The sequence below is a fragment of the Phoca vitulina genome, unplaced genomic scaffold, assembly GCF_004348235.1.
Source record: "Phoca vitulina isolate PV1807 unplaced genomic scaffold, GSC_HSeal_1.0 scaffold78, whole genome shotgun sequence".
NCBI lineage: Eukaryota > Metazoa > Chordata > Mammalia > Carnivora > Phocidae > Phoca > Phoca vitulina.
This window is the reverse complement of record NW_022589781.1, coordinates 747,609-1,035,966: the sequence shown is the minus strand read 5'-3', so window position 1 is coordinate 1,035,966 and position 288,358 is coordinate 747,609. Positions and strand designations below refer to the sequence as shown.

The following is a 288,358-nucleotide window of genomic DNA, read 5'->3' as shown; positions in this document are numbered from 1 at the left end:
GACCCCATGGCCCGCGGGAGCCACCTCCGACTCCAAACGCCAAGAGACGGGCGCGCAAACTGGCCCTGCGACAGGATCACATCGGCTGCCAATTGTTTTTAAAACCGAGAGAAAACTCACTGTGAAATCTGGAGGCACAGATTACAAAGACACCAGGAAACTGGTAACCTGGGTGTAAAAAGGCCTGAGGAATACATTATTTTCAAGGGGAATCTCCTCAGTTGAGATGAAGAGTCTTCAAGGAGCAGAAAACACTGACGGCTTCTCAGCGTGAGGAAAGCCTCGGGTTAGGAACCTGGCCTGACTTAAGCTGGTTTCCTCCATTACCGGGACTTCTGACTTTCTATCCATCCGGCCAGAGCTATCTGTGTATTTTCAAACACCAACAATAAACCGCCCCCCCCCGCCCAGTATGTAAAACTAGCCGTCTCTTGATAATCCAGAAAGCACTATCCTAATTCAATGATGATCTATCCATCTTTCATTTGATATGGTAATTAGGAAACTGTGATTTATTTATCAATCAATCACACCCACAGATCTTAAATACTTCGCACCAAGGAGCACTTGACACACACAGAGAAGCACCAGCAAATTCCCAGACACTTCCCATGCATTAGCGCTCACCATGTCCGCTCCAGGGGCCGCGGGGACGCGCACACACTCCAGGCCTCACCAGCCTGGGAGGGGTGCACCCCCCCACCCTGTGCGGGAAGCCGAGGCTCCGAGCAGTCAGGCAGGCCACTCACCCGCACTCCAAGCCCTGACTCCCAAGGCCTCTGCTCCTAGAATGAAATTACCTCGTTCCAGAGAGCGTCCACCACATACAAGAGCTGGAAACTGTTAACCAAAATCATCGCCAAGGATGGAGCAGCTCGATCCTGTAGCTTCATCTCAGCCAAAAGCATCACCAAGTTCACAACCACCTAAAAGAAAAGGGGTGAGTACCATCTCATTCCCCAGGCCCTTCACCACCACGGGGGGAGACGGTCACCTCACCGCCAAGAAAGCCACAGCATCCACCTGACCACGCAGCGACCTGCAGGGCCGAGACGCCAACACCATGAACCCAGGTGTGACGCCCCGGGAAGGACACGCGGTCACCTCCATGGGACACTTGTCAAAAATGCATCACTCACACCAATCATGACAAGACACCGGGCCCCCTACACGGTATGTGACCCGCACGCTGCAAGTGGCCAGGTCACACGAGCCAGGGAAAGACTCCAGGAGACAAAGCGGAGTCACAACCACGTGCCCTGGAGGGCTGTCCAGCAAGGGTCCCGGGACAGAAAAAGGCCAACAGTGGAAAAAAGAGGGGAAACTTAACAGGCCTGTGGAGTTAGCTGATAATGCTGTAACAAGGGTAATCTGCTGGCCCCGAGGCTCCATGGTTGTGTCCCATGTTCATGCGGGGGACGAGCAAGGTGCCAAAGGGAATCCTGACTCTGTTTTTGCAACGCCCCCACAGGTCTAAAATTAGGTCAAAATTCGTTTTGTTTTCTTTTTAAAGACGACAAGAATACATTTTTTCTTATGTGAATTTACCTACACTAACGCGTTCCTGCTATAATCAGAATAAAACAAACCCTTAATGTTTCATGCCTATAACAAGGGCATCTTAACCCCGAGGAGTCTATCTGCAGGAACAAAATACTTCAAATACAGATTTGTGGAAAGTTATAATCATTCCTAAAAACAGATAAAACTATTCCTAAAACCCACAGTTTCCTTGAAATGATCTACAGTTTTTTCTAAATGCAAGACTACTGTGTATGCCAGAATTGAAATTTAAAGAGAAGACGACATACCCATCCGATCAATCCGGGGCGCAATTCACAAAAGTATTTGAGATCAAAGGTACCAATCCGAGGATTAAGTTCGCGGCCAATGAAGAAATCATAGATGGCATTTCCTGGAAGGAGAAAGTTCTTACGCAAACAGTACGGCAATTGGGAGGCTTACAAAGAGCACTGCTGTCTGCCGTCCGGGGTCCCAGGCCAGCCCATCCAGGTGTGGCAGGGGGCAGCGCGGGCGGGTGCGCCAGGGAGGACAGGCCATGAGGAGCCATCTGGAAGCAGCGAGGCCTCGAGGGCCAGAGCCCATGATTTTAAGGGAACCGGAGCTTTTTTAGTGATCTCCGTGACTTGGCTTGGTCTTTTTAAGGATGTTTACTATTTCAGACCAAAGGAGAAAATCATCCTAAATTGTGATGCTGATGTTACTAAAACGTTGGTGACTATACGTTAAGTCACGACAACAAAAGGTCTTACTTGTCATCCCGTGACTGAAAAAGGAAGAGAATCGACTAGGAAAGGAGGAGGGAAATATCGAACATGTGTTTTCCCTTTAAATGTATTTTCCTTTACATGTTTTCTCCACGCTGTTCTTCCTTCCTCTCCCCGGGGGCCCAGAGCGGCAGCGGGGGGGGGGGGGGGGGGAGCGTTGCTCACCGGAGCTGGCGGGGGCCAGGGCGGCCGGGGGCGCCCCCGCAGCGCGCACAGCCAGGTAGGTGCTGAGGGCCACGGTAAAGGCGAAGGCGGCCAGCACCAGCTGCAGGAAGTGCTGGTACACGAAGAGCAGCGGCACGCCCCAGAACACGGCTGCCCCGATGGCCGCAGCCGTCAGCAGGAGAGCGTAGAACCCTAAAAACAGGGCAACACAGAAACCTTAACGCAGCCATCCCGAGATGTACATCGTGACGCAACGCGCAGCATCCTCTCACCAGGCTCACTAACATCGGGACTCGGGCTCAGCGCGCATGGCAGGTAACCTTCCGTACAGAACCCAGCACTCGCTCAGCTTTTCCCATATTCTAACATACTTAAGCTATTCTTGTGCGCTACGAACAGTCCTTATGCACTTCTAATTAAGAGAAAGCTGAACATGCACAGAAATTCACTATTAAAAAGGTGAGAAGGGGGGCGCCTGGGTAGCTCAGTCGGTTAAGCGTCTGCCTTCAGCTCAGGTCATTATCCCAGAGTCCTGGGATCGAGTCCCGCATCGGGCTCCCTGCTCTGCGGGGAGTCTGCTCAAGACTCTCACTCTCCCTCTGCTCCTCCCCCCAACTCTCTCTAAAATAAATAAATCTTTTAAAAATAAATCTTAAAAAAACTGTGTTTTTACTTGAAAATACCTGATTGATAATGGTTTCAGAAGATCCCAGTTATATTCTCCCCCCAGAATACAGATCTCAGGACCCCGCCCTCAGAGGAGAGGAGAGGCCCCCAGGGAACCCTGGCCCAGCCAGCCCTGCTCGGCTCACTACCCAAGCGGCGGGCTCTGAGGACTGCCTGCCTTGTCTCTGAGCTAAAGAAACAGCTTTTGCTTCCAGGAGCTGAGTGCCTACGAGAGCGGTGTTCTGATTCGGTCAGCAGGTTACACTTGGACAAACCACCAAACACAGAATAGAGGTAGCTGTTATTTACCTATGAATTCTAAAATCACAGGTCTTGTAAAGCAAAATGGTCACCTGCAGTTTATTATTTAAATCCACATCCTCCACATACCAGGTTTAGTCCAAAAACTTTTAGGTATTTTAACTTTAACATTTTTTTTTTAAAGATTTTATTTATTTATTTGACAGAGAGAGAGAGAACACAAGTAGGCAGAGTGGCAGGCAGAAGGAGAGGGAGAAGCAGGCTCTCCGCTGAGCAGGGAGCCGGATGTGGGGCTCGATCCCAGGATCATGACCTGAGCCAAAGGCAGCCGCTTAACTGACTGAGCCACCCAGGCGCCCCAACTTTAACTTTCTAAAACAGTCATTTAACTCTCATAAAATTGATGAATATTAAAGGCAAAGGGTAGCAGATAAAGCAGCTTCCTGCCCTGTAGCCCGTGTGCACTACAAATCATCATTCGGAGTGTCCTGGGGCTCTCCTTGGCTTTATGGGGCTGAAATCTCACGCCAAGAAATCTAATGCTGGAACTGGAGCCACCGGATGGGGAAGTCGGAGAGAGAAGGGTGGAGCAGCTAGTCCGGCTGCCACCCAGGCGCCGCATGCAGTCCGAGGGGAGTGAAAACATGACCGCCTCGAGAAGAAGGAAATGAATGCCCAGGGAGCCCCACAAACACAAGGGTCAACAGGCCTGAAGGCAACAATAATGCCCCCGCCCACCTCTCCCCAGCCTGGGCCTCGCTCCGGGGCGAGGCTCACGGGGGCTGCAGAGCCTAAGCCGGGTTCTAGCAGCAACAGGCGTGGTGGAAGCCGTCGAGTGCGCAGCAGCGGCGCATCACACGCGGTCCCGGCACCGAGCGTGGCCCACGCTCTACGCGCCTGGCACGGGCCACACCTCGAGTGTCTCTGCCTGCCCTTCTAGAACCCAGCAGAACGGTTCCAGACAGAGCAGGCACTGACAAGTCACAGGAAGACGTACCCAAGGTGAGAAAGGTAACAAGGGAGAGGATTCAAACGGCCAAGAATGAAAACCTCTAATGCAATCCCCAGGGCGTCTACTCACTCTTGTTGCTGAGGGACAACCACACGGTGCACATAGCTCCTGAGAGCGGGTCAGCTGCACTGGATCTGGGTCTTCACGCACATCCTCCGACGCAGCGCGCCCTCCCACCGCGGGGGCCCTCCCACCTCCCAGCCCACGGCTCAGAGTGAGAGCACCTCCTGCAGGCCAGTCCCCCTCCCGGCACCAAGGGTCCCAGGGGAACACAACCAAGTTCCCCGGCCCCTGGCTGTCAGTCACAGCCACTACAGAGGAAAACAGGAGAAAGGACAGAAGGGATGAGCACCAGGTGACAGACGAAGTGTGGGATCACTATATTGTTCACCTGAAACTCACATGACGCTATATTCACTACACTGGAATTAAGATAAAAATAAGAACTAAAACAAGGGGCGCCTGGGTGGCTCAGTCGGTGAGGCGTCTGCCTTTGGCTCAGGTCATGATCCCAGGGTCCCGGGATCGAGTCCCCACATCATCGGGCTCCCTGCTCAGTGGGGAGCCGTCTTCTCCCTCTCCCTCTGCTCCCCCCCCAACTCACGCTCTCACTTGCTCTCACTCTCTCAAATTAATAAATAAAATCTTTTAAAAATAATAATTAAAAGATAAAATATAAAAAAGAAGAGAAAGTGACCCGAGGGCTTCCCTGAGCAGAGCGCTGACAGGGGTGCCACTGGACACTCGGGGGGACAGTGTCCCAGCAGGAGGCTGGCACATGCAGCCCAGAGACACCCAGAGGCCGGTGGCCGTGGCTCCCGGGGCAGCATGGGACTTCCGGGCCTGGCCGTGCCCCCGGGCCCCGGTGTTAAACACACAGACAGGTCCGATCAATTAGCCGTGGAGCCCACGGGCAAGAACACGCGTTAGTCCCGCCGGCGGCCAGTGGCTCGGACACGCGCAAGAGCACAGCGCTCACGGGCTCCGGGCGATCATCAGACTCAAGCTTAAGGAAAAAGAAAAAATCACCGTTCAATCTATACTTGAGTCTTCTTCCATCAGTAAGAGGCATGCCTTCCACAACCTTAACAGAAAAAAAAAGGGTTTTTTTAGTTTAAAACTTTAAAAAGCCCAACACTCTAGCAACCTCTACATCTTAAATTTCGACATCGTTCTGTAGCCCAGGCAGTGACAGGCTGTGAACGCGGACGGGCTGGCGCACACAGACCCCGCGGAGAAACTGCTCGGCCGAGGCTGCCCGACCGCCCCTGCCTGGAAACTGCCACCACCCTATCCGCCTCCGGCTCCCACGTCTGCAGGGACAGGGCACAAGCCCGTCAGCCCCACATTGAGCCCGGCTACCCTGGCCCACCTGCCGCGTGCGGGCTCATCCCACACACTCCCGTGCTCTTCTTGTTACACACGCACACACACGCGCGCACACACGCGCACGCTCACTTGGCCGTTCGCGGATTCTCTGTCTCCAGGAGGCGGTGAGCACTTCCGGGTCGGGGGCGCTCGTCTGTTCATCTGCAGTCCACCCCCCCCAACACACACACACTCAAGAAACACACGGCTCCGTCGGGATGAGTGAAAAAGTCCACCTGCCCAATGGCAGCCACATCCTACCCCCCAAAATGACTATTCAGAAATGCTGCAATTCGTAGGAGATAGGAAGCACTAACACAGTGTCATCTGTCTTGGGCCAGACTCCTCTTCCCTTTCACTGGCTGCGAAAGGGGACCCAGGAGAAAGGTGAGGCCTGGTGGAGCTCACAGCCTTAGCAGAATCCCGCATGCTAATTTCAAATGACCGCCATAGGATCCTTATCTAACAACTACTGTGCTGGGCCGTAGTCTGTAAATGAGTGAAAATAGACATGTACATGTATATCTGTAAAATCTTTCACCATAGAAACTGCATTTCTTATTGAAAGTCATCTAGTTTGAAGTAGGCTTATCTAAGTTAATCTGAATGTGTGTTTTTACTGTAGAGCTTTACCCTAAAAATGCCTGATGGGGGGGTGGGCAAGACATTGTGCCCTCACAACGGAAACTTACCTTCCCGACTGGCAGTAAGTAGAACAGAGCCTGAAGCAAAAACCAGAGGAGGTAGACCCCAAACACTCTGGTTTCCCACAAATCAGACAAAGCTGGCAAAGGAGGCGGGAAATTCAGAAGACTGGGCTCTTTCTGTTTGCACATCAACAGCAACAGGAAGAGGAAGGCGGGCAGGCCAAGCATGATGAGAAACACACCTGCAAACAATCAGTGACCATTCAAGCCTCGAATTTCAGTCCGGTTTATCTAGTGGTTTCACTTTTTCAAGGCAGAGCCGAAGGCTGGCTAACCATCTGACCGACTGCTAGGGTACCATCAGCTCCTCATCTCTACCCGTCTGGCCTGTGGGCCCGGAGACAGCAAATCAGCCGAGGTCCAGCACCGGACAGCTGAACTCCGCCTCACAGACCAGGCTCTCATACATTTAAAATCCAACCACCACGGCAGCAGACACGTGGAGATTCCGGCAAACTAGAGATCGGAACATCTAAAACTTATCAGCCTAATCATAAAAAAGCTAACAAACTATCCCTAAGTTTTTAGCAATTAGGACAGGATCCCGTTCACGGAGCGCGTGCGCACAGTGATGCTCGGGGCGCCTGGGTGGCTCAGTCGTTAAGCGTCTGCCTTCGGCTCAGGTCATGATCTCGGGGTCCTGGGATCGAGCCCCGCATCGGGTTCCCTGCTCAGCGGGAAGCCTGCTTCTCCCTCTCCCACTTACCCTGCTTGTGTTCCCTCTCCCGCTGTCTCTCTCTCTCAAATAAATAAGGTCTTAAAAAAAAAAACACAGTGATGCTGGACACCACCTCTCGCCGCCCGACCAGCCCAGTTACAACTTACAAAACACAAGGCAATTAAGCCAGGGGGTATTCTTCTTTTACTAGTATTTTCTTTTACATGAAATTTCATCACTTTCAAATTACTACCCACTTCAGAACACTAAGCCTTTGAACACTTCAGATCTTGGATGCTCACAGCCAACCTGTCGGGCAGGTCTGGCAGACGCCCTGACCCCATTCCATGGACATGGCCTCTGCCCACGGGCACGGCTGCGCTCGGGCTCCGCCCCCTCGGGCCTCATTAGTCCATTCTCCCATCCCTAATTGTCACTGTCCTCCACATACACCTCCCACACCAACCTTCCCTTTACCTTCTGCACTTCTTTGTTCGAAACCTACTAACAGATTGCTGGAAGTTTTAAGTATAGCCACACGGGCACCCTCTCCACTCTAGGACGATCCTCAAAACTGCTCCCACGGCAGGACTTTCTGCCTGGAAGGCTCCTCCCCAGGCTCCCGCCCGGCTCAGACCCAGCCTGCTTCACACTCCTTCAGAGGAAGGCCTTTCCTTCCCGGCACCGCTCTGCCGCACGCTCACCGCCACCGCCCTCCCCACGCTAAGCCCGGCGCTGCTGCCTACCAGGGACTCCGCCGAACTCCAGACCCTCGGTCTGCGTGGCTGGCCCTTCAGAGGTTTTCAATAATGTAGACCCTTTTGTTGCAACAATGTTTTCTTCCTTAGAATCTATGTCTTTTAATTTGATCTCCTCTCTTCTTGGCCGAAGGCTATACTGTGTAGATATGTAACTACTTTCTTCTGACAGATGGAATTTTTCCTAATTAAAAAACAGAAAATAGAAATGTTTATGGCCAGTAATTATCATTGATGCTACCACATTAACTGATTCAGCATAAGCTGTTTACCAACAAGAATAAATTTGTTTAAATTATATTCACTCTTAATTTAAGGACACAATCTTAGAAGAGATCGTAAGAGAACACTATGGTGTTCAGTGTGACTCTTGAGGGGAAGTCACATTTACAAAGAGGACAAGTGCCAGAGACGAGAAGGACACCCCGTACCTCAGTGTTTCTGTGAGGCAGGCCATCCCTCTCTGTGCGCTCAGGCTCCCCATTGTACCTGCTGATGCTGTTCCCAAACGGCTTCTAAGGTGAAGAATACAAACCATTGTAAACTTAAGAATCGTACCTTATTAAAAAGACCATGCTGGCAGAAATTTGCTATTATGAGATCAAGCAATAAAACAAACCAAAGATTCTCACAGCTTCAATCCTAAGGGATTTCAGCATACTTTTGTTAAAAAAGAAAAGGAATAAAAGATTAGAATCTCCCAGTCTTGGAAAGAGTGGACTTTGCAGTATAGATCTCTACACGAGATCTTTCATCCTTTAAACATAATTAGACTGAGTGCTACAGTGTCACGGTTCAATGGCAGATACTCTAATATTTGCTATGAGTTAGAGAAAGTAAAAATTGGTCAATTTAACCACTGAGTGGTTAAAAAGGGGGGGAGGGGAGACATTCACTGCCCCAAACTAGCCACCAAGGGGAAATTAAGACATGGTGGGTACTTAGGGAGTGCCGCCAGTGACCTTGCTGCCTGGTTTCTATGGAGCCCTGAGCCCCCTCTGCCTGTGTCCCTCTCCTCACACTCTCCAGACAGTGGAGGGAACTTCTCATCGGACTGAACCGGGGAAGTGTGTGAGCTTGCGAAAGATTTTTCAGGCAATGCATGGCTGAAATCTGTCACTTTGCTCCTTTCTGCATCACTGACAAATGAGAACACTAATAAACCAAGAGGAGGAAAGCAAGTTAAAAACGTACTGGGGACGCCCACCGGCAAAGGGCCGCAGTGAGATAGTGTCAAGTTCTAGCTCAGAGCAGTCAAACTGAGCAGTGCGAACAATCAACATACACTTAAGTCGGCCAAGGCACCAGCGAGCCACTCAGCAGCACACGGAGCTATGGAAAAACCACGCTCTCAGGGCACCTGGGGGGCTCAGTCGTTAAGCGTCTGCCTTCGGCTCAGGTCATGATCCCGGGGTCCTGGGATCGAGCCCCGCATCGGGCTCCCTGCTCGGCGGGAAGCCTGCTTCTCTCTCTCCCGCTCCCCCTGCTTGTGTTCCCTCTCTCGCTGTGTCTCTCTGTCAAATAAATAAATAAAATCTTAAAAAAAAAAAAAAAATACCACGCTCTCCGTACTTCCAACGTCCGCCATATAATCTGTAGCCACCCTGTGACCCTGTACCACGGGCTGGTCGGCCAGCCCCAAACCGTGCTGACGGCAAAGTGACAGATGCGCACACAGGGAGGCGAGTTACTGCAAAAGGTCACGATGGGGCAGCCACGTGACCGCCAACCTACATGCAGCACAGTGGGGCCCTGCCCATGCAACACGCCAACCTCAATTCCAGGGTGCGCACACGGTGGCCCAGGGCTCTGCTGGAGGAACACAGCCAGTCTGTGGCTCTTGGGTCACCGGGACTGTAAGAAGGTCACACTGTAAACACAGAATGGGCACTAGATGCTAAAAATGAAAAAGTGGGGCGCCTGGGTGGCTCAGTTGGTTAGGCGCCTGCCTTCGGCTCAGGTCATGATCCTGGAGTCTCCGGATCGAGTCCCGCATCGGGCTCCCTGCTCGGCAGGGAGTCTGCTTCTCCCTCTGACCCTCCCCCCTCTCATATGCTCTCTCTCTCTCATTCTCTCTCTCATAAATAAATAAAATCTTTAAAAAATAAATAAATAAATAAATAAATAAATAAATAAAAATGAAAAAGTGACAGAAAGCATGAAGCATCTGTTCCTTAAGCTGAGTCCGCTGACTGGCCCTCAGAGCCGCTAACAGACGGAATGTTCAAGCTCACCAGTAATCACCAAAAGCAAGGGAAAGCGGCGAGCTGACGGTCTTCGGCAATCAAATCGACCAAAAAAATTATCATTATAATTCTCAGAATGAGCAAATGGGCATTCACACCCTACGGATATTGGCAGAAACCTTCTCGAGGCAGTCTGGCCATGTGCGCTCCAGCCTCGAGTCTGCTCTACCATCTGAGCTGGCCGTTCCACTTCTAACCAAGCACTGATCTTCAGGAAGTATCAAATGTTGTATAAGAATATTTGTTCACTAGACAGAGAAAAAGCTAAGCCTGTCATTAATAAGAGAGCTGATGTGAGCAACCACGTCGCATTTGTACAACTTACCAGCCGGACAGTTCCATACAGCCAACGATGTACAAAAACATAACGCAGTTTATTCCTAATATTTTAAAATTTAAAAATCTGACCATAAAACAGTGTGTACCTAAATCTGGTTTTTTAGGATTATTAAAAATCTGTATGCATTTATCCAGAAAAGAGATAATATAAGTGAACAGAATAAAAGATAACCTGCATTCAATTCTTTTTCTTCAAACTCATTTCCATTTGGCCTACCATCTAAGATATCCTTGTGCACGGGCCTACAGGTTCTGTCCACCGACCTTTCCAAGCTTCAACTCAGAAAGTAATTCCATTAAAGTTATCATCTTGGAATAGGGCAAGTGATCGAGTATAATGATGCCAAGAAACCAAGCGTATGCTTTTGTAACACACAGTTACATTTCCTTATTTTATACGTGAACTTCTATAAACTATAAAACTTTTTCAGTTCAACCTACAATCTACATCTATGTGCAATTTAAACACTGCCTTTTTTAAAGCCATGATATTAAATAGCACTCTTGTAACTTGGCATTCTTTTTCATTGGCATTTAAAAATATTATACTTCCTATTCTTCTATTGGTTTACGTAACCTTCCAAAGTCAGCACCTTCGATGCGATGCTTCCCTGACCCTTTACTATGACTCACTATGGTCTGAGTAAACATGCACACGAAGAGGAAGATGGTTTGCGACCGAACCCAGGATAAGGGTAAAGGCCTCCCGTGAGCCCCGACACACGCACCAACACCAGCGGGGTCAACTTCACTTCCAATACTTCCTTCCTCATTTCCTTAATGTCGGCCTGGTGCGAAGCAGAGGCGGATCGGCGGGAACTTCTAGGTGGTCGACCAGGGGATCGGGAGCGCGACCTTGACCTACTCCCTCGGCGTCTGGAGGGAGAACTGGAAGTTGAGCCACTTTTCCTTTGTCTAAAGGAAGTTAAAGGCTAGAGAGGGACAAGAAGGCACAGAGCTTTAGCACAAGACAGACCTGAACGAGAAGAGGGCGCCAAGGCGTGCCCGGTACCATCGACTCTGCGACCACCCCAGGCATCAGGGCAGCCGAGGGCCCGCTGGACCAGGCCGAGCAGATGCTGCCACAGTGGCCCACCTCCCACGGGACACGCGCGGCCTTTCCACTCCTGACTCTTCTCAGAAGGTACTGCCCCGGAGTGGGTGTGTCCGAGCCAACTAGATGTGCACTTTGCCAACAGCACCTCCAAGAGCAGCTACCAGACACCGAGTCAAACCAAGATGAGGGGACAAGCGAACCACATACAGTAACAAGAAACCGAGTCCCACAGGTGCGCTCTCAACAACACGCCTGGCAGGTCTGGAAAGCGGGGGGCAAGGCTGGGTTACTTATGAGCAACATCTCGCTCTGCCCTCTTCTCTCCCACCTGATTTTGTGTGGCCCAGGAGCTAAGAATGGCTTTACATTTTGTAAATGACTGCAAACGACAAAAGAAACATGAAACTTTGTGACACATGAGAATTACTTGAAATTCTCATTTCAGCGTCCATAAATAAAGTTTTATTGGAACACAGCCATGTCCACTCACTTCCAGACCGCCTCGAGCTGCCCTCGCATTGCAGAAACTGTATGGCCCGTAACACCTACAATATTCACTATCTGCCCCTTTGTTCAAAAGCTTTGCCAGCCTCAGGCGAGAGTACTCAAACTGTGGTTCAGAGGCTATGGGTTCAAGAACTGTTTCTTACTGATCTACAACAAAAAATGAAATTGAGACTAGACGTGTAGAAATCCTCACAGCATTTCAACATAGTGATTTTATGCCTGTTGAATCTAACACTACAAAGTTAGGGCTTTTACTGCACGCATCTTTCTTCCAAGCGTCTAGTAAGTCATTTATGGTATTTTATGTAAGCACTTTTACACCATGGACCAGATCATTTAAAGCCCAGGCCCCCACCAGAGAGGCTGAGAAACCCTGGGCCAGACCTACCTCTAGTTAATGTCACCCTCCTGATGAAATCCTCGGTGGTCGGGATGAAGCCCAAACCTCTCTGGTTCTGCTCCTGTTAACCCTCGGCTGGCCCTTGCCCACCGCGCACTTGGCCATCCCTGTCCGCCACCCCCCTCCAAGCCTCTGGCCAGAGCCATGAACCTCCATCCCCCGGGTTTTCCCCATTTGGCCTCAGCACCCACCCGCGTGTCCTCTGCAAGCCCTCCCTGAGACCCAGCACCACCCGCCAAACTTCCCTCACCGAAGGCATGACATCAGGGACATGATCACAGAAGGAGGTCTTCTCCCAGAACTAGGAGCCTCGGGGACCAGGACACCATGCTGTACTCGTGCCTCCCCAACCCGAAGCCGAAGCGCGGCCCCATCGCTCCACACAGAGCCAGAACTGACCGCTCTACACCTAGAAACACACCACTAGCTATTTCCCTGCCTATAAACAGACTCTGGCAAAGCAAAGGAGCACTTACCTTGATATCATTCTCCTTCAGTTCAAGTTCGGTGCCGTCTTTGTACTTGACGGTGTAGAGCTGGGAGTGGCTATCATGACTCAGAATTTCGACTTCATAGTAAAGCGAACTTCCAGGCCACCGACCTCTTACCACCTCACCGTCGGCGAATTTCCTACTCGGCATTTTGAAAAATCAGCCTAAATAGTTTAAAAGAAAAAAACAAGGAGTCACTGCATGTGTCTTTTTTCAGAGACTGCACACTAAAATACAACTTTCCAAAGTGTTTAACTGGCAGAGATTTTAGGACCAGAAAGGCCTTTGGGGAGGTGGGGGGAGGGGGAATATCCGACCCCTTAGTCCAAAAGTGAGAACAAAGTATAAAGATGTTAACCGGTTTTTCCAAGGACATAAAAATAGCAGGAAATGGCAGAGTAGGGATGCACAGAGGCTGTTCTTTGTGCTAGGGCGTATCTCATCTGCAGTCACTTTACCCAGGATGATCTCGCCACTGTGGTACCCGCCGGTGACACGAAGATGCAGCAGGACAGAAAGGCACCAAGTGGTTTGCACTCTGCAAAATGCTATCACCCGAGTGACCAGATTTCTTGCTATTCAACAAGGCAGTCACAAAGGACCCATTTCCTGATTTATAAATCTGCATACGGGGCACCTGGCTGGCTCGGCTGGTACAGCATGTGACTCTTCATCTCTGGGTCAGGAATTCAAGCCCCACACTGGGTGTAGAGCTTACTTTAAATAGATAGATAGATAAATAAATTTGCATATAGCCTTACAAAGGCTTTAAAAATGTATTTAAAGAAGAAGAAACCAGCCATCTGGGAAAATCAAGGATGTATAATTAACATTACTATAACCCACCAAGAAGGAGAAAAATAATTCCAAACCCATACAAATAGCAAATTTGGGGTGCTTTCATAAAGTTTTCAAGTCTTAAAGCTAAAATCCCAAATGCACACCAGGCAAGTCCGCGAACCACACACGGGCCTTCGTCCTAGCGGCCCTCTCAGGCCCGCAGCAGGCATCCACCCTCAGTTACAACGTTCTTTCCCACATGGCCCCAGAGCCACGTTTCAACAGCACTCCAAGAAACCACACACAGCCCGCAGGAATGACCACTTACAGGAGGCCTGCTGGCCCCCCTTCTTCAATTATCAACTGGTGCTGGGTGCTTCCAGCTCTCGGGCAGCAAGCTTTCCGCATCCACCGAGCGGCAGAGTCCCACTGCCACGTGACAAAGCCGAGCGCCTCCCGCCTTCTGCACCAGCCGCTGAACAAGCTGCGGGCCTCGTCTAAGAAGAGAAATGCTCCCCAAATCACCTTGCTCTGGCCACCTGCTAGATGGTCCGGGCCCGTAAGCACGCCTCCTCACCCCGCTGCCGCCAAGACCCAATTGGACAACGCCATGTGGGCACCCCAGCAGCTCTCTCGAGTTAGGAAAGGACAAAGCGGCATTACCCCACCCCTCCGGGGGGAGACCTTTCATAAGCACATTTCTTCACTGTTAATTGCCTGAGAAAATACTTCACAAACTTCACTTGTTTAGAAAGATAGGAGCTGGGCTGGGAGATGAAAGCAAACCCAGCCACTTATCCAGTGATTAGAGGGTGCCAGCCCGTCACATGTGAGCAGAGAGGGTGCTCTCTGCCCGCGCCCACCTGAAATAGCATCGCGGGCTAATGAAGGGGTGTGGGCTCGGACAAGGGGGAGAGGAGACGGAAGCTTCGGGGTGAAGTCACACCTGGCTGAGGCGGCACCTGAGGGGCACTTGGCAAGCAGGGGGCAGTGGACGCCTTGAGCCATGGAGGAGGGGGACAAAAAGGAAGGTGACAACAGCAAACCTTGCCTGTTTCAACATTCAGGTCCGAGAGCCTCCAAATACTGAGAAAGAGGAAGGAAATGTGCCGCCCTTCTCTCTTCTCTCGTGCCCCCCCTCCTCCTGGGACCCCCTAAAATCACAGCACCGTTACTGATACTGATGCTCTGAGGCTGGTCAACCAGGTTTGAAAGAAGACCATTGTATCTTGCTACACGAAGATGCCATCAAGTTTCAAACAACAACTCTTCAAAGACTGGAAAAAATGATTTTTTAAAAAGCCCTTGGAGCAGATACTGCACCTTGCTGAACACTGACTTACTGCCATCTTTCTGTTACCCAATTAAATATTTTGGGTTACATAAATTAAAATACGTGGTAGATATCTGTTAGGTCGCTAAGCTTAATTTTTTTTTTTTTGGACAGCCACATGCAGAAGAATGAAACTGGACAATTTCCTTACACCACACACAAAAATAGACTCAAAATGGATGAAAGACCTCAATGTGAGACAGAAATCCATCAAAATCCTAGAGAAGAACACAGGCAGCAATCTCTTCGACCTCAGCCACAGCAACTTCTTCCTAGAAGCATCGCCAAAGGCAAGGGAAGCAAAGGCAAAAATGAACTATTGGGACCTCATCAAGAAGTCTTTTTTTGACAGCAAAAGAAACAGTCAACAAAACCAAAAGACAACCGACAGAATGGGAGGAGATATTTGCAAATGACATATCAGATAAAGCTAAGCTTAATTTTTTTTAAATGACAACTAAGCATCGGGACTTCACAGTGATGCTTCCCATGGCGGCTGAGGAAGAAAACCCAAGCCGGCCTCTCCTTAGGAGACTGCTGTGGTATCCACAAATGTTCCAGAAGATGAAACCACAGCATTAGGCACACCTCCACTCTGCCCAAGCTCCTCCCACACTTGTGACGGCGGCCACCTTCCACCAGAATCCCCCGCGGGAGCGAATGGGCCAGGCACCCACCTGACGACGTCCTGCCCCACACGGGAAGGCCTCCCTGAGGGCGGAAAGGAAAAGCCTGTTGCCTGAGCACCAGCGCCCCGGCTCTTCCTCTGAAGCCACTGCTAACTTGCTTGGCAGCGCTGGGATGCTCACACGTCTGGGCTCCGCTATGTTATCAGCACCACAGAAGGCTGCCCACCAGAAAGCACAGCGTTACAAGGGCCTTTGGTCATCTTGCCCTCACTTTTCCAAACCGGTCCAAACACGGCTGAGAAAGGGAAGCTCAAAGTAAGCCGGACCGCACCCCTGCACACCTGGGCCCAGGGCCCAAGGCCAGCTCTGCAAACGCCCGGCCGTGCCCCCGCCCCGCCCCGGCTGCAGGATGCAGAGGGAACACCAGCGGCCAGGCCGGCCCGGGCAGACCGCGCGACCGCCCTGAGGGATCTCAAGGCGCCAGGGTAAGGTCCACTGCCCTGCGGCTCGTCTTGGCTCTCCTCCGCAGACAGCTCTCGGACGCCAGCTCGTGATGCCGGTGCTCCGTCCACACCGGGCCCCGCTCTGGCCCCGCAGCGCCCGGCCTCCCCGCCACGGCTGCGGCCACGAGGGCCGGGCACCAGCACACGCGTGCACGCGGCGCGGGGCTGGAGCGGCAGGTGCTGCAGGGGAGCGCGGCCTCGGGGGCCCTCGCGCGGCCGGGGCGGGGGGGGGGCCGGAGCGCCCGCGCCGGCGGGAGCAGTCCTCCCGGGCCAGGCCCTCCGCGCTCAGCCCTTAGAAGTGCCCCTTGAGGCCGCGGGCCGGTGTCACGACGAGAACTTTTTTAAAAGCCTTCAAACGGTGAAAACACAGGCTCGAGCGCGCGCAGCCCGCTTCACCATCCGCTTTCAGAGCGTGGGGGCCCGGGGCCCGGTGACAGCGAGGGCGGACGGCAGCCGCGCCCTGTGCCCGTCAGCGCATCCCCTCCCGCGCCCCCTCGAAGTCCCCCGGCCCCGTGTCCCCCCGAGCCCCCGTCCCGCCCGCCGGGACCCCGCATCCCCGCGTCCGCGCTCCCCCCGTCCCCGGCAGCGCATCCCGCGTCCCCCCGCGCCCCCCCGCGTCCCCGTTCTCGCCGCGGCCGCAGGCAGGGGCCCGAGTCCCCCCACCGCCGCCCTCCCGGCCGACACCGCCGCGGCGCGCCCAAAATGGAGGGAGGCGCCGGCGATTTCCACCTCGGCTCCACTTCCGCCGCGGCCCCCTGCAGGGGGAGCCGAGGCCGCGCGTCCCCGGCCCCCCGCCCCCCGCCCCCCGGAGGCCGCGCCGCGCCGGGCGGCGGGCACGGGGACGCTCACCTGCGCCGGGCTCCGGCGGGACGCGAACGGCTCCGGGACAGTCGCCGAGCAGCACCCGGCGGCGGCTCCGCGCGCACGACGCCGCCCGTCGCGCCCGCGCCCGCGCCCGCGCCCCCGCCCCCGCGCTCGAGCGCGCGCCGCGCCCCGCCCCCCATGGAGGCCGCCCAGGGCTCCCATTGGCCCCTCGGCCTTTTGAATCGACCCCGGCGCCGCCGATTGGTCGTGCGCGTGGCGCGTCCGCCCTGCCCGGCCGGCCCGTGGGGCGGCGGGGCGGCGGGGCGCGGAGCCGGGCGGAGCCGCACGGTCCGGCCCGCTGTCGCCTTATCGCGGCCGCCCAGGCGCCGCGCCCCCGTCCCGCCCCTGAGCTCCCGGCCCCGCTCGGCGAGGCGTCGCGCACTTCGGGCCACGGCCGGCCTGGTCAAAGAGATAATAAAAAGCTGCAAACGTTCAGTTCGCGCGGTGATGAGTCCGGGGCCTCAGGTGCTTCCTGCGAAGACGCTGGCCGAGCTCTGCCAACCGCGCGGGGCCTGCGGCCGCCTGGGCGCTGGCTCCTCTGTCCTGAAGGCGGCGGGACCGGGCCTGGGCCGCGGGCGGGGGGGCGCGGGGACCGGGGGTCCTGGCCGGAGGCGCCAGACGGTACCCAGTAATGTGCGGCCGGGGACCGAGAACTCTTGCCCTGCGCGCTGGGCGACCACCCGCACCCCACGAGTCCGGTGCTAATTGGCCTCCAAAGTGCCAATCATTACATTAACTCCGAATCTGGTATGGATCTTAAACCTTTTTTTCTCCAAGTTACCATTATTGGTTAGTTGGTTTCCTTCCTTTGAGGTTGAGAGCTTAAAGAAGTCCATTGAAGTTCCGCATTTTGCAATGTGGTCTTCAGGTATTTCTTAACCCCATGCTAGGCCAGCCTAACTTACTGGGTGCATTTAAGTGAATTTCAACTTTAAAAACACTGTCAGTTAAATTATAATAGTAAACAGGTTTTTGCAGTGCGGCTTTGGTCTCAAGAGCTCTTCCTCTCAGTTACAAACCACAAAACACTCAGGTTTACTACTGAAATAAATAATAAATAGGAGCTAATGCATTGAGCTTTCTCAGACATTCACATCCAGTGTGAAAGTTTTCATCAGAGCCTTTCCTGGAAACAAGTTTTGACATCAAATTGTCTTCATTGTCATGGAATTTTCGTGGAGACCTGAGCCACAGAAATGCACATTGCACTCCAAAGTCAGAAAACCTGATTTTTGGCAAAGCCGTAGGCCCACATTGTCCTAATAATGTTTAAGGTAAGATAATATTACCCCTGCCTCATTTTTTTTGCAGCAGATGACCCAGAAATGAAAACTCTATTCCAGGCATGAGGGGCCCTAAGACAGTCATTATTCCTAATGGCTAAGCAACGCTATGCTGTTCGTTCTCCTCTGTCCTGCCCAGGACCAGGATTTCACTGCACTTCCCTTGAGAGACGCATTTCCTGGATCATTTCCGTTTATGAAATAAAAGATATCTTAAAAAACACACATTGCATTTTAAAAGTCAGGCTTATAAAAAGCCTCATAACAAAATGAAGTTAAAAGATTGTAAATTACTAGAATGAGCTAACATTCTACCTTATAAATTACCAAAAACTTTTTTCAAAACAACTGATTTTGACATCAGAGAAAGTAATTCTCGGAGCACCTGGGTGGCTCAGCCAGTGAAGCGTCTGCCTTCGGCTCAGGTCATGATCCCGGGGTCCTGGCTTCGAGCCCTGCGTCGGGCTCCCTGCTCGGTGGGAAGCTTGCTTCTCCCTCTGCCGCTCCCCCTGCTTGTGTTCCCTCTCTCGCTGTGTCTCTCTGTCAAATAAATAAATAAAATCTTTAAAAAAATAAAAGTAATTCTCTTACTGTTTATTTCTAGTTAGTAGACAGAAGTATGTTGCGAAAAATCAGATTAATACCTATGTTAGTTTCTCAATAAAGGAAGGATTGGTATTTTCCTCTCATTTTTCTTGGGGAGTGGAGAATTTCCAGGGTTAGTTCTCAGAGAGATGCTTGTCAACCACAATTAGCCAGTTGTGGATTTTCAGAAACTGTAAAGTCAGAGTCACTTAAAGAGCCCTGTCTTGGCACTGTGGTCAATAATGAGGCAGTGGGGAAGCAAAGCCAGAGACCACACCGGGGCCAGGAAACCCTGCATGGGAAACAGGAGCTTCATGCAGTGTGATCCCCCATGGAGGGTCTTTGCTTCTGCTTCGCAGAGGGTCTGGGCTATGAGGACTGAAACAGTTCTTTCGGGAAGTAGGTCTAGGCACAATTTAACGTGGCATGAGGAAATCCAGCTGGACACCTTTGGTAATGTTTTTTTGGTTTTGTTTAAAGATTTTATTTATGGGCGCCTGGGTGGCTCAGTCGTTAAGCGGCTGCCTTCGGCTCAGGTCATGATCCTAGAGTCCTGGGATCAAGTCCCACGTAGGGCTCCCTGCTCAGCGGGAAGCCTGCTTTTCCCTCTCCCACTCCCCCTGCTTGTGTTCCTGCTCTCGCTGTGTCTGTCTCTGTCAAATAAATAAATAAAATCTTAAAAAAACAAAGATTTTATTTATTTATTTGAGAATGAGAGAGCGTGCACAAAAGGAGGGGGCACAGAGGAAGAGGGAGAAGCAGGCTCCCTGCTGAGCAGGAAGCTGGACGCGGGACTCGATCCCAGGACCCTGAGATCATTACCTGAGCTGAAGGCAGACTTTTCACCGCCTGAGCCACCCAGGCGCCCCGGTCCTGTTTTATAAGGAACAAGGAGTTCTACACTGGAGGTGCAGAAAGCCCTTCATGATGTGGAAGTACCCCAGGGGCCATCTGATAGCACATTTCTACTGATGGTGTTTGATCTGAATCATTCCTATTCACAGAAACGGAGCTCGTGGTTACCGCGGTGGAGTAATCAGGTCCATCTCGATAACAATGACTTTTTCATCTTTATTTGAAACACTTACACTTATGTCTATTTGTAGCACTTACCTGCTTCTTTTTTCTTACTGTTTCACTATCAGAGGAAGACGTGGATCCAAGTACCCTGCTGTCCTCAGTTTCAATGGAAGAACTGAAGCAAAGGAATATCTTAAGCAATTCAGTATGATTACGTGATTTTTTTCTGCCCAAATATTCAAGCTACACACTACTGAGAGCTGTTGGATACGTATTCAAGCCGGTTCTATACAACGTGTGTTCTGAATAAAATAATTCAACAGACTACTGTGCTCCAAATAGGTTTTAGGTTGTACAATTAGAATGCTCTTGCTTCAAAATACAGTGAAGAAACGTAAAATGATTATGCACATTCTATTTTTGCATATTTAAATTTATGCAAATTACAATTCTGTTTAAACCACTAGCGTCCATCTCAACTATTTTCTATCATCACCCTCAAATGTGTTTTACGCAGATCTGATTGCACCGGATACCGTATGAAATGAAGATTACTGTGATCTAAAAGTGAGTCTTCGGGGGCGCCTGGGTGGCTCAGTCGTTAAGCGTCTGCCTTCGGCTCAGGTCGTGATCCCAGTGTCCTGGGATCGAGCCCCACATCGGGCTCCCTGCTCCGCGGGCAGCCTGCTTCTCCTTCTCCCACACCCCTTGCTTGTGTTCCCTCTCTCACTGTGTCTCCCTCTGTCAAAAAACAAATAAAATCTTTTAAAAAATAAAAAATAAAAATAAAAGTGAGTCTTCGAAGACGGGCCCTGGGAAGGCAGACAGACAGACAGACAGGCAGGCAGACAGACAAGCGTTTCTTCAGAGCCCAGACTTAGGGCATCAGAATTAAGGGTCCTGGAGGAGGGGCGCCCTGGGGGGGTTCAGACACTTGATTGCGGCTCAGGTCACGGTCTCTCTGTCCCCCTCAGATGATAACTTTGCATTTCCCCCTCCCCCAGCCCGACAGCCACCATTCAACCTCTTGTCTCCAGTCCTCTGGCCGCCCCAGGGGCCTCACGCCAGTGCAGGCATGATGGCCTCAGGTTTCATCCCCGGGGTAGCAGGGGTCAGAATTTGCTTCCTTTCAAAGACGGAGCCCTATCCCCTTGGATGTCCATGGCGCATTTGGCCGTAGACACCTGGGCAGCCTCCACGTCTTGGCGGCTGTGAACAATGCTGCAGAAGTCTGGCTGCGTCAGTTCCTCGGGGTATACATCCAGAAGGGGAACTGCGGGATCATATGGTCATTTTACACTACATTCGTTGTTTTAGGAACCGCCATTCACGTTGGCTGCGCCCATTTTTACACCCCCACCAACCGGGCATGAAGGTTCCAATTTCTCCACAGCCTCAGCAGCACTTGCTCTTTTCTGGTTTCTGCTTTTTTTTTTTTAGTACCCATCCCAATGGGAGAAAGCTGGTCCTACCAACATCCTAATAAAATACATTTGTGATTTATAAATATTTGTATTACATCATACATGCTTAGTCAACCACATGGGGCACCCACAAATTCTGACTTAGGATGTGCCCATTAGCACATCGAGCATGATTGCTCGAAGACACTCAACGGTATTCGTGCCGTGCATTTTTTTTAAGCACAACGCAAGATGGCTTCCAGCACAACGCAGCTCAAAATCTTGCTACCGACTTGAGGCCAAGGCTAAGAGCGAGAAAAATGCTGGCAAGCATGTGAAGAGCTCTTCCCATTTCCTGAGGAAAATAGGATTTGAGAAGAGCTGAAGTATAAAAGCTTAACAAAAGTAAATTACCACAGAAGCACAGTATTGGCTCGAGTCACTTCTCAGTGTAGGTAAGGCAGGGTGGAGGAGAGCGAGCCTCAGGGACTGTTCTTTGCAAAACAAGAGAACACTTCTCCAAGGGGAGCCGGGTTAGCAAACGCTGGAGAAGCCACTCTTAACCCATCCGAGTTTCCAAGGAGGAGAGACACGTGTCAGACCCTGTGGACTGCAGAGCGAATGTTTGGGACACATAAGCATACAGAGTCCAGTGTTACATCTTCCTTTGAAATACACACGGGGGAAAGGGGGCGCCCGGGTGGCTCAGCTCAGCTCATGATCTTGGGGTCCTGGGATTGAGCCCTGCCTTGGACTCTGTGCTCAGCTGGGAGTCAGCTTGGGATTCTCTCCCTCTACCCCTTCCCCCTGCGCGCACGCTCTGTCTCTGTCTCTCTAAAATGAATAAATAAAATATTTAAAAACATATACACACACAGGGAAACGGTAGCCAAGAGAAAGGATGACTCTCTTTCAATTCCAAGAGCCCACGCCAGAAAGAGCTAGAGGCATACTGTCTGCAGACGTCGGAGTCGGGGAGACTTGCCCTGGGACCCCGGCCTCTCCCCCAACACTGGGGACCATAGGCAAGGTACTTAGATACTTAGACTTTATTTTCAGACTGTTTCCTTATCGGTAAAATAAGAAAAATAATAGCCACGATTCCCAGGGCTGTTGTGAGGTTTAAATTTTAAAAAGGAGGAATCACAAAATACTTCTGATTCAGTGATTTATTAATTTATTGATTCAGCAAAAGTGCATTGAACTGTCATGATGGAAGAAATTTGAAAACAAAATTTAAAAAAAATTTTACAACAAATTCTAGGAATGCCTGGGATTTTTATGTTTATCAAACTATGGTATAAATTAGTGGGGGGAGGATGAAGTGCCTGGCTTTTCGGGGATAACTGCAGTAAGGCTTTCCTGTAAGGCCCCACATACTGCTGGACGGTCGGACCGCCTGGAAAAGCAAGTGGACCAGCATGCTGTTGTTGGGAGCACAGCCCCGCCCCCACCCCAGGCAGGGAGCCCGCCGTTCCTTTGCCATCCCAAAAAGAGTTTAGAGTAACTAGAGTGGAAAAAAACCGTCTCTCCCAGTGTTTGGAAGTAACTCAGAATCCAAAAATATTCCCCCTAAAAGTACTCGTAGTGCTTCGTGATTTCACAGGCGCTGAGTGATGGCAAAACGCCAGGGACCAATTGGCAGAAAGTCCTACGATGGCTTGAGTGTGCTCTTTGCCCACCACACTTGCCCGCCACACACACCCCGAGACCTCCGCCACATCCTCTGCCTTTAAATACATTTTGCAGCAAAGGAGGCAACTCACAGCAGGGCCTTTGAGACTCCCGCCGCCCCGCACCCCAGGTCCATGCACTGAGGATCGACCTGAGGCTCCCGGAAGAAAGCGCTGGCCGCAGGGAGAGAGGGGAAGGTGCGGGGCATGGGGAGGGCGCGGGGCATGGCACCCGCCAGCTTTGTGGTAACGCTCGGGGCTCCCAAAGCTCACACCCATGCCCACGTGGGAGTGAACTTGCTTTGTCTGGCCATGAGCTCAGGAGCGTCTCATGATGAGTTTCACCTTCTGTTGGGGAGATTTGAGTTGTTTTTAAATGTTTATCGCTCCCAGTGCCCGTGTGCCAAATGTTAGAAATTCTGAATACACTTTGTTAATATTTAACGACGTCCTGAGCTCCTCTCCTGGCTCAGCTGCTGCCGGCGGGCGTGGGCAGGGGGTAGTTCTGGTCACATGTCTTTCAAGGAGAGAGCAGTTTCAGGCGCCTGGGTGGCTCAGTAGGTGAACAGCCTTCGGTTCAGGTGATGATCCCAGGGTCCTAGGATCGAGTCCCGTGTCCGGCTCCCTGCTCAGCAAGAGTTGGCTTCTCCCTTGGCCTCTCTGCTTGTGCTCTCTCTCTCTCTCTCAAACAAATAAAATCTTTAAAAAAGAGAGAGAGAGCGGTTTCAAATTGGCAAGCAGGGATGGCGGAGCAGGGGATGCCTCACGAGCTCGCTGTGGACGGACGGACACGCAGGCAGGCTCACCCGTGCAGACAGAAGTCTGCCGCCCAGCTCAGGAGCCCTTCCAGAACCTCCTGGTGGTGAGCCCCCGAAACCGAAAGCAATGGGGCCGGGAGCTCTTCCGCTGTTTGTCAGGCACCTGAAGGAGCTCAGAGAGAATAAAACAACATCTGAGCCCTTTGTTTTCTGTTTCAAGTTTTTAAACAGGAAGAACAGGAACAAGAAGAAAGAACAGGAGGAAAAAAGGCTCCTTTGGCAAGAGAATCCTGCAGCAAGGCCTGGGGCACCTCCTTTATTCCAAGACTCCCTGGAGGAGGGGTGGGCCCCCATCAGGACGCTCGGGGCCCCCCAGAGCCCTAGGGGGGCCGTCAGGGTGCACCAGGCCCCGCAGGGCCAGCAGAAGGGCCCGTCTTGGCCAAGAGGCCTCCCATGGCCTCGTTTTAGTGGCCCTTTGTGTCCGGGCATGGGGCATGGGATAGGCCAACAAAGATCTGTTGGATGGATGAGAAACAAACACATGCGGGGACAAAAAAGGCTAACAACGAGTGAGAAGAGGAGATGAGGCAAATGGAGGCAAATGTGCCACCCTGGGAGGCTGGGCCTTGCTCGGAGGACACAGACGTCCTGGCTCAGGAGGGACGAGACCGCCAGCGTCCGCCCAAGTCGCTGCCCAGAGGCGCGGCCCCCCCTGGCCTCTCCTGGGGAGGGATGACGGAGAGTGGGCCGAGGGCAGGGCAGCCCTGAGACATGCTGCGAGTGGAGGTGGGGTTGTGCATTCACAGAGATACACTGGAGGGGCAGAGCCCGGACCGTGGGAGCCGCCCCCGCTGGCCCCCGCCTGCTGCCCACATGCAGGGGGGACACGGGGCCTCGGAGAGGTGCCTGGGAGCAGGAGGCCAGCCAGGCATGGCTCAAGCCCCGCCTAGGTCCCAAAGAGATGGGACAGGATTCAGAGACGCTTCCGTGGATCCCTCAGATCCACAGCTCTGGGCCCGCGATCGGCCGGACAGGCTCCAGGAGGAGGCCCACTGGTGCAGCCGGCGGGCGGGCGGGCAGGGCCGGGCCGCAGAGCTGGCCGTGGGGGGCGGGGGGAGGCCTGGCTCTGACCTCACTTCCTGGGGTGTAAGGTCTTTGCAGGCCCTGCGCCTGAGCAGGAAGTGGGCAGGCCCCGCTGTTCTGCCTGGGGGTTCATGAAAGAAGGAACAGACAAGTCATAACCTCTGCGGTTTGGTTTATGTTGCAACATGGAAACCAGGAAGCTTATCTTAGGGGAGGCTGAGGTGCCAACGTCAGGGGGCTGGGCCTCGGCTGCTGGAGGCCGAGGGGGCGGCCAGCCTCCGTGCCCCGCGGGAAGCACCAGGTCCTGGCGGCTGGCGAAACCATAACACGCGGACGCGTGCCCCAGATGTGATCATGTCATCAGAATGGGCCCATCAGAACACAGTTTACAAGAATGGTATTGTTTTAAACACAAAAGGAGTTTGATTCGCTCTAAAACCGACAGCCCCTCCCTGAGCTTGACGTGAGTGAGAAGCAGCTCGAGTCAGTGGGTGACAGGAGGAGGGGACAGGCTGACGCCCTCGGGTGGGGTCACAGGGCATCCCAGTGGGTAAAGCCAACGAGCCAACGTGTCCTTCTAAGTCTGTGGGTCTTGTGGGTCTTGAAACATCAGACAGATGGTCAGGAATTGCCACCTGGGTCAGCAAGCGCTCACTCACTGTCAGAAAGTTCCGCGGGCAGGGACCAGCGTTTCAGTGGGGCTGAAGGTACGGACGCTCAGTGACAGGAGCTTCCTGGCCGACCTCACCGGCTCCCAAGGCTTCGGGGACCACGGGGGGCGAGGAAACCAGCGTCCCCGCGGCTCTGCACCACCTGCCACCTGGCGAGCGGGCCTGGGAGTGCTCCTGCCACACGGTGTCCGGAACGTCTGCTCTTCGCCCACCAGTGCCGCTCCTCCCACGTGTCTCCTTGTTCCGAAAGATGGGATCCCGCTAACCAGGTTTCCAAGTGCACCCCCACGTGGACGCCGCTGCCGCCGTGTCCCCGGCCCCCAGGAATGCTGGCACAGGGGGCGCCCCCAGGGTGAACACCAGAAGCACTTTGATCTTAACTAGCATTTGGGATTTAAAATAAATACCCGGTTCCTGGGGCCCGGCTGCCTGGGAGTGGGGCTCTCAGGGTCTGGGGCAGGTGGCCCCGGGGGGCCACACACGGAGCTTAGCCGAGGCCCGGGTCACCTCCACCCAGCTGCCTGGGTGTGTCCCGGAAGCCGGTGCCCCGGTTGGCAGCCTGGCTCTGTTTGGCTTCTGAGATCAAGGACGCCTGTGGGGGGGTGGGGGTGGGGCACTGGGGCTGAGCTGCAGGACGCCGCTGCCGTTTTCACACGGAGCAGGGGGACGGGAGTATGGCTGCAGAGACCCCCAGTCCCCAGCCCTCGGGTCGCGGCTGAGGGGACCTCCTGGGGGAGCCGGGGAGCGAGTCCCAAGTCCGGCCCAGAGAGGAACAGGTGCTTCCGCCTCTGGGCCTTGCTGTCCCCCAGGGGTCCACGCCCGGGCTGCGTGCGCTTGCCTTGGGAGGGCATCCTGCCAAGCGGTTCCTGCAGCATTTCGAAAAAAAGGCCCCTTCCCAGGGGCAGGACTCATCCTGTAAATTAAAGGGTTCGTGTCAGAGACACTTTTAATAATGCAAAATGTTGTTGCCAGCAAGACAATATACAGTCGGCACCCTTGAGAGGATGGCATGGCGCCGTGAGCCTGTGGTAAGCCTACAGCCCACGGGACACCAGGGAAGGGGACCACGAGGTCTTGCGGATCGATGGTGGACAAAAGCCACGTTGATTGAGCACCTGTGGTGTGCAGGCACTGGGGGACAGCCTGGCCATGGCCGAGCGGGAGAGACCAACAGGGCAATGGGCCACAGCATGGGGACATTCCAACGGGACCCAGCAGGTTGGGGAGAGGCTGGGCCCTGCGAGCAGCCCCCCTGGCTACCTGAGCCTCCATGTGCAAAATAGAGAGAAAACAAAGCAAAACAAAGCAGCCCCCAGGGGGGCAGGAGGCCTGGAGCAGGGGCAGCTCAGGCTGGATCTCGGCACCCATTCCCCTCCTGGAGCCCTGGTGCACGTGTCCGCGGTGCTCCGGACAGGACTCGGGGCATCGGGGTGGACTCCTAGCACAGTGGCACCCGGAAGGGAGGCCCCGAGACTGGGCTGACCCCTCTGGAGCCCCTCCCCAAGGAAGAGATCCTACTGAGGGTGTCTTCACTGATGGAAATACGATTACCATTGAGCCAAACCCTCGGGCTGCTTCGTCTGGTAGAAGCTCAGCAGGGGATGAATGACAGTCCCCAAAATTTCATGTAGCCTCCGGTGAGCGATCACGGCGATTTCTCCTTTGATCCTCACAAATAACCGAGGGGGTAAAGGGGCAGACCCTTCTCACCCACTTTGTACAGATGCGGAGACTGGTGGTGCTGAGGTGCGTCCCAGGGCCAGCAGGAGGCGGAGTGGGACGGCGCCAGAAGCCAGGCCCGTGGACCTCTCATCCAGGGGTCTACCAGTCCTCGGCACTCGACAGCCCCTGCCTTTGCCCTGCAGGCTTGATTTTCTCTTCTGAAAACGTGAGCTCAAGTCACTTGCCTGCTTCTCTCACGCTGGTGCACAAAGCCCTTCCCAGGCCTCATCCCCCTCCCCACCCCTCTGCGCACTCAGCTCCAGCCACCCCAGCCTCCTTGCCATTGGCTTCTACCTCAGGGCCTTTGCACATGCTGCCCTCTCTGCTGGAACACTTCCCGGACACTCTGTGGCTCTCTCCCTGTCTTCTTCAGGTCTTGCCCCCACGTCACCATCTCGGTGAGGCCTTTCTTGACCACTCTGTTGAACAATACAACTCACCACCAACCCCACACTTCCTTTCCTTATCTCCATGGTACTATCCATCAGACATACCTATGTCGCTCCGTTTACCTTCCCCAGTGTCTAGGACTAGAAGAGTAGCTCCCGCAGGGCAGATGGGTGGTCTGCTTCCCCAGCCCTAGAGCAGTGCCACGGGCCATAGCAGGTGCTCCCTGAACTCTAGGGGAATGAAAGGGTGAGAGACTCCACTGGGTAGCGTAAGCCACAGATTGCCCCTTTCTTCACAAGGACAGAGGCGGCTGTGGGGTGATCAGACGCCCCTTGAACGGCAGCGTGGCGACCGGAATGATACCCATTTGCAGCCAAGCCCCTGCGGGCCAGTGACCTCCTTCCACAAGGACTGAGCAACTTAACCTGGTGATCCTCTGGAGATGAGCACCTGAGACCCTCCTTTATTCTGGCAGAACACTATCTCCTGGAACTTTCTCTAAGAACCATGCCTGCCAGAAACCTTCAGACTTCACTCTGTCCCCACCTGTCAGACTTGGTCGGGGGGCGGACAGGAGACCCAGTGGGAGGCCAGGAGAGGACCCACCAGGGCCCGGGAGCTAGCTCAGTGCGGGCATGCGGGTGTCCCAGCGCACGGTGCCCCGTGTGGCTGTTACAGGCGTGTGCACCCCCCACCCCCCCAGGAACGTGAACCCCAGCCCCAGCCGGCCGGGTCCCCTGCAGGGATGAGACGAGGCGGCGGTCAGTATCAGCGGGGCGCAGGGCGGCCCAGGTGATGGACCTTCTCCTCCGAGGCCTCAATTCCCTTGACTGATGGAGTAGAAGCGCGCTTCTCACGCCCATGTTGGCTGCAGCACGATTCACCACAGCCATTACTCACAACGTGTCCACGGATGGGTGAACGGACGAACAAAATGTGGTTTACTGTGTGTCTTGGACAGAATATTCTTCAGTCTTAGAGAAGAAGGAAATCCTGACACCTGCTATGGTGTGGATGAACCTGGAGGGCGTTATGCCAAGTGTGGAAAGCCAGCCACAAGAAGACAAACACATCATTCCACCTCTATGCAGTCCCCAAAATAGCCAAATTCAGAGAAACAGAAAGTAGAATGGTGGGTGCCTGGGGGGCGCGGGAGGAGGTGCAACAGGGGGGTTCCTGTTGAACGATCGCACAGTCTACGTCTGGGAAGATGAGACGGTCTGCGGATGGGCGCACAAGCATGCAAATGTGCAGATCGCCTCTGCCCTGCGCACCCCACGTGGTCGCAGCAGTAAAGCGCGTGGGTAGTTTACCACGATCAAACACGTGTGTTAAACTTCCAAGCTCAGCTGCTTAGGTGAGTATGTGGGTGCATTCCGGCTGCAGATTCCCTCGGCTGGGGCGTGTTTGGGCACTTCCGTGGACGGAGGCGCACGGCGTAGAGGGCAAGATCGTACGTTCTGGAAGCACAGTTCCCCCGTGGAGACCCCGGATTCTCATCGGGCAGCTGCACGACCTCGGGAAGTCAGTGTCTGCAGTGACACACGGCAAATCCTCCGGACAAGCGCTACCTCTCGCCAGGCGCTGTGCAGAAAGGGGCGCCGACTGCGCAGGGAAAGCTGCTCCCCACCCCGTCTCCGGGCTGGACTGAGCACAGCACCCATCGCCGGCAGCCGTGCACCCTCACACAGGGCCGTGTGCTTTCCCCGCCGCCGCGGGTCACACCCAGCAGCCCCTGAGCACCAGCTGGTCCGGCATCAGTCGTTCCTTCCACCTGTACTCACTGAGCACTTTTTCCGGACACGGAGAGCTCAGATGGGAGCAGATGGGAGCAGCACTGCCCGCAGGAAATGTGTCTTCTAGCGGGAGAGTGACCGCAGCCCCTCAGTCCCTGCCCGCCCCCCCCACCCCCCGCCACCCGTCGGCGGGTAATAATAGAACAGGGCTATAGCATGGAAATATCTCCAGCCAGGGGACAGGATACCACGACAAGAACACAACTAAAATCAAAGTGGTCGTTGTTGCGAAAGGATGTGGCTCAGGCCAGTGAGGACCCCTGCCCGAGGTTGGCTGGAGGGGGTCCCCCATGGTCACTCTAAAGGACCACTTCCTGGGCACGCCAGAAGGACTTCGTGCGGGAGGCTGCCTCTGGTCACTCGGGTCACCGCTGAAATGTTGTCTCCAGGAGCTCTTTCCCCCTCACCTGACCTCCGGAACCCCTCCAATACTCCTCAGGTCATTTCTGCTACTTTCTGCAGAGTGCTTAACGGTATTCGATCCTAAGCTGCTCATCAGTGGCCTTCCCCCATCCCTAGAGTGAAAACTCCCCAGAGCAAGGCTCGTCTGTCCACACGGGACGGACGCTCAGGGCACATTCGTGAATGAGGAGGCCCAGCCATCTGCACTGTAATGAGTTCCCACGGTGATCCCGAAGGGCACTTGGGTTAGGGGCCCGTGGTCTACCAAATGCAGCCAGCCCACTACCTGACATTTCCCACCTCGTGTCTCGGCCACCCATTCAGCCGGAGTGACGGAGACGTCCGGTCCGCCAAGCAGCACAAGTGGCCACTCCTGCTGGCCCCCCACACAACCCACCCACCCTCACAGCGAGTCTCGGGAGACCAGGACCAGTGTGCCCACTCCTCCATGGTCCACAGGGAATTACAAGAGGTCTTTAGGCAAAAGGGTGACCCAGATTATTATTTTTTTATTCAAGAGACCCAGAAGAGTCCCCAAAAATCCTGGAAAAGAACAAAGATGGAGGTCTCACACTTTTTGGTTTCCAAACTTACTCTCTGTACAAATCAAGACTGTGTGGTACCAGCACCAGGATGGACATACAGATCGATGGGATGGGACTCAGTCCAGAAATACACCCTCACATTTACAGTCCATTGATTTTTGACAAGCGTGCCAATACAACTCAATAGGGACAGAATAGTCTTTGCAAGAAATGGCGCTGGGACAACTTGATATTCACATGTGAAAGAATGAAGTTGGACCCCTACCTCACACCATACACAAAAAATAGCTCCAAATGGATCAGAGACCTAAATGTAAGAGCTAGAATGATAAATCTTAGAGGGAAATATAGGTATAAATTTTGTGAGATCAGATTAGGCAATGGTTTCTTAGACACGAAACCAAAAGCATAAACAACCAAAGGAGAAACATAGCTAAACTGGACTTCATCAGAATGAAAAGCTTTTGTACTTCTAAATGCCATTAAAGGACACTGTCAAGAAGGCGAGAATACAACCCACAGAATGGGAAAAGGTTTCCCCAATCAAGTATCTATTAACAGACTTGTTTTAAAAATATACGAAAAACTCTTACAATTCAATAATGAGATAATTAATCTAATTTTAAAATGGGCAAAAGATCTGAGTAGATGTTTCTCCAAAGAAGACATACCAATGGCCAACAAGCATATGGAAAAACACAACATTAGCATCGGGAAAATGTGAATCAAAACCACACCGCTCCACCCCCACTAAGTAGAGAGTAAAGAAAGAAAGGAAGGGAAGAGAGACAGAGACAGAGAAATACCAAGTATGGACAAGGACGTGGAGAAATCAGAACCCTCGAGCCGTACGGAGAGGACTGTGAAATGGTGCAGGCGCTCTGGGAAATAGTTCCTCAGAAAGTTAAACTTACAGTTACCACAGGACTCCTAGGTGTACGGAGACATGAAAACGTATGTCCGCACTAACACTTGCCCATGAATTTCCTGGCAGCATTACTCAGAACAGCCAAAAGGCAGAAACAACTCATTGGGTGTCCGGTCCGTCGTCGGGCAAATGGCGCGAGGAAATGGGGCATCTCCGAACCGTGGAGCATGACTGGCCAGAAAGAGGCGGGATGACATGGAACAGTGTGGATGGTCCTCAAAAACATCATGCGCAGGGAAAGAGGCCAGTTGCAAAAGACCACACAGTGTGTGATTCCATTAATATCAAACGTCCAGAACAGGCGAATCCATACAGACAGGAGGTCTGTGGTTGCCCGGGGCTGGGGGTGGATGCAGAAATGGGGAGTGACTGTCAGGGGCACGGGGCTTCTGTCTGGGGGAGAAAAATGTTCTCAAGTGGGTTGTGGTGATGGTTGCACACTGTGAATATACCACATACTACAAGCCATTGATTATACATTTTAAATGAATGAATTACACGGTATATGAATGATCTCGCTCAGTAAAGCTGTTGTTTTTTTTTTTTAAGATTTGCCTATCTGTTTTAGAGAGTGAGTGTGCACGCGGGAGGGAGGCTCAAGCAGACTCCGCATTGAGCGAGGAGCCCGACTCTGGGCTCAATCCCACGACCCTGAGATCAGGACCTGCGGGGGAAACCGAGAGTCGGACGCTTCACCGACGGAGCCCCCAGGCGCCCCGGCTGTTGTATTTTTTAAGGTGTTCTCCAGCTGGAGCGGGAGGGTGAGAGGGCAGTGAGGAGGCTGTGAGGGTCATTCAGGGAGGACGTGACAAAGGTCGGCGTCCAGGCTGTGGCAGTGAGGATGCAGGACTGGGAGCAGAATCTGGAGGGGAGGTGGGACCCAAGGATGTAGTCACGGGCCCAGCTGGCGCGCCTGGAGGACTCAGTAAATACTACCTGCACGGTGGTTCCGTGGAGTAGCTCCTTTATTTCTTCTTCCCAAAACTCTGTAAGAAGGGCACAGGTTTTATGCTGTGAGACGGGGGCTCAGAGGGGTTCTGGGGTCGTCTCACATCCGGGGTTCCCTTCTGCCCTCTCCCGGGTCTCAGGATGTCTGCTGGGGGCTGGAGGGCGGGTGGGGGGGGGTGGCGGCCAAGGCCCAGAGGGGCTGCATTCAAGCACATAAAAACCCAATTAGCCAAAGATACATAAAACAATCCCCTAAAAATAACCCCCTGAGGAAAGCCCAGCTGTGGTGTAGGCCCCGCCGCACCGTCCACGCGGGGCGCTGGGCTCTGGGGAGCCGTGTCTGGGGGAGTCGGCCAGCCCCCTGCTCCCCTGTGGACCCCGACCCTGCACGGGGGTCCTCTGCCCCCCGCCCCCCATCCCCCACCAGTCCAGGGAGCACGCGGTGGGCCATCTGGGCCGAGGAGAGCCGGGAACCCAGCAGGCCGGGTCCAGGGGCGCAGGGCGCTGCGGGGACGGGCCGACGGGGCAAGTGCGGTCATGCTCGGGTGCAGGGGAACGTGGGAGGGACGGAGACCCGCCTCACCAAGACCTTGGGATCGCGGTGGGCTGGGGGCGGGCAAGAACCAATAGAGTTTCATTGGAACGCCGACGTGCCTGCCTTGTGCCGTGTCCGGCCGCGGCCAGCACACCTCGAGCCTGTGTGCCTGACCTGCAGAGAAGGTCTGCTGCCCCTGTTGTGGACAGTCTTTCACCCTTGAGCGAGAACAAGAGGACCAGGCCTCGCTGGCCGCTGGAGCGGAGTGGGCCTGGAGGCAGGAGCCAGGCGTGCAGCCATGGCTGGCCCCAGTGGTCAGGGCCGAGGATGCTCAGCTGCCCCGGAACGGCAGGCAGTGCCCTCCGATTCGCACTGGTGGCCTGCAGCACTGGGTTGAGGAAGAGTCTGAGGATGTCATTCTGCTCAGCAAGAAAGATGTCACTGCGCAATAACCGGGGGTGGAGAAGGGCGGGAGGAGGTGGAGACACGAGGACCCCATGTTTTCCCCTCACATTAAAACGTCCGTTTCCATTGAGTTGAAAATAAGTAAAGCCTGACTGCTGAGATTTCTTCTTTGCTGACAAATAAAAGACGTCATCTTGGGATTCGCTCGCGTCTGAAAATTCTGAGCAATTTCTTTGTTCCCCTTGTTAATGACAGGCCCCTGGAGGCTTGTCTGGGCGTCTGTCCAGAACTGGCCCCTGCCTGCGAGTCCACCCCGCATCCTGAAGGAGGAAGTGAGCAGAGGCGGGGGCCGGGAGGAGCGGTGCAGAGGTGGCGGGTCCCGAGGGGCTGGTGCCCCCAGAGCCCAGCGCGACCAGCAGAGTCCAGCGGGGGCGGCTCGTGGGCCGAGGGACACGCGCGGCCTGGAGGGCGCGGGCAGCAGGGAAGGGCTTTCTATCCCTGTTGCCTCTGTAACCGCTCACAGGAGGAGGGACAGTGCCGCCCCCAGGGGCAGTCTGGGCATCTGGGGCCCGGGAGCAGACCCGGGAGCCCGGGAGCGGGGCGGTCCAGGGAACGCGCGGGCCTGGGAGCGACAGGAAGTAAAATCCGGGAAAGTGACAGGACGACGCTCAGAAAACGCAATATGAAGCGTCGTCTTTCTGAGCGAGCGAAGGGGTCATGGCAGGATCCTCCGGTGCCCGGGTCAGCGCAGACGGGCAGGCGGGCGGGCAGCCGGGGACCGTGGCCCGGGTTGCTGCCTGGCCCGCCCACGACTCGGGCATCGTGTGTGGTGCGCGGTGCAGGATGGCTGTAAGATTCACTGCACGTAAGGAGCAGAATGGGAGGAAGGTCCCCTTCTCCCACCCGCAGAACAACACACAGGCCTTCGTGCTCCTAGGCCAGGCTCTCAGAGGCAGAAGCAGGGACGGGACGGACACGAGCGGCTTCTTGGTGCTACCAGGTCCAAGCGGAATCCCCTCAGGGTCCTGGGGCCCCACCGGGAGCGAGCCTGGGCCTTGGCTCCTCCAGAGGGAAGGCCAGACTGCCCAGGGACGCGGCGAGGGTCCCCTCTGTGGGTGAGTCCACAGAGCTTCCTGGTGCCGAGAGCAGAACAGGGGATCCCCCTCAGGGGCATCTCGGAGCCCCTGGGGGGGCCAGTGCTCAGGGAACAGAAGGAGCCGCGGCAACCGCACAGGACTATGGCCCAGGCCTTCCCCCCCAAGAGCCTGGGATTCCCCACGAACCCATGGAGTGGGAAGGGGTCCCCAGAAACCGAACGTGGGTGACCCCCGTCCGGGAGGTGCAGGTTTGAAGTCAGATTAGTGTCATTTGGGACATGGTGTTTGCTGCTTTCACATTTCAGCATCACAGAGCGGTTCCACGGGTAGGCGGGTAATGGAGACCCCGACTTTTACCAAAAAATGGCAATTCACTGGAAAGAGGATGAGCAAGCAGAAAAGACCTGAAGACAGCGCAGTGTCCCGGTACTGGGGCACCGGCAAGGGTCCAGCAGAGCCCGGCCGCTCAGCTCTGCTGCCTTCCCCCAGGCGGGGGTCATCATCCGAGCGCTTACACGTCCAGGCCCTGCTAGGCGCTTGCCACGTGCCAAGCACTGAGCGGACAAGTCCACCTGGGCTGTTGAGTCCTCACGACAACCTCCTGAGGTGGGCATTACTGTCGTTCCCCCGGTCTGCAGATGTGGGAGCAAGGCACAGAGAGGTCGAGTAACTCACTGAAGGTCACACAGCCAGGACCTGGAGAGCCAGGAATCTCTCCACCGCTCTCCTGTGCTGCTTCCGTCAGGCCCCGGGCGGCCAGCCTGCGCGTGCCTGCTCCCACACACCTGACAAGTCACCAGGGAGGACAGGCAGGAAGAAGGTGGGCGGTCTACGCGGTGACCCGTTTCCTCATCTCAACTACACCATACCCCCCACCCCCCCGAGGAAACCAAGCCCCAGCACATAAGTGACAGGCCGGGGCCACGGCAGCTGCTGGGGGCGGCGCTGGGGCTGTCTGGCGCTCACCTCAGCCTCAGCAAGCGCGGGGCGGGGGGCGGGGGGCGGGCTGCAGGCCCGGTTGGTGCCAGGGCACCCAAGTCAGATAAGCCCCGACCTCACGCAAGGCTGTTCCCATCGAGTCCCGATGCCGGAAGCCGCTGGAGGAGGGGCAGGGAGCACGGTCAAGGTCCCCCTGGCCCAGGACGGCAAACCACCTGCTGAGACTGCAGAGCCGCCCATTTCCTGCCCGGGTTCTGTGTCAGGGTGGAGGCCGGTGTGCAGCCTCCGGGAGGGGACAGGGCAGGGGCAGCCCGGGGCCGCTGGGGCCCCCTCCGCTCTGTGCCCGGAGGAGGCCGGGGACGGAGTTGCCGCGGACAGAGGCCTGTGGGGCCTAAGAGGCTCCTCGGGGTCAGAGGCCAGGACTGGCCGGCCCACCTGGACATGGGGAGAAGGGGAAGGAGCTCCCTGGCCCCGCGGACTGTGCGAGTTGGGCCTCCTCTCTCCTGCTTGTTCTTCCAAACCAGAAGAAAGGGACTTGAGTTCCACCTGCTGACCCTTCCTGAGGGTAAGGGGGCCGAGCGCTCGAAGGTGGGGATGACCTCGTGGGCCCTGGGCCATGACCTGCTCGAGCCAGAAGTCCGGGTGGGAGGCCCTGAACTGAGAAGGCACGGCCGCGGGGGGCATGGGGGGCTTCTCCAAAACCATGCACCTGCTCCTTGGCTCCTTCCAGAAACACACGGAACTGAAAACCAGGTGCCTCGCCGTGGCCCAGGAGAGCTGCGTGCCCCTCAGATGAGGCCCTTGAGACCCCTGGAGGTGTTACTGGGCAGTGGAAGGAGGGCTTTGCGCCAGGCGACCCCCCTGCTAGCTCTGGGCCCAAGACCGTGCACAGAAAATTCTAGGAGGAGGGAGTACAGCAGACTCAGAGAGGAGCCCCGTGTCCGCCCCACACCTACTCAGCTAGAGGCAGGGCCCGGAGGAAGGTGCATTTCAACGAGCTCACCCCAGAACGTGAGGCCGTAGCTCGATGGCCCATTGGCGCGCGCCTCCCCCACCTCCCCCCACGGGGGTCTCTGCCCGCACATTCCTCAGAGGTCTTTCCCGACCCCCTGCTCTGACAGAGAAAGAGGCCATGGTGGGTCTAGGCAGGTCCTGTGTGCACCGTCCGGGAAACCCTTCTACTGCAATGTGAAGCTGAAATTTAACTGCGTGCCCTGTATTTTTATTTGCAAAATCGGGAATCCCTGAGGCAGGGGGGCTCTGCACCCCCAGCTCCCTGAGACAGGAGGGGCCTTGGCAGGTTGGAGTTCCAGGGGCGGCAGACGGGGTGCAGCGGCCACCCCCGGCCCTGCCCCCTCCCCCACCCACCTGAAAGAAGGCAAATCACTGTCTGGGGCTGCCTGGGCACCTGCAGAGGGACCTCGGGGCCAGGAACAGACCTGAGCTCGCTCTTCCCCCATCTCCCGGTCCCGTGCCCGCCGTCTGCCCCAAGCGCTCAGGCATCCTGCCGCGTCCCCAGGGGATCGCACAGCCCCGGGCACTTTGTGGCCTGGGCCGGGGTTCCAACGTGGGGAACTGCTCCATGCGGGACCCGGGGCCCCTGCCCGGACCATGAGCTCCCCGCACTTGATGCCGGTAACTATGGCAACTCGGAGCTGGGGTGAGCTGGGGTTGCTTTGTGTCCTCCCTTAAGTCCTAGCCCCCAGTACCCCAGAAAGTGACCTCATTTGGACACAGGGTCCACGAGGTTATAGCAAACAGACATTGGTCTCTCTGCCCCCGGCTCCTGACACTGGCGGGGCTCCTGGAACCCTTGCCATTTCCTGGGTGACAGGAGGGTGTCTTGTTCTAATGAGGCGACTCTGGGCGGGCTCCCAGGTGGAGGTGGTCATGAGGAGACCAAGCCACGATTAGGAGATTGGAACTTTCAGGCCTGCCCCTCTCTCTGGAGAAGGGAGAGGGGCTGGAAATGGACTTAGTGACCGGTCACATCTATGTGATGAGGCCTCTATAAAATCCCGAGAGCAGGGGGTTCGGGGAGCTTCTGGAGGCGCGGGGAGGGTGGTGCTTGGAGCTCGCCCCACACATCTCTTCCTCTGGCTGGTCATCACCTCCTGTAATAAGCCGGTCAACTGAGTAAGTACTTCCCCGAGTCCAGCAAATTAACTGCCCCCCCGAGGAAGAGATCATGGGACCTCCCCGATTTGTGGCCAAGTTGGCAGAAGTTGCGGGTCTGACGTGGGGGGCCGTCTCGCGGGACCGAGCCCTGAAAGGCGTGATGCCCGGGTTGCCAGCATCGGAACTGAGTTCAGTCATGGGACACGCGCCTGGTGGCACAGCATTGCCTGTTGGCGGGAAAGCCCACACGTCTGGGATCAGCGGTGTCAGAAGTGAGATGCTCCATGTGAGGAGGAAAGGAGACACAGGGGGAAGGAACACGGCAGGCGAGCTGAGCTGGAGTCGTTCCTCGCAGACTATCTCAAGAGGTCGTCCCGGGGCGGCGAGGTCACTGGGGTGGGCCATGTCCTTGTGGGAACGGGGACTGGGACACAGAAACGGAGGCAGGGAGGACCAGGAAGACGCAGACGGAGGACGGCCGTCTACAGGTCACCGAGAGAGGTCTCAGTAGGAGCCAAGCTGCCCACACCTTGATCTCAGCCTTCCAGCCCCCAGACTGAGACGTGGCACGTTTCTGTGGGTTCAGACACCCCACCAGGGTGCTCTGTTATGCAGACTCGGCTGGCGAACCAGGACCCCTGCGGGCTGTGCCCTCTGTCCGGGCACCCCCCATCCCTCCGTTTACTCAGCTGGGAGCCTCCACAAGGACACGTCGGCAGGGAACCGCAGGACACCCTGGGCTTCTTGGGTCCCTTTACTCTTGTCTGAGGAGCAGGCTCGCCTTGGCTCGGGAAGAAAGCAGCCGCTGGTGCTACCCGGGGGTGGGGGGGACCCGGCCCCAGGCTGGCCTCCGGGTGCGGGTGCCTTGCTGAGGCATTTGGGGACTGGCTGCAAAAAGCTCCCTGGGAGCCCAGAACAAGACCGTCCGGCTGCGTCGCCAAAGGAAAGCAGTGGGACTTGATGTAGCCGGAAGATGCGCTCGCCTGTCTGCGGGGCTGGTCTGTGCTCTGGGGATGGACGGACGGGGAGGCCGCGCTCGCCCAGGCAACGCTGTGCAGCACGTCTCCGTGTGTTCGCGGCACCCCGCGCAGCACACACAGCAGGTGCTCGCCCTTGCCGAGCTCCCCGCCCGCCCCAGCCAGCCGTGCTCAGAGGAAGGAGGTAATCCGCAGGCTGGGGGCGGTCAGCTCGGCGGCGGGCGTTTTCGACACCAGCTCGGGAGCTCCCGTGTCCCAACCAGCTGTCAGAGGCAGTGCTGGGTCACCTGGGGTGGCTCCTGCCATCTACTCTGCAGATGGGGGCCCCAGTCCCCGACGGGGCAGCCTCCGGCCCCACGAGCCCTTCCCAGGGTCGGGTTGGAGGGTGGTGCGGGTACAAGCCTCCCCAAGACCTGCAGCAGTGGGGGCCATTCCAGAAGCCGGAGTGAAAAATCAGAGAGACATCCACCCGCCCCCCCGCCCCCAGCAACCGAGTTGGGGCTTCAAGGGTGAGCATGACACGGAGCTGCTCCGGACAGAATGTCTGCCCCCCCAAATTCATAGGTGAATCCCACCTCCCACCGTGATGCCATGAGAAGGCCTCTGGGAGGTGAGTAGTCATGAGAGGGGGGCCCCCTCCACCTCCAGAGCTGGGAAAAAGCCCCCACCAAAGCCCCCAGGCTGAGCTGCTTTGCGACCGCATGGAAATGGACCAACACAGGACCAGACTTGGCTTCTTTTCAGTGGTTTTTAAGGAGAGAAATGCCAGGTTTGAGTGACTGTCACCTTGGGTCCGCCTCGGGACCCCCGAGCCAGGGGAAAGTGGGGATGGGAGCAGAGGGGCGGCAGCCCTGGAGCTCTGTGCCTGGCCGGAGTGCCCGGGCATCCTGAGGGGAGGCTCCAGCACCCCCAAGCTTGCATCCGGCCCTTCTGCGGGCACAGCAGGGAAAGGGGACGGACATCAGCGGGCAGAGCGACCCTGCGGCCAGCACACTGGGCCTGGGCTGCAGGCAAGGACAGGCTGGAGGTGAGTGAGAGGCTCGGGTCCAACACTGTCACCCTGACGAAGGCAGTGGCCTTCCCACCCTGCCTCCTCCTCTCTGAGCTGCCCCCTGCCCGTCACACAGAGGCTCCTCCTCAAGACGGCTCTGCTGGACGCCAGACGAGATGGACAGGACTGCCTGAGTCCTCCGCCCAGTCTTTACTGGGGTCCAGGCCCGGACGGCTGGGAGACCACCCCTCTGCACTGGGTGACTGTGGGGGGGCCCCGGGAGGGCCGTGCAGCCTACGGCCCCCTCCCTGGGGCAGACCCCGTGCTAGGGCGGCCTCTCAGGGAAGCCCTGGGCTGTGGGGCCCAGACCTGGCTTCAGGCCCTGCTCCACCCCTGGCTGGGGTCCGGCCAGGCCACTGTGACCAACCGGACACCAGCCTCTCAAGAAGGGTGCTGCCTGGCACCGGGAGGGGGGGTCAGCTGATGGCTACCCTGAGGGAGGGTTGGCCTCAGCTTTGGAGCCCTGGTCAAGGTCATCTTGTTGGCCCCTCCAGCCAGTGACAGAAGGAGGCAAGGTTGGAGAGCCTGGCCACGTCCACCCGCGTGGGCCCCTCTGGGCGGCAGCGTTGGCTCCTCCCACTCACCCCGCTGTCTCCCTTTTCCTCCCCCGGCCCTGCTGCCCTCACCCCGGCCTCCTGGAGCACCTAAGCCCAGGCTCCCTCTCCAAAGCCCGTGCCTCGGTTTCCACGAGGGGAGTGTGACCGCCCAGCACCCAGCAGGCAGGGTGCCAGGAGCAGGAATGGGGCTCCCCACCCCTGGTGGCCTCAGTGTCCACCCAGCGGAGAGGCGTCCACTACAATCAAAACACCTGAAGAGACGCAGGGGAGCAGCAAGCAAGCCAAACCAAGGTCTCCCAGGCACCTGCCCCCGCCTGCCCAGCACTGCCCCCCTCTTCCCCTGCTGGGGTCAGGACGCTGTCCCTCCTCAGCCGGGGGTGGGGGACATGCCTCCACGCTCGCCTCGTCCTCCCCCCACCGGCCTGCAGCTCTGTGGTCAGGTGCTCAGGGGAGATTCGCTCCCACAGTCTGTCCCCAACCACAGGGACACTGTGGCCTCGGAAGCCGGGAGCCCCGACCCTCCTCCTTGTGGCCCTCCTGCCCCCAAGTCCTCCCCCGCCCTGGCCACTCAGTCCGGACGTGCCATTTGCTGGTGGCTTCCCCAAAGTGGGGTACCCAGGGCTCGGCACCGCTCCCGGGAGGGGTCAGGTCAGCTGGGCCCACGACGGCTCCACACACACCTTCTCGTGGACACACCTTGAGGTCAGCTCTCCTGGACTCGGTGCTGACCGTGCAAAGAGCCGGCTGCACGTCCATCTCAGTCACTGCCACCATGCACACCTTAGCCTCAGTTTCCTTAACTGTCAAATGGGGCGAGTATAGCACCTGCCCAGCGCAAGGCGCGGCCGGAAGGAGGAGTGACGAGAACGGCCGGCGGCCGCCACGGGGCGCCCGAGCACCGCCGCCCAGGCCCGCAGGCCGAGGCCAGGCCGGGGTGGGTCCCTCGCTGCACCTGCCACCCGCAGAGCCGGCCCCGGCCCGCTGGCCGCCCCTGCCCCGCGCCTCACCTGCCCTACTGGAAGGCCGAGTGTGTCGGCGCCCCACGCCCGGATGCGCATCCCAACCTCAGCGGCTGTGGCCGATGAGCAGGTGTGGGGACGGTGTTCCTGGGAGGGACGCACCTTTACTAAATGGAACCAACCCGGAGCCGGCCGCGGCCAAGAACATGACAGAGCTGAGTCCGGCCCAGTCTTCTCCGCTCACCTGGCCTCCGGTGTCTCGCGCTGCTGGTCCTCACTGCCCCCCATCCTGTTCCCGCTAGCCTGCAGCGGGCGCCCACGGGCCTGAGAGCTCCGGGGATGGGGTCCCCTCTGTGGAGAAGCACAGTTCGGCAGAGCTGGGAAAGCAAAGGGTCTGGGGAATGACCCACGGGACACGGAAGCAGATGTTTGAACACCACCTCTTCCTCTTGCCAACGAAATGGGGCAAAACCTCTTTCTGGTCAGGGTGGGGAAGGGCACAAATGCTTACACAGTCCCCCTTCCTCCTAGTGGGGGATGAAGCCAAGGGACAGCATTTCGAGCTGGATCAGAGTAGAGAAAAAGTCCCGTTTCCAAAGTGTCCTCCAGGACTGGCACCAAGGGAAAATCAGGAGGACATCTCTCTGACAGTTAATTTTACGTGTCAAATTGACTAGGCCATGGGTGCCCAGATATTTGGTCGAATATTTTTCTGGTTGCGTCTGTGAGGGCGTTTCTGCATGAGATTAACATTTAAATCAATAGACTGAGTAAAGCAGATTGTCTTCCCAATGTGGGTGGGCTCCGCCCAATCAGTTGAAGGCCTGAACAGAACAAAAAGGCTGAGGTCCCCAGAGCAAGAGGGAAATCCTCCTGCTTGACTGCTTCTGAGCTGGGACTTCAGTTTTTTCCTGTCTTCAGACTTGAACTGAAACATCAGCCCTTCTTGGGTCCTGAGCCTGCTGGCCTTCAGACCAGAACTGTATCATCACCCCTCCTGGGTCTCCAGCTTGCTGACTACAGCCTCTGTAATCACATGATATACCAACATATGATATTCCCTATAGTATATGTGTATATACACACATCCAGTTGGCTCTATTTCTCTGGAGAACCCTGACTAATGCAGGATCCTAATCCAAAGAGCAACACAATATCATCCTCACTCTCTGCATTGGCAGAGACAAGTTCTTTGGGCATATGGAGGAAAATGGTACGTGTGCAAATGTACTGAGTCAACATATCCTCTTTGGAGACCGTCCTTGGAAACAACTGTATGCAGTGGAAGTGTCTTGTGCACATAAAGATGTTCATGAGGACATTGTGTTTTCCCTCCTGGCCACAATGATCGCCTCAGGGTTGGGCACATGGCCAAGCCAGGTCAATCAGCATAAATGAGATTATATTCAGGAGATTTTGTAAGAACTGATTTAAAAAAAAAAAAAAAAAAGCTTGCTTTTTCTTCTGAGAAGATCGTTGTCCCTTAGGCTTCTGGCAGCCACCTTGTCACCATGAGGGAGACGGCCAGCCTGAGAATCTAAAGCACAGAATAAAGTCTTAGAGCCACTTATGCCCCAAGCCAGAGAACTCCCTTAGTCTTTCATTGGCATAAGCAACAATTTCTCTGGTTTGATTCAGTAAGTTTAACGTGTGTTTCTATAATCCTGACTGATTCCATAGGGGTGAACTGCTATAACAGTGGGACACCAGATCATCCAATGGCCATCAACAGTAAGTTGATTAAGTAACTATCCAGGATCCTAAAAACAAAATGTTTCACAATTAAACAAGAGGATGTGGGTCTATATTTGTACATGTAGAAACTAGCCCACATTATATTAGTAAGTTTTTTTTTTAAAGGTAATAAAACAGCAACAGAATATGATCTGGGAAGAGTATGTAGCAAGTACCTTACCAATAGTCACCTCTGGGGGGTAGAACTGAAATTCAAAAAAAAAATGTATATATTTTTTATATATTTTGTATACTTTATAAATATATATATTTTATATATGCATTATAATTATATATTTTAATTATATAATTTATATATTTATTATAGCTTATATTTTATATATAATTATATATTTTATAAATACATATTTATATATATATGTTATAATTTTAGTGTTGTCTTATCCTGCAATGCTAACTTGTTACTTTTCTAATCAGAATAAGAAACAATTATTTTCATTTTGGAAAAAGAGAATATTTGACAATTTTTTTTTTAAAAGATTTTATTTATTTCTTTGACAGAGAGAGACACAGTGAGAGAGGGAACACAAGCAGGGGGAGTGGGAGAGAGAGAAGCAGGCTTCCCGCTGAGCAGGGAGCCCGATGTGGGGCTCGATCCCAGGACCCTGGGATCATGACCTGAACCGAAGGCAGACACTTAACGACTGAGCCACCCAGGTGCCCCTGACAATTTGTGTTTTAGAGCATTTTGAGTATCCTGGTGTCAAAATGGCCACTTACCAACACATCGGTTAGAATGGTGGGAATCCATCGGCAATACCCAATGCTGGTGAGCACCCCCTTGCTGGTGGGGATGCAAAATGGTGCAGCCACTTTGGAAGACAGTTTGGCAGTTTCTTACGAAACATACTCTTCCCAGACACTCCTTGGTATCTGCCCCAAGGAGGTGAAATTCTCATCTGTGCTCCAGTCTTCACATGAATCACCCAAACTCAGAAGCCTTCTGTAGCTTCTATGCCCTTGCTCCTCAGTTCTCCCAGCCTGGGACACCCTTCACACATCTACCCTCCAAGGTTGATCTCAAATGCCACCTCGGCCACAAAGTCTCCCTCATCCCCCAGGCCTTCCTTTGCACCCCCCCCCCCCAGTGCCTTGCTCCTGTCTGTTAGGAACTAGAAACTCTGACTAGCAGTGGCTTGAATACATCAGGAGTTATTTTTCCTTTAAGTATGGAGGAAGGTGGTTGCTGATTAGTTCAGTGACTCAGTAACATCAGATCCGAGGTCTCTGAGAGTCTCTTGACCTTCCCCTCATGACTACAAGATGGCTGCCATTGCTCGGAGATCACACACTCACCTCATGGTCAAGAGAAATGAGGGGCTGGGCAGGGTAGAACGTTTCTCATTTGTCTTTCTTCAATCCAAGAGCTTCCAACAGGTGTCCTCTTACACCTCATTGTCGAGAACTGGCCCACTGGCCCCCCTCAGACCAGGTCCGGACCTCCACTTCTGACACCAAGCGAACTTAACTGAGACCTGAACAAAATGGGGTCCTGTCATCAGGAAAGAAGGGAGGGGGGAAGGCTTTTCTGGGGTCCTTTTTGACACTCTTTATCCATTTCACCTCCACCCCGTCTCTAGCGACCACCAATCTCTTCTCTGAGCCTCTGAGCTTGGGTTTTGTTTTTTAAGTCCCACAAACAAGTGAGGTCAAATGGTATTTGTCTTCCTCTGACCGACTTCACTTAGCACGATGCCCTCAGGTCCAGCCACGTTGCTGCAAATGGCGAGTTCCATTCTTTCTCATGGCCGGATAGTATTCCGTGATCATAAATGAAATCATGTTTTCTCCGTTCATCTGTCCATAGACACAGGTTGCTTCCATGTCTTGGCTGTTGTAAATAAAGCCACAGTGAACATGGGGTGCAGGTAGATTTTCGAAGCAGTGTTTTCACTTTCCTCCGAGAAATATCCCCAAGTGCCATTATTGGATCACAGGGTAGCTCTACTTTTAACTTTTTGAGGAAACTTCACAGTTTTCCACAGTGGCTGCCCCAGCTTGCATTCCCACCAACAGTGCACGAGGGTTCCCCTTTTTCCGTATCCTCGCTGACACCTGTTGTTTCTTGTGTTGCTGATTTTAGCCATTCTGAGAGGTGTGAGTCCGTATCTCATTGTGGTTTTGATTTGCATTTCCCTGATGATGAGTGATGTTGAGCATCTTTTCATGTGCCTGTTGGCCATCTGGATGTCTTCTTTGGAGAAATGTCTATTCTGATCCTCTGCTCATTATTTTTTTTAAAGATTTTATTTATTTATTTGAGAGACAGAGTGAGAGAGCGCACAAGCAGGGGGAACTGCAGAGGGAGAGGGAGAAGTAGGCTCCCCGCTGAGCAGGGAGCCCGATGCGGGACTCGATCCCAGGACCCTGGGATCATGACCTGAGCCGAAGGCAGACGCTTTACCGACTGAGCCACCCAGGTGCCCCCTCTGCTCATTTTTAAATCAGATTTTTTTGCTATAGAGTTGTGTGAGTTCTTTATATATTTTGGATTATTAGCCCTTTATCAGATATATGATTTACAAATATTTTCGCCCATTCTGCAGATTGCCTTTTCATTTCGTTGTCTCCTTTGCTGTGCAGAAGCTTTCTAATTTGATGTCCCACTTACCTATTTCTACTTTGCTGCCTTTGTTTGGTGCTTATCGAATGGCAATGCATGGTCTCTGCTGCGCTCCCGCCTCCCAGCCTAGAGGATGGCACTAGACCCTGGAAGGCCTCGTAAGGGATGCAGACTCGGTTTTGGGTACAGCAGGGAGCGGGAGGGACATGCTCTGAGCCGCATGCAGAAGCTGCCGCTATGGCCTGGATGCAGGCGAGGGGGGAGAAAGGGCAGGGCGGCCACGTTAGGGTGCGCCGGGAGGCAGGGAGCTCCTGGCCCGACTGGGGCAGGATGGGAGCCAGAGGAGCGGGGAGGGGCTCGTGCAGTCCCAGGTGAGGTGGGCCAACGGATGAGCCACAGCAGCCCGGGCTGAGGGCGTGGTAGCCTGGAGCTGGAGGTGCTGCAGGTGGCAGGTGCACGCAGGTGCTGGGCTCCAGAGATGCACCCGGCAGCCCCGGGGGGTCAGGGGGCGAGGGCCAACCGTCCAGCGCAGAGACCGCGAGAGGCAGCTGGGAGAGGAGGACGTGTTAACCAACCAGGACCCTTCTGGCTGGGGGCTTACCGCTCCCGGGCTGAAACAATCCTACAGCAGGAGACCAGAACTTAGACCCAGTACCACGTGCTGTGGCCTGGTGAGCCCGAAGGGCCCCCCGGGGGACCAAGGCGGCCTCCGCCAGCCCCTGCTGCTGGCTCTGCTCCTGACGGCGGGGGTGCTGACATCCCCAGCAGGGGGAACGGGAGGCCGCTCTGGCTGGGAGCACCCACGGGAGAAGCCGAGGTGCTCTGACGGCGCCCGGGGTCCTGCTGGGTTGTTGGCCGCCAGGCCCACCTAACAGGACTCGGGAGCGCGGCACCAATGGCTTGCATTTCCTGTCCCCACAGTGGGAGGGGAGCAGTGCCTCTACTGATGGCCCAGCAGCCCACCCAGGGCCCCTGCCGCCATCGCTCAGAAGTGAGGGCCCTGCTCTCCCCAAGGGGCCAGTCCTTTCTGCTTTCCCTCTCAACACTGCAAACCCATTTCAACTGGTTATATACCTTTTCCAGGCAGGGCCTAGGTGTGTGCACACACGTCCAGCCAGACACCGCTGTGGGCCGGCCGCACGTTTGTATACCTTCTGCAAACCTTGCCACCCTAGAAACTCAAGATACCCTCTTACACATCAGAACCGATCTCTCTCCTGGGGACCTCTGACCCTCTGCAGCAGCCAGTCTGGTGTGACCCATGCTGGGGTTTCGGGGGAAAGTGTGCGTGCTCCCCCACTCTCTCCCACCGCCCCAGACACCACCTCTTGCCACGCCTCCACAGGTGCTTTTATCTCCCAGCCCACCCCCAGCCCGGCTGGCAGCTGGGCGCCAGGAATCTCCTGCGGGCAGCACCCATATGTCATCAGCTCTGTAATGTCGGTGGATGTGGCTCATCAGGGTCCCCGACCCCGCCGCTGCACACACGCATGCACACGCACATGCAAGGGCAGGGGCCGTGTTTCAGAGGCACCTCATCAACTCTTCTCTGTCTTCCGGTCTTCCAGGTGGACGAGGCTGGCAGGCTCCAGCATCGGGACGGGGCTGCCTCCCAGAATTTGGCCCCTGGCATCATCACCTTCTCACCTGCCGCCGAGGCCCTGAGAGAACTTGGCACGGGGCCGCCCTCGGGCCCAGGGGCCACGTTGAGCCTCTTGCATTTGCAAACCAGCTGGACCTGGCTCCTCCCCTCTGCTGGAGGGAGTGACACACAGGACAGCCCCGCAGGACAGGGACGGGCCGAGCTGCCCCTGAAGGTGACCCTGGGCCAGACACCCGGAGAAGCAACTGCGGGTTCGGCAGACACGTGCCAGAACATTCTGGGTGTGGCTGCCTGTGAAAGTCGAGCTGGGGACTGCGCCATCACACACAGAATACTGAGGGAAAGAAACCAGACCCGGAAAAGCACCATTGCACTTACATGGAGCACAAATGAGGTCAGACGTCAGGACAGGGCTGGCCGCGGGCGCAGACAGTGGCTGGGAGGGGGCACGAGGGGGCTTCTACAGTCATGCTGATGTCATTTCCCGAGCTGGGTGCTGGTCAAGTGGGTTCAGCGTGCTGAGTCAGTGAGCTGTACGGGTATGTGCCTTGTCTGTGCTTTACTTCAATCAAAAAAAGAAGTCAACGCGGTGGGGTGTCCCGGCTGCACCCCCTCAGGGGATAGCGGCAGGCAGCAGCCTCGACCTCTGGCTCTGCCGTGGGCCGGTATCTACGGAGCTGAACACAGGCACCTGCTCTGACCCCGCAGTTCCACTCCCAGCCACGCACCCAGCCACACCTCCCCGCACTCCCCTGGGCCAGGTCTGCGACTGCCGGGGAGGGTCAGAGAGGCCCTCTTGAGTTCTGGGGCACCCAATGTCACGGCCAGCTTGGCCCATCTGTGGCGGGGACCCCCAGCCCCTGCAGCTACGTTTCCCTCAGTACAGAACCACCACGAAGGTACAGCTGGGATGGCCTCTGAATTCCCAAACACTGAACTCTCCAGCTGAGAACAGAAGTGCTAAACACCAGTCCCAACGTGCAGGGCGCACTCGGGGGGGGGGGGGGGGGGGGTGCTGGCTTCACCTCGCACGTCACCCAGCCGCCCCGGGGTGTCCTGCGGTCATGACTCCCAGCCCAGCATCCTGGGATATCACTTCTCACAATGCCTTCCCAGGGACGGAGGGCCTGGCAAACGTTTCCATCATACCATCTCTGAAGGGATGAGCCCTGTGTCTAATAACGGGATTTAGCCTGGAACCAGCAGCATCAGAGAACACAGGACTGCCGTGTGCCTCCCCCCCAACCCCGACAAACTCCTTTCCGGCCAACCTCGGGGGCTTCTCGGGCATTTGACCCGGAAAGGAGAGGTCAAGAACTTGAGCAGAGGCTGCAGGAAAGGAAGAAGTTGCTCTAGTCAGTCGGGGGCGGGGGCGGTGGGGGGGGCAGGGCCATCATCCCAGCGAGCCCCGCACTAACCAGACCCAGATACCCTTGTCTGCAAGGCACCGCCTGAGGACGTCCGACGTGGATTCCTCATTAATGACATGGGGTCTTGGATGTGCCTTCCGTTTTCCAAGCTCACGGCATCGAGGGACTCTGCAGGGGTCCCACTCTTGGATCGCACCCTAAATGCAGTCGATGGTACACAGCACAGGGGCATCTGGGAGGCCCGGAGGAAGACGAGGGTGTGCACACAGCCACTCACTAACCCAAAGGGCTCCCAAGGAGTCTGGGCTGTGGCCCTGGACGTCTCCAGCCAAGACACCGCCGAAGTCGCGGGGCACTCTGGTGCGCGTAGGGAAGGGCAGCACCGGGTACGGACACAGACAGCCTGACACCCTCCCCTGAGGTGGGGTGACATGCGGAAGGTGCCCAGAGAGAGCTCTTGAAGCTTTCAGAGCTGAGCGTATTTTTTTTAAGTTTTTATTTATTTGGGGGGGGGGAGAGTGCGAGCAGGGGCAGGGGCAGAGGGAGAAGCAGACTCCATGCTGAGTGTGGAAACTGACACAGGTCTCGATCCCAGGACCCTGAGATCAGGACCTGAGCCGAAACCAAGAGTTGGTCGCTTAACTGACTGAGATTAAGGAGCCCCAGGACTGAGTGAATCTCATGTCAGAATCACCACCAGTAAAGCGGAACACAAAACTCTCATGCCATCTTCGGAAAACTAAGAGCAACTGGTACAATGAACATAAGTCTCCTCTGAATTAATTATCTCATCTTTTTATTTTAAAAGAAGAAAGGAAACCAAGCAGCTGAAGGGCAGAGCAGTTAAAACAGCAAAGCTGCTGAGGGAAGAGGAGCGAGAAGTGGGTCAGATCCCAGTGACGTGGCGGCTGGACGCAGAGTCGGATGCAGCAAACCTCCATCCCATCAGGTCCCGGGGCTCACCGGGCCCCGTTTCTGGAAGCTGAGCCTTTGCTGTACACATTCTAGATGCGTCACCCGCATACAGGTCACACTTCATGGTCACGCGAAAGGCACGCAGTTCCCACAGCCACCCGGAGGGCACCACGTCCCGAGCAGGCGCTGCGCCTGCCTGCTGGGTCCTTCTGAGGGTCCTCTTTCTCTCCTATTTGACACTTTGGTGCAAGACCCGGGGCTGCCTGATCCTCCGTGCCCTGCCGGCCGGCTTCACAGCTCACCCTCTCATCCACTTCCCCTTCCCGAAGGGAGATGCCAAGCTCCGAAGGTAATGCTTCCCAACAGTGAGACCCTCTCACTGTTCACTGTGTTCACTGGGTTCACTGATGATTTGAGCCAAGCCAGCAATTTACAATTTGTTGCTTTAAGACAAGTTGCTCCCAGTTTCCTCCACTCCTGAAACTGAGCCTGGCCCATAACTCAGATTCCATGAGATAAGACACATGAGTTCCGTCTGCATATAAAACACAGCCTTGTGTGTGTTTAAATCAACCTTAACTTTTCTTTTTTTTTAAGATTTATTTGTGAGTGAGTGAGTGAGACAGAAAGCACAAGCAGGGGGAGAGGTAGAGGGAGAGGGAGAAGCAGACTCCCCGCTGAGCAGGGAGCCCGACGCAGGACTCGATCCTAGGACCCGGAGATCATGACCTGAGCCGAAGGCAGACGCTTCACCGACCGAGCCACCCAGGCGCCCCTCAACCATAACTTTTAAGGCATGATTTCCATCCCTGCTGCTGTAAGAGGCTCACTCCCAGATTATAAAGCCTTCATTTTGTGGGCTGCATGTGTTCACATCTTTAGCAAAGAAAACAGCTCTGCATAATCTTTAAGGACATAAATGCCTATTTCCAGCTTTAAAATTTGTAGTGAAGCAAGATAACCCGAGAGACTAACCCATCTGGACCATAAGGAAAGTCACCTTTGCATTTTATCTTTTGTGCTATTCTACTGAATGCTTTTGGCCTATCGACCTGGCAGGTCTGGGAAGGAAAATGTATTTAACATTCCAAATCTCTTCGTGGAAATGGTGGAGGTTGTCCTTCTGGCCAGAAAGCCAATTCACGGCCTCCTGCGTTCCCAGAAACAAAATACAAAGCTCCAAACCAGATGCCCACTCTTGGCCCCCAAGGTCAAGTAAAGGAGGGTTTGAGGTGACAGAAAGCTTCCCGCCAGCACCACAGGGCCCGCCTCGGCTCCCAGCCGACTCGCTGGCCCCAATACACCCACGCTCTGCCCCCCAGCTACAGACTCGAGGTTTTCAGTGTTTCCTATAATTACAGACTGCGGGGAGGCTTCCTCATTCAGTCTTATCAAGCAAACCAAAAAAAGAATTTCTATGAAAATATGTAAATACTGTAATTGAGTTTGGGATATTTTGCATCAACTACAGATGTCTCGAGATAGAATTTTCCTTCTAGCTCATTCACTTTTGTTAGAAACACTTCATTTTCCCAAAAAAGAAACACTCCTAAAACGAAGAGCTATCTTATTGCTAACAAACACAGAATCCCAAAACACTCGCACACCCACCGAGAACTGAAGTCAATGTTCGCGCAACAGGACTCCTGTTGTATAACCCAGACCTTCCAGGGCGACCTCTGACCGTGCCGATTACCTTCCTCTTGTCGAGGCCAAGCAAGGACTCAGGACAACACTCACTCCAATGGCCCAGAAGTTGCTGGGATTAAACTGAGGAGCTGGGGCAAGTGACGACCCGTGTGCTTCTACAGAAGGACAGGAGGGTCGGGGCACAGCAGGCTCAGGGGACAGGGAGCCGTGGAAGAGCGTTCTCCCCAAGAAACACAGGAGGGCAGCTTCACCCCATGCAGCTCCTGGACCAGAAAGAGTCCCAACAAGGACGTCCTGTCGCGGACGCGGGGTTGCAAGTCTCACCGATCGCACGGCACGGGGTATCCATGAAGAGCAGCAGCGGCTTCGGGGCGGAGGGCTGTGACCAGGAGAACGCATGGACGCTGCCAAGCGGATACCCGTCGTCCCCTCGGGCACCAGCAGCACCTTACGTGACAGCCCTGACCTTGACGGTCACCTCGCGGATCCTTCCTTATTGTTCCCACGCAGGATGCGCATTTCTCAGTGATTAGGGTCTAAGATTTAAAACACTTAAAAGCTGCACTTAAGATTGCAGAGCGAAGTCAGGGCTTTCTTCCCTTCTCTTGGGTCAAAAAAGGATCAACCAACCAGCCAGTGGCCACAGGGGAAGGTGGAGGCAGACCTGGGAGGCCCTGATCCCACGGCCCCAGGACCTCCGGCAGAGCCTGCAGGGCCCCGCGCAGATGGGGAGCTCCGGGCACCAGGCCCGGGAAAGGGCGAATGGGTGGCTTCCTCAGGAGTCCAGGAACACCACCCCCTTTCAGAGGCAGCACGAACCTCAAGTTCAAGGTCAGCAGCTGACACTGCCCAGGGCAGGCGCAATGCGGGGAAGGACGGGGCTGTGAACACCGCCCACCCCATTCAGCGGATGAAACGACGCCAGGCTTCAACACGGCTCTCTTCTGAACATCTAACCCTCCCAGCAGTTTTCTCAGGGAAATTCTCCTCTCCGGAGATTCTGGGGACAAAGTCCGTGCCTCCCACGGAAGCTCCCAGGGCTGCTCTGGGCGCCGTGTCAGTTCCTCACTGGTGCCACTGGCCAGTCCCCAGCGTGGCGGCGACAGCCCACTGGGAGCACAGACGCCGCTGCCGGACTCGAGGGTGCGCGGAGTCAGGGAAATTCGGAGCTGCCGGGCACCTGACGCTGTGGCAGGCAGGAGAGACCACGTGCGCCCCCGGGTTCACCCTGTGGGGGGTGGGCGGCAAGGAAAATCCCAAGTTGGTATTTCTCGTCTAAAATATAATGAAGCACATTGAAAGACGTTTAAAATGCCATTCCTGTTTTCAAAAGGGACTTATAATTTCCACAGGTGTGACTACGGGCGTGGAGCGCTAGGAGTTTTAAGAACCAGCGTGAAGAAGCTGCCCATGGCACGTGCGTCGCGAAGTGTTAGCCAAAAACCTTTCCCCGGCCTCTACAGACAGGAACCCAAACCCTTGTGCCTGCTGGGGATTCAGTGCCCCTCCCCCAAGCCTCACTTCTCGTGCAGTGCAAAGGCCCAGCGGCATGCTTCTCTGCACATCTGCCTTCCTGGGAAAACCACCACGTATGAAAACAAACCCACCCACAGAACACTATTGGCTGCGTCAGTGATTCCTTCTTCACGTATTAAAAAAGTTGTTACCCACCGCTAAAGAAATCATTCTCAGAAGCGAGGGGGAAAGAGTTAAATTTACACACGAGGAACTTGGAGGTTGCCTTGGCACAAATTTTTCATTATGGCGTAACCACAAACTTAGTCCTCCAGTGAAATATGCAAGCGTTCCTAACAGCAGTCATTAAAACAGAAAGTTGTGCTCTCTCGTGTCTAGAGGCTGGTGCCCTGGTGCGTAGACTTCAGTTTAGGGAGTTTCTGGGCCACAGACACCTGTATAATTCAAAGTCTTCACATCTATGATTTCTTCAGATTTAACAAAAATAACCAATAAACGTGGCCATCATTCCTTTACATCCTAAGTCGCTATGACCATGTCACAGACTTACCCTCTCATAAAACCGGTTACCTTATGAAGAAAAACTACTTAGAAAGGCAGGTCAATTCACACCGCTTGTACTGGGGCATTGTGTGAATGTGTGTCCTTCCCAGAAGACCCCGGCCGCCCCTCAAGGGAGCGCCCCGCGGCCGCCCCGTCATCCCCAGCCGCCCAAGGTTTGCTGTTGTAGCTGTTTCTTTTCTAATCAGTCTTAGACTTAAGCTGAAAGCTTCACTTTTCTAGTATTATTAAGATGTAAAAATCTCTCGATTCTCAAAAACTCTCTAGAGACAACCGAACGGGGACACGGGAAGCCCACGGCCCATCGGGATGTTGGCCCCCCGCGCGGTGCTCGGTCGAGGAAACGTCCTTCCCTGGAGGGCTGCCCGCTCTAGCGTCTTCATCAAGTGTGCTCAGACCCCAAAGAAAGCTACTCTTGAGTCAGTGTTCTTCACCCCTTCTGCATGGCACCGAAGGCCCCTAGAACACTTCATTCACATTCACAGCTCCTTATACATGCTCCAGGTTCTGACAACTTCAGAGCACCCGAGTATAGACTTTTCAGGGACATGTCAGAGGTATTAAGCATCAGCCCTTTGGATGCACTCTGGGGACCCCTTTCACATCCCTTAGAGTTCTGAGGAGACGTACGGACACAAATCCATCTTTCTAGTAAAAACAAAAACGGCACAACAACAACAGGTTTGGGGTTTTGAAGTAAACATCTTTAGAAAAGGAGACTACAGGACAGAGACATGAAGGAGCAAGAGCCCCTGGAGCGTTCTTGCGCACAGTGCACTTTATGTGGTGCCGTTTTCAGGCTACGGGGTTATAAAGTTATGACACAGCATTCCTTGGTAAACTGTGCCGTGGAGGGTAACACTTAGAACCAAGAGGCCAACTCTTCACAACAGCACTGAAGGTACATACAGCTCTCAGGAGACACACAAGCTGTGGCTAGGCACGTTGAGAAGGTTGCAATCTGTTACTTAATTCACTTTTTTTTTTTTTAAAGAATTTACTTAGAGAGAGAGAGTGCGCGCAGGGGCAGAGGGAGAAGCAGACTCCGTGCTGAGCGCAGAGCCCGACGCGGGGCTCGATTCCACAACCCTGAGATCATGGCCTGAGCTAAAACCAAGAGTTGGGCTCAACCGACTGCGCCTCCCAGGGGCCCCATGTTGCTGAATTCACTTCTGAATGGGAAGTGACTTCTGGTTTGTACACGAACATTGTGATTTCTACATGCAGAGAAGCACGCGCCTGAGACGGCTGACACTTTTGGAGCTGTGGACGGGGATATGCTGCAGGCGCCCACAGCCAGTGGGGAGGATGACGGAGAGAATCCCGGGGTGTGGTGAAACCGGAAAGACAGGGCTTACTGTACCTCTAATGAAGGCATCAGAATTTCAACAACAGACTCCAAATCAGTCAGCTCAACAGTGTCCCCGCTCATACGAAGTCTTCATGAAATCGGCGTACGAAACACCACAGATCAGACGTTCCTATGCTTAAAATTCAGGGCTTGCTAAGGCCCTTTCACCCACAAACTACATAAGGGAAACAGTAACTGTGTGAGTTCCAGGGTCTACGCTGTAGAACAAAACAGTAAAATATTACACCTCTGTTGCGCTCTTGACGGGAGGAGTAAGCCACCGCGCCGAGGCGGGCCAGGGGACACACAACAGCCATTTGAAACAAACGGAGGAGACACATGATCACGTCTTCCCTCTGTCTGTGTTACTCAGTATTTTCAACTTAGGAAATCTGGAAGGAACAGTGACGAGCTGTGTAAACTTTGGGGAGTGAAGTCCTGGGCTTTTCACATTCAGAAGAACTTATTTTAGAGCCGACAGATTATTTCATAGTGTCATCTAAGCGTCACAAACAAGCAACATGTATATACTGCAAGTTTATTTCAATCACACAAACGAAGTTAGCGGTAGGAAATGTAAATGAAACAGTACGGTAAAAATAGCAGAGAACCGAAAAATCTAAAAAGGAAGCACACCTAAAGCATGAGAATCCAACATTCATTAGTGTTTCATCTTCAGTTCGGATTGACACGTGATGCTTGCAAATTGTGAACAAACTGTGAAATCACGACGACTACTCTGGAGAGATTTCAGCACCGGCGTTAAGATGTGTACATTCAGTTGGTTTGCAATGGACTGCTCGCCATTTACAGAGCGTATAGGACAGATTTGTCACGGGTCAGATCACAGTGTTGAGGAAAGAAGTGCCTTCCTGTCATCAGAAAGGACCCCCTGAACTGCACTCGGCTTCGGACACCCAGTGAGCACAGAGCACGAACACCGTCGGCATGACGGGCTCCAAGGAACATCACCCGCTAAGGAAAGTCACCTAAGCTTCTGCTTCCCATTTTAGTTACTGAAATCTCTAACGATGACAAAACTGTCCCGTAAGACAGTAAATGTGTACAGTGATTGGGAAGAACACATTTAGCGATCCGGACGAACGCACACTGATGGAACACGCTGTGACCCAGCACTGGCCCTGTCCCGTTACACAGACCTCCTGGGAGAATCGGGCCAAGGCACGAGACACCGAGTGCCTACACCAGCTCCGCACTAAGATCCAGCGTGTTGCTGTAAGTCTTTTCTCTGACTTTGGACCACTTGTACCCAGTGTTCTATCCTACTAGAGACTAACTTCACCAACAAAATCAAGTGACTTCTCACCAGATTTATAGGGGACGTGAGCGTTTATACCATCCAAGTGTTTGCATAATCAAAAGGACAATAATAAAGATCAAAGTGCCTCCAATTTCTTTTAGAAGACAGGACTTTAGAGGCTTGCTGCAGCTTGAATGCCTTTCCTACTACTGCCTGACGATGAATGGTGGATACAAAACTGTAGATGTGAATTATGATAGCTCATCCATCACAGATTAATCTAAAACTGAAGTCTCTACAGAAACAGGAACTATTTTAACAAGGAAAACAATTCCCTCACTCAAACCTTTTTTGAATGGTAAACTATGCTACTGACAAGCTGTCTGACCAACTGAGGTTACAAAATCTAGAAAGCAGATGAAAATGGATTATTTCTTCAAAATTTTAGTAAAACTTCAGATAATCAAAGATTTCAAAGCAAATATGGCACATAACTGAAGAATAAATCAAGATGGAGAGTCTGGAGAATTTGTGATTTCCTAAATTAAAAAAAAAATCTATCATTGCAACATATAGAATTTCTCCCCTATTTTAATCTCCGCGAGTTTCCAGGAGAAGGGCGTGGGTTACATGTGCACGCACAGGCGTGCACACCACGTGCACACCCGCATGGGGGTGAGTGGACCACCTAGGTCCTTCTTCCCACCACGTGAGTCTTGCTCGGTCACAACAAGAGAACCATGCAGAGCCCCTCGCTGGTCCCCTCGGCCACGTGGTGTCTGTGACCTTGGTTGCTGTGGACATGGCTACTCCGTGTGTTTCCATGTAACAAAATTCAAAAGCAGCTTCCTGGTCAGGAACATGTACCTGAACACCTGTCCAACTGCAGGGCACCTAGGTAGTAAATAACTGCCAAATTCAGGGATCGAATTTTCGAGTTCCACAGTACAATGTAAACCATGTGAAGCTCAGAATCATGTTTCAGACCATTGAAATTACTCAAGTTAAAATACGAACAGCTGAAGACATGATGTAAAAGATTGAGTACTTGGTTCTGCTAACATATTTACCAATTAAAGTCACAAAACAGTCCTCATTAGTATTCATGCAGGTCGTTGAGAAAACAAAGACAGTGCAGAAATTAACTTTAAAAGAAAAATGATTCCTTCCTTTCCTCCCACCCACCCGAGACTCTACAAAAGGTTTTCCCTGGGACCAGGCCTGAAAAGGCCGCTACGTATTAGTGGGACATGCATTACTGTCTGCAATTAAAAAAGCTAATTTTGTGGTGGTTGTAATTACATTATAAAAATGTCCACATGCATAAATCTAAAAAAGGTTGAAAACCTACAGTTAAGTCTACAATATATTGTTTTACATTTGACCACTGGTGTGTATTATGTAGGAGAGATTTGGTAAAGCATTTTAACAATTTAGGAAGGCATCTAAATCTTTAAATTCTGGACGATTTTTATGTTTTAATCTACAAAATTGCATGAAGGCTAACTCGAGAGACTTCCTATCATTCTAAAATTCCTCAAGCCACACAAATCATTTTTAGGACACTTTCTTATAAATATCACCCTTGGAAAACACATACAATTCCATTTGTTGCACATTTTAGGATCTTAACCTACACAGGGCTGATCTCCATTCCTCACGGAATATCAAATGTGATAGGAAGACAAACCTGAGAGAAACATTTACAATATAATAGTGTAACTTGCTCAATTCTTCGTCAGCACTCTCTGAAAACAAACTTAAGCCTTTCTCCTCTTTATTTTAGCAATGGATTGTGAAAAACGTGCTATTTTGTCTTGACATGAAAATATTTCAATGCACGGCGATCTTGCCTGATGGGTTTAGTATTTTCTGCATAACTATGAAACAGGAATTCGCATCCGACTCTTCCATCCTATTGAAAAGGTCAGAAAAAAGCAGCAAACTGGGAGGGAAATAGCTTATCGCCAGAGCAACAGCATCTGAAGGCTCGCGAGGATGTTGGTTTTCCTCCTTGTTTGTCTCCACTGTCTTCGTCACAGCTCACAAATGTAGGGGTTTGTTGTTGTTAACAGCTGTTGTTCGCAGGGGTCTTTCTCCTTTCTCCAGACTAAAGTCCTATTCCTCCTCGGCTCGTCTCTCTATGCAGAATTGGACTTGCTCAGTTCTTGCCTGATCGCTGGGCACGAAAAGGAAACGTATTTCAAGTCAATACAACGATGAGGTAAAATCAATGAGTGATTCACTCCTAAGAAATCTCAGTGGCTGTCTTCAAACTCCCAGTAATAAGGAGACGAACGGACCCTGTATCTTACACTGCACAGACCTGTGTTTTCTTGACACAAAGACGGTACTGATTTATGTACGTGCAGGCGCACACACACACACACTTTCTCATTTGCGCTCTCCCTTTTGTGTGCAAAATGACAACACGGACTCTGTGGGGTCAGAGTCCGCAGAGAAGGCAGCGAGGTGGGACGCGAGGCCAGACACGGGCCCATCCGCCTGGACCTCCATCTGACGCTACTCAAGCCCTGACACATAGGGATCTCGTTCATTCCTATTTTCACAAATAACTTCCACCGTAAGGAGAGGGCTCCTCCCTGACATCCTAATAAGCCAAGCGAAGGACAGGATACTATGCAAAAGTAATTGTTTTATGTCCTCAAGTAATAAACTGGTTCTTTCTTTATGTGCATTTCCTTAAAAAAGGGTATTCTCAAACATTACAAGGACAGCAAATCTGTTCATATACTCACCATCAATGAGCTCTTCTTTTAGCTTTGTTAGTTCTTTTCTCATTTCATCTAAAATGTCCTAAAATATGAGAGAAACACATCAGGAATACAGAAAAAAAAATCACCACTACATATATTCTTGGTCATACAGAATTTTAGGAATATACGAAATTTAAGGAATGGTCTGTGTTGCCGGAGTCCCTCCCAGACAAGGCTGTCTTAGAGCAGGCCGAGCAATGATTCTGTTTTAACAGTCTTCCCAGCCTTTGCTTATTGTAGCCTAGCAAAACATGAAACATTAGAATGCACTGCCATCCAGTGAAAGGTAGGATTCAGGTAATTTCTAGAACAGGAATAGCTCTGCCCTCAACCTCGTCTTCTTGGAGCAGTCTGAAAGATGGCCCGTAATGAAATTTCAAGGAACAGGAGAAGTAAACTAGACGAGCAGATCCTGGCCAATCTGTGATCTGGTTTGAAGTATGCGATTCCTTAGGAATAACACCACAGCTGCCAAACCGTGCTTCTAGGAATCCGAGACTCCCCTGGAGCGGCCTCACGGGCTGCCCTAACAGGTAGGACGAGGGTGGCTGGGCCCCTGCTGGACCTACACGGTCCGAACCGATAAACGGAAGACACAGCCGCATGCAGCCACCAAGCACCTGAGACGTAGCCAGTGTGAAATGAGATGCGTTGCTGGGGAAAACACACACCAGATTTCAAAGACTTAGCGTGAAAAAAATAACGTGTAATAATGAGTAATTTTAAAATAGTGATTACATATTGAAATATTATTTTAGTTATATTAATTATTTAAATATATTAAAATGAATTTCACCTATTTCTCTTCATTTAATATGGCTACTAGAAATGTTACAGTACTTGTGTGATCCCTATTTGTATTCTGATTTAATAGTTCTAGATGCTCCTTCCTCCATGAAAACCACTCCACCTTCAAATATTTTGCAAAATCTGTATTTATAAGTTCACTTTGAAATAATGGACAACCACCCTACCCACACCAAACTTAAAAAAAATCACTAAGAACAGGGGCTCCTGGGTGGCTCAGTCAGCTGAGCGTCTGACTCTTGATTTTGGCTCGGGTCATGGTCTCAGCCTTGTGAGATCGAGCCCTGCGTCCAGCTCCAGGCTGGGAATGGAGCCTGCTTGGGACTCTCTCTCTCCCTCTCCCTCTGCCCCTCCCCTCCCCAAATTACCAAGAACAATGTCACATGCCAGCTAAAAGGGCTTTGACAAGGTGACACAATTTGAAGAATAACACCTCCCCTTTGGATGGATTACTTTCCAATATGTGACCCTCTTTATTATTGCACACCTCAGGTAAAATTAAATCGCTCTATTTAAGGTTCATTTTCTTAAAAAGCTTCTCATGTTTAAAATAAGGTTGAAACTATCAATTAGTATAACTCCTCCACTTTACCAATGACAAAACAAGCACAGAAATTATTAGTACAAACTATCAGATATCCTTATTCAAATTATTATTAAAAGCAGCCCTAACAGGAAACCTTTCCTCTCTTCTCCACTACACTTCAGATAGCCAAGAATTTACCACGTTTTCAAGTGTGTGCAAGCGTCTACTTTAAAGTGTTTTTCAAGAAAAGAAAGCCATGTTTAATATACAGGAAAATTAGGCCTTGATTATCAATGACCTCAAGCTTCCTTTTCAAACTATATAATTCAATTTAACTTTTCAAATAGCTTTGCAGTATAAAAATTAGATTTATCTGAAATTATTGTTAGTATTTCTCCCTTTAATTCGTATTTGACTTTAATTTTGAACTCCTATGACTGCAACATTCTTGGTCCCTTTTTGAGCTCCCAGACATTTGACAAAGGAGCGACAGCACAGAGAACACAGGCTTTGAGCAAAGATCTCAGGGCTCTGATCCTGACACAGTTACTGACCGAGCTGTGGGACTGAGCCATGGAATGAACGCCTCAGAACCTCGGACGTGCAGAGTCTGGGTATAAGCACTGCCTGCCCGGCCTCCCACGAGGGCGAGAAGACAGCACTGTGCTAGGAGCCCAGCCAGCCCCTGGCCTGCACGTCCACCAGCGGGTCAGTACGAGACTGCGACAGGGAGTGGTGTGGGTCACTGTTCTCAGAGGTCCCCAGGGTGCGGGGCCGGAAGCCCAAGGCAACCCTGCTCGCTGCAGCAAACCTGGGTTCAGGTCTGCAAAACTGACCACTGTCTTACTAATAAGGTGTGTACACTGGCCCTCCCTTTGAAGTTTTTTTTAACACTACCAATTTTTTTTAAAATTATTTTACCTCTTCTGGGAATAAAATATTTTAAAGACCCACACATCTTCTCACCTATCACTCCTTCCCCTTTCTTGTTTGAGTACCTACGTGTATAATGCAGAGGTATCCAAAATATGGACAAGATCCTTTTTTCACCATTCAGTATTCAATACTCTCATTTTTGATTCCTTAATGACCACGGGACCCTCCCCAACACTACAGATTTATATACTTCTGCAATATTTTCTTAGCATACATTCTTGGAAGTGAAATTGCTGGGTCAAAGGTAAGATATTTATTTTTAAGGCTCGTCATCTGTTTTCCCAACTGCTTCTAGGAAATGAAAGTATACGAGAGTGCCCATTTCCCTCACGTTCTTGCCAAAACCAGATTCGCTGGGTCCATTTTTGCCAACGGTCAGCGGAAAGTGCAACCCCATTTTCCTTTTACAATTATACACCATGCACTGACATTTAAAGTTTATATTATACCGTTAAGTCACCTGCCCCACTCTCCACCACCGCTGGAACTTTACGTGAACACACTGACCAAACAAAATGAAGATTTGAAAAAAACAATACAGTAGTCATATCACTGTTTCATTTGCATAGAAAGACCTAAACTCTATATTCTTTTCCAGTACATTCACCACCCATCAAATGCCAGCACACCAGACATTTTTCCAGAGAGACCAGTGCATGCGGAGGGAAAGCGCCTACCTGCTTCAGCCTGTCGTAGTCTAGCCCCTCTGTCTGGACGCCATTGGCACTGGGCTGTGATGAAGGTGCAGATTTTGGTCTGTACAAATGGAATTTCCAGGACAGGTAAATAACACTTGGGATGTTTAAGAGTTTACAAAAAATTGCAAATTTACCAACCCAACACCAGGTTTCAGTACTTAAAACACAGATGTTAAAAAGTTAATTGTCAAAGTTGCAGGACTGATTAGAACAGAAAACAAAGTATTTTTCACTTTGCTCAATGTTTCCAGTTACTTGTAAACAAATCAGACAACGGTGATGGGATGAAGACACTTCTTCAGTAAAGGGCAGAGGAGCGCGTTCTCTGGGAAACGGGATCGTGTGCAGCACGCTGACGGGGACGGACACGCCAGACCAGCTGCGACACTGAGGCCCGAGGAGTGCAATCTCGTTCTTCTGAAAGTGTGCAGAGCCTACTAAACATCTGGCAGACCAACCACTAAGATACATCAGTTTACAAATTCGATGCCTTGGTTTATGGGATAAAACCATTTGAGTAATAAGCATGATTCATTCTATGTGTTTCATGCCATTTCAAGCATCCAAATAAATAAGAATGTTGGGGAAATAATTAAAAGTAAATTCATATCCAGTTGGCTATGTGGCTGTTTCCAGACAAGTTTTTATGGAGATGCCATCTGAATGACGTGTTTACAACTAATTTTGTTAAAAAATAATAATAATAATAGGGCGCCTGGGTGGCTCAGTCAGTTAAGCGTCTGACTCTTGGTTTCAGCTGGGGTTGTGATCTCAGGGTCGCAGGATTGAGCCCCACGTGGGGTTCCACACTCAGTGGGGCATCTGCTTGGGATTCTCTCTCTCCCTTTCCTTCTGCCCCTCCCCCACGTGCGTGCACGCTCTCTCTCTCCAATAAATAAATCTTTAAAAAAAAAAGGAAATGCCACACAGAAGCAGTTTGCCAATTATTACTACACATTCAGAAGTTTAGCTTCTATTAAAAATTCTACACGAAGAAGTCAGTCTTAGAAATTAGGTATATTTTAAGCAAAAGTTTCAATATCAAATAAACCAGTCATGGCTCCTCTCCAATTCCGGCAAGTAGAGGAAATCCCAGGGGAAAATCTAGAGTCTTAACTGGGCACTCCTCGGGCGCCTGGGTGGCTCAGATGGTTAACTGGGCACTCCTCTATGTTCTGGTTCAGTATGGTAAGTGGCTACGCTTTGAGGACCACAACTCGGTGCAGATGAAAACTATCAGCTGAGTCACATGTCTTCAGGTTTGCAGAGGACCAACATCACAAATCTGAACCAAAACTCGGTACGCACCGTAACTTTTCCAAGTTACGATTTCGTAACTCTTACAAGGCATATTATACTCCAAACCCACAGGCATTGTTTGTGAAAATGAAATACTGAGCTAATCTGCTTTCATATCAAACATATGGCTGCTTAACAAGCTGTCATGTAAAGCAAGTCAACCAGTTTTATTTTATGAGATCTCTGCTGCCCTGCTTGGATGAACCAGGGAAAACAACTTTCAGAAAATTTCACTCAGTAAGCCCTGAGCTAGGCATGGGGGGGCGGTGGAAGAGACTTACTTACAGGACACATTTCCTTTCCTCTAGAGAGGATACACCTTCTCCCTTCACTGAGGGGCCAGCTGCAACCCCCGGTCACAGAGGAGGTAGAGAGAGCCACAGCAGACAAGGCAGGTGTCCTGGGCACAGGCCGATCTGGGGAACACCCTTGACAGTCCACACACTGCATTTTATTTACCCACGCTCTCTGTTCCTGCTCGCCAGACTGACACTCCTAATTTCTCTGCTTTTCTTTCACTTTTCACATTTAATTGGTACAACCAGTGAATGCTTTTCTCCCAGGTTATATAATGAATATCCCCAACATTCACATGAGCAACTGTAGTCCGCTAATTAACCGGCAGTATGTTATGAATATATCCATACTTATTAAACAATACAACACATTATTGTTACATAATAAACTATAGAGGAAACATGCAATTAAGAAATTTTAATTCATGCTAACATGCAATCCACCACCACCACCACCACCACCATGATAATTAACTAAAGGGGGGAACTTTTCATACTGAAGGAAAGAAGTAATCACCACTTTTTTAAAAAAGGTTTATCAACATTATTCTATCGAGGGGCCCTACGTGGGAAAGCAGCAAGAGAACTGAGAAGATTAACAACAGAAAATCTCATTAAATGCTATTTTCCTATGTACTAGCAAACTTTCCAAGTAAGTCTTTTGGTGACAATGATTAAACCACCTTGAAAAAAGCAGGAAAAATGATTTCATGCGTGTAATATAAACATTTTATGCAGATTTAACTGACTGACAAACTTATCAAATATTTTAATCATCAATGGCATGAAAGTAATTTGGCCAAATACAGTCTGCACAACCCCTGACTCACTGCCACAGACACCCCTCCATATACTATTTAAGTCATGCTCCCAGGAGACTTGATGTGTATATTTAAAAATAGGTGCATATGATAACATGGGCAAACCTCGGTGATTTGTAATCTATGGGTTTTCACCATAATTGATAACAAAGTATGAGGCCTTCCCAGAGGTTTCTGTGTTACCTCTAACAGCTGCCTATCAAATAACTACCACAATATTTAAAGCCCCTGTTCCTCCAAATCAGTTCTAAATATAAGCTTAAACACTTGAGGATTTTTATAAAAAATTGTCAATTTCTTTAATTAAGAAGGAAATACATGGTTCTTAATTTTCTTAATTAAAAAATGGTGTAACAGGACTCATCCTGGAAAACCACGTGCCCAGGACGGGAGACGTCAGATTGGTAAAGGCACGCAATCTGCTGCAACGGACGGACGAGACGCGGATGTTCGTCCAGGAATCCACTTTTCACAAGTGTGGCTGTAATGTAGTCCCGTGTTCCACTGACACAGAGTACAAATCTTCTTCTCTACCTTTTAAAGGCTTTGTCTCAAGCTTCTAAGGAGAAAAGCCTTCAGAAGAAAATGCAAGAGCTGCCAAGTGGCTGGAGAAGACACAGGGGGCCTCAGACCCCACTCTGGCCTTGCTGGTGTGTCCACCACTCATAGGTACCCTGATCTGACTAGAAAATGAAGGCAGGGGAATGAACCTTACTAACTTTTCTACTTAAAATCTCTTAAGTGTTTTTTAAAAATTGCTCTAAATAAAGCTAATATGAAAGATTTGATCTTCCTCAAGCATCTCCCCTTGTGGTGATTACCAATCCAGGTAGAAAAAGCTCAGCCCTATCCTCAACATGTTATTTCGAAGTCTCAAACCACAAAGTCACATCAGGATGATACCTGTGTAATGAATCACAGGACCTGTTGTCAAAAACAATCTGATTTTTCCTTGGAGAATCCCGTCTATGAAGGGGAAAAACCATTTAAAGGGAAATACAATAGAGCTTTTAAAAAAACAATTCGCACTATGTTCCTGTTTTATAGATTTGTAGTCACAGCAAAACAATGAAAGGAGTCCATTAACCTTAAAACAATAGTTTTTTTCCCCAATACAAAAGAAGATACTTGGACACTAATTCTGGTTATTTAAGATACTCACATTTGACAATTACAGAGAACAAAAAGGAAATCGTGGCGCAATAACCACTTTTAGAGATTGCAGACATAGTAAAAGCTGCTACACAAAGTATCAATAAGTATCAAAAATCACTGTAGTTTGAAGTACAAAATTAACTCTTCTCAGAAAAAAAGCATGGAAACTCTTTTTCTACCTTGAATATCAGATCTGTGAGCTCTTACTGAAAACCATATGAGAACTCACAAATTTTCCAATGGGACATTCCAGTCATAGCTTCAGGTAATTTTAACGACAATATTTTTGCTTTTACCCTACTATCTGGCATCTTTGCTTAATAAATAGAGCACAATGCAGTACACCTCATGTGTATGACAGGGTACTGATCCATCCTATCACTAACATAACCTCGACATGGACATTCCTAAGAGAAAGGGGTACTTTCACCACCACAAAAGGATGAGGTGCACTTCAATAAAAACAAAACATCAAGTGGCCGTATTAATACACTGGCTCTCAGCAGGAACAGGGGAGAAAACTTGGGACGAAAAGCCATCCAGTTTAGTCCTTCCAACATACTTTTTAAAGTCTTTCATGGCTTAAAACTGCTTGGGGTGAAATTTTAAGACACGTATCACTGGCTGGATCAAATCAAAAGGTAGGAGTGGTCAGGAAGCGACGGCGTTTCCAAATTTCCATTTCAGGAAAGGAGAAGAAAACCACCTACCAGAGCAGGACACCATAACGATACACTACTAGATAATAAGAACCAATATCTGGTTAATCTACAGAAAAGTCTTTTTTAAATGGTGATTTTCAGAACACTTATTAAACTTCCTTTAGAAGTGTGAAAAATCTTTCAAAGAATATTTTTTAAATGAACCCAAACATGTCAAGGAACTTTTATTCCATTTGGAGAACCTATTTCATGTCCCTCCATGGACTTAGGGTTCACTTCAGGCTCACTATGGAACCCATATCAGTAAGGTAGGGATGAAGAGTAGACACAAAGAGAAAAATTCTTCCCGTCACATTTATGTCTTCAAAAGATACATGGGACATCACTGTTCTGTTCTCTGATACGTACTTGATAAATCAGGCTTCAAAATGTGCTCGTGGAGAAAATCTATAAAAACTACCAGAGACGCATTGGAAGGCCACATCAATCAGGTATCTGATAAACACAAATGTGCAATTTTTCTACTCTATTGAAAACATGTCCACCAAAAGCAATTCCTGCATTTTCTCCTAAAATCAAATACATTCATCTTATAGTCACTGAGAAACTAAAAGCTTCTATACAGTCGAAAAGGCACTGAGGAACTTAAATAACTGTGTCATCACCAAATCTTTCCTACAGGAACAAAGAACCACATAAAAACAAATCCAAATTTAGATTTAGGCTAACACTGAACAGATTTGTGGCAATGCGAGGTCTGTCCTTGTATTTTTCTATTAGAGTCAAGTTTGCTTTTTAAGAGGTAAAAATAAAGCAAACAACTCAGAGAGAAAAGGCCAAAAACTTTTTAGTCTCTAAACACATACTTTTTTTCTGGAAAAAAATGTAAGTCCTTTAAACTGTCTCATAAATCCAGAAAAAGTTTCATCTACGTGCAAGACCTGAGATACAAATTTGGTATGACAATAAAATATGCCTAGCTAAGAAACGCTGAATTTGCTAAGACCATGCCTCACGCCCACTGGGAGAAATTCACTAGTCTTGTTTCTGGGCACTATCTTTTCTAAGTTGATTGTAACTAGAAGTTCCAACTGAGACAGAAATCAATCTTTCTACTTCACAAATTCAAAACTTCAGGTTTTATTTTGCTCTCTCTTAAACACTGCAGGCATTTCTCTCCAGCTGCTTTTCAATTTAAAATATAAAAGTTTCTTTTAAAAATTACATTTACAAAATGAAGGATGTCATTGAGACTACTGGGGAAATGTGAATATGTTACATAATACCATTGTTCAACATTAAATTTGAGAGCAACAATGGTACTGGGATTACACAGAAGGATATCCCAGTTCTTACGGAAAATGCTGAAGGATTTGCAAACTGCTCTCCAACTCTTCAGAGGAACATGAGTGGAAGGGAGGCGGGCAGAACTGGTAACTGGGGAATCTGGGTTCCTCCACTATTCTCTCAACTTTTCTGTAGTTTTGAATTTTTCAAAATAAAGAAATTGGAAGGAATAAAAGCTATCTTAAAATTTCAGACAACCTGGCTCACAGTAAGCATCCAATCACTAGGAAAAATACGATGGTGCTCAGTGGTCTCCAGCAGAAGGATTCCAGATTTCATCTGCTCCTTTGTACTATTTCAAATCTACCATTGGAGTTTGGAGAGGTTAATTTCTTTTTAGATACACATGTAGCATAAAAGTCAGAAAACAAACATACCTGGAGATAACAGGTGACTTGCTGCCGTTCATTGTATTTGTTCTTTCCCAAGGTTTTCTGGTTGGTTCTTTAAAAATAAGGAACATAAGTTATGAAGTATCCTATGTGCTCCCAGAGTTACTTATTGTAAAACAAATAACGAAATACTAAGTAACATCATACATGTTTATGTAAGTAATACAAATGAAAAAATTTTAATTACAATTCTGAACTTTAAAATCTGTAAGGATTCTAATTTGTTCAACTTCAGACATTAAAATGAGAAGACATTAGTAAGCAAGTGTGACGAGCCCCCTGGGAAAGCCACAGGCTGCGAAGTCTCCGACACTGGAAGCCCACACACCAGGAGATGCACGGCCTCTCTAGCAAAGCAGGGCTCCCTATTAGAGATGGAGTTCTCAGCTTGGGGTCTGCATAAGCTTCAGGGAGGGCATGAAATTATGAGCAAATCTGTATAAAAATACGGTCATCCCCAGGGGGGAGGGGGCGGGCAGGGGGCGGATTCATAGTTCTTTTCAACTTGTAAACGGTCCTGTGACCCTAACTTACAGTGGAGTTCTACAGTATCAGCATATATGTTAATTTTGGCTTCTAGAAGAAAATAAAGCTATTACAGTAAGTAGTTCATAAACCAGAGAATTTTTAATGAAAGTAACATCAACAAACTGATCTGAGTCCTATTTAGAGGAAAAACAATTCACAAAGTCACAATATTAACCACAATACAGCCATCAAAATATTGAATAATCACCATTCAGTGATGAGAATGTGAGACTTTTTTTTTTTTTTTTTTGGCAAATGGGTTACAATCACCAAAACAGAATTTTTTTTTTTAGAATTTCTAAACAGTGGAATTCTAGAGGTCGCTGGTAGTCTCCAACTCAAAATGGGTAGGAATTAACATGGACATTTCTCTATAAAAACTTCTCATGGGCCATTCTAGATATTAATTCATCGAAATTACCAAATTTATTATTCACGTCACTTTATTTCAAATTAGATAAAAAGCTGAACAGGTAGACCAGCTCTTCACTTTAGTCAACAAACGAAACGGCACCTCACATCCTTGTCACAGACGCCGTGCTGGTCAGATGCCTCCAGGGAGAGGCAGTTTGTCCATATTCTACGGAATATACTCGCAACCTAGTCTTCAACATCAGAAACCTCGCTGAGTTCAACACCACTTCCCCAAAGCTGTAACGAGGCTTCTTTTCTCCTTACAAAAGAGAAGCTTTATCTCCCTGATTATCAGTATTACCCCAATGTATGGCTAAAAGGACAGCGCTCTCTCTCCATTTGAGAATGCCTTGACATGGACATGAGTGCTAACTACCTGCTCACCTAAACTTCACCTTTAAGAATCCAGGACTAAAAGGACTTCTCTTTCATCTGATGATGTATGTCTCCGTGCTCTAGTGAAGAGCCTCAAATCTTCAACAGCAGTACACATGGAATGTGTAAAAATTATGATTTTCAAAGAAAGAATCATCAGGAAAAAACCTTTGGGTTTTAATGGATCACTCCATCTCACAAAGGCAGAGGAAAAGCAAGTCACTGCTTTCAAGCGTGAACGAAAACTTTAACGCTTTCATCACCAGGAAGGAACCTGGTCCCAACATGGGTAAATGGGGCATTTTTAATTGAGGAGTATTAGTATTTCGAAAAGGTTCATAAAGGTTAAAATAGACCTCCTGAACTTACCAGGTGTACTTGTCGATGAGGCCTTAGAAGTTACGGGCTCCGAATCTTCCTAAATAGAAACACTTATTAATCACATGGCACCCGCCAGAAACCTGGAGCACAGACTCAGGGGCTCACACGCTTCCATGTCCAACATGCCTGCTGCGTTTCCCACTGTGTCCTTCATTAGCCTCCTCTCCCTTCCACTGCAGCCCAGAACTGCCTCCTCTGTCCCCCACAGGCCCCCATCCTCCTGAGCGGCACCAGCCACCGCTACTGAGCCGGACGTTAGCGACAGGCGGGAGGAAGGGTGCCGAAGCCCAAATGCAGTGGGGAAGCAACGGCGGGCGCACAGCTGATAACCACAGGGCTCCTAGGGGATTAGTCTAATTCCTTCCTTCTCAATGCAAGGAAACGGAGACCCTACGAGATTCAGGACATCGAGTGAATGTACGGCATTCGCTCCACAACTGAGTGCAGCCCCTTCCCCGCGGGTCCCCATGCCTTGCCCGTCGCACACAGAAGGCTATGAAAACGTGATACATCACGCTCGAAACAAGCCATTTCTAATACGTGAAAAGCTGAAATAAGGAATTCTAAGCTCCACCTAATCTCAGATATCACTTCCTGAATGAGCTACGCCTGGCTTTCCTGTTTCCAGTTGCAGTAGACTCTCTTTATGAACTTACGTTTTTGTCCTCTTTTTGTTCTGTTTCTATTGTTGATCCCTTTTCAGCAATTCTTCTCCTAGAAAGAAGATAAATCAGATTTTTAAAAAATTCATCTCTTAGTATAAAAACTACTCTGAAAGGGAAGAACGGCATCTAGTTAAATTGTACTTGAATAAAATAAACACAATCCTCTCAATTCTGAACATGTTCACATAGTTTCTCACTCACCTCCTGGCCAGCAGGGCACTCATTTCTTCCATTAACCCACTGCCTCCTAAAGGAAGGGGTCCATTCCCACGACCCGTGTCTGACTTCGATGAGGCCGGGTTCACACCAATGGTAGTCCCTCCACTTGGTAAAGAGGCATCCTCCATCTTAATGAGAATATGGACAGATAGTAAACTCCTGTGTTTAGGACATTAATTTCAATACAAACATCCAATTATTATTTTTTAAATCTTTTTAAGAACCAATGGAGTGATTGGTACTAACTTTATATTAATCAGTGGAAATTCCATCCAAGTTTACATCAACAATAATGGAATAAAACATTACCACATGTCTCCCTGTTCCATACACTGAGAAGGACACGTCACTCTGGTGGCAAAAAAATGCGTAATCTGCCAAAACATGCATAATCCAAAACTAATCTTGAGAAAACTATCGGGGAAACCAAACTGAAGGGCGAGCTCACCAAAGTCAACCTCACGTATGAAACAGTGAGGAACTGTCCCAGTTTTATGGCAAACTCGGGACGTCACAGCTAAACGTACTGAGTGATCTTGGGCTAGAAAACTGCCGTAAAGGACAGTGTTGGACAAATACGTGACATCTGAATACATCTGTAGATTAGAAGAGTCCAAACTTCCCAGTCCTGATCATTCTCCAATGGGCACATAGGTGAGCGTCCCTGTTCCTACAGACCACACGCCCCAGTGTTCAGGGAGATGGGAGACGTGGTGTGTCTGACTCACTCTCAATTCAGACAAAAAGGGAGAGTGTGTGTGTCCCGCAGAAGGAAACACATACACACAGAGAAGAATTATGCAAATACGGTAAAATGTGAAGTGGTGAGTCTGGGTGCTGGGTTTACAGAAGCTGTATTCTCTCTCGAGTATAAACTGTCTCAGTTTTTTGAATCAGTGAAGTAACACAGGGTTCATGAAATGAGAAGACAGTCAATCCGCTATCCCAGTCACTGAGGGAGAATAGGCACAAGCAGAAAGCACAGAGACGTGGAGGTGCATTTACCCGGGACACCTTCCTCAGTTTCGCTCCGGCGATGGCAGCCGCAAGTCCAGTCAAAGGGCGATTGTCTTCAGATGCGGATCCGGCAAAAAATCCAGATGCAGGGAGGGGGGGAGCGGGAGGCGGAGGGGGAGGGGGGGGCGCTTGATTAGGAAGAGGGGGCGGAGGGGGCGGGGGCGGAGGCCCCGAGGCAGGGAGCGGAGGGGGAGGGGGAGGCCCCGGGTGGGGCGGCAGCGCTGCTGGAGCTGGGGCGGGACCCGGGGGGAGCGGAGGTGGGGGCGGAGGTGCAGGTGGTCCCAAGACAACGCCTGAGAGAAAGAGACGTTAAATAAGACCATCAACAACAGAGCCGCGGGTGCAATCTTGTGGAAAGGGATGCAGGATGCCATGCTAAATTAAGTGGCCTCCGACATTTACTACCTATTAATGAGTTCCATTTAGCATAATGTTTAAAGTCTAGATCAGTGTTAAAAAGATACTAAAACGCAAAGCAAAGTATTTAACATCTTACTTCAATGTTAGAGCTTTATTAACAGAACTGTGCGACAAGTCACCTAGTTACATCTTTGGGGGTTCATGGAGCCGTTTAAGTGCTTATAAAATCTGTGATGGAAGCAGTGCCCCTGAAGAAGTGAGCCCGTGTGTAGGACCGCAGTTAGGGCTGTTGGAAGTAACAGACCCCCAAGAGTCTGTGTGAACCTGTAAAGGTTGAGACCCTTAAGCCTACCATAGTGAAGACCGGTATTTAGGCGCTGATAGATGGCCGCAGTGGCTGGACTGAGAACAGGAGGGAGGGGCGGGTCCCCAGGTCAGCATCTTAAAAATGTTCCACCTTTAACTCCAATGTGTACAGAATCACTGAAGTAAAGGAATCTACTAGAACAAAGTACAACCTGAAAGTAACTACCAGAAATAATTAAACATACAGAATTTGAAGTTCCTTTTAGTCTAGAAGACAGGGGTAAGAGAGAAATGTCTCCAAATCTTGTAAAATCACAAAGAGAGTGAACGAGAACTTACTCAGTATCAGAAGACCGAGCTAGTAGGCACTCTCCCTCCTTGAAGTCTTTTAAAGGGGTATTTTAGGACAAATAAGATGTTATTTGCACACTGGGTGGTAATTTTTTGAAACTGAAAACACCAGCAGCTCTTAGAGGAACACAGAGCAATGGACTGCCTCCCTCCCTCGGGCTGTGGGCTTGTAAGGGCACAGCAGGTGGGTCCCGCGACCTTGTCAGGCTCACTGTGCCCCCTTGTCCGGCATTACCGTCACGTGACACGAGCCTGCACGTACTAGAATTCTGACTCAGTGTTTAAGCAAAATCGATGCGTCAACAGGAAAAACATAGACACAGCAATAACAGGTCTTATTACTTATCTTAAGAACAAAGATTTTTTTTAAAGAAGGGTATTTAATTAAATCCAGGCTATGACACCGTTTCTTTCTACGTACAAATTAGTTGTCATATTCCTTCCTGTAATTCTTGCTAGATCCTATCTTTGAAAAAAAGTGTTGCCAAGTGTCTTCTTATTCACTTATGGAACCAGGTCCTTTTCTACTTACAAATAATCCAAACTTAGACGATTACATCCTCCCCCCCTGTTACCATGACGGCCAGTTGGGGCGAGGGGAGGCAGTGGGGGGGATAACTGTGGAGGATGCTTGTTCTCTTCCAACTATCCCTTCAGGCCACTACTTCTTGTACTTCTGGAGCACGGGAATCCCCTCGGGCATACATCAGGCCTGCAACACTCCCCACCCCTCGTGCAAAGTCGGGCTGCTCTTCAGGATTTGGGGTGTACCTAGTCCAATGTGGGAAGCCCAATACAGGAGAGGCCAAAATGAAACAGGGCCCAAGAATCAGAACTGTTCAGGAGGAGACTCGAGGAAGACACATCTCATGACTTCAGTTGGGCACCAAATAGAATCTCTCAATTTCCCACAAAGTAAAGGAAGACAAGTTAGGCAGGCCATGTTATTTATCGTGTAGAGAAATAAGTCAAGTAACGTTTTCCTAGTGGGATTTACAGGGAATGTGTTGCGGAGGCCCTCAAATACCAGAACACCCCTCCAGCTACGATACCGCGGAAGACACGAAAATCCAAAGCAGTGCGGACACTCCCCACCTTGATCCTCCGACTGCACTTAATCCAGGAAAGAGCCTCTCTCATCTTGGACTTGTTTAGGTTACACAGAGTTGGGCACAGTGACACAGGGCTGTTCACCTACCAGAACCACCCTCCCCGTGCCTCTAGGCAGTGACCGCCACGGACACACCACGTTTCCAGGGTGCGTTGTTAGTAGCAACAACGGAAGCCTTACCCTGTTGGGCTGGAGTCTCGGCCGGCTGAGAGGCTGCCTGCAAGCCTGGCTCAGAAGCAGAGGAGTCCCCCAGCACAGAGTTTAGAGGAGTCTCCGCAGAGGCAGGGGCAGCTGCAGAGGGAGAAGGGAGAACACTAGGCTTGGATGAGGGAGTTGAGGCAAGAGGGGTGCTTGGAGGAGGAGAGGCTTGCGATCCACAGTGTGAGCGCGGTGCGAGGGAAGGCAGTGGAGGTGGAGGCGGCGGCGCTGCTGGCCCTGAGGTAGGCGGTGGGGACACCGGACACGGGACAGAGTCAAGCGGCCCATTGGGTGCTGCTGGTGACGGAGGCATTGGGGGCACAGGAGAAGAGACACAAACAGGGAGGACAGGCCTTGGACCGGTCGCTTTGCCTGGGGGGCTGCTAATCATTACTGGAGGAGATGGAGGGAGGGGCGCGACAGTGGAAGTAGACCAGGCACAGGGCTTCGTAGCTGGAGGCTGAGAAGAGGGTGTGTTCGCAGGAGAAGGAGGCCGAGAGGTTTTGTTCAGAGGACGAGGAACCGTAGCATAATGGGGAAGAACGGGGTGGAAGGCTGAACCTACAGATGCAGCAAAACGTGTCGCTGAGTGTCGAAGTGGTGGTGTAGGGGGTGTGGAAGGAGGTGGCAAAGCGGTCACTACAGCAGAGTCAGGAGTGGCCTCCGACACTGGAGCTGAGATGACTTTAGCATAGGATGGAGGAGGTGCCGAAGGAGGCTGGCAACTGGCATACTCAGGAAGTGGCGCGCTATACGGGGAGCTGTCGGAGGATGGAGCTGCACAGAAGGTGGGGAGCAGCAAGGACAGGATAAAAAAGGAGAGAGAAAAAGGGAGCTAGTAAAGCCACAAAACCAGCATTCAGACAAAATGTACACATGTAGACCACAGTTAGTACCCACGAACTAAGCACGTGTGCAAGAACTGATCTCACCCGAGAACGTGTGAACTTGTTCGTGCATTTTGAGACCCAGAGGAGGAAGAACTGTTTTCTTTTTCGCTGATAAGCACACTGATAAATTAAATGGCTTAGCTTATCCTTTGCAAGAACAAGACTGTATCTTAATTCTCATTATTTAGCCCACTAAAAGGACATTAAAATTACATGAATAGGACCACAAACAGGAGAATACGTCTGCTGGTCTTTTAAGAACAACAAATAGTGAAACTGGTAAAAAGTTTTATAAAGGGCTAGGAACCCCCTATTCAATGCTTATTTGTGGATAAGTGTTGTTTTGCTGGCTATCACCCCAGCAAATAATTAGGCAGTTAAAAACAAATTATTGCAAACAACAAACCAATCGACCACACTGAGAACCATGCTGAGACCTTTGATGTAGGCCATATGGAATAGAAAAATAATTCTTAAATCCTATTCCAATAAATGTCAATTTTAACGTATGTCTCAAACTTTCAGTTTTATCTTAACCCTTACGTCTTTCAATAAATTCTATCAGACTTGGAAATTTTCACTAAAAGTCTGCAATACTGGGACATCCATAAAATACTAGTCAGTTGTAGAGAGGGTATTTTCCTCCTCGGACAACTCTAGAGTGCAGTCAAGCACATTTCTTGAATCCTATAGGATTCAGGACAGTTTAAGCAACCTCCGAAGGGTCATACATTCCTAGTCCACCCGATATAAAACATTTCCCATAAAAAGACACTTGCACTTTACAGCCAATTTACAGCAAGTCAGAAGAATTAGAAAGCCGGACCACACAGAGCTTTCCTAAGTCTCCAAGCAGTAAGTGCCACACAGAGAGGACCAAGAACTGGCAAAGTAGCAAGTGCTGCCCGTTTGCCCTGTCCGCCCGTCCTGCCTGCCCACACCCCGCCCCTCCGGGCCCCCTTCCCCCCCCCCCCCCCCCCCCCCCCGCCCCCGGCCCTCTCAGCTCCCCCCCCCTCCCACGGCAGAGCGAGGCGCGCACTTCTTACCGGCCGACAGCCTGCGCTCGCGCTCGCGCTCCCACTCCAGCTGCTCCTGCCGCTCGCGCTGCTCCCGCTGCTCCTGCCGCTCGCGGTCGAGCCGCTCCAGCCGCTCGCGCTCCAGCCGGTCCTGCCGCTCGCGCTCCCGCTGCTCCCGCTGCTCCCGCTCCCGCTCGCGCTCCAGCTGCTCCTGCTCCAGGCGCTCTCGCTCCACACGCTCCCGCTCCAGGCGCTCCCGCTCCACGCGCTCCACGCGCTCCCGCTCCACGCGCTCCAGGCGCTCCCGCTCCACGCGCTCCCCGCGCTCCCCGCGCTCCAGCTCCTTCTGTCGCTGCTGCTCTTGCAGCTGCCTGAAATTTAAATACTGAAAAATCAGAACTGTGCGACAAGGGCCACTCACCACTAAACACCCAGTCCCTGAGATGAACCTACGCGCGCCTCGGTCGTGAAGCAGATACAAAGTGGCCGGAGCCCGCAACCCCCATCCGCCAGTGGAGAAACGGGACACACACGACGGCGCCGCAGCCGGACCACCCGCACAGGACACTGGCGTCTCACTCCACTCGCACTGTTCACGGGGTAAGCGGTACAACAAATGAAGGCCACGTCCCTGTGTCATGCTCCTCCGAGGAAACACCGTGGCCGGCCACAGCCGAAGCTCGACAGCAGTCGGATCACTACCGGCAGGCCCGCCGAGGGAAAGGCTACCCCATCTTGAGGCTCTGGACACATGGCTCCAAACTGTGCTCAGGCACGGGGCTGGGCTCCCCAGCAGCCCAACAGGCGGGAATCCCCTTCTCCGCTCCAACAGCGAACGCGATCCCCGTTTTCCAGCGGCGGCGGAGAGCCCGCTCCCAGACAGCGCGCAAGTGAGACACGCCGCACGCGCTCTCCCACCGGCTTGCTCCAGACAGGTCATGCTCCCTACTCACTTGAGGAGCTCCTTTCTCTATCAGAGGTAAGAGCCCTTTGTCACAAACGCTGGTCGTAATGTTTTTACTTTTACTTTTACTTTTAGTATGGCTTTTTAGAAGCCTTTGATTTGTAAAGTTTCATTTAAAACCGTAATGTGTTAACTTTGTTGAAGTTGTGATCTGGCTTGTAACTTTTACATAGAAAGTCTAGTGCTGGTATTCCTCTATGTGATCTGCCTCTGCGATCTTTCTTAGCCCCTTCTATATCATTACATGTTTTTTACAACAAAATCCTTGGTTATATGAAACTCATCTTGGGTTTGGGATGTGTATGTAGTACTGAGTGAGCTACGTCACAGCACCATTTAGAGTCGCTCATGGCCCTGATTTAGGATGCCACCTTTATGTGTGTTAACTGTTTCTGATATTCCAGAATGTTTTGGTTGGTGGATCTGTTTGTTTAGTATGGCACCAGTACCTTGATACTTCGACATCTGAAATAAATATCTAGTAGGGTGCAACTATCCTCATCACTCTTCTTTTTGACTTTTTCTAGATGATTCTCAGATACTTAGCTTCTTCTGGGTAAGTTTCAGGATCACTTTGTTAAATTTACCCCTTCTGCCAAGACCTATCCTTCTCAATCCTATTTAACGCTTTATTAAATTTGAAGATCAATGAGAAAAACACATGTCTTTTAATCTCCTTGTCTAAGAATGTATGGAATGTCTCAGTATTTATGCAATTAAATTAAAAATCTCCTTTCACTCTAGGACTTCCAACGCTGTGATTATATTCAAACCTAAAGAGGCCCAATGTATATGGCTCTGAAACATACAGTTTGCTTTTAATTTCCATATATGTAAGTAACAGAGAAAGCAAATGTCTCCAAGTACCCACTCGGACCTAAACGATAGTCTTGCTATAAAAGTTAACTCTCCCCAAAATAAAAAACCACCCCATCTTATACATGACATATTTCATAGCATTGTGGGTAAGGTTAAATGAAGCAATGCCTCAAAAAGCTCTTTAAAAAGTTCCTGGGGCATAAGAACACTCAATTAATGTGAGCTACAATCAGGAATTTCACGTGAGGACTTTTCTTGGACTGGCTAATAAACTGCTGGGTCCCCGCAGAGGCAGAGCTAAGTGACAGAGCTTGGATGCCAGGCTTTGTCCCTCCCAGCACCACCAAGAAGCCACCAAGATTTCTCCAGAAATCTCTCCCCTTCATGTTTCCTAAACAGACTATAAAAAGGAAAAAGCCCACTTGACAAGTGAGCCAATCCCCCTTGTCTCAGAAAAGCAGGAAGGCTCTCTCCGGGCCTATCCCCGTCCTTAACGGTACCTGCATGGGCAAGGGAGGGGGGGGGTGTTCCTAGAGCAGTGCTCAGTGTGAGCAGCCGCTGGGTCAGACACCGGCTACAGAGTTTAAGGCAACGCCGCCGAACAAAGCACCAGCTACCACAGCTTCTGAGGGGTAACAATACTGCTTCAGGAGTGAAGGCAAAAATTTGGGGTATTCACAAGGATGTTCTCAATAATAAATTAGAGAAGAGTCGGTTCTTTTTGTAATGACCTCTAATAAATGAACTTGGCTGGGACTTACATTTAAAACACCATATGTGTCAAAAAATAGGAGCACACTCTGTAATGTGATACTCGAAGCAATCTACGTGATCCAAAAGGGAAAGATACACCCGTACTATTCTAATTAGAACATACCTCTGTCCAGAAGCTAAGGGAAACTGTTTAGTTTCAGAGTACAACAGCTCACCAAGAAATCCAGGATGAAAAGATACAAGTTCCTAGGCCTTTTTCCGTTTCCATGCCACCTCTTTCATTTTATTCTTACCAACATAATACAGGTACATAAAGCTTATTAACAAAAACCAACAGTTCATTGCTCTAACCTTCCCACCCCTGTTTCTAATTACTGTCAACTCTTTTCGGACATTTCTTTTAACTTCAGGTACTGCCTGCAAGTAACTCCTATGGCCCCCTTACCACACCCGAGCCTCTCCCAGCACAATCACAGGAGAGTACGCATTCCTGGTGTAATCAACAGTCAGAGTCTACATCATTAATACAGCTACACCATATAGTATCCTAAGACTACAATGCATTTCTCTTATTTTATTTAAAGTAATCTCCACACCCAACGTGGGGCTTGAGCTCACGACCCCAAGGATCAAGAGTCACACGCTCTTCCAATTGAACCAGCCAGGTGCCCCACACTGCATTTCATATTGACGTTCTTTGGTTTGATTTGTTTTGTTGTTGTTGTTTTTTTAATATTTTATTTATTTGACAGAAAGAGACAGTGAGAGAGGGAACACAAGCACGGGGAGTGGGAGAGGTTCCTGCCGAGCAGGGAGCCCGATGCGGGACTCGATCCCAGGACCCTGGGATCATGACCTGAGCTGAAGGCAGATGCCCAACGACTGAGCCACCCAGGCGCCCCTTTGTTGTTGTTTTTACCTCCCAGCTGACGGCCACTCCTCCAAGCAACACAATGCTTTTATCACAAAAAGTAAGCTTAAGCCATAGGCAGAAAGCCAGGTCTCAGAGAATTTTTGCATAACGACATTTACAGCCAGGGAGTCCTGACTTAGGAATATTATTCCACATGTCAGAACATAATATTTATTCGAGGGTTTTCAGTCCTTAAAGATCAAGAACATCTCCTGGATGTAGGAGAGGAGTACGATGCCAGAGAGATTCTCCAAGTTCACGGACAGTGAGTGGAGCGGGCAGTTCATACAGCTGCATGAGATTCTGCTGACTATTTTCTTAATTTGAAGGGGAAAAAAGGTGGTAAGAGTCCCTGGCTAACTTTTAGCCTGCTCACTGAAAAGATGCATATCTAAATATATTTCCCAAAGTAGTGTGTCAAAAAGAAAATCTCAGGCTTACAGATCTTTAGTAGCATGAATAATTGCCACCTAAATTGGACAATATATAAACCTGACATTTATGTTTTGACCTCTAAAGCAGGACATCTGTATTATCTTTTCAGGGAACAGTTTCCAAGTTTGTAAACCCTGCTTTTCTTAGAAATATCACTGCCGACTCACAGACAGGAAACGCACATGACTCTTCTTCCCAGAGCTGTGTCTACAACTGTTCTTACTCACTGTTAGAACCATCTGAAGACTTTTTCAAAATACAAGGGCTTGAATTCTGAACTATGCAAAAATTCTGCCAGACTAACTTTTAAGCTAGGATATGCGTTTTACATTAACTTGAAAGTTTGAGAAAATACACATTTTTTCAAAGACAATTATAGTGCAAACGACCATTATAGCCACCAAGAGCATTTTTTAAAAAACATCAGAAATAGTTCCTCCTACCACCAAAATACCTATTTCCTCGAAAGAGCTATCCCCAAATGCAGAGATGCCCAAAGCACTAGCCAACGATGAGGTTAATAGCTTTTTCTTAAATACATTCGGACATAGATTTAGTTTATGTTGACACAAAGACTTCTTGTTTTTAAAGCAAGCAAAATATAATTAAAGTTTAAAAATACATTTCATTCACCTTTACCTATGCGGGAGAGTGTTAGGTAGGTCAAGAATGATTTAAATTTTGACTCAATGAAGTATAGGAGAGCAGACTTGGAAAACAATCTGAGCTGATAACACTTAGTAACACTACAATGTTCCTGACATTTGTCAGAAAAAAAAAATTACATGAATACGTTCTGATCACATCATGTGGGTATCTCACTTCTCTATTAGCAAACAAACAAAAGGGGACAAAACGAAACAAGACAATCAAGATGTAACCTTACGGGGCCAGTACTTACAGGAGGAGGTGGTCGACTCTTGGTCCATCCTGCCTATGAAGGCCGACTGGGGGACTATAAACCCTCATTGCTGCCCTGCTACTTGGGTGCTGGGACGACCAGTCCCCTTTTATAACTTTCAGGTAGTGGTGCTGATCTGCTAACTATTTATAGACATTAAGTAAACTGAGCTCTATGTTGAGACTAAACACAGGACTGACTCATGTTTCTTAAATATGTTTTTCATCACTGTCAAAGAAGCCAAATATTAATAATATGAGTGGACACCAAAAACTGATATTAACAAATGAAACAAAAATGAGTAGAAAACTAAGCTATACTACCATCATGTGACAACAGGAAAGGTACGGGACTGATTAACATCCAAAGGCAACATTCGTTTCTTCAACTCGAACTCACCCTCATTAAAGTAAAATAATGAAAGGTATAAAATACACACACAGTAGGACAACAAAGCTTGTAACAAAACAGGAATCCCTTCCCTGGGAAGGGACCCTCCCCACTCCTGATTTCGCTCTCCAGAAGCAACTACTTTCAATCTGGTACGGACAGTGATTTGTTCCAAGCAGCTCCTTCTTAGTCCCCCAGACTGACACGTTATCTGCTGACATCCTACTGCACAAAGGAGACAGTTCCTAACCCTCTGACTCACAGAACCTCTCCCTCATTCTTCCAACCAAACCACACCGCCACTTTGGATACATCAACATTCACTTACATTATTCATGGCTGATCACATTTACTTTTCAGAGCAATTCTTCTTGCTCAGGTGTTAAAAATTACTATTTTTTTTTCCATTTGATTCTTCTTCTTTACACTATCCCTGCTTCACCCCAAACTCTCCATCAGAACTGTAAAGCCTCTCCAGGTAGAGCCTGCTCCACTCCACTCTCCAACTTCCGGCAACGGCTGATAATTCTTGGTGTTGCTTGGCTTACAGATACATCACTAGAGTCTCTGCCTCCAGCCTATGATTTTCTCCCCATGTCAGTCTCTGTCTTCACAGGGCCATCTTGCTTCTGTATCCTCCTCTTCTAAGGACATCAGTCATACTGGATTAAGAGGCCCCACCCCACTTCAGTATGACCTCATCTCAATAAACAAATCTATTTCCATACAGGGTCACACTTTGAGATACCGGGGATTAGGACATATCTTTCTTGGGGGACACAATTCAATCCATAACATCCCTCATCAATACAATTTTGGAAATTAGAAAGTGGATGGCCATTTTTTATCTGTCACATTATATAACCGATGTTTTTCAAAGTGCAGTTGACCTTTCTAAACAAACCAGATTCTAAATATGTTGTTTAAACGTTTCTTTAGTAATTAATTTCCTTTTTGGAACTATTTCAGAAGCCACAAAAAACAACTTAAAGAATAAGAATTCTTAGCTATTAATTAAAATAATCCATTAATAATTTATAGTTCTGAGCAAAAATCCTATCAAATTTGTTATACATACCCAACATATATATGCCTGAGGAGCACATTATTCCTAACATTCTCTCCCTACCCATCACCTTCTATTTGATCACCAAGTACAAAGAACGTGCCCGTCTTCAAAAATCAACTCATAATACTCCTAACAGCTTACCTAAAAGCAGTAACAGAAATATATCATTTATTATAAAATGAACCTTATACTAAAAATAGAACTACCCAAGTCTTACAAGTGAATATTATGATGCAAATGAATCTTCATTTTCATTACCCTTATGGTGTAGAAAAGAGCCAATTAGGGAGCCAAAGTTAATAAGGTCACAAAAAAGTTGGCCGAGGGTACTGTAATGTGCCTCTGAAAATAAAATCAAACACAAGAAAATTTGTTTCTGTATAAATAACCACATGAAAAAATTTTGGGAATAGAATCTAGTGAACACCCAACTTCTGAGCAGACTGTGCTGCATACCCGGCCGTCACCGTGTGTCCCTGGCTGCGGACCGCGGCCCAGCCACGCCCTGCTGCAGAGACAAAGGCCAGTGCCAAGCGTCTGTATAAAAACATACTCCAGGGGCGCCTGGGGGCTCAGCGGGTGAACTGTCTGCCTTCAGCTCAGGTCGTGATCCCAGGGTACTGGGAACGAGCCCCGCATTGGGCTCCCTGCTTCGCAGGGAGTCTGCTTCTCCCTCTCCCTCTGCCGCTCTGCCTACTTATGCTCACTCTCTGTCAAATAAATAAATAAAATCTTAAAAAAAAAATTAATTAAAAAAAAATAAAAACATACTCCAAAGTGTCTTCTTCCAAGTAGGGTTTCACCAGGGGCAAAAACAGATCCTACGGGAGGTAGGCCAAAGGAGAATGGCATTTACCTTTCTCATAATTTGAGAATACTAACGTGTTAAAAAGTAAGGTGCCTTTTTATTATACGACAAATTCAGGGAAAAAGCACTTTACAAGCTGGATCCAACCTACTCATCTGACTGTTCGTCCCGTGTCACAGGGCTGTCTGCACCCTGTGCCCTTACACATCTGCTCTTTCTGCCCGGAATGTTTCTCCCTCCTAGGACCAAAATTCCTACTGCCCTTCCTCTTCAAGGCACAGCTCCGAGCACATCTCCTCAGGGAAGCCTCCTAGCGTCTCCCAAACAGCACAGATAGAAAAGCCTGAGCAGCATGAAAATGGCGTGTATTATCTTCTTTAACTGTCCCCCAAGCTGTACAAACTCATATATTTTCTGCCTCTCATACCTAACATGTACAGATATATGAACTCAGTACCAGAAACTTCCTGGCTTTTTCTCAGAAACTTTATTCAGGTCTCTACTCTCAAGGAGCCTGTAATGTTCGCTGTGGAGGCGAGACTCAGCTGTAAACTGAATAAATGGTAAAATGTAAAATAAGGGAATGTGTGATGAAGTTGTAGGAGTTCAGAAAAGCAGCCCCCGGTACACCTGGAGAAGAGTCTACAGACCACGACAAGGCAGTCAGAAGAGGAAAAGCCGAGGGTGGTGTATTGAGAGGCAGCCTGGAGAGAGGAGACAGATGCACAGGGGGTGCGCAGGGGGTCCTCAGACGTGAGCAGGGCCGGCCCTCGGGAGCGCTGAGGGCAAAGTGACGCGGCAGGACTGTCTGAACTCATATTCAAGTCTCCCCCCACTCCAAGATTCTATTGGAATTCCAGAAAGTCTTAACTGTGCATAAACAAACTCATGACAAAGTAGAACACTGAGGGGTCGTCAGCAGACCAACTCTACCATCAAGGTCTGGAAAGCAGGAACAGCAGAGAGGAGTTAAGTCTAGACCTCTTTCCTCAGTTTCCATAGACAAGTATATCCAAGTGCCCATTCAACATCTTTACGTGGATGTCCAATGAACATCTCCCTCTCACATTCTCAAAGTTCACCTCTGGTACGTCCCAAGGAAACCTGTTCCACTCACACAGTCTTCCGCATCTCGGTTAAGCACAACTCCATCCTTCCCATTCACTTAGGTGAAAAGCCACGACTCCCCCTTCTCTTGTACCGCATACATACCCCCCAGAAAGTGCCAGAATCTGCCTTCTCGCCATCTCTGTGACTTGGCGGAAGCCACCATTACATCCTGCCTAGTTTCTGTTAACAGCCTCCCTGGTTTTCCCGCTGGGCTGCGCTCACCGCCCCGGGCCTGCCTCCATCCGTGCTTCTCCACGGGCTAGTCTCAACAGAGCAGCCAGACGGATGTTAGTATGGTAAGCCAAATCATTTCTATCAAGGCCATTCAGGGGCGCCTGGGTGGCTCAGTCGGTTGAGTGTCTGACTCTTGATTTAGACTCAGGTCATGATCAGGATCCTGGGATTGAGCCCCATGTCCACACTCTGCAGAGAGCCTGCTTGAGATTCTCCCTCTCCCTCTGCCCCCCCATTCTCTCTTCCCCTCTCTAAAATAAATAATTTTTTTTATAATATTTTATTTATTTATCTGATAGAGAGACACAGAGAGAGAGAGAGGGAACACAAGCAGGGGGGAGTGGGAGAGGGAGAAGCAGGCTTCCCGCGGAGTGGGGAGCCCGATGCGGGGCTCCATCCCAGGACCCCGGGATCATGACCTGAGCCGAAGGCAGATGCTTAACAACTGAGCCATCCAGGCGCCCCTAAAATAAATAAATTCTTGAAAAAAAAATTCAATGGTCCCTCTTTCTCTCAGAACAAAAACTGCCTTCTCTGCAATCATTGGGCAGGTGCTGCACGATAGGACTCTCCATTAGCTTCAAACTCACTGAGCACTCTCCTTTCTGTTCTTGCTCTCTCTGCCCAGGCCGCCGTGGCCTCGTCTGTCCTCATACACAGGTGCGCGTGCACACACACACACAATCCTGCCCCAAGGTCTTTGCACTGGCTGCTCCCTCTGCATGCAAAGCACTTCACCCAGACATCTGCTTGGCTAGCTCCTTCCTTGTGTCTCGGTAAGACCCATCCTGACCAGCCTATTATAACCAGTCTCCCCTTGCCCCTCTGCCACACACACTCCCCTCTACTCAGCTGGGCCTCCTCCCAGAGCACCAGTCATCTTCTGCCATGTCTACCATTTACCGTCGGATGGGGTAAGGCTGTTTAGGTCCCCCCCACCCCATCCCGGTGTGTCCTAAGCACGGGGAACAGTGCCTAGAACCTCCTCGCCGCGCTGCAGAGCAAAGGCAACCACAACCAGAACACATACTGAGAGTAGCTGAAGTGCACGCAACAAGAGGAACCAGGGAGAGACCTCCCATGAGGCCAGCAGACACAGAGGACAGGAGAGGGCGGCATGGCCATCAGATCAGACTGATTAATAAACTCGCACCTTGTCTGAAGAAGACTGGGATCTGCCAGCCCTCTCCTCCCCAGCCTTAGCTCAATGGATGGGATGGCACTTCCCACTGAAGACTGTTTTTGAAACAAACTCAACATGCTGCCTTGGGTGAGTCAGGGCTTCTGGTGGAACTAGGAGTAGCTCAGCATTTGCGGGTTCCCCACAATTGTACCCTAAAGGAGAGCCCGCCAGCCTACATGCTCCACCCACTTCCACAGACCTCCGGGCGGCCCTCCTGGTCAGGGAGGAACGTGCCCAGCAGAGATCTTGCCTCCACGATGCAAGAGGAAAGCCAAGCCAAGGACTGATGCCAATCAATCTCATCTGTTTAGAAATAAATGGACCACTAAAGATGACCAGATATTTGAATAAAACCACTAAAACAAACAATTCAGCTCTACAGGAAGGAGAAGATTCAGGCAAAGGAAGAGAAATAGGAGAGGCTTAAGATAGAATCATGAATTTGGAACAGACTGTTAAAAAGGGAATAATTACAAAATAGAAAAAACTAGATTCATCTTTCAATAGACGATCTACTACTGTGTTGTCCCCGTTGGGTGGCCGTGAGCCGTGCATGTGGCTCCTGAGCATTTGCAATGTGGCCTGTCTGGACAGAAATGTGCGGTAAGTGTAAAACACATACCAAATTGTGAAGACTTGGTATGAAAAATAGAATGAAAAACACCTTGGCAATTTTTATACATATTTCATGTTGACATGATAATACTTCAGATAGACTGGGTTAAATAGAATATATCATTAAAATTAATTTCACCTGTTTCTTTTTTACTTTTGCTAGTATGGTCACTAGAAAAATTTTAATTACATATATGGCCCATATTGTATTTCTACTAGAAAGTGCTGGTCTAGAATATATCGTTAAAAATACCGCCAAGAATACAGAACAAAACAAGAAGCAAAAAATGAGAAAAGAGAAGTATCATGAGGAAATAATCTAGAAGGGCCAGCATTTGACTAGTAGGAGTTCCCAAAAAAGAGAACAGAGAAAACACAGAGAAGAAATGTTTAAATGGCTGTTAAGTCTTCAAATGGAAAAGGTCCATTAAGTACTGAGCTAAAGAAAAAAAATGCAGGAAAAAGAAACCACAAAACCCAAAAACTTTAGCTAGTGACCTATTCCTGAAAACCCAGATTACTGTGGTTGACAGGTTTAAAGGATTCCAGAAGGGGCGGGGGAAAGATCACCTGCAACATAAGGACAGAGCTAACAACAGATGTCGAAAGACGGCAAATGTCTAAACTATGAAGCGAGAAAACCTGGGGGTGGGATGGAAGCGCAGGGACGGGGTGTCACAGAGCGAGGAGTGCAGAGACCACTCAAGGGAACACGCAGGTTCAATCTGAAAGAGAAACCAGCAGCAGGACTAAAACAACAGCTATTGGAAGCCGGCCAGGCAGGTGGACAAATCATACTTCCTAGTGGGGGGGGTCGGGGTCAGCAGCCCCCAGCCATCACATGACCATCAAGAACTAGGAACAGAATCCTATTATCTTCATGCTATTGAAGAAGCCATCAGAAGTACTAAACGTAGAAATGGTTAGGCATGATTCATTCTGGAGATTAATAGAAGGGAAGGGCACAGCTGCATGCAGGTGACCCTCCCCATCTTATGCTCTCCGGTGCCATATGGGGGTCTACCACGTGCGAATGACTTTAAGAACTGATCTGACAGTAATAATGTGGGAATAGCTGAAAGGGGTCTCGGTTAAAGACTGGAAAACCCACTAGAAAACAGTAGCGGTACAGAGAGAACATATACCGGAGAAGCTATTAGTCACAAGTGTCAGAAGAGTAGATCCAACAAGCTGTTAGAGAAAGAAGTCACAGGGTGCACTGGGACAGGGACGGTGAAGGAAGAGCATTACAGGCCTCCTGCACAGAAAGTCTGGGAGAAATACTAAAGAGAAGAAAGCATGCACATGAAGAATGACATCATGAAGGTTGACACTGCGGTATTAGTGCGCGCACCCAAATGCGTGAGCTCCACGACAGGAATTCTCACTGCCGATCAACTGTTGGAACCGAGAGGGTCCGTGACCCTCTGAAATGACACACATAAATGCACGTCTACATGCGTATCAGAAGGGTGGGGACTGGGGGAAAGAGGGCACGTGTCCACTGCTGTCACCCAATTCTCAAAAGGACCCATGACACTGCTCCATTTCGTAGGAAATATCTCACTGATCTCAGGTGCAGAGTCACAGCTGTCCATGTGGAAGCCACCAGCAAAAGACAGTTAAGAGGAAGCTACAACATGAAACCCAATCACGTCTGTCAAGGTAGACCGTGTACAGAGGGAGAAAAAGGACAGCTCATGCGCACGCTCATGCAAGAAGCCGAAGGGGCTCGAGGGACAGGGGGCGGCAAGGAAGAACCTCTGCAGGATCAAAAGGAAGAAAGGCAAAGAGGCAGATGTGCATGAGGAGAAGAAATCTCAACTAGAAAAAAGTCAATGCTGGAAGCAGCACTTCCAGGAGATTTGAGCAGACACAAAACAGATTTCACCAGATAAAAAGGGAAATGGGTGGGAAAGAGAGAAGGGAAGGGACAGAGATAAAAATTAACACTGACAAAGACAGTGGTCTCCAATAGGTTTCCCTAAAACAAAGAAGAGGGGCGCCCGGCTGGCTCAGTCGGTGCAGCATGTGACTCTTGATCTCGGGGTCGTGAGCTCGAGCCCCACATTGGGTATAGAGATGACTTAAAAATAAATCTTTTAAAAAATTTTAAACATAAAAGATTTTTAAAAATGAACGAAGACTCTGTGTGTCGCTATGGACAGAAAATAATTTTAAAATTTACACCCATTTTTCAGAATTTTGGATTTCACTCTTTAAAACAACTGAGTTCAAGTCTTGAACTAAATAAGTAATATAAACAACATCCAATTTCCAAGCCCTGTGGTACCTTCCTACATACAAGCAGACAAGCCTCAAGTCCAGGGTGGGCTGCAGGGCCTGCCAGCACTGGCAAGACCAAATCAGATATGGGCACAGTATTTTCACAGCATTTAGTAAAAATTCACTCAATACTCATTTCCACTAAAACTGCAAGTTGCAAGTTGCGCACAACCTCCGCGCAGTGGATCACCCATCAGAGACCCTTAACAAACCAGCGGCACCCTCCGCTGGCTCCAATTTCTATTCTGTATTTTCCTCAGCCAGCAACTGTCCCAGGGCCACCTGCTTGCCATGCCATGATGCCAGAAATTATCTGTTATGTTTGGGTTCTCTCCTGGTTCTTCCTAGCTTTCTACAAATGTTATTCCCAATAATACTATGATCATTTTTTTAAAAGATTTATCCATTCATTTGAGAGACGGAGAAAGAGAGAGAATGCAAGTGGAGGGAGGGGCAGAAGCGAAGTAGACTCCCCAAGCACAGAGCTTGACCTGGAGCTTGATCTCACAACTCCGGAGATCATGACCTGGGCTGAAACCAAGACTCAGATGCTCAATGGATTGAGCCACCCAGGCGCCCCATGACCATTTTTTATTAATTACTTTTCCGTGTGTGTGTGTGTGTGTGTGTGTGTAGGGGGGGGCAACAGAATCATTACAATTTCTAACTCTTGGAATTGTTCTGGTGTGTTTAAAACACTCAATATAGAACCGAAATTCTATCTTTTAAACTCTCCTTATTTCTACAAAAACTTAATTTTATTTGTATCCGTTATAGCATCACTCCCAAGAGTTGGATAGATTTTCATCAAATTTGGGGGCTATTTCTGGAGCGATTGAACTGAATATAAAAGGCTGTGACAAAAACAAAATTCATTTCGGGAGGGCCTTTCCCAAGAGCTAAGCAGTTACACCCCCAAAGCAGCCAACACAGAACATAGTAGAGATCCTTCTGTCTGTCTGTCAGGGGAACATGACACACATTTCAAAACAACATGGAGAATCTGAAGAGTATTTCAAATGTGAGATCCAAATCCAAGGTCACAAGAAGAAATGCTGGCTTGCCATGGAGCAAATGCTTGTCAAATGGAAGAATCCATCTATGTGGTGGTTATCAGCTCTCTAAAATAAAACAGGTGACCTACTAGTGGTAAAAAGCAACATCAACATCTCCAAAAAGTTTTCATTTGTTTAAAATGGGACACCTGGTTTAACTAACTCAATTTTTGTTACTGTACGTACCTGAATTTTATATAACTATTTTGTTATGAATTTGGTAGCTTACAGTTCAGAGACTTCACTAATTCAGAAACAACTATACCTAAATGAGGCTGTATTCGAATTTCCAATGTATTTCTTTATAAACTGCACTGAAGCAACAAGATAATATTATTGACCTCACCTAACCAGCAATTTAATCATAAACAGAATGAGTCTGTATTCCATTACTAAGCACTACGGTAATATCTCAAGATCAATGACTTCTATGAACAGCCAACACGACTTCAACTTTCTAGTTAAATTAGTTATGTGAAAGCCATAATGACCACAGATCAATTTATAACTGCTATAAAAATAAGACTCCTTGAAGTGAAAGTCACTTTGTATGCTGCTAAGTGACTTTTAAACAGCTCACAAGACATAATCCACTTTTGATATTAGGATGCTCACAGGGCTTCTGCAGTAGAAAGACAAACTGCAAATAACAACTTATAAAAAATTTACCTTCTTTGAATTTCCAATTCTTCTTGTGATGGGCCATTTTGAACTTGGGCAGGTAGTTGAGAATTTTGTCTAGGCAATGTTGGCCCTAAAAGGGAGGAAAACATTATAGATGAACATTATCTTTATAGTTAGCTGGACAGAGGAGATAAAATCATGAGAAGAATAACATAAAACCATCACATATTTACAAATGTATCTTCTTTTTCATTTAGCAAAATAAAATATAAGCTTTACGTAACACATAGCAAATGAAAGACTGCAACATAATACTGTCATCATCTCCAAAAGGCTTACTTGAAACAAATGGAAAACATCAACAATAAAGGAAAAATAAACATTTATATATGAAGAGCTTGAGGAAAACAAGTGTTCAATGAGCATCTGAATAGGCACCTGAGCTGGACGTTTCTAAGACAATGAGACATTCTCTTTGGGGTACTTATTCATGAAGTGGAGAGGGAGAACTTAGATGAAAAAATCAGAATTCAAAAACTCACCTAAATAGAACACTGGAAATGAAAAACAGGAGAGAGAGAGCATGAGAACCTTATTACTAGGGTGAAGAATGCTAATGCATTTATCAAATTTGCCCAATTTAAGCTGCCATTTTTATTTAATGGCTTGGCATTTCCAGCACTAGTGAAAACAAACATTTGCTAAACTTCTATATATAGTTAACCTACTTATCTGAATTTTTAATGTAACAGAGGTAATCTTAATAACTTTTCATTTGGGGTTAAAACAAAAACAAAAACAAAAACAAAAACAAAAAAAACCACCCAAAAACCAAAAACCTACATCCAAACCAACATGGCTCTGTCACAAGAAACTAAAGACCATCCATTCCCACATACCATGTGCAATGCAGACCCATTTTTACCATCTTATAACAAATGCCACTAGATATGGGACATTTTAGTGTCACTGGATATAAAATTAAATGTGTCATGAGAGAAATAAATACTGGACCTAATATGCAAAGCCTAGGGTTAAAACAGATCAATCTTGAAATCTAAGCCAGTAAACAAGAGAATCCAGTAAACAGTAAATCTAGTGTGCCAGCAAATGCCCCTAACAGAGATCTTCAAAGTGTTGTGCAGGCCGCTAGTACTAGAAACAGGTAAGAGGAACGCTTCTGTGTACTAGTTCAAATTCTTGTAAGTCTGTGCTAGGGAAGTAAGCCTTGCAGCTAGAAGGATAAGGCTCCTGGCAGTGTTGGTACGGTACTGGCATATCCCAAATCTGGAAATACAGATAAGTGGATCTAAACTTACCTACTGAATTTTTTTTCTCATCTCTTTACCCATTTCTAGATTAATCATATAATTTGTCCTCGAAAAGACAAGTTACATGACAATTGCAGTGATGTATTTCATGAGATTTCCTAAGTCTGCTATTTTGAAAACCACATAAAGGAAATATTAAAATATATTAATCCTATGTCATCAGCAACAACAAAAAATCAAAAAGCTTTTTAAATTAATGTTAAACACGCACTTAAATTTTTGCATAAATGAAAAGTAGAACTTGTCTAGTAAACAGGCCAGAATTCTTTCCTGCTTTTGGAAATGAACATACTGATGTAAAAACTGACTGTCATATTAAGCCATACACTAACGTCTATACTCTTAGAAGGAAAAGATGTCTTTGTCTCTTCCGGCAGAAGGAGGGACAAACAGAAGATTGGGGGTGGAGGGTAATCTCGAGAAAATACAAATGATTTGGGGGAAGTATTTTTATATCCAAAGTTACATTTATCCAAAAATATTAAATGTGAGCATTTAGCCTGGGCAACTCCTGAGACCATTCTGGCTTAATTATTTTTTAAAATAATGTTTATTTAAGTGAAAAGCTCACACTGCTCCAATAATTAAACAGCTGGATGCCACGGGGTCGGAGAGACTTCTCCAGCACCCATCCCAAAGAAGAATACTAACAGACTGCTTACATCTAGCACAAGCATTTGTGACCTCTACAGTGATACTGACAGATGAAATTCCCCTATATAAATCTACCCATTTAAGTTTTAGCTCAAATATATAAGTTCACAAAAAGTGTGTCAAAATTTCAACTCAATCCTGATTTTATTAAACAGATTTAAAAAAAAAACTAACAAGTTTGACTTAAAAAAAGTTTGAATGAGAAGAAATTATCTTTTAAACAGAAACTGTTTTGGATTTTTTAACAAACTTGTTTTAAAAGGTTTTAAAAATGTGGGGAAGTATTCTCTGGGTGATATCATTAAAAAATTAATCTACCACAGTTTATTAATGCAGCTAAAGGAGGAAAACTTAAGGAAGATCCTTTTAAAATGAGGGGAATTCTGATCCCAGAAAAGCTCTTACGAGTGTTTCCTACATGGTTCTTTGTGGTACCGGGCAGCTTGTCTTTCCACAGACACCTCCTCCGTGGTGGGCCGGAGAGGAGGGGCCTTCCCCTGGGGTCTGTATTTAGTGTACCTGTATTTAGTCTGGCTGTCCTGTCTGTTTCTCCTCCATCAGTACCATAAGTCATGATAATGAGCACACTGAAATTCATGTGCATTTCAAGATAATGTAAATACACCATAAGCATTGAATAGAAGAGTTCGGGGTCACTTAAGAACTCCCGGGACACAGTTTCATGTTTCCTTCTGGTCACTCTGTGGGGTCATTCAAGGGGTCGATCACACCAACATGAGGCTCATGACATGAAGCAGCAACTAAGAGCAGTCGAGGCTGCCGGCAGCTGTTGTGTTTTCTGCACTGTAACTATTACCTCATGTCGGTCATATCCTAAAAGAGTATCTGTCTTCTCACAGAATCCAAAAAAAGGCACTTTCCTATCCGGTGGGCAAATGACAGCATTGCTATGAGCATCATGTGGTGGCTGACAGTTCTCTTTGGGGAAAAAAGAAACACGTGAGCCTGCCTCGTCCCTACGGTGGTGTCATGAAGACAGCAGCTAACTTTGAGGGTTACTCTCTCTGTCTTATTACCAGAGCCGGAGACAAGGACTGATATTAATCTGTCCTGGCTAGAATTCATATAGCAGAGATGTGACTTAGTTTCTAATAAAGAAAATATGTCCATGTCACTGATAGGTTCTCTATAAATGATGGAAAGCAGAAGAGAGTGTCTCTCGAATCCAGGAATGAATGGCATTTCAGTCTTGACTTAATACTGAGTTTTGGCTAAAGCACATTGCACCTGCTGTCACATTTTAATTTTCACAAATCTGGTTTCACACTTAGCCACAGACTGCTTAAAAACACAGGACTAAAAGACCAGGAGGTGTTATTATACACAATACAATCAAGTGTAAACTTAGCAATGTGGTAATTATATCACTGTACACAGTTAAATCAATTAAAGGTAATAATGGGGAAAATCTGCTTTTTAACACGTTATTTTACAACTTAAAAATTCACCTTTATTAAGGGCAAATCAATCCTCTCTGCAACTGGGTAAACTGTATCTATTATTCTGCATGTGGAACTCAACACAGTAAGTAGCAAAGTACAGAACATCAAGTAGGTTTTCAGAATGAACTAAAAAAAGTCCAAGTAACACCAATACGAATAATAACTCATGGCTAGTTCAAAAGGTGGCCTAGAAGAGCCCCCAGGAGGAGGCCGAGAAGCATCGCTAAGAGTCACTGATTAAACCCTAGGGAGCAGGGAGTTATGAAGACCAGCAGCACAGGCTCACTGATGGGACCGTGTCGCCCGGAACAAGCCGAAAATGGAGCTTTAGGTGATTAAGAAATACATCAGAGTTTTCATTTTTGGAAATTTATAACACATGCTTCTTTGCCTAAACCAGCAGTACATAAATTTTTAAATAATTCTAAAGAGAATTAGGTAAAGAAACAATATCAGAAATACTGAAGAATCACATCAAAAATTAAGTCACATGGATAAAGTACATATACACAGCTGAACTGTTTATATAAAATTTTAGCAGTATTATCACTTTATAATTTTATCTCTCATAGAATAATCGGGCCAGTCAAGGTAAAGAGGAGTAAGAAATATATATATATATATATATATATGTCAAAAAAAAAAGTTCTAACAATTACAAAGTCATTTTTTGAACTTGGTTTTTCAAAACAGAAAGTTTTAGAATCAAATAAGGATAAAAACAATTCAGAGGAAGGTGTGCGTGTGTTGTGTGTGTGTGTGTGTACGCGTGTGTGCGTGTGCGCGCGCACACTGCTCTATCCCTGTGTAAGGGCACGAGCACGCACCTGTCTGACTGTGACTCAGGGCAGCTAAGGGACGTCTCCGGCTCATGCATGCGAACAACACATCCGTGTGCGCGCGTGTGCACAGGAGTACAAGAGCACTCTGTAAGCCCAAGCTCACTCCTCACCTACTGCAGAAAGAAGGCGGTCACTGAGAAGCCAAGCCGGGGAAGCAGCAATGGCTGCCATCCGCCTCACGACCTGTGCGCCTAACAACTTCACTCAAGTGGAGCAAAAGCTCCCTTCAGATAAGACACACTCACATTCCTCAAAACATACTAAGGTAGATATAATTCTGTCCCTTAAATTATAAATTAAAAGACTGCTTCAAACAAAATAGTTGAAAACAAAAACGAACAAACAAAAACCCCTCTCGTTCATGTTGCAAGAACTGCAGAAGAATTCATTCTAAGACCCTCATCCTAACTACACCCTCACTAAGAAGTCAACTCAAAAGCTGACCGAATCACCTGCATGAACCACAACAGATAGCACAACATAAAACGTAGCTTGCTGGATACCCCGAATACCACAAGCCAGACTATGGCCTACAGAAACAAAAGTTATGGAAATGTGCAAGTAGTATGTACCACAGCTTGAAAAAGTAATGTAAACATAATGTTGCTTACCACAGAAAATACATCGCAAATTAGTGCTGTCCTGGGTAGCAGCAACCTTGCTCTGGGCTGCAACAGACACCTTGGTGTTAGAAGAAGAACTTCACACAAACTAAAAGGTGCTTTGAAAGGTTCAAAATGTTTTTATACATACGTCCTATCTAGATCCTCATTTTGGAAGCTCTGTAATTTAATAAAAATGTATCTTCTTTAATATAAACTTTAAAAAGAATTTTTATGTGTAATCTTATTTGTGGAAAAACCCTGTAATAAGCCACAGACCAAACAAGGCACTTATAGCTCTTTCCAGAGTTAATCAGAGAGTGCAATCGATTTACATTTCACAACCATATTTTGAAAAGTAAATGGAACTGAGCTATAGGAGGTCAGCATCCATGGCTGACTTAATTTTACAATATCTACCCTCTTTCGGTATTGCTCATTTAGAAGACTTTGCCCCTCAGAAAAACTCAGGGGAAACACAAGATTAACTTAACCTAAGAAGAACTCATTTCTACTAGTAGAAAAAGACAAAAGCCATTTTAAACAGCCTGTAGCAATTAAAGTGTTTTACAGTCACTGATGTAAGTAAGAGTATCTTTATTGGCTTTGCACTCTGAAAAAACATCAAAACTATTTATTGTTTTACCAAGCCACATTTTATCGTTCCTTTTTCCCCCCCAATATGTTTATATACTTGACAAAATATCTTATTAAAAACATGTGGCCACTTCAAATAGCCATTTACTATTTAGGCTACCTACATTAAAATTTACCCTAAGTATTAATGAAGTAAATTCTCTTTAACAGAAAAAAACTCAGTAAGAAGGTGCTAATTTATGAAACGGGGAAGGGCTTATATAAAATCAAGGTGACACTCAAAATTGGGATGGGAAAAACAAAATTAAAATTTTTCTTAGTATTACATTAGTGACATTCAAAACTTTATATCAATAATTTTCTAAAATTCCAACAAAATTCTTTTCAGCGTAGGATTTTCTTTTTCCATTGGTATTAGCCCAAAAAACAATGAACAGATTAAAATATATTGACTCAAGAAAGACTGCATAAAGGCAAACAAGACAGTAGTTTAGATTTCGCCTAAACCGTATTCTTTAAATAATACAATTTATGCTAACTAAAAGTTTGCATAGAATCAGAACCAAATCAATTTAAAGACTGTACATCTGAAAATGGTAACAAATCTTAAACAATCAGAATTTTAAAATCATTTTTAGAAATTAAGATTTAATATCATCCAATTAAGTTTAAACCTTGCTTTAAAAATATTACATATAGCAGATATTTTCAAACACAAACAAAATAAATAAGTTTGAAAAACATCACCTTTGCTAAGTACTTCCAACAACCCCGTCTATTATTATTATTAAAGCCGCAATACATTCACTATAATGACAGGAGAGAGACCACAGGCATATAACATGTCTACCAAGTCAATCACACCATTTCAAAGGAGATAAACAATTTAGGAAATTTTCAAGTTATATTTTAAGTTTAAACTTTAAAAGACTCTGTCTTACCGATGTCTGTAAATGACTACTTCTGTAAAGCCTTTATTAACAAACATGCCTGGTCTTCAGGTTTTACCCTTCCTTTAATTCATGTTTAAAGGGAAAAAGAGTAAGGAAAATATAAAAACTTACAAGAAAGCCCCGAGAAATGATCTCGTCTCGGACAGCAAAGCACCTGCCACGCTGTGCTGCCAATCATTTTGGCACAGTCATCTGACCACCGTCAGAATGCAGGGAGACCATTCGGCCTGCATGAGACCCCACACTGTCCACCAAAAACTCCCACTCTTCTCACAGTTTACACCTACAAAGCACCATTCTTGCCCTCGGTATCTTCAGGCACCTTCTTTCTACACACTTCTACTCCTCGCCACCACATAAAATACTGATCTCCATTCTACTGCAGTCGGCACTGAGGCACGTGGCCGGGTGGACGGCGGCGCTTCCTGCCGACTGACTGCTGATGCCACTGTCTCTGGGCTCAGCCAGGGAGGAGGGGGAGTGTGGGATGCAGCAGTCACTGCTCGGACTGGGCGGACGCAGTAACAGGACACCTGCAGCATCCTCACTGTCAGGGCGAGGGCCAGTGCTCCCTACAGCTCCCCCCACCCCACCCCGAGAGACCACTTCTCTCCAAGTCAGCCACAGGACTAATCAGGCTCGGCACTGAGAGAAGCATGGGCCCTGCAGGAAAGCACGCGCCAAGGGGGTTAAGATGCACACAAAACACAAAATTTAGCATCTGCACTGGACTTTTGTTTTGGAGAAGAAAAATGACCTCATCTATCAGCCACCCTGCCATCATGTAGTCTGCAAAGCAGCGATCCCTCAGGCTCTGCCTGCCACGCTGTCTCTCCCCACAGGTGTTTGGTCCAAGCAGCGAGAAGGCAGCAGCCTGGGCGAACCGGCCGCAGCAACCATGATGGGCTGTTGGCATCTGATCAGCATGACGGATGCTGCCGCCAGATAATCACAACAGCAAAACCCCAGGTGCAGTCCCGAGGCAAGTGCTAACGGGGATACTACCCATCTAGGCATTTTTTTCTGAGGATTCAATGAGATAATGTTTGCTTAAAGCTGGTTTTACTTCAATTTACTCTGTAGAAAGCCAGTCTGCTGAGTGGGCACATACATCGTCAGCTTCTAAACGAGCAGTGTTCGTGCTTTTGACCATCAATGAGGCCCCCAGGTATTACCCTCGTGATCGCAAAGTTCTACGACACACGTTCTGAAAGGGGATAAAAGCAAATGTGTGTCTGTTCTCAGGCGGCTAGAAGACAATGGAGGAAGACACCGCAGCAGTGTGGCTGCCTGCTGTGAAAAAACAAAACAAACAAAAGCAGGTACCACGGGAATCACGGGAATGCAAACGGTGCAGCCGCTGCAGAGACACTGTGGAGGCTCCTCAAAAATTAAAAACAGAGCTACCCCATGACCCAGCAATCTCACTTCTGGGCATACATCCAAAGGAAATGAAAACAAGAACACCCGCACCCCTATGCTCGTTGCAGCCTTAGTCACTCACAGTAGTCAAGATACGGCAACAACCTAATGTCCATCAGCAGATAACGGGTCAAGAAGATGCAGAGCGTGCGTGTGTGTGTGCACGTGAGAGAGATTCCATTCTGGAATCTTACGGAATACACACAATGGAATATCACTCAGCCAGAAGAAAGAAGGAAATCCTGTCACTTGCATGAACATGGATGGACCGTGCAGGCATCACACTAAGCGGAATGAGCCAGACAGAGAAAGACAAAGACTGCATGGCATCACTTGTATGTGGACTTTAAAAAAAAAAAAAAAATCCAAACTCATAGAAACAGTAGAGAAGTGGCTGCCAGGGCCTGTGTGTGTGTTGGGGGGGGGGGCGGTAAATAGACAGAGGCTGGTAAAAACGTACAAACTTTGAGCTGTAAGATGCGTGAGGACCAAGGATCTAACAGACACATGGTGACTGTAGTTGATAGCACTGTACTGTGTAACTGAACTGTGCTAACTCACCCAAATGACACACACACACACACATGAGGTTCAGGTGGTAGATGTGCTAACTAACTAGATGGGAGGGACTCTTTCACAGTATATACACTTTAAATATCTTACAGTTTTGTTCTTCAATTATACCTCAGTAAAACTGAACAAAAGAGATACAGACATACAGACCTAGGTCTCATTCTGCAGGGCTCTGCACCAGCACACATGAGAATTACAACAAAGAGCAAACTGTGTGCAGAGTGGTGGCATTTTTAAAGTGGCATTTTAATATTTTAAAAAAATTTTTTCACATTTCGCTTTAAAATATGTACAGTTTTTAATGAAATATTTATATACCTCAGGAAGTAGAGCATCATGCATCTCTAGCCACACATGAAAAAAACACCAACACAGAAACTTCTGTCGTGTCGCTGTGCCTAGTCTTAGCCAAACTGTACATGCGATGGGGCTCCCCTGCCCCCTTCATTTGTTTAATCCTCCCCAACTTACGGCCTCAGATACACTTTATTCTCTTCTCAGCAAATGGAAGATGGCTGCTAACAGCTGACAAACTGCGGAGAATTCAGCAGAAGCTTGAACAGCGACAGTCGCGACATGCCCCCAGCCCACACCTGCTCCGTACACCGTTTACCTTCAGCTGCAGAATCAAGGACTCTATCCACAGCTACAGAAACTGTCAAGAGTCGACCATAATGTACCAATCCTGCCACGTCCTGACACTCGGGAAGGCGAGAGTGACCTGCGTCCCACGTCCACTTCTCTGCAGAGCAGAGCCAGCCCCCCGACCACCCTAGAGGCCCCCCCTGCGGCCAAGGGCACTGGGACGCACATGCGCAGGCAGGCGCGGCTACTTCAACAAACAGGATCAGCCTATTGCTGGAGCGCTGGCTGGGCCTCTAACCAGCACTGTGATCTCCTCAGTGGCACAAACCAGAAGTCCAGGGCCCTCGTCACCCCTTCCTTTTTATTACGACTAGTGAACCTACTGCCAAGCCCCTCCTGTCACCTCGAAATCCCTCTCTCCAAACGGCCTCCACCCCAGAGAGTGGTTTTCATAGAGGGATGCACTTATCCCAGGATGCTAAACGTACATTGGCATGGGAGAGAAATCAGCATGCGCTTATCCCAGGATGCTAAACGTACATTGGCATGGGAAAGAAATCAGCAGCACTTCTATTTCTGTTCATTCTTCTCTCATCCTTTTCTTTTAACGTTCCATAATGTATGCAGTATGTCAACACCAAAGTACACACACACATACAGAGTAGGTGGTAAGCGCAGACGCTCCAAGACCACCAGCCCTGTCACAACAGCACCACCTCCCGAAGCTGCCCATTCTCATCTTGGCACCACCCCCTTTCCCTCAATAGCCAGTGACGCCTTAACGACTGAACCAGATCAAATCGCCTCCCTTTGTAAAATGTCTTCAATTGCTTCCCACTGCTCTCCAGACGAACCTCAAACTCCAGCGCCTTCTCCCCATGGCATGACCACTCCCTCTCTCATCCAGTCCACGCTCTGTCTCCCTAGGCTCCAGGCACCTGCTCTTTCCACCTTTCCAACGTGCTCGGTCGAGGCTCCTCCGTCTGCACGGCCACCTTACCCTGCCCATGCCTTCTGCCCACAGTGGTCCTCTGCTGGTCAGCGGGAAGATTTCCTTCTGCACTAACGCGAACTTGCCGGTAGTCAACACTCAACTCGAGTTCCTCAGCCCCGAACAACGAAGACAATCATTCCCCCCTTCACTGGGAGTTCTTTTTCCTACTTCAGGTTTTAGCATATATGTTTCCTCCTGTTAGCCACTTCAAAAAATTTGACAGGATGTAATAAGCATAAATAAAAATTAGGTAGTTATCAAATTATCTAAGAAATTTGAAGAATCTGTCTGAAGACTTAGGAGAGAGGTTTCAGTACAATATTATAATTAGGCACAGTGGTCCAAACTTCTATGTGGGCGAGAGACAGACAAAATGGGCCCATGACAGCTTACAGCACTGGAGACTAGCGGGGGGAGAATGACCAAGGCACCCAGCTCCACGGGGAAGGCTCACGGGAGATGCTATCAGTGACTCGAGGACGCCTCCGATTGTTTCTCAGGAAACACACCACCTCACTCCCTTACCCACAGGGAAAGAGCAGAAACGCTTGTAACCTAAAAAAGTGTTTACACTCTCACCGTACAGCACAGAGACTTTCAAAGACCGTGTCTCTTCGCTCCTACTTTTACAAGACAAAAAGAATTAAGAGAACCAAAAAAAGTATAAAGTTTCTAAGCTAATGCTCTTGGATGTGGAGAAAAATGAAGGCAGGGCAACTGTGGGCAGGAAAACTGAGCGTGGAGACAAAAGAAGACAACCGTCAGACATCTTGCGAATCGGTCAAGTGCTTCGCTCCATGTGCATTCAGCTCAGCATAATACTTCTGCTGCAATTCACCAAGGTTTAACAGGTTGAGTTTTTTTTAAACTGAAGAATCTGTGGAAGGCTTTCTGCTTTGCTTTTAAGCTCTCTACTTTAAAAAATGCTACGATTCAGTCATTACTTTGACCGTACACCACAGTCCGACAACTTTAAAATAAGAAAGCCAACTGTTGAAACGTGAAAGTCCCACTGGCACAACTTAGCACGCCTAGACATGTGACACATGCTTTTTATTATGCTTGACTTCTCAAACTGCCATGGGTGACCCATGCTACAAGACAGCTGAAGCGCGAACACATCACGCTGAATAACAGCTGGTCATCTGATTCCACGTATAGGGAACGTCCAGAATAGGCAAATCTAGAGAGTAGCTCAGTATCGCCAGGAGCAGGGAGGGGTGGTGACGGCGGCTTCAGGCTGGGGGGCTTCTTTCTGGTGTGATTAAACGGTCTCAGGCTGCCTGCAGGGACGGCTGCTCAGCCCAGCAAAAACACCAACCGCTGCATTGTACGCTTCACGCGGGTAAACTGTGTGCGAGCTCAAGGAAGCTGTGAAGGAAAAATATAATCCCATGCTGGGTTTGTGTTCTTCATCTCGAAGCCGTTTTTAACACAAACTTGAAAAATATTTCAATACCTATCACCTTTCCCTTACGGAAAATATAAAAGGTGATTATCTCTGGGTGGTAGGATTTTGGGTATTTTTTTACTTTCTTCTTTATGCTTTTCTGTACTACTTAAATTCTTACAATAAGAACATAACTTTTTAATCAGAAAAAAACCCACTTATTTTCCCCTGAAAAACAAAATGCTCTGCTGGAAATTACAGCTCCATTAGCAAAGAGCTCTGGCCGGCTGAGGACCCTTGTGGCTCTGGCCTTGGATCGCAGAAACGGATACAAACGATGAAGGAAGTGACCCGAGTAATAACAGCAGGGTGACCCCGAGGGTCTGGAAGGGCAGCAGAGCCAGGATGCCCATTCCAAACTCCAGAGCTGGTGTGGGAAGGCCCGTGGCAGTCCCCCCCGCCAGCAGGAATCAACACCAAAGGCGTTTCTTAGGCAGGGACTCTGAATACCCGTGCGCTCGGGATGGGTCATCCCAGGGACGCCAGGATGGCGGTCTCCCTGTCCGCGGGGCCCAGCGCCCAGCTCTCATCTTCTCTGCACAGGAACGCCAGATACTCCAGCACGTAGACCAAGAAGCAACTTCTACCGAAAACCACACCAGGCAACTAATACTTATGATGAAGGTGTCGTTTATTTTTGAAACTCAAAAAGATGTAAAGTTTTATTAAAAGGATAATTTGGTTAAATACATAAAACACAAAATGAGCTGGGCTTGTTCACGTGATGCGGGGTTTACCGCCTGGGGTGCTGGTGGGGGGGTGGGGTGCACCTGTCAGCAAGGATGGACGCTCTGCCGACACCAGGAGCTTTAGTCTCTGAAATTTAATTACATCCACAACAGTATGTACTTTTATATCCCTACTCTTTATTTTTTTTATTTTAAAGATTTTATTTATTTACTTAAGATAGAGTGAGCAAAGCAAGGGGGTGGGGGGAGAAACAGAGGCAGAGGGAGAAGCAGAGAGCAGGGAGCCCGACATGGGACTCAATCCCAGGACCCTGGGATCATGACCTGAGCCGAAGACAGACGCTTAACCAACTGAGCCACCCAGGTGCCCCCAAAATTAAGGAAACTTTAAATTAGGAGTGTCACAGGTTCCCACTCTTAATACTCAATAAAGTACTTCTTTTTCAGGAAAACTGTACACTAAATACTTATCTTTTAAATTATATTTTTAGTATTTTAGTTTAATTGTTAGGTTTCAATTATTCTACTTTCTTCATTAGACATTTTTCATGTTAAATCTGAATCTTTTAACTACTCACCCTCTAAAAATAAGATGTAAAAGCAGCAGCAACTCACTGTTATTTAAAAACAAAATGGGGGGCTGGGGGTCTTCAGTATCAGCAAAAGCCCAGAAGGAAACATCATGAAACGCCAGGACCACCCGCTGGAGCCTAAGGTCTTTTGGATGCACTGTGTGATTGCGGAGTTATTACTCTGTACTGTCTACTCAGAGTTAGCGGTCTGCCTCGCCTGGCTTGCAGATGCTCAAAGGTAACGTCTGTGCCATGTTCATCATCCTAGTGCGAGCAACCAGCACGACCAGCTTGGCACAAAGTAACTGATACATTTGTTTAACTAAGTGGTTTTTTACAGAATTCACGCTCATTAAACAGAACTTGTTGAAGGTGTGCTAGCGGTAGTCTAAGTACCTTTACATGTATCAATCCATCTAAATGATGCAAATGGGTAGGATGGATAAGAGAATGAATCAATCTGTACATAATTAAAAAGGAGAGATATATAAGACCAGAAATATTTAAACAAAAGTCAGGGAAATAAACCTGTTTTTAAATAAGAAAAACAACCTTTATGTGGATGGAGAAGTGGGAGTTCCTGTAAAGCCTAATTCAGTATAATGTAAAGAAAAACCCAGAAAACCTGTATGTGAAGTTTTTAATGGACTGTACCTTCCAGGAAAGAATGAATTCTTTAAAAGGCAAGGAAGCTGCCTCGGCCATAGCCACTTCCCAGAGTGAAGAAATTCAGGTGAAGGCAAGTTCTTTGCCCAGTCCTGACAACCAAGAGCCATCAGAAGGCAGGGCACAGGAAGGAGCAACCTTAAAGGTGGGCAGGACTTGAGAAGCCAGGGGCGTGTGGAGAAAGGTAATCTGGCCGTGCATCCTCCTAACAAGCTTACCCTGAACTTGTTCGTAAGCAAGTCCACACTCGACTCGCGGCTGCTATCACATCACTATTCATAGGAAGATCAAGTTTTAATAACACTTGCTCAAAATCATACTTCACTAAGTAGAGGGGAAGTTTTGGCAGAGAAATAAAAGCTGCACTAACAGACAAGGTGAAACCTCACAGTCCTGAACACCTAGGGCTTGTGCGGAATGCGATACTCGAAAATAAAACTGTGCCATCTAAACGGAAGCAGATGTGTTTATTTAAAAGTGAAGAGATGTCATTCAAGCTGATTTCCCCAAAGAATAGTACGTATCCCTTTGGAGCAGTATAACAGTTAGGGCTTCCTAAGAACAGAATTCTCGACACTCCAACATCCATTCATGGAAATGATACTATCAAGTACTATTCCTGCATTAAATATACTTGAGAGCCGTTTGTAGATCCCATCTTAGTCCAAATTAGCAGGCTGTGGGTTACATTTAAAAAAACATATCTAAGTGTCTTTTGGCCTTCAGCAGACAGAGATGCTTTGAATAATTTGATCTGTTTGTGCCAACAGAATCTGCTAGTAAAGATTAGCAGTGTCTAACTGTCACTAACTTTGGTTCTGCCTAATTTATTTATTCAATCCAGAAATTAACAGTTTAACACTGTTCTGAGAAAACATTAAGTCCCTCAGCGGTGAAAGAAGAAACAGAAAGCTGAAAACCTGGACGCAGGGGGGTGTGTTTACTTAATGCAGAGTCAAGAGGGGCCAGCTCCCGAGAAACAGGGGCCACATTAAGGAGTCTACTTTGTTCTAAAAACAAGGGAAAGCTAGCACAAGGCTATCTGGTGCCCACGAATCTACCCTGCCCCCATCAACGTAAGGTCCATCCCAAGCAGTACTTGCAAACAGAATAGAGACCCACTTCCTGGGAGTTCATGTCACCGCATCCAGTCGATATCTTCAAATTGGGAATGTACGATTCTAAGGCTTAAATATACAAAGACTAAGGGACTCTAAATCTGAATAAGAAAAGGTAATTATTTGTGTTTAGTATAGCATTACCACAGTAAAGATCAGGACGGTATTTGCAAAGGAGACTCCTTACTATAAATGCATTTCTTCCTACATGAACGACACTGTCATAACCAAATACCCCCGAGAGTTTCCACAAAGCAGAAGCCATTTGTTTTCTGGTGTGAATTTTCCCAGAAATTGCAAAAGCCCACAGAAGCAGCAGGTCTACCTTACAAGAACTACTTTCGGTATCTTCCCACGAGCAGCTCGCTGTGTTCATTCTACCTCACAACTGCCACTCTGTCTCGCTCGAGGGACGCACACTGCCAGGCAGACATTTCTGACCTCGTCTGTCTTCTCTACGCAATTCACAGCCCCTTTAGGTCCATAGTTTTGAATTACCCATTTTTGTTTCTCTCAGAACACGTAACCTAGAACCTTACTAAGAGTACAAATAATTCAGTTCCCTGTGGCTTTTCTTCTTTTAGATTATGAGACCACCTACCTCTTAGGAATTTTTTATGGATTAGGGAAACAATATTCTTCAGATATACAATACTGATTTCAGTGATACCACTGTTTAATACCATCTTCAAAAGACTGATTAGAATATTTCTGTCTTGCCTAGAACATAAAAACAGAAACACCCAATGTTCATTCAGAGGCAGCAATGTACACGTGCTCTTTGCTGACTACAAACACAGACAAGTCCACAATACACCATCCCATTTACAGACTGATAAAAGCACGTTCAGCTGTAAGAATGGCGGGGCAGGCTTGGCTGCCACGGTTGTGCTGTGACTGGTCTCACCGGAGAAGTAGTAGTTCCTGAGATTCAGTTCTCATCAGTGAAGAACAAGACAGATTCTGTTCTATTAGAGCTTCTCCCTACTCCCTACATCCTTATTTAAAGATGGAAAGTCCTACGAAAACAGGTATCAGAATTTCTGACATCCAGCAAATGCTTCTCCAATTTATGGGCAACAAATAGGATTAAAATTCAGGAATACAAGTAAAGTAAGTGTATATAATTACTATTCTCTTGCGGTAAAACACACAGATAATCAAGGATGACATCCTCGGATCACTGCAGCACCACTCATTAAATTTTAAGCTATCTGTAAAGAAAGCTGAGAAATGTTCCCAGCTAGACGTGCGTCAGACAATACCTGACAAGATGTCCCACCGCCAGAGAAGCAGAGAAACAAGAATGAAAGGCAGAGAGAATAGAGTGCCAACAAACTTCAGGCTACGGGCACCTTCTATAAGACTGACATGTGCAGATTAAACAGCAAAGTCCTGTCTCTGTCAGCCATTCGGTCACATCCATCTTGGAGCGGGACCAGATGGAAGTCCGCACCATAAGACTAAAGCCACACCCGTGAACAACGTGGTGTCAGACTTGAGCCACAGACGTGCTGAAGAGCTTTCCCCAAACAGCTAGTGGTCCAGAACTTACAAGTCTAGTAGCAGATATTTTAAAGCTCATTTATTGTGAATCATACTTTCCAGATTCACCGATTGGAACATCACCGGGAAAATCACACATGTACCAATGAGAAACCGAAGGACCTGAACTTCTAAGAGGCAGTGCTCACACAGCAACAGTGGTTACTGGTGCTGGAGAGAAGATGGTTTCAAAGCTCCTCATGGGGCAATTTTTATACGTGCAGCGTGAAACAGACCTCCACTCTCCCTGTCGTTGACAGGTGGTGCCGGTCAGGACAGGAGTGCCCACTTCCCCGACACACCCAGCCTCCAGGAAGTCATCCTGTTGGGAAGGAGAGAAGACACAGAGCAGACAGAGGGAAGAATGACGATAGAAGAACGGCTCCCGGGTACAGGCAAAGCTAGGCTTATCTTAGAGACACAGGGTCCTAAAGAGATAGAAAATATGGAATCCTCAATTCTCATCCACTAGACAATCTTATCCAGTAGACAAGAGCTCTTTGCTAGGCTGCCTGGAAAGGACTAAAGCCATTGGAAATTCTCTTCTCAGTCAACAGTCTCCCGATAAGGGAGGGCAGTCATCCTCAAAGGTTCTGGTCACGTACCCCTCATACTCTTAAACATCATTAAAGACCCTGAACAGCTCTTGTTTAGGTGAGGTATAGCTACTGTTATTTGCTGTAATAAATAAATAATATTCTTCCAGTTCTAATTTCTAGTAATTCATTTTAAAAATAATAATTAAAAATTATTATAGTAATTATTTCCCAAAACAAAAATTATTTCCCAAATAAAAACTATTAGGATAACATGGCTTTATATTTTTATAAATTTCTTTAATGTTTGGCTTAGTAGAATACAGCTGGATTATTTTATTTGCTTTTGCATTCAGTATGTTATGGCACCTTGTTTTGGCTGAAGTATAAGAAGGAAAAAGGAGTGCCTTACAGACTCCCTGAAAGGGCCTAGGAGAGGGTCCTCAAGGGTCCCTGGAGCACACTTTTAAAATCCTGAGTTAGGGTTTTCAACTCAAGATTTCTGATGCTGCAGGTGGCTTGGCCCAAAGAAAATGAGAATATGGAGAACAACTGGGTGGAGGCCATACCCGAGAGATGGCAGCAATCTCTCCGATGACTTGGGGACAACGAGAGCGTCTGCAGACGAGTGGTAGCTACAAGGTAAACGTTCATTCAAACTGTCCTCCAAGCAACCAAGAACTAGCTACAGAGTAATTCCAAATACGACTCAGTGCAAATGCTGGAGGATAAGGCTATACCGAACAAACGAGAAGGATGTGATACCGTAGTGTTCACTGTCTGCACTAATCCACAGTCACTTTCTAGTCCCAGAACTTCAAGGTAGCTCTTGCAGGTGAATGCGAGACCAGAAAGCAGAGGCACAGAGGGAGGCCGAGGGAACAGGACCCGCGAGAGGCAGCCTTCCAAGGGAATCTGGCTCTGGTACCTTCACTGAAAGTAAGGATGCCTATGTTCCATCCTGGGGAGAGCAGAGATCTATCACCCAAACCACTTTCCAGAAGCGCTCAGTTCCCCCATGGAAGCCCAGCTGAGAAAGGCAGAGACACAGGCAGGAAACGGAGGCTTGGACGTATGACGGGCAGGGCATAGGGACTAGAAGCCTGACTCAGCAGCGGAATCCCTTCACAGCTGGAAACCCTCTTATTACTTTAATGAACCCTCCTGGACTAGACGTTCAGAGTGGGCCTGTCCAAAGAACCTTCTTTCACAAGGAATTAGATATGGAACTGGTCATGTGTTCAATTCAGGTATTGGGACTATTTAAACTTTTCTTACTGGCATCTTGGCACAATCACAAAATCACACAAAGATCAAAAAAATCCCTACAATGTCAACAACAGTCAGTCAGAACTGCTGATAGGCTTTAAGTATCTTTACAAAGAGCTGGTAACTTTTAGTCCTAAGCAAAGAGATTTAGTATTTGAGTTAGTGGTTGTGACATCATCTATCACTACAGCGTATGGCAGCCACTGTTCTTTTGGCTTTCCAAACCCAGGGAGGTCACCTCACAACGACTGCGGCTGTCCTGTTGCAGTCTCGCGGCCAACAAACTGAACATCACTGCTCCAGCGAGAACAGGGTCGTGTCCCACAGAAGAGGACACGTGCATGTGCTAACTCCGGCAGGAAGTTACCAAACTGGGGCGCGCCTGGGCGGCTCAGTCAGCTGAGCCAATTCGGCTCAGGGCGTGATCTCAGGATTGTGGGATTGAGCCCCGTGTTGGGCTGTGCTCAGCGGGGAGTCTGCTGGAGATTCTCTCCCTCTCCCCTTCTCTCTAATAAATCAATCTTTAAACTGGGGCTGAACAGATTTGCTCTCTGATTTCATTTTAAAGTCTGTAGAAAAAATTAATAGTTTCTTTGCCTGTACTGTGAGCTACTGAAGACAAAATTTTGTCTACATACCTTCCCTTCTGAAACCTGGGCTCAGGTTCACAGTACAAATCAACTTTATGCTGAACTATGCTTTCATGTTTCCCCTCTTTCTTGCAAACATAACTGTCGTACCATGTCACCCGCAGACGCCCTGCTCTCCCACGGACCTCTGCCACGGTCGTGTCAAACGGGCAGCCAGAATTCTTAATGAAAGCAGTTACCTAGAACGATACTGGTTTCCTGTGCCAACTCACCTCTCACTGCGATCTCTCCTGTTTCACTTTCCCCTCTACTCTCGTGACTTCCGTCTCCACGAGGCAATCTCATGCTTGTCCCCCTCGCCTCCGGCAGCTCCCTCTTCACACCACCGCCACTTTCTCAAGTGCAGCATTGTTCCCCTTACTCCCTTAACTCTGTGTCACCCATGGCTCTCAAAGGCCCTTCTTGATCAGATCTAGCTTCTGACTTTCTCCCCAGAGGACAAAACAGGCCCCTGCTTGGCAAACACGGCTCATTCCTTCCCCTTCTGCTCTCCCACGCCATCTCCGGGCTCCCTGTGCCTACACTTCATCCCCCTTCCAAAATCAGCTCAAAGAGCCACCTCATCAACACTTGCCCAGTTGCTCCAATGAAAAGAAACCTCACTCCCCTTCAGATAGGATTTTATCTATGCCTCAGCGATGACCTCCTTTTGGGGATGATGGGTGTTGTCTTATCTCCCCTCCAAGAGAAGAATCCTTGAGGAGGAGATCTAATTTCCCCTTCCATTTAGATGCACCCCTATGATAGATGAATTAACTAACTTCCTACGAGGAAAAAAAAGTAACAAGACAGGTCTTCACCAGGTAGTAAAGACAAGGAAGAGGCTAGAGAAAATCTAAGTCTCTCTGCCACTTTTTCTTTCTTGAAGCAAGTTAATCCACACAGCTGAATTTTCCAGGTATTTATAAATATCAGGATTCAAAAATAACATCTTATAGTTTAATAATACTAATGTCTCAATTCCCATAATGATAACATATTCTCAAAAGGAAACAGCTTTAGAGAAGGCACCCCGCCACCAGAGGAAGAGACAGTCTCTGACTCCAATTATAAGTGCTTTCCACTAAATCACAATAAGACCTTGAAATTTTACCAAAATACATAAAACAAAAAGTAAATGAAAGTTCTTTTCTTTCCTATTTTCTCACCCTAAATGACTTTCCTCAAACTCTTTTTTTTTTTTTTTTTTAAAGATTTTATTTATTTGACAGAGAGAGAGACACAGCGAGAGAGGGAACACAAGCAAGGGGAATGGGAGAGGGAGAAGCAGGCTTCCCGCAGAGCAGGGAGCCCGATGCGGGGCTCGATCCCAGGACCCTGGGATCATGACCTGAGCCGAAGGCAGACGCTTAACGCCTGAGCCACCCAGGCGCCCCTCCTCAAACTCTTTTTAAATGTGCTTTGAAGGCAAGAGAAATGAAGCTACAATGAGGACTCCTTACAACTTGCAGCCCACTGATAAATCCCTGAGACATACAGCGTGTAACACCCCTACAACTCCCTCAAGGATTTTTTTTAATGTTTTATCAATGAAGATTTGCTCTAGCCAGTGTCACTTCACTCTGATAACCATAAACGCCTAGGATATGCTAAAATTCCTCTTTCAACATGTGGCCCACTGACACACATCTGAAGGGTCTCATGACTAACGCTTTGCTAAAACAATAGGGACTAACCTTACCTTGACAATAGCTAGCCCTGTGAGGTCTTGGAGACCTTGCTCTCAGCATACACAAATTCCTTAGAGACTTACTTCATCCCTAACCCCCATCAGTTACCCCTCACAATCCCAGCACAGCTCTGTCTGCCCACAGGTCCTGTCCCCGTGCTATAATAAAAGCACCTTTTTGTACATACATACATACATAAAAATGTGCTTTGAAGATGCTGATTTGAAAAGCAGAGAAATGGCCTCAGGGCCAGAATCCCCAACTCCAGCTGTGCCTCCCCCTCCAGGTGTATGACTCAAGGGAAGTCCCATCTGTCCTGCTGATCTTTGTAACTGGACACTGGGGACACAGCTCCTGCAGATCAACCTCACGTTCCTGTGAAGACTGTGAATTTACAAGTGGGGGAAGGTGCGGAAGAGGTAAGTATAAAAGCAGTACGTGACCGTACCCACAAAAAGACTGTCCCACCCACCTGACCCCCAAACCTGTTACTCACTGCATCCTGATGAGCAGCTAACATTTCGTCTGTCTCAAAAAGTTATTTCAGTAAGATAAGTTGATTGAGGAAAACTCAGTGAAAAATACTGTCCAAGATGACCTCTGGGATTCTTCTGAGGTCCAATTTCGTATGATTTTATGAGAGAATTAAGAAAGTGCTCCAAGGGACGCCTGGGTGGCTCAGTTGGTTAAGTGTCTACCTTTGGCTCAGGTCATGATCTCAGGATCCCAGGATCAAGTCCCACATCGGGCTCCCTGCTCAGCGGGAAGTCTGCTTCTCCCTCTGCCTGCCTGCCTGCCCCACCCTCTCTCTCTCACAAATAAATAATCTTAAAAAAATAAAAAATAGGGTGCCTGGGTGGCTCAGTCGTTAAGTGTCTGCCTTCGGCTCAGGTCATGATCCCAGGATCCTGAGATCAAGCCCCGCATCGGGCTCCGTGCTCCGTGGGAAGCCTGCTCCTCCCTCTCCCACTCCCCCGTTTGTGCTCCCTCTCTTGCTGTCTCTCTGTCAAATAAATAAATAAAATCTTTAAAAATAAAATAAAATAAAATAAAAAATAAAAAATAAATAAAGTGCTCCAGATGCAGTGTGTCCAGAATCAGATCCGTAACCCAGGGCCCAGAACCTCACCCTCTCCTCTCCTGCTCTGGCTAACGCCATCTTGGCCGGTAGCCCGGACGATGACCAGTGGCTGGAGGGACACATCCGTAATCACCTTACGGCACCCCTGCCTCCTTCTGGGCCTGCTCATCCCATGTCACCGACACAGATCTTAAACGCGATCTCATGCAGTGGTCTAACCCAGGGCAGGTCCCGTGACCTTCTATAAGCTGCACTCTCATCTCCAAGGGAAGGACGACACCCGCAACCCTGCAGGGTTATTATAAAGATCGTCAGTAATACGCGTGCCCAGTAAGGGCCTGGCATTCAGCAGGTACCTAATAAACAGATCATTGTTCCTGCCTATGGAGCAGGATACAACAGCAGGAAGGAAAGGTGTCACCTCCTCCTCTCTCTGCTCCTCTCCTGGCCGTGAGGGTTTCATTTTGGGGCGCCACTTTTCTCACCCACAGCATCACAACAGCACCCTAACCAGGCCAGGCCTGGGGTGCACACTCACCGGCCCATCACCTCCGTCCGACGGCACACACCTGCTCACAGAAACACGCACCCGGCCCCCCTCACAGGCGGCGTCTCCCCAGCCCAGCGCCAGGCCACGCAGAGCCCTCAGCAGGACACCGGGCGGGCCCTTCCCCGCCTTCCCACCTTCTCTCTCAGATTTCCCTCCTCTGTAAATTCCCACACCCAGGCCACAACACCACCTCTCAGCCTGTCTAGAATGTTCTCCTACCACGGCTGAGGCCTATGCATTCTTCAAATCGTACCTCTGACATCATCTGCCGTTCGAATGTCCCCTGGACCCCGGAGTTTCCGTTGGTTCTCCCCAGGCCTTTGTGCAGACCTCACTCACAGCCTCTCACAGACTGTACCCTAGCGTGCTGATCTTGTTTCCAGCAGCTCCTGCCCCACTGAAAGCCCACAGGGCAAGGCGCAGGCCTGCGCCGGCTGCCATTATTCCCTGGGCCTGACACAGGGCCTACGCTCCAAACATAGCTGATGGCGTCTGTGAGAGGACCTCAGTATTGGTCCCATGAAATGTGCCATCTGCAGGGCTGAGAAATCAATGTCACTGTTGACTGAAGGTATTTCTAGAAACTTTCTGAGATTTCTAAAATCCAATTAATTCCAAAACATATCTCCAAGAGATTAAAAAATGCAGAGATAAAATTCATATAAATGCTCATACTGAAATGTGTATCAGACCAAATTTCCAGTAAGAAAAAAATTAATGGAATCTCTATATAAAAATATTTTTAAAATCTAAAAAAAAAATTTAAACATAAGAATCCCATTGTGTTCTCATCTTCAATAGCTATAAAAATCTAGCAAAAGCAGTCTTAGTTAATGGTAGAATATTTAAAGGTTTCCTTCTACAAATGTATGCTTAATCTTGGTCGAGAAGAACAAAAGCAGAATATACTTACTGGCTATGCATATGATTTTCCTTTTTAAAAAGTGAATTTAAAAAATTATTTCCTATTTTCAAATGCCCCGAACCTTCCTCAAAAACAAATTGTGCAAATTTACCTCCACTAATCATCACAAGGACTAACTTTACATTTTATATAATCCACAACTATTATCTGCAAAACTGCTATAAATGTACTTGACAAACAACACAGGAATAAAAAATATCAGTCTGGATAATGCGATCTGAACGTGTTTAAAATCAAGTCTATCATTAGAGAAAGGGAAGAGATAAACTGTAGCATTTGGTATAGAAGAACGAAGGCTAATTCAACTCTTTTTCAAGAATGTTAGAACATGTGATTTGTGTTTTTTAAATTCCAAATATAACTTGCTGTATTTAGCACCTCCTGTACTTTCCAGTATATTAGATAATTGCACACCAAGTTAAAAACAAAATAAAGGAAAACATTCCTGCCACCCTCCCTTTTCATAAAAGAGATGGAAATCTCACACACACACAGAGCACCTTATAGGTCAGTATGAATAGCCCCAAAGAAAGTAGGTTTTTCTTCATTTAAAAAAATTTTTGAGGGTTTAGAGAACTCAGGGACAAGGGAGAGGGGAAAGGAGAACAGTGCGATTATGGGTTTTGGCAAAAGAGACCGGCTAGTAACTTCAGACCCTGCCCTAGAGAGCCGCATGGTGCCTCGGTGGCCCTGGGCTCTGACCCCCACATCAGAGCGGCGCTACGGTTTTCTCTGTGAAGGCACTGAGATTCTCAAGACGATTCTGTTTGAACAAAGGTGTGCATAACTTCAAAAAAACCTGAAAATCACTCAGAAGGATAAACCAACATTCAGTGGGTAATAACCATATTAACAGCTAAAAAAACAACAAAACAAAATGAACAGAAGTATTCAATATGAAAAAATGGTTTTAAAACATGGCAAATCACTAGGCAGCAGGAAAGACCGATGTCTGCAGTCACTTCACCTTTGGGAATGTTTGTTTCTGTTGCTTCTGATCAGAGGTTCATTGGGTATACTGTTTGCTTAGGGAGGGGACACCAAGTTAAGCTTTTTCAACGTGGCTCTGGCAGGAAGACAATAGATGGTTTCAGCAAGAAACAGGCTGTGAACCCACAGCAAACGGCTGTGGAAAGGGAAGGTGCACTCAAGATGAGAGGCGACATCACTGGGTACGTTTGTTCAGGTGGATGGACGGGCCACTAAATAATCCAGGGGGTGGGAGGGGAGGACACTGTGTCCCACTGTGGAGATCTACAGAGAAAACTCTACCCTTCTGATTCTCAGCACCCAAATCCTCCTGTGCATCCACTTCCAAGCCAGTTAATACCGTCAAAGATCAGAAATTAGTGCTTAACTACAGTAATTTAGGAGAAAAGTCATTTTCTAAATAAATCATTTCCCGTGCTTTGTTTTCTCTGATGAAATTGCTAAAAACCAAAGCCTCTCTGCAGGGAGATGGTTAAGTCGGGCCCCCTTTTCCACCACTGTCCCCCTCCCCTCGGCCCACGGCATGACAGGCCCAGGCTGTGACACAGAAAAGAACAAATTTCGAGATCATCTAAGAAGACTCTATTAAATTTTTTTGCCTTACCAAAATGCTCGTAGCTAGTAAGAGGATGGGCGAGTTTCCCACTTGCCAAACTTTCTAGAATGCGAAAATTACAAGAGAATGTAACGTAGCCTCTCCACACTAAGACTCATTAATTTCAAAAGATGGATATCAGAAGAAAAAACATTAGCATTTGCATTCTGAAAACAAACTACAGGACTACACACTGATAAAAACAATCCTTTCCATTGGGTTAAAAACAAATTGATGACAAGATAAGAAATAATCATTTTAACCACTTTAGTAACATTTAGTTCCTAATATTATCCATGGACACTCTTTTGAAGGTTTAGAAATAAAAATGCTAGTTCATTTCAAATATGGGGAAGCCAAAATGTCAGTGTCCTACGTACAGCCTCTACACTTTGGGTCTTTCATTATTTGGTGTGCAGTTGGCCTCTTCGTAGGGTATTAAGAGCCACGATTCTAGTTTCTCTGCTATGGTGAGACCACGACAAGGGGGCATTCTACCCCTGCAGCAGAAGGCCGATAAGAGACGGACATGTGGGCATTCAGAGCATCTACACCTGAGACGGTGCACACCTGAGGGCTTCTCTCTGCTACCCTTTGGACTTACTGACAAACCAGGAGCTCCAGAGGTTTCTCAAAACAGGTAAGATGTAAGAGCTATGTACCAATGCTTTACAGAAATCTTAATTTCCTCAAAAGAGCTCATATAAAACATCTACAGGCATAAAAAGGTGGTTTCGGCAAGATTCCAAAATGTCTTCTTACTCTGAAATTCGTATCTGAAATAGACTAACCCACGAGCTAGATGTTTCAACCCTTCTTAGAATAAGACACAGTATAAAAATTTAACATATCTATAACAGGTTTTGAAACTCTATACCTTCAACAAAATATCAAAAATTACTCTATCTCTCCTCTTAAAATATATAAATACATTTTGCTTATGGCACATTTGTATATTCAACACCACTAATACGCAACAAAAGCAAGAGAAATCACATTTACATTGTTTTACATATAACTTATTTTTAGAATATAAAATCTATCTCTCCCCAAAGAGTTCACCACACATTGGCATTTTTCCTCTTCAATCTTGTGAACCAAAACTAAAACACAGTTCATCTCTGATGCATACACAGATTTAAATCCTGGGTTCTTAAACAGTGAATTATTTCTGCTTCTCTTTTTAACCACCATGCAGTGTAGGAGGAGATGCAATTCATGGCTCGTACCACCTGAGGGCACTCCTAAAATCTTTAAACAACTTTCAGGATCAAGTTCTATGAACGTGGAGGAAGGGAATCCAGTCCTACTTGAAATTCATGGGCTCGGTAGTGACTTAAAAAACATGTTTCAGAAAACATGTGTTTCTTCGTACAAGGGCAAGATGATACATACACATAACTTCTATCCACTGCATATTCTCTGAGCCTCACATCATGCAAGAAAAGCTGAGGTTCTAGAGCAGGAGGAGCATAACTATCTTCAAAAGAGAGGGTTAAAAATTGACTAACCAATCTCATGAAATTATCCTTCTAGACCGTATGTTTATCGTCAACAAACCAAAGCTTTGTTTTGAAACTCAAGAATTAACTTCAAATATATTTCACATTCACATATACATGGCACTTCGAGAAAACAAGTAAACCCAAACACCGTACCTGTTTCCTGGGAATTCAACACCTCTAAGGCATGCATCATGGCACTTGCGAAGACATTGGCATCCTCCTTGCTGCCAAAGTTGAGGCCATACACCTGTCGAGCATCTCGCCACTGGTGGAAGGTCTGCGTAGCCTGATTGTACTTCAACCCCTTAGGGATGGCACAATTTATCACCACCTGAAAGACAGGGATGCCTCACGGAGTCAACCTAATACTCAGCAGAATCAACAAACCCTGACTGGATGTACTCATTCAAACCTGTTCCTCACGGGCCTTGGCAAAAAAAAAAAAAAGGTTAAAAACCATTCTCTCGGGTAAAATCAGCCAGCAGAAATAACAGTCTGATGGAAGGTAAGCTGTCTGATGTTACAAAGGTCTGGCCTTAAAACAGTAAATCAACAGAACCAAAAAAAAAAAAAAAATCTACACCCTCATTAAATATATTTTAACCTGCTTATTGAAGTACTGTACATGCAGAAAACATATAAAACATAAGCAGTGAACGGTCCCACACAGCCAAAATCCTGATGCAGAAAAAGGAATGTTAACACCAGAAACTTCCTTTGTAAGTCCTTCACCTCCCCACAGGCGCCAGCCACAGTTCTAGCATCACAGATCCGTTCTTGGGCTTCTGAATTTACGTAAGCGGAGCTACACGATACCTACTGTCAGGGCCTGCTCTCCGTTCCTCAGGACTGTTCGTGGGAGTCAGCTCTCCGTTGCACGCAGCTCTGGTTTATTCTTTTTCACCGCTCTGTGGTGTTCCATCGTACCAACCACGCTTATTTACCCATCCTCCCATTCATGAACATTTGCATTGTTTGCAGTTTGGCGCTATTAAAAACACTGGTTATGAACATCCTACTAAATGTTTTCTGCTGCACATGGGCACCCATTCTGTTGAGCGTATACCCAGGAGTGGAGTTGTCACAGGCCAAAGACATGCTCAACTTCAGCAGACAACTCCAAGTAGCTTTGCAAATTGGTTCTATCAATTTTCACTTCCATGGCAGCATACAACAGCTTGCATAAGCACACATACAACATTACAACTGCAATTGTCTGCCTTTATCTGAGCACTTCTGGTAGGTATGAGTACCATACCACTGTGGTTCCAGTTGCATATATCCCTGATTACTAATGAGATTTAGTACTGTTCCATGTTCTAACGGTTATGTGGATATCTTCTATGAACACCTGCTTAAATTAAATCTCTTGCCTGTTTTTCTACTGAGCTGTCCATCTTTTTCTCTGCTGATTTGGAAGAGTACTTTATACATTCTGGATAGGACCCCACCGCGGGTTATCCAGGCTGCAAATACCTTCTCCCAGGGTGCAGCCTGCCTTGTCACTCCCTGAACGGTGTCTTCTGATGAATACAAGTTCTTAACTTTTATTCAGTCCAAAGTAGTGATCTTTTCCTTTCATGGTTAATGCTTTTTGTAACTTGTTTAAAAAGTGCTTCTCAATTCCAAGACCACGAAAATATTATCCCATATTATTTTAGGAGCTTTACTGTTTTACTTTCATAGTTACATCTCCTAATCCACCTGGAAAGTTTAGCCTCTGGTGTGAAATAAGGTTCGAGTTTCCTTTTCATTTCAATATGGCCATCCAATCAATCCGGCATGATCTATTAACTATGCTGCAGGCTTACTTTTTTCATAAATCAAGTGTCTAGATGGCTCTGTTTTGTTCTACTGGTCAACATGCCTATCTCTGAGCCAACATCACAGTGTCTTAATTACCGTAGCTCTATCCTAAACCTTGACTGCCACTAGAGTATGTCGTCCTTCCTCTGTCGTTCTTCACTGTTGCTGTGGCTAGCCTCAATTCCTAGTGTGCAGCTACAGTTTTATATTCAGATTATTAATTCTGCATGACTTACACAATCTGCCTGTCTCCGCTTTTCACTGGAGGGTTCAGTCCATTTATTATGTTTCATGTAAATTATATACGAATTTGGGCCTAACTCCATCCCACCTTCTTTTTTTTTTTGAAGATTTATTTATTTATTTATTTGAGAGAGAGAGAGAGAGAGAGCACATGAGAGGGGGGAGGGTCAGAGGGAGAAGCAGACTCCCTGCTGAGCAGGGAGCCCGATGCGGGACTCGATCCCGGGACTCCAGGATCATGACCTGAGCCAAAGGCAGTCGTTTAACCAACTGAGCCACCCAGGCACCCCTCCATCCCACCTTCTTTAAGAGTGTATTATTATTACCCTTCTACTAGCTTGCTAGTTATACAAGCTTTCACTGCCCTAGAGAGTATGACATGCATCAACACCTCACTGTTACTTTATACAACAGATGATCACTGAAGATTTGCCCATATTTACACCTGCTGCTACTTTTTATTCCTTCTGCCCTTTCCAAGCTTCTGATCATGAGGAACACATTTCAGAATTTCAATTTCTTTCAATATAGATCTTGTGATGAATTCTCTCCATTTTTGTCTGTCAGAAAATGTCTTTAATTCACCTTCATTTTCGAAGAGGATTTTTATTACGTAGGCCACTTGTTTTCTTTCAAGCCCACTGTCTTCTCAGTTTTTGCTGCTTCTACTGAGAAGTCAGCTGACCATTTGCTGCAGCATCTCCAAGCTGTTTTGTCTTCACTGGCTGCTCACAGGTCTCACACTGCATTTAGTTTATAATGATTTCATATGATGGGTTTATATATGGTTTTCTCTGTATTTATCCCACTTAAGGTTTACAGCATTTCTACGTTGATGTTTTATTGTTAACTTCTGAAAATTCTTTTTCGTGACCTCAGTTTTTCTTTTGTCCTAGTCTCTCCTCTCCTCATGCGTCCAAGGAGAGGATGCGTTTTCACTACATCCACAATCGTCTTTTTTCTCTTAATTCCCTTCATCTTTTTCACCACCCCCCATCCCTCCCCTCTGGCAATGCCCCATTTATTCTCTGGATTTATGAATCTATTTCTGTTTTCTGTTTTTGTTTTTTAGATTCCACATGTAAGTGAAATCGTATGGTATTTGTCTTTTATTTCATTTAGTATCATAACCTCCAGATCCATCTATGTTGTTGCAAACAGCAAGGTTTCATTCTTTTTTATGGCCAAGGAATATTCTCTTGTGTACACACACCACATCTTCTTTATCCATGTGTCTATCAGCAAACACTTGGGTTACTTCCACATTTTGCCTATTGTAAATACTGCTGCCATAAACATAGGGGTGCATATACCTTCTGGAATTAGTTTTTGTTTCCCTGTGTTTTTTTATGTGCCCATATTTTTCCTCTCTCAGAATTTCTTAGTTTCAGTTTGAATATTTTCTTCTTCTTTTTGGGGTGGGGGGCAGAGGAAGAGAGAGAATCCTAAGCAGGCTCCACCCCCAGCACAGAGCCTGATGCGGGGCTCCATCTCATGACCCCTAGATCACAACCTGAGCTGACTGTGCCACCCAGGCGCCCCTGAATATTTTCTTCTGACCTATATTCCGTTTACTGCTTCCCTTTAGCTGTCCCTAGTTGGCTGTAAAACCCACTAGCGAACTGTTAACAGCACTGAGCTTCCAATTCTGAAATTTCCATGTGGTTCTTTTTTCAAGTTTCTATTCTCTGCTGAAATTCTCAACCTTGTGCTAGTTCCTTGAATATGTTAAGCAGAGTTACTCTAAAGTCAATTCTGGATTCCCAGTGGGTCTGTTCTGTTACCACCCCTCTTGCCTCCTCACGGGCCTGGTGATTTTGATTTCATGCCAGACGCTGTGTGTGGACAACTGTATGGAAATTGTGAAGCCTACAATGACGTTATATTTTTCCAGGGAAGAATCACCCATTTGCTTCTGGCAAGCAGCTAGGAAAACTAACAATCTGAAATCACCTTAATCCCAGAATGAATGAAGTGATTAGAGGCTGGGTATCAGTTCCCGTAAAGACCAGCCTCATTCTGAGGCAAACCTCTTCCCAGGGGATGGGGCTTGGGGGTCCCGAATCATGGCCCGAGGCTTACCAAGAAAACCCTCCCTCATGAGCAGGCTCTAACTCCCGAGTTCTTGTTCTGCTAGTCCCAGGAATCCGCCAAAAGCTCTGCTTAGTCCTCTCCTTCAAAACTGAGACATGCCTCTAGGTAAATAGAGGTCTGAAGCTGGGCTCACTTCTCTGGTTCTCTCTTCTTGCAGATTATGGACCCGTAATTCGTTGTCATGTAGGCACTCCAAACACTTTCCTCTTATTATTATTCTGTCCAATTGTGTTAGTTCTCAGAGAGAAGCTCTGTCTCTATTACCTCATCCACCAATACCCAAACTTGAAATTATTTTTAAATAAGATGACCTCTTAAAGACATTATTCCAGACACAAACTGACAAATACTGTCGGACTCCACTTATCTGAAATACCTACAATAGTCAAATTCATTAAAAACAACAGGTGGAATGAAGGTTGCCAGGACTACGGAAGAGCAAACAGAGACTGTTTCACGGGTTCAGTTTCAGCATGGGAGGAAGATGAACAGTGGTGATGGTTGCACACCCATGTGAGTGAACCTAATACGACTGAACTCTACACTCAGACGGGTAAAATGGTCAATATTACGTGATGTATATTTTACAGTTTAAACAACGATGGCCTCTTGTCATGTGATGTTTGTACGTATCGGAGCGGGGGCCACAAATCATCATCAGAAAATTATAAGCCCCATTTGAAGGTGGATCTATATCCCTGCTTGGCAAATAATCTGAAAAGGTCAGGCAAAAACAGCGACATTCACTTTATCAATCGTTCAGCAACAGAATATTAGAAAAGAGGAGGAAAATGTTACTTAAATCAAATTATGTACATCACTAGTTCACTTCCACCACAGGGAGAGATTGAACGTGTTGATTCAACTACTTCGTTCATTTCTAACTTTCAAGGATAGGCAGTACTGTACATAATCTCAAGAAACTTAATTTTTTATTTATTTTTTACATTTTATTAAGTAGGCTCCATGCCCAATATGGGGCTTGAACTCACGAACCTGAGATCAAGAGTCGCAGACTCTACTGAGCCAGCCAGGCACCCCTCAAAGAACAAAAGTAAAAGGGAAAGCAGATATGTTCACGTAAGACTAACTGCTTGCTGGAGGTCCACAAGGGATGCCACCAGATTTGGACTTGATCATCATCCTCAATACTTCCCATCCAATGAGCCTGAGTCTGGATGAATGGTAATGTTCTATCCTCCATGTGCTCACCCACTTCCAGACACATCCTAGCAGAGCAAACCATACACTGAGCATCTACTCTTCCTTGTCTTCTTGGCTCAGTATCTGATCCTGTCTATGAAGTCATTCACGACCCTCCCTCCCCGTCTTCTCAACAAAATGACGGTTTCTGTATGCTGCACTGTGCTGCGAATTACATTTACCATAACTGAAACAACTTCTTTACTGCAGCTTTCTTTCAAATGTAAGCACAGTGCTTAGAACATAATACGCACTTAGAAAGTGTTAAGCAAAAAAAGGGGGGGAGAATATTTTAATACGTATGTATGTAATATGTGTGCATTCAATCTGAAAAATAAATGGGGGATGATTTTTTTTTAAATGGCTCTCACTACAAAAAATTTAGATATTATTTAACAAAGTATAAAAACATGTTTCCACTTTAAACAGACTGATAACCACTAAAAAATGTAACAAGGTAGCAGTGCCTGGCTCAGCCGGGCAAGCATCCAACTCTTGGTTTAGGCTCAGGTTGTGATCTCAGGGTCGGGTATCGAGCTCCGGGTCAGGTATCGAGCCCCGGGTCGGGTCGGGATCCACGCTCAGCAGGGAGTCTGCTTGAGATTCTCTCTCTCCCTTTCCCTCTGCCCCTCCCCTCCGCTTCCTCTCTCTAAAATAAATAAATCTTAAAAAAAATCAAAAAAGGTTAACAAGATGGTCTGGAATGAAAGGAAACCAATTAGGGGCGCCTGGGTGGCTCAGTTAGTTAAGCGTCTGACTCTTGATTTCAGCTCAGGTCATGATCTCAGGGTTGTGAGATCAAACCCCCCATCGGATTCTCTCTCTCTCTCTCCCCCTCGGTCCCTCCCACCCCTAAGAAAGAAGGAAAGAAAAGAAAAGAAAAGAAGTCAATCATTTATCAGATATATTCTTAGGTACATTATCATTTTTGATACTTTAGCATATCTTTGTAAAATACCTGCACAACACAGGTTTAAACTGTATGGGTCCACTTACATACGGACATGTTTTTGAAACAATCCAGTGCTATAAATGTATGTTCTCTTCCTTATGATTTTCTTAATAGCATTTTCTTTTCTCCAGCTCACTTCATTGTAAGAACACAATGCCTAATACATATAACATACAAAATAATGTGTCCATCGACTATTTATGTTATCGGTGAGGCTTCCGGTGAACTGTAGGCTATATTAGCAGGTAAGCTTTGGGGGAGTGGAAGGTTATACATGGATTTTCAACTGCACAGGAGGTGGTGACCCCTACCCCCATGTTGTTCAAGGGTCAGCTGTATTTTCAAATTGTTTATTGCTAGGTACACAAAAATACTAGTGATTTTTATAAACTGATCTTTTATCCAGCAAACATGCTCAACAATCTTATTAGTTCTCATATCTCATCTGCAGATGCTCCTGGGATTTTTTATGTAGACAACTGTATCACCAGGAAATAAGGTCAGCTCTGTTTCCTCCTTTCCAAACCGTAGAGCTTGGATTCCTTCATCTTCCTATCACTAGGTTACCTCCCCCTCTGCACTGCTAAATGCAAATGATTAAAGCTGAAATCCCCAAGTAATTCCCGAGTCTCATGGTAATCCCCTCCAACACTACACCATCCTGTAAGGTGTTGGATGTATGTTTATACTATGCATCCTTATTAGCGTAAGAAAATTCATTTTTATGCCAAATGTGCTGAAAATTATTATGTATGGATTTTATAAAATGCTTTTTCTGAATCTCTCTCTCTCTCTTTTTTATAGGCTTTTTCCTGGTAAATTACATTAATTAATTATCTAATGTTAAACTAGCCTTACATTACTGAGATGGAGACAAACCGTATTGGTCAAGAGGTGGTAATTTTTTCCATATAGATTGCTGCATTAGGTCTGCTAGTATCTTACTGAGGGCTTTTATATCTATAGGTCAATGCTCATACTGAGGCTGGCCTATAATCTTCCTCTCTCAAATTGTTCTATGTTGCAGGTATCAAAATTATAGTAGCCTCATAAAATACTATTCTTTAGAACCGTCTGTATAAAACAGGTAATATCTTAAAGGTTTTTAGATTTTGTTTGTAAAGCTCTGGACACCCTCCCTCCTTGTTTTTTAGATTTTGGGGGCAGACTATTAATTATTGATATATTTTATGATTGTCAGTCTGTTTTTCTATTTTTCTGCCAGCCTTTGTAAATTATATTTTCTACAAGATGACCTATTTCTTGGCTAAAGCTGGTCATAATATATTTTTTAAGATTTTTATTTATTAATTATTTGACAGAGAGACAGCAAGAGAGTGAACACAAGCAGGGGGACTGGGAGAGGAAGCAGCAGAAAAGCTGTTCATAATATTATAATTGATTTCCTTACTATAACTGTAACAATCTTTTTTAATCCTAATACTGTTTATTTGTAACTTTTCATTTTTTGTTTGATTCTGCCTATTTTTCCATTCAATGAAACGCTTTTGTGTTAATAATTTCCATTTCTTTTTTATTTATTTAATATCTCCTTTTATTTTTAGTATTTCCTCCTGCTTTCTTTGGGTCAAGCTCATTACATGCCATGAAGATCTGTCCAAAGAGCAGCTTAGATGTTTTACCGGTTTCTACATGTAACATCCTGTCACTCCAGTCGAAGTCTTTTATTTTCTAAACATTTTTTAATCTTCATAATGATTTCATCTTAGTGTCACAAATTATTTAGAAGTTTTTTTTAAATTTCCAAACATTCCAAGAAACATTCCATTTATCAAAACCTAGAAGTCATAGTTTACTTATGAATAAAAATTTCAGTGTTTCATATGAAAATTTCCTGACATATTTATAATTATTTTTTTCATTCATTCAGGCATAACTGATACATAACATTATATTTATATAATATAATAATATCCAGGTGTACAATATAACGATTCAATCTAACTATTTTTAAATAGTCATTTTCTTTTCTACCAACATTTAGATACTTTTAGGGTCGTTAATCAGTACTATGAAATGACCAATGCATCAAATTTACCAAATGTATCGTACTGGTTTGACGTGTTGTATTAAAAATGCTGAGCCATTTCTAGCAAGTTTAAGTTGTGCAGTCTTCACTTTCTTCTCTGTAATAGCATCTTTGGGAGTGTCTGATCTGTCTTGGGCCTGACTCATGCGGGGACACAGTGTCGGAGGGAGAGCCCTCTGCAGCACCTGGATTCCCGACCAGCAGCGAAGGGTCCTGGTACACAGACTGGGAACCAGAGAAGGGCTGAGCAATGGGGCGGAGAGTGGGAGGGGGAGACCGAGGAGGGAAAGAACAGGGCAGGGTGGGGTTCAGGGTGGCCAACAGAGGGAGAAGGGACCCTGCGAAGGCAGGAAGGGGGGCAGGCTGGGCAGTTTGCATTAAGCAGGGGAACTGCTCTATCCGCGGAACGACTCCGTACTGCATGCGTTTCTGCAAGGTGTCCCAGGAGGGTCACCAGTGTCTGTTAATTTCCGGACCACAGTTGTGTAAATGAAGTTGGAGGCTCCCATCTTTCAGAAAGCCACACACGCCTTTGCCTCCCAGGCTGACGGTGTGCAGGCTGGGGTGGAACCCCGCCCTGCACACAAACTGTGGTCTCAGAGCCCGACCGCTCACAGGCCCACAGCCACCGCACGCACCCGTGACGAACCTGAGTCCCTAGGTGCTCGTAGTTCATAACCACCACCCTAAAACACAGGGCTGCTGCAGTGTCCAGCTGCACACGACATCTCAGGGTGTCCCAGTGGAGACCTGTCTTTCTTCAGTTAAGGGCTCAGCTGGAAATTTGTTCCATTTTTCCTGCATGTGGCTAACACTGGTTGATTCCACCATCTTACCGGAACCAAAAGTATTTCATAAAGCTGTCCTTTAGAGAAGTTCTTGCTGCTATTAGCATATACTTAATGCTAGTAAGACCCCATCTACATTTTCCTCTATCTACTGCTCCTGGTCTGTTAAGGCCCAAGAAATCAACTCATCTGATAAATTCAGTGACCTTTCTGAGAAATCCAGGTCAGGGAATTAATAAAAGCTTGGTTTTCATCCTAGATAGGCATTGCAAAAGCCTAACTATTCCAACAACTTTAATACCACAATTTTTCTATCATACATGAATTCAACAGTATTTTCTGAAATTATTTACACTTTCAACTCCTTCCGCTAGCCCCACACCTTCGGCAGGAAATCAATTCCTTAAACATACAGTCTGCTCCTTAAGTGGTATTTCACATTTTTGTTTGTCCTAAATTTACTTCAGATTCCCAAACCTAGTTAGCTGGCAGGCCAGAAGACCTCATGCATGTTCATAATTTAAAGTCTTACTTATATTTTTGTGCAATTAGCTCTAAATCCTCACCCTTAGGAAGGCAAACCGGTACCCAGTTCTCCCGCACAGAATATGCTGAGTGCACCGGCAAAACACGACTTCAGTTTACTATTTTACACGTCCTTTTGTGATTCTAGACAACTTTCAGTAAGGATTTAGCAGACCCTTACCTGATGGTCCTGAATCTTCCTGCCCACCACTCGGAACGTGTTGTTGCCTGTGTGGTGGTATATGTGAACCCTGCTGAACCCAGCTGAGCCGCCAGCTGGTACCCACTTCTTGTTGGCGTCATCATAAACCATCACAGCAGCTCTTGCCTGACAGATACTCTGTTCACTGCAAAAAATAAAACACGCAAACTTAAGATACTTGAAATATGCTAAGTTTCCCAAACAGCTATACAGAGTTAGCCAACAATCAGTGCTTTCCTGGGTGCTGGAACAAGAAAGACAGTGGCTTCCTGCCTTTATGGGCAGAGCCTGATGGGGAGAAGAGACCAAAAACCGAAGTATGATTAGGGACCATAGGAGGCCCGGATCCACGAAGAGCACAGAGAAAGCAACACAAGAACTGTTTTCTAACTGAATACATTGAGTATCTAACACGCTCATGAAACTGAATACAACTACAAGTATAAATTAACCATCATTTGTTCAAATGCACATCTGTTTATAATACTGGTGACCTGTGATTACCCACTCTTTACTGGCAAGAGTAGTTTTACCATCAGGCTTGCTTCAAGTTCTACAAAACAAATTTTGATAAGCTCTATCTTCCCCTTGAAATATGGAGTGGCCACTAACAATCAATGGATGTGGCAATGGGACTAAGTCCCTGTTTCCACTTCGGCAAGACAACATCCTATGTCCTGAATTTCTTCATGTAAAAATGAGGTAATTTCTAAAGATCCTTCTAGAGTTTTAATTCTAACCTTCATAGACAAATATTAAAGGAAAGGCTATTTCTATGCTAGAATCTAAATCTCAGCTTTGTTTCAACTATTTGTTACCAAGTAAGCCTGAGATACAGAAATAAAATGTAGAGATGATCTTAATTTCCTATTAAGTACTAGGTTCATCTTTTAAATATTCTAAACTACTACTAGGGGAAAAAAGACTGATTTGAGGGGCGCCTGGGTGGCTCAGTGGGTGAAGTGTCTGCCTTCGGCTCAGGTCATGATCCCAGGGTCCTGGGATCGAGCCCCGCATCGGGCTCTCTGCTTTATCTCTCTCTGTCAAATAATAAAATCTTTAAAAAAAAAAAAAAAAAAGGCTGATTTGAATTTTATTACTTCATACCATATCTTATTTTTTAAAGAATCAAATACCAAGAGTGAGCAACAGAAGAAAACAGATATGTTGTGCTGACCCAACTAAAATAACACAATCTCCACAGTGAAGACTTATCGGATGCTTAAAGCAGAAGTTAATGGAGATGCCCCCAAGTAGCTCCTCCAACCTCATCCTTAACAAAAGCACCACTCATCTACCAATTTTAACCTCAAAGATTTTAAACAACTAATCATGTGGGTTCTTGGCCAATGTCCTCAAAAACAAAAAGTCACTTTCAGGCCCTCTCCTCTTCCTCACACTCCTGCCCCATCCCTCAACAGCCTGTGGTTTACTCTTGTCACGTGACTTGATGACAGAAGAACAGGGGAGACCCACAGGGGTCACAGCACTGAGCAACACAGTCACTTCAGAACATCATTATTTCTAATTTTCCATCAGAGAAACTTTACAAAAACTTAACTCGTAACAATATTTGTGCAGCACACACACTGAAATAGAGTGGTACTGTCTAAATTTTTATGTTGCACTGAAATTTCTTGGTAAACTAGTCCTGGGAATAAAAACAAGTTAATGACAAAAGCTTGAATTATTTCTAAATGCCTGATTAAAGAGCATTTGTCAGCACAGAAGCTGAAATCTCTTCATCACTCACAAGAGAAATACTTGTGAAGTGACAGCATTTTCAGGACCTCACACAAAGATTATGTGAAACAAGCTAAGGCAAAGTGCCCCTTACAACATATCATCCAAGAAAGAAATCTACTACTAATCGTAAATAACAAAACAGTATTTTCCAGTTTTCAAAAAAATTAGTATTTTGGACACGTCTCCTAAGATTCATAATACAATGTCTCCTCCAGAAGTCCCAGTGGGATCATAGAAGCCAAAGCAATAAACCCCCTTTTGCTGTAAATTAAGTCATTCCATGACTAAAAAAACCAAACCAAAACAAAACAAAACAAAAAAACCTTTTAAATACACATAGGAAATCTAAAACCAAGAGAGTTAGACATACTGTCCCCACTTTTTCCTCCATTTTTCTCCACCATTGCTCTGGAGTGGGCTGCTGGAGACATTCCAAATAGTGAAGCACACAGTTAACTCAACAGCTTTAACTAATCCTTGATTAATCAAGATACATACAAACTACTTAGCAATCAAATGTCTGGTCACTTCCATTTCCCTGGGAAAGCTATCACCACAGAAACAAAGACAAAGAGACACATCCAAGCAGCCAAGAGAGGACAGAAATGCCAAAATTTGTTGACTAGTTTTCTAATGAAGATGAAAAGAAATCTTCAAAATGAGATGCTAAAAATACAAACCCAGCTCTAAGCGAAGCCAATAAGCACAAAGAAAAGCCAAAGATTAAAGAGAAGAAAAAGTAACAAGGCTGTGTGGCAAGCTGTGAGGGACAGGTTATGCCCGAATAACTCTGTCGTCCTAGAAGCCACAGCAAGGCCCAGACAAGAAGGGACAGCATCACCCGCTGGGGTCCTCAGTGACAAATGCAAGCCAAGTCCTTCCAATTCCATTCCACAGCATCTGAGGACCTCTCCTCACTAGACAGACATCTGTGTTGTAATAGAAATTACCTGCTTTGTCCCAGCTCCAGGCACAGAGATCCTAAAACCCCTGGGATCTCCCAGGCAGTAAGAGTGTCTCGGGTGTGCTAATCAACAGCTCTATGCTTGAAGATGGAGGCTGGCTACCAGAAATACCACGCCATGCTTAGCGGGTGGAAACTTTCAGTTCCACCCTACCCCTCGCCTCTGAGGAGGGAAGAAGGGCCAGAGATAGGGTTCACTCACCAATGGGCAATAGTGTCCTCCATCATGCCTACATAATGAACCCTCCATCAAAACACCCCAACGAGCTCACACTGCAGGGCTGGCGGGGTGGCAAGCCGGTTGAGGGCATGGAGGCTCTGTGCTTGCCCCATACTTTGCGCTATGTGTCTTTTCCACCCAGTTGTTCCTAAATTATATCCTTTATTGAAAACAAACAAAAACAGTAACAGTAAGCAAAGCAGTTTCCTGAGTTCTAGGAGTTGTTCTAGCAAATTACTGAACCTGAAGGGAGGTGGGAGGAACATCAGAATTTGTGGTCAGCTAGGCATTAAATGTGTGGGTAGCCTAAGTACCCCATCAGTAGCTGGTCCCTGAAGAGGGGCCAGTCCCAGGGGACTGAGCCCTTAACCTGTGGCGGCTACGCTAACTCCAGAGAGTCAGTGTCAGTTGGTACTGGAAAAAAGAAGTGGCGGTTGGTATGAGAAGAAAACCACACATATACCAACTCTGATTACAGGTGTGCATAAAACAGGCCAGTGGCTCCCAGTTTTGGATTTCATGAACCCACAGACTTCAAAAATAGGCTGCAGGAATCAATATAGAACTGGATGGCAATATTTTGGTCTACTTGCCAGGGAGGAGATGGGGGAGGGAGGAAACACCACATCAACTTACTAAAATGAGGATACTTTGGAATTTAAAAATTTCAAAATAAAAATCATGTAATGTAATGTAAATGTAAATGTAACAACTAGCTTTCTCTAAAATTCTCTACGTAGGCCACTTCCCCCCATTTCTCCCTGGTCCCAGTGAAATACTTAACAAGGGCCTTAAAGTAAGACTGGCCTCGGTCCCAACAGAGCCACCCGCATACTGAGGTGTGTGCGAGCGATGGAGCGATGACAGACAGCTTACAGGTTCTTCTGATAAGAATTTCCAGCTTTCTCTAGGATTTTTAGCTGAGAAAGTCAACAGGTGAGCTTGCAAACTGCTGAAATTATATATATATGCACAGTCTCTCAGGGAAAAGTGAAATGGAAGGCAGGCAAGATTTAAGTACCACAGCTACTGAAGAGTCAAAAAGAAACAAAAAATGTTTTAAGAAAATGCAGATCTAACAAGCACAGCAAAAGAGACAAAAATGTTATGATCCTCTAAACAGCCTTCTATCTGTGTTATAACAAGTCTAAAAAATAAACAGCTAGTCAGACTCTTCAACATTCTGAGTCAGTAAAGGAACTGCACACGAGATTAAATTAGTAAATTACTGTAGTTTTGTGAAGATCAGGAACGAAATCAGTTTCACTTTATGACCAAATGCCATTGGTACACATGGCTGACTATACTTCATCTTCCTGATACTAATTTTGCTCTTTTATTTACTTACTGCCCCACGGAGGCTCACCTGTGGTAAACTTCCCAGGTCTGCACAACCTCTACTATACTACCAACCACCTTCAGAAGGAGAATTCGCATCTTGTCTGTTGTGATACTGAGTCATTCCACAAACTAAGATGTAATTCAGAAAATAAAATATTAAATAAAATTAGACAAGAAAGTTGGGAATTTTAAAGATAGGATTTCCGTCTTATGCACTGATACCAACTTTTGCTCAGGTCTGAAATGTTATAACATTCCCAGCATTAAAGACACTTAGAGTAAAACCATGTTAGATTTCAGTTCAATCCCACAGACACTGCTCACACCCATAGTGCACAGGCCTGGGGCACAGAATGAACGGGCGCTAGGCCATCTAGTTATAAAAGATTATGCACCCCAACTGGAATAATAAACATATTTTTCCCGAATAGGAAGTAAACAATAAATAGCGTGTTCTATATGGTGTAAAGCGCTCATAGAATCACAAATCACACTCAGTTCACCACTGTGGGATCCGGCCACCCTGCAAACCCAGGGGTCATTCCAGAACCTCCCCCCGCCCCCGCACCCTCATCTGCCCAGGCCCTCAACTAGTCATCACAACCTGCCAATCCTAATTTCCCATGACTTCCTTCCTTCCTTCCTCCCTCCCTCCCTCCCTCCCCTTTGCGTCACAATGCTCAGAAGCTCTGGGCCCTCCCTAGTTTTTTACTGGATTATTTCACCAATCTCCTAACTGGTATTTCTAAATGCACTCTTACTCCCTCCCCCTTTTTCTAAGTCAAACTGGATCATGTCACTCTCCGGGTGAAGACAGTCCAAAGACTCATTTCAGGATAGACTCTGGCTTCCAAACACGGCAGACAAGGTCCACTGTCTTCCTTAATATCCTATCCTTCTTTCAGATACTTATTGATGAGTGCCGGGTACCATTCCAGCATCCTAGTGCTGGGGGCACGTCAGTGCTCCAAACCTTCCAAACCCCAACACCACAGTGACAATTATGCCATACTTGTCCATATGTCCACACCCTGCCCTTGCCTTTCCCTCCACCCATCTGCACGCTTCCTCTTCCCCAAATACCTTCTGCCTAATACTGAGCCGTCCCCCACATTTTAAACCCAAGTGTCACATCTTCTTGAAAGCTTTTCCTGCCCCACACCCCCAACAGAACTCATTCTGTGTTCTCACAACACACTCCGCACATCACCTCTCCACTGGCGTCATGTTAAACCCCTGCAGGGCTGCCACTGTATCTTTTCTTCTCCCCTCGTGAAGACTGGTTAAAGCAGTGAGAGACAGTAACTGCAAGAAGTAAAAAGACTATCTGCCAGCTTTGAGTAAGAACCCCAAAATATGCCGGGGAAAGTCCCCTTTCTGACTTCCAATGTCCCAATGGACAACCATCAATACCCATCAATAACACCATCATTAGCACTCAAAAGCCATGGCCCTACGCTCTTCTGCTCCCAGCAGCTGGCCAGTGCACTTACCAAGAGTCAGCTGCATTTGTGACCGAGTGTGTTCACTCTGATTGTGCAATTTACTAAACTGATACCGTGTGAGTATATAGAAATTCTATGAAATTAGGTTCAATGTTTTGGAAAGTTTCTCCCAAGGTTAGAGTCACTGAAGAGCTGTGAGCCACACATAAAAGGTGGAGGGCTCGGCCAGGTCTGGTGAGGTCTACAGTCAGAAGACTTTGTGTGCGTCTCCGTTCTCCCTCCACTTCTAAGAAACCAAAGCTGCAACTCAAGATAAGGCACGGGCCTGCCTTAGGAAAGAAAAATAATGTAGAATTCTCATCACCACACCAACAGTAAAGCTTACCAGTAAAAGGCTACAGAATTAACATATATACTATAAAGGAGATTGAAGCGTTTAAAGGCATAAATCATTTTTAAGGACACCAAACTTGAACGAGTTCAGTGACCCAACCTTCACAACCAGGAGAGGTCACACCGGATTCGAGGGCTTCCACTACGGGGCACATTTATGAAATGCTGATGAAGCTTTTCTCCTTCATATTCCATCCAGGAAAAAAAAAGAACCACCTTACAAGACTCAGAAGGAAAGTTGCCTGCTAGTAACAGGTGCCGCTGAGGGACCCAGGAAGGAGGTGAATGCTGACAAACACAAACACAAGGAAGGGCAGCAGACAATCTGTTTTCTGCAAGACAAGAAAACCATCTGGGAGGCAGCAGCTCCGCATATGTAGAAAGGCAAAACTTCCCGTAAAGACCACACAGGCGTACACCACTCTTCTAAGAAATACTAAAGTTAAAAAGGGAAAACATCAACGTGTCACCACCAAACCCTTCATCCCGCAACATCTATGTTCATGTGTGAAGTCCAAATGATATCTAGTATAATAACTGATCCACAGTCACCAAAGGAAATGATCAGTCTATCTAAAGCAAAACAGCATGTTTTAGAAAATGTTTCAGCACATTTGTTAGGTTATCCTGTAGGATGAAAAAAAAATCTCTTAAAATGGGGAGAAACCATTGAGTTGGATAAAATGTAGAAAAAGTACCTTTGAGGAGGCACTCACTGCATGCAGCTGTGTGTGTTCAGAAGTAAGGAGGGCAGCCCCCAAAATCCCTATGGACTACCTGGCTTTAATTATGACTAGCTCTTACTTGAGCAAGTCTAGAACGTGCATGATCCTATCAATGCGACAAGAAGAACCCGGCTCGGTCCACAGTGCAGCTGGAGAGAGAGGAGCGGCAAAGCGAATGAAAAGGCTCTGGAGTGCTCAGAACCACATGGGAGGAGGAAGCAAGGACGGGAGTTAGAGGAGTCTGTGGGGAGAGAAGAAAATGAAGCTGAGCTGCGCTGACATTATGGGAGCAGCAGGACAGGAAAGAGCCCGGATGGGAGCCTGCCTCAGTGCACGACTCAGGCTGGGCACACGGAAGGAGACCCGGCCTCGCTGCGAAGGAGCGCAGGCAAATTCAAGCCCTCCTGCCTTCCCCGGGGTACACAAGACGACTAGGTACCCAAGTAAAGCAAATGGTATTTTTCTAAAAATTAAAACCAACTGCTTCAGGAGACTGTGCTCTACAACTATCTATAGACAAATATTTAAATCCTAACAAAATCAAGGAGGGAAAATGTACTAACGATACTACTCTCTAGTATCTAGTACAGGCTGACACATCCCCTCTTAAAGTCAAGGTCATAAAGAATCCAAATCACTTTACATCATCAAAGAACTAAAACCCAGAGACATCTTGGTGACAGAGATCATTAATTACTGAGCCAGTGCTGTGGAGAAAATGACACTAATAAAAACATGACTATATGAATACATCACAAAGTGTCACACACTGTCCTATGCGCTTTGCCTTTATTAATTCGTTTATCTATTTACCATCCTTACTGGGTAGATACTTGTCAACCTCTCCACCTTACACGTAGGGAACTGAGACGGGGCAGAAGTGGGGTTCAGAGCAACGACTCACGACCACTCTACTTGAATAACAGAGTCTAACAATCAATTACATTAGTTCATAAAACTACCTCCTCAAAGTGTTCTACTCTTCCCACATTATTCTTCATGTTCTACTTAACGTGAAGCTAAGGGAAGAGAACCTGGATACAACAGACTCTTGAACATGGGTTTCAACTGTTATGTGGATTTCTGATGGACACAGTGCAGTCCTGCAAGTGTTTTCTCTTCCTTATGAGTTCCTCAACATTTCCTTCTCTCCAGCTTACTTTATTGTGAGAACACAGTGTACAATTCATAGAACATACAGAATATGTGCTCATCAACTGTTCATGGTATCGGTAAGGCTTCCGGTCTACAGGAGGCTATCGTAGTGAAGTTTTTTGGAGTCAGAAGTTATACATGGATTTTTGACTGCGCAAGGGAAGAGCACCCTAACCCCATGTTGTTCAAGGTCAACTGTTCATACAATGGAATATTAGTCTTTAAAAGGAAGGAAATCCTGACACCTGCTATAACATGGATGAACCTTGAGGACATTATGCTGAGTGAAATAAGCAAGACACAGAAGGACAAATATTGTGTGATGCCATTTATGTGAGGCACCCAGAGCGGTCAAACTCACAGAGACAGAAAGGAGATCGGTGTTTGCCAGGGGCTGGAGGGGGTGACAGGTGAGGAGTGATTCAATGGGTCGAGTTTCAGTTTGGGACAATGACAAAGTTCTGGAGATGGATGGCAGTGATGGTTACATAATCATGTGAATGTACTTAAGGCCACTGAACTGTACACCAAAAAAGGATTAAAATGGTAAATTTAGTTATGTGTATTTTGCCACAATGAAAAAGAAATATATAATAGCTTTAGCTATTAAGAAAATGTAAGAAAGTATCTTTTGTCCATCAAAGAATAAAACTGTATTTTATTAATCTTACTTGCATTTGGTTAAAGGTTGTATCTTAACACAAGTTTTAGGAAATCAGTATTAATAATGAAAACAAAGATGATATTTTCTAGAATGAATCTAACTTGTTATAATAAGAATTAAAGTTTTGTACTCTCCTTTGAGATACTCTGCTACTCTGATTTCTTTCTTTCTATAAGACTTCTGTTTGGGTTGTTACTGACGACCCACTGCTTCCTTGTTGTAAACTCAGGCTTTAAAATCTCTCGCTCGTGTACATTTCCCGCCCCTGCTGTAACTACACACTATGAGAAACAATTCACATCTCCTTACCTCCTTCCAACAACCACCAGACAGGGGGCTCCCAGTGCCCCCCCCACCTCCTGCTACTCATGCCCTTCTGTGATCTTCTCCCACTGTCTCTGGGCAGGACCCAGAGACCTGCTTCTATTCTTTGGCAAAAGTTATGGAATGTCACTTCCAAGGTTAATTTACAGCAACAGTGGCTTCCATTTGTGGGGAAGGCCCACATGACAAGGCCACCCCCCAGGAAGGAACTGACCCCCTCAATCCAACAGCCCACAAGCAACTGAATCCAACCAGTAACTCTGTGAATAAGCCTAGAAGCAGATTTCCCAGGGGTGACTTGGGTCAGGACTGCAGCCCTGGCCAGCATCTTGACGGCACTTGCTGAACAACTCGTACCCAGATTCCTGATCCACAGACACCGTGTGGTAATGAACATGTATTGTTTTAAACCACTGAAGTTTTGCTGTAATTTTATTGTACAGCCATTAATAACTACTATACCACAAGGACTGGACACCCTCTTGCCTGTCCCTAAGACCTTAAACTTTTCCCCCATTATATTAGTTTCAGCTGTACATATGATTCAGTATTTGTATATATGGTGAAAGTGACAATAAATCTAGTTGACATTCATCACCACACATAGTTAAATATATCTGTTCTTGTGATAAGAACTCTTTAAGATCTATTCTCTTAGCACAAATGTACAAAGTATTTCTTAAAAGCCAAGATAATCTCAAACTCATATGCTCCATGGCACTTAGCAGATGACAGACACACAGGGCACATATTCTTTAGCTAGCCCCCCATCTCCTTAAATTGAACTTGCAGTGTCAAAGATCAATTCTCAATGCACCAGCAAACCTAAAACCTCATTAATAGCATGAGAGCTCACACAAAGTATAGACATTTAGAAACAGTCACAGAAGGGAAAAATATGTGGAGACACTTCACCTGGCAACACATACCTTCACTGTCCTAGCAAATCTTCCCATTAACAAGAAATTATTCTCAGAACAACTGATTAGAGCTTGAAATATTTCACCTTTTTCCTGAGGCTTTTTGCCTCACATTCCTTTCATCAGGTTATATAGCAAAGCAGCCCAAAGTACTTCCAAGCACTGCTTGAGTTAAAAATACCCAAGGGACGCCTGGCTGGCTCAGTCAGAGGAGCATGTGACTCATGACTCCTGATCTCGGGGGTGTGAGTTCAAGCCCCACGTTGGGCGTAGAGATTACTTAAAAATAAAATCTTTAAAAAAAATTTTTAAAAATAGCAAGTATGGCTGATTTTAGCTATAAAGACTCCAGACAGGGCCAGGCTAGGCCAGACTTGGAAGTAAAAACAGGTGTGGGGCAGAGGTGGATAGGGTTTCACTTATTTCTCTTTATAGTCTCACTTTGGAAGGTTATTAATTTCCTGAGGTAATAATTCAGTGAACATGTGTGAACAATAGGGAAAAAAACAGGTACCACATGAGATTAAGAAAGAACTGAGGCAGAATACTGTAGGATCTCAAAACTTTTTCCCCCACAAAAATCTATTCCAGGAGGGCTCTGCTTCTGGCCAAGTAATGGCCACATGAGCTCCTTCCCAAATGACCCTCCCATTGGTAAGGCCATAAACTCTGGGTAAGATGTACAGAACAACAATCTCAAAGTGCTGAAGAACGATGGGAAGGGAGTCAGCTCTGGTAAGAAAAGGAATGATACGGGAAGAGACCCCTGATTTTTAGAGCTTTCAGCCTGAGGACAGGTCCCAGAGTCAGTGCTCCGTGGCAGATGTACCCCAACAGAGAACGCCAGTCTTTCTAGTTTAAAGAAGCAAAAGCTATAGAGTTGAGGGCAATCCAAGGTGCTAGAAAGGTGGAGGATAATTCTAGGGGAACAAAGCGGGTGGAGGAAGGCAGGCTAGATTCGGTGTACACACTCTGCCTACATCTCCTGGTGAGCCCTACAACGACGCATGTGCCGGCACTTTCTGAGCAGAGCGCCCAGCTAAGGCTGACAGGCTGGAACTGAACCACCACCAGCTGCCAGAGAGACTGAACGTGCAGTTTAAGTTCAGCCAAGCTACCGGCCTGCCGGAGCAGCATCACCAACACCCTTCAGAGCGCCGCAACGGAGGCCAGAGGCTCCGCAGCGTATCCCGGACCGGGTCCGTCAGTCCGTGAAAATGCGCAGCGGAGTCCAGAGAAGGGACAGATACGAGAGCCCAAGCACAAGATGAAGGTGAGCAGTGCTGGACTGAAGCAGCTCCTAAGACGTGTTCAACGACATAAAGTACATGTGCTTACAATGGAAAGACAGGAAGTATGAGCAGAGAAATTTCCACTACCAAAAAATATTTTTTTCTTTATTGTTAAGATGATAATTCTCTGGATGGCTTAACAGAATGGAGATGGCATGGGAAAGAATTGGTACACTTTACAATGTATCAGTAGAGATAATCCAATATAAAGATGAGAGAAGAGAAGAGACTGGGGGAAAAAACAAGCAGTGGTTCAGGGAGCTGTGGGGAGTAGCAGCAGGTCTAACGTACATGCAGGAAGAGTCCAGGACCAAAAAAAAAAAAAAAAAAAAGTGAAGCATAAAAAAACAGAGACGTAACCACCCACAGGCATATTATAGTCCAAGATAAAGAGAAGGGCTTGAAACACCAGAAAAAAATGAAACATCACATACAGGAACAATTCAAACACCATGGACTTCTCTTCAGAAACAATCGGGACCAGAGGACAGAAAAACACGAATGTCAATCCATACCTCACACCACGCAAAAAAAAATTAGTTGAAGACACATCATGAACTTAAACATACAAGCTAAACTCAGAAAGGTTTTAGAAGGAAATAGGAGAGTGTCCCCATGAACTGGGTGCAGGCAAAGTTTCAGCAAAAATCATAGAAGAAAAAAGTCAGCAAATTAAAATTTACTCTCATCAAAATACACCTTTAAGAAACTGCGTATGTATGACTATTAATTATAGCTCAATAAAGCTGTTACAGGAAGAAAGGAAGAAGGGAGGGTGGAGGGAATGTATAGGCAAGGAGCAGAGAAGGAGAAAAAAATACAAAACAAATCTGGCACATATCCAGGATCTGTTTTTAAAACTACCACTAAATACAGATCTTCCTCGACTCATGATGGGATGGGGTTACGTACTGATAAACCCATTTTAAGTTGAAAATGCTCTAAGTTGAAATACATTTCATACACTTGACTTCCTGAACTCCTAGCTGAGCCTCGCCCACCTTACCTGTGTTCGGAACACTTACATTAGCCTCTAATACAAAGCCTGTTTCAGTCAAGTGTGGACTCTCTCCCGTAACTTACACAACACAGGACTGGAAGCGAGACGCAACACGGTTGTGTGGACACAGCATGGCCGCATCAGTTGCTGCCCCCGCGCCGGGGTGGCTAACAGACCTGGTGAGTGCCCAGACCACCACAACAGGACAACGGGTGGTTGTGGTCCGTTCACACGATGCCCTAGCACCGAGCAAGAAAACAAAACAACTGGGACCTGCAACACCCGCCGTGAAGGAAGACTTAAACGCAAGTCCGCATTCCGAGACTCCTAACAAATGAAGTTCTAGAACTGGAAACGTGACTTGATAGTAGAAAGTGAGGAGAAGAGCAGTTATCCGTCGGCGGAGAAGGATGAAAGCCAGGATGACACCCTCTCCCCCACAATGTTGTGTGTCTTGAAAGGGGTTTGGGTTACATGGGTGTGTGCATCTGTCAACTCACCCCACGGTTTATTTCACTGTGTATATTTTGCCACAAGAGGAAGGAAAACTATTACTGGGCCCTGGTTAATGGTATACATACTGAATACCTAAAACACCGTGCACTGGTGACTGTCCCTTACTTCTTGGACATTCATCTCAATCAATAATTTATACACACACACACACACATATCTGTAAACGGATAAATGGACAGGCATGTGATGAAGCAAGTCCAGGAAAGTATTAATGATCACACAGATGGTTGCCAGAGGTGGGGGGTCGGGAGGAGTAGGGTATGGAGGGGTTCAAAAGGCACAAACTTCCAGTTAGAAAATCAGTCCTGGGGGTCCAAAGTGTAGCAGGGCAAATCTAGTTAGTAAAAATGTCTTGTATATCTGAAAGTTGGTACAACAGTAGATCTTAAAGTTCTCATAAGACAAAAATATTTGTAACTGTGTGCAGTGACATATGTTAACTAGATTTACTGTGATGATCAGTTCCCAACAGAAGCATCAAATCACTATATGCTGTACATATGAAACCAATATGTCAATTATATCTTGATAAAAAAAGAAAATATATATACCCACACACATACTTTTTCTTCACATTTGTGCCAAAATCCAATCAATATATAAATTTCACACTGCTGAAAACCAAAATCCTGAAGAATGTTAAAAAAATGTTAATGTTAAAAAATGTTAATGGTAGAATCTAGATTGTGGGTATACATATTTTCACTGAATAATTCTTTCAATAATTCTTTCAACTGTTGTGTATGTTTGAAATTGCTCATAATAAACTTGTGGGGAAGGGGGACTAAGCTTAACTAAGTATTCACACCTCTGTGGCGTTCTCTATAAAGGAGCTAATTTTGCACACACCTCATACCTGTAATGGAAATTATGCAAGAACAGTACATTTTTAAAGCTTTGTTAATAAAAAGGGAAGACAAAAGACTGGCATGTTTTATTTCTCCATATTCATTCAAATAAGAATTCTAAAAGTTTTAAATTGGATCAGTTTTGAAACAATGTGAAAATAATCAAAGTCTGGCAGCAGTGTAGTGACTAATCCCCTCCCCTGTTATACACACACACACACACACACACACACACACACCCAAGGCTTCCTGAGTCCCACAGTTCCAACAGTAGCCGTAAGCGCCACAAAGGTATCGACAGCCCATCCTTCTCTCCTGAGCTCCAAACCCACACAGACAACCGCCTAGCATGTGTTTCTACCTAAATGTCACAAACATACCTCAAAATACCACCTCTTTTCTTCCCTCACCCCGTGTGCTCCTCCCTCTATTTCCCATCCCGGCGGAAGGGTACCGAAGATCCTGCTGTCTGGACCCAGCTAGAAAGCCCGGCCCCCAACCATCTCCACCAGCCCCCTCTTCCTTCTGTCCCACTCACTCACAGTGCATTCTTTCCGTCCTGGATTACCGCCCTCTCTCCGGCCGCCTGACAGCAGCCCCAGCACCGGCACTTCGAACAAGGAGAAGCATCCAAATAGTACCCAGAAAATGTACCGTCCCACTATTTCCCCATAGGAGACTCTAGTTAAGGGTATTTTAATTAGGACTTTTACAAAACAGATTTACACTTCTGCTGGCTTAACTAATGTCATTTTCAGGGAAACTGTGAAAGACAGTTTATTATTCACATCACCTCATCAGTTTCATGGTTAAGGCCAGTAACACCGAGATCTTAGATTTCCTTCTGGAACTAGCTTGAGGTCCACATCCATCGCCCAAATCATCGATACACAAACTGGGCGCTTCTCCCTCCCAGCGCCCGCAGTTGGGCTTCCAGTCTCTCCCTGAAATCACAGCAGTGCCGGAGCCCGCAGAGCGGGTGTCTAGATGCACCGGAGCCCGCAGAGGACCTCCCTTCCAGCGCCGGGCCTTGCTGAGCCTCAGTTCACTCCCCTCTAGAGCGAAGTAAGAGCATCGGCCGCGTCAGAGAACAGTCCTGAGAGCATGAGCATGGGCGTCAAGCGCTCCAGGGGTCGCACACGGTGAGTAGCCCACGACGCTCACCGCTCTTCCTACCACAGCAACAGCACTGGGGTGAATGAGGGCCGCAAATAAACGGGGCTCCAGAATCGCAAGTGAGCACTCCACCACCACGGAACAATGACAGCGCCCCCTCAGCATGTGACGCGTGGACAAGCCGCCTGAAGGTCCTCACCGTGGGCGGAGTCATCTCCTGACAAACTCGGGGCTCCCCACTCGGCCAGCCTGGTGCGTGCGTGGGGTGAGCGTCACCGACTCCCTATCATCTGTGCTCAGTGGGGCTCACTTCACGTGTGGCCACTGAGGCTACAGGGAATGTCTGTGACTCGGGAATTCAGCACGGCCTTGAAATGTCACCAGCGCCCTGCCTCAAAGGCTGCTGCCTAGTGCATCTCTCCGGGGCTGGAACACAACCCTCACTTCTTGTTTAAAATGAGCTGCTACCGCATGTGACCTAACAAGGGTTATGACCTCTCCAAGTCCTACCAAGTTGCTTTCCTGTTTTTAGTATTTGAATTAAAAGTCAACTTGGGCGCCTGGGTGGCTCAGTTGGTTAAGCGACTGCCTTCGGCTCAGGTCATGATCCTGGAGTCCCTGGATCGAGTCCCGCATCGGGCTCCCTGTTCTGCAGGGAGTCTGCTTCTCCCTCTGACCCTGCCCCCTCTCATGTGCTCTCTCTCATTCTCTCTCTCTCAAATAAATAAATAAAAAAATCTTTAAAAAAAAGTCAACTTAAAACAAGATATATGTGAATATAACATCCAAGTACTTTGAACACTGAGTCAAACTAAATCAACTATAAACGGATGCTGCTCGTGCTGGAAAATAACCAGCTGAGGCAAGCCTGGTTTTCCTATCATCCTAAGGAAACCCTTAATTTTCCAAGAGTACTTCTTAGACATTCATGGGTCCAGACCAGATATTTATACAGTTTGGCAAAAATACTCAACATTCACTAGCTGCCAACCCCTGCTCAAAACGACTTCTTACATTGTGAAATCCTATCCTGAATTCTGGCCTGTCCACCACAGCTGGGAAAGCACATTCTCACCTCTTTTCCGTAGAAGGATCCTCCACACAGACCAGCACTCCAGCCCCTACACACGACAGGCCAGATCACTCAGCACAATGAGCTAAATCAAACAAGGTCAGCATACCTCAGTTCTGGGAACTAGACTATACGACCGCCACACAACACAAACCCCAGAAAAGATTCCTGGACCATTATCTGAGATGGCACACAGTGGACCTTCAACACACATACCCTACACGAGTCTGGGAGCCCTGAAGAGCCTACAGCCAACACAGATCTTGCAAGTTTCATATTAAAATTTAATGAATATTTTGCAATTCACTCCATCATACAGCCAGTTTTAGTATGTTCCCTCCCCCAAAATCTTCCAGTAAAATGGACACTCCAGGTAGGTATACCACATTCACCTGGTCTGCTCCACACACTGGCACACCACAGCCTGGCCCCAAGGGGGTACAAGTACCCCAGTATGAAAAGGCAGAAGTACCCAAGAGTGCTGTAGTGCCCCAGGAGGAAGCCTGAATTTCAAGGCCTTCACACCAAAGCCTCCCACAGGGCCGGGGAGGGGGCATGATACGTATAGATGGGAAGTCAGCAGTCATGTGTTACTGACAACAGAACAAACATGATAAAAGCAAAGAGTGACTTAGGCGTCACTAGCATATGATGTTTTGTTCACACACTTTGGCAGGGTGTTCAGAATGTAATTATAGCACAGCATGATCGAAGGGAATTACTGGCCGTCATCTTAAAACCAGCAGCCCACTTTTACCTCCAGAGATTTCGGAAGGGTCTGTCCTATGCTCTACAAAACATTCAAACAAGGTGGAGTGGTAATTATTACATGTTTAAGAAAAAAAAGTGCTTGATGAGAAGGCCTCCATGCTGTGCTTTTCTGATCTTCTGGGCAAAGCAGAGTTATCGATCAATGGTTGCCTGCAGGCAAGACAGTTCGCTGTAACCTGCTGGAAGTGCACCTGTGATTCTCACACAGTCTCAGCTGTAAACTTCTCTTCCATCTACCTGAAGAAGCTGAAATGGGCATGCATGCAATAAAAGTGTAGGTGAGGCGAGTTTATTATCCTGAGAACCAAGCACATTGCTTCTCTGGTACCCTGCTAGATTCAACGTTTAGGGGCAATTTGGTCTTAAATGGCTGTAAAAAGTGACAAGCCACGCAATCTTTATTTTTTCAACTTCAGTGACAACATTTTCAAGCAGAGCACAAAATCTATTTCTGGAATTTCTTCTGGGAAATTACATCATGACAATCTACTAACTCCCGTTATTCTCACTGAGGCAACAGTCTCTTCTCTCCATTCTGTTAATCGTGCTATTTGTTGCTGAGCGTCCGGAAAGCCTTCTTCATCTGACCACCCTGTTAATAACCACTGCTGCTCCATCCTACTCCCAGTTCACACCCAAGCTGCCTTCTCAGACCGGCCACTTCCCACACCAGCCCTCACATAGGTCTGCGAGAACCACCAAACTCCAGTATCACCCTACCCCAGATGATTCCCACCATATTCCCACAATCTGTTAACTAGACCCAGCATCCCAGCGTAGAGAGCTGCATCACCTCTACCCACAGTGTTAATACTCGAAGCATATTCAAGTACTTGCTGAACACCAGATGAGCAAATGAATGTACAACATCCACGTGAACCACAGCCCACCACTATTTAATCTTTTCAAACTTTTTAAAATTAGAGATCACCTTCCAGAAATAACATGCCACTTTGTATTTGAAGTCAACTGGGGTAAATGTCTCTTACTTTACATCTTTGCTAAAAGTATAATCCATGAAGGTTAGATACTACGCACTAAACAAATATACAGAACTGATACAATTTAGGAAAAATAGGCATATGGAAAATAACATATACAGTGTCAGATGTATTTCACTGAAGCTTGGGAGCAACTCACTCTTAAAACCACCACGTTAATCATGGCACAAAGATTCAAACTAAATCTTTCTACTCATCAATTAATTTTAACAAAATGAAGTATGAAACTGAAGTAGATTTAATGAAATGAATCTTGACATGAGTAGGTGGTCACTCTTACTGTAGCACCCAGCAAAATGAGGGACAAGTACTCTCGACTTCTGCCCAGTCTCCAAATCATGAAATGTGCTTTGTCATGACAAACGGATACCTAAAATACCGCACGTGCGGAATCAGAACATTCTAACGTATGATGCTCCTACCCGTATTCTCAGGGGTTAGCTTAATCTCTTAAATGTGTAGCAGCTGACTATCAGCTGGCATGGGACCTAAATCCTGACCCTATTTCTCAAAGTAATTCACACAACATCTCCAAGCAACAGCTGTGTAACTTTTATAGTATACCTAAAAATGTAAAGTTCAAACACTAAATGAATCTCATCTAACATTTAGGAATATGACTGAACAAAATACAGTCAACTCAATTCATGTTAAAGAAGTAATTTAGCAGAAGGCAACATTCAAAATGATGAGTAATCCAATTCATAAAAAATAAAAACGTTTTGGGGCTGCATTTTAATTTTAGAAGTGCCCTCCTTTTTCCTCAAGATATATAATGCCTGCAACTAACCACACTCAGAGTATTCTTTTTATTATTATCTCCCTACTACTAAAGAAGATATTCCATTTGGCTAAAAATTTAGAAACTATAGTTTTCTCAGTATCTTGACATAATTCTCGGCCCTCCCACAACCGTAACCGAGAAAGACTTTTCTGAAGCTGCCTCACTGTGTCATGCCACCTTTTAATACCGTTAACTCTGCAAGTCCCATTGCTCCTGAGACCAACAACTACGTCTCACACAAAGTAGTCCTCATTGAAAAACCCAATTTTCAGGTACTTTTTCCCCTCAGTGACAATCGCAACAGAGACCTATACTGTCCGAACCGGTCCCTCCACCAGTCAGGCCTGCTGCTTGATAGAGAATCTGGAGGGCTCACGTTGAGCTCAGCCCTCCTGGGTCTTCAATTTCCTGATCTCTAGAATAAAAGGGTTCCTGAAATTACCCAAGTCACAAAATAAGAGGACCACATACAGCCCTAGTAATGCCGTACAACTTCAGATGGGGGGTTGGGAGGCCTGGCTTCAAATAAGGCTTTTCCAAGAAGTTTCACTATTTAAATTTACCAAACAGCATTAAATTATGCTACAAGAACAACAAAGACTACAAATATTCTTCTCCAATTATTAAGCCTGAAATGAGTAACTTAACCTATTATGTTGCTCTACATTAGTTATAACAGTTTCTAGGAAATTTTACTTACTTGGTCTAGGATTATGGTTCAAAATCTGATCTTCTAGATAGCCATTTCTTTTCAGAAGCCACTAAATAAAAACATAATCAGGTGAGGGGCGCCTGGGTGCCTCAGTCGGTTGTGCACCTGGCTCATTTCGGCTCAGGTCATGATCTCAGGGTTGTGAGATCAAGCCCCCCCTTGGCCTCCACGCTCGGTGGGGAGTCTGTTTAAGATCCTCTCTCCCTCTCCCCCTCTCTCTAAAAATAAATAAATACAACTTAAAAACATAATCAGGTGATAGAGACACAAGCTGGGTGGCAAAGGGTTAAAGATCATGGTTTATCTTGCAGTTGGACAAGCTGTTCTTCACACAGCTGCCACCTTAAGACTTCCATCTCTCTCTCTAATGTTCAGATGAAAATTAAGCATCTGACCAGTGAGATAAAAATGGTAAATAAGTTGAACAAATGGACACAGCTGTTGGTGGCACTGTTTCTGTCATTCCGATGAGCGCCATGGGGCAGAAGACTTATGGGAACCGCCCCCCCATCTCTCCCCTCCGTTCTCCCCCACTCTGGAGAACGCAAGAGAAGCCCTCCAGTCACGCCCTGGACACCACTCCTATCCAAAGCAGCCACGCTTTTATGTTTCTGTTCCGGAAAGAGACAAACATCCCGCCAGGGGTGACACAGGACAATTTAAATCTCTACCCAGAGAGACTCTGCACTCTGTAATGGTAGTGCCTTGAACAAGGCTAACACTGAAACCCAACCTGTAACCCAAACCAGAGGACCCTATACAAAATAATCTTTCTTCATCAAAAAGGTCAAGGTTAAGAAAGACTGAAGGAGCTGCTCCGTATTAAAAGACACGTGATAATGAAATCCCACATGCCATCTTAATCGACTCATGGACTAGGAAATACGGTTTTCTTTTGCTACACTAAATCTGAACAAATTTTCGTAAATAATGCATTAGGTCCACAAGGTATATTCTAAGATCATATTCTATGGTGATCCAGATCTAAAGTCAACCTGTCGGAACTTTTCATTTAAACCTTTACTTTTTAATCAGTGGCATTAAGAATTTCCCTCTATATAATATTTTTTTACAATTACTATCTAGTTATATGCTTCCCAAAGACCTCCATCTTCACAAACCTCTGCAAGGTCAGTACTCTTAATTCCTTTTTAAAGATATGGCAGCAGCTGCAAAAGCCTGAAGGAACCAGAGAAGAATGCCCGGCGGGACCCAAAGCCCCTTCACACGTGGTCTGTTACACTCACGTCCCGTGCGGTCAAGTTCACAGAGAATGAAGGTGCTTCTCTTACAAGAGTATTCCTATATGCTCATACATAAGTGTCAAAACTTTATTTGTAATTACTTTAATTTACTTTAATCATTTAAAAAGAAACTATAAATTATACCATCTCTTGCTGTCTTCTAAGCTAACCCCACAGGAACAGGAAAGTGAGAAGGAAGGAAGGAGGAAGAAAGGAAAAAAGAAAAAGGAAAAAGAGAAAAAGAAAAGGAAAGACAGAAAGTATATCCATAATAAAAGGAACTAAAAACCCCACATAACATCAGTTTCTGTGGGCAAGGGGAGGCCTCACAAGAACATGAAATGTAATAAGGCACTTGTCTCATGAGAGAAGGTACAGTCTTTGGGAAATTTTTAAAACCAACAAAAGTAAATAAACATACACGTTTTAGGTTAGGAGCAAATGGTGCTCAAGCACACATGCATGCACACAAACTATAACTTTGAAACCAAAGGGGGAAGAGTCCATCTATCCAGGGGAAGGCAGGAGAGGCAAAAAAAAGAATAAAAGGAAAGTAAACGATATAAAAAACGATTAAAAAATCGATATAAAAAAGCTGGAAAAGGAGTAATGCCAATAAAATATAAAGGTAAAGCAAAATTACAGAAGCATGGTAGTTAACAGAATAAAACTACTATCCTATAATAATATTTGATTCATGTAAAAATCAATGGATGCTAAACACTGGGTTGCAGTTGCTGGATATGCATTCGGACTCAAAGCATCACTCCACAAAGTACTTATTAATAATGAAGAGATGTGATTCCACACCACCTTAACCAAATGATCAAACCTAACATCCCAGCATTGGAGATGACAGTCATCACGGGCCTCCACATGATGGGCTGGAAAACATCCCTACGTAACAGAAAACTCCTGCCTCAATGGTCAGCCTACATGTACTCAAGCAGAAACAATCCTGCACCTGGCCAGGACTCCTCAAAATGGCAACAGCAAGACAGGAAAAAAGGCTGAAGAACCATTTTCAGCATCTAGATTACAAGAAACCAGAGACAGGATGGACAGATGGAACTGATGAATGGAGGGAGGGAAGAGCAATAAAGAACGTGTCTGGTAAATTTAAGGAACTCTGGGTGAAGAGAGCATGTTAGAAAACACAGCATCGAAGTTAAACACCAGTCTGATAACTTCACTGTGATGACGGAGCAAGGTGCCCATGTTGTTCACATTCGGGGGAACTGCGTGCAACTCCCAAAGGGTGCACCAAACACACAAAGAAAAATTAGAAAGCAAATATGAAAAAATATTAACTAGTGGTGAATCTACATAAAGAGTACATTAATTTTCTTTGTAACATTCTTGTAACTTTGAAAATTTTCCCAAAAAAGTAAATTTGAAGGAATATAAAGATATATAAAGAGGGGGCGCCTGGGTGGCTCAGTTGTCAAGCGTCTGCCTTCGGCTCAGGTCATGATCCCAGGGTCCTGGGATCGAGCCCCGCATTGGGCTCCCTGCTCTGCCGGGGAAGCCTGCTTCTCCCTCTCCCCCTCCCCCTGCTTGTGTTCCCTCTCTTGCTATGTCTCTCTCTGTCAAATAAATAAAATCTTTAAAAAAAAAAAAAAGATATAAAGAGGTTATATACTGATGAAAACAGAAAAATAAGGTCTATCCACCATGAACACATTCACTCTACACAATACACCTTGAAATATCTCTAACAGAACTGTAGGGAAAAAAAAATTGACAATTATTCTTAATTGAATCTACTGTTCAGAATGGACAAATCAAGCAGACAAAATATAAGCAAAAACATCTAAGTCCTGAACAACACAATTAGAAGGCTCGAATTAGAAATACACAGACTGCCACCCGAATAAAAGAGAAAATACACAGGTTTTCTAGCATATCTGAAATATTTATATAAATAAGCCATATACTGGGCAAAAGGAAGCCTCATTAAATTCCAGAATCTATCTTATAGATTATGCTCTGATACAATGCAATAAAATCAGAAATAAATAATAAAATAACTACTTAAAAATTCCCAAATTTGGAAACCAAAAAAAGTATAATTACATAACCTTGAGATTGAAAAGGAGATCGATAAAAGAAACATTTAGAAAACATTATGTGTTAGAGCAAAGGCAGAACTTATGAGGAAAATACGTGGCTTTAAACACATGTATCAAAAAATAGAAAAGGTTGAAAATTTTTAAACCAAAAGAGAAAAACCAAAAAAATAAAAAGGGAAAAACGAGATAAGCAGAAATCAATGAAGATATAGACCAAGAGAACTGAGAAAATTAACACCAAAAGCTGTTATCTTAATAGTAACAACTCCCTTGGGGCGCCTGGGTGGCTCAGTCGGTTAAGCGTCTGCCTTCGGCACAGGTCATGATCCCAGGGTCCTGGGATCGAGTCCCGCATCTCGCTGCTCCGCGGGGGGGCCTGCTTCTCCCTCTCCCACTCCCCCTGCTTGTGTTCCCTCTCTCGCTGTGTCTCTCTCTGTCAAATAAATAAAATCTTTAAAAAAAAAATACTAACTCCCTCAAAATAATAATAAATACTAACAACCCAGATAAAACTCTGCTAAGAGTGGTAGAAAGAAAGAGCTAGAAGACCCAAGAGTAGCAAAATCATTAGACAGATTTTCCTAACACAGGAATTTTAACTAAACACCAATGAATGTGTAATCTAGATGAATGCCCAAATTATCACAGAAAATAGAGGATCTGTATTCAGATCAAAAGATTAAAGAAACTGAAATGGCAATGCCCCTGTCACCCACACACACACCACACTCAGACACTGACACACAGAGACACACAGACACACCACACACACACATTTACACAAACATACCACACACACCACACTCACACAAACAAAAACTCCTGAGACTATTTTTATTAGGTAAATTCTACCAAGCTTGAAGAAACAGTTTATTCTTATGTTAAATAAGTGTGTTCAGAAAGTAAGAGCAAAAGCAGCCTGGCCCATTTAATCAGACCAGTGTCATCTTGATTTGAAAACCAATAGGTCTAAGTTACTGACCAACCAAATCCCAGTAGTGTACTTTAAAAAAAAAAAAAAAAAAAAGATTCTCCATAGTCAAAGATAAAAGAAAAAACATGATTATCTCAATAGAAGCAGAAAAATATGAAGGAACCTAACAATTTTTTATATGTTATCAAGAGAGGAACAGAAGAGAGTTTCCTTCTTTTGGTAAAGGTGATGTATACCAAAAACCTATGACAAATATAGAGGAACTTCAGATGCGTTCCCCTTAAGTCAAAGAAGAACTGCAGACAGCCTGGCCAACACCGAAAAAGGAAAAAGAAAGAGCATAACGCTCAGAAGGAAGAGAGAAAACTGGCACGAGTGCCGCTGACATCATCGTCCATTTACGAGAACCCATACAATCCACTGCCCCCCCCAATCTGTACATTTGTGCAATCTCAAATTCTAGTTGGCTTCTTCAAAGAGCTCAATAAATTGACCTAATATATTTATGCAAAAGCAATGGTTAATCAACACCTAAATCAACCTGAAAAAGCACCAACTTGCACAATCAGATAGGGAGACATACTATTAAATTACAGACACAACACTATGAACAGTAAGGTGTGAGCACAAGAACAAGGGCCAAGTAGAAAAAAATGGAACTTTCTTCGTGACACAGGATGAAATGATAACTTAATAAAGAATAGAAGGGGGGCACCTGGTGGCTCAGTCGGTTAAGCGTCTGCCGTTGGCTCACGTCATGATCCCAGGATGGGGTCCTGCATTAGGCTCCCCACTCAGCGAGGAGTCTGCTTCTCCCTCTGACCCTCCCCCTTCTCATGCACTCTCTCTCTCTCAAAAATCTTAAAAAAAAGAAAAAAAAAGGATAAAAGGGCCCCACAAATCAATGGCCAAACAATGGATTGTTGAATCAATGGTCTTGGCCATCCAAAATGAGGACCCTACCCTAAAACAGTCATTTTCCCTAAGTAAAATTAAGTAATTCAACAAGCATTTAAGATTACATGTGGAACTTCTTGAAACTTCAAAGGACTTTTTTAACAACACATACAGTTTTTTATTAGAGTTCAAAATACATGTTTAAAAGCTAGGACACTATTAAAAGAATAACCCTTGAAAGAATTTAAGATATGATAACTTGTAGCTCCCGTAAAATTTTTAATTATACAATACTGAAAATTAGAAAAAACTGGATGAAGTACACTTTCAAACAGAAGCATGCTTTTCTCTTTCTCCACAACGCAGTTCTATAAAGCTAAGGTTAACACTAGTATCAAGCTTCAGATTCACAAAGGCAGGGAGCTGCTATTTATCCTACCAGAGCCTCAGAACGTAGGAGAGGCTCATGGCAGGCACGTTGGGCCCCGAGTCACGCTTATTTTCAAAGACAACACTTAGGGCCTATCAATCAAAAGGACTGTGAAAACTACATTAAGGAAAACATCTGTATTTACCAAATGTAGTTTTAAAAATCAGAGCATGAGCCACTATACAAAATCATAAAAACGACCTCACTTTATATAAAATTTCACAAATTTAAGTAGCATATGGCTATGGGACTGAATGGTCAAAATAAAAATTGGTAGTCACTCAGAATTATAAAGAAAAAAGGATCATGGCGAAATCAGAAATGTGTTACATAAAACAAACGAAAATACCACCCAAAAGCCTTTCACATATCCGGCTTTAAGTGGTCAATCTTATTTATTCAACTATAATTCAAGGTAAAACTTTCTGTGAGCACTATAAATTTCTGCTAGGAACTTCTAATAAGCAAACACTTGTGTGTATGCCAAAAAATGTTTAGTAATAGTACACATTATGAGTAAAATAGTAACAGTCATTCCACTAAGTAAACTCAGAATCTTAAACAAGCTATTTTTAGTGGTAGACAATAAAAACAGGAATTCCTTGTCTCTTCATTTTGAGGGGAAAAAAAAAAAAACTCTTAGAGGATATTCCAGGCAAATTAAAGTCCAGACTCTTTTACCATTTTCGGCCAACGAAGTTACTACTGTTCCTTTTTCTTTTGGACAATGTCAGTGCCTTGAGAGACAAGGGAGGAACAGAGCCAAAGGGGAATAGGGCTTCTTCCTAGAAAAGGGGGAGAAGAAGTGGGTGGGAAAAAGGCACCGAGCGGTTACTGAACAAGGGAGGACTGCACAGAGTGACTTATCCACTTGAAGTGAACACCATGGTATAAAAATCCTATGTGTTAACATAGAACACAAGACTATGTTACTAACAGTATGCATATGACCCGACAGTAGAAATTCTCCTTTTTTTATTCAGCTGAATATCACAAAAAAGCAAATATTTTACAACAATTTTCAAAATTCCACCATTTACAAAATGGTGAAAAAATAAGATTTGAAAATAAAGCATAATAGAAATGTAAGTAAGCCATTAAGAGAAAAGATTACAAAATGTCTGCAAGCTGACTTTAGTCACCATTAATTAGACATTCCAGTAGGGGTTGTCAAGGGTTAAACAATACACAAAGGGGATGATGTCAGCCTACAGCACTTATTTCTCACAGGGTTTATGAAGGAAAATTTGCACAACAGAAAAACAATTCCAAAAACATGAACCTAGAGCAATCAAGGGCTTGTTCATCTCTGAAATGCAAATAGGAAATACCAAATTAAAAATCTTAAAAAAAAAAAAAACCCAATATCTTGTAAACAGGCATATTACTTTGAAAACACAGTAAGAACATCAAAAAATAAAGCTCAGAACATATAAAACAAAGTGCTACATCTTCCCTTTCAACAGTCATCTATGTCACAAAAAAGTACTACTAATGATGGCTAAACAAGTCGTGAATTATTATAATCCAATTTTAAAAGATTGGAGACAAAGATCTAGCTCTTAAATTTTATTGGGGGAAGAAAAAATAAAGCTGCCATTTTTTCTTAGTATTTAACCAAGATGTCAAGCAAGATGTCACAGCTAAAACTAGCCCCTTGGGCAGACAGTTCAAACAGTTCTTGTAATGTGCAAGCTACAATCAAGATACAGTGTGTGCTTGGTGTGGTAACCTAACCAGGTACCAAGCAAAACTCAAGCACCGTCACAGACACAGGTCAGTTACTGATCTCCACTGAAAACCAATGGTGATTTACAACAGGAGTCCCTCTGAAACATGGTGTACTCTATCTTACGCTGTTTTTAAACTAACATCACATGATTAGAAAAGCAAAAGCAACGAAATAGATGTATTCAAGAAATTACTTTAACGCTAACTACAATTAGATGGAAACACATACTCTGTCTTGAAATGAAAAATGATAAATACTATTTAAAATTTTTAAATTCTATCAAATGCTGATGAAATTTCTAGTGAAAAGGTTTGGAATGCCAAAAACGAAGAGCACTGACTGAATCAAGGATTATACTTCCAACCATTAACGAATCTGACTGCTGACAGCTCACCTTCAACAGTTAGCTTCACCTACTCCCTGGGCGGGAGCTTCACAACCATATCCTACTCAATTCTTGGAATAATCATAGCAAACAGGTACTGCTGCTATCCCCATACTGCAGATGACAGATACTGAGACTCAGATGTTAAAGAGCTTGCCTATGGTTAGAAAGGTACTAAGTCATAAACCCAGGATTCAAACTTGAGCCATCTGAGCCCAGAATGCTTCCTTTAACTACCAAATGTGTATGTATTGGTCTTCTGGGTTTCAACTTCTTCATCCCCATGCAATCAAAGGTTCTAACTAACAAAATGCAAAAACAGCAACAGACGTTTCAACTATTAAACAAGAGGGATCTAGAAAGCACTGGAAAAGAGAGATCAATCAATAAGAATAACACAAATGCCCCGATATAAAAATGGACAATTCACAAAACGTTCAGAGAAAACGGACAGAGATGAAAAACACCCAAGTTAGCTATAGCAAAGAAATACAAGCTAAAACAAGATATCCTTTTAAACCCTGATAATGGCGGTGTGGGAAAAGGGTCTACCTTGTTGATAATAGTGAAATGGCACAAGCATTGCCAAGGGCTATTTGTCCTTATGCATCAAGAGCCTTTGAAATGTAGATATCTGCTGATTTGGCGGATTACACTGTTTATAAGTGTATTATATAAGTGTATTATGTATGTGTAAGAATGTTAAACCAACAACCACTCATGATGATGGGAAATTCCAACATGGGACCAACCAGGTAAATACTTTTTCACGTTGAACCTTATGAAACTGCCGATATTCAGCCACTTGTGAATAGAAATGCACACAATAGCTTTTAAAATACTATGTATCTATATTTAAAGTTGACTTTTTAAATATTAAACAGGAAAAAGCAGGATACAAACCACACTATTTCAGGTAAAAAGAAAGACCAATAGGAAGAGAATCTCTGAAGAGTCAACTCCACGCTTGGCACCTTTACCGACATCATCTCTAATCTCCTACAGTCGCCCTGTAACGTACTGTGACTCTCAGCTCACAGGTTTGGGAGCATATCTCAGACAGGTTAAATAATTTAGGGAACTAGTCAAATGCAAGGCGAGGATTCAAAGCAGACCTTCTATGTCTGACTTCAAAGCCCTTACCATCTCCAATAGGTTACTTAAGTGTATTAGAACTAATATTATAACATAATATCAATAACAGGAGGACATCCAGGACATGTTTAAAAAATTGTAATGAAATAATACTGCTTTCAAAGCATAAGAGACCATGAAAACACCTTTTGTGGGCTCAGCTGTGCCCCCCCCAAAAATCCTATGCTGAAGCCCTCACCCCCAGCACCTCTGAACAGGACTGTATTTGGAGATCAGACCTTTAAAGAAGTGATTAAGGTATAAGAGATCATACAGCTGGCCCCAATCCAATCTGACTGTCGCCCTTAGAAGAAAAGATTAGGATACAGACAAAGGCAAGAGCCTGTGAGGACAGTGAGAAGGTGGCCATCTGCAAAGCGAAGAGACAAGCCTCAGAAGAAAACGGACCCGCCAATACGTTCATCCTGGACTTCCAGCCCCCAGAACGGAGAGAAAATGCGTTTCTGTCGCTTAAGGCACCAGCGTGTGGTATTTTGTTACAGCGGCCCTAGCAGACCACCATGGTGCCCTTACTCTGGAAGTCCGAAACACTATAAAACCTAAACCTGACATCTCCCCCATATTAAAGAAAATATGCTTTTAGATAGATTACCCATAAAGCACCAAAAGAGAACATCTTACAAATACTTTTAATGAAATATGAGATCATTTAAGAAATACATCTCAATTTAACTTACTGGAATTACCGTATTAGTTTAAAAGTTTTGGTAGCCCATTCAAAATAAACATGAATAACCTTACAATCCCCGAACTAGCCCTTCTTACACATATCCAATAAGATAACCTACCTAGGTCCTGAATAACGCAGCAGACAGTGCCAACCGCCAAGACCCAAGACTGCCTTGCCGCTCACCCCTCCCTCGGCAGAGCAGAGTAGTGGTGTGTCTTACAAGTCCAACACTAAAATAACGAATGATTTTTTTTAAAGGCAGAGACCACAAGCAAACAAACAAGAGCAGAGGACTGCAGCAGACTAAAGAACACACAAGTTGTCTCATGGAGTCACTGGGGGTGGGTACAAAAAAAAGCCTAGAAAGCCTCAGGAATCAGGAGTGGGGAAGGCTAAAAAGAACTGGTTGAAACACCCCAGAAGGAGTCATCCATCAAGCTCCCAGATCCTGTAACCCAAGCAAAGAAGCAGACATGGAGCCCTCTGCACTGGCAAGTTCACAGGAGAAGGACGTGAACAAAGGGGTTTCTGAGGGAGGCCCACCAGGAATGGCCTCCCCCCAGCCAGCCGCAGGGTCTCCGCAGTCCGACTTCTCCCCTCAGGCAGGAAGACCCCTTTTTCCCTATGGGAAAAAGGACCTACAGACACTGACAGCTGAAGGTCTCTCTGAGAAAGTCGGATCTAGCAGTCTGGCCTACAGAGCGGCACCCCTCTGTAAGCTCTGGGCCGAGGGAATGTGCCTCCCAACTCACAGTAAGAGTGTCACTTAAATGTGACAGCCAAGGACTGTAGAACATTTGAGAAATCCTCCAATTTGAAAGATAAGAAACAAAACAGAGGGAAGGGAGACATTTTTTATAAAACAAAAACAAGACAACGCAGGGAAAAAGAAAATTTTCAAATTATATATAATTAATGTCCTTAAAGGGAAATATTCATTGGTGAAATAAGCATGTTATTAGAAGGAATATTCATAAAACAAACAACGCTTTGAAATTAAAAAAAAAAAACAACAGTAAAAAGTTCATGAATCCAGTAAGAGTTGAAACATAAATAACAACAAAGATAAATGGGGGGAAAAAAAGAAGATAAAAGCTGGTCCAGCCAAAGAACAAATAATCCAATCAAGAAATGGGCAGAAGACATGAACAGACATTTCTGCAAAGAAGACACCAAATGGCCAACAGACACATGAAAAAGTGCTCAACATCACTCGGCATCAGGGAAATACAAATCAAAACCTCAATGAGATACCACCTCACACCAGTCAGAATGGCTAAAATTAATAAGCCAGGAAATGACAGATTTTGGTGAGGATGAGGAGAAAGGGGAACTCTCTTACACTGTTGGTAGGAATGCAAGCTGGTGCAGCCACTCTGGAAAACAGTATGGAGGTTCCTCAAAAAAGTTGAAAATAGAGCTACCGTATGACCCAGCAATTGTACTACTGGGTATTTACCCCAAAGATACAAATGTAGTGATCTGAAGGGGCAAATGCACCCCAGTGTTTATAGTAGCAATGTCCACAATAGCCAAACTATGGAAAGAGCCTAGAAGTCCATCAACAGATGAATGGATAAAGAAGATGTGGTATATATAGACAATGGAAACAATGGAATATTACGCAGCCATTGAAAAAATGAAATCTTGCCATTTGCAACGACGTGGATGGAACTAGAGGGTATTATGCTAAGTGAAATAAGTCATCAGAGAAAGACAAGTATCATATGATCTCAATGATATGACGAATTTGAGAAATAAGACAGAGGATCATAGGGGAAGGGAGGAAAAAATGAAGCAAGATGAAACCAGAGAGGGAGACAAACCATAAGAGACTCTTAATCTCAGTAGAGGGGAGTGGGAGGGATGGGGTGGCTGGGTGATGGACACTGGGGAGGGTATGTGCTATGGTGAGCGCTGTGAATTGTGTAAGACTGATGAATCACAGACCTGTACCCCTGAAACAAATAATACATTATATGTTAATAAAAAAAAGAAAGAAAGCTGGTCCAAAAGGCCCAGAAACCCCATAACAAGAGCTCTTCCCTTTCAGACAGCCCATTACCAAAGAAATGAATTGCTTAGCATTGAAGGGCATATGCTTCTAGATTTAAAGCATCCATCAAAAGCCAGCACAATGAACAGGTTTTTACAGACTCACATTAAGACACATCACTATAAAGTTTCAGAGCACCAGGAATAAAGGGAAGTTCCTAAAGCTTCGAGAAATAAAAAAAAACCAGGTTTCTTCCAAAGAACTGAGAAGCAGAATGACATCCAATTTTTCAGAGCAACATAGGGAACTCAAAGACACTGGAGCAACACCTTCAAAATCCTGAGGAAAAATAATTTCCAGCATTGACTTCTAACCACAACAAAATTACCAATCAAGAGGAGGCTCTAAAAAAATATTCTTAGACATTGTTGGTCTACAAGAACTTGCTTCCCATGCCCCATTTCTCAGAAAGCTACAAGCAGTAAGCAATACAGAAAAAAGGCAAAGAGCTTTCCGAGGACGGTGAAAATTGTACTGTAAGTTGGCCAAAAAAGCAACTGGTCCAAACTGGAACAGAAGGTTAAAGGTATCCAAGAAAAAATAAAAAGCCGCTGAAGGATGGCCTGGTATCTTTGTACTGAAAGGAGAGGTCACCATCGATGGGAGAGTCTGAGGCTGAGAAAGCGGTGAGAGCATGGAAAACGAAGCACAGAATACTAAGATTCACTAAATCTAGATACGACAAAGTCATCTGCAAGGAAAATGTGACCATGGTGTACGACAGAGCTCAGATGTAGACAGAGCTCAGATGTAAACGGTATTTATGTAATCATAACAATACAGATCTTGGTTAACCAAAATTTGTTTCATAACTGTATCTAGAAGATGAAAAGAAAAACACACATAGTGGGGAGGGAGGCGGGACTAAGAAATTAAATTCCTATCTTCCGTAACAGGAAGTCAGGGCATCAATTCTAAAACTGGAGCAAGTCAAGAAATGTTGGAAATACCAAAACACTGCAGAAGAAGCACGTAAAGGTGGCAGGAGTTCTTCTGGATCGCTGGATTCTAGAGGAAAACGTACAGGGCTAGGATTGCCTTTTTTTTTTTTTTTTTAACTCTAAGCTCTGTGGAACTATTTGACCTCATAAACTCTGTACTACTTTGATAAAAATTAAATTTCAGAATCGTGCTTTAGTTTTTAAAAATCATGCTTTAGGGGCGCCTGGGTGGTTCAGTTGTTAAGCGTCTGCCTTCGGCTCAGGTCATGATCTCAGGGTCCTGGGATCGAGCCCCACCTCGGGCTCCCTGCTCGACGGAAAGCCTGCTTCTCCCTCTCCCACTCCCCCTGCTTGTGTTCCTGCTCTCGCTATCTCTCTCTGTCAAATAAATAAATAAAAATCTTTTTAAAAATATAAATAAATAAATAAATAGATAAATAAAAATCATGCTTTAGAATAATATTTAATTACACAGGGAAGTATTCACAGTACATTATCAAGAGGGAATCACATTACAGAACATTATGTTCAATAAAAAAAATATTGCATTAAAAAAAACAAATAGAAAATACACATACCAAAAGTGTTTTTTTCTGGAGTAGTGGCATTATTTTCATTTTCTTATGTAAGCTTTTCTGTATTGTTCAAATTTTCTAGAATATACACACATTATTACTTTGTAACTGAATTCATTCAAGAAGGAGTAAAAGGTAAGTAGAGCCCAAAGACCAAAGAATTAAATTAATAATGATTCCTGTCCCAATAAGTCACTTAGGACCCACTATGTGGTTAAAAATAAATTTGTGATTTTTATAATTACTATGAAAACCCTGGGGGACACGCTTAAAATTTAGCAAGAAAAAAACAATGCCAGGTCCCCATGTCAGAAATTGTTCTCATCCTTTTCAAGTGTGCTTACATTTCATCTGTCTTACACTTCACACCAAGATTACAGGGCTCAGAGAGCTGACTTCCAGTTTCACAACTGTAGATGGAGTGGTCACTTTGAAAATTTAAAACGTAACCAAAATGCTGGTATAAGGAAAACAACTCAGAACTTCTCTTATGTCCAAAACAGAACTAAAAGTAAAAGAAAAAAAAAAAAAAAGGCAACCAACAAAGTAGAGGAAATATTTATAAAACAGAAGCTAGTACAATCACTACAAACGCTGGATTTGGCCCACACACGTGTGTTCGGGGGACAAAACAAATACTCGAATGTTCATGACATTATAATATCCCAACATTAATCCAAATGCTCATCACAAGTCGAATGGATAAACAAACTAGCATTTCACAGACTGGAATTAAACGAACGATATGCACGAATGACACAAACCTGACGTTAAGCCAAAGCACCCAGACACTGAATACATACCGTGTGATTCTATTTATGTAAGTACCAAAACAGGCAAAACTAATCTTCGCCGCTACAAGTCAGACAGTGGTTACCCTTTGGGGACAGACTGTGACTGTGAGAAAGCAGGAGGGCAGCAGGGTTCTCTTTCCGATCTGGGTGCTAGTTACATGCATCTACCGGGTTAGTGAAAACTTACGATATGTGTACTTTTCCATACGTGTTATTCTTCAATAACAATTTTAAATCGAAGAGTGGTAATACTCATCTGACCAACAAGCACATGAGAAGATACTCAACATCAGTAATTACTAGGGAAAGACAAAGAAAAAACACAAGATACCACTTCACACTTACTAAGATGGCCACAAACACAATAAAACCCAAAAAAACAAAAACCTAAAAATTAGTGTTGGCCGAGGATGTGGAGAAATTGGAACTCGCATACACTGCTGACGGGAGTGGAAAATGGTGCAGCCACTGGGGAAACCAGTTGGACACATCGCCAGTAAGTTAAACAAGATTTACTGTATGACCCAGCAATTCCACTCAGAGGTCTATGTCCAGAGAAACTGAATACAGGGCCTCAACAAATACTTGTACATAAATGTCCACAGCAGTCCTATTCACAACAGCCAAAAGGTAGAAACAACCCAAATACCCACCTACAGATAAATGGAGAACCAAATGTAGATATCCATATACCAAGCAACGGAATGAAAAGGAATCAAAGTGTGAAAAACAATTCAGTACTGACACTTGCTACAACACGGATGACCCCTGAAACCCTAGCTAGATGGCAGACCACAGACACAAAAAGTCATATATCCTGATTCCATTTATATAAGATGCCCAGAATGGGCAAATCTGTCAAGTCAGAATGCAGATGAGTGGTTGCCAGGAGCTGGGGGGGGGGGGGGGGGGGCGACTGCTTCATGGGTACAGGGCTTCCACTTGGGAGGATGAAATCTGAGCCCAACAGTGCTGGCAGTCACACCACATGACAAAGGTACTTAATGCCACTCACTCATGCACTTCAAAATGGTTACCATGGTAAATTTTATGTTGTATCTATTTTACCACAATAAAAAAATGGTTTTGAAAAAAGGTAACTCTTAAATGCAGGCCAGGATACGGTTAGCACTTAAAATGAAAACAATCCATTTTGCAAAGAATTTTGGCAATAAATAATAAATAATTCATCTTTGTCTTAGTTCATATTTCTCCTGAGAACCCTAAGAAACAAAAAACACTTTAGATCCAAAAGTGCTCATTGTAACATCTGTAATAGCAAAAAAACCCACAAAAAAACAAAAAACAACTAAATGCCAAGCTATTAGGGAATGGGTAAGTAAATCAACAATATATTTATAAAATTAATTGTGCCAAAACTAAAAATGTTTACTGAAGGCATCCATTATAAAATGGGGGAATGTTTATATGATGAAGCAATTGTGATTAAAAGGAAACAATACAAATTCTATAAACACAAGCCAATTATTGCAACAAAAGACTCAAAGAATGTTTACTATGGGTTTGCTATGGACACTGTATTTTCATCCTTGAACAAAGCAAGCTCTTTCTCATCTCAGGGCCCTGGGACCTGCTCGGTCTACTTGGAATACTCTTCCTCCTCATCTCACATGACTGTCACCTCATCTTTCAGGTCAACTCAGACTTCACCCCTGAGAAGGGCCTTTCCTACCCACTCCCATCACGACAGGCCTCGGGTGCACCCCCTACTCCGCCTTTTCCCACCCCACAGTTCATCTTCTTTACACTTAACTGCTGATTTAGTGGTACATACTGTTTCTCCATTCCCTACCAAGAAAATATACCCCCTGGTTACAGGGACTCTTACCTTGTCTATATGCACATCCCAGACAACTGTACCTGCCAACCATAAGGAGTATTTGTGAAGCTAATCAATAAATATTCATTGACAGATTAATGTGTTCCCTTTACTTTTCCACAGTTTGTCTATTTTCTATAATAAGTATATATTATTTTTGTTTTTAATCCTATTTTTAAAGATTAAACTACTTCAATGTGTAAATATTACTTATCAAGCCAAAGAAAATACAGAACTTCATTGGATATTCCCTAAAGATAAGCTAAGGGTCTAGTTTTCAATCATAACCACAAAAATAACTAATCATAAACCCTTCCTAATAAAGGATAATGCCCTAGTACCTTTATAGCCTCTTACCTATTTTCAGAAACTTAAGAGAGCTCAAATTTCTAGTTCCATAAGGTGTTTATCACCTTTCCCCACACCAATCCTCCCTTCATTCCATCACCCATGACCTTCCCCCCACATACATATCCTTTGAGTGCCATTTTAAAAGAGTCACATGTAAGGCATGAGAATTATTTCAGAACTCACTGAAAACAGTATGCAAAAATATTAAATGATGTCGAGAAGTAAATAAATTTAATTTCACTCATACACATGAATTTCAAATTAAGATACACTAGAAAAGCAGCCTAACTACATTTGCTCTTCTGTTAATCTGAGGTTGAAATGCAGTTTCACAATAACATAGCTATACGTAGTATTTATAATTATATTTATATTGTATCCACATATAAAAATTAAAAAGAAAAATATCCTTTTCTGAAGAAAGAGCTAGTTGAGTCGTTCAAGAATCAAAAGTGCTACCACACTTTGTAGAGGTCAATGCCAGATTCCAACAAAATACAAGCATTTAAAATTTACTGTCATCGTTTCCATCAGTGATTGGAAAACTGTGCCCATCCACTAAATCAAGGTTTGAAGATGCCTGGCTTAAGTGCTAAAAATCTACTGAGCTCAGGTCAGCAAATGTAACCTTGAACATTAAAAAAAAAAAAAAAAAAGATATTTCTGTCATTTTGTCATTAGAAGAACTTTGCCAGTCTACTGACAAATGTGCCAGCCATTTTAAATGTAGATTTAAGTTCTACTCACAATGATACAACCAAACTACATACATAAATATACCTCCAAATTCTTTTACCTTATCCTTCAATGCTCAGAGATTCCACCAGAGACCTTCTAGATAAAAAGACCTGCCCAGGTAACACAGAAAGACCTTCTAGCTGTTGACTGACAGCTTGCGGTCCAAGCCTAAATAGACCCAGGCGTTATTAAGATCCTGGCTCATGATTTAGACACATTATAGGTGTTATTAAGATCCTGGCTCATGATTTAGACACATTATCTGGTATATAAAAGGTCAGCATACACCCACATTAAAAGTACCCACCGCAGGTTCTTATTTCTGTAGTATTAAATAAGTGTTCATTCAGATGATCAAAAGAATCTCAACAGAGCAGTACTAAGTCACAGGGTGGCAATTAATTTAGTCTCTTCTGTAAAGTCTTGATGTAATTAGAACTATCAGAACAGGTGAGATATCTGACCCCATGGATGCAACTCAAACCCACTAGGCAAACTTGGGATTCAACCAGCTAAGTAAATTCCATTACCAATGCTTCTACTACCAATGCTTCTAGAAATTATTAGAATTTAAATTCTAACACAAAATATGGATAAATCATGCCTCATACTGCCATCCAAACAAGAGGAAGGCATTTGTGTCTCTGCCATTGCCAAAATGGTTAAATAATATGCAGCTAATTTTTTACATTCTGCTACCACCGCTCATAATTAAATTCTGAGCAAAAACTAAGAGAAGACAGAAGCAACATTTTTAATTTGTTCAATACTAGCTGTAAACTACTCTTTCAAGGAAGCTCCCCTAAACAGAAAGGTTATCAGTTAGAAGCATTACCAGCCAGAACTAAGTGAACGTAAGGAGAGTGAGCGGAGAAAACATTCATCCTCGAGGCAAAGGAACACGATTTCAGGAACCAGGAAGCAGATTTCAGCTATATACCAATGTGCACCTAATCCCCAAACAGACTGTTCAGCAGCTGCTGCCCCAGCAAAGTAGCCTCCATCCTCATCCAAACATCCCCCTGGAGGAAAATGACAACTCCCTGAAAGCAATCAGCCTTCCTGACATTCAACTTTTCGATAACTGGGAAAAAGAAAAAGCGAACCAGGGGCTAATATCCCTAAAAACTAAAACCACCAGCAGCTCTTTGTACAAAGGGCTCACCCATCTCTCTTAAAAAAGAATGGCCATCCAGATAAAAAACTGGCCACAGGGATTGCTTTTAACCAACCAGTTGCCAATTTAGAATTCCTGTCTCCTTATCTCTCTCCTTCCAAGAGAATACAGCACAGAAATAAGGAGACAATAATTGCCTCTGCTCCTACCGTCACTCCTGCTTCATTGCTCATTAGTAAGTAGTTCAGGGATCCTAGACAGGTGCTCAGGGCTCTCCCCATCCATTCGTTCATTCTGTCCAGAAAGATTCCCTGAGTGCCCACTAACTGGCAAGCGCTATCCTACCTTGTTTTCCTCTGAATCACTGATGAATCCTCAGTGATTTCTGTACCAAAACTCAACCAGAAGTTTTATATTCTTCTTACAACACTGAAATGAAAAAGCAGAAAGCCACCTCCGTGCCTTAAGTTTCCAGTTTTTAACTACCTTTATACCAGCAACTACTAGGAAGCCCCTTAAACCAAACCAAACCTCAAAGGATTCTGCCACAGTAGAAAGGCAGAAGGTTAAGAAAGCCCCAAGACCCCTACAATGGCATACCCTGAATTGCAGAGATGCTCAACCCACACTGATTCATCTCCCAAAAAAGCATTTGTCAATGCTCTGAGGCCGGTGATAAACACGCCACATGGACTACCAGCCTGTACCTACACGGACACTCAGAGAAACGACACGGCTTCATGGAACAATACTTGCCGTTCCCACTGCCACGTATTCTAACATGTTCCATTCTTTCAATTCTGATCAAACAGTGTCAAAAACCCAGTTCGAAGAGCACCACCGTAAAACACTCCCTGCTTGCCCTGCTGCCTCCTTCCCAGCCTTATTTTGGAGACCGAGGAAGGGAGGCTAACTCCCGGAGAGAAGAGCCATCCGAGCCTAGAGACTCAGGGAGTCGCTGTTCTCCAGGCAGAGGAGGGAGCAGCACCGAGGGGAAGGGCTCTGCAAGCCCGGGCATTCCACTGTGAAACTCTGAAAGGGTGGTCCCGGAGAAGTATCTTTAAGACACGTCCACGGTCCATTCTGTGGCCCCAGTATGTGTCAAATCACAGACACTGAAAATCACTGGTGATAACTAAATATACTGAGTTGCCCATATCTGACGGGTTTTTTCCAGAACATCTTAAGTTTTTTACCCTTTCTATACAGGTTACCTAGACCCCTTTTGACTAGACATCCGTGGATGGCCAGTAACCGCCTCGAGCGAGTGCCAGGCGGCGGCCCGCGCACACCCGCGGCAGAGTCCGTCGGCAGGGCGCCCCTCCCGCGTCCCTGCGGAACGCCTCGCGGGCCTCGCGGTACTGGTCAGCTGGGTCGGCCCGGGGCGGGCGCTCGGGCCGGGGGGCGTGCGCCAGCGCTGCCCGGGGCCGGACCACCGCCTGCTTGCTCCCGGTTTCCAGCACGATTACGGGCACACAGGCCTGCCCCTTTTCATCGGGGTCCAGGTCACGGGTTTTTGTTCCGAACGTGGTCTAAACGTGCACTCTGCCGGAAAGTCGGCTCCGACCCTGAAGGCCCCTCACCACAAGCAGGGCCGCGCCTCGTCAGCCCCGCGTGCCGCCATCCTGGCCCTCCCAGGATGCCGCGCGCAGGCTGCCCGCACTTCCGGTCCCCGGCCTCGGGCCCCCGAGGGCGGCAAGTGGCCCGGGGCTCACCCTAAGAGCACAGGGCACCCGAGGGCGCAGCCCGTCCCAGGAGGAGCACCCGGCTGCGGCCGGCACGCCGCCCGCCCCGGGCCTCGGCCGCTGCCCACCGCCCGCCCCAGGCCCCGGGCCGTCGAGTTCTCCCCGAGTCCCTTCAGCCCAGACCAGCGGAGGACACGATCCTTTCGAGTCCCTGACACTCCAGCTCTCGGCAGAGCCGCGAACTAGTGAACGGTAACAGGCGTCCGGCACGGGGTCTTCTCCGGAAAATCCCTGCCCCACTTCCCTGGAGGAGTGCCCGCACGCCCTCCAGCCTAACCGCCGATTCCGGACACAGGCGGGCCCCCCGTGCCCCCAGCTTGGGCCATCACAGAGAACCGTCCCAACGTCTCCTCCTGCTCCTACCCGTGACCCACACATGGCCGGACCTCGGGGTGACGACTCTCCGCCTCAGGGCACCGGGCTGAGTCGAGCAGACGGACAACACTGTAGGCTCTCACTGACACGGGGAACCTCAACAAGCCGCAGGGACAAGCAGGCGGGGACGCCGTCGGAGGGACACCGCTGTGAGCCAAGTTCTGGGGCGCCCACAGCGTGGACTCCCTTGTATTAGTCGGATGTCGTCAAGACAGTAACCTTCAGTGTCCTCCCCACAGAGAAGAGCGGAGTCATGCGAGGGGATGGAGGGGTTAGCCGACCTCACTGGGGTGACGCTTTCCCGACAGACACGTATCAGATCTTCACAGTGCACACTTCAACTCCCCCGTTACTGTCAACGAGATCTCCATAAAGCTGGGGAGACAGACCGGTGCCCACTAAACAAACACGAAGGGTATTTATACACCATGAGGATCCTGTCCTCCACCCACCGAAACCCTCAGTGGTTTTTCCTAAATTAAGTACTTCGACTTCTCCCATATGGCACGTGAGCCTCCAGCAACCGAACACATCCCACCACCTGGGCAGGTCTGGCGGCTTCAGCTTCCCCTAACTAACACGTCCAAGTACAAGCTCTCTGCAGCACGTGTGTCCTCCTCCAAAGCTACCCCACAGCCCATGGGGACAGCAGCATTTGGTCTGGTGGACAGGGGCCTTTCAGACCCACTTGCGCTCTGCCACACTCTCTCTCCGAGCCCCGCTCGTCCAAAGCAGCTGAAAATCTGTTTCTACCCCCAACATGAAACAGTCTGTGTACTATCATGTTAGATGCGTAGAGAGGGTGTTTTTAATGTCATCAGTCAACTCTTGAAAAAAAGTCTTGTTATTATTAAGACCATGTAACAATATGGAAAAGTGTTCATGATACCATGTTAAATCAAAGACACCAAAGGTCATGCATCTTAAGTGTTAGGGTTTATAGGTAACTTCCTTCTCTTTCCTGTAGTCCAAATTTTTGTTGACAGTGCTTCTAATTTTAAGTTGAGGGTGATGGATATGTTCCCTAGCTTGCCTGTGCTGACGGTTTCAGGGGCACAGACATGTCAAAACTTATCAAACTGTACACCGTATATATAAAGTGTACATCAATAAAGCTGTTAAAATGTCTCAGTGGTATGCTTGAGAAACTGCGGCAAAATGACATAAACCCAAACCTCAAACATGGAACTACATGGAAACATGGAAAGGCTGGAGGGGAGGGACCAGACAGGAATCTGCTCCATAAAGTCACCCCGAGAGTGAATTTCAGAAGGAAAGGACAAATGGGAAAAGAAGATATGCTTCTAAAGAAACACCCCCCCACACACACACCCAGGGCACAGAAGCCTTCTCTACTTGAAGCAAAAAAAATACTCGTAAGTTAAGGCATTAGAAGTGGAACTTTTGTATTGCAGAGATTTGGGATTACACTAAAACCCAGAAGAAAAGCAGCCAAGAACTTTCAAGACACTAGAGTTCTTACCATGGATTTAGGAAATCTCAGGAAAAAATAAAAAAAAAATAGAGAAAGGGACAAGATAAAACAAAGAGGTGGCAGTTTTTTTGTTTGTTTAGGGATATATGCTTATGCTTCACTTTTGTATTCTGTTGCCCCATTTTTTTGTATTTTATCTATAGTTAGTAAATTAGTCCTTTTCATTTGTTTTCTAAAATGTGTTTCCCAATTTTTTTACTTTGCTAAATATTAGTAAGATACTTCTCCAAGGGCTCTCAGATTAAAGTGTAACCTTTTTGTGTTGGGTAGCTATTCTAAAAAACAACCTGCATTAACCTGGTGAGTGAGAGAAAGAAAGGAAACAGCCAACAAGTCTTTTTATCAAGCAATCAAAACCCCGTAATTTCACCTATAAATCCAATCAATGACTCTCTCGTTAACAAATCTCTTGGAAGAGAGATTTTAAAAGTTAAAAGCTTCGTAATTCAGTGGCGGTTAAGCAATCTGTCCTCGACAACGAATGGGTGCTCTGTCTCCCACATCCGGACTCTAACCACAGGGGCTGAAGAAGCCAAGATTAAGGTCCCCTGAAGGGGACATACCCAGGATCCTGGTTCTTGTGACACCTGGCACGGGGTAGATTCTCCCCAGGCCAATCTTACATGGCGTGTACATCACTGCATCACCAAGTGGGAAAGCTACGAGGTGAGTGCCCCTGACCTGGTGGGATGTGAAGTGGCTTTTCCCCTACTCTGATATCTGATGGTGGAGTGCTGTAGTCAACAATGTGGACACGGAACACTCATCAGACACCGGGTCCCAGGATCCCTACTCTCTTACATGACCCACTCCTGAAGGTGGTATAGGCAAGGGCCAAGCAACAGTTTTAATATAAAAAATGAGTTTTCAGGGGCGCCTGGGTGGCTCAGTCACTTAAGCGTCCGACTCTCTTGATTTCGGCTCAGGTCATGATCTCAGGGTCCTGGGATCAAGCCCCCACACCGGGCTCCACGCACAGCAGGGAGTCTGCTTAAGGATTCTCCCTCTCCCTATGCCTCTACCCTTCCCTCCGCTCATACACACGTGCACGTGTGCTCTCTCAAATAAGTAAATCCTTTTTAAAAATGATTTTTCATTCTAACAGTCAAAAGATATGAAACCTCTAGTTAGGGGGTGGATATTTAGCTTTCAAAACTAAGATAGGAGCAATCACTTAAACCAAAGATGAAATACAGATAAAATTTACTTTCTAATAATTCTCACCTCGAATTCTAGTTTTCTTGACTTACCTAATGCAACATTTGGTAGACAAGTGATTTTCTTTTTCATTGCTCAGAGAGTTTGTAAGAAACGAGATGTTGTCTTACCAATTTTCTTTTAAATTTTCGTAGGAAGATGTTGAGCCTCAGCCTTCTTTTATTACTGTAAAGGGAGTGCTGCAAGCTACGTTCCTCAACAAGCTCTATAATCCTGTAAACCTAACAGATCACTAAAAAATGAATCAACCTCTTCTATCCTAAGACCTCACCTTTTAGACCCATTTCCTGTCTTTTTTTATATAACTCAATTTTGCCACAGTCCTCCTTAGTTGAAGATCATATGATGGGTATCTGCTTCCAGATATCCTTCTCCCACTTCGCAAAGTGTCCATCCCCAGCACCACTGGGGCTCGTCACAGAAGCCCAGCCCACTGAGAAGAGGGGCGGCGACCCCAGCAGGGCTTTCACCAGTGTTAACCCAGGGTGTTTCTAGCTGAAGGTTACAGGAAACGTTCTTTGACTTCAACTTACAAAGGCTAGAGGAGTGCGCCTCTGGAGAAACTGAGTGAAAAAAGACTGTAGAGACAAGAATGAAGACAAGCAAAGCGAAGAGACAGAGTAACTCCTGGTCAACCAAAACTGCTAGCATTCTTCTCATCCCTGAGGCCCGAAGGCGGCTGATTCTGGAAGCGATGTACTTCTTCAGCTGACCTGAATGTCCATCAGTGTCAACGAAATCATCTTACCTACCATATAGACACAGACCACCAGCGTACGTACAAACAGGGTCGAGCCCCACTGAGACTGATGAGCACCGCTCAGGGATAGATACCTAGTGACTTCCGGATTTGTGTCGACTGTGTATTAACATTCCATCTCTTCTATTTTCCCCTCAGTTTTATAAGGGCAAAAGCACAGTCACAGTCAAATCAATGCACATCACACTCTCCAAGGACACTGACGGCAAACCGCGAGCTGGCAGCTCGTCCGCTGTACCAACCGCCCACATTCTTGTGTGTCAGCCGACATGAAAAGTGCTAACCTGGGAACCAGGAGCAGGGTCTGTGGGCACGGGGAGCATGAGAGCTCCCACAAGTAAAATCCCTGAGCAAGAACTTCTGGACTCAGTCATCCGGGAGGATGCAGGCAAACATTCCTACTAGAAGAAAACGATGGGATCTAAAGCTTACAAAATGAGGTAGAAGACATTCGTTTTAACAGTTTAGCCCTTTATGTTATTGTTCTATTTAAGACTCTAAGAAAACACTGTCATTGCAAGACCTAGTTCTCAATCAGTATAAATTTGCAGGAACAAACTACACACGCGGATTGGGACACATGGTATTGAAGGTGCCTGTTACATACACAAATGAATTAAGTTCTCAGAGGGATTATCTAGAGCTCACGAGACAGACTGAGACAGAAGTTTAAATCTGGAAGGCAGCAGCACATGGGGGCAAAGTAAAACTGGGAGGAATGCAAGTCTGAGGAGGAGAAGAGAAAGACACCGGAAGGAAGGACCAAGGGACGCAGCCAATGTGATAAAGAGAGAAGCAAGAGCTTCAAGTCCCTTAAGTCCAAGTGGTTCAAGGCCAGGATGGCCAACTGTGCTGAATGCTGTGACAAGGCTCGGGGTGACCAGGAGTCCCTTCCCTCAGCCTCCTTTACTCGGAGAAAACATTCCATCAGCATGTGACAGCTCAGAATCCTGTCACAACCTTTTAGAGAAAAGCCACTTTACCTCCAGAATTGCTAGTGATTTTCTAAATAGAGAAGAATCAGTAACTCAGGCTACATCCAAGAAGCACCCCCTGGACAGGTGGCTCCTGAATCTCATTTGGGATGCCTCTGCTGACCGTACAGAGCCCCCGGCAGGGCAAAGGAGAGAGCCAAACCTATTCCTGCCCCCAGCTTCCAAGGGAATGGCATTTCGAACACTCACTACTTTGTCCCACATCCTCCAACTTATCAAAACAATGAAAGCAGAAAAAGTCAGTTGCTTCATGCATCCAAAAGGGCACTGCATTAAATGAGAGCTTGCTTACCTGGGCAGCGAATGCATCACCACAGAACTTAAAGAGAGCTGGAGGCGACAGGGGTAGCCAGGCCCTCCTTCTCCCAAACCCGATCCCAGCAGCTTTAGAATCTAGGTGTGATTCAGGATAAAGGCCCAGCAGAGCCATGAGTCAATTCTTCTAGATTTAAAGGTCAACATCAAAACATTCTCTGCTGCCGCTGCTTGCCGTGAAATGGACACTTCATATATTTGCAGGCTGGCATGAAAACTGGCACAACACTTTTGGAAAACATTTGGCACTATGATTCAAGAGCTTTTAAGACTGTTTCTATTTATTTGGAGATCTAATACTATTTCTGGAAATCCATTTTAAGGAATTAAGTCTGCAATTAGGAGGGAAAAAAACGCTTTGAGTTCACGAAAGCATTATTCATTATACAAAATCACAAAATAGCAGTTTAAAAGGAAATAGGTAAATTACAGTGAAATATGCAACTAATAAAATTGAGTTTTTTAGAAGCATAGAAAGTGTAAAACATTAAGTGAACAAAACAAAAAACGCGGAGAGCATAATCAAACATGTACATAAAGGCACAAAAATAAAAGGAGGAAAATTTTTTTTTTTAATGGTGCAACAGTGAAGAGAATTGGAAGCATAGAGCAAATCTGGTTGATCAGGATGGGAACATACAAATCAGGAGGGATCCAGGTCAAGGAGTCTCAAGGCAGAAGATGTGCCAGAATATTCACTGGGGGAGGGAAACGGTCAGAGGGAAGAGTAAGTTCTTTAGCTAAAGAATGCTAACAGAGGGGCGTCTGGGTGGCTCAGTCACTTGGGCATCTGACTCTTGAATTCGGTTCAGGTCATGGTCTCGGGCTTGTGGGATGGATCCCCGCATCAGGCTTGCGCTGGGCGTGGAGCCTGCTTGGGATTCTCTCTCTCCCTCTGCCCTTCCCACCCCTCTAAAATAAATAAGTAAATCTTTATTTAAAAAATTAAAAAATGGGACTAGAGATATGGTCCCCTGCGGAAAGGAAATCCATCATCTCTTGCATCAACTAAAAGCCCCAAGGGCACCTAGCACTGCCCTCTCCTGTTTCACTCTGGCCTACTGCTCCTTATTCAAGATTGTCAATATGAACATCAACTCCAGGTCCTCCATGAAAAAGAGTAGCATGAACTCAGAAATACTCAGAAGCACAAGATCCAATGCCGACTGGCTTTAGACTTCGGATGCATCACATCAGAATCCCCTCGTAACAACCTAACTCCCTATATACATGTGTACTATGCTACCGGAAATAATGTGCATTCTGCGCTCTCTCCCAAAAGGAACAGCGTGGGAAACGGCCCAGAAATGGGCTGGAAAAGGGCACTAAATCCCCAACACGTAATTAACTGTAACATTTATAATTTTATACACAATTCACAATAGAAAATACAAACGGCATCCTTTTAAAATTTAGGACAGATACGATTTATAGCCAAACTAAATTCATTAACAGTCCAAAACGCTGGCAAAGGATATTAAATTTACTTGAAAGAGCCTGGTAGCTTTTTTTTATTTTTGGTAGGTAATTTTGTTAAAATCATTACTCTTACCACTGAATAGAAAAGAAAGGGACTCAAAAGAGGATGCCGTCTTGTGGTGGCTGAGCGCCCGGGTCTGGGCTCTGGGGCCGGAAGCCCACTCCCCCGGGCCGGCTGTGTGTCCTGCTCTCTGCCTCACACCACGGTGCCCACTTGGAGCACAGCAAAAGCACTCACCGTCCAGGGTTGTCACGAAGATTACACAAGTCAGTTTATCAGAAGCACGTGGAAGACAGCCTGGCCCAGGTCACCAAATGGCCGCACAAGGCTGTCCCTCGGCCCTGGAGGAGGACTGAGGTGGCGGTCGGGACAGCACCGTGAACGCACCGAACACCAGACAACCCACCCCTGAGACAGTACATTTGACGGTATGTATACTGTACCACCATGTTCTAGAAAAAGGCTATTGTCTGTCACCCACTTGCTATCAAAACATTTCAATTTCTCCTGGAAAAAAGTCAACTATCAGATTCTACATGAGATCCTATACAAGGCTAGGAATCCTATAAAAATAATCTTTACCGGGGCGCCTGGGTGGCTCAGTTGGTTAAGCGACTGCCTTCGGCTCAGGTCACGATCCTGGAGTCCCTGCATCGAGTCCCGCATCGGGCTCCCTGCTCAGCAGGGAGTCTGCTTCTCCCTCTGACCCTCCCCCCTCTCATGCTCTCTCTCTCTCTCATTCTCTCTCTCAAATAAATAAATAAAATATTTAAAATAATAATAATAATAATAATAATCTTTATCAAGGAAGGGATTCTTATACCAACTTCTGGACCTGTACTTTTAAAGAAACAAATAAAGCTCTGATGTTCCGATTACTTAACTTGAATTTTTCAGCAAAAATGTATTCGTTTTTGAGTAAACAGTAACAAAACAAAAACACAAATACAATACAAAGCAAAAATATAAAATCCTTTCTTTGAACACGAGCATTTCAGTGTAATGTCTACGTGAGAACAGAAAGACCTCCAAGGCCATAAAGTAACCAACTAGAAAAAGCAAGGAAAATCATCTTTAAATGTCTGTTTTAAAAAGAAACCTTGCGAAAGAGCCCCAAACCACTTCTCTCCGATTACAAAATGAGCATGTGGTGCAGAGGGACACAGAATACCAATTTCCAATACCCTGTACTGACTGACAATGCTTGTTGCTGGGCAACAAGAGCCCACAGGCTGGAAACTGCACAGAACTCCTTTTCTCCACTTGCCAAGCCACAGTTAACCCCATCGCCGCTGAGGAAGGACTACGACCAACACCGCAGCCTCCTGGTATAAAGTCTAAAGCCACAGAACCACAAGCCCAAATCCCAGCCCATTTCCATCTTGAGAGCAACTGAGATGCCCTTACTATGCGGGTTCCCTACCTAGGAGAAAAAGCCGCTGCCCACTGGACACATTTCTTTGAAAAGCATCATCTGCAAAAGTTGGTTTAAAAAAAAAAAAATCCTAGGTAATAACATACCGACACATCTTTTGTTTTCGTAATTTAAAAGAAGGCCCTTGAGTGTTTCAGATTATTTTCTAAAAATCGTAATTTATGAACAAGGGCTGTAATTTTCTAACTTAAATTTTTTCTGACTGAAAATGTTATTTGAACTATTTTTAAGTACTCTCTATACAGGTAACTAGTAACATTTCATAAAACTTTTCTTTTACAGAATTCTACTTCATCCAAAGACCAAAACATAAAAGTTTGTCATTACTCTTGCCATGGCTTTAAACACGTTCACTGTTCTGGGATTTCCCCATTTCTTTTGCACAATGGCTGCCATGCTACCTTAGAAACAGATTAAATACCAGATAAACTTCCAGTGGCTCTCAAACTTTTCAAAGACAAGAAGGCCGTTTAAAGTCATGACTTGTACTTTTAACGTATGTTGACTGAGAAAATGTGATTGAAAAGCACTTTGGGCGCCACATGGGTGGCGCAGTCGGTTAAGCGACCGCCTCTTGATTTCAGCTCAGGTCATGGTCTCAGGGTCGTGGGATAGAGCCCCACCTCCGGCTCTGTACTCAGGGGGAGTCTGCTCAAGATTCTCTGTCCCTCTGCCCCTCCCTCTCTCTCTTTCTAAAAAAAATTATATATAAAAGCACTCTGAATTTACTGTCTTTGAAATTAATCTGCATAATATGTTAAGAGCATGTACAAATATACTTGAAATAGGATGCATGTGAATTGAAGGTTGGCAGCTTTGGATTACAGACAAAGCTTGGTGCACACAGGTGTACAGGTGCTCTGTGAAATAATCTTACAGCTGCCCCCAGAGCCCACAAATGGGAAGTCATTAATCTATCAGACAAGTTCGAATCATTCTGAAGACCTAGGGTAAAGTGCCCATAGGTTTGGAAGTGAGGCACTCCCAGACTTGGGTCCAGGATCCGCTGCTTGCTGGCCATGCATGCTCTCTCTCGTGTTCTCTCTCTCTCTCTCGGACCAGGGCATCGCCGAGGGTAATCCCCCCCCGCCCCAACCAGTATCACTCCTTTACCTGTCCTTCAGAGACTTACAAAATCTGGCCCCCCTGCCACACTGCCCATAACTTCCTTCCTGCACAAACTCCAAGATGAGAGCAGAGACAGCACTGGATGTGATCTTAAGGATAGGACATCAAATGTGAGAAGCAGCACTGGAAGGTAAAAAAATTACAGGCCATATAAAGTCTCAGGAGCAAGGTCTTTGAAATTATGCAGGACTTTGATTTGAAGCCCAGCTGTCATTCACCAACCACGTGACTAAGCCCAGGCTTCCTCCATGGTAAGTGACGACACCAATCCCACGGCTTATCCTAATCCGTTATATAAAGTGATTCACGGGATGCACTTAGCAAGTCGCCTGGCCTGCCCTTAAATGTGCAACAAATAGTAGCTTTTACGCATATCACAGATCGACTTACTTTACAGAAGGAGAGAACATTAAAAGTTGTCATATGTCACTGGCTGGCCCACTTGGTTTGTACCCAGCGTGAGCAAAGGTTCGCCTCGGAGACACTGTACCTCTAGCCAGGGACTCATGCCCTGTGCCCGGCATGTATCAGGCTTCCTGATCAGCGAGGGAAACTCATCAAGTCTTTGGGACACAAAAGTTAATCGTGAAAAGATCTTTAAAAACAATGAGCTAAGTTTATGTTAAATACTTGCACTGAACTAACAATGAGGTATAACAATTTCTTTCAATGGGTTTTTTTTTTTAATTTCAGTTATGTTAAAAATCAAAAGCTGGTGGTTTTTCATCTTCATGGAGTTCCTAACTTAGAAATGGGATTATATCAACCGATTCTCAGGACAGATTTTCTTTTTTGAATTCTATTTACAAGTTGTGGTTATGTTACCAAACTAAAGTCTAAATAAGCAAACAGATGTGTCTTTTATAATAAAAGTAAGGAACAGCAGAAAAATCACTTTTCACTTAAACACAAAACACTTAAATGTTTTAAATGTCGAGTTTTTTTAGTTTTTCAAAATTGTTCAGTAGTTCCTGACATTATAGAATTTAGGGCAATAGTTCTTGACTGGGGTGACCTTTCCCCCATGCACCATTTGAGGCTGTCTGAAGACATCCCTGGTTGTCGCCACTGGGGAAGGCTGCGGTGAGCTCACTGGGGAAGGCTGGGGTGAGCTACTGGCATCTATGGGCAGCAGCTGGGGCAGCCCCCACAACATAGAAACATCAATAAAGCCTGATTTAGAGGTTGGGATTCACAGTGCAGAAAAAAATACTAACCTTTCTTTCAAAACGACTAGAAATATCCAGTTTTCCCAGCATCATCAGTTGAAAAGATTATCCTTTCCCCATTGAATGGTCTTGGCACCCCTGTCAAAAGTCAACTGACTACAAATGTGCAAATTTCACTTCTGGGCGCTCTGTCCAGTTCCACTGGTGTGCTGGGTCATATTCATGCCAGCACCACACTGCTTGATCACTGCAGCTTTGTGGGAAGTTCTGAAATCAGCAAGTCGGAGTCTTCCAACTCTGCTCTTTTTCAAGAATGTTTTGACTATTCTGGGTCCCTTGAAATTCCATCTGAATTTTAGGGTGGGCTTCTCTATTTCTGCAAAAAAAAATGCCACTGGGATTTTGACAGAGATTATACTGAATCTGTAGACTATTGTGGGTAGTACTGTCATCTTTTTTTTTTTTTTTTTAAAGATTTTATTTATTTATTTGAGAGAGAGAGAATGAGAGACAGAGAGCATGAGAGGGAGGAGGGTCAGAGGGAGAAGCAGACTCCCCGCTGAGCAGGGAGCCCGATGCGGGACTCGATCCAGGGACTCCAGGATCATGACCTGAGCCGAAGGCAGTCGCTTAACCAACTGAGCCACCCAGGCGCCCGGTAGTACTGTCATCTTAACATTAAGTCTTTAATCCATGCACAGAGCTCTGTTCATTTAATTAGGTCTTTAATTTCTTTCGGCAATATTTTATAGTTGTCAGTATACAAGTCTTTTGCTTCCTTGCTTAAATTTATCCCTAGGTATTTTATCCTTTGAGAGAGTAGTGTAAATGGAGCTGCTTTCTTATTTTCCTTTTCAGATTGTTCACTGCTGGTGATAGAAACACAACTGATTTCTGTGTGTTAATCTCATGCCCTGCAATTTTGCTGAATTTATTTCCTAGTTCTGGTAGCCCTTATATACGTTTTGCATGGCTTTCTATTTAACGTGTGCATATGCATGCCTTCCTCTGTATCTGTCATCTGGGGCAGTTAGCTGATCAAAGGGAGACAGGAAGGAGACCAAAGCTGTGGCCCATACCCCAGTGGGAAACTCAGACAGGAAATGATGTTGAAGTTCTAGCCCCCCCTACCCTCCGTACCTCAGAATGTGAGCTTACTTGAAAACAGGATCATTAGAGATGTAATCAGTAACAGTGAGGTCACACTGAGGTAGGCCGGGCCCTTTAATCCAATAGGACCAGTCTCCTTAAAAGAGGAAAACACCACGTGAAGACAGAGACACACAGGGAAAGATGGCCATATGCCCACAGAAGCAGAAACTGACTGATGCATTTATAGAAGCCAAGGAATGCCAAGGACTGCCAGCAAACACCAGAAGCTGAAGAGGCAAGGAAGGAATTCTGCCCCAAGACTGTAACATAAAAATCCCGAGTTTCCAGCCTACTGGCCTGCCCTACAAAGTTCAGATGCAAGATCAACTCGTCTGAGTTTCCAGCCTGCCTTACAGAGTTCAGACGTCTCAGGCCCCTTCACCATGAATCAATTCCAAACAGCCATCAGTAAAGGGAAAGAGTAGATTTGGAGATCACAAAAAATAAACTGCCTGCTTCATAATTGTACCCATGATCTGCATAAAAACATCACCGATTTTAGTACTTTGTACAGATCCAAATACAACTGCACCAATTAATCAGTTAAAAGGAAGAGAAGTGCTGATTGGGTGACAGGATACCTATTTGTATAAGGTTTCCAGGCAGAAAAAATATAGACTTGATGTGTTGTCCTTATACTTTCAAGTATATGACATATTAACATTTACATATGAAAATTTTTTATCCAAATATTACACCATGACACCCTCACTTTGTCACTTATTCATACCTTTACACGTCACTTGATCACAGGGGTATAAAAACATGCTGTGTTAGACCCAAAATTGTTCAAAGTACTGTCTTAATACCTTTGAAAATCACGACTCAGCTAAAGAATTACAATGGGAAGGCCTAGAGCAATCAATAATCATGAGTTTAGTTTTCAAATTTATCTTTTATTTTTTATTATTACTTTTTTTTTAGATTTTATTTATTTGACAGAGAGACACAGCGAGAGAGGGAACACAAGCAGGGGGAGTGGGAGAGGGAGAAGCAGGCTCCCCGCCGAGCAGGGAGCCCGAAGCGGGGCTCGATCCCAGGACCCTGGGATCATGACCTGAGCCGAAGGCAGAGGCTTAATGACTGAGCCACCCAGGCACCCCTCAAATTTATTTTTTAAAAGTTACTGGAAGTCCCTGATGATACCCAGCATGTTACAAAGCGCCTAGGGCAATGCACCTGAGTCAAAGCTTACCTTTAATTTTTTGAGGGAAAACCTGTGCCTGGAGTACCAAATGCTCTGGAAGGTGACAGATGCTAGCGATTCAATAAGGGAGTGATCACTAAAGACAAAGCGGAAGAGAAAGCTGAAGCAAGAGACTGAGCGGGCACCCAGACAACTTTCCGGAAGACGGAACAGAAGGAACAAGACCAAAATCCCATGGGCACCTTTGGGGAACCACAGACAGATCATTCTGAAATGAATGCCTGGCACGGAGAACATGGCGGCAGGTCTGTGGAGGTGCCCGAAGGCCCGCCCGGTGGAGACGTCCTGCCTGCGGGCCCCAGGTACAGGTCAAGGTTCTCAGGAGCAAGTGTGGGGCACTGCGGCCATGCAGCACCTGAGCATCAGGACGGGAAGGTCGAGGAGGAGACCTGAAGGCTCCAACCGGGGACACAGGGAGGCTGGTTCCCCGTGACGCAGACGATGGTTCCACAGTTCAGGGCTCTGCTTTTCAATCTGATGCGGCCTCCTAACACATTTTAAACATCATTTTAAAATACCAGTTCTCTAAGAGTTCCCTGCTCTTAAGAGTGCCTAAAAACAGAAGTCTTTCATATTCGAAGTTAAAGAAAAAAGGCCAAAGAACATTCAGAAGCCTAAACTTATTAAAATGAAAGTAAAGGTACAACACAAAGAAAACAATAACTAGAATACACCAAATCCATAAATCCTCTAAATGCACTATGGGGAACTGCAAAACATGGCAATGGATTGTTAATCTCATTTTGCACAGGAAGACTCTGAGACCTGGACAGCCAAGGGAAGGTCTCACAGCCAGTAAAGAGCAGAATGGCTTCGAAACCAAAGAGGATTTTGTTAAACTTGACTATCTCTTCCCAAAATGAAAACACCCTGAAAAACTTCCATATCCAAAGGAATATAAAAAGATGACAGAGAGATTTTCCTTAAAGTAGATGATCTGAACAAAATAACAGACAAGTGTAACAAAATACTAAAGCAACACAAAATAATGCTGTTGATCTGCTGTAAGTAAAAAGCATACTACAAGAGGGACACCTGGGTCGCTCAGTCGTTAAGCATCTGCCTTCGGCTCAGGTCATGATCCCAGGGTCCTGGGATCGGGCCCCGCATCGGGCTCCCTGCTCGGCGGGAAGCCTGCTTCTCTCCCACTCCCCCTGCTTGTGTTCCCTCTCTCGCTGTGTCTCTCTGTCAAATAAATAAAATCTTAAAAAAAAAAAAAAGCATACAAGGGAAAATTTTTAAGTATTATCTGCAGATGACATTTTGAAAGAAATCAAACACAAATATATGAAAAAATCTCTACCCTTGTGATACCATATACCACTCCTCAAAGCTTGCGAAAAGCGATTAATGGCTACTTTCCCAACTAAACTACAAGCACCAGGGAATGCATGTCTATGCACATCTTTACCTTTTTATTTTTTTTTTTTAAAGATTTTATTTATTTATTTGAGAGAGAGACACAGCGAGAGAGGGAACACAAGCAGGGGGAGTGGGAGAGGGAGAAGCAAGCTTCCCATGGAGCAGGGAGCCCGATGCAGGGCTCGATCCCAGGACCCTGGGATCATGACCTGAGCCGAAGGCAGATGCCCAACGACTGAGCCACCCAGGCGCCCCACATCTTTACCTTTATAAAGTGGTTTCTGAGGATGTATCTTACAGGGCCACATCACTAACTGTGTGATCACAGAGGAAGAAGAATCACACAGGAATTGTGCATGTAGACCAGGACCCATCTTAATTCTAACAGTGGAGGGAGGCCACTGAAGTGTGTTACACAGGAGATGAGCTGACCACACGTGAACTGCAGAAAGAGCTGACTACTGCAGACAGCAGACTGGATGGAACAGAGCCATACAATAGCGAATCCACATCTATAAAAACGTAATACAGGACAAAATAGGTCCAGGGGTCCTGATAGGATGCATTGCCAGACTCCAACAAAATGCCAGGTTGCCCAGCAACACAAAAGGAACCCGAACACAGAAACATCCACTAATGAACTCACCATTTTTGACATCGGTCCCCATCAGATATCTGTGCCAGGTGGCACCGGCCCCTGTCGGTCCATTTCCCCTCTGCCCCGTCAGTCTTTGAGTGACTGGCACGGGCTTCAGTGACAAAGCAACGCAATGCAAACCATGTACAAGTTGGAAGTGCGAGCCTTCAGGAAGTCACTAAAAACAAGGAGAACCGTTTCCAACCAGTGGCAAAACCACAACAATGAAAATCTGAGAGGGACCCTGATGGGACAGGAAGGCGAGGGAAGTTACCAGGCGGGAAGCATGCGCTGTATCCTCACCTGGCTGGTGGCTACAGAGACGGCACATACAGTAAAAACCCATCAAGCTGTATGGACATTTATAACGAATACATTCAGCTGTACGTAAATTACACCTTTGGGGGCGATGACAAGAGATGATCCTCCTCCCTCCAAGAATGACGGGGTCTGAATGTGAATCCAGCTTGGGGCAGAGACCAAAGACCAGGAGCCGTGCGGGGAGCCAGGCACCGGCTCTGCCTCTGGACTCCCAACTACAGGTCAGTAAACGTGAATGTTTAAATACATTCAGTCTGTTACTTGCAGCTGAAAGCATTTTAACAGATACAACCAGTGAATAATTGGAGAAAGCTAACAGAGATGAGGTAACAGGAGGTCAAAGGAAATAACTGGAAATCAAGGTAAACCCCCGGCCTTACCAGCGGAGCCCCTGAGTATTCTGGCAAAATGACTCTCTTTGGGATTATACTAAAAAAGTCTATCACAACAGGAGGAGTATAGTCCATCCTATCTTACAATTTTTAAAGAAAAATGATGTAAAAACAAGCAACTAACACTTGCTTCATTCTTGTTCCATTCTAAGAATTTAACACAGTTGCAACCATAGCAAGAATGTTTTCATAATTTTGTTTCATTTTTCAAGATTAAAGCCAAATAAGGCCTTATCTCCCAAGCCCAGCTATCTCTGAAGTGTCGCTCAATCTATTCTAGGTCTATTCCTTCTACATGGCCTTGCTCTTGGACCAATTATTTCCAGAAAATAAAGAACCCTCAGATGATGAGATCACAAAGAAAATAAATCATTCACTCACACATCAACATTTTAGAAAACTCAAATACCCACTTCAGTTCACACAAGTTAACCAGAACAGAGAGGCCCCAGGGCACACTGGTTAACAGTGTGAGCTCCAGAACCAGCCGGCCGGGACAGGACCCCAGGTCCACTGGTTACTAGCAGGTGACCCTGGGCAAGTCGCTTAGCCCTCTGCGGCTCAGGGTCCTCATCCACAAAATAACAACAGCTCCTACTACCTTACAAGTTATTAGAAAAGTATCAAGTAATACGTAAAGTATTTCAGGCAATGAGTACTCAATAACTGTTAGCGATTAGATTTCAAAATCTAAGAAAACCAAAGAATATAAATGCCAACGTTGGAATTAAGTTCTTAGCAAGGGAAAAACTTCTTTAAAATCCCAGGCATTATGTTTAAATACAAGTGCATATATTTTAAGTAAAAAATAAGACAACCAAATATGGGAACAGATGTTGTACTAGCAGTGTAAACGAGCTAGAAGTTGAACTTCTAAATATAGAACTTTTTTAAAGGTAGCACATCAAACCTATTGAACTAGAAACTACGTGATGCTGCACCTTCCTAGAGCTGATGTGAAAAATCTGAATACGGAAAGAGAAAGAATGGAAAACTTGGTATTATCAAAGGGTCAATTCTGTCCTCTACCCATTATTAACCCATTAACTTAGCACAATTCAAACTAAAACCCCAACAGATTTGCAGATATACCTTTTCTTTTTTTATTTCATTTCTGTTTTAACTGATTAAATAATTCTACGACTAATCTAGAAGAATGCACTAAATGAAAAAGTAAATAAAATTTTGAAAATCCTAAGAAAATGAACAGTAACTTCTGTTAGTAGACATTAAAATATATTCTAAACTTGGAGTCACTGAACCGTGAGGAAACAGCACAGAATTAGATAATTGAGTCCAGATCCAGAAGCCAGTATTTATGGAAACCCAGGACACACGAACATGGCATTTCAAACCAATGCGAAAAGGTGGGTTAGTCAACAAAAGATACTGACAGATGACCAAACACTCAATATTTAGCTTGAGGCTAACCTAATCTCTCCCACCTGACATCACAATAAATTGCAGGTGGCTTACACTAAAACAAATGAAACCATCAAAGGAAAAGAAAACGTAGGGGCGTACACATACAACTTCCCACTGGAGAAGGCGTGACACCAAAGGCAGAAACAATCAAGGCAAGGACGAACAGAGGTGACATGACAAATGGTAGTGCTTCTACACCAAAACAAGAAAAACTAAAAGACATGGTGACAAGTCTCCTCCCCCGCAGACCCAGGAGACAAAGGAACAGGTTGTGGGCTGAGGTCTGACAAGAGCTTGCGCACTAAGACCGCCACTTCTAAGTGAGAGACAGACAGACGCATGGCGGAGCCCAGCCAAGGGATGAAAACGCACCAGCAGCAGGTGCGCCCGGCCCGCTCACACACGTTCTACTAGGCAACTGATCTACCTGCACAATGAAGGGCTCCTTGTTAACGACAGAATAAATCACTGCAGGAAAGACTGAACATCCCACAGGGAAAACAGACAATTCGCACAAATACAACTAACAAAAACAGAACTGTCCCATAATCACGTGAGGAAATGTTCAACTCTCCCAGTAACCAAGGAAATACAAATCAAAACACTGAGGGGCGCCCGGCTGGCTCAGACAGCGGCACGCGCGACTCTTGATCTCGGGGTCAGGAGTTTGAGCCCCACGCTGGGTGTAGAGATGACTTAAAAGAAACTTAAAAAACAAAACACTGAGATAACACCTTTCGCCTACACATTGGCAAAGATTACAAATGTTGATAATGCCCTAAATTGGCCAGAATGTCAGACCACGGGCACTCTTCATCTGCTGCTGCTGATCTGGTAATGTGTATCCAAAACTAACAAAATTCCCTTTGGTCTGGTAAACTCATTTCATTTACTATTCACTTGAATATTTATTGTGTACTTACAGAGGCCCGTGCTGGGAACTAGGGATACAGCTGGATCAGGACTTTAATAATTAGGGTTTCATTCTAAGAGTACGAAGATGCCCCTGAAGGCTTTAGCAAGGAATAACAGCAGCTGATGGCCACCTTGAAGATCATTCTAACTGCTTCGCGGACAACGGAGCGGGGGAGACAAGAATGGAAACGAGGAGACACTAAACATGAGGGGTGCCTAGCCGGCTCAGTTGGAGAAGCGTGCAACTCCTGATCTTGGGATTTTAAGTTCAAGCCCCACGTTGGGTGTAGAGATCACTTAGAAATAAATCTTGGGATGCCCGGGTGGCTCAGTCAGTGAAGTGTCTGCCTTCAGCTCAGGTCATGATCTCAGGGTCCTGGGATCGAGTCCTTGCATCGGGCTCCCTGCTCAGCGGGGGAGTCTGCTTCTCCCTCTCCTGCTGCCCCTCCTCCCTGCTCGTGCTCTTTCTCTGACAAATAAAATCTTAAAAAAAAAAAAATCGAACATGTGCACAAAGACATATAACCAAAGATGTTTATAGCAATGCTTTCATAATAACAAAAATAATGAAAAAAAAAGAACCCTAGAAGTCCATCCCCTAAGATATAAATTAAGTAGATTAAGATCATCCAAAGCATAGTGAAAATACTGTGCAGTCACTTAAAATTACACAGCTCAGGATTCAGTGACAAGGATTACGTTGAAAGGCGCCAATTACACACCATATAATGTAGTATAACTTCACTTATAAACAGTATGATCTCACTTTTACTTAAAACATACACACACACAAACATGTTTATGGCTGCATATGTGCATTATAAAAAGCCTAGAAAGCTACAAATCAAAACAGCAAAATTCTAGATGGTCTGGGTTTGATTATTAACATCTTTATACTTTCCATACCTTCTAAAATCCACATAAAACCTGTACTGGAAGTTTATAATGGAAGCAAAAAAAAGTCACTAAAACACAACACTGATCAGACATTTATTTGGACAATAGTAATTGGTTTGTTCTCTCAAAATACTACAAATACAACGATTAAAGAGATTACAAAGTCATAAGAGTAACTCAAGGTTTTAAATTAAAACTTGTGATTCATGAATTGTTAAATGGTTAAAAACTGACCTGTCCCAGTCTGCTTGCAACACTGGTCTAAGAGGAGGTGGGAGCCAGGGAGGAGGGGAAGGGTCATCTCAGGGCTGCAGGACAATGCAGGACAAACACAGAAACCACAGAAAGATCCCCCACCACACCTGCACTCCCCTGAGATCTGACCTACAGGGCTATTCATTCGATCACACTCGTGCTCTGCGGTTCTCGAGGAAGCTTCTTCCTGACCGAGTTGACGAGGGTAACACGGAAACCAAAAGCACAGAAGACTGAGGGCCACCCCCCCCACAGTGACAAGTAGTCATTTTTGGACTTCATGCCATGAGATGCACCGGTTACCGAGACCAGAAGTTCTAGAAGGCCTTCAGCCCTGAAAAAGTCTTCAGCCCTGTTTAAAAATGTCAAGACAAAACTTTCTCTGGTGTTGAAGGATACTGTAGACACACCCAAGAAAACTCACCAGCAGACTACACAGTTTTCCTCGGATTCTCATGGATTTGCTTCGTGAACTCTCCGTGACCTCAGCCATCCGTACCAGAGCGAGGGCTCCAAAGTCGCTCAGGCCCCCCAAGGGCACCCCACCAAGGTCTTCCCCAGAGCACTCCCTCCTGCCTGACTGCCCACAGACAAAAGCCCAGCGGTTCGGTCTTCAATCTCTCTTCCCCAGAAAATAGGAAGATTAGTCCAAAGCTGACAAGATGTCAGAAATCATGTGAAGCGAATGGTACCATCTATTCTAGTGAAGAAGTGAAAAGAACAACCCAAGGATGAGGGAGTAGGGCTGAACTAGAACTCATACCACAAAATTCACCGTTTGAAAGGATCAAATTTAGGCCCGCCTAAATTCAGTGGGCCGTGCAACTGTCACACCGTTCAATTCCAGAACATTTTCATCCCCGAAGAGAGAAACCCCGTGCATACCCACAAAAGCAGCCACTTCCCTCTCCGCCCTCCGTCTCCCGCTCGGGCCCTGGCAACCGCTCATCTTCTCGCCATCTCTCCACGATGCGCCCCTGCCGGACACCTCCTCCTGCTGGAGCCCAACCACATGTGGCCTTTTTGTCTGACTTCCTCCTCCTGGCAGGTTTTCACCCACTCCCTGGGTTCCTCTGGACGGTCAAATATGACTCCCTCGCGTGGACACACCACGTGTGGAGGAGCCACTCGGCACTCAGTGACCATCTGGGTTGTCTCCACTCTCTGACTCTTCCGGATAATGCTGCTGTGGACATCCGTGGACCAGCTTCTCTGGCATCTACACCTGGGAGTGTAACTGCTGGGTCCACAGCGACTCTATGTTTCACTTTTTAAGGAAATGCCGAGCTGTGCTCTAACGCAGCTGTACCATTTTACAGGGTTTTTCACATTGTTAAAAACTGAAGAGACGTCAGACTTTCATAGAAATAAAGGATTAGCTCCTCTCAAGTCCGTTTTATGGGCCGAGTGTCATGCCAGGGTTTTATATAATTTCTGATTTAGTTTTGCCAACAATTCTATAATGCAAAAAGCATCTCCATCTTACAGAAGATCTCAAACTAGAACTTACTCAAAAACCAACTAATTGGTAAATGTCAAAACAGAACCCAAACTCAGGCTGACTTCAAAGCCTGTCCACTTCACCCTCTGCCATGCCCACCTGTACACTCAGATACCTGGACACTGCTTCCCACCAAAATGGTTCTTTGGAAAATCTACATGTTAATTAAATTTATTAGAATCATTATAAAACAGAAGCTTACCCATGTACAGAAATTTCTAGAACATATGAGGTCTCCTGCATAAATCAGCTCCCTCATTTATTTTAACAAATAACATTTACGTGTAGAGTTACTTAGAACCTATCTACAGACCGCCTAAATGTTACACAGATGAGCTTCTTCCATCAAAGTTCTATCAATGACAAGACAAAAAAAAAATCTGGGTACCTTCTGCTACAGACTGAATTGTGCCCCCCAAAATTCGTAGGCTGAAGCCCTAACCCCCAATGTGACTCTATTTGGATATGGGATTTTTAGGAGGTAATTAAGATTAAATGAGGTCATAAGGGTGGGGCCCTAAATCCATAGGACTGGTGACCTTATAGGAAGAGGAAAAGAGATCTCTGATCTATGTCTCGGCCACGCGGCAACACGCAGGAAGGCAGTTTGCCACAGGTAACGGGAGCCCTACCAGAGCCTGGCCACACTGGCACCTTGAAGTTTCTGTGGTTCGAGCCACCCAGTCTATGGTATTTTCTGTTGTGGAAGGGCTGAGCTAAGAAATACATCTTCTTCGTGAGTATCAGAAACTATCCAATTATTGGCATTTTAAGCACTGGTAAAAATCAAAACAAAGGAGGCACTAAGTGCAGCAGAAACAAGCTAACCCAAGGGACACACAAAAGCTTTTTGCTCAAAAACTGTTGCAACTCCCATGATCGAAGACACTGAAAAACAGGAATGTACTGAGACAGTGCAGGACCCCGGGATCCTCCAAAGGGCTTTGCAGTTAGACAAACCAGAGTCTCACTCTTTGGGCCATTTCCGAGCTTTGTGTTTGAGTAAGACACAAACTCTACGGCTATTCGTGTGGTCCAGATAGTGGCTTTTGTTTGAATTAAATTAACATTGATTTACATGCCACACACTATGATATACCCTTTAGTACCCAGCACAGCTTAAAGAATGTTACAGGTGCGGGCACCTGGGTGGCTCAGTTGGTTAAGCGACTGCCTTCGGCTCAGGTCATGATCCTGGAGTCCCTGGATCGAGTCCCACATCGGGCTCCCTGCTCGGCAGGGGGTCTGCTTCTCCCTCTGACCCTAACCCCTCTCATGCTCTCTGTCTCTCATTCTCTCTCTCAAATAAATAAATAAAATCTTAAAAAAAAAAAAAAAAGAATGTTACAGGTGCTCCAAAATTGGTGGTTGTTACTGCCAGTGAACAGATTCTGGAAAATACTACCCCGGCCAAAGCCAAACACTGACACGAGCACCCTCCATTTGCCAAATATTTTACCGATACCGTAAATATAAAAATGCAATCCCTGCCCTCAAGGAGCTTACAGTGAAAAAGGACAGATAGCTCCAGAAATTTATAAAACAATGTAATAAATGCAAAAGCAAAAAAAAAAAAAAAAATAGAGTATGTGGGACCAGAGGGGAATGGCTGGGAGGTAGATAAATCTGGGACTACATCCCAGATGGTTGACAAAGAATTCCCTTCTTGCTTTCTATTCCAGAGAGCTTCCTAAGCCTTTACTTGGGGAACCAGCTACTGAGGTGCAGCTCAGCTCAGACTCTCTCCTTTAACTGTTACCTACACTCAATCCCATCCAACAGTTGGGGGGGAGGTCTGATTTAAATGACACAGAAAGAGTTTACTTCTCTTCCTCTCCCACGACCACATAAAAATTGAAATCACATTTTCCCAAATCCTTCTTACATCCATAATAAAGACTGGGTGTTTTACAAGTTATACAATCACCCTAGATTTAAGCTGTGTGTAGGGTAAGGAACCAAAACCATCAGTATGGGATGTCATTTCTTCTAGACCAGCCACATGGGTAGGTCTGCCTAGGTAGTTTGCTTATTCCAACTGGGCTAGCAAGGTATCCAAAACCTTGAATACTGTGCAAACCTCAGTAAATTTTCTCCATTAACCCAAACTGTGGTCAAGATTTAGTCACTTAATATAACATCTAAAACACAAACAGAAGCCTGAATACAAAGCCCTGGCATTTCCGCAAAAATGCAAATTTGGCTCCAAATAAACCTCTGTGGGTAAGTCAGACACCCAACCACGACAGTGTAAGTGAAGATCAGTGAGAACAGAGACACTAGGATTTGCACCCCTTCATGGATATCCCACTTGACACGTGTCACAACAATCCTGTGAAATAATAGCATATCCCCATTTTTACCAGTTTGCTCAATTAACGAGCAAATCCTGAATCTTCTGAGCCCTGATCGTACGACACTCTAAAATGTGTATTAGCTTATTATTACTATAAAGGACGGTAACAAAAATCATAATAAGTCTTTCAAAGGTTCTAAATATCCACAGAGGAAGGAAACAGTAAAAGATTAGTTTCCTGCCTTATGAAATAAGAAGGCCAGACTGGATCAGGTGATCACAGAAGGAGCATGCCAGGAAACCGTCCCACCACCACTCTCTGGGACCGCACGTCCCAAACAAACCCTGATGCTGGGGATAGCACGCACTCTTTCCCACCAAGCCCAGAAATGCATTTATGTCTGTATCAACAAGAGAGCCACTACCAAGAGAAGACGAGCAAAATGTAACCTACTTACCATCCCTGAACTAGAAGAGGCCCAGAAAGGTAAAGCAGACTACCCAAAAGTTATATATATAACTAGTCTAAGACAGAGCTGAGCTCCGAAACAAGAGGAGCAACGTTACTGTAGGCGGCTATACAGCATGCAAGCATCTTCTCTTCCACGATCATGTGACCCCCACTACCCAGTCAATAACCATCCCCATTTTTACATAGTTTAAGATCAGTGAAATCATGGGATTAACTCCAGGTCCTCCAGCTACCCGTGGCTTGGATGAACCCTTACAACCCCAGCTCACCTTTTCTTTCTAAGGTGAGAAAGACACAAAGCAGTGAAGAGAAGCGTGGACCATTTACATATAATATGGACCCATGAATGTCAACCCAAAACTCTTCTGAGCTCTTCTTACCCACAAGCCTAAATGCAATTGTGTTACATCACACAAGCTCCTCCTTGCATAAAAAAAGATCTTGGGGGGCGCCTGGGTGGCTCAGTTGTTAAGCATCTGCCCTCGGCTCAGGTCATGACCCCAGGGTCCTGGGATTGAGCCCCGAATAGGGCTCCCTGCTCCGCGGGAAGCCTGCTTCTCCCTCTCCCCTCCCTCTGCTTGTGCTCCCTCTCTCGCTGTGTCTCTCTCTGTCAAATAAATAAATAAAATCTTAAAAAAAAAAAAAAAGATCTTGGAGCGCCTGGGTGGCTCAGTCAGTTAAGCACCCTCCGACTCTTGATTTCAGCTCAGGTCATGATCTCAAGGTGGTGGGATCAGCCCTGCATTGGGCTCTGTGCTCAGTGGGTAGTCGGAGTCTGCTTGAGATTCTCTCCCTCTCCTTCTGCCCCGCCCCCTGCTTGTGTGTTCTCTAAAATAAATAACTTTTTTTTTTTAATAAATAAATCTTTAGGGGCGCCTGGGTGGCTCAGTCGGTTAAGCGTCTGCCTTCGGCTCAGGTCATGATCCCAGAGTCCTGGGATCGAGTCCCACGTTCCAGCTCCGGGCTCAGATGGGAGCCTGCTTCTCCCTCTCCCACTCTCCCGCTTTTGTTCCTGCTCTCGCTCTCTGTCAAATAAATAAATAAAGTCTTTAAAAAATAAATAATATTTAACCAACTAGTTAAAAAAAAGCAATCATTTAAAAGGCCTACACTCTATTAATATTACATATGTACATACCTACCTCCAACACAAATCATCTTATACTTTTGAAATATTACAGAAATGAAAAATAGTAAAACCAAGAAGCTGGATGTTATAGTAACAAAACTACCAGTTTTTTGGGCCTCTGTCTTCTCGCTGTCTTGTCTAAGGAAATACACTTTCTCAACTCTTAAAGCATCTTCTTTAAACAAAGTATTAGCCAGTAATTCCATATACAGCTTTTTATATGTGTAGAATGCCTTTAAGATTGTCTCAAGAATGTAAACCATTATCCAGTCCCCTTCTGCCTGGGAATATTACACCCACTGAGCCTGCGATTCCTGAAATTGAAGTCATCTGAGAGATCTTATCACAAATACTTAAATGGCAACATATTCATCATATCCTCTCTTCGGAACTCTGACCAACTTAATGGAAATTCCTGCCCATGCATTCCTATTTCTGGATGCACTTTAAACCATCAGTACCCCTTAACACAAAGACTCAATTTAATACTGTAATACTTATGTCCTACTGTACTTAAAAGCATCATTGAGATGAAATCAAATATTAATATAACCTGAAAAGCCCTTTCTTAAGCACCAAAATATCCCAAAGCTTTTTGCATCCGGCACAAGAACCTTTTACTTCCACACCAAAGCAGCCTACTTTCCCGGGGATCTAAGGAAACGTGTACACAGGAGTTGCACAAACCACCTACCAAATAATCCAATGCCTACCAAGTGAAAAGCTGATCCTCTTTTGTGCTCTTCAATTATTCAGAATTCGCCTACAAAGGATCCCTGTGGACTACCTGAATGAACCTTTCAGACCTGTGAACCATGTTTTGCTTTTATGCTACCAGAAAGCATCAGTATGATCCTCCCTCTCCAAATTTAGTAAGGAACAGAGCAGTAAGCTTAGAAATTACAAATTACTCTGCATTAGAAAAGGAACTTTTAAGTGAAGACATAATTTACCTGTAACAGCCTAGCAACTACACAGGACAGTGATCAAACCTCACTGAACACCCAAAACTTCACCTTTTTTTTTTTTTTTTTTTGGTTCATAACCTCTGAATCAGAAAGCTTTATGATTTTATTTTAGAATACCCCAATTTTTGCTGTTCTACATTTCTCAATGTTGAGATAAATTTACCCCAAATTTGGAAAAAAAACAAACAAACAAAACAAAACCTTGTAACTTCTGGTCTGCAAGACTCCCTACAGCACTGAGTCTTTAAAACAGATCAACAATACATGGTCTTAGAAGATATAACGTTACATATGTTTTATTACAGTTCCTGCGTTTTCAAGGACATCAGTACCCAGATTAAAAAAAAAATAACAACAACAACAACAAACATGCTCAAACCCATGGTTCAAGTTTTTCCAGCCATATCTTACAGAGATTATGCGTTTTGGTCTGCACGCCGTAATTACATTTTAAACTGATCCATTACATTTTAAAATAAGTTGTGTGGAATGACTAAGGGAAAGGGGTCACTTACAGACACGGCATTAAACACATTTTTAAGGCCAACAAATGAGGGTTTGTAACTTGGAATCAAAGAAAACAGCATTCAAATTCCCAGAAAGCTGAAGCGAAAAACACAGCCATGCCACACAAAAACATATTTAAAAATAAAAATGGTAAAGTGTTCAAGCTTGATAGAAAAAAACAAAGAAAACCAGCGTTTCAAATGGAAACTACTCCAATTGGGAAAGAATCCCAATGACATGACATTTTCTCGCCAAAGCGAAGGCATCTGAAGGCTCTATCGCTGAAATCTCATTGTATGGCGTTATGAAGGTCTTGGCAGCGGCTGGCCAGGAATCTCCAAAACAAAGGGGCCTCGGCCGCAAGGGCAGCGAGAAACCACCTCCCCCACGAGGCCGGCGCGCAGGCCCCCGCGGGACCCCCGGCGGCGGCACCCGGAGGCCGGTGCGCCCCGAGCCCTGCGCCAGCCCCCGGGGCGCGGAGAGCGCGGCGCATCCCCGCGCAGCCTCTCCCACGAACAGGGCAGGCCGAGGGGAAGCGCAGCTCCGCGCGGCTCCCGGCGCGGCCGCCGCAACCCCGCGTCCCGACGGCACGCTGGCGCCTCGACTCCGGGGCGGCCCCGCGGACAACCAGAGGGGAGCGGCCGCTGCAGTGCCTCGCGGTCGCCCCGGACGCCAGCGCGCCCTCCAGACGCAGGCCCGCGCCGCGCCCGCGCCCCCGCCCCGCCGGCGCCCGGTCACCTTCCAGCAGCGCTCGGCGCCCACCGCGCCGCGGCACCCGCTGCCGCACACTCGGGGCTCCCAAACTTTTCTGCCCCCGCCTCGTCCCCCCCACCCCCGGTTCCAGCCGGGATGAAGGCGCACGACTCCTCACCTCCGCCCGGAACAATACCCGTCTCCCAGCAACGCGCACGCAGGAGCCCGCGACCCCCTCCCTATCCCCATCCCCGGGCCGGGCCGAGGCGCGCGGGCGGGGGAGGGGACCGGCCGAGCAGGGCCTCGGGGACGGCAGGCGGCGCCGCGACGAGACCCAGCGCCGGGCCGCGGCGGGTGCGGAGCGAGGCCCGAGGGACAAAGGGACGGAAGCGCCGAGGCCGGGCGGCGCCCGCCGGGGGTGGGGGCCTCCGCGGGGTCGCGGCGCCCGCCGCACAATGGCCCGCCGCCCCCGCCTGCGCCCTCACCTCATGGTGCCGGCGGCCCGCGGCTCCCCGGCGGCCGGGGACGCGGGGGGCGCGAGCCGGGGCCTCTCCTCCGGGGGCGGGGACGCGGCTGGCGGACGGCGGACGGCGGCCGGCGCGCGGCTCCTCCTCCGGCGGCCGGCGCTACACCATGTCCCCACACAAAGCGGCGGCGCCGGCCGAGCGCTGAGGCTGCGAGGGCGGGGGCCGAGGCGGGCGGGCCGCCGGCTGTGCGTCGTCGTCCTGCGGGAGCGCCCAACCGCTCTGGGAGGGAGCCCGCCGGCGGGCCGAGTGCAGGCGGCGCCGCAGCCGCGCAGGAGAGCCGCGAGCGCCGCGCGGGGCCGGGGAGGCGGGGCGCGCGGCCGGGGAGCACGCAGACGCCGCCCTCGCTCCCGCCCCGCCCCCTCCCCTCCTACTCCTCCTCCCCGCCCTCTCACCCCCCGGGCGGGGGCGGGGGGCGCGCGGCGAGGGGCGGGGCGGCAGCGCCCCCGCGTCGGCCGCCGAGACCCGCGGGCCTGCGGAGCGCTCGGCGGAGTCCTTTTGTGGCTTCGGGCCCGCCACCTGCGCTCTCCCGCGCCCGGGCTGCGGGGCGCTGCGGGGGCTGCGGGCTCCCCGGCGGGTGCCTGGGCGGGGGCGGGGCGCCTAATCGCCACCCGGGGGCCGCGTTGTCCTCCGGGGCCGCCCGCGCGCCGCTCCAGCCGGGAGACACGCGCACCGGGGGCGGACATGACCTCATCGCCGAGCGCACGCGGTCCCGAGCCGGGGGCTGCCGCCGGGGGGCGCGGGCCAGGCCGGGGGGTGAGGGGTTGGAGGCGACCCCGCGACAAGGGGTCAAGGTCCCGTCTTTCACGGGGCTCCCAAGTCACCTGCTTGGAGAGGTCGCTGCGGAGTGTGGGCGCCGCAAGCTCGTGGAAAGCCACGGGGGCGGGGGCCGGCCTCCAGCAAGGCAGAATTGATGGTGTGGGAGGTTGTCGGCCTCCAAAAGCAAATCCACTAATCAAGTAAGAATTCAGACTGGACAAATGGCAGGCGTCCCGTAGTCCCGACGACAAGGAGGAGGAGCCGGGGGGGGGGGGGGGGGCACTGTACAAAAGGTGGCTGGGATGGAAAAGGTTCCCTGCTAGCGGGTTCCGATCGCCGCACCATCCGGTCCAAAATGGAGGACCTAGCATGACTCCAGGAATCTGTGCAAAAGTTTTGGTGTGTTCTTTTAAGATGGACATACAATTCCCGCTGCAGCTATGACAGTTGAGATCATTTGCACTTGTAAAAGAAAAGCGAGTGAGCGACAGTCATGCTTGGTCAATGCCTGACTCGTCTCTAATGGAACTGTGCGGCCCAGTTTTCACCATAAAAAGCTTCCTGGTTTCAGACTGGATACTGAGGGGTTTTCTTTTCAGAACCTGCAGCCCCAAACCGACAGCCCTATAGAAGCAGGGCCTGGAGCTATGGCACAGGACCAGGGTGGCCTCAGGTAGTAAAAAGCTCCGCGCGTCTGCTTTAACACGGTGTACTTGGAGAACACTAATTTCCACCCACATACCTAATTACAGGTTACCGCCACAGAGTATTTAATTCAGGGATCTCCAAGCACTGAGGGAGAACAGCCTTGCCAGTCAAGTGTCCTTGTTGCCATATTGCAAGCAGAGACAGGGCTGGGTGCGTCCGGGCGTTAGAGACCACAGCTGCTCACTAGGAGGTTCACCGTCTTACCATCCACATAAAAGACACGCAACCTCAAAGACGATCCTCCAAATCAACCAAAGACCATTTGCTATGGAGGCCTTTTTCTTGGAAAAGTAATAAAAAGACACGCTGAACCATCTTGGGGGAGGTATTAATAAGACATACTCGACCACAAAGAACTCGCACCAATTTGCCCAATTTGCCCTGGTCCTTTCACAGCACTACAGTAAATCCAGCAGAGCAATGTTTCAGGGAAAACTCTCACAAAGGGCCAAAAGGGGGTGGAGGTTTTGCTGTAATGACTCAAACCACCTCCTGCCAGAAAATGCTTTACAGATGACTCCATAACCTACTTCTCGTTTGTGAAATTTAATCCATCCCGCACTCAGTAAGCAATCTATCACATCATCTTTGTCCTAACAGCAAACATTCCAATGGTATGGGCACCAAGTTAAGCAATCTGGGTGGAAAAGGCTGCTCTTATTGTCTACGCGTTTATTCAAAATATACCAGCCAAGAATCTTGGCTGCCTACGACCATTTCCATCCCTTGGCGTGGCAGCTCTCCAGCTTGCGAGCTGGGCGTACCATTGCCCTTGGCTTTAGATATTGCAATGGGTGGCCCGACCTCCAAAGGTCATTCTGTGGCAGGGCAATTTGTTGCTTGTGACAAAATGTTGTTGCTCCTCGTTCATATTTGGTTTAACAGTCAAAGAGGGGCAAAGAAAAGCTTGAGCTGGGAAATCACAGACAAATTCTGGTCACAGAGGAAACTTTATGGCATGTGTTGCCATCTAGAATAAAAGAATTTTAGAGATGGAAAGAATCTTAAGTCCCTCCCACTTGTTTTTCCAAAAGGGGAAAGGGAGACCCAGAGAGGTTAACTAAACTGCCCTTTGTCACACAGCCACTTTGTGGTGGAACTTAAACCCAGGATTTCCAATGACAGGTGTAGTCCTCTTTCCACCACCTCATACCACCTAACTCTGGCAGAAGTAACAGTGGGGTGAGGCGGTCAGAGTTGAAGCTGGTCCTCTTCTCATAAACCCTGCTTAAAAATTAGCTGGGATTATGTGTGGCTTGGCTGGATGGCAAAAATGGTTTGAACTCCTCTTGGAAGGGTTGCCCAGCCAGAAGCCCAATGCCTGGCCTTTATGTAGGCACCCAGACGTTTGAAAGGTGAAGGCAGGCAGGCAGGCATGTCTACCTGCTCTAGTTGAAGATGAAGAGGAGACTCTTCATCAAAAGGAATGGATTCTCGGGGCGCCTGGGTGGCTCAGTCGTTAAGCGTCTGCCTTCGGCTCAGGTCATGATCCCGGGGTCCTGGGATCGAGCCCCGCATCGGGCTCCCTGCTCGGCCGGGAGCCTGCTTCTCCCTCTTCCACTCCCCCTGCTTGTGTTTCCTCTCTAGCTGTCTCTCTCTCTGTGTCAAATAAATAAATCTTAAAAAAAAAAAAAAAAAAAAGGAATGGATCCTCTTCTTAAGGCTTCTTAAGTGTGTGAGCCTCCACTCCCCTCCTCCAGCAACACCCCAGCTGAATAGGACTGTAGGAGGTCTGCCCCAAGCCCTAGGTATTCACAGCCTTGATGTTGGTCTACACATCTGTTAGCAGTGTGCACCCAGGCGTAAGATGAAACAAAACCCATGCCTCTGCTGAAGATGAGTTTGTTGCAGGAGTGTTGTCAGTCTGGCTCAGAGGGTTCTCTCAGAACACGCCTTGTTTAAATCCGTCTGATAGCATCAGTGTGGGCTTGTCCTCCATTTATGGGCATGAGGAGGATGTATGACTAATGCTACTCACCAGTCAGGAAGTCAGTGCTAAGGATTGTAGGCACGGTCTCCCCGGCACCCAGAAAAGGGCTCTCCCCTGAAAAATTAGGAGTTACTTAGGGACGGGTGGGGAAGAGCAGGTAGTTTAGAGTGAACGTGATTGTACACTTTCTTCTTCTATCAATGTTTTTTCTTGTGTGGCAATTAGTTCACGGCATATTTTTTATCTCTCCAAGAAGGGAAAAAAGAAATAATGTAGAACATGATATTCCAGTAGGATTCAAGATATTTTTCTTACTCATCTTTCAGCTCTGGCTGCCCATATATAATCTGGGTCCTAAAATATTATCAGAAGACATAGACACGAGAGGAAAGTATTTGCCTCTGACATTTGCATTTTTCTCCCATTTGTCATTTTTCTCCCTTCCAAATTAGGATTTATTCAGTTAATCTCATTTCCTCTTCCCAGAGTCTCTTTTCTTAGCACTTCACTGTGGAAACTTGACAGAAGATTCCTAAATCCTGAACGGTCACACTGGAGTAACATTAATTGGTAGACACCATATTCTATAAAATGCAATACATTATTTCCACAGAATTCAGCCACAGCTTTGATTTAAAGATTATTGGGGGGGAGGGACAGCGGGAGAGAATCCCAAGCAGACCCCACACTGAGTGGGGAGCCCAATGTGGGGTTCGACTTCAAGACCCGTGAGATCATGATCTGAGCCAAAAGCAAGACTCGGATGCCCAACCGACGGAGCCCCCCGGCGCCTTGGCCACAGCTGCTATTTAAAGAATACGGCAGGTGGGCTCCAGTTCTAAAGATTTATTTATTTATTTATTTATTTATTTATTTATTTATTTATTCGTGAGAGAGAGCGAGCAAGCACAAGCAGGGGGAGTGGGAGAGGGAGAAGCAGGCTTCCTGCTGAGCAGGGAGCCCGATGTGGGGCTCGATCCCAGGACCCTGGGATCATGACCTGAGCTGAAGGCAGACGATTAATTGACTGAGCCACCCAGGAGCCTCCCCACCTTTTTTAGGATTTTTTTTTTTTATATAGGTGGGCTCGAGTTCTAGATAACACTCAAATCATGGTGCTTTACAGATTGGATTGAAAAGAAGCACCACCACAATCTAATTCTGAACTCTCACGTCTTCTAAGATCTGCAGGTAGCTTGGGAAGAACTAGTGGTTTCCCCTCTTTCTTGCATTTGCATTGATGTACTTAGCCCATTTACTGTAGTCTGACTCGAGAATACCAGCCAATCATCTTAGGGACATTACGATCAGGTGACAACTGATCTTGGAGTCTTTCCTCAAAGGGGATCAGGAGGAAAGTTAATAAAGAAAAGATGATTTTCTGCCTAATCGCGGTAGCGAAGAAAGATAGTACCACCAGGCTATATCCTGAACGATCAAGCTGTCCAAAATGAACCCACACGGCTTCACGGCACACCGTCTGTGGCTCTTCTCACACTGCCAGGTTGTTGCAAAGTTCATTAAATATCCCGATTATCTTTCTCTTTGAAACTGTTGCTAAGCACGCTGATCTGGCCAAAATCTAGTTCGAGAAGTGATCTTTGAACCTTCATTTCCTTAAGTTTAACGTCAAAATCCAGCCTCTGGTCAAGTCTTCCTACAGTTGAAAGAAAAGCAGCAACCTCCACGCATTTTAGCACCTTTAAGTCATTGATCATTAGCACCAGCTCACGATGAGGGAAACCGATGATGTCACATCCATTCTGTGTAGGAACGGATTGAGTCCCTGAGCAAGGTAGCCGGCGGCTGAATTCTTCCTGCAGCAGTAAGCGAATTGAATTGCAAATCAAAAATTAAGGAAATTAAGGGCAGAATCCTTCCCCTCTCCTGTCAGTGCTAATAACCCCTGCCTCACATGGAAGCCCAGTGGATAGGCTCCTCATCTGAGCAAAGTACGGGTCTTGAGTCACAGGAATGTGAGCGCTGAGGGGGGCTCAGTGATTGGCTGGCCAGTAATGGTATTTGCTAACCCGCAAGGCATTTACATACCTCAGTTAATCCTGCCAACATTCCTGGGAAGTGGGGCCCATCATGGTCATCCTTGCAGCTCATGCAAGTGAAGCACAGGAAGGTTAAGCAGTTGATGAGAAAGCCAGAAAGACCATTCCACGGGCCCCACTCAGGCTGTGCACCAGAAAGCCTTGTCTATGTCACTTCCTCTGATTAAAAAAAAGAGAGAGAGGGCGCCTGGGTGGCTCAGTCGTTAAGCATCTGCCTTCGGCTCAGGTCATGGTCCCAGGGTCCTGGGATCGAGCCCCGCATCGGGCTCCCTGCTCGGCGGGAAGCCTGCTTCTCCCTCTCCCACTCCCCCTGCTTGTGTTCCCTCTCTCGCTGTGTCTCTCTGTCAAATAAATAAATAAAATCTTTAAAAAAAAACAAAAAATAAAAAAAGAGAGAGAGAGAGAGACTCACGGTCCACTTAGGAAATGGGACTAACATATTTAAAAACCAAAACAAGCAAAACACTCTCAGGTCACTTACTTCTTCCTTACGACCCCAGGTCGCCACGACAGGAGGCCACCCGGTAAATCATGACGCTCCGGTCACCCGGTGGGAAATAGCGCCCCCCCCAGGCACAGGTTTGTGTCCTGAGTTCACGGTCTAGTACCTCACACAATGGAAGCACTCAAATGAGTCTCTCCAAATGAGAGACCTCTAATAACGTTTGTTCGTTTGTTTTCCAGAATAATAACGCTACTGAGAAGCGACAGGAGGTACTATACTCCTTCAGCTCGCCTTCACCCCCACTGTCCCACGCACACAACTAGCAGAGGGGTATGGAGCTTAGAGGAGCAGTTTCTTAAACCAACCCGGTGAACCAAGAACTTATGTGGAAACGCTTGGAGTATGTTGGAATGTGTTGGAATATGTTTCTCGTTGAATACACGGCAATCAACAAACGAGGCCAAGCCCAAGTGTGTTTTTAAAGGTGCCTAGAGAAATTTCTACATTCTCTTTATTAATCTTCCGGTTGGTTATCAGAGAGCCTAGATAGGGAACACCACACCCCCCAGGTGACCCCATGCTCTCTGGAGCTTTGGTCGTTTGCAAAGCAATGGGGCACGGAAGTCTTAGTCGAGGATGAGAGTTATAATCTCTGAAAAGGACTCATCTACTTCTTGGTGAAAGACTATTTTTTTAGGACTGAAGTACTCACTAAGAATGTATCATCAAGGGCGCCTGGGTGGCTCAGTTGGTTAAGCGACTGCCTTCGGCTCAGGTCATGATCCTGGAGTCCTGGGATCGAGTCCCGCATCGGGCTCCCTGCTCAGCGGGGAGCCTGCTTCTCCCTCTGACCCTCCCCCCTCTCGTGCTTTCTCTCTCTCATTCTCTCTCTCAAATAAATAAATAAAATCTTTAAAAAAAAAAAAAAAAGAATGTATCATCGATGCACATGGTTATGATATGTCAGGGAAAGGTCTTGAATGCAACCCCACTTACTGTCTTAGCTTCCCGTCCATGCTTTCTTGTCTAACTCAGGTGGCATTTCATATCTGTCGAGCATCTCGGCATTAACTATTTGGGGACACGTGGGTGGCTCAGTTGGTTAATCCTCTGACTCTTGACTTCGGCTCAGGTCATGACCTCAGGGTTTTGGGATCAAGTTCCAGGTTGGCCTCCACCCTCAGCAGGGAGTCTGCTGGAGACTCTCTCTCTCTCTCTCTCCCTCTGCATGCCACAAGCCCCGCCTGGAGAGCACAAGCAGGGGGAAGGGCAGAGGGAGAGGGAGAGGGAGAAGCAGATTCCCTGCTGAGCAGGGAGCCTGATGTGGGGCTTGATCCCAGAACCCTGAGATCATGACCTGAGCCTAAGTCAGACGCTTAACAGACTGAGCTCCCCAGGCGCCCCCTTCTTTTAATATATAAAATAAATAAATCTTTAAAAATAAATAGCTCCTGTTTTGTGTGTTTTTGGCAATGTTGCCTTCACTGAGCATTCTCGCCCAACTTGAGTTTACTTGGCATCCCTCACTTATGAACAATATTTCCCTTCAAAATTTCACAGTCTGGCCTTTTCCTTCTTTTCACCTTATTTTCTCTCCTATTGCTAATGAGACGGTAGTCTCGACTTGCTTTATTTGAGTTATTTATATCTTCAGGCCTCTGTTTAGTGTCAAGTCTGGTTTGGTGCTCCTTTCTTACCGAATGATGCCCAAATTAAGTTAAGAAACAATTCCTAACACTCTGGCCTGTGATTCTTCATGGTCCCCTGGTATCCCAAGCACCGGATAGTCTGTTTAATATTGAAAGTTGATGTATCTAGCCAAGTGCATAGTTTATGTCAGGTTTGACTCATGGAACTTTCCAAAGGAACCATGTTCTATGAGTGGGTGGGGGATACAAGTAGGGAAGGAAGCGTTAAAGCAGTCTAGGTGTAAGCGAAGATGCACAAAAGCTGTTGTCATGGGGCAGTTTGATCTCTTGGTTGACTCCTGCTCATCTGGCATCAATCCATAGCACACGAGGCACTTAATCCTCTCCTAATAACGGGGTTTCTAGTGAGAGGACGCTACGCGGAGTATAGAAGGAAGGAGCCCTGCTGCGAAATGCCACTCAGCCCCTCCACCACTGCTAGCAATGTAGCCAAGAAAAGGAGCTTTTCTGCTTTGACCCCCCATCCAGGTTCTTTCGTCAGGATTCTGATGGCGACGGACAGAAACCCAATTTGAAGTAGCTTAAGCAAAAAAAAAAAAAAAAAAAGAATTTAGTTATATATTTCTTTTTTTTAAGATTTATTTCTTTATTTTAGGGGGAGAGGGGCAGACGGAGAGGGAGAGAGAGTCTCCAGCAGACTCCACGCTGACGGCAGAGCTCGACCCCACGACCCTGAGATCACGACCTGAGCTGAAACCAGGAGTCGGACGCTCAACGGACTGCGCCACCCAGGAGCTGTGTATTTCAAGTATCATCTTCAGATGGGCTAGATAGCTAGATGCAGGGCTCAATGTCACCATCTCCAGCTTCGTGTTCTGACCTATTCTCTCCTACTGTACAAGGTTCGATTTCACGTTCTGCTAGCACTGTGATCCCAAAGCTGGACAGTCTGTCCAACCAGCAAGGACTCTGGACCAGCTTGAGCCACATGACCACCTGGAACCAGTCACTAGGACCAGAGTGAAGAGGTTCTCCAGTTGGCCAGGACCAAGTCATGGGTGCACCCTGTGGTGACATTTTTTATAAAAATGGTCAAAATAAATATAATTTATTATATACTAATAGATAGTATTTATCTATTTATACTAATAGGTAATATTACAGTGGTCATAATAATATCCGTGCCTCTGGCTTGGTCTCCCACACTGATGCTCAGCTTGGTCATGTGATTTGTTTTGGCCAATGAGACAATAGAAAATGTGACACAAGCAGAGACTTATAAAGGCTTGCTCATTGGGGCCTGCCCTGACTTGTTGCTCTCTGGAAACCAAAAATGAGATGGACGCATAAAGGAAGCGGGGCCGGTTTGCCAAAGGACAAAGGATGACATGGATAGAAGAGAGTTGCCCAAGTTGAGGTCCTAGACCAACAGCCTGTCAACCCCCAGACCGTGAATGAGGGTTCTAGACCATCCAAACCCTCCTGAGCTGACCCAGACCAAAATGACTTCCGGGTCCATCTGTGGAACCATGAGAAATAACGGTTATCATTTTAGGGCCACTGAAGATATGGGGCAGTTTGTTAGGCAGCAAGACAAACTCATTCGCCAATTCTCTTCTTCAAGATGTGCCCACGGTGTTCGAGGACAACGCTGGCTTCTGCCCTGAGGAGAAAATCTGTTCTGGAAGCTCTTGCCCCACCTGAAGAATGTCCACGTTGGCCCAGGTTCTGACACCAAGGGATGCTCCGAGGACTCCTGAGTCCATGTGGTGACATCACAGCTCCTCGCTGGTTGGTTGGTTACTATATTTTACAGTTCTCCAGGCAAAAGAGAGCAGGAAATGCCAGATGGGCAAGTATGAGCAAAATGATAAAAATGTGGGGCCTTAGAGGTACCCAGTGACATGCAGGTAAGACAGGAGTTCTTGAGGTCATGCTCAAGAATTGCAGCTTGTAAGCTGAGCAATCGATATTCTTGTTCCCCTCTCTGCTACATTTCCTTTTGTTATCCACAAATCTTTAGTGAAGTTTCGCTGGAATGTTCCAAACTGCTCCCAGCTGGTCCTCAAGACCTGAATAGTCTTTGTTGATGCTCAAGTTCAACTTTCTAGTGGGAACAGCACCCCTCTTAGGCCATCAGGTTGGTGGCAGAGGTAAATAGGAGGAAGATACTCCCCCTAATCGACCAGACTCTGCAGAATCACCTGTCACGGTTCTCAGTGAGGGACCGTTGTCTGGCTAGGGAGCCAGGCGGGAGTTTAGCTAAAACCCATGTTTCTTTCCAATTTGAACAAGACACTGGGGTCATCCCTCAGAAGAGTTCAAGAAGGCCATTTCTCTCCAAGGAGAGAAGAGGAGAGGAAGCGAATATTCCTGGAGGGCTCAGAGCAAAAGTTCAGATCTTGGCCTCCAGACATACCAGGCAGTAGCCCAGGGGCGAGACTGCAGGGAAGCTAAAGTATGGGCAAGATCCAAGGAGGCTGTAAGAGGCAAACGTAGAGCTCAAGACACTTAGGTCTGACGGAAGTGGACATGGGGGTCAGGAGGAGGGAAGAGCCAGGACGGGGGCAGGGAGGGGAAGGAAAGCCCTTTACAAATACCTGGGGCAAAGTGGCTCCCGGAAACCAATAGATTACATATCGACATACGTGTCCCCCTGCCGGAGGACCCCTCTGTGGTTTTCTCATTAGGGTCCCAAGTCACTCTCCACTGCCCTGAGCAGGTCGACTACATTGTCACACTAGAGGACATGAGACCCATATGAAGCACCCCCTCTTAAAAGGTTGCAATGGACAGCTAGCTGGCACTAAGGGAATGATTCCTCATGTACTAAAGCCTGGGAAAGGCAGGGACGACTGGTGTCTCAGCGTCAAAACCTCATCTTTCGTTCGTACCCTCCGAGTATTAGCTTCTTCACAAGGCTACGAGCACAGCCGCTGGCACCTCCTGGCTCCCCTCCTTCTTGGCCATCAGAGGGACAGCTCTACTCCAGTGAACTGCGGGCAAAGGGACAGACACACGCCCCGATGGACGTGCTTGGGTCGTGTGCCCGTACATGGTCCAGCTGGGGTCCCATGCATGGCCAGAGAGCCCTCCTAGAACCAGACCTCTGCAAGGAAAGAAGGGAGGCTCCTTGAAAGAAGAGAGGGGGTTTCCTCTGAACACGGAAATAAGACCGTTGCAAATTCTTCTGGCCTCCTTACCAAGTTCTGCTGATTCCCAGTGGGTCACTCATTTAAGGAGTAAGATGGAAAATAACAGAATAACGTCTAATAATGGCATCATGGCTATGAACCAAGTTCTGGGCAATATCTCTCTCTCTATTTTTTCTCATTTCATCTCCCTCCATATTTTACTTCTCCACATTTCTTTTTTTTTTTTTCTTTTAAGATGTTATTTTTGAGTAATCTCTACACCGAACATGGGACTCCAACTCATGACTGTAAGATCAAGAGTCGCATGGTCTTCCAACTGAGCCAGCCAAGTGCCCCCCACATTTCTTCTCACCTGGATGTATAACAAAAATCATGAACATAAGAATAAAAATGAAAATAAAAATGGGTCCCTGGGTGGCTCTGTCGGTTAAGCGTCTGCCTTCAGCTCAGGTCATGGTCCCGAGGTCCTGGGTTTGAGTCCATCATCAGGCTCCCTGTTCAGTGGGGAGCCTGCTTCTCCCTCTCCCTCTGCTGCTCCCCCTGCTTGCGCGCTCTCTCTCTCAAATAAAGAAATAAAATATTTAAAAATAAACAAACTTTCTTCAAACAGCAGTATTAAAGGTAACCCAATGGTTTAAAGCCTAAATGCATAAATAGAGCAGAGATGCATTTAAAGCATAGAAAAAGATAAAAATAACATTTCAAACGGGTCGAGGTGGTGTGTGAATCCTTAAATTATTTCTAATTCTAGTGGAGTTTATGACTACCCCTATTAACATCTAGTTGAGCTGCTTTTTGCTGCTGTGTAGAACAGGGGCTTTGTATTATACCGGCTACTGAATTTTACTGTAAAAATCTCTCCCTTTGGTTTGTTGGATGGAACAGGAGGTCCTTTCTGTATTTGTTTCTGTCTGTGTCTGTTTGGATTATTTTAAGACATCATTTCATAATTAAATAGAACCAAGATGAAAGCCTGTAAAATCAGATCCACTACCATGTTTTTAGTTTATTTCATCCAGCAAGTTCAATTTATTATTTTTAAATAAAATGTATTGTGCTATCATTTATATATAATAAAATGTATCCACCTCAAGTGTACATTATTTCAATGAGTTTGGGTAAATTTACATGCCATGTGACCACCATCACAATCAAGGAGTAGAAAAAGTCCATCACCTGAAAAAACTCTTTTGTGACTTTTCTTAGCTTCCTTCCCTCACCCTCAGCCCGGCCACCACCCATCTGCTTTGTGTCATCATAGATTAGATTTGTTTTTTCTAGTGCTTCATATAAATGTAATCGTGTCAAATATACTCTTGTGCCGACTTCTTTCACTCGACATGATGTATTTGCCATTCGTCCATGTTGTTATGTATATCTGTAGACCATTCCTTTTTATGCTGAGTACTATTCCATTGCATGGACATACCACAATTTGTTTACCCATTTATCTGTTGATAGACATTTGGGTTGTTTCCAGTTTTTAGGCTATTATGCATATAGCTGGTATGAACATTCATGTGTGAATGTATGTTTTCATTTCTCTTGGGTAAATATTTGGATTTGGAATGGCTGGATCATCTGGTTAGTATATATTTAACTTTACAGAAAACTGCCAAGGTGGTTTCCATATTGTTGTACCATTTTATATTCCTACCAGCAGTATGTAAGAGTCCCCATTTCTCCACATCCTGTCAACACTTAGTATGGTCAACCTTTTTCATTTTAACCACTCTAGTGGATATGTAGTGCTATCTCATTGTGGTTTTAATTTGTGTGTCCCTGGTGACTAATGATGTTGAGCGTCTTTTCGTGTGCTTATTGGCTGTCTGTATATCTCCTCTGTTCCTCATCATTGCCACTCATCTGCATTTAGGCTCTCTTGTCTAGAGTGTAAATTGCTAACTCAACTTCAGTGTAAATCAAGGGCTGCTCATATCCTCACCCTACCTATAACCCTTCTGTAGAGCCCTATTTGCTCAGAATACAGTCCATACTTCTTAGCATGGCATTCAATGCTTTGACCAGTTGAGCCACACAAGACTTTTTAGGACCAATTTCCTGCCATTTTTCTTCCCTATCTTTTCTCCCTGACCCCCATTCCTCCCCACACTTGCACCTTAGATGTTGACCGTTCCCTAACCGTGCCATACATGCTCATGGGGTTGTGGCTTTCTCATGCCATGTATTCTCCCGGGGGTGCCCTTTGCTCTTCTCCACGTGAATACAAAAAGTGTTCATTCCTTAAGGCTCAGCTCAAAAGTCTCCTCTTCTGGGAAGCTTCCCCAACCTGCTCAGGTAGAACTCACAGCTCTCTTTGTTTTTCAGCGGTACTCAGCGCATGCACTGCTACCGCGGTTCTCAGTACAGTCTGCTGGGTGCCTGGTCCCTGGGGCTGCCTGCCCGGAGTTTAACTCTTCAAGAGCAGCAGTGGTGTCCTACCCCTTCCTGCATCCCAAGGACTTCGCACAGACTCCTGCTTGGTAACACTGGCTGACCAAATGGGGATGCGTGACTGAGCCAATACACCCAAAACCTGCCTTGAGACCAGCGGTCACCCTCTGGAGACCTGCATCTCCTTATCTATACATTGAGAGTAGAAGAGCCAACTCATAGTTTCTTTCCAGGTCTAACATTTTTTAAATTCTATATCTAGTATTTGAAATCCAGTAAAATAGTCGATTTCACCATATTCCAAAACCAGATGAGACAGGTCCAGGGGCGCTAATTAGGTAACTGGGTTGTTGTTGAGTTTGATGCTTGGAGGAGCAGCATCTGATTCATTATGAAGTGACAAGGTGAAAATGGTGGCACTCTTCTCAGTCACCTCTTCTGGCAGATGTGAAAATGAAGAATTGCCCCATCTGGGCCTAAATCTACAATATGCAGCAGCAACAGCATATTCTCACATTTTCCTACAAGTTCGTGCCTTTATGTTTCTATGTGTCATGGGCTTTTCTCTCCTACAGTTTGAGGGAAGACAAAAGGAAGAATGATAGTACTTAGGAACATACAGTCTGCTATTTAGTTGGATAGTCACGATTAAAGCAATCTAATAATTATGACTTAAATTGTAACTTGTAGTATTTATCATCTTTAAAAAAAAACATTGTTTACCAAGTATATCAAGTTAAAAATATATGATGAAGACATTTTTTCCATACGGGATATGACAAATATTGTTTTAAATAATGCAAATTATCTATGATATTTTTTTGACCTATAACTCTAGAAGTTTCCTTCCCACATGATTACCCTGGAAAAAGTTCGAAATGGAAGCAGTCTATGACAGCTTCTTAACTTCTTCCCAGGATTACGCATTCGTTAGCTGGCGACCGCGAGAGCCAGCTCTACATTTTGGATTTCTTTTTTTTTTTAAGATTTTATTTATTTATTTATTTATTTGACAGAGAGAGACACAGCAAGAGAGGGAAAACAAGCAGGGAGGGTGGGAGAGGGAGAAGCAGGCTTCCCGCGGAGCAGGGAGCCCAATGTGGGACTCGATCCCAGGACCCTGGGATCATGACCTGAACCGAAGACAGTCACTTAACCGACTGAGCCACCCAGGCGCCCCTACAATTTGAATTTCAAATGTAGTAAGTGGTAAACCATTTGTAAGACCCAAAATACACAAAGCTACAGCAGCAACAATATCCTTTGCAAGCATTTCAGAAGACCACAAGCACACTGCCAACATTTATTAATTGTTCTATAAAAAGACACACATGGAGGCATCAGCCCCAAAGGTCTGACAACATCAAAGCACCGTTAAAATTACTGTTAACTATCCATTAACTCTGAAGCGAAAGCTGCTCATGGAATTATATCACAATAACCTTCCAGGATGCTTTCGTAGTTTTTAGGAATTTTGTCCAAATTAGAAACATTCTTTCTCCCCTGACAGTTTGAGAGCTGCATTGAATTGACCCCTACTACATGTGTCTTTTCCATAAGTAGCAGATCAATATTCCTGCCATTTAAAAAAAGGTACCAGACCAGAACTACCTCTCTGGGTGTCTGTCTTTCACCATCTGTAAAATGAGCGTGACATGATCTCAGGGTCCTGGGATCGAGCCCTGAGTCGGGCTCCCTACTCAGCGGGGAGTCTGCTTCTCCCTCTCCCTCTTCTGCTCCCCCTGCTTGTGCGCTCTCTCTCTCTGTCAAATAAATAAATAAAATCTTAAAAAAAAAAAAAAAACATTAACCAAAATTCTCTCTAGACAGTGGCATCATTTTCTTTTACTTACTTTTCTAGTTTCTATATTTCCTACAATGAATATGTTATTTTATTATAAAAAGTTATTTTTTTAAAGATGTATTTATTTATTTTAGAGAGAAGGGGAGAGAGAGTCTCAAGCAGACTCTCCCTGAGCACAGAGCCTGACACGGGGCTCGATCCCAGGACCCCAAGATCATGACCTGAACTAAAACCAAGAGTCAGATGCTTTACTGACTGAGCCACCCAGGCGCCCCAATGAAAAGTTATTTTTAAAAAGATCTTTTCAAATAATTGATTATAGACCTCTTTGAAATAGCTAGCTCTCCTGTGCCTTGAAAACACGATTTTTTTATGATTCTAACTGCTGTGCAAAGTGAGACATGCCGCTTAACTTGTTCTTGCTTCGTGTAGGAAACCCCCACGATCCAGAGGGGTGTCTGAAAGCTGGTAGTCTTCAAAATCTAAAAGATAACCAAGAGCCACAACATTAAGCAAAAAGGGCATTTGACAGAAAATGACAGGTGTTGGCGAGGACATGGGGAAAGGGGAACCCTCATGCGCTGTTGGTGGGAATGCAAACTGGTGCAGCCACTCTGGGAAACAGTGTGGAGTTTCCTCAAAAAGTTAAAAGTAGAGCTACCTTACGACCCAGCAATTCCCCCTCTGGGTATTTACCCAAGAGAACCGAAAGCAAGGAGTCAAAGAGATATCCATTCAGCCACGTTCAGCAGCATCATTCACAATGGCCAAAAGGTGGAAGCAACCCAGGTCTCCAATAGCTGAACAGATATACAAAATATGGTATATATCCATACAATGAAATCTCATGTGCCTTAAAGAGGTAGGAAGTTCTGGGGCGCCTGGGCAGCTCAGTCGGTTAAGCGTCTGACCCTTGGTTTTGGCTCAGGTCATGATCTCAGTCAGGGTCATGAGGTCGAGCCCTGCATCAGGTTCTGCGCTCAGCGTGGAGTCTATTTGAGATTCTCTTTCTCCCTCCGCCCGTCCCCCCCAGCACTCTTTCTCTATCTCTAAATAAATAAATAAATCTTTTTTTCAAAAAAGGAAGGGGGTGCCTGGGTGGCTTAATCGGTTAAGCGTCTGCCTTCAGCTTGGGTCATGATCTCGGGGTCCAGGGATCGAGTCCCACAAGGGGCTCCCTGCTCAGCGGGAGTCTGCTTCTCCTTCTCCCTCTGCCCCTCCCCCCTGCTCATGCACGTGAGCTAGCTCTCTCTCTCTCTCTCTCAAATAAACTAATAAAAATCTTTTAAAAAATTGGCCTCATTCTATTCTTACAATTTGATAGCCTGGTTTTCTTCCTTCTGTTTCCAAAACAACAGGAAAAGTTTAAAATTCGCAGTTTGGGTTCTTAAAGGAATAAGCTCCGGTTACCCAGAAAAGTCTCCCATATTGGCTGATACCGAGGAGTGTGCTTTCCGCCCCAGGGCTAGACAAAGGCGGTGTCACCCGTCCAGATGCTTGCGGTCATTTGAGTAACCCCACACAAGGCCAGCCCCCCATCGCCTTGGTGACAGTCTCCCCGGGGCCACTCTGCATTATTCTTTCCCCTTCCCTGAGTGCCTTCTCTCCAGGCAGGTGCACCTGCACTCCAGGCTCACAGGGCAGGGGGCAGCCTGATCCCACCCCCTCACCAAAAGGGGATTCTGGCCTTTCCCCTCTCTCTGCACTTGGGCCCCAGACCACTAACTACCTCCGGCTCGTAGTATTTGAAGAAGCGCGGGACGATCACTTCTGGCTGATCCCATAGCAAAGCACCGGAAGCAGAGCTATGACCCCCCTTGGGGTTGGGGGGGGCTTCCTTAGGGAAATCAGTTTTGAAGTGCTGGGGGGAAATGATCGGCTTTTACATCATAAAATGTAAATACCACAGTTCTGGCCTGGAGAGACAGAGACAGACAGAGACAGACAGAGACAGGGAGAGAGAGGCTAGCGGTTGACTGTGGTCAACCTGTGGACCGCGCTCTCCTGGGCGGCCCCTGGGCCTCTCACCCCCTTCAGTCAGAGCAGCTTCGCCTTCATCAGGAAACTTTGGGAAACCATACACAAAAATTCAAACGTGTTTCTGCTTCTAGAATGGCGGTAAATGTTGAGGACTCTCCAAAGGAGACAGAGTTAAATCCCACCCTCCCCAGTCCCTGGGAGAGCCACCTACCCGGGGGCCTAGTCACTCAGGAGGCGAGGTCGTGGTGATGCCGTTTATCCCGCGCAAGGTGACTTGTTAGTAGCGAGGCCAGAACTCACAACCTGCATGGAATTAATCCTTCCCCTCAGCCCGTCGTCTCTGCCTCTGTCTGTTTTCCGAGGATTAAATACTCTGACGTCAAGAGAGCGCCTAGAGTTTATGTTCATAAGACCTGGCTTCCAGCTTGGTGCGGCTGCTGTGTAGGTATATGACTTTCGATGTGTCACGGAGCTTTTCGGAAAGACGGTTTTCTCACATGTAAAACTGTGTGTGAATCCCCGCCTTCACCTCCTCTCGGCTTGTTATGAAAGTCAAATGAAATGACCCAGCTTTTGTGTTTAAATTGATTTTGAAATATGTATGTTGTGTCCTCAAATGATCAACATTTTTACTTACGGAATGTCTTACAGCCTGATTTGCCAGAGGCCACATGCCTCCTTTTTTTCCCTTTTTATTTTATTTATTTATTTTTTTGAGAGAGAGAGAGAGAAAGTGGGTGGGGAGGGGCAGAGAGAGAGGGAGAGAGAGAATCCCAAGCAGACTCCCCACTGAGCATGGAGCCCGACGTGGGGCTCGATCGCATGACCCTGAGATCATCACCTGAGCCGAAACCAAAAGTTGGACACTCAACCGACTGAGCCACCCAGGCGCCCCTCTTTTTCTTTTTTAAATGAGGGAAGAACGTGTAACATGATCCCATTTCAGTGAAACTGAAAACTCAGGTTTAGAACACTGTTGTCTGGAGGTAGTAGGGAGATGGGCCCCCACGAGACCGGGTCAGAGGGTCAGACCAGCTTAGCTACCATTAAGGTCTTCCTGATTGGCTTCCATGGACATTTACTTAGAAATGTTCCTGTAATTGTGGAGTCGCCTACCAGAGGCTGTACCCGACCAGGGGTTCTAAATGTAGGGGCCAAAGGACCCCTGAAACTCTGAAGAACCTCTACTTTCGAGGCTTTTTTAGAGGTAGAACTTTTCTGGGCCCTCTCCGGCACGCTCTGCACGGGCTCTTGGGTGCCCACCTGACTCATTGGACTGCTCACCTGCGCCACCACCAACCTGGCCACGCCACCTCCAACCTGCCCCCGCCACCCCCACGCCGCAACTGTGTCTGACTCACAATAGCCATCCGAAGATGGGAGAGGTCCGAAAATGAAAAAAAACATGAAAAATAATATCTCAGGTGGAAGCAACCCCAGTGTCCACCGATGGATGAGCGGATAGGCAAAATGTGGCAGAACAGAGACAATGGGATATTTTCCAGCCTTAAAAGGGAAGGAAATCCCGGGGTGCCTGGGTGGCTCAGTCAGTTGGGCGTCTGCCTTCGGCTCAGGTCATGATCCCAGGATCCTAGGATCGAGCCCAATGTCAGGTTCCCTGCTCAGCGGGGAGTCAGCTCCTCCCTCTCCCTCTGCCGCTCCCCCTGCTCAGGCTCTCTCTGTCTCTCTCAGCATAAATGAACCCTGAAGGCATTATTCTCGGTGCAACAAGCCTGTCACAAAAGGACAAATATTGTGTGATGTCACGTACATGAGGGACCTGGAGTAGGCACATTCCTAGAGACAGAAAGTCATATGGAAGTTACGAGGGCCTAGGGGAGGAAGCAATGGGGAGTTAGGTTTGGCAGTGTGGAATTTACATTTTGCAAGATGAAAATGTCCTGGAGTGTGAATGAATGTGCTTCGTACCACTGAACTGTCACTTAAACATGGTTAAGATGGTGAATTTTATGATTTGTGTATTTTACCACAGGAGGAAAAAAAAGTAACATCTCCTAGCAAAAAGTTAGGGATCTCTAGCGAAACTTGTTTTTTTCCAGAAATCAAAGACAAGCGCTTATTACTTCTCTAGAATGTTCTGTCTTCTACTCATTCTGGGATGGGCTCGGTAAGTAAATTACATCTTTATTTCACACCCACATAGGAATTACAAGTGGGCGGAGGGTGATTTGGGCATCTAGAAAAAGTATAATAGCCGTGGTAACGCAAACTCCAGCAAATTCTCCCAGCAATTCCAGAAACTGCTAGCTACTTTCCCCACTCCCTGTAAAATGTCTAAGTTTTCGAAAATCTTAGGTGTCTTTGACCCCTTTTGGAAACGTAAGGTAGTGTTGTACTTCACTAATTACCCATCTATAAATTCATTTGTCTTAAAACACAAATAACATTGATGGAACCCCCAAAATTCAGTGAATTGAAATGCCTATCTACACAGGACTGCATAACCAGGAACAGAGACAAATACTCGGCTTCAGTATAACCTTTGGTCCAACACTCCTACCCTTGTTTGAAGGAGAGACTCTTGTTCCATGGAATGACTTCTTTAACAATGAACCATTCATTCACTGGTGATTGCACCAGAAGGAGAGAATTACCAGTTCTTCAAAGTAGCTTTTTAAAGCATGAAATTAGCCTTCTGGGGGGTGAGAAAGGCCGGGAACAGGTAGGGGTGAGAAATTGGATCTAAATTAATTCAGCCCAGGTTCCCCAGGACCTGGAAGCTGGTTCCACATTGACATCCTCTGTCTGAATTCTAAATGGGTGGCCCTATTTCTGTTTTTAATGCAAAGAAATCTTCATCACACTGAACACGGCCGATCTAAGGGAGACTTTATCTGGTCAGCACAGCAGAAGGAGCAAAAGCTGAATGGGCTGAGTGACCTCCTGCCCTCTCTCTGGAAGCCAAGGTGGAGAGGGGTACAGCAAAGGTAGGTGGAGGAGAGCATCTACTTATCCTCTTCGGAAGATGATTTTTCCTCCAGAATCGTCGACACAGCATTGTTCAGCTGCGTTGAATTCTCCTTAAAAGTAGACAACTCTGTTCAGGGGGCTCTTATAACGAGGAGAAATCTGTGATATCATACCCTTATTCACCAAAATTAGCAATGCGTTTTAGGGCAGGAAGAAATGAGTTTCTGGATGACGAAGTTTCTGGACGAGGGACAGACAGTTCCCACAGAAAGCCAATTGGAATGAGGAGCTGACCTCGGGGAAAAAGAACACAGACCAACACAGATCAGCAGGATGAGCCTGCACGAGAGAGAGAGGAGTGGGCAGTGCGAGCTCAAGCTCTTCACCCACCTTTGATGCTTGAGGACCAAAACCTTCTCTCCCTAACTTTGAACACAAGGACCAAAGCCACCAATGTCTACATTAGCGTGACTTCCTTATCCCACTGTGTTTATCAGAATTGCTTTCCTGGGGCGCCTGGGAGCTCAGTCTGTTAAACGTCTGCCTTCGGCTCAGGTCATGATCCCAGAGTCTTGGGATCGAGTCCCACATCGGGCTCCCTGCTCAGCGGGAAGCCTGCTTCTCTCTCTGCCTCTGCCCCTCCCCGCTACTCGTGCTCTCTCTCTCTCAAGTAAATAAATAAAAACTTTAAAAAAAAAAGAATTGCTTTCCTATGCCAGGAGACACTTTCACAGGCAAATAACCTTATTGTTTGTTACAGGAACTTCCAACTGTTTCAGCAGAAAGCACCAACGGTTTTTGTCCAAAGACCCTTTGAAACCCAGTCTCAGAATCCTGGCCTTGCCGTGCCCAGCATCATAGGACAATCTTTACCAGATGTCCTCAAGCCTCCGTGTTGAAAGATCTGCCTGAAACCAAAGGGCCAGTCCTCAATAAAATCTGACCTTGCCTTTTCCCCTTGGGGACCCTCCCAAAGCTCTGTCGAGGGGGTATTCTCCCTTCTCGAAGTAAGCGATAAACTCCGCTTTCTCCCATCCCTGGGTTGTGCTGGCTTTATTTGGGGACCCAGCACGTGCACAACACACGAGAAGGTTAGTTGATAATCGATATCGATTGTGGCCTAATGCTTTACAATTCACCGAACAGTTTCCCCAGCTTTGTCTCACTGCGCCCATTTACCACTGTGAAGAGGAAGCAGGGGAAGTCAACTTCGGTGTCATGACAGTTTCACACCCCAGAACAGGAGCCCAAGGAGCCCACGTGACTTACTTGAGGTTAAACAACCGATTAAAAGGCAGGGGAGACTCTTTATTGCAGGTCTCTCGAGTTCAAAGGTTGAAGGTCAAACTGCAGAGGTCATCATCACGACATTTTGCATTCGAGTAGGAAATAAAGCATTTGCCTAAATCGTAAAGAACCAAAATGTATCCGTTTGCTGGGACCACGGTAACAGAGCACCCCAAATTGTGTGGCTTAGGCCAACAGAAATCATCGTCTTGCAGTTCCCGAGACAAGAAATCCAAAGTCAAGGGCGCCTGGGTGGCTCAGTTGGTTAAGCGACTGCCTTCAGCTCAGGTCATGATCCTGGAGTCCCGGGATCGAGTCCCGCATCGGGCTCCCTGCTGAACGGGGAGCCTGCTTCTCCCTCTGACCCTCCCCCATCACATGTGCTCTCTCTCTCTCTCTCATTCTCTCTGTCTCAAATAAATAAATAAATAAATAAAATCTTTAAAAAAAAAAAAAAGAAATCCAAAGTCAAGGTGTTAGGTGACTTGTCCTGACGGCTGAGGGGAAATTGACTCCCAGGCTCTTGCCTAACTTCTGGTGGTTTTCTGGCAATTTTTCGCATTCCTTGGTTCTTGCCAAGAGGCTTCAATCTCCGCCTTTGTCTTCACACGGCGTGTTCCCTGTATGCATGTCTGCATCCAGATTTCCCCTTTTTAGTTTAGTATTTTTATTTTTTTTTAGATTATTTATTTATTTATTTATTTGAGAGAGGGCACACTCACAAGAGAGCCGAACGGGGTTGGGGGGAGGGGCAGAGACCGAGGGAGAAGCAGGCTCCCCGATAAGCAGGGAGCCCAACGCAGGGCTGGATCCCAGGACCCCGGGATCATGACCTGAGCTAAAGGCAGACGCTTCACCGACTGAGCCACCCAGGTGCCCCCAAATGTCCCCTTTTTGATGAGGACACCAGTCATCTTGGATTAAGAGCCCACCCTACCCCTGTATGAGCTCATCTTAACAAATCACATCAGCTGTGACTATATTTCCAAATAAAGTGACAATCTGAGGTCCCAGGGGGCACATGGATCTGGAAGATAAGCTATTCAACCCATAACACAAAGATGTGAACCTTTCTTCCACCTTTGCAAGCCCAACAACGGATAATTGACGCTTCGATCCCAGTAAATCCGGAGAGCCAGAGATGATTTTTAAGACCGTGTACTACTTTGCCACAGTGTAGAGACACCTGATTCCTTAGGGCAGATGGATTTCCTGGGCTGCTATGGGGCTGATTTTCCTTTATTCTCAGTAATAAGTAATCATGAATACTTCATGGAAGCCATTGTTTGTATTCAGATTACAGGACACACCCACCCCCACCGCATGTGGAGAGCGAGACCAACAACTGAGTCGTGTCCACCAGAGAGCGTGGGCTGGGTCCTGCGCATGCCATCTCACACTGGTGCAAATGGGCTCGTGCAAAAGCACAGTTCAAAGAAAACAAACTGTTTTCATCACGAAACGCAGACAGGGAAAGTGGTCTCTCACTAACTTGGGTGAATTTATTCCAGAAACCTGTTCTGCTTTAACAGTCAAGGGCCGATCCCATGGGTGAACATTCTACTCCTCAACAGGAGTCTCGCCTGATCCCATTCACTGGCTACAAAAACAGGTTCAGATCTGTGTTGTCGAAGCTTTCACACAGTCAGCGAGGACGGCCCAAGGGGGTTGCTCTTTCTCTTCTTCTCCTGTTTGGTCCATTTTTTGTTGGTTGTGATGGAAATCTCTATTTCGAGAGGGAAAATGATAATTGCTTACAGGAAACAGATGTTTTTTGAATCAGTGGATTAGATGTTTTTATGACTATTGATTTGGGCTTCATGTAATGTTGCACACATTCAGACATGAGATAGACGGATGCATATGTGAAACCTATCTGTAAAGGATGAACTCGAACAATAAAATCAATACAGCGAAACTCACCACCCAGCTGAAGAACCGGGACATCATCTGTCACTCTCCCCTCCCCTGTGTAACATACCTGATCCATTGTTTGACTTTGCTGTGTGTGGAGCTTTATAAAAGTAGCCATCTATGTCACCTTCTTTGCTCAGCTCTTTGCTTTCAATATCGTGGCTCTGAGACGTACCCATGTCCGCATGTCGCTCTCACTCATTCCTTTCCAAGGTCACACGGTGATTTAGCGACGCAGCCGGGACTAGAATGCAGCCGCCCCCGACCCCGCTATCTGTCCCACCCTGCTCGTAGGCTGCTTCGGAAACAGAGCACGGAAACGGAGAGGGTGCAGGAAGCCCCCAGAAGACCGATCGCACGGAAGCAGGACCTCACAACATCCAGGAAGAAATGAGTATTGAGCCCATGGCTCGGTATATGGAAAAGACCATCACCTCCCCTGTGGACACTCTCAAAATGCATGAGTGTAGGGAAGGCACCAGATTCTCAGAAAACAGCCTATCCTCCGCCACTCAGACATTTCTCCTGTCAACACCTTTCTGGCCGAAAAGAAGGAGGAAAGCCACACTCAAGATCCTGTCTGCTGATCTTTAGATCAAGAAGGAATCCCACGTTATAGCATTGCCTTCTATATTTCTGTCCCTTTTCTCCCTTCTTTTAAAATTCAGATCGTTGAACAGATGAGGGTCATAGCTAAAAGTAAACCCTCATTTTCTGGCGCTACCTGTGATGTCGTTGACCGTGTTCTCCGGTCTCCAGAGTCCACACCAGACTCACAGGCAGGTGGGTGCACGCCGGTCAAGTCAAGCCTCGGTTCACGAGCAGCTTCCAGAAGCTGGCGGCATGGTTGGGGCCGGGGGCTGCGTTCTGCCAGGAGACGTTCAGCCCGATCACTGCTGGACTCCAAGCCACCTCTCATCCAGATACCTGACCCAGATTTGTCACCAAGCACCGGGGCTCACACCTCCCCGCGGACGGAAGTGTCGCTAACTCTGTCTTTAGCAGAAGGAAACCGAGGGTCCGCAAAATGAGGCAATAGGCTGAGTGGCTGGGGCCGTCTCCAGCCAAGTTAGAAATAAAAATGGATTTTGCCAAAAAACCAGGAACGTGTGCTTCTCTCTGTTTTTCTTTGGGCAGACACCAAAAGGTGATCAACATGCAGAGGGTTAAAAGTGGGGGTACGTACACTCAGTAGTGTGGGCTCAGCGCAGGCCATGTTGGAAAGGAATCATAGAAAAACGGTGCTCTCACTAAGCTTCGTGACGCCGGCAAATTTGTGGGTTTGGGTTAACCGAGGCTGGAATTCCGGAGAATTCCAGAACTCAAGTAACCCAAGAGTGGCAGGCCACGGGAATTTCTGGCGGTTGGGTTAGAAATCTTCGATGTCAGCATTCATGCTCAGCCGAACTCAACATTTTCAGCCAATATGTAAGTAACTTTCTTTCCATTCTGAGGCCGACGCAGAGCCCGGATGGAACAGAGGAGCAGAAAGTCCGTATCCATGGTGGAGAGGACTCTCCGTCCTCCCCAGTGGCTCCTCATGCCTGGCGCTGGGAGACAGCAAGGCAGTGACCACGCTGTGCATTTGTCACCTGATCCGTAGGCTGTCACGAGTCCTCAGCTGGCTGTGTCTGAAGGCTCCAAGTCCCCTGGAGGACAGGGACGCCCTTATATTCTTCTGCAGGTCTCAGTGCACACGCCGGCCATTCTGTGAGCCAGGGTTTGGTGGGGACGCGCCCCCCCCCCCCCGCCCCATGTGATTGCAGGACACACCAGGCAGCTGTGGGAGAAGCTGGGGGAGTCGGATGCCTGAGGGGGCTGCAGGGTCCATTACTGACCCGCCCCCCCCCCACAGCAGCACCGGTGTGAGAGCAGGGCTGGTCCACGGGGAATGCTCCCCTTTGCATCTGGGGGTGCGGCTGGGGGACAGGGAAGTGGGGAGATATTCCCCAAGGGTAGAAAATCTCAGGTAAGATGAGCGGGTCCTAGAGATCCCCCCATTAGCCTGTGGCTAGCAAGGCTGTACCGTGTACTCAGCCACTTGCAAGAGCGTAGATCTCAGTTTCGTGTTAATCACATGCAAAATAACGATAGTAAGAAAAACAAATGAGGAGGGAGGGAGGAAACTTCCGGAGGTGATGGATGTGTTTATGGCACAGACTGTGGTGCTGGCCTCAGAGGTGGATACTTAGCTCCACACCCACCAAGTTGCACACATGAAATGTGGACAGCTTTTTCTAGGTCAATCACACCTCAATAAAGTGGGAAAGAAAGGGAGAAGCACTGGGTGTGGAACGGAAATCAGCAAGGACCAGCCAGAGCCCCCCAGCCCGTGGGCCCCTGCCACCGCCTGGAACCTCAGCCACCTTCCCAGAACAGGGGCTGTGGGTTTACTCCCACCTTTCAGATCTGGCCCGATGTCTCGCCCAGCATCCTACAGAGAAAGAGGTTCTGGAAACCTGGTTCCCGCTAAACCTAGTTGACACCAGACAGCGCCCAGATGTACCCGAGGCGCCCAGAGTCCAGCTGGTCACTTTCTTTTTTCTTTTTTAAAGATTTTGTTTATTTATTTGACAGAAGGAGAGAGCGAGAGAACGAGCAGGGGGAGGGGCCGTGGGAGAGGGAGAAGCAGGCTCCCCGCTGAGCAGGGAGCCCAACGTGGGACTCGATCCCAGGACGGAGCCACCCAGGCGCCCTCACCTGGTCACTTTCTAGCATCGTGGGGAAAGCCCAGGCCTGGAGGCAGCAGACCAGGAGCTCCGGTCATGGTTCCACCCTACAAATGTGTTCTTGGCCAAGCTGCTCACCCTCTCCGCACTGCAGCAGATAACAAGCCTTCGTCCCTACAAGTCTATGCAGAGGCGAGAGAGTTAAAATGTTAGCAGTGAGCTTTGGTAACTTCCATCCAAAGCTTCTAGAACATACTGGATTCTGCTGCATCCTTGCTCTCTGATTGCCCTGCTGTGTGCTTCAAACATGCCCACTGAGAGCTGAGTCTCCTAGCTAAAGCATGGGTCTGAAAATCAGAAATTCCAGCCAATGTTTCTCTAACTATACTTTTGGCATGCTCTGAAATTTGGAGCAAGTCATTAAACCATTCTCTGCTGACGTTTACTCACATACAGAATGGAGATAATAGCATTCCAACAACAGTGACTGCCCACCAGCTAAGTCCCTTAAAGCAATGAGTCCCTCAAACAGTGACCTGGAGCCTCACCAGAGCCGTGTCTGCAAGATGTCCAGGGCTAGCTGTTATCTCCTTTTTGGGGCAATGGATAAGATTATGCCAGGGTTGGGGTGCCTGGGTGGCTCAGTCGTTGAGCGTCTGCCTTCGGCTCAGGTCATGATCCCAGGGTCCTGGGATCGAGCCCCACATCGGGCTCCCTGCCCCGTGGGAGGCCTGCTTCTCCCTCTCCCACTCCCCCTGCTTGTGTTCCCTCTCTCGCTGTGTCTCTATCTGTCAAATAAATAAATCTTTAAAAAAAAAAAAAAGATTATGCCAGGGTTTGCTAAGCCAGCAAAACTGCCCCGTTTCACCTCGAAGCCGAAGCTTCGGGGCTTGCTCCCTTTAACGATGTGCCATCCAACGCAAAAAACGATCCATTTCCTGGTTCCGATCTAATCACCTGCAAAGCAACAGAGGGGCCTGCCTTGCTGCGTCCGCTGGCAGTGGGAACGGCGAGCCGAAGGAAGGGGGGATTCGGGGCCAGGCCAGGGTGGAGGAAGCAGGACCCAAGCCAGGCAATGCCGTCTCCCTGGGACCAACCACCTTCTGTGGAGGACTGGGGAGTCCAGCCAGGGGCCTTCTCCTGAGTCCACAGCTCTGAAGAGCACAAACTTCACCCCCTTCGCCGCTTGGCTTCGGAGGGTTGAATTCACCGTAAACAGGGGTTCAAAAAGTAACGCACGATGATATTCGCTTCACATTTTTCCGTGAACGTGGGCTTCCTAGGTCTGAGTCCTTGAGTGGCTAGCCTTAAGAATTTCAATGTGGGGCAGTCGACGCTTCAGCTCGTTGTCCCGACATCCGTAAGTGTCGATCAGAACCCACGGGCAGGTGCAAACATATGACACTTGAACATAAAGAATCATCTCTTGCCTTCACAGGTGATAAAGCCCAGAGTGACATTTGTCAGCCCCAGCTTGCCTCTCTTAGCCTGAGTATATTTATAGAGGTGAAGCCCTGTATCACCCCATCCACATTCTTCCCCGTGTCTCTGTGATCCAGGGCATGCTTAAGCAAGCTGACTGGTGGACAGTAAGTGAGGTCTGGAATATTTATATAGAGTCGAGGATGCACATACTTTGGTATCTGAAAAGCCCCGCATTAAAAATAGCCGTCCAAATATTTCATGATCAAAAGACTCCATTCCGAAGCCCTTTGTTAGCTCCTTTCCCTCTTTCATAACTGAAAGACTTCTATGTGACTGACTGCATCTGGGGCGAGCATCATGTTTGTTATGTTTATACAGTAACCCAAAACTCCGGATAAATATTTATGTAGTTACAAAACCTCTAGCAGGCCCCAAGCTTGGAATAATCTGAAAGAAAACTAAACACTCCATTTGGGGCAGCCGTAAATCCCCTGTTGTTGACGAGACTTGGACCTCGGGAAAGGAGGGGTAAGCCCGAAGAGCTGCCGTATGCCTGCCCCGAGTGGGCTCGGGGGGGTCGGGGAGAAGGGAGGAGAGAGGAAGTGGCCGCCTTGGCCGGTCGGCGCTGAGCGTCCCGACAGCTGGTAACGAGCAGAGCGTCCTTTTGCACCTGTCGGCTGTTGCCCGGTAGACGCCTGCACGATAAATGAATAATGGGCTCCTTGGGGCTCTTCTTACACTAAAAAATTCAGGGCATATGGTTCTGGCCAGTTCTCTCTCCCATCCCATCGTTGGGTCACTGCGGAAGCACATTTGCTCCCCAGGCCATAAAAAGGAGTATCACAGCTTTTAGGAGAATATGGGAGCGGACGATGCAGGGCATCCGTCCTTGGGGACATGATCTCGAGAACCCACGTTGGAAACCTTCCCGCGGCATCTGTTGGGGAAGGGCTCGGGGTAAGCGAGGCGGGAATGTGGAGAGAAGAACAAATGGGAGTTGTTCCTTTGGATGCATAAAGACCAGGAGCACGTTGGCACTGGTCATCCTTGAGAAATTCCACGAGAGAGGGAGAGAGGGAGCAGAGGGCGCTCCCGGGCATGCACGCACGACAGGGTGGCTGTGGGCGCACAGTAATTTGGGGCCAGGGATGTATGAAGTAGTAGCAGCAGCTGTGCTTGCCTCTCGGGGTCGTTGTGAGGAGGAAGCACAGCCACAGAGAAGCTGCTGAGCCCGACGTCAGGGCACGTACGCGGTGGTCACCAGCCCAGCTTTGCAGACGCTGCCTCGCCGCCTGCCCCCGGAGGAAGCAGCTCCCATCAGACACCGTCAGCTGAAACGACCAGAAAACTCTGAGCGGAACGTCTCCACGAGGGCTTTGACCTGGAGCAAGGATGTTCCTGGTCCTGTTCCCCGAAAGCTCCGGCCTTGGGCGGGGGCGGGGGGAGCAGTCTGTCTCCACCCAGGAGAGAAACCCTATCCTCACTGGGGCTGAGTCAGCAGAAGCTGGCCTCCGGGTGGGGCAGGCTGTGGGGCCTTTCTGTCCTTGAAGAGGTCAAAGCATTTCTGGAGGCTTTGCTCACGGGGCAGGGGACACGGGGTGAGACCTGAAATAGTCCCCAGCCAGGGCCGCAGGCCAGTTGGGTGTCCTTGGTCACGCATCTGACCCCAGGCCTGGGGATCCCCGACAAGTGGTCCTGAGAGCCTCACATTTGTTCTCTGTCTGGAAGCCAGCGGGTGGGGGTGGGAGCCAGACTCTGCCCCCCCACACTGGCGACCTCCCGCCATCCCTCTCCTCCCCACGGAGGTTGTGGGGCCTGAGGGGGACAGAGGATCCCCCTACTTTGGAGCAATGAGAGGACTCTTCCTTCATCCTGTTTTCTGGACAGTCTGGGGTCTTTTTCCACTTTGAAATGCGGGTAAATTTCTCCTCAAAAGGAATCCGACCCCAGGGGCCCTCTGAAAGGGCTGTGAGCACTGAACGTCGTGTGAGGAGGACTAATGATGCTAACGGGCCTTTCCTGAGCATCTACTATACGCACTATCGCACTGAGTCTCACGGAGTGGATCCCCAGTACCCCGGTTACGAGGGAGGGGCCAGCGAGGGGCCACGGCAGAATCCACTCACCTGTCCCCCCGGCCAAGGGGCCGCCTGGGTTTTTAAGGAGTATCTCGAAGCATTTTTTTCCTTCTTAAAAATAGTTTATAAAGTTTCCTGGTTATAAAAGTAACTCACGTTCATAAAATTTGGAAAATGTGAAGTGCGTTAAAAAGTAGTCATTCTACTCCCCCATAGAACTTTCCAAGTTTTTCCTAAGGTACTTTTCTGTGCATCTATTTATAATATTTCTTTTTTCCCCCCAAAATGGGGAACTGGAAACTTTTTAGACTTTCTGTAGATTTGTAAATCTACTTAAGACACCAGGAAGCCTATTTCACCCAGTGAAGCAACTATGGACTTCTCAAGTTCAAGTAATGTTCAGAGAGCTGACCAGGCCATTTCTAAGAGGGGACCAAATTTGGCAAAATGTCCATTTCCACCCCGAAAGAGGCTTTATGTGCCCGACGATCTGTTTTCCTGACAGCCGGACCACAATTAGCATCATTACAAGTTCTTAAACCTCTTTGGGCTTTAATCTTGCTCCAGATGTTAGAAAAATTTAGTGACTGAAAATGGACATACATTCAAGTCTTCAGCTGCCAGCTCAAGGTCATGGGGATTATAGCTTCGTTCTCTTAATTTGGAGCTTCAGCCAGACCCCGTCGGAGGGATTTCCCCTCCGTTATGAGCCAAGGAGGCTTCACTATGCATACAGGTTAGCGTTTCACATTTTCGGTCGGCCGCCCACACAGCTGCGTGTGTTCCTTTGAAACGTCCCTCCTCGGCCAGATAGCCCTTCGTGGGCTTCTCTCGAGGGCACGAGAGTTTACACACTGCTCTGATTCTATCTTGGCCCCTGAGATACTAACCAGTATTCTTGGTGGTAGGGGCTGCTTTGCTGGAAAGACAGCCGTTAGTCCCGAAAAGTCCCTCATGTGGTAGACTTACGGGCTTCTTGAGAGTGTGTGTCTAGAACTGCAACGTCTTCTCTGCCTGGACGCACAGCTTTGACACCCCCTCTGTGCACAAAGACACAGGAACTGTCCTGGCACTGCAGTAGGTACAGAACAGAGGATACTTCATCCCCGAGGGTGGCACAAACCCTTTCTACTTCTTCTCGAGGGAGCTGGATGGTGCTGAGGGGCAGTCGCAGGCTGCAGGCCGGCTGCACCGACCTTCCAGCGGCTTTTCCGTGTGGCTACACGTCCACTGAACAAACGGAGCGGACGCTCTATTTCACCGGAGCCCTGTGGGCTAAAGATGGAAAGAATGTGGGCGCGGGGTCACGGACCACAGTGGTGGCATTCTGTGTAATTTGAAGACAAGATTCCTTTGCCATGTGTCACTCACCTCCTATGTTAGCTCCTTCGTCAGTATTTCGTAACCACCATTTTTTTTTTTTTTTTTTTTGCCAGTGCCCACATGCAAAGATGGGTTTGTATTAAAAAATAAATGAGAACAGCACATTCCACATTCTGACGCGGTGTAGCTGCGTTTTCCACCCAAAGCCTCGATGCTTGCCCTTTCCCTTTAAGGAGACAAAACACACAAGGCAGAATGACTGCCTCCATTACGGCTCCTGCTGAGAAGGGGGACAGGATGTCAGCAATAAAAGCAAAGCCTTCTTCCTTTGAATTATCCAAGCGTCCAAAGATGGGAACAGCCCCCAGGGGGGAATGCCGCGCGGTGCCGTTTGATCTGATTTTGCAGACCGTCCATTTCCAATCGGAGAGCTCAACTACACTCAACAGCAGGAGTCAGAAAACCAGATTTCCAGGGGCTCCACTGGAGAGACATGCATCTTCCTCATCTAACAAGGAGACGGGAAGTGGGCGCTCCAGGCTGGGCCATCCAAGACTCAGGTTCTTCTTCCTGTCCCACCAACCTTACCGTGTGGGATTTTGTCCTCGGGCTTGGCCAGACGGCTGCTGTGCCCCCAGGACTCATTTTTAAGGCAGGAGGAAGGGGACGGGGCCAGGCTAACCAGACGCTGTCCTTGCATCTGGGAAGTAAAACGTCTGCCTGAACCCAGGGCAGATTCTGCTTTTTCTCAGTGACCAGAGCTGGGTCACGCGGCCACTCACAACAGGCTGAGCTCCTTGCAGATGTAGGCGGTTGTCCACGCGTGTTCTCAGAGGCGAGGGCATCACGAAGAACCCTTCTTATGTGACACCAGCCCCCAAAGTTCTGTGCATATGTGAAAATGTCTGTAACGGGTTGTTAATTCCCTGTTATAATAATTATGAAAACGCATTGAGTTTAAATTAATGGAAAAGTAAGACTTGTTTTTAAAAGGTAAAATCTGACCATTTTAACTCCACACCCCCTCCATTAAAACCCTTTGGAAGCTTTCCATAGCTCTTTTTTTTTTTTTTTAAGATTTTATTTATTTATTTGAGAGAGAGAGAAAGAGAGCAGGGCAGAGGGGAAGAGGGAGAGGGAGAAGCAGGCTCCCCTCTGAGGAGGGAGCCTGATTAGGGACTCGATCCCAGGACCCCAGGATCATGACCTGAGCCAAAGGCAGACGCGTCACCAACTGAGCCCCCAGGCACCCCTGTAAAAGGCAAGTAACTTGACTGTGCCTCTGTGTCCTCACCCATAACTAGGTACAATGACAGCACCGTTGTGAAAAGCATTGAGCTGACCAGTGCCATGCAGAGCGTTTTGAAACATAATATGAGTATCTGATAGGATTATTCGGCGATACAGGGGAGCGCCAGGGGGTACAAAAGAAGAAAAGATTTTTAAAAAAATAAAACTTGGTTTTGATTAAAATAACACTTGGGCTATAAAAGCCCAGTGAACAGAGATTGATATCAAAGGACACAGAGAACAAACAGCCCGCTGGGAGCACGGGAGGCCGTGTGAGCCTGAGCAGGCCGAAACCTGGCTCTGACCTCAGCGCAAGGGAAGTATCTGCACAGCAGAGCTGGGAAATTCGTGCACGGGTCTCATGTAGGAGAACTTGCAGTCGGAGAGGGAGGGATAGAGGCGTATCTGGGTTTTGCTCTGAGATTCTTCTCCAACTCAGAGTAGAGGCCTGAGATTCTATCAGTAAGGCTGCATCTTCTTAGTTGAAGGCATTAATGCAAAAAGCAAGGATGACTCACAGGTTTCATTGGAAGGTCTTGTCAGTCATTTACACTTTAGTATGAAGAAAACATCTGAGGGAGCCTGTTGCTCACTTCGTACTCTAACCCCACCCTGCCCCTGCAAATCCTGCCCACTGTATTCAGCTCAGCTGGTACCTTATGCTTGAAAATCGCCTCGGGCGTGTCCAGCCTCGCAGTTCTCCCGCTACCCTGCCCGGCCAGACGGACGGACGGCGCTACGGAACTCAGCACGTACTTGCATTCTGCCATCCACTGCTCCGCGCATGTTCATCTCAGTCGCATCTCTGCGTTCAGGGACCACCCGACGCTGTCCATGTCCCCCCGCCCCCAGCACAGAGCTGCACGCAGCACTGGTCCTCAGTAGATTCCCGCTGGGTGATGCGGAAGGTGAGGCAGAAAGCCCCGCACACCCATGTCAGTGGGGTCGGGGCGGGCCCCGGGGTCCAGGCTGGGGAAGGGCATTCATTGGTGACCTGGAGAGGGCATTCTCCGTGGGGAACTGCCCTAGGGGGGCGAGGAGGAAGGAGCAAGGGGGCGCTGAGAACAGGGCAGGCAGGACATGCACGAGGAAATCCTGTTTCCTCTCTCTCTTCTCCTTCTCCTTCCTTACGATCGTTTTCTTTGTCTTATCAGGGTGGGATGGGCCCGCCGCCACGTGTCCGCATGCGGTGTGGGCACGAGGACCCAACTTCCTACTGTGAAACGGCGACCTCAGCCCGCGGGTTGCTTCCGTGTCTTGGCGGTTGTGGACCCGCCGTGAACACAGGTGTGCAGGCATCTCTAGGACACGGGGATTTTGTTTCTTTTGGATTCACACCCACAAGTGGAACTCCTGGGCCATACGGCGGTCCTATCGCTCGGGTTTGAAGGTACAACTCGCATCCTCACCAGGAGGGCACAAGGGTCCCCTTTGTTCCACGTTCTCGCCAACACTTGTCTCTTGTCTTTTCAATGCCAGGAAGTCCTTTTTGAGGAGTCTGTGGGTGAAGAGAGGCGAGTGGTGTTTCGCTGGGAGCTGCTTCGGGCTGGAAGAGGCTACGCGGGGAACAGGACTGCGGGTGGGGGTGGGGGACACGGTTACAGGTAAAGACAGAGGGGACAGGTGGAGGATCACGGCCCCCAAGAGGGAGAGGGGCTAACCTGGGCTGCAGGGGGGACCCCTCCTCTGCCGGGGCAGAGGGAGGGAGAAGTGGGTGAGGGCACAGAGCCTGAGTGGCGGGCAAGAAATTAGAGGGGGAGGGGAGTGGTGACTCAGAGAAGTGGGAACCCGAGGTCTCCGACAGGGGAAGGCCACCACCTCTTCCCACCGCCTTCCCAGAGCCCAAGGCTCACAATCGATCTGGAAAGAATGTTTGCAGCCGCTGCTGAGATACCCACAAAGAGAGTTCTAGAAGGTTCTCAGCACCTGGCCCCTCCTTTCCTGGCTGCCACGGAGACACAGCTGACCCGGAGGGTCATTAACTCAGCCGGCCATCGTGTCCCTCAGTGCCTTGTGCTTCGGGGTGGCATGCCTGGAGGGAGGATGCGGACAGCCAGAGGAAGGGGGAGCGCGGACAGCAGGGAGCCCAGCCTGGCCTCCAAGCCCCACCAACCGCCAACCGGGCTGAGGCTTCATCCTACAGGAGGGAGGGAATTCGGAAGCAAAAGGCCGGGAGGGATGACGCTAGAGGTGAGGAGACTGGAAGAGTCCTCGGCACAGCCAACAAGGCCTGTCATGCATTGGCAAGGGGGACATGAAGGCAGACCCGTTTCTAGCTGAACAGGCAGCAGGAGGAAGAAGCAGTTTGTGGGGAAAGATGATGAACTGTTTTTGAACACGTGGACTTCGAGGGCCTGTGGGGAGTGGGAGCAGGGATGGCAGTGGGCATTTGGATGGTGCGTCTGGAGCCCCGTGAGAGGTGGGTCACCCGTCTTCAGCTCTGGATGGTGACAGAAGCCACGGAGTCGCTGGGATGAGGGGGGCGGGGGAGCGAAAAGAGAGTCAGACTGGGGCCAGAGCAGGTGCGCACGCCCTCGCAGGGAGGAGAAGGGGCTCCCACAGGACACTGAGGGCCCCCCGCCCGGAGGACAGTAGTAACTGTCACCCCGACAGAGAGGACCTGTGTCAGGCACGGGACAGAGGCTTTAATCCCCAGTATCCCCTATCACGCCCGCAACGAACTGCTAAACCGTGATTACCCCCACTTTAAAGTGGGGGCCAGTTTTCCACTGAGCCCCACACAGCTGCCCCGATGGCTCAGTGTCGCCGCGAGCCAGCCGAGCAGCTGGGGCCGTCCCACGCCGACAGGAGTGGAGGGACAGACGGGGGACTTGGACACAGATAACTTTGCAGGTCTGGGGACAGGCAACAGTGGGCATCGTCACCTGATGTCCTCTCTCTCTGTGCAGTAGGGGTGGGGGTCAGTGGAGGGGTCAGCGGGAGAGCGAGGCTGCCCGCGTGCTGAGTGGTGGGACGGGGGTGGGGGGTGGGCACCTGCCAGGGCCCATGCGCGGCTCCTGGCTGCCGGGGTGGGGGGCAGAAGCAGAGGACGAGGCAGCAACAAACACCACAGTGGGGACTGGTCCGTTTTCACCTCTCAGGACTGAGGGCGGGCCCGCCGTGGAGGCATCCTTGCTAGAGTGCCAATTTAGTTCCAGAAAGGAGGAGGCTGGCTGGTTACCCACCAGTACCCGCACATGTCCTGCTGTGTCCTGGAGAACGGAGGGCCACGCCCCTGTCATTACCATCCTCAGAACCTTCCATCAGCTTTTGGATCCACCTTGTAATTTGTCCTAACGTTCATTTTTGACGTCCCGAACCTCCATAGCATGACCATTTTTAGTTCTGAAATGTCCATTCATTCATTCCACAAATACTTATTCAGCATAGGGCAGCGGGGGCCCATGCGTCCATTGTGCCCACCCTCAAGAGCCGGGGGGACACATCTACTTTGGCTGGACTGGAACAGAAGCGCCATCAAGTCAGGGACCTTGGTTATTTTGTTCACTGCTGCGTTCCTGGCACCTGAATTAGTCCCTGGCACAGAATAGGCACTCGGCGAACGCTTGCTGGCCACAAAAGGCATTGACTGTGAAGCCATGGGAGTTTAAGCTTTAGCCCTCACTCTTGAAATCCTGCTCGCACCGGCCCCTTCCGAGGCTCTCATGGTTATGTGCTCTCATGGTTATATGTTTGTTTTTGTTTTAAGATTGTATTTATTTGAGAGAGAGAGAGCGTGAGGGGAAGGGGCAGAGGAAGACCCAGGACCCCAGGATCATGACTTGAGCCGAAGGCAGACTCTTCACTGATGGAGCTGCCAGGTGCCCCTGGTTCTATGATATTATAAAAATTTCTAAAGTTGAAACCTCTGTCTCTAGCCCAGCTTGTCCCCATCACCCTCCCCCGAAGTCAAGTGACAACGGAGTGGCCAGGGCATTTGGAGACCCAGCTAGGAGGACATGGCGCTGGGAATACACTCAGTATGGGCCACGGGGACCTATTTATGTGGTATGCGTGCTTTAAGGTGTGTAGCTGAGTTGTCGCCAGCTGTCCAGGATGGGAACGGCTTCCAGGAAGACTCCCGCCGTCCACTGTGGAGACTCACCTGGCATGTCGCAAAGCAGCAGAGTCCGATCCAGTGTCACGGAACTGAGTGTGTCCTAGGCTCCTGGCGCTGGAAGTCTGTGGACATTAGAGAAACGAGATCTGTCTTAAACAGGGCCTCCAGAGTTGTTGGAGCTTCGGACCCCCCAAAACAGGAAACTGCCCTCGGCTGGCTGGATGATGGATGGGTCTAGGTCCTCCCAGCTTGAGAAAGTCAGCCCCTACTTTCCTTTGGCACTTACAGCCAAGAAAGTGTGGTTCAAAGTTCATTCTTGGTCCTCGGACGAACATCAAACCCTTCCGGTAAACGGTCCGTCTTCCTAAATGTTGCTCTTGTGAGAACAGCTCGACCAGCTTCTCCAAAGGGCAGCTAGCTTCCAGTCAGATCTTCGGAACTGATCCATCCATCAAATTCTAATTGCCTTTATATAATATCCAGATAAATATCGTCACTGCCCAATTCTTTGTACCCAATGATTTGTAAGCACGGTTATCCCACCTTAATGACTATTAGTAGATTTCTGGTGACGCTCCTTCCTTCCTTCCTTCCTCCCTCCCTCCCTCCCTCCCTCCCTCCCTCCCTCCCTCCCTTCCTTCCTTCCTTCCTTCCTTCCTTCCTTCCTTCCTTCCTTCCTTCCTTCTTTCCACAAATATATTGAGCCCTTACCATGAGTCAGGTGTTGGGGGTAAAACAACGAAGAACACACAGTCCCCTTCTTCAAAGAGCTTTTAGTCTAGTTGGGGGAGGGGGGTTGATGGGCCACGCAGGTGGTGGCAGTCCCAGACGCGCACTAAGGAAGGCGGGGATGAGCCCGTGGGTGGGGCAGCCCACTCGGGCGAGGCAAGCCAGAGAACGCTCCTTGGAAAGGCTGAGTCAAGCGCTTGGCAGGAGTGCTGTAGCCCTGGGTGGGAGGGTGAACGGAGTGGATCAAAGGTGCCCAGATCTGGCTGATCATGAGAATCACCTGGGGGAGCTTCACGAATTCCACACCCAGCCAGACGTACTGACTCAGAATTTCACTGTGCTGAGCCTCAGGAATCCGCCTTAAAGAAAAAAAAAAAAATCACCCCGGTGGTGTTTTTCATCCACCAGATTTGGTGAAGGGGTTGCCCTTCGTGATTCAGTGGGGGATAGACCGCCTGCAGGAACAGGGTGCCCTGTGGTGGCGGAGAAGGGGGGCCAAGACCGGCAGGTGGAGGAGACATTAGGGCCAGGGACGGAGAACCTCCAGGTGGGCTGTTTGAAGGCTGCTGGCCGCCTAGGGCCCTGACTGCCGTTTAGGGACCTGCTGCGATGGCGGGCACCGTGCCAGGGGCTCAGGGGCATGAGTGCCTGCGCCGTGAGCAGGACAGACACGGTGCAGGAGGCTGCCCTGGCACCCTGGGGGTCCCTGTCCCCCTGGGGTTTGCAACGAGTCCCGCCTCCACTTTTTGATTCAAGAGACAGCTCGTTGCGTCATTCACCTTTAAAAAAAAGTTTTATTTAGATGTAATTCCTATGCCATAAAATTCATCCTTTTAGAGGTGTGCGATTCAGTGGGGTTTAGTGTATTTAGAGTTGGCCACCATCACCACTCTATAATTTTACGTTTTCATCACTTTAAGAAAGAACTTGAGCCCATGAAGAGTCGCCCACCCCTCCCATCCCCCAGCGACTGCCAGGCTACTTTCTCTAGAAAGTGTCTGTTCTGGACACTTCACACACACGGGTCACACATATGGGGCCTCCATGTCTGGCTGCTTTCACGGAGCGTGCTTTCGAGGTTCACTCACCCACGTGTAGTATATATCCGTCCCCTCTGATAGCCGAAGACTCTTCCATCACATGGAGCTCGTTTATCCATTTGTCAGTTGACGGACATCTGGGTTGTCTCCACTTTTGGGTATTAGGAATAATGCTCCTATGCATACTTATGTATACATTTTTTCTTAAGCACAGGCTTTTGGTTCTCCCGGGTGCACATGTAGGAGCAGAATCTCTGGGTCATCTGGAAAGTCCACGTTTAACGTCTTGAGGAAGTGCCACACAGCTTTCCAAAGCAGTTACTCGCCTTCACGTTCCCACCAGCAGCGTGTAAGAGTGCTGGCTTCTCCACATGCTCCCCGACTTGTTTTCATTCCTTGTTTCCCTCAGAGCCATCCTAGTGGGTGAAGTGGTACCTCACTGTGGTCTCAATTTGCATCTCCCTTATGACTAACGATGCTCAGCATCTTTCCATGTGCTTATTGGCCATGTGTATATCTTCTTTGGAGAAATGTCTACTCAAACAAGCCTATGCCCATTTCTTTTAAAGATTCAGATGTTTATTTTTATTTTATTTTACTTGAGAGAGAGCATGTGGGAGCAGGAGGGGAGGGGCAGAGGGAGAGAGAGAGAGAATCTTAGGCGGACTCCATGCCCAACACAGTGGATCTCACCACCCTGAGATCATGACCTGAGCTGAAACCAAGAGTTGGACGCTTGACCGACGGAGCCACCCAGCGCCCCAGCTTATACCCATCTTCAAATTGGGTTTTGTTTTTATCGTCAGGTTGTAAAAGTCCTTATACGTTCTAGATACGAGTCCCTTATCAGACATAGGATCTGTAAATATTTTCTCCCATTCTGTGGGTTGCCTTTTCATTTTCTTAATGGTATCCTTTGAGGCGTGGAAGTTTTCAGTCTTGATGACACCAATATATCTATTTTTTCCTTTGTCACTTGTGTTTGTGGTGGAATATTTAAGAACCCATTGCCTGATCCAGGGTCCTAAAGATTTGCTCCTGTGTTTTCCTCTATGAGTTTTATAGTTTAGCTCTTACATTTAGGTCTCTGATCTGCTTTGAGTTCATTTTTACACGGTTTGATAGAGGGCATCTACTTCATTCCCTTGCGTAAGGATGTCCCGTTGTCCCCTATACCATTTGTTGGAAAGACTATTTTTTCCCTGCTGAATTCTCGGCACTCTTCTCGAAAATCCATTAACCATACGTCAGGGTGTATTTCTGGACTCTGGCTTACGCGCCATCAGCCTACAGGTCTATCCTTACACCAGCACCGGCTGTCTTGACTCCCGTACCTTTGTAGTAGGTTTGGAAATCAGGAAGCGTGAGAGTGCTTCTGGTGATGGGGGTGGTGATTTGGACTATTCTGGGATTTCAGTATGACTTGGATCAGCTGTCGATTTCTGCAAAAAAGGCAGCTGGGATTTGGTAGGGAGAGCATTGGAGTCACCTCTTCTTGATGTACTTTGGTGACGTCACTAACAGAAATATTTATTACCTGTTAATACTCAAGTATTTGTTACCTGTTTGACAGATAGGAAACAGAGGCCAGAACAGTTCATTGTTTTGTTTTGTTTTTTTAAAGATTTTATTTATTTATTTATTTGACAGAGAGAGACAAAGCAAGAGAGGGAACACAAGCAGGGGGAGTGGGAGAGGGAGAAGCAGGCTTCCCGCCGAGCAGGGAGCCCGATGGGGGGCTCGGCCTTAGGACCCTGGGATCATGACCTGAGCCGAAGACAGATGCCCAATGACTGAGCCCCTCAGGTGCCCCTGAAACTGCTTTTCTTGTGCCACACCTGCCTCCGTGGGCTAAGCTAGTAAATTAAAAACAACAGTGCATTCTGGGGAGTTGGGGGAGGCTTGACAGCAATTCATGCAAAGTAACCGCAAAAATAATTGAGGATCCTAAGGGCTACAGGGCCGGTGGTCCCCATCATGTCTCCGTTGATCACCAGTCTGCACCCAGCGCAAGTCAGGTGGACCCTAGCCAATGACAACGGATTACTGCGGGCCACCAGGCAGGAGCCCCATCTGCAGCTGCCGAGCCGGACGTGATCTTCGCTAGAACAAATTACCATAATTGCACATAATATGTGGCCACTGAGCCAGTGAGTGTATTCTCTCCCATCCCTACCAAAAAGAGGGTCAGAACAGTTGATTCATCCAGAGCAGACAACATATACCTTTACAGTCTTGCCCCAGGGCTGCAGGGATGCTCCTGCTCTTGGCATAACACGGCCCCAAGGGACCTGGACCAGCTGGGCATTGATGACATTATGCTCATCAGACCAGCTGAGCAAGCAGCGACTAGTGCACTAGAGACCTCCGTAGCATGTGACTCCAAAGAACAGGAGGAACGCACTGAAGATTCAGAGGCCTGCTGTGTCAGCAACATTTTTAGGGGTCCAGGGGTCTGGGGCATGGTGAGACATCCCCCCGAAGTAAAGGATATGTCACTGGCTCTTGGACCTCCCACCATGAGAAAGCAAGCCCAGCACCTGGCCTCTGAGATCTACAGGTGGCATCTTCCAAACCACGTGCCAGATGACAGGGAAGCCTGTCCAGTTTAAGGCAGGCCAAGGGCAGAAGAGGGCCCCACGGAGAACTTGCAGGCTGGGGAGCAAACGGTCCCACTGCTTGGGCCATATGAGCCGGCTGGCCCTGTGGTACTAGACACGTCCCTGTGGGAGAGTCACAGTGCAGATCCCCAGCGTCCTGGAGCAAGGCCACGCCACCTGCAGCAGAGAATGCAATCTCTTTCTAGAAGGCTGCTGGCCTGCTATTAGGCCCTCACAGAGACCACGGACTCGTGGCCAGGCAAGCCAGAACGGCTCATCGTGAGCGGGGTTCTGTCCAAGCCATTAGAATCATCAGGCCAGGCCATCCCAAAACGGTGCACCATGAAATGTAATTGGTAAGTTGGGGGCAGAAGGGCACACGTGATCTAAACCAGCTGGTGGGCCAGACGCCCACGCTACTGACCGAGCCCCTCTGCCTCGGCTCCCTCCCATGGCTCCATGTGCATCTCTGGAGAGCTGGCCAGGACCAGTTAAGAGAGAAGGAAAGGGGCGCCTGGGTGGCTCAGTTGGTTAAGCGACTGCCTTCAGCTCAGGTCATGATCCTGGAGTCCCGGGATCGAGTCCCGCATCGGGCTCCCTGCTGAACGGGGAGCCTGCTTCTCCCTCTGACCCTCCCCCCTCTCATGCTCTCTCTATCTCATTCTCTCTCTCAAATAAATAAATAAAATCTTTAAAAAAAAAAAAAAGAGAGAAGGAAAGATTCTAAGACAGTTCATGGATGGCTGGACTCTATATGGGGGTGCACGCTGAAAACGGGCGCCAGCTACACTGGCGTGTAATTCAGGGGTGACCTTGAAGACAATGTTAGGCGGAGATCCTCTCCACGGCCAGGCCTTCCGGCGGTGAACGTCATCCAGCTCGCGGGAAACAAGAAGTGGCTGGGTTTAGAATAAACAAGGACTCACGAGTAGCAGTGAGTGGCTCGGTCAAGGGCCTTGAAAGAGAAACATTTGAAGGTGGGGACTGAGAAGTCTGCGGTAGAGGCACTTGGAGGGACGTATGGGAGTGGGCGAGCTGTGGAGAGATCCTGGGTTTGCATGCTCATGCCCCCAAGACAGCGCCCACCAAAGAAGTACTAATAACCAGGAGGGTTGGCATAGCGCATGCGTGAGCGGGGTAGCCACGCAGGGAGGGACGGAGGCCACGCGTGGGCCCACCACTGACCCAGCCTGCCAGGAAAGAGACCAAACCTGAGTTCTCTCTTTGGGCTCAACCCTTGAGAGGACCCCCCCAGCTGCCTTGCAAGGAGTAGCCATTCGATTTTATTTAGAGAAGACGAGCAGAAAACGGAACAACTATCTTCATGGCTTTAAAGCAAGAGAGGGACGGGGCGCCCAGGTGGCTCAGTCGTTAAGCGTCTGCCTTCAGCTCAGGTCATGATCCCAGGGTCCTGGGATCGAGCCCCGCATTGGGCTCCCTGCTCGGCGGGAAGCCTGCTTCTCCCTCTCCCACTCCCCCTGCTTGTGTTCCCTCTCTCGCTGTGTCTCGCTGTGTCAAATAAATAAATAAAATCTTAAGAAATAAATAAAATAAAATAAAGCAAGAGAAGCAACCAGTGAGGCAAAGATGACCAGATCTGAATGTTTTAACGTTGAACACTTACTTGTATGCAAATGAAGAGACCACAGACGGGGACGTCGGAGTTACGTGTGTGACACAGAAATGATTGGTGGGTGTGGGGACTTGCAGCCCCCCCAACGTGTGGGAAAAGGGCCGGGACCCAAACACACAGCCAGAGTCGGACAAGCACCAGGAACCGAATATCGTTCAGGGCCCGCAGACACTTACAACGTCCGGTTGTGCGGCTGGTTTCGTGTACAGAGGATTCCTCACATCTCCGCACAGAGGACGATGTTCTAAAACGTGCCTTCCAGTGGTGGCGACGGGTCTCACTGGTGAGGAGGCACTGCCCTATTTTACTTAACTAAGTTCCCTTTTTCTTTTTTTCTGTCTTGGTAATTAACTTTGCGAGAATGAGACAGATACTCCAGGGATGGCTTTGCCTTCGCTCCATGCGGGGCCTCAACAGGCACCGGCCTCCAAGGGCTCCGTGTTCAGGCCCCCAGCACGGGGTCCCACAGGCCGCTGCACCAGGCCACGGGGCCCACGCTACCGCGCAGGAGGCACCCAAGTAGGCCCATGCCCGAGACACCCATACTGGACCACCTGGTCGGGGGAGGGAGGGGTGACGCATCACCATGGGGGCATTGTGAGGATGGGAATCTGGGACCCAAGAGGTAGGCATGAGGACGACTCCACTCACCACCACCCTGCATGACCCACTCAGGGGATCTGGGCTTCCGGCCTCCGTAACTCCGGGCTCTGCAGGGTCGGAGGTCCTGGTTTCAAAGGAAGAATCGCTTCCACCCAGGCACCCACTGAGTTCGGGCTGCCATCCGGCTGGGCCAGGCTCCTTGTGCCAAAGGACCCGCAGACATCCTGTCAGCAGTGGAAATGCCCCTGGATCAGCAGGAGAAGGCAGGACACTCTTAACCTGGGAGGGGCACGAGGGAACATGTCTGGCACACGGGCAACCCATCTTGGTTTTCCCTCGCCCCGCTTTGACAGCTAATGGACAAACACAGCAGCTCCGGCTGAGGAGGGCATGGCGGCCTGGGGACAGACCCCTCAGAAAGAAGGGTCCGGGTCCCCCGACCAAGTAAGCCACCTGCGCTGGCAGACGTGCCACTTGTGGGGGAGGGGACTCTAGAACAGATGGAAGGTCTGCAATGTCAGGGGCTGGAGCTCCTCCCCGGAACCTTCATCTTAGAGCTTTCTCCAGGAGGAGCCCCCTGGGATTCTGGGGGAGCTGCTCCCGAAACTTCTAGGAAGGAGCCGATCTGAGCACATGGGGCTAGGTTACGACGGATGCTGTGATCCACATCGGGACAGATGGCCTCGTTCCCCCAACTGCTTGTGGGGCCACCAGTGCACAGCCTCAGCTGCCAGCCTCCCTGTTGCGGAGGCTGGTCCCTTCCCGAGGGCCACCCTCATCCCGGGACCCGTGGAATCAGCTGGAATGGCCTGGCCCCGCACCCTGATGCAGGACAGCTCTGAGAGGCCTGCCAGCGTCAGGGCTCCCCTTGGGCTTGGCCGACGGCTTCGTGGGGGCTGCTCCCTCTCCCTGCTGTGGGATGTGACCCCAGAGCACTCCCCGATAAACGTCCCACAGGCCGACACCAGCCCCGGCGGCCTCCAGGAGCCCGCCTGCGATGGTGGCATCTGAGCGGATCCGAGGGGAGCAAGAAGGAGGATCCTTCAGCAAAGGGGCAGCTGGTCCAAAGCCCTCGGGCAAGAACGTCCGTGTGGTCGGACCAGCAGAAGCCAGAGTGGCTATAGGGGAGGGAGCGAAGGGGCCGAGCGGGACGGCGACCCCAGATGGACCACGTGGGACCACGCGGGACCTCGCAAGTCACCCCGGGATTCGGCTCTGTGCTCAGCAGCACCATTCCATGCGTTTCACTATGAAAAGTGACACACCAAAAAAGGTGACACCGCACCATGTAAATGGATCGTTCTGGCTGCTGTGTTTGGGGTGAGGACAGCCCCCAGGAGGTGGCTGGGGGGTACGTCAGTGACCTGGGGCAGGCGGGACAGCGGCTCAGACCAGGATGACAGTACAGGGTCAACGGGTTTTCTGGGAGATCGGTGCAGGGTGTGACAGAAAGAAAATCCATTAGACCAACAGTAATTCCTGCCCTGTGCGCTCGGATAATTGACATGTACATTGTGCTGATATTGGTTTCCAGAGAGCATTATTAAAAATTTCATGTAGTTGATGCAATCTATTATTTTCAGGGTATAAATCTTGAACATCTTTCTCGTTCTCTCGTTGTCGGTACGTGTTGATCTATGCTGTCATTTTTAATGAGTTAATTTTCCTAAAATACAATTATATGGATAACTTTCATGATTACACTTAATCCCTTATTTGGGGACTTTTAGGTTACTTAGTGTTTTACGACAATAAGCCGGATCAGCAACACTGTAGACACGTGCTTGTGCACTCACGCACTCTTACTCTGGGGTGAATTCTAGGAAGTGGGGCTACCAGGTCAGAGAGCGTGCCCATTTCTAGGGTTTTTGAGATGGACTCCTAATTGCCCAAACATTTCCCAAAGTACTTTCTCTCTACAACAGAGACCTAATTCACACATGAACATGGGTTTTTGCCTAACAACGATTGCGCCGAAATAAGCAAGAAGGAAGTCACCAGTTCTGTGTAAAAGAATAGTTTCCCAGGCAAGGATCTTGAGAAAAAGGGAAAGGAAGAGCTAAATAAATAGAGGGAGGGCAGCTGAACGTCTAGGAAGTGAAGAGGTAGGTCTGTACCCAAGGGGGAGCTGAGCTTCCGGAAGCTTCCATCTGCCTTGGCCTCTGGCTAATGGCTCCACACGACGTGCAGTCTACCGTTTCCACTCCTGAGTGAGGCGTGGATGGCCCTGCAGAATCTGGCCCCCTTCTTGCTTTTCAGCTCCAGCCCTGCCCCCTCCCTCGTGGTGCTCCATGTGATGGGACGCCCCTCCCAGCAATCGCCTCCTGCCCTCCCTCACTCTCTCGGTCTGCCCAAGCCCTTCTCATCCCTCAAGGCCCAGTGCAAACATGAAATCTCTGGAGCTGTCTTCTGCCTTCCCAGAGCACTCTGCCCACCGCTGGGGATGTCTCATCCCCGGGCTCCAATGCCAGGCATACAGCAGGTGCTTAGTATATCCTGGCTGACCCAGGTTGACTCAGAACCAGATTCAGGGCACCTGACCCTCATCCAGTGCCTTTGACGCTGTCCCAAAGCAAAGGCCTGCGTAGCGAGAATGCGCACGACCCAAAGGCGGAGTGCACACCCCTCTCTCAGCTCCCTGCCAACCACTTCCATTACCCGTTGAAATTCCAGCGGAAATTACTTCCTCTGGGCGTGATATTACCTCTAGTTCCATTACGAATATCCCCGGGAGGCACCGATTCTCACCACCGTTAACCCGACTAACTAGAAGGCATTAGCACCTGTCCGAAGCCACGGCCTGCCTACAGGATCGGGTGCGTGCTACTCAGCATCGCAGGGAGACAGGTGCGGGGCGGGGGTGAGCGGGTGGGAAGGGCCCATCCTGCATGAGGCACCGGGCAGCAAGGAGGCAGGGGCGCCCGGGGAGGGGATGCCCGCAGGGGAAGGACACGTGCGCTGGGAGGGAGACGGCGAAGAAAGGTTCCCTGGGACTTTCTGGGACGACTGGATTCCCTGCGTAGAGCACTGATCCCCGGCTCTGATTTCCAATCACCTCCAGTAAATCTCCTTTTTGCTAGAGTGCCAGAAAATTCTCAGGTAATTTTCCAATTTCAATTCACCTTAATCTTAAAAATAAATACATGCCTTGTGGCATTTTTCGGAGGGGTGGGTGTTTGATGATATAAAGTGAGTGACACCAGGGTGTCACAACTCCAGAAAGGTTTTACGTCGCTGGTTAAGAGTTCCGCAGTGAGTGGGAGTTTGATGAACTGAACAGTGAAGTGGCTTCCAAGTCACTCTGCCCCTGCTACGCTGATTTGCCAACACGTAACCTTCCTACACTGCTGCACAGCCCCCGGCCCTGGGGTGAACGAACCGTGCAGAGCTAGTGCGTGCCCCCCGGGCAGCTGGAGAAAGGACTGGAAGGCTACGTTAGCTGTCAGCTGACAGCCACAGGACCCTCGCGGGCCCTTGGGGGCATAGAGCCAGAGGCGGGACCAGCCAAGGCGGCGGGACGGGCCTCCAGGTTAGGGCACAAAACCTCCCCGGGACCTCTCGGGACAGCGGCAGGTTGGAGCCCTGGCTTCACGTTTCCTTGTGAAAGAGGCCACCGCCTGAGCGGGTTGACATGCTCCTTTCCGGCTCTCTGCAGTCAGAGGGTCACGCCGCCCAGGAGTGGAGGGGAAAGGGCAAATCAGCGGCGGTAGCAGCTGCTGATGCTTGGGCTCGAGCCTGAGGCCGCGCTGGGTGGCGTCTTTCAGGACTGGCGGGGGCTAGACGTGTTTCCTGATATCTGAAGGGAATTCGTGACTTCATTTCACTTTTTTTTTTTAGCTCCAGATTATGTATGGGATGATTACCTTGGATTAATCATTTGAATTGTGATCTTCCTCTTTCCCAAAAGAGAGGGCCTGAGGGGTCCTTTGGGCCAGGATCCGTCTCCTCCAGAACCCAGCAGGTGGCGTCGCTGATGTGGACACACCTTCACAGGTGCCCTGCTGATGCCCAGGTGACTTTTGTAGCTTTTCCTCGGACCCAAGGGCTAACTTCCTCCCCCTCTGGGTTTTCCTCTTTCAAAACTCTGCATAGCTGCTAATGGATGGCATAGGGATAATGCAGGTCAGGCCCCTGTGGACATTTTTAAAAAGATAGAACTCTCAGGCGCCTGGGTGGCTCAGTCGTTAAGCGTCTGCCTTCGGCTCAGGTCATGATCCCGGGGTCCTGGGATCGAGCCCCACATCGGGCTCCCTGCTCAGCGGGGAGCTTGCTTCTTCCTCTGCTGCTCCCCCTGCTTGTGTTCCCTCTCTCACTCGCTCAAATACATAAATAACGAATCTTAAAAAAAAAAAAAGAATTCTCTTTCAAACGAAATCTGTACCCACTGTCTGTATACGAAACAAAAAAAAGAGAAGAGGTCCTTTGGCTGAGCTCGGATGGGGGCCTAGAGCCCTGACCCGCCCCTCCCAGCCCCTGGAAAGCGAATCTGTCACAGGTTCCAGAATTCTGCCATCATCTGAATCACAATGTCTCCATCTCCACGGGAAGTTTTGTCATCTGGCATTTCAGTGGCTGTGTTAGAATATTACAAGAGTTTTGGCAGCGTCCCAGTGGGAGGGGCGGGAGCCTGCGTGAGGCGGGGAAGGCAGCGGGCGCGCGGGGGGCTCTGACGGACCAGTGCCAGCTAGGGCACCACGCGAAGCGCCTGCTGGGGAAGAGGCCTTGGGGAGAACCAGGGAACGGAAAGAGGGTGACACGTGTCTTATGGAGGTCAGACGGCTCGTCCGCTTTCCTGTCCAGCTAAGGATGTCCCCCGCAGCGGCTTGCCTGCGGAGTCCTGTCTGGCGAGCTGTCATCGTGCCTAGCCTCAGCTAATGAACCTGTAGCGGGCGCATACACACGACCCCTCGGAATCTTCCCAAAACTCCAGCTCCGGAGCGGGGCCACACGAGCAGCCTCCATGCTGGGTCAACAACTTAACGCAAGACAGTTGTTACTTGGGATTTTTCCAGAAGAGAGGAGGGGCTCTGCCCTGGTGAGCAGAGGGAGCTGCTCTGGTATTGGAATTCTATGAAACCAAGTGCGCTCTTTGGAATCGATGAACTGTTCCCAGGCCCAGGAAGGCGTGAGGCCAGGCCCGAGTTTGGGGGCTGATTTCAGGTGCCCGCTGGCTTTAGCAAAGACAGAAAAGCAACTAGCCCTGCCCTCCTAATTCCCCTCGCCAACCAGGCCTCGAAGGTTCACCATGTTCTCGGTGCAGTTCAAGAGAAGCTCACTAAATGTCCTGTCCTCTGAAAACTGACCCGTCCAGCAGGGCCCATGCCAAGAGTGTTTCTCTTCTGGTATCGGGGACAGATCGCAATGCTCCTGTGGTCAAAGGCACGGGTTCCCCGGGTGAGGGGTGCTGGTACCCAGAGCCGGGGCCCCACGCTGAGCCCCATGGGCTCCCAGTCAGTAGCTTCCTGAAAGGCAGTGTGGGGGAGAACAGCGAAGGGCCGGGATTGGGAGCAGGACTGCCTGAGCTCAGGCCCCAGCCTCTGTAACAGGGGCTAATGATGAGACCAGGGCCCTGCACACAGCAGGTGCAATGTAAGTGGGAGCCGCCTTGACTCTGACCCCTGGATCTGCCTCTGTGCTGCGCCTCAACCCCCCTCCACACTCCAGGGGCCACGCTCCGGTGATGATGTCTTCCCGGCACTGAACACAGGGGCTGTCTCTGGCTCTGATACCCCTGCCCACCCCACGCCCATCTCCGACCCCGCGGGTGACGTGTACCCCAGAAGAGCACCAGCATCCCTGCTCCAGACCTTGGTGTCAGCAGATCCACTCGTGATTTGGCTGGAAAAGATAACTTTTCACCTCCTGCCCTAAGCTGCAAGGACCACCAGCCACGTGGTCTGCGTTTCCCTGGTGGTTGTGAGTGACCGTGACTGGAGAGGCCCCACCAGGCAGTCCTGGAGCAGGTCGGTGGGGCCTGCTCAGGTAAAAAGGAGCTGGACGTTTGGGAGTCTCTCCAGCCAGTCCTTCTGTGACCTGGAAAGAAGCTAGCGCCAGGATTGTCTTAAGGAGAGACGATGAGAATCACTGTCAGATAGAAAGCACAGTAGGCATAGACGCTTTCCGTGATGAAACGCGGTCCCCCATCCTCCCTCTGGCAAGCCGAATCCCAGAATCAATACCGTCGCTCCGAGCGCAGCGTCCCCGGGACAAGATGTGAGTCTGCTCCCCGCTCCCGGCCAGCCCCCTGGAGCCTGCTGTCTGGGGCTGTGCCCATCCCTTCCCGGGATCCCGGCCAAGATGCCAGGGTTGCAGATTTCTCTCGTTTCACAGGAAGCTTTGTTCGGGGCTTGAGCGCTCACAATGGCTGTGGCCCTCTCTCTCCATTCTGCTGTTTCAGATGTAAACTTAACTCACTTTTATGGAGCACCTCTTGTGCTCCACACACCATGCTCAACGCATCCACCAACACTAGCTTGTTGAATCCTCCGAGGTGGGTGTTGCCGGCATTCCCATTTTACCCGAGGAAACGGATGCCGGCGGGGGGTGGCAGTCAAGTTAGCAAAGCAACACAGAAAACAGGGGCAGGGCCAGGGCTTCAGCCCGAGTGCACGCCCACTATCCCCCGTTTCCCTTATCATGCTTGCCCCACATTCAGGCATTTCCAGTGTCTGAGGAAAGCGAGCCGCCGTGGGAGCAGGTGCTGGTTAGAGGATCGTGGGGGACGATGCAGTAAGTGCGGCGGCTGGGGGCCCTGTGCCCGGGGGGGACGAGGGCCAGGGAAGGGGTCCTCCTCTTCGTCCTGGAGACCAGGGCGTGGCCTGCAACGCAGAGCATCCCAGCTTCCAATCCCACAGCAGGGCCCCAACATACTGTGCTCCGTGGGCCACCGTGATCAGTACCCACTGGGGCTAAGTCAACCCACCTCGCGAGACGTGCCCGCTCACTAAAGAGCCTCTCCACGGCTTGTCTGTCACAGACTCTTCACGAGGGCCCATCTTGTAGTAAAGTGCAAGTGATGAGCGCAAGCAGAGCAGGGGTCCGCCCCTCCCCGCTTCTCGCAGATCCCCACGTGGAGATAAAAGTATGGATCGCTCACCCCTCTATCAAAGGGCACCGAGATGTACAGCAAAGCGGACCTGCCTACAAATCTGTGGATTTTTTTAACTTATGAAAAAAAGAGGCCCTTTCTGACAGTTTTGCTTAGAGACCAGGGCAGAGACTGCAGGTTCCTGTGTGATGCCCGTTGTCCTTTCCCCCCTCGTTATAAAACTCCAAGTTGATCTGTGGCAGCACTGTGCCCAGCTAAAGTCTACATTTGCAAGGTCACCTGGCCAGTGACGTAGCAGAGGAGGGGGTATGTGCAACTTTCAAGACGTCTGCTTAGACTTGGACGGCACGTTGTCCTTCTATTGCCGTTTGCCGTTCTGCCTTGATCCTGCTGCCTGGAATGCAGATGGGATGGCTGACATGCCGCAGCCCTCTTGGGCCATGAGGTGACCCTGGGGATAGAAGCCCATGCTACAGATGGTGCTGGAGAAAGCCAGAGCAGCTTGGGGTTTCCTGATAACTTCGCCATGCCTCCCCAGAACTGCATTCCTCTGGACTCCTTTGACACCAGAGAGTGATCCCTTGCATCTGTTGTATAAAGTCTAACTTAATCCTTAAAGGATGGGTCTTGTTTGACTGAAGGTCCTGGAATGTCTAGCTAGCCTAGGGCACCAGAGTCCCATCTGCTCTCTCTGCCTTTTAAACACACATTCATGAGTCTCCCTCATAGTGTGATGAAGCATAGAACATATGTTCACCTGTACAAGTTTAGGTATGGAGACTTTGTAGGTAGTACTAAATTAATGCCTAAAGTCAGTACTTTGTTGAATAAATATGTATTACACATCCACCGTGCCAGGTATGGAGGTAGATACAAGACCTCTACTCTCTGAACTTATGGGGCATTTAAACAGTGAGATGTGTACTGGAGGAACGTTCTCTAACAGAGAGGAGCTCCCCAACCTAACCTCGGGGAAGGCTTCCCAGGAAACGCTGGGGCCTGGAGGGCGGGTGGGAGGCAGGCAGGCCTTGAAACCAGAAGCTTTCTGTGGCTGATGCGCAACCCCTTTCAATGGACCACACTTGTCCTTTCCAAAAAGTCCGTGACCCAGCAGCTGATTCTTGCTCAGCCTGCAGTGATCTTGAGGTGATCAATGCTGATGACCATTCTGTTGCTGGACCCACCATTCATCTTTTTTTTTTTTAAGATTTTACTTAGAGAGTGCACACGAGCTGGGGAGCAGCAGAGGCAGAGGGAGAAGCAGACTCCCCCTGAGCAGGGAGCCCGATGCGGGGCTCGATCCTAGGACCCTGAGATCATGACTTGAGCCGAAGGCAGACGCTTAATGACTGAGCCCCCCAGGCGCCCCGCACCCACAGTTTAGAAGGGAGTTCATCTTTTTCCTTCTTTTGCTTTTACCACAGTGTTTACTCCCTACCGGGGCTGAGAGCAACGGGGAAAGTGCGCATGGTTCAGACCGTCTGATCCGATACAAAGAGTAGATTTAGGGGAAGGTCACACTCTGTATGTATCCCGATCATTTACATTCCGGGGCCTGGGAGGGGGGGTGGGGGGGCAGGGGAGTGCCCCCAGTGAGCCCTGGTCTCCGGCCCCGTTTGACTGTCACTCCCAGACCTGATAATATCGAGGCAGCTCAAGGCCTGCCGCTTCTGCCCTTAACAGAGAGTTTTTGTTCACATTGAAGGTGAGAATGAAATGGTTATAAGTAGCAGAAGCCAACTCGAGCCAGCTCACGCAGGGAAGGACAAGTCCCCGAAAACGTGGCTGCAGGAACGTGAGGAAATCGGGGGCTGGAAGGGGTCGGGAGTGTCTCTCCACGTCTCATCTCTGCTTCCACGTCCACTCTACTTTTCTTGCTCTGTGTGCAGAGTCACAGAATTAAATAATCACTTGATAATAATGCCTTAGCATAATTTTTCACGTGGTCAAGAAGTCGGCTATAAGGAGACTCTTAGTCTCAATTCCACACCAGCTGGCCCAGCCTGGCTTAGAAGCCCCTCCTGGGGTGCAAGCCATGGGCAGGGGAGGAGGCCACAGCAGACCACAGTCGAGCCCACGCCAGCAGCCACGGGCATGTGAGCCGGCAAAGCTGGGGAGGGAAGGTCCGCTCCGGCCTCCCCCAAACCCTCCGATCTGTACAGCACTACAAGCCTCAGTGGGAAACCTGGCCTCTCAGACAACCATCCGTACCCTGGCTGGAGTGAGGGCCAGCCCCATCGAGACAGAGATTTCTATCTGCTCGGTGCACTCTCAAGCCCAGTGTCTAGAACGATGCTCGCACCATGCTAGGCAGGCAGATACCCGGTACATCACATAATGAATCTATACCTTCTTGGAGAGGGAGAGGGGGAGGGGGCAGCAGGGGAGGGGAGGGCACGGGCGAGGGATGCGAGCTGAATCGGAAAATACTCCTGAGGCGCATGAGTATTTGTAGGCATGGGCGTTCCCAGTTTCTGGGCCCCAGATGGGATTAGGGAGCGGCGACAGGCCCTGGTCTTGGCGCCCGGCAGACACGTCGCTTCGTCCCACAAAGCCTCTGTCCCTGGACGCCAAGCACTGCTGGGCTGTCGGCCCCTCTCTGGTCCTGTGACCCCTGGCCCACCTCTGCGCCCCTCCGTTTGTCTTCTTCGTTTCTCATTTGTTTATTGGGGCACCTAGACCTTGGGGTTATTGAGATTAAATGGTATAATCCGTGAAATACTTCCTCGTACAGGTGTATGAGTATTTATCCACTCTTGCGTAACAGGGCTGGGTGTTCTGCTGTTTGGCTGGAGGTGGGGTGGACCAGGGTGCTGGCCCCTCCCCTTCCTACAGGCCTGGGGCTCTTGGAGGGCACGGAACTCACCAGCGTGTTGACTCTTTCTCACATGAGAGGAGTCCTTCGCCCGGCCCCTCCAACTCCTCTCTGCTGGACGAAGACAAAGCAGTGTATTTGCGTTGCGCCGGGCATGTCTCCCGATCCTGTCCTGGTCCTGTGTCAGAGGACAGGCTGAAGCGCATAGCTGCCCAGCGAGCAGTGAGCCCTGGGCTTCGAGGCCCCCTCCCCACCTGGTTTCCGGTCCCCGGTTCCCCTTCTCCTGCCCCCCTCCCCAGCCATCCCACCCCCCAGGTGGATTCCCAGCTCCCCTGCTCCCTCAGCCTCACCACCTCTTCTGCTCTCCTCTGGACGCCCTGGCCAACCCCCCCCTTCCCCGCCTCCCCCCAGGCTCCCCTCCAACAGCGGGACCAGAGAGAAAATGTCTCCCAGGGCTTGTCCCCCAGAGACTCCCCTCCCTCCCTCCCACCCAGCCCCAGTTTGGCCTCAGAGCAGACCATTGGTGATGGTGATGAGGATTCCCATCCTCGGTGGGGGGGAGTGGAGGGGGGGAGTAATTATCCACCTTCAACAGTTAGGGACACAGTGACAACCTAAACCAAATGGAGAAGGCAGGAGACATTTTTTTTAAAAGAGAAAAAGAACAGATAATTTCCAAGGACATTAAGCTCTATTCAGAGACACAATCTCCAATCAACACGATGAAGGGGGCAGCCCCAGGGGACTGGCTGAAAGGCAGCTTGATGGTGAGAGTGTCCTAGAGCTGGCTTCTCACGCAGAGCCACCCCCACCCCAGCTCCAGCCCCGCCCTGGCCCCTCGGGGGTCAGGTCCAAGCTGCGGGCCTCTGGGCCTCCCTGCCCCCTGGGGCTGCCTCCCAGAGCGTGTCCAAGGCCTCCCTCACAGGGAAATGGCAAGACGGCAAGAGGGCAAGACGGGTTGGCCGACAGAATTCTCTGAGTCGCCCAGAAGGAATGAGCCCTCGTGCTGTTTCCCTGAGCACTGACCGGGGTCGGATGCTGAAGATGCGGGCGTGCTGAAGTGTTTGACTTCTGGAGGCAGGGGAGGAAACACCTGGGTGATCAGGCCTGGGCCCCCCCGCACCCCCACCCGAGGCGGTGTGGTCCTCCCAGCTAGCTGGGGCCCCAAGATCGTTCTGGGGGCAGAGAGAAGGCTCTCACTCCCTAAGAGACTCTTCCAGAGGCCTCTTTCCTTTCAGTCTTCTCCTAACATGCGAGTCAGACAGGAAGCAGATACAAAGAGCCACCAGGTGCTCAGAGAAGGGAAACAGGAGCTCCAGACCCGGCCTCAGGGAGTTCACCACCTGGGTAGAGAGCTGAGACACAGCAAGACTAGATTGGGTGTTGGCCATGCGCTCACGCGTCCGGTGTGACGGCACAAGAGGTATTTCCCTGAGCTTAAGACCGGGAGGTCTGAGACTTGCTAAGATGCTTGTGTTGCCTGGGATTCACATCGGTTCTTCCTTCGAAGAAGCCTCAGAGCTCCCTGCCAACATCTCAGGAAACCTTGGTCAGATTCCCCTCTTTTGTTTTTCTCCATCCCGAGGCCAAAATTTCTCATCCTTCCTTCAGAGCCAGGAAAGTGAGGAAGCAGGCCACGCACCGGCCCGCCAGCAACCGGTCCAAGGTTTACCCGGACCCAAAGGTGTAGCCAAGGATTTCCGAAACCCACTGGCACCTCCGTCTTCATGCACTGGATGAAATCATTGAGTTTTTAATTGGGAAGTCCACTCTTGGAAGAGGCATGGTCCAAAGAGAATCAGAGACAGCATGCTGGGGCTCACTGTGGATACAGCAGTAAGTAACACAACATTAGGGGGCGCAGTAGGATGCTGTGGGGTGTCAGCTCGCGGGTCAACAATCTTCTCGGAAAGGGCCAGGTCCCAAGTGGCAAATCATTTAGGATTTGTGGGCCAAATATCATCTCTGTTGCCCCTTCTTCTCCTTCTCCTCCCTCTTCTTCTTCCTCTTTACTTTTCAAAAAAAAAAATTGGTTCAGGTCCACATAACATAAAATTTACTCTCTTCCCCCAAGAGAAAGGAGAGTCCCCACTCCCTAGATATCCACACAAAAGAATCAAAGTGGACCCTTACCTTACACCATATACAAAAATTAACTCAAAATAGATTTAAGACCTAAGCATAAGACCCCAAACTATAAAGCCCCTGGAAGAAAACCCAGAGAAAAGCTTCGTGACATTGGATTTGTGAAGATTTCTCAGATGTGACACCAAAAGCACAGGGGGTGACAAGAACACAAGTAGACAAATGGGAAGCTTTAGAACTTCTGTGCATCAAAGGATACCATCGGCAGATTTAAAAGGTAATCTTTGAAATGAGAGAGAATATCTGCAGGTCACTTGTCTGATAAGGGGTTAGTGTCCAGGCTATGTAAAGAGCTTCTGCAACTCAACAACATAAAAAATCAAATAACCCAATTAAAAAATAGGCAAAGGGCTTGCATAGACTTTTCTCCCGCGATGAGATACATGGCCAACATGCATATGCTCAACATCACTAATTATCAGAGAAACAGAAATCAAAAACCACAGTGAGGTATCACCTCACACCCGCTGGGAGGGTCACAATCAAAAGGAAACAAACAAAAAAACAGTAAACCGTGAGTGTTGGCGAGGATGTGGAGAAGTTGGAATCTGGTGCACTGTAGGTGGGATTCTAAAATGGGTGCTGCCACTGTGGAAAACAGTATGGCGGTTCTTCAAAAAGTTAAAAATGGATCCACTTCCATCCAAAAGAACAGGAGCATGATCTCAAAGAGATATCTGCGCACCCATATCCAGGGCAACATTATTCCCAGAGGTAGAAACAACCCACGTGTCCATCAGTGGATCGACAGGCACAGTGTACTATCTACACCCAGTGGAATATTACTCAGGCCTTAAAAGGAAGACAAGGCTGTCCTGTCACGTGTTATGTGTGTTGGAACCGGGGAGAAACACGAGGACATTGTGCTCAGGGATATGCGCCCGCCATAAAAGGGCAAACACAGTGCATTCCACTCATACAAGTGGGATCTCTAAAGCAGATTTCTAGAAACAGAGGGTAGAAGGGTGGTTGCCAGGGACTGGGGAGAGGTTGAGAATCATTGTGTAATGGGTATCGAGTTTCAGTTTCACAAGACAAAAAAATCCTGGAGACCCATTTTTTAACAATGTAAAAATGCCGCATTATTGAAGCGTACACTTAAAAATGGTTAAGATGGTGAATTCCATGTTATGTTTTCACTACAATTTTTTTTAAAGCATTCAAAGGTCCAGCCAGAAAAAACTCTGTTACCATCTGAACCATTTTAAGTATAGCATTCAGTGTCTGTGTGTGTGTGTGTGTGTGTGTGTGTGTTAACAACCCTTTAAAGGTGTGAAAAACCACGGGGCTCAGTTGGTTAAGCGTCTGCCTTCGGCTCAGGTCATGATCCCAGGGTCCTGGGATGGAGCCCTGCATTGGGTTCCCCGCTCAGTGGGGAGACTGTTTCCCCCCATTCCCCTTCCCAACCCCCTGCTCATGCTCTAGTGTGTGCGCACGTGTGAATAAGTAAAAAATATTTTTAAAAAAATTGTGAAAAACCAGGCCTTACAAAAACAGGCTACAACTAGATCTGGCCCATACACTGACGTTTGCTGACCCCTGTGCTAGATCAATGACCACAAGACCCAGATTTGGTAAAATGTAAAGGCTTTCGTCTAGGACAAAGGAAGGTCATCCATACGAGAGATGGTAAGAGCCCCAGCCCAGGGTGGCTGTTAGGACTCGTCCCTTAGTCAGACTTTTAGCTCTGCCACACACCGCTGTGCAATCTTAGACAAGTTACTCACCCTCTCTGTTCTCAGTCAGCTCCTCAGTAAAATTGGGGTGATAAGCGAACCTTCCCTCTGGAGTCATAGGGAGGGTTAAATGAGATAATATGCAGGAAGCACTTGGCGTAGCACTGGGTGCACGGGACGCCTACAGCAAACGTTGGCATCTATGCTTGTCAGGAACAAAGCAACTCCGAGGAAGACATCCGGTTCACTACACTGTCACGACTGAAGCCGCTGGAGTCCCAAGATGAGGTCGCTGTCAAACGTTTTCGCTCAGCCTGGAAATACAGGAGTTGACCGGGGGTGGTCTGGTCCCCTCGTGCTGGGGCTCCTGGGTGGGAAGCCGGGGGGCCCCCCAAGCTAACCCATGGTGCTGTTTGAACCCTGGCCCTGGGCCTCAGGCTTTAATGCAGGGGAGAGACTGCCCCCACCAGATAGAAGAGGGGTGACCAGATGGTCAAGAGGGGCCGGGGATGGGGGGAGTCACAAGAGAGCCCGTGGCAAGCTGGCTGAGGCCAAAGCCTCACACCGAGGCGCCCGCACACACCCTGTGTCTTTATTCCAGTGGGCGTGACCGGCGGCAATGGGCCAGGGACCCGGGGGTGGCTGGGCACACCGGGCTCCTTAGCAGGCATCGGAGAAGTTCGGGATCGGGACGAGGATTCCGACGCTCGCCCCATAACGCTGGATTTAAAGCAGCCTCCCCACCCCACCCCGCCCCTGTCAGCAGCACTCGTCCGAGGCGCCCTGTGTGCACAGCCGGGTGGGAATCCTTAGGAAGGGAACTGGGAAACCGAAGACGGGGGCTCAGCCGTGGCCGTGGCCGGCTCACGTGGCTGCACGACGGGAGCGAGCGGGGGAGGAGGTCACGAGGCCGGGGCTGGCTCCACACCAGGCCCGGAGAGCTTCCGAAGCAGGGGACGGAGCCTGGAGGTGCGCAGCCAGCCCCACCCCGCAGCTGCTCCTCCCGGGCCACTGCGGGACTGGAAGGGCGCCCAGGGCCAGGTGCTGGGCAGAGAGCCACTCGGGTTTAGAGGATAAACAAGCACAGGCCGGATTTCAAGGCTCGGAGTCTCTCCACCCCCTCCTTCCAGTCCTTTCTAAAGAGCTGTCTGTGGACCTGGAACGCCCCAGAGAGCGGGGCTCTGCAGGAACCTCGAAGGCCCCAGGTCACCTCCAGCAGCATATGCGGCTTCCCTGGGCGGGGACGAGTCAGGGCTCCACAGGCGACCCCCGGCCCAGCGAGGACCGAGCCTGGGTGGTTCGGACACGGAGGACGGAATGCCTGCAGGATCCACACTGGGAACTCAACCAAGAAGAACAAAAAGAACAAGCAAGATCAATCCCCACCTCCCCCCTCCACTGGAGCCAGAATTTTTTTAAGCCAAAGCTACTGATGGTCAGAAGTACTTGCATCCTGTGCAGGGACCCCACCCTCGGCAGGAGCCCCTGGAGCCGCGGGAGTGAGGGCCTGCCCACTCACACTGGGACCCCTCTGAAGTGTCAGCTTCCAAGTTACCTCTCCCAGGGTGGGTTCGCTTCCAAACTCCGAGTGGGTTGGTGATGTGGGAAACAAAGGCAGAAAAAAACTTAGATTTCCTTACTGCCTACAGCCCACTGACGAGTGCTTGAGACAGGCAGAGGGACCTTCCTCTGGGCGCTCAGCTGCCTTGATTAATACTTGGCTAAGGGCAAAGGGCAACCTTAGCCTGACCTCCAGGATTCTGTAAGTCTACTTTAACACAGAAAAATTCCTTTGGAAACTTCCGTTATCTCTGCCCCACAAGGTACATGTTGGCAATCATCCCCAAGCATATGACCCACCAATATACACCTGAAGGGTTTCATGACTCAGGTTTTACTAGACAGTAAAAAATGACCTTTTCCTAACAACAGCCCCACAAGGTCCTGGAAGCCTTGCTTCCAAATTCCATAGAGACTTACACTCTCCCTAACCCCCTCCCAACTTGAAAGTATAGAATCAGTCACTCTTCACAACCGCAGAGCAGCTCTTTCTGTCCATGGGTCCTGTCCCCGAGCTTTAATAAAACCACCTATTTGCACCGAAGACGTCTCAAGAATTCTTTCTTGGCCGTCGGCTTCAAACCCTAACGTCTCTCCTGCACCGTCAGGAGTCAGGCTGTTTAGAGCCTAGAAGTCACACACCTCCCAGATGGTGCTCTCTCCACAAGCAGCCAGGTCCATTGGCATCTGCAGTCACGCTGACCCAGGGGTCCTCGGGCTGCAGCAGACTCCAGTCTGGGCATCAAACCTCCCGTGGCCGGAGCCCCTCACGCCAGAAAGCAGCCCAAGCTAATAAAGGGAGGGGCGTTTTAGACATCGTGCCCCCAAGCTGGTTCCCTCTAACTACATATCCAGCTCCCACCAAGATGAAAATTTACATTATTTTGCATTTTAAACAATTTATTAGTCTTCCAAAGAGTACTGATTGACAAGTAGCAATTAACAACGAAGTAATCAGTTGCAAATTGCCAATAATTGCTGTCATTTCAAGGGTGCGTTTTCCTCCTCCTCTTCATTTTCTTCTCTCTGCTCTGTCTCTGGTTTTTTAAGTAAGCCCTGTGCCCAAAGTGGGGCTTGAGCTCAGGACCCCGAGACCAAGAGTCGCACGCTCCACCGACGGAGCCGGCCGGGAGCCCCTCGGTATCCCCAGTTTGGAACCCAGCCTTTGCCTGCGTCCTATTTCTACAGCTCTGAATCTCACACCCAGCTCAGCATGGCATATAGCACGTGCTCACTAACGACAGGTTGCCCGGTAAATATGCTCCCATGTCGTGGATAAGGGCTGACCCTGGGCTCAGGAAGCCAGAGTTCAGATACTGGCCGTGGCTTCTTGACTCTGTGACCGCAGGAAAGTTACTTAACCTCTCTGGACTTCAGTTTCTTCCACTGTCTCTCATAAGGTTGCCTGAGTATTAAACTAAAGTGCCCAGCACGTAGTCAATATTTAATCAATGTTAGCTATTTTCATCACTAATCTTTTTTTTTTTTTAAAGATCTTCTTTATTTATTCGAGAGAGAGAGCTCACAAGTATGGGGTGGGGGAGGAGCACAGAGGGAGATGGAGAGGCAGACTCCCCGCCGAGCAGGGAGCCCGGCGCAGGACTCGATCCCAGGACCTCCGGATCATGACCTGAGCCGAAGGCAGACTCCTAACCGACTGAGCCCCCCAGGCGCCCCCATCACTGGTCTTAAGTGTATTCTACACTTTGAGTCAGGAGGGAACATGGCCGGTGCGTGGAGGGCCAGACTTCAAGGGCAGCCCAGAACACTGGCCCCAAACATTGTTCGTTTATCTCTTCTGAGATCTCAGGGCCCTTTAAAATCTCAATTTATCCATTTTCACAGGAGTTCCTGGACCTAGGATGGAATCCGATGTGATTACCCTGGGAGGGCTCATGACCTGCTCAAGGTTGCCCGCCAGGGTCACTCCCAGGCTGGAAATAGAAGTTGGCTCCATGGTCACCTCTTTGTCTCGGCAGCTTCCTCTGGGCAGAGACGGAGAGCCCCGGAGGGACGCAGCGAGTGCAGGGGTCAGCAAGCAGCCTTGATGGTGCTTTGTCCCCTCAGCACCCCACGCGCAGGCTGGTGTCTCCTGCAGCCTCCCGTCCCTCTCCGAGCACTCAAAATAGTACTCCCTGACCCGCATTCACCGGGCGCGCTGGGCGGGCCGCCGGGGAGGGCGTGCAAGGCCGGAGCCGCTCATCGCCCCCACTGCATTCACACCAGCTCCTGGGAAGGAACCCACAGTTCCCTTGCCGCTTCCGTAAGCAGGAAAAGTCCTCTGCCGCCAGCCCCTTGCTCAAGCAGGCATCTAGGGACCGAGCTGGCCACCGCCCCGGCCACCGCCCCGGCCACCACCCTGCATGACTGCAAAAGCTCCCACCAGGAGAAAATCACATAATGAATCGCTGAGAAAACTCATCCTGTGTGTGTGTGTGTGTGTGTGTGTCTGTGTGTCTGTGTGTGTTCAGACCCCTCTCTGCTCTGCGTTTCTGCTTACAGAGCTCCTTGCTTTTACAATGATCACAGCTAATTATTTATGGAGTAGCACGCGGCATCCAGCCCTGGGGACCAGCCGGGCTGCTGGGGGGGTTGCTGCCCAAGGCACTCGGACAGAATGGGCAAGGAAGGAATAAGGTGACCGGGAAGGGACAGCGACCTACGCTGGGGTCCCCTCCTCACCAAGGAGCGGTCCGAGCCAAGGCGGTGGCAGGAGACAATGGGAGAGCCCGGGCCGCCTGACTCCTCGTGGGTAGAGATGCAGAAGCAGGTGGGAAGCGGATCAGGGAGGACAGAAGGATCAACAGTGAATTCCTGAGCAGTCAGGCGACTCCTGTTGTCACAACACAGGTCTGGAGCCGAGCGTCTGATAGCCCAGCCGTCCTCCTCCTCCTCCTCGGGGGCGAGAGGCTGGGGCCGGCTCCTGAGCATCCACGCATTGTCTCGGCGCCATGGGTCAGCCGCTGCCTCCGTAGAAACTTCTGGTCCACAGTTTCTGCTCTCAGGGCTTGTGTCTGCTCTTCATTGCTCTTCATGCAGAGAACACCACGCTCCATGTTCCTCTGGTCTCTGCCCTCTACTAGTTCGCAAAAGGTGGCAGGACACATAAGACAAGTACACGGTGCTGCTTCTGGGAGGGAACGTGCTGGAACTCTCCTCTCAACATCTGCCTGCCTCTGGCGCCTGGTTGCCTCTGTCAGTAGGGCGTGACTCGATCTCGAGGCCGTGGGTTCAAGCCCCACATTGGGCGTTGAGCCTACTTAAAAAATGAACAGACAAGAAATCAAAGTGTGCCTGCCTAGTGTTCCAAAATCTCATTTTTACCACTGGTAGTTAATATTCATATCAAATAACAAGAGCTATTTACTTGCATTTTATATGTATTTTTTTAAGATTTATTTATTTTAGGGGCACCTGGGTGGCTCAGTTGGTTGAGCAACTGCCTTCAGCTCGGGTCATGATCCTGGAGTCCCGGGATTGAGTCTCGCATCGGGCTCCCTGCTCGGCAGGGAATCTGCTTCTCCCTCTGACCCTTCCCCCTCTTGTGCTCTCTCTCTCTCTCTCAAATAAATAAATTAAATATAAAAAAAAGATTTATTTATTTTGGGGACACCTGGGTGGCTCAGTCAGTTGAGCATCTGTCTTCAGCTCAGGTCATGATCGAGCCCCGCATCAGGATCCCTGCTCCGCGGGAAGCCTGCTTCTCCCTCTCCCACTCCCCCTGCTCGTGTTCCCTCTCTCGCTGTCTCTCTCTCTGTGAAAGAAAGAAAGAAAAGAAAGAAAGAAAGAAAAGAAAGAAAGAAAGAAAGAAAGAAAGAAAGAAAGAAAGAAAAGAAAAGAAAAGAAAAAAAGAAAGAAAGAAAGAAAGAAAGAAAAGAAAGAAAGAAAGAAAGAAAGAAAGAAAGAAAGAAAGAAAGAAAGAAAGAAAAAGAAAGGAAGAAAGAAAGAAAGAAAAAAAGAAAAGAAGGAAGAAGGAAGGAAGGAAGGAAGGAAGGATACCACTCTCTTTGAGCATCCATTCAGGTTTCATCATGAGATTGCAGCCCGTCAGTCCCATCCTCAGGCTCCACTCCTGATTCTAGTTCTCCTGCTCTTTCCTCCCCATCGGCAGCGACTTCCTCTCCTGAAGTTTTGAACCGTCAATTTGTAAAAAACACAGTATCCGTGAAGCACAATGCAACTAGGTTGCCTGATAATAAATGCCCAGTACCTACTACTCAGATATTCAAATGTCACTCTTTCCACGTATTTGTTTCCGATTCTTTTAAAAACATTTTTCCATCAAGAAAGAACAAACATTACAGATAAGACTGAGGTCATTCCCATTTCCTTCTCTCCTTCCCTGGAGATGAGCTCTATCGTCCTATTGCTCTGTGGCCCTTCTAATTATTTTTTGTACTCTTATGACATATATATAGAGAGAGACCCAAACATATTATGCAGGGATTTTAAATTGTTTAAATACACGGTAAAATAACATACATACCCCTTTGCAATTTTCTTTGATTTCATTCAATATTCATCTTACGTTTTGGAAATTCATCCATAATTATACGTATACGTAATATATTAATATGTATTGTATTTATTTTAACTTCTATATAGTATGTCCTTATATGAATATGTCATTAATTATTTCTCCATTTCGGGGGGTTTCAGCTATTATAAACAATGCAGTAATAGGCATCTACTGTGTGATCCAAATCTATGTTGTGCACCAGCACAAGACTTTTTTATTTATTTTTAGTAATCTCTACACCCAACGTGGAGCTTGAACTCACAACCCCAAGACCAAGAGCTGCACATTCTTACAACTGAGCCAGCCAGGCGCCCCTGCCCAAGACTTTTTGAGGGATGTATGCTCAGAAGTAGACTCCTGGGTTGTAGGAGATACATGCTTCTAACAGATATTGCCAAGTTGCTTTCTGAGAATATGTTTTAAACTCTACATCTTCCCCAATACTTGATATTCCCAGACTTTCAAATCCTTGCCAATATTATGGGCATAACTGTCTTATTCTCTACTTTGCATTTTCCTGATCACCTGGGAGGGTGGACATTGGCCATTCAAATTTCTCCTTCTGGGAATGAAATTGGTTTATCTATTTATTTTTAAATTTTATTTATTTGTTTACTTTTTTTGAGAGAGATATATATAGAGAGAGGTGGAGGGAGGCACAGAGGGAGAGAGAGAATGTTAAGCAGGCTCCACGCTCAGCACGGAGCCCCAGGCGGGGCTTGATCTCACTACCCTGAGACCAGGACCCGAGCCAAAATCAAGAGTCAGATGTTTAACCAACTGAGCCACCCAGGGGCCCCTGAAATTGCTTTTTTTAATCTATGCCTTTTTTTCCTGTGTGGTTGGTAGGGTTTTTGTTTTTGTTTTTTTCTTTTTTAACTGATTTGCGGGAGTTGTTTATAGTTTCAGGTAGAAATCCCTTGTCAGTTACATGTGTTCTAAATATCTTCTCCCTTCTGTGGCTTGTCTTTTAACACTATTCACGGTGTCTTTAATTGTTCTTCTAATTATGAAAATGTTCGATCAACCACACAAGTTGAGAAAACAGTAAAATGAAACCATATCATCCATTACCCAGACTCAAATGTTAAAAGGTTTTGTCTCACGTGCTTTACCTCTTTTTTCTTTCTTATGTTTCTACTAACATATTTTACCTATTATTTTATTTTTAAGTCATCTCTACACCCAACGTGGGGCTCAAACTCACGACCCCACGGTCAGGAGTCGCCCGCACCTCTGACTGGACCAGCTGGGCGCCCGCCGCTAATCGCAGACTATAGGTCATGTCCCTCCCACATACCTCAGTAACACTGGTAGAGCGGTGGACACTTCATAGTTACCACACCACGATGGCACCTATCAAAATTCACACTCCTCATATCACCTACTACATAGTGACCGGAGATACATGGAGGTTTCTCACTGGGCTTTAATTTTTCTGCTGCCAGACACAGATGTCCCACTGCCTGGCCTGGGGTCACAAGAGCTGTCCTTCTAGGTGAGGACGACCTGGGGTGATTCCACCTCCGACCCAACAGGTGCTCTTTTCCAGGAACCGGCAGCCTTTCTACACCTGGAGGGACACACGAGCCACCTGCAGCCACTTGAGCTGCTATTCTCCTGACACTTCTGTTAGAAAATGGCCTTCGGGGCGCCTGGGTGGCTCCATCGGTGAGCGTCTGCCTTCGGCTCAGGTCACAACCCCAGGGTCCTGGGATCGAGCCCCACATCGGGCTCCCTGCTCCACGGGGGGCCTGCTTCTTCCTCTCCCACTCCCCCTGCTTGTGTTCCCTCTCTCTCTGTGTCTCTCTCTGTCAAATAAATAAATTTTTTAAAAAGTCTCTTAAAAAAAAAGAAACAGATGTTTACCGGAGGGGAAAAAGGCTTGAATACAAATACTAGGATAGGACTTCTCAAATGTGTGTGTTGTGTGATTCCCTTGACTCGGAGCAAGTCTGTGGCATTCTCCCTATACTGCTTAACACGGGAAAAGACCCCCAAATCACTGGAGCAGCTTCGGATAAGACACCAGTGAGGTAATGTCTGGTTTTTGTTAAATATCCCAAATAGATTACTCACTCTTGCTAGATAAAAGGTAAAGACACTGTCGTGTTCTAAACACAAATCCTGCGGAAAACAGCCCCCCCCCCCCCCGCCCCGTCCTGCACTGGGGAGCCTCGAGGCTGTCCCAAGACCACAGGTGAACCCTCCTGACAGCAAAACCAGTCGGCTCTGGGACCTTTGCCAGCTCCTTTTCCCTGGGACCCAGGCCACCAGGGAGAAGGGGGATGCTCATTTCCCACACGGTCTCCTCTCAGAGTGCAGGGCAGTGCTCTAGCCTCCAGGGGCCAGAGTCGGACCCCAAAGCCTGCAGACAGCAACTCTTGCCCTCGGGGCCTTCAATCCTGTGCCTGGGAGCAATTCCTTCCATTTAAAAAGCACTTTGTGCAGTTGTTTTTTAAGATTTTATTTCTTTGACACAGAGAGAGCAAGCACAAGCAGGGGTTGCGGCAGAGGGAGAAGCAGGCTCCCCGCTGAACCAGGCGCCCGATGCGGGGCTTGATCCCAGGACCCCGGGATCATGACCTGAGCCGAAGGCAGAAGCCCAACTGACAGAGCCACCCAGGTGTCCCAAGCATTTTGCAGTTCACAAAGAATTTCCATGTGCATTGTTTCAACTCACAAGAACTTTGCAAGAGGAGCAGAGAATAGTGAGGCTCAGATCAGTTCAAGGACCAGGAAGGGCCTCCAAATGGGGAGTGTGGACCCCAAGGCCACAGCTGTTTCCCTGCACCCACTGAGGGGGTTTAGAGGCCTGGGAGAGGCTGACAAGAGGGCAGGGACTCACTTTCTGGCCCCAGGGGTGGGTCCAGGCCCACACTAGCCCCGCCGTCCTGCCAGGGGACCCTCTGTCCTGTCCACAGCTGCCCAGGGCTGGGCTGGTCAGTGCTGCTGTTCTGCAGGGAGACTAACCAAGCGCCAGGGCAACGGATCACCTTCCCCAGGGTCCTCACTCGCCGCCAAGTCCACCCACGCGCTCTCTGACCCTCTGCGGCGGGGCCCTTGAAATGTCATTTCACAACATCCTGCTGGACCTCGGGGCGGCGGATGGTAATCCCGTTAGCATCGGCCCGGCTCCCAAACAGGCTCTGCGGCAGACTTACTCCTCCCGCACACTGTTGCCAGGACGGCTGGCCTGGAATCTCGGTGGCAAGCTCCAGACGGTGCCCAGAAGCTTCTCCGGGATGTGCGAGGGCAGCCCGCGAGGGTGAGCAAGCAGCCAGCTAACGCTTGGGCCACCCCGCCCTCTGTGAACCCTCCTCCCCCACCCCCCTACAAGCCGGCTGTGTGCAGGGGGGCCTGCACCGAAGGGCTGGCAGGGGCTGGAGGGTGCTCTGGGGACTGTTCGCTCAACCCCTCGGAGCACCTCGTTCCTGCATCCCCTCCCCTAAGAGCCTCAGTGAGGCTTTCCGTGCTCCTTGGGGCTCCCAGGCCCTCCTCTGAGGACATCACCAGCCTCCCATGGGGGCAAGAGGCTTTAATAATCTGGACCTAAATAGCGTGGAAATGCGGTGAATCCTCAAGGGGCAGAGCAGCACCCCAGGGGTACCTGCGAGCCTGAAGCCAGACCAGAGTGCCTGCCTCCGTCACCCCCATTCCGCTGGCCGCAGCCAGGGGCGCGGGGCAGAGCAGAGAGTCACAGTCACCCAGGGGTTGCACTGCGCAGGTGACAAGGTGATTGTTTTTTTAAAGATTTCATTTATTTATTTGACAGAGAGAGACACAGCGAGAGAGGAACACAAGCAGGGGGAGTGGGAGAGGGAGAAGCAGGCTTCCCGCGGAGCAGGGAGCCCGATGGCAGGGCTCGATCCCAGGACCCTGAGATCATGACCTGAGCCGAGGGCAGACGCCCAACTGACTGAGCCACCCAGGCGCCCCAAGGTGATTATTTTAATAGAAACACTTTTTACATATGTTCTTTCTCAATCCTTAGACTACAACTGTGCCTGGAACATAGTAGATGCAAGTGTTGCTTTCTCCGGATGAGGATGGAAGGGAAAGTTTGATCCCCACTTGACAAAGGAAGCAGCCGAGACCTAACTGTTCAAGGTTAAATATGAACAGGAGGGGACCCCAGCCTCAGACGCAGCACTCCTGGCCGCGCACGTCCAGCCCCAGGACCCCAGGACACCTCTCGAGTCCTTCATCCCATCCGTCCTCCTAAACCTCTCATCTGGGCACCGCCTCACTGCCCCTGACCCGGTTCTGGGCACTTCGGATCAGTTCGCCAGCCCAGTCCTCACAGTACGGAGGAAGGTAGCCTGTTCTCATTCTGTGCAGGAGGAATCGGATGCCTGTGTGGGCCGAGTGATTTCCCCAAAGGGCACAGGGGCCGTCCGGCTCCCAGGTCCGTTGGGTGGGCGCTGTGGTCCTGAATGCCCCCCCGCCTCAGACACCGGTCAGGGGGTCCCTCGAAGGTCCTGCGTCCAGCATTTGGTATGTGCTCACCAACTCTCTACTGAGGAAGCGCCAGACAGCTGGGAAGGGGGGAGGCCACAGAAGGCCGTCCGCTGAACCGACACTTTCCAGGTCTACCTGGGCAGGAGCTCCTTCCTCTGCTTTTCCCAAGACCCTAAACAGCCGCAAAACAGTCCATCCTCTGGGGCACCTGGGTGGCGCAGTCGGATTAAACATCTGACTCTTGGTTTCAGCTCAGGTCGTGATCTCGGGGTCGTGAGATCGAACCCCACACTGGGCTCCACGCTGAGCGCGGATTCTGCTTGGGATTCTCCCTCCCTCTCCTTCTGCCCCTCCCGCTCATGCTCTCGCTCTCCAAAATAAACAAATCTTAAAAAAAAACCCCAAAACGGTCCCTCCTCTGATGGAGTCTGAGTGACCAGCCCCTCTGAAGGCAGTACCAGCTGCTGGAGCCCCAGCTCAAGGTCCGACTTCGGTCCCTGGGACCACACACTTCTGTGTCTGGGCCTAGAATCAATGGGCTCCCCACAAAAGCTGGAAATGTGACTCGCAGCTTCTATGCTGACGGGCCGAGGTGGACTCAAGTGCTGAGGACTTCCCAGAACGTCCTGGTGAATCAGAGGCTCAGGTTGGGACAAATCCAGAACGTGCCCACAAAGGGCCGCAAGGTGCACATGGAAACCTCATCTGAGCCATCTGGTCTGGAGGGACGGGGGCCTGGAAACCGCCCAGAGAGCAAACTTCTCTGGGGGAAATGATGAGTCAGCCCAGCCCAGAAACTAAAGCCTTCCCTGAAGGCCTCTGCCACAGACCCCACTGAAGCTCTTCTTGGAGGAGCCAGAGAGGGGTAAGGCCAGCTACAGAGGACCCTGGGATCCGGAGCGCGAAGCCGTCTGGTCCCGGGCTCGGCCAGGACATGGGTGGGCACAGACCTGCGGGGCGGGGAAAGCGACATGGCTGTGCTGGGGGGCAGCGTGGGGTGTGGGCGAGCAGGTCCCAGCCAGCCAGACGCGCCAGGCAAGATGGGACAGGACGGCGGGCCCGACGGGGACGACTCAGCCTTGGTCCTGGAGAACAACTTCCTTCTGTGTGTTTCCCTCCCGGCCACAGTCACTGCTGCCTGCAAGAAAGCACAAAGCCAACCAATTACCAGGTCTAATTATCTGCCTTCAGCCTCCTGCTGGCAGCGGCCGCCGAGGCTCTTGCCAAAACGCCGCTTCCCCAACACCCTGATCCAAAAGGCCCCACGTCGGCAAGAGAAGGCTCTGCCGGCCCAGACCAGCTGTAAGGTTTCCTCGCCACCGGGACAGGCCACAGGGGTTCAGCTCTCTCCCTGGAGCCCCTGGGCCTCGGCGTCGGCCCCTGGAAAGGTGATGGCACCGGCCCCCTGGGACTGCGGCAGAAAATGACAGAGCAGCAATGACGGCCAGGGAGGGGAGGCAGCTTCCACAGGCCTGTTTGTGCTCGCAGCGGTCAGGGCTTGCCCAGGGCTGCGCCTGGGCCTCGGGGCCCAGCACGGCTGGGAGATGGGCCGGCGCGCTCCAGGGGATGCGGAGAAGCTCTGGGGGCGCCGTACCGTGGCCTGGCCACATTTCCTTGCCCTTCCAAAGCAGCCATCCCATCTCTGCCCCTGGGGGGCCTGAGACCTGTCAGTCTCTTCCTGCCCTGCACCGAGGCGCCCTCCGACTGGCGCGACCGCGGGCCAGCCTCCAACCCCAGCAGCCTCGAGGACCACGTGGAAGCTTTCGAAAGCAGGGAGTCGGGGGGGAAGGTGGCCGGCCCCTCAGCCCCCAGCCCTGCAGCCCAGGGGACCCGGGCCAGGTGCCCGTCACTGGGCAGTTCTGAAACTAGAGAAGAAGTGGGAGTGACTTGCGGCTGCGGCATGGAGAGCGGGGTGCAGAGGGTGCAGAGGGCTCTAGGGACCCGTTGGGTCTGTGCAGACGCCATTCCGGCCCTGCGCCGAGGGACGGAGGGACTGCCGGCAGCCTGGGGGCCATCAAACCCCAATGGAAGGAGGGAGGTGCCGGTGACTCGGCCCCAGAAGAAAGGAGGTCTAGAAGCCCAGACGGACATGTTTCTCAGCCCCGACCCCATGCGTGCAACAGCTCATCCATCTTGGCACACATGCCTGAAAGGTCTCTGGGGATACAGAAATCCCCCTGGCCGGTGATTAAAAAAGAATGTCTTCCTACAAACTGTGGTGGGGGTAATTTCTCCATGTGTCATCATGCTGGTCATCAGCAAGCACCAACCCACCGTGCAGGACAGTCTGAGATATTTGGTTACGAAGGTCAGCGCCTGCCCCCCACCCCCAGCCCTACGTCCTGAAGATGGACCATAAAGGCCAGCAAAGCTTAGCAGGAGCCTGAGTGGCTGGACACCCCCGCCTTGCACCTGGTCACATGCAAGGGGACATACAACACCCACCTTTGCACACTTTATTCCTTGCCTCTTTGGCGGGGACTGGAAGGCTGGATGAGGTGGGAAGGGGGAGAGCGTCTTAGGAGGAGCCGAGCGTGCTGGAGTGAGAGCAGGGCGCTGTGGGGCGAGGCTCCCGGGTCTGCATGGGGAAGGGGCCAGGGCAGTCTCCACTTCCCCTGGGCCTGGGCTGAGCTTCTCGCACTGTCCCTCTGGAGCTCTGGCCTTGGCGGGGGTCCCTTTCTGCCCCCTTGCTGCGGTGAAGGCTGGGGTTATCAGCACCCTGCTCCCCGCGGCCCCCCACGAAGCTCCTCCAGCAAAGACACTGTCAAGACGGGGTGGGGTGGGACGGAAGCACGCTGCCCTCCATACCTCCGGGGCCACTGCCCCCTTCAGCACTCTCTCCCGGGCGGCCACGCTGGGCCACTCTGCTACCAAGCTCACCAAACTCCAGGTACCCCGACCTCCCCCGGGGGAAGGGTTGCACCTGCTCCCCGAAAGCTTGTCTCTGTGCCTTTGCTCACACTCTCTGCCTCCAAAAGCCTGGCCCTTCCGTCTATCATCATCGAACTCCAGCGCCCCTGTGCAGCTTTTCCTGCTTCCCACCCCAGTGCGCCTTGTCCGCTCAGCACAACTGTGTGACCTGATGGTACATGCCGCTCATTACAGCGAGCCCTGGCCCACATGCCGCCGTTTCCGTGCTGGGGCCACCCCCCTGCCCCACAAAACCCACGTGAGTACGAGGTAGGCGCCAGGAGTGTGGACTGACCAGACTGAAAGACTGAGCACAGAACCGCAGCTGGGACTGGTCAGGAGTCCGCAGTCACCCAGAGGGTTTCCGAGGCCCAGCCCGCAGCCGAGTGGAGATGTCCTCTGATTTATTAATGCAAACACAGTTCACCCAAATGCTCCAGGGCACGGTTAGGAAAAAATCCGGCACATTTAAAAAACGATAAAAATAACATTTACCAGCCTAGAAATACCTCCCCGGCCTTTCTTCCCAGCGCCGTCCCCCCGGCCTCCCAGGCCCCCCACCCCCCCACCGGCGGGTTGTCCCGTTGACCCGCCGCACTTCTTCGGTGACTAACAGAACTCCTGCCGGCGCACTAACCGGGTTACTGAGGAGGCTCTCCGGCCAGCCCAGCCCTCCACGCGGGCTGCTTTCCCACTACCTGCGTCTCATCTGTTCCAGCTTCCTGATTTGCAACAACAACCTCCATTGTCCCCCACATCTGGGACTCCGGGTTTCAAGTGAATCTCCCTGAGGCAGGGAACAGAAGATGTTGCTGTTTTGGTTTGTCTCGCGGACAATGGGGCCATTCTCCGGGGCTGCAGGCAATGCAGGGGAACCTGAGCCCTGATGGGACCCGCCAGGTGGGGAGCACACAGGAGTAAAATTCTGACCTTTTCTTCCCAGCTACTTGGGTGTAAGTTTCATGCCAATCAATTTCAGATGCAACTGACAAGCCGGGAGCCTGGGGATCTTGAGGACCCCCGCCTCTGGCCTTGGTCTCTAGAACAGCCAGCAGAGGGCTGGGGCAGGTCTGACCTGGCCTGACCCAGCGTCCCCCAGAGAGGGCAACGTTGAGGGTGGTCTTCCCACCCCCAAGGCTCAGTCATTGCCTCTCAACACCCCCCTCCCGCCCCGTTATTGTTTCTGAGATGTTTTCGTTCTGCTTAAATCGGTTTCATCTGAAAGAGATCATTACCTGCGAGGGGCACCTGGCCAGCTCAGTGAGAAGAGTGAGCTACTCTGGATCTCAGGGTAGCGAGTTCGAGCCCCACACTGGGCGTGGAGCCTACTTAAAAAAAGAGAGAAAGAGATCATTACCTGCCCAATGGATGGCAATGTCAGCATTCCTGGAGTGGGATGCACCTGGGACAGCCTGAGACAGGCTCCAGGAGCTCTGAGACGCACCTGGGGGTGCCTTACCCGCGGGGGTGGCGAGCCGGTTCTCACACCTGCCGTGGTCTCTGCGCCCCTCCCCCCCCTTCAGCCAGGCTCCTGGAAGGAGCTTTGTCTCTTAGAGAACTTCTCTACCTTTGCCCCTCCCAGCCTCCAGGTAATCCTACTGTCCCCAGGCAGTTCCCAGGGCTTGGGACCCCAGGCTCGGGGAGTGCTGAATGTGGGCCCCCGGGGCAGCCCTGGGCTACTCCCCCTGACACACGGGGACACGAGATTTCGGCATTTTATACAGTCACACCTTCTATCATTGGGTCTGGACCTCTGACCGGCCGGCCCCCACACCCCAGGGAGGGGAGGGGATGCTTAGATCTGCCCGGCTCCCCAGTGCGCCTCAGGTCGCAGCTGCAAGTGCTCCAGAAAGGCTCCTGCCGTGTTGCCTTCAGCTCTGATTATTTGTCACCTCGCCTTACCCCGTCCCCTCTGCTCTCGTTAGCGTGCAAGCCTCTCTGCACTCAGCTCTGTGCTCGCCGCGGCACGGGACAGGGGCTCAGTACCTCCTTAACCAATTCCACTGGGTGGGAAGTTCCTGGCGAACACTTAGGCGCCCGGGCTGTCTCCCGAAAGGAAGTGTTGACTGAGCAACACGTAACCAAAGGCACCCGAAGCGACGATGCTGGGAGTCAGGCTGGCTCCCCAGGTCCCCTTCCTGCAGGGACGACTCCCCGCGACTGTCGGCACACCACTGCCCCCCACTGGACACGGGGCGATGCAGCCGCCGTCACAGCTCCTTCCTGCCCCGTTCCGGACACAGCTCCCAGCCTAACCGGTTTCTCGGCGGGCTCGTCTCCCCGTGATCACTGTCTCTGCCTGACTGCTTTGCTGTGACTCCATGTCACCCAGGAAGGTACGCGGAACAGCGGCTGCTTGGAGTCCCGGCACGTCGCGGGTCCCGTGAACACCGCCTGAAAACCAAGGCGACCCAGAGTCGCTGGCAAGCCGGCCGTACTGCGGACTGTTACTGTGATGATGAACCCTCTCCTTTGGGGAAAGATCAAGGGCAGGGAAAGCACACAGGTACCGCCAGGTCCTGGAGGTCAGACTGCTCCCTCCTTCCCCGGGACACGCTTCCTCTCTTCGATTACAGGGATTCGTGAATTTGCCTCATTATTTCCGCCCTGACCCCACTAGCTTGTAAGTACTTTGTCCAGCCCAATGACTGCCTGTAACGCCCAGGGACTCAATTCCTGGCAACAGGATAGGAGTGGCTTAATTTGCCAACAGCAAGGGTAAAATAAACAAAAAAGAAGGCATCACGCATATCGCTTATACGTTGCTTCGGTTTGCCGAGAAGTTAGGTTCATCTCCCCAAATGGAACTGGGGTTAGCCCAGGGCCTGGCAGGCATTTGGATACAGGAATCAGGCTCAGGTAGGAGGGCAGCCCTGAGCAGAAATCCGGGAGTGGCGCAGCATGGCCCCGGGGTTAACTACGGTGGGGGTTGAGCGCGAAGCCTGGTACCTCGGGACCGCTGCTGGAGGAACTGGGGGCCCTGGGGGCCAGCACAGAGCCCCATGGGGAGAAGGAGGGCAAGGGGCAATGAGGTCAGAAAGCCAGGGGGGTGGCCAGTGGCCTGGAGTGCAGCTGAGTAGGCAAGAAAGGCTTGAGAGTCGTCTGCGGGAAGGGCGACATGGAGATTAGTGGGGACCAGCTCAGGCTGCAGGGTGGCCGGATCTCCGCTGCCGATGGGATCGATGGGGGATGGGGGGAGACCCCGAGGACAGGAGAGCAATCGAGGAGGCCACTGGCACAGGCCAAAGGACAAAGGCTTTTGGTTTCGACCGGGCACCCAGGCTTGGCTCCACCAACCCAGCTCTGCTATTGCTACCAGTTGCAATTTCTAAAAAACAAAATTAATCATACCGCTTCCTGTTGTGATTAACACACCTGCTGGCTTGCCACTTGCTGGCCAATGAGAGCAAAGTCCTGTGCCAATCCGTGGGGTATAATTTATTCTCAGACTTGGTTTCTTTCTCTCGCTCTCTCTTTTTTAAAAGACCTTATTTTTTAAGTCCTCTCTACATCCAGCCCCCAGAGCAAGAGTCGCAAGCTCAACCGGCTAAGCCGGCTGGGCGCTCCTCAGACCTGGAGTCTTCATCACCTAGTAAAGGAGAGTTGCACAGATCCATAATCCCTTGCCCAGAATCCTTGCGGCCACGTGTGTTTGGGAATTCACAGCTTGTTGGATTCCACAGAGGGAGGATGGCGCACCTGCCATATGCCACGTGAAGCCACTGGGCTCCACCCTGTCCTCAAACACGCCGACTGGGACAAATAAAGGCTCCAAACCACCCTCCAAGAGGTCAGGTCAAGTTTGCTACCAACGGAGTTACTAAGATGCTTTTGTTTTTCTGAGCTTTTCCGATTTTCAGAATTGTGATAAGGGCTTGAGGCCCACCCTGTCGGGCTCGTTTTAACGCCCAAATAGAGGTACGTGTGAGTGTGAAAATGAAGCCAAGTGCAATTTATAAATGCCGCTCCTGGGTAGCCTTTCTGAAGCCATTGCTCTACAGCTAGAAAAATAACCTGCTTCAGAGAATGCATCGAGCATAGACGGGGACGCCGGAAGGTTCCAGGGCAGGGCCCCTAACTTCTTGCTCGTCCTGGTTTGTCTGTCTTCAGGGGCTGGAGCTGGGCCGAGCTCAGGGAATCCCTGCTCTCGAAGCCGTGGTCTCTAGGAGGCAGGGACGGGGTCGGCCTTGCACTTGCCCCGGTAGGCACCTGACATACGGGATGTTCCTCATTGTGACAGAGGGCAAGGGTGGCACCGTCTCAAGTCCTACTGTCTCCACCTTCGGGCAAAAACCCCTCCTCCCAGAGGGTCACTCGTCCCGACTCTGCCCTCTCGGCCCCTCACTGCTGTTCTCAGGGGCTCCTTCACCCCATTCTCAGTAACCGGGCCCCTGGCTCTTAGTCTTCTTTTTTCATCCCATCCTCTGCCTGCCTCGTAAGTGACGTTCATAAAGAGAGGACAAGTCAGCCTCACCAGGAACAACAGCTCCTCTGAAATCTCATCCGACGTCCTCGACACCTGCTCCCTTAACCTCTCTCTTCTGACCCGATTAAGTACACACCTACCTAGCCTGGGTCCTGTGATTTATCCCTTCAACCACGCACTTGCCAGTACCTTTAACATGTCTGTCCCTTTGTCCTTCTGCCTCATGCACCCTACAAGTCCCTACTACCTGTCTTTTGCACTGCAAGACCCAGGCTTCTGGATGGTACTGGAAACAGACCCCAAAGTGTGCAGATCAGGGCTCTTCCAGGAGTAGGATCTCCAACTTCAACTGGGTCTTCAGCTCTGCTTGACATGCTGTCTTTGAGTCTCCTTACTCATTTCTCCGGCTTTTCCAAATCCTCTCCTCAAGGCTCCGAATCCATGCTTGCCCTCCTACGTACATCCTCACTTACACATCACTCACCTTTTCCTCCTTCCCCACCACCCCCAAGCAGCCAGGAGCCCCCTCCTGTTTGCATCTGTGCCTCTGGTCCTCCCCTTCATGTTCTCCCTGAGATCTTCCTCTCCTCTTTCTTTGTGGTTTTAATCCCTCCAGCTCTTAACGATTCTTTCTCTGAAAGTTACAAACAGACACACACTCTTTCCATCTTAAAAAATAACTCTCTTTTGGGACACCTGGGTGGCTCAGTCGGGTAAGCGTCTGACTTTGGATCTCAGCTCAGGTCTCGATCTCAGGCTCGTGAGTTTAAGCCCCTCGTTGGGCTCCACACTGAGCATGGAGCCTACAAAAAAAGGAAAAAGAATACTCTTCCTTCACCAATGTCTTCGGCCCATGTTCTGATCTCCTCTGTTTAAGGCTGAGCTCTATGAAGAAGAGTATGAAGCAGCTGCCTCCACCTTTCCGCCCCTCCTGCTGCTTCCCGTCAATTCCACCCAGACCCCAATCTGACTGAGGCTCCTCTGCCCGAGGTCACCAACCACTACGATCCACTGACTCATTTCAGTTCTTTGTACTTGTGCCCTCCGTCTGCCCCAAGATCACTGACTGGTCCCTCCTCGGAACCTGCTCCTCCCTCACATCGCAGACCCTCCTGGCCTCCTGTTATCTCTCTGATAACCTCTCCTCTGCCTCTTCTGTGGGCTCTGCTCCCTCTCTCTTCTCTCACCCTTGTTCATGTTGCTGTTTCCTGGGGCCTGTGTTAGTCTCCTTTTCTCCTGCTGTGTCCTCCCTGGAGGAAGGCTCCACGACGCCCTATCTGCTGCCGACTCCTATTTCTGGTCACTGCTGGAGTTTCCCATGGAGACAGACGGCGCCACCCGCTCGGTCTTCCCCAGCCTCCCCCTGAGGCTGCTCTGTTTTCTTTCCCCTGTGCTGGTACCACAACCTCCCCCAGCCTGGGTGTCCCTCCACTCTCTCCTGCGTACCCCACGGGACTCTCCAGGTCCATCCCTAATCCGTCTGCTCCTCTCCAGTCCTAGCCTAGTGCCCTAACCGGATCCATGGCTCTTATGCCTGTATTAGGCCTGAGCAGCGTAAGGGGCCTCCCTGCCTTTGGGTTTGCAGTATTGCCCTTCTGTCCCGGTGAGCAGCCAGAGCCCCGTAAATGCAGTGGACAGGAAATCTAGAGTCGCAGAAAGCAGATGGGTGATCGTGGGCGGCAGGGGTGGGCGTGGGGGGATTAAATATAAAGGAGCATAAGGGACCGTTTGGAGATGAAGAAATGCTTCAGATCCTGATTGCGGTATCGGGCATATTGGTAAGTGACCACTGGGTACACACACGCACTTGTCGAGATGCGTCAGACTGTACGTTTACAACCGGTGTGTTTTAGTGTATGTAGAATATACCTAGATAAGCTTGATGAAAGCCAGATACCCTTCCAGGCCACCTTGCCTGGAGAACCAAGTTCAAATTTCTTCCCCAGGCACGGGTCCCCCAGCCCTAAGCACGCACACTCTGCGTACCGCTGAGATCTGGAAGGGGCCTAGCGTCCCGGCCCTCCCGCGGAACAGCCGCGTCCCCCGACACGGCTTGCGCGCCGCCCCCCCCCCCCCCCACAGGCGACCGTGCTTCCTTTGGGGTCCAGCGAACCGACATAGATGCCCATCGCACAAACTTTTTGGCGGCGCTCCTGCGTTTCTGTCCCCCCCCCACTTTGCTAGGCTACGGGGTGTCAGCTGGACCCTGCCGCCCCCAGGCTTGTGTCTCCAGTGCTTCGCATCCAGCCGCTGCGTCGTGGTCGCAGGAGCCCGGCCTTGACCACGCAGTCCCGCCGGAGGGACAGCGGGCCGACCCCGCCGCCCCGCTCCTCCAGTCCTGAAGGGGGCGCTGTGGCAACCTCCCTCCTGTCTCCTCGCTCTCGACTTCTCCCGGCGAGCTCCCAGAGCCGCTCGCTCGGGGCTCCGCCCCTCCTGGAAGCATCCCTCCTTCCCATTGGGCGAGGGCGGGCCGGGCCGTCCAATGGGACGAGGCGTTGGTGCGAGGAGGCGCCGCCATCTTCGGGCCGCTGGGCCCCCGCACCGGTCTCCGGCAGCCAGAGGTAGGTGGTAGGTGGCCCGGGTCTCGCCGCCTGCGGTCCCCGGCCTCGCCCGCTCGCGCTCCGCTGCCGACCCACGATGCCGCAGTACCAGACCTGGGAGGAGTTCAGTCGCGCGGCCGAGAAACTCTACCTCGCCGACCCTATGAAGGTAAATGCCCGCGGGGCCGCTGCCTCTGCCCCGGGTCGGGAGGTCTTCCCTGCGGTCCGCGCGGTCTCCGGAACTTCAGCCCCGCCAGGAGGTGCTGGGGGTGAGCGGAGACGGACCCCGCCAGGTGTCGTGGTTCCCGCTGCCCCCTCCCGGAGGAGCGACGGGACGAGGCCCGGAAACCGGGTCCTCGCGGGGCCCCAAACGGCCCTGCTCTGCCTTCCCCGCCCCCAGCCCTGAACTTCCTTGCGGCCGCGGTTGGTTTACGTGTCTCCAAGGGTAGGACTCCTCCCCCTGCGGCTGCGGCCTCCGGACCCTCAGTGCTCTCGGGCCCCTTTTCCGTCCTTCCGCGGCGTGTATGAGAGTCTTGCACCCTTTCCTCAGGAAAATGCTTTTAAGTATAAATGGTGGCAGTTTAGGGGCTCATCCATGGCCTCCACAAGAATTAGGATAAGTGGATGCCAGTTGCTGAAGAGCAAAGGAGTCCAGATGACGGGAATTGAAGCATTCGGGTATCGATTTTTCTTCTCTTGAGTCTTTGTTTCGTTGTCCTGTCCAAGGACTATTTAAATAGCTCCTTGCTAACTAAAAGTCTTGGTAAGTTTCTAGACCTAGATACACAACAAGAAGCTGTGAGGCAGTGTTCGTCTCTTCTTTACAATAAAATGAAACAAGAGGTGATGGCATGAGTTCGGTACTTTTGAAATCGAGTGTTTTGCTTATGACACGATTCCCAGCTCCTCCATCCGGTTGACGCCCAGTGTTGGTGGGGACGTTTGTTTCTCCGTGCAGTGCGCTGTGAAAACGATCCAGGATTTTTGTCCCGAAGTACCCACACCGCACGCAAAATATCTGAAAACAGTAAAGAGTGTAGAAATTCACAGGAGTAATCATATTTTAGCTTAATTTAATAGGGAAATGACCACAAGATGGTCCTTACAGAGTATTAGTCTAGGATACGCAGGATGGAGAGCGAGCCTTTCCTCTTTTCACCCCACAGGAAAGTCCAGGGCCCGGAAGCTTCTGCGGGTTTTCGACTGATGTTGTGATAGGTGAGGGGCGCTTGGCTAACAGTTCTGTGGAGTGCCTTCTGTGGGACAGGCATTTTACACTGCATACCTTACGTGTTTCATTCATGGGAACAGTCAGGACAGTCCCTTGAAGTAAATGAATAAACAGCCTTTGATACATTAAATGGATTGCCTGGTCTCTAAAAGATGAAGCTAGAATTTCAACCCGTTCTCTAAACCCCAAGCCTGTGCTGTCTGTGCCAGAGCTAAAGAAGTTTTGTCAAGACTCCTTGGAATCTATTTTAGAGAATTCTCTGTCTTCTCTCCCACCCTCCTGAGCCTGTCGAGTACACCTGTCACCTTTTACCATTTCTCTTGCATTGCTCTCACTGAAGATGGTGTTCCTGCTGGACAGTGTGATAACCTCTCAGTCTTTCTGCCTTTTTTTTTTTTTTTTTTTAAGATTTTTATTTATTTGAGAGGGAGAGAGAGAGAGGATGAGAGAGAGAGAGAGAGCATGAGGGGGGGAGGGTCAGAGGGAGAAGCAGACTCCCCGCCGAGCAGGGAGCCCGATGCGGGACTCAATCCAGGGACTCCAGGATCATGACCTGAGCCGAAGGCAGTCGCTTAACCAACCGAGCCACCAAGGTGCCCCTCTTTCTGCCTTTTTAATTACTCCTTTGTTCATGCCACAACTGTCTAAAACAAAAATGGAATTCTCTCAGCTTCCTACTTAAGTACTGGTTTTTCGTAGATTGCCGGGTAAAGTCCAGACTCCCTGTCCACAGTTGGACCCTCTCCAGTCTTTCTGGGTTTGTCTTCCCACCATACCCACAATCCTCAGCTCTAGTCTCATGAAGTTACAGATTTTAGGTCTTCATTCACACTGCTCCTTCAGCTTCTCTCCCACCCTCTTCCCTAAGAGAAAAAAGCATGCGTTGGCAAAGCCACCTTTAGGAAGCCTTTTTACACTTCCCCATCCCCAATTTAAATTACTTGTTTTCTCTTTTAGCATTTTACCTGTGTATGCCTTTATAAAAGGACTAAACTCATGTGTCTTGTGTTGGTTATTTTGGTTGGTTGAATTCAAAGTTCCTAAGAGAGCAAGAATCTTGATTGTTTTTTCTCTCTTTGTGGCATCTGACTTGGTCACATAGGTGCCCCCTCAGTTACAAAATAGATCCTCTTATAATACCGTAGAGCTTTTAACTCTCACTTCTCATGAAGCCAGCCATTCTTTCAACCAAGAGTTAAGATTTTACATAGTTGTCATGTTTAGCACATTTTAAAGTTGCTTTTTGTTTCTGGAGAACTGAATTTTTAAAAACATGTAGAACTGAATTAAATAACCCAGTATATAGAATCTGGCATCTAAAGATAATCTGGTTGTTGTAGTTTATGTAAGTGCTTGCTGAGTTCCCGTTTCCCCTTCACCAAAACAAATCTCAGAGTGGTGTGCCCCCCCCCCCCAAATCCCAGGAGAGCAGAGACATAATGGGAAAAGCTGTAGGTTACAGCTCTTCATAGCCCTTTTTCTTTAGTTTCCAGAATTGTCTTGAGGCTTCTGGTTCTACACTGTGACCATTTTAAAATTATGTTCCTGTTTTGGCCTGTAGATAGTCGGCACTTTGTTTAAAACAGCTAGCTATTTATGTTGGTCAGCAAAAAACGGACTCTGCCGCAGTACACTATTTCAAATCCATCACTTAAAAAAATAAAAATGATGTTTCCAGAAGTTGTAAACTCTGTTGGGAGATGTTTTCTTCTAGATAAATCATTTTCTTGGTTCCCTAACTGTAGAATACTGAATAGCAAAAGGTATTGTGTAGCATGGTGCTCAACATAGGAGTTATTTTGGAAGAGTTCTCGATGGAGACTTCTTCTCAAGACAGAATTTTGCTTTTCTGTCCTAATACATTGTGTGGTGCCATCATGATAAGGACGTGACTTCGCTGAATGCTTGAGTCCGAATCTACCTCCTGATAGCCACGGGGTAGGGGACAGCATGAACTGTGACTGCCGTATTTCTTGCCACACGGATTTGCACTTGCATAGGCCTGTCTGCTGTTTTCCCCCCTACTTTTTCTGTCATTTCTCTGTGACTGGGTTGTGGATATTGTGAGGGAAGGAAAAATATTCTCCTTTACTCTCTTAGGTTTAATAGCTGGGGCGCTGCAAATTAAACTGACAAATGACAGGTTAACGAGAGAAAACCCGACATATGTATGCAGTATGCATGGAGTTCACAAAGCATTTGACTTGAGGCAGTTAGAATTGGGCCTATGTACCGTCTTAACAAGGCTGATAAAGTGTGGGAAGAGGGTGGACTAAGGAAAGGGGGTTTGGGGCTTCTACGGAGGGAAGTAAGTTGTGGGAAGGTGATTAGTAAGGACTGTTACACAGATAAGAGCCCTCCTTTTCCCAGTAAGGGAGAAAGGAGTACCTTTACTATTAGAAATTTATGTCACCTTTACGAAGGTTAATGAAAGCCAGAAAGGGCAGAGAGCTAATTGTTCTCTGCTCAGAACAGTCCTTATGCCAAAGTGACATGTTTTGTGATCCCCTTCAGTATATAGATGGTCCCCAACTTAAGATGCTTGGACTTTTGGGGTTTTTTTGTTTTTTTTTTAAAGATTTATTTCTTTATTTGACAGAGAGCGAGAGAGGGAACACAAGCGGGGGGGGGGGGGGGGGGAAAGAGAGAAGCAGGCTTCCCGCGGAGCAGGGAGCCCGATGCGGGGCTCGATCCCAGGACCCTGGGCCCATGAGCTGAGCCGAAGGCAGTCACTTAACCAACTGAGCCCCCCAGGCGCCCCTGGACTTCTGTTTTTTGACTTTTGGTACTGCAACAGCAATATAAATTCAGTAGAAATTGTACTATGAATTTGAATTTTGATCTTTTCTTGGGCTAGTGAGATGCAGACAACACTCTCATGACGCTGGCCACAAAGTAATTTCTATACCCAGTGAGGGGCTTGAACTCACAACCCCAAGATCAAGAGTCGGATGCTCTACCGACTGAGCCGGCCACACACCCATGATAATCTCAATTTATGATATTTTCAGCTGACAGTGGGTTTATTGGGGGCATAACCCCATCGTAAGTTGAGGAAGATCTTTATATTCTTGTTGTATATTCTTCTTATTTGTTGCATGGGTGTGGGCAGAGGGAGAGGGAGAATCCCAAGCAGGCTCCACACCCAGCACAGAGCCCAACATGGGGCTTGATCTCACAACCCCCCGAGATCATGACCTGAGCTGAAATCAAGAGTCGGATGCTTAACCAACTGAGCCACCCAGGTGCCCTAAGATCTGTATATTCTTAATGCCAAACCACCGTTAAGAGTCCCGTGGACATTCCCTGAATGTGGATGTGTTTTGGGAATTTTCAGTATCTCTCTTCAAACTGGCTGCAAGTAAATATCCAACTTTTTAATAAGTCTTTTTAAAAAATGAATTATAGCAATAAGAGTGAACTAAAATACTGTTTTCTACCTCATTCAATAACGATGTTTACAGTACAGATGTCTTTAGATGTTTTGGCTGTTCTAGAGGGATCCTCTTTAGCAAACCTGAAGACTAATTATTTGTGAGAAATATCTTCTGACTTCACTGTTTCTAAATGTGTATTTTTATTTCAGGCCCGTGTGGTTCTCAAATATAGGCATTCTGATGGGAGTTTGTGTATTAAAGTAACAGATGATTTAGTTGTAAGTATACATTTTTATTTGTTGCATACTTCTACATCTGTTTGAGTTAATCATTTGTTTAAAATTATTTATGTAGAATTTATGCAGATTGCATATTAGGATGCTAATTTTGCATTTCATTCCAAAGTCAAAAACCTCATTCTAGAGCTACTTTTATAGACTCGTGGGGAAATAACTTATTTCACCAATGTAGTATGTCAGGTATAATTTAGTAATTACTTTAGCCCTTAAGCAAAAAGAGCGTAGAGACTAAAACTGGATATGAGGGGATAGAGGTCTCCTTATGAGCGTGTGGGAAGGAAATGATGGTGTTTGAACACAAGTTATAGGCTTCATGGCTCCCCCCCTTCCCCTCCCTGCTCAGTCTTGTCACTTCCGCACACCTCATTACTTCTGGGACCTGATCTCCACATGCGGTAGTCGTCCACTGGACTACTCTCGTGGTGAGCCCAGCAGCATCCCCTCACTTCCAGACCTGATGGTCTCATCATTTCACATTTTCCTGGACCTCCTGGCTGCTTCTGATACAGAAAACCACTCTGGTGGAAACTATTTTGGCATCTGTGGCTCCGTTTTATCTTCTTTTTCTGTGTTTCCGTCTTACTGCTCTTTGCTAATCAATACTGGTTTCTTCAGGATTCTGTCCTGGGTCTTTTCTTTTTTTTTTTTTTTTTTTTTTTTTTTAAAGATTTTATTTATTTGACAGAGAGAGACAGCGAGAGAGGGAACACAAGCAGGGGGAGTGGGAGACGGAGAAGCAGGCCTCCCGCGGAGCAGGGAGCCCGATGCGGGGCTCGATCCCAGGACCCTGGGATCATGACCCGAGCCGAAGGCAGACGTTTAACGACTGAGCCACCCAGGCGCCCCTGTCCTGGGTCTTTTCATACTGCTTCTGGAGCAGTCCTTTCAGCCACGGTGCCTGGGACTGCCGGAATCTAGGTCTGTCTCCACATTTGTACATTTAGGTCACATTTTTCTTCTGACTTCCTGACTAGCTCTCCTTACCTCGGTGCTCCTCAAAATTAGCCTGTCTAGAATGGAACTCCTCATCTCTTCTCAAACTGCCGCTCCTGTTTCCTAGCGCGTTAGGGTCCTTCCTTTCCCGTTCTCACGACCACTGGCCCCTCACTTGAAGAGCTTGTATTTGATCCTCTGACATGCTCCATGTGCTTTCCCAGGCATTTGGGAATTACTGGCTCAAGCACCCTCGTCTCATTTCCTGTCACGAGTGCTCTGTCTCTGCTGTGCTTCCCCCAAGTTTAGGGTGTTGTCCTCGCTTGGCTGGACTGCTAGACTAGGCTCCCCAATGTGGCCCTGCTTCCAGTTCATCCTTTAGTTGTCCGGAGAGATTTCGAAAAATGCAGGGTTTGGTCCTTACAACCCTGCTTAAAAACCTTAGTGGCTCCTCGTCACTGATAATGTAACATGGCCTGACGTGCCCTCCACCCTGTCTTTTCTGTGTTACGGAGGGGCTCCTGTGACGTCATGGGCTGTCTTAGGCCTCTGTGCCTCTGGATGGCCTCTTTCCACCTTTGGGGCATTGAATCCCACCGCCGCCCCAGTGTGGCGAGATGGGTGCTTGTCTTTCAAAACCCAGCTAAAAGGGTTGTTTCATCTCTTGCTTTTCTTTTTGGCTCTTTTTGTGCTGTATCACAATTGTTTTATCATATTTTTTGTCGTAGTAGATTGTGAGCTTCAAGACAATAGAGAGCAGTAAAGTTCTTACCTGTATTTCCAGTGACTAGCATGGTGTCCTGGCCCGGAGGGTACTTAGTAAACAGGTTTTTCATAGATTAATTCTTTAAAAAATTTCAGAGTGACTAAAAATCACTTTTTGTCTTAGCTTTTATATATTTGTGCTCAAGGTTCCATTGTGAGGCATGAATTCAGACTTTGATTACCATGTCTTCCAGGAACCAGTTAAGTTTGAAGTAACTGAAAGTGTGAAAAACGGTGTAGTGTACTAGACTTAGAGTCAAGAGATCTGAATCCGAGTTCAGCCATTTACCAACATCTCAGCCTTGGAAAAGTTCGGACCAATAGATTGGCTTTCTCTGGGCCTCCGTTACCTTGTCCGTGAAGTGCCATGGTGGCTGCCCGCTGCCCTGACCGGGGTGTGGGGCGTAAACCACACACGGCAGAGTACCTGCCCTGGAGCCGGCCTCCCAGCACATCCACACGTGTGCTTGAGTCGGGGCGTCCCCATGACAGTCTCTCTGCTGTGATGGGCACAGAGCGGGGAGGTATATCCACTGAAGCCAAGTTGGCATGTCCTGTTTTTAAGATAGGAAAAAACGCACAGCTGATTTTAGAACAAAAGGCTCTACCTCAAAATGATGACTTTTTGCCTCTGGTAATGATGAAACGTAATTAAGGATACGTGGATGGCAACAGTGGCAGGAACTTCATGTCACACTGATGATTCCTGTGACAAGATCGAAAAATGAAAAACGCCTTCTGTGTTCTTTCTTAAAACTACTGAGAATTAGTCCATATTTGGAAGGGGCCAAAGACACAGTCAAACCCGTCCTCCTAAATTGTAAATGTATGAATCAACTCCGACAGAAAAAAATCTGTTTTCTAATGACTCTTTTAAAAGGTGTGTACACTTCCCTTGCTAATTCATTTTAATAGTACTTCCTTCAGGAACTCAGTCTTAGGCTACATTTATTATTATCACCATGTCTTTGACTTTTTTATAATCCCATTTATGCATCATTTTTTTCTGATCCCATGACTGATTTATAATATTTTCTATGACTCTGAAATCTTTTCTGTCAAACTGTAGTGACAGGGTAGACAGATCCTCCCACAGTACGTGTAGTGAAATTGAAACATTGGGGATTATTGTGGCCTCTTTACAAGACTGTTGCACAGATTTCTACAACGTGTACATAACAACGTTAAGTGATGGTTGTTAAAGGCAGGATGACCAGTTGGGGTGATAAGATTGAACTATAGGTTACTTAAGTGGATGACTATTATTGCAGGATCATTCGTTCCCTTTAAGACTCGTGTGAACCTTTAAAATGGGCTACAGAAAAATGGACCTTTTGTTACAAAATGAGGGAAAGAACTGCCAGCCTAAATTTGGTATTTTTGAAGACTGTAGAACAAACGGTTTTTGAGAAACCATAAGCGGATCTGAAGTATACATCTAGTGAAGAATTTAACTTATAGCAAGGAAGAATTTGGTTTGGGCTAAAAATTGTGAATACCTTTAAAAAATCAAGGTTGGTCAGATTGATCTGGTTTAATTTAGACCGTGACCAGCTGTGAGCAAGGGATGGTGGATTTTTTTTCTTAAGGTATCATTACTACCCCCTCCCCATCTCCCAGTTTCACAAGGAAGGAAAGCAATCCTAATATTGCTGTGCTTCTCCAGTATAACTAACTCATGACAAGATCCCAGGGAGAAAATAATCTGATTCCAAGCCTGGAGTTCTCATCAGACCCCACAGCAGGATTAGCATATTACTTAATTGGTCATTTTTGAGGAGCTTCTGTTAGATTTCATTTAGCTTTTTGCTTACAGCAGTGGAGTTGGAAATACTATAAGATACTAAAGGAACGTAATTGCTGGGGGCTTAGAAACTTGAGTGTAACTGCCTTAGTTTGACCCCCGGAGGGAATAGAGCAAAACGTGGTGGGAAAGACTCATATTTGTACCCAATCCTCCATTTGCTACGTTGTTGATAATCTGGTTTTACGTAGTTAATGTGTACTTTTAAAATTTCTGACAGTGTTTGGTGTATAGAACAGACCAAGCCCAAGACGTAAAGAAGATTGAGAAATTCCACAGTCAACTAATGCGACTTATGGTAGCCAAGGAATCCCGCAGTGTTGCCATGGAAACGGACTAAATGGTTTGAATTGAAGATCTGTCCTGTTCTTAGGAAGTAAATCTCTCTTGAATCTGAAAAAGTGTTGGGAAAGAAAATAGTTTATATAACTAAGTGGGCTCTTCAGAAGTGGGGAGATCATTTTTTGTACTTTGTGTTTTAATGTTTACTTTAAAGAGCTAGGAATGTAAAATGCTTTCAGGTAGAAAACCTTTATTTATTTTTGAAAATTGAACAAATGCATCTATGTTGGGAAACCTTTTGCAGGTTGATATGGGGCAAAATACGTAATTATTCTATGGTAAGTTTGTATCAGTAATTTGAAAAAGGTAATTCTTCCTTAAATTTAGTTAATTTGTCTTTAAAAGAAAATTAGATGTAACCATTTTGCTGGATTGATATATTTCTTTTGTAGCATAAAATTCGTGCTGTTGCTGACCAACAAACATAAAATACGGTAACTGGAATTGCCTGTGCACAGCAGTGTACCTGACTATGTATAATATAGTAGTGTAGTCTCAGTTATTTCTAAAAGTAATCATGGAAACAAGTATGCTTTACTTTACCTAAAACTTTCCAAATTTAAACTATTTTTGAATGTAAGGGATTTGTAGTATCATTAGCTTGTTGAGCAGAGACTTGCTTTGATTCTCGTTTTCAGTGCTCAGAAACCAGCTGCGGTTACTTTAAGTACATGAACAGAATGATCACTAGTGGCTTGAGGCCACCATATTACACAGGTATTTGCCACAGATTTCCCCTCTGTCTTTTCTCAGGAGGGCTAAAGATTATTCAGACTGTTAAATCTTTGCACATGTCTGTGCCACTCCTGCCCGTTTCTCTCTGTATTTAACCAAGGTGTTAAGCGTGACTGTCACAACTGTTAATGTTTTCCATTAGGCCAGAGGGATATCATATTATTGTAACCTGAATTTTACCACCTAAGTGTAATGTTCACATGTTGCTACCTACATTAAAATATTTTTTGGTTAGGAATTTGTTGTGTTGAGCAACATTTTCACATGGAAAATTCCATTAGCCATATGAATTTTTGCCTGTTTCGGAGAAGTCAGTAAAATATTATATGAATATATATTGTTTCTCTTGAAGTTATTAACTTCTCAAGAATTACTGATTTCTTGGGGCGCCTGGGTGGCTCAGTTGGTTAAGTGACTGCCTTCGGCTCAGGTCATGATCCTGGAGTCCCTGGATCGAGTCCCACATCGGGCTCCCCGCTCAGCAGGGAGCCTGCTTCTCCCTCTAACCCTCCCCCTGTCATGTACTCTCTCTCACTCTCTCAAATAAATAAATCTTTAAAAAAAAAAAAAGACCAAAAAAAAAAAAAAAGAATTACTGATTTCTTGACTGGGATATACTGTATTCATTTAGTCTAAAATGAGCCTGATGTTACTGTAAGTAAATTTTGTTTGTTGTTTGTTGGTACTTTTTGTTACACAACTTTCTCTGAAGATGTATGTTGATGGCAAGGTGGTTTTCTTGATTAAGAAAAGTAACATCAAACAGTAAAGGGTATTTAGGGTTTGAGGTTCCCTTCCCAATCTGTGGGATCGCTGGAGGATTTTTTGGCCTTTTTCTTTCTCATTTACACCTTCTGCTTTTTAACACTACTTTATAAAAATAACCTAGAGGGGAGTGACGGATTCGGGTTCACTGGTCCTTGTGGCTTATAGCGGAGAGTGGAGAGCAGCAGTTACAAGACCAGTGGCCTGGGTTGCAGTCTTGGCTCCACTGCTTCCTAACTCCGTGGCCTTAGGGTACTTCTCTGCCCACCTGTTTCCTTTTCTGGAAATGGGGCCGACAACAGTACTCCTAGGACTTGAGGAGGGTCAAATGGTAGAACCTATCGTAAGCCCTTAGCACGGTGCTTGGAACATAGTAAAGCTCAATAAATGGGAGCTGCTAGCCGCAGTAGCTGTATTTTTCAGGGGAAAAGGTATAGCCGGCCCTTAGTTTATTTCATAACTTTAATTGAAGGATTATTCAGAGGTAACATCTGCCTTTTCTGCCGAGAGCTGTGTCTGTTATTAAATGCCATTTTTGGCAGTTGGGGAGCAAAACAAGACTGTCTCCATAGAGAATGTTCTTATGTGGGAAGAAACGGAAATCCTTAAATCTAAAACTTCTGTTTATTTGTGTCTGCACAAAATAAAATTAACATAATTAATTGGTAAATGTATCAAATTTCTTAAAGACCATATAAATAACAAAACACCAAATCATCATATATTCTGAAAATTGCAGTGCTGTATACTCCCGATTTTTTTTTTAATCATGAAGTGTTTCTACACGCCATAATCACACTTACCTGAGTTAATTTTTCACAAACGTAATTGTGATATATTTGATCAAATACTGCTGACTTTAAGGTAATCCACATGAAGTCACTGTAGTAATTGAGATTCTAGGTATTGTTAGCAGTTAAAATAATTTCATTTTGTTCTAAGGACCCACTCTCCTTGGAGCACAGAGTTCATTAAACATTGTTATTAGGCTGCATATGTTCTCTACTTACATAAAGGGTTGGATTCTCCCTCTTGGGGTTCCTAGTCTGCCAACTTTCTGTCTTAAAAATATAAAATCTCGGGGCACCCGGGTGGCTCAGTTGGTTAAGCGTCCCACACTTGATTTCAGCTCAGGTCATGATCTCCGTCATCAGATCGAGCCCTGCGTCAGGCTCCGTGCTGAGCAGGGAGCCTTCTTAAGATCTCTCCCTCTCCCTGTGCCCCACTCCCCAGTTGCTTGTGCTGTCTCTCTTAAAAAAAAAAAAAGTGTGTGTATATGTATATATGAAGTCTCTTTCTCAGGCACAACTTTAAGTCCTTGATTAGAGGTAGTGTTGACAGCATTTTATAGCTGATACCTTCTGTTACCCTTAGAAAAATCTAACAGTAAAAATTGTATGATGGTAGTAGTCTTCAAAGTATTCTAAAACTAATTCAAAATGAGTGAAATGTGAAATTAATTGCCCAAGAACAATAAGAGGTCCTGTCCTTTTTGCCTACTGAAAATAAAACTGAAAACCAAAGCCCTACATTTATTGCCTCCTACTGTTCATCTTAGTCAAATAAATAAATAAATTGTGTGTGTGTGTTTTTTTAAGATTTTATTTATTTATTTGACACAGAGAGAGACAGCGAGAGAGGGAACAAGCAGGGGGAGTGGGAAAGGGAGAAGCAGACTTCCCGCTGAGCAGGGAGCCCGATGGCAGGGCTCGATCCCAGGACCCTGAGATCATGACCTGAGCCGAAGGCAATCACTTAACCAACTGAGCCACCCAGGCGTCCCTAAATAAATTGTTAAAAATGCCTTGTGGTAATGGCAATATCACCATATTTAGGGTTATTTCTCTTTAAACAACAGGGAAAATGTTCCTTTAGGACTGCAGTTGAAATTTATAATCATGTGAGAAGAAAGTCAAAATAATTTCGTTCCCTCTTTCTTATATTAAAAGCACTAGTTGGGGAGCCCCTGGCTGGCTCAGTTGGAGAAGTGTGGCTCTTGGATTGCAGAGTCCTGAGTTTGAGGCCCACAGTGGGGGTAGAGAATATACATTAAAATCACTGGTTGGACTGGTTCCAGATAAGGTAGAGCCAGATACAGCTGTGAGTGTGTGGAGCTCCGAAAGAAAACAGCAGGTGGATTAGGGAAGAAGTTGAGAATTTGAAGTACCAATGAACCCATGAGGAGTCCACCATTTTCCCCTCTGGTATACGCCAATCCTTCCAATGTGAACTCAGCACATTGGAAAGCTGGAAGGGAGTACTGGGGCACAGACAGGCACAAGCCCTTTCAGTCTGGCTCAAGGAGTACAAGGGCCACTTCTAATATACCCAAGAGAGTGTAGAAACCCTTTGTGTTTTCTTTATTCTTTTGTATTCTCTTACACCAGCAATCCCATGATGGTGACAGCATCCACTACTGGCAGTTAGAGCCTGCGGGAGCCAAAACTTGGGGAGATGATCCTCTCCCATACAGCTTTGTCTCCAAGAGGGTAGAACCAATCCCCATTGCACTTTTCTCTCTGCCCTCCGTCCACTTGGCCCTGGATGCAGACACAGTGGCAAAGTAGTCTTCTGGCCAGAGAACTAGAAATAGAAGGAACCAGAAAGTACCAAAGAGATCAGAGAGAGGAAGGAATTCAGACAGGGACCTCATCCAGTTGTTGATGAACCCCTGGGTCCATTGCCAAGCTGTACGTATGTGTGGATCTGATCCTTTTCAGCAGACCAAAGACTCTAAAGAGACCACCACCCAAATCCCAGACCGGCACCCAGGAGGCATTCACATGCAGTAGATCCAAAAAACACTGCAATGGTTTGGAAAGTTGAACTGCCATCCCAAACTGCCTTCTGAAGGTGTCAGTTTAGCTTTCAAAACCTTTGCCTGATCTTACACACCTGAAACTCATACAATATTTTATGTCCATTTTGCCAGAATTTTAAAAACATAATAAAACCTTTGCCTGCAACCTAACCAGGTTGACTGCCTGCTGAAACAAAAACTCAGTATTTTCTGTAGGATTTGAACAAGAGTTAGAGTTTAATGACAATGTTCAAAATGTCAAGGATACAGTCCAGAATTACCTGGCACACCAGGAAATGGGGAAAATCTCAACTAGAAAAAGACAGGAGATCCCAGTACTGAGATACCAGATGTTGGAATTACCTGACAAAGACATTAAAGCAACTATTACAAAAGTGCTCCAGCAAATAATCAAGAATGCTCTTGTAGCCAATGGGGGAAAAAATTTATGCAAGGAAATATATATGAAAAGAATGAAATGGAAATTTTAGAACTGAAATACACAGTAACCAAAATTAAAAACTCCCTGAATAGTCTAACATAATGGAGGAAACAGTGAACTTGAAGATAAACCAAGAGAATTTAATCTGAATACCAGAGAAAAAGATTGGGAAACAAAGCAAAACCATGAGCAGAGCTTCAGAGATCTGCAGGACAGTAATAAAAGGTCTAACATTTGTGCCATCAGAATCCCAGAAGGAGAGGAGAAAGCATGATGCTGGGAAAAAATATTTGAAGAAATACTGGCTAGAAACTTCCCAATTTGGTGAAAAACTTAAACCTATGGATTCAGGAAACTCCTAGATACCCACACCCAACACAATTGTAGTGAAAACTGAACAATACACTTGAAAGCAGCCAGTGAAAAACAACACATTATCTATGGGAAATAATGATTTGGATGACTGGATCTCTCATCAGAAAGGGAAGCTGGAAGGAAGGAGCACAACATTTCTAAAATGCTAAAACGAAAGAACTGACAACCCAGAATTCTGTATCCAGTGAAAATATCCTTCAGGCACTAAATGAAAAGTCACTCTTGGATGAAGAAAAACAAAGAACTCTGGTGCCTGGGTGGCTTAGTTGTTAAGCGTCTGCCTTCGGCTCAGATCATGATCCCAGGGTCCTGGGATCCAGTCCCACATCGGGCTCCCTCCTCAGCGGGAAGCCTGCTCTCCCTCTCCCAACTCGCTGCTTGTATTCCTGCTCTCGCTATCTCTGTCTCTGTCAAATAAATAAAGTCTTTAAAAAAGAAAAAGAAAAAGAAAACTCATTCCTAGCAGACCTGGTCTAAAACAAACCACTAAAGGAAATTCCTCAGACCGAGAGAAGATGATGCCATTAAGAAAAATGGAAACATTCAGGAAAGAAGGAAGAGCAACAGAAATAGTCATGATCTGGGTTAAAAGAATTAAACGATTCTCTTGAGTTCTTAAAATACGTTTGATGATAGAAATAAAGTATGACATTGATGGTGTTTTCACTGATGGAATACGTAAGACATCAGTAACAAAGGAGGGGGATTATGGAACCTGTATGATAGTAAAGTTTCTACAGTTTACTCAAAGTAGTGAAATCTTGATTCCAAGTAGACTGAAAAACTAAATGTGTATTCTCATCTCTCAAGCAACCACCAAAAGAACTGCAAATAGTTCTTTTAGTAGATAGATAAATGAAATACTGAAAAAAAATTAAATGACCCCAAAAAGGCAAGAAAGGGGTATCAGGAACGACAACAACAATAAAACAGGAAAGAAACCCAAAACAATAAAATGGTAGACCTAAATGCAAACATATCAATACTTACATTAAATGCCAATAGTCTTAAGCACACAGAAATTGTAAAAAAAACAAAAACAAAAACAAAAAACTAGAACCAACTATATTCTAACAGTTTTGTTATAAAAGATATAAATCAGGATTGGTCAAATGAAGAGACATAGGATAAGGTCTGGGAAGATAAAAAATGTAAAGCTTTCATGTCCTTAGGACAAATTACCGTCCTAGTGCATTCATGAATGATTACCAACCAGGGACACTGACCCAAGCTTTGGCTGTCCATTATGTTCCATTACATAGGAAAGATTGAATTGCTGGCCATGCAACTGGAGCTCAATCTCCAGCCACCCTTCCCCTTCCCAGAGGATGGGCTAAAACCCTCCTTAAAGCCCCAGCCCTCTAATCACATGGTTGGTCTTTCTGGCATGGCTAGCCCCATTCCTGAATTACCTCATTAGCATAAACTCAGAGATGGTCCCAGGGACCCACCATGAATAACAAAGGTACTTCTATCACTCAGGAGATGTCAAAGATTTAGAGGTTTGTTCCCAGGAACCCTGGTTTCCTGGAACAAAGACCAGAAAAATTCTTTAAAATAATTCTCTTAGCAGTAGAACTAATAAATAGAAAGGTAGCAAGGATGTAGAACTGAACAATGCCATCAACCAACTGGACCTAATTGACATTTATAAAACACTCCATCCAACAGCATAATACACATGAGTTTCTGTGTATATGGAACATTCACTGATGTCATACAGGAGACTGACTAGTGCAGTAAGGCAAGAAAAAGAAAGAAAAGGCTTCCAAATTGAAGAGGATGAAATAACTATTTGTAGACCACCTGATTGCCTACATGAGAATCCTATGGAATCTACAAAAAAAGCCACTGAAACTAATAAGCTTGCAGGTTACAAGATTAATATATATAATATATACAACTTTATTTCTATATACTTGCAATAAACATGGAAATTAAATTGACAAATGCATTTTTAATATCAAAAGATACTGAAAGCTACAAAACATTTCTGAGAGAAATTAAGAAGACGTAAGTGAGAGATCTATCTTCACAGGTCAGAAGAATCAGTATTATTAAAATGTCATTTTCCCTCAAATTGATGTATAGATTCAGTGTATCCCCAGTTAAAATCCCAGCAGGCTTTTTTTGTAGAAATTGATATTCTGATTCTGAAATTCACATGGGAAAGCGAAAGACCAGGCGAGAATAGCTAAAACATCTTTGCAAAAGATGAGCTAAAGTGCAGAGCTAAAACCACCTTCTTTCATGCCTTGCAAAACTACAGTTCTTTAAGACCGCACCAACATAAACAAGAAATCAGTGGAACAGAATAGAGTCCAGAAACAGACCCACACATATATGGATAACTGTTAATTTACAAAGATGTAAAAGCAAGTCATGGAGAAAGGACAGTCTATTTAACAAATGATGCTGGGATGATTCGATATTCCTATGTTTAAAAAATTCAAACTACCTTGCACCATGTACAAATATTAAAGATGAACCATGGATCTAAATATAAAACCACAAAACTTTTTTTAGAAAGATTATTTTAGAGAGAGTGGGGGGGGAGGGGCAAAGGGAGAAGGAGAGAGAATCCAAGCAGACTTCCTGCTAAGCTCAGAGCCAGATGCTGGGCTCCATCCCAGGACCCCGAGATCATGACCCGAGCCGAAATCAAGAGTCAGACGCTTAACCAACTAAGCCACACAGCCTCCCCTAAACTACAAAACTTGTAGAAGAAAAGAGGAGAGAATCGTTGTGATCTTGGTTTGGCAAAGATTTCTTAATCTGTATGCAATCTATAAAAAAAATTGGACTTCAGAATTAAAATCTTCTGTTCTTCCAGAGACACTGTTAGGACAATGACAAGCCACATATCAAAAAAATTATTTGTAAAGCTATATATATATATGTAATACATATATATGAACCCTCAAAACTCAATAAACCCCCACCCCAAAAAAAGCACACACAAGACACTTCACTGAAGAAGATGTACACGTGGCCAATAAGCACATGAAAAGATGTTCATTATTAGTTGTTAAGGAGATGCAATTTAAAATCGAGCTACTACTACGCACCTATTAGAATGGCTAAAACTTAAAAGCTTGAGTGTACCAAGAGCTGACAGGGACGGGGAGCAACTAGAACTCTCACATCGCTGGTAGGAATGTAAATTGGTACAGCCGTTTGGAAAACGGCAGGTTCTTTAAAAAATTATGCATACATCTACCGTCCACACAAAGACTTGCACATGAATTTTTTTTTAAAGATACTATTTTTAGGGCACCTGGGTGGCTCAGTCGGTTAAGCAGATGCCTTCGGCTCAGGTCATGATCCCAGGGTTCTGGGATCAAGTCCCGCATCAGGCTCCCTGCTCAGTGGGGAGTCTGCTTCTCCCTCTGCCTCTCCTCCCCCGCTCGTGCTCTCTCATATGCACTCTCTCAAATAAAAAAAAAAAAATTTTTAATAGAAAGATATTATTTTTAAGCAATCTGTACACCCAACCTGGGGCTTGAACTCACAACCCCGAGATCAAGAGTTGCACGCTCCACTGAATGAGCCATTCAGGCACCCCAACTTGTACATGAATGTTCATAGTGGCTTTATTTGTTAATAGCCCCAAACTGGGAACAACCCAAAAGTCCATCAATAAGTCCAGTTTTTGGATAAACAAATTGTGGTATATTCATACATAGCAATATTACTCAGCAAGGAAAAGGAGAAATAACTACCAATACCCACGACAAAGTGGATGAACCTCAAACTATGCTGAGTCCAAGGAGCCGGGTCTATGAGTACATACTGAATGATTTAACGTGGGCAAATTTCCAGCTGCAAAAACTGCAAAATATAGTGACTGCAGGCAGCTGGGTGTCTTCCTTGGGGACAAGGGCCTGTGCACAGAAGGGACTGCAGTGAGACGAGGAAGCCACGAGTTCGCTGGCTTAGAACAACAGGAATGTTTTCTCTTAGAGGATCAGAAGTCCAGAAAGGGTCTTCAAGAGCTGAAGTGAAGGTGTCACTAGGGTTTGTTCCTTCGCAGCCTCCAGGGGAAAAATCCGTTTCTCTGCCTTTGCCAGCCCCCCGGGGGGCTGTCCTCCTTCCCTGGCTCATGGCTCCACATTACATCACCTTCCCACCCTGTTTCTGCCCCGTCACCTCTGCCTCCTCTGACCTCCTTGCCCCCCCCCCCCATAAAGACCCTTGGGACTACATTCAGTGTCCACCCACCTAGCCCAGGATCATGTCTTCATGCCGACCATATCTGCAAAGTCGCTTTTGCCACATAAGTGAGCAAATTCACAGGCTCTGGGGGTTAGGGCATGGGTATCTTTGGGGGAGCCATTACTCAGCCTGCTACAGATAAGCTTTTGTCAGACACAAGTTTCAGATTTGGATGATAGCCACTCACTGTCCTACTCCGCTCCTTTATGATCGGGTCTGACATCTCTCTTCTTGGCATCGGTGCACACACGACTCACGAGTAGTGGGGAGCCGAAGCCCGTGAGGTCACCCTGGGCCAATGAGGGATGGTAGCTCTCACTCCCACTTTTCGTCCCCTGGGTGGACAGCTCTGAGACTCATTTTAGAAAGCTCAGAAGGTTCCACAGAAGCAAGCATCAGCTGCCCAGAGCAGTGGCCAAGTCGAAAACACATTCTCATGGGGCGCCTTGGAGGCTCAGTCGGTTGAGCGTCCAACTCTTGATTTTCGCTCAGGTCATGATCTCAGTGTTGTGGGATTGAACCCCGCATCAGACTCTGCATATAGCAGGGAGTCTGCTTGAGATTCTCTCTTTCCCTCTCTCTCTGCATCCCCCTCCCCAAAAATGAAAAGAAAACACATCCTCATATCATCTTTTCCTCTACATTTTCACCTCCCCGCCCTCACTCCTGTCCCTCTGATGACATCCCAAATAAGCTCCTTACATGCAAGCCCTTGTCTTACACTCTGCTCAGGGGAGCCTGAATTAGAACAACAACAACAAGCTCTTGGAAATTAAGAACATGATCGCTGAAATGAAAATACAAAAATGTGAAGGGGGAAAAATTACAGAAATATCTCAGAGGGGTGCCTGGGCGGCTCGGTTGTTAAGCATCTGCCTTCAGCTCAGGTCATGATCCCAGGGTCCTGGGATCGAGTCCCATGTCCGGCTCCCTGCTCTGCGGGGAGCCTGCTTCTCCCTCTCGTCTGCCCCTCCCCCCTGCTCATGGGTGCACTCTCTCAAATAAATAACATCTTCAAAAAAAAAAAAAAAAATCTCAGAAATTGGAGCCAAGAAGGAAAAAAAAAAAAAGGCAGTTCAAGATTTGGATGACAGGAATTCCCGAAAAAGGAAAATCAAGTGGAAGAAATCGTCAATAAGATGACCTAAGAAGTGTTTACAGAATTAAAGGACGTGAGTTTCCAGACTGGAAGGGCCCTCCTTGTGCCCTGTATAGAGCATGAAAGTTAACGAAGTATCAAAACCAGTGATGTTGGAATTTCAGAACTGTGCGGGCAAAGAAAAGATCCCAGAAGCTTCCAGAGGGAAAAAGAGGTTCTTTAAAAAGGCTCTAGCATCAGAATGGCTTTGGACTTGGGGCGCCTGGCTGGCTCATTTGGAACACTGCGACTCTTGCTCTTGGGGTCCTGAGATTACTTAAATAAATAAACTTAAAAAAAAAAAAAATGGCTTTGGACTTGTCAGCGGCAGTCCTAGAAACCCGGAGATCATGGAACCATCACACTTCTGAAGGAAAATTCTTTCCATTCTTCCATTCTGGAATGGTACATCAATTAATGGGAAACATCGAATAAACATGTTTTCCAGACACACTTAGATTATGTTTTACTGAGGTAACGACCCCCCAATCTCAGTACCTTAAAAAAATTTTAATTTTTTGCTCAAATCAGAGGGAGCTGCGGCTCCACAAGCCTGCTCCCGCTCACAGTCAATGTCTTGATTCCAGGATCGAGGAGGAAAGAACAAAATCTCCCAACGGCTCTTGAAACCTCTGCTCAGATGTCATGTCGTGTTCTATTAATCAAAACAAGTGACATGTCCAAGCCTGGCGTCAGTGACCCTGGGGAATTACATTCATCCACAGGGAGGCACTGGAGGCCAAGCAAAGGGCAGGAATCCCTGAGAACAGTAATCTACGCGATGTCTCAAAACTTCACAAGAAGCAATCAGGGATGCGCTCCTCTAAAACCTTAACAGTGAGCCAAGGAAGAGCGAGAAGGGGGTACAGGAAGCAGACACCTAACAGGAGAGCCCCGAAAGGATCCCCAGGGTGGGGGTGAAGGGGAGCCCGGCCACGGTGGTGCCCCAGGCATGGAGCAACCAGACCAGATGAGGCAGGTCAGCAGTCTCTGGAGCCACTTAAAAAAAATGAAATCGAAGAAAATCCAACGTGAATGAATTTACTACTGAGGGGTTGGTGTTGAAGTAGGGGCTGATCCACAGGAAATTATGCAAAATTCAAAGATATTAATGTTAGGGGAAACATGTTAAACAGGAAAAGAAAATCATATTTCTATAGATCAGCGCCGAATTCCCTTCAGAACAATGAAAACAGTGAAACACTAAAATTATTTGGGGGACTTGGGGGAGGATGGGAGTCCATGGAGTGACGTCAGTTGAAGAAAGAGCTAATTTCCAATAGCTGTTGATGTCTGAGATGCCTGAGATGTGAGTAGGAAAAAAAGAAACAAAAAAAAGAAAAAAAGAAACAAATGTAAATTTACAAATATAAAGAGAATCCACTGGAAGGGTTAAACCTGGTTTTTACTCTTTCAGGAGAATGGGGGCTGGGGGTAGAATGGGGACAAGGGCTGAAACTGCTGTTGTCTTCAACACCTCTCAGACTCAGCTGATCCTTCAAATAATTGATTAAAACACGAGGTTTAAATAAGAGCCCCCCCCAATCTGTTCAGAATGGGAACAAAATTATTTTCATAGTCAAAGAAGACATAGAAAAGATGCAGTGTCCAGTGCAAACTCATAGAGGGCCCAAGAGAGCCTTTCCTGCCTTGGAAGTTCGTGTACTTGTCAGCTTTACTTCCTTCTGCTGACCTCTGATCTTCATGCACTTATATCACACACTATATCTTGAAGCCCCGAGAACAGGGTACAGTCAGAGAACCCGGGACACCTGGAGAAAGTGGTCTGGAGAGTCAGTGTGAAATCATTTAGAAGAACTTTGGGGATCCGTGAGTAATAATCCATCCTTCCTCCTTTCTGTGGACATGGGGAAAATGTTTTAAAATGCAACAAATTGTATCTCTCCTCCTCTTTGCATTCTTTTTTTTTTTTTTTTTTTAAAGATTTTATTTATTTATTTGAGAGAGAGAGAGAATGAGAGACAGAGAGCATGAGAGGGGGGAGGGTCAGAGGGAGAAGCAGACTCCCTGCCAAGCAGGGAGCCCGATGCAGGACTCGATCCCGGGACTCCAGGATCATGACCTGAGCCGAAGGCAGTCGCTTAACAACTGAGCCACCCAGGC

The 288,358-nt window shown here is 47.8% G+C and overlaps 4 protein-coding genes across 13 annotated transcripts in view; 2 read left to right on the top strand and 2 right to left on the bottom strand.

Moving 5' to 3' along the window:
• Positions 1-17,105, bottom strand: part of LBR (lamin B receptor) — a 23,840-nt gene extending 6,735 nt beyond the window's left edge. The window contains exons 1-11 of one of the 3 annotated variants that reach the window (XM_032393945.1): positions 17,018-17,105; positions 15,714-15,960; positions 12,909-13,087; positions 11,197-11,400; positions 8,315-8,398; positions 7,872-8,067; positions 6,453-6,649; positions 5,422-5,476; positions 2,454-2,645; positions 1,812-1,915; positions 801-926 (exon numbers count right to left, since the gene is read on the bottom strand). In XM_032393945.1, coding sequence (XP_032249836.1) covers positions 801-926; positions 1,812-1,915; positions 2,454-2,645; positions 5,422-5,476; positions 6,453-6,649; positions 7,872-8,067; positions 8,315-8,398; positions 11,197-11,400; positions 12,909-13,073 — 1,323 coding nt within the window. In that variant the 5' untranslated portion in view covers positions 13,074-13,087; positions 15,714-15,960; positions 17,018-17,105. The remainder of the gene's footprint in view (positions 1-800; positions 927-1,811; positions 1,916-2,453; positions 2,646-5,421; positions 5,477-6,452; positions 6,650-7,871; positions 8,068-8,314; positions 8,399-11,196; positions 11,401-12,908; positions 13,088-15,713; positions 15,961-17,017) is intronic. The other 2 variants (XM_032393947.1, XM_032393946.1) reach the window with 2 other exon arrangements.
• A 36,793-nt stretch (positions 17,106-53,898) lies between these two features.
• On the bottom strand, positions 53,899-190,481 carry ENAH (ENAH actin regulator). Of its 8 annotated transcripts, XM_032393979.1 has the most exons (16): positions 190,102-190,201; positions 124,719-124,884; positions 115,030-115,207; positions 93,951-94,007; positions 89,095-89,179; positions 74,960-75,300; positions 73,006-73,116; positions 70,686-70,990; positions 69,663-69,808; positions 69,453-69,510; positions 68,785-68,833; positions 67,084-67,150; positions 64,446-64,508; positions 61,106-61,184; positions 58,142-58,199; positions 53,902-57,561 (listed from the first exon to the last, which is right to left on the bottom strand). In XM_032393979.1, the coding sequence occupies exons 1-16, from the start codon at positions 190,170-190,172 to the stop codon at positions 57,524-57,526; spliced, it is 1,872 nt and encodes a 623-aa protein (XP_032249870.1). In that variant the 5' UTR covers positions 190,173-190,201; the 3' UTR covers positions 53,902-57,523. The 8 variants fall into 8 exon arrangements, with proteins under 8 accessions (XP_032249866.1, XP_032249867.1, XP_032249869.1 ...); XM_032393975.1 differs by lacking the exon at positions 64,446-64,508 and having other exon boundaries at positions 53,899-57,561; positions 73,006-73,800; positions 190,102-190,205; XM_032393976.1 differs by lacking the exons at positions 64,446-64,508; positions 93,951-94,007 and adding an exon at positions 89,592-89,603 and having other exon boundaries at positions 53,899-57,561; positions 73,006-73,800; positions 190,102-190,205.
• A 76,459-nt stretch (positions 190,482-266,940) lies between these two features.
• SRP9 (signal recognition particle 9) lies at positions 266,941-276,834 on the top strand. Its single transcript, XM_032393911.1, has 3 exons — positions 266,941-267,182; positions 271,831-271,899; positions 275,643-276,834. Exons 1-3 carry the CDS (start codon positions 267,111-267,113, stop codon positions 275,760-275,762), a joined length of 261 nt encoding a protein of 86 aa, XP_032249802.1. The 5' UTR covers positions 266,941-267,110; the 3' UTR covers positions 275,763-276,834.
• EPHX1 (epoxide hydrolase 1) overlaps positions 267,112-288,358 on the top strand; it is a 59,312-nt gene continuing 38,065 nt past the window's right edge. Inside the window, exon 1 of the mRNA XM_032393907.1 lies at positions 267,112-267,182. The gene's annotated coding sequence lies outside the window, so the exon portion shown is untranslated. The remainder of the gene's footprint in view (positions 267,183-288,358) is intronic.

Excerpts from the sequence above, each read along its gene's own strand:
- SRP9 (XM_032393911.1), top strand. The coding sequence starts at position 267,111 with ATGCCGCAGTACCAGACCTGGGAGGAGTTCAGTCGCGCGGCCGAGAAA. Across the intron at positions 267,183-271,830 it reads ACCTCGCCGACCCTATGAAG|GCCCGTGTGGTTCTCAAATA; the intron begins GTAAATGCCCGC and ends TTTTTATTTCAG. Across the intron at positions 271,900-275,642 it reads AAGTAACAGATGATTTAGTT|TGTTTGGTGTATAGAACAGA; the intron begins GTAAGTATACAT and ends AATTTCTGACAG.
- ENAH (XM_032393975.1), bottom strand. The coding sequence starts at position 190,172 with ATGGGGATAGGGAGGGGGTCGCGGGCTCCTGCGTGCGCGTTGCTGGGA. Across the intron at positions 70,991-73,005 it reads CGAGACTCCAGCCCAACAGG|GCGTTGTCTTGGGACCACCT; the intron begins GTAAGGCTTCCG and ends TCTTTCTCTCAG. Across the intron at positions 69,511-69,662 it reads AGTGCCCTGCTGGCCAGGAG|GAGAAGAATTGCTGAAAAGG; the intron begins GTGAGTGAGAAA and ends TCTTCTTTCTAG.